General features: G+C 36.3%; 14 protein-coding genes and 2 long non-coding RNA genes across 21 annotated transcripts; 9 read left to right on the forward strand and 7 right to left on the reverse strand.

The window, feature by feature from the left end:
- The first annotated feature begins 19,336 nt into the window (after positions 1 to 19,336).
- On the forward strand, positions 19,337 to 20,051 carry LOC124459770 (putative gustatory receptor 85a). The gene is made up of 2 exons (XM_047009376.1): positions 19,337 to 19,775; positions 19,835 to 20,051. The coding sequence occupies exons 1-2, from the start codon at positions 19,359 to 19,361 to the stop codon at positions 20,018 to 20,020; spliced, it is 603 nt and encodes a 200-aa protein (XP_046865332.1). The 5' UTR covers positions 19,337 to 19,358; the 3' UTR covers positions 20,021 to 20,051.
- Positions 20,052 to 30,928: 10,877 nt separating this feature from the next.
- LOC6651558 (zinc finger protein 395) lies at positions 30,929 to 169,991 on the reverse strand. Of its 3 annotated transcripts, none has more exons than XM_047012900.1 (8): positions 169,168 to 169,991; positions 96,760 to 96,932; positions 82,178 to 82,299; positions 81,895 to 82,112; positions 47,797 to 47,874; positions 37,713 to 37,804; positions 32,517 to 32,723; positions 30,929 to 32,455 (listed from the first exon to the last, which is right to left on the reverse strand). In XM_047012900.1, exons 1-8 carry the CDS (start codon positions 169,753 to 169,755, stop codon positions 31,567 to 31,569), a joined length of 2,367 nt encoding a protein of 788 aa, XP_046868856.1. In that variant the 5' UTR covers positions 169,756 to 169,991; the 3' UTR covers positions 30,929 to 31,566. The 3 variants fall into 3 exon arrangements, with proteins under 3 accessions (XP_046868856.1, XP_046868869.1, XP_023036516.1); XM_047012913.1 differs by lacking the exon at positions 169,168 to 169,991 and adding an exon at positions 98,494 to 98,814; XM_023180748.2 differs by lacking the exon at positions 47,797 to 47,874 and having other exon boundaries at positions 169,168 to 169,989.
- Positions 33,003 to 35,359, forward strand: LOC6651554 (histone-arginine methyltransferase CARMER). The gene is made up of 5 exons (XM_002074139.4): positions 33,003 to 33,579; positions 33,648 to 33,982; positions 34,042 to 34,600; positions 34,663 to 35,073; positions 35,145 to 35,359. Exons 1-5 carry the CDS (start codon positions 33,372 to 33,374, stop codon positions 35,231 to 35,233), a joined length of 1,602 nt encoding a protein of 533 aa, XP_002074175.1. The 5' UTR covers positions 33,003 to 33,371; the 3' UTR covers positions 35,234 to 35,359.
- Positions 53,296 to 54,714, reverse strand: LOC6651556 (RIB43A-like with coiled-coils protein 2). The gene is made up of 2 exons (XM_002074141.3): positions 54,497 to 54,714; positions 53,296 to 54,433 (listed from the first exon to the last, which is right to left on the reverse strand). The coding sequence occupies exons 1-2, from the start codon at positions 54,620 to 54,622 to the stop codon at positions 53,414 to 53,416; spliced, it is 1,146 nt and encodes a 381-aa protein (XP_002074177.1). The 5' UTR covers positions 54,623 to 54,714; the 3' UTR covers positions 53,296 to 53,413.
- Positions 77,770 to 78,554, forward strand: LOC111519503. The gene is made up of 3 exons (XR_002724393.2): positions 77,770 to 78,009; positions 78,075 to 78,199; positions 78,342 to 78,554. It is a non-coding gene; the product is annotated as an uncharacterized LOC111519503 (long non-coding RNA).
- Positions 169,992 to 178,990: 8,999 nt separating the features above from the next.
- On the reverse strand, positions 178,991 to 180,686 carry LOC111519432 (probable serine/threonine-protein kinase DDB_G0278509). Its single transcript, XM_023180373.2, has 4 exons — positions 180,582 to 180,686; positions 180,294 to 180,514; positions 179,495 to 180,040; positions 178,991 to 179,432 (listed from the first exon to the last, which is right to left on the reverse strand). Exons 2-4 carry the CDS (start codon positions 180,312 to 180,314, stop codon positions 179,154 to 179,156), a joined length of 846 nt encoding a protein of 281 aa, XP_023036141.1. The 5' UTR covers positions 180,315 to 180,514; positions 180,582 to 180,686; the 3' UTR covers positions 178,991 to 179,153.
- A 1,350-nt stretch (positions 180,687 to 182,036) lies between these two features.
- LOC6651561 lies at positions 182,037 to 183,453 on the forward strand. Its single transcript, XM_002074146.4, has 3 exons — positions 182,037 to 182,217; positions 182,275 to 183,245; positions 183,309 to 183,453. The coding sequence occupies exons 1-2, from the start codon at positions 182,171 to 182,173 to the stop codon at positions 183,122 to 183,124; spliced, it is 897 nt and encodes a 298-aa protein (XP_002074182.3). The 5' UTR covers positions 182,037 to 182,170; the 3' UTR covers positions 183,125 to 183,245; positions 183,309 to 183,453.
- Positions 183,454 to 183,564: 111 nt separating this feature from the next.
- LOC6651272 (ER membrane protein complex subunit 2) lies at positions 183,565 to 185,051 on the reverse strand. Its single transcript, XM_002074147.4, has 4 exons — positions 184,967 to 185,051; positions 184,438 to 184,846; positions 184,226 to 184,382; positions 183,565 to 184,152 (listed from the first exon to the last, which is right to left on the reverse strand). The coding sequence occupies exons 1-4, from the start codon at positions 184,998 to 185,000 to the stop codon at positions 183,871 to 183,873; spliced, it is 882 nt and encodes a 293-aa protein (XP_002074183.1). The 5' UTR covers positions 185,001 to 185,051; the 3' UTR covers positions 183,565 to 183,870.
- A 128-nt stretch (positions 185,052 to 185,179) lies between these two features.
- LOC6651273 (xylulose kinase) lies at positions 185,180 to 187,837 on the forward strand. Its single transcript, XM_002074148.4, has 6 exons — positions 185,180 to 185,317; positions 185,792 to 185,913; positions 185,971 to 186,798; positions 186,853 to 187,074; positions 187,134 to 187,323; positions 187,392 to 187,837. Exons 1-6 carry the CDS (start codon positions 185,258 to 185,260, stop codon positions 187,632 to 187,634), a joined length of 1,665 nt encoding a protein of 554 aa, XP_002074184.1. The 5' UTR covers positions 185,180 to 185,257; the 3' UTR covers positions 187,635 to 187,837.
- LOC6651274 (splicing factor 3A subunit 1) lies at positions 187,770 to 190,827 on the reverse strand. 2 transcript variants are annotated; one of them, XM_002074149.4, is made up of 8 exons: positions 190,721 to 190,827; positions 190,537 to 190,660; positions 190,266 to 190,430; positions 190,040 to 190,211; positions 188,461 to 189,983; positions 188,241 to 188,398; positions 188,013 to 188,183; positions 187,770 to 187,955 (listed from the first exon to the last, which is right to left on the reverse strand). In XM_002074149.4, exons 2-8 carry the CDS (start codon positions 190,646 to 190,648, stop codon positions 187,854 to 187,856), a joined length of 2,403 nt encoding a protein of 800 aa, XP_002074185.2. In that variant the 5' UTR covers positions 190,649 to 190,660; positions 190,721 to 190,827; the 3' UTR covers positions 187,770 to 187,853. The 2 variants fall into 2 exon arrangements, with proteins under 2 accessions (XP_002074185.2, XP_023036600.1); XM_023180832.2 differs by having other exon boundaries at positions 190,040 to 190,430; positions 190,721 to 190,793.
- A 7,432-nt stretch (positions 190,828 to 198,259) lies between these two features.
- Positions 198,260 to 200,838, reverse strand: LOC111519412 (leucine-rich repeat protein soc-2-like). The gene is made up of 3 exons (XM_023180162.2): positions 200,745 to 200,838; positions 198,722 to 199,261; positions 198,260 to 198,658 (listed from the first exon to the last, which is right to left on the reverse strand). The coding sequence occupies exons 2-3, from the start codon at positions 199,256 to 199,258 to the stop codon at positions 198,389 to 198,391; spliced, it is 807 nt and encodes a 268-aa protein (XP_023035930.1). The 5' UTR covers positions 199,259 to 199,261; positions 200,745 to 200,838; the 3' UTR covers positions 198,260 to 198,388.
- An 8,701-nt stretch (positions 200,839 to 209,539) lies between these two features.
- Positions 209,540 to 211,629, reverse strand: LOC111519436. The gene is made up of 3 exons (XR_002724367.2): positions 211,562 to 211,629; positions 209,879 to 210,436; positions 209,540 to 209,806 (listed from the first exon to the last, which is right to left on the reverse strand). It is a non-coding gene; the product is annotated as an uncharacterized LOC111519436 (long non-coding RNA).
- Positions 211,630 to 216,235: 4,606 nt separating this feature from the next.
- On the forward strand, positions 216,236 to 253,077 carry LOC6651275 (protein tipE). Its single transcript, XM_002074150.4, has 2 exons — positions 216,236 to 217,080; positions 252,458 to 253,077. The coding sequence occupies exons 1-2, from the start codon at positions 216,311 to 216,313 to the stop codon at positions 252,525 to 252,527; spliced, it is 840 nt and encodes a 279-aa protein (XP_002074186.3). The 5' UTR covers positions 216,236 to 216,310; the 3' UTR covers positions 252,528 to 253,077.
- A 7,198-nt stretch (positions 253,078 to 260,275) lies between these two features.
- On the forward strand, positions 260,276 to 260,914 carry LOC26529171. Its single transcript, XM_023180628.2, has one exon. It carries the CDS (start codon positions 260,342 to 260,344, stop codon positions 260,840 to 260,842), a length of 501 nt encoding a protein of 166 aa, XP_023036396.2. The 5' UTR covers positions 260,276 to 260,341; the 3' UTR covers positions 260,843 to 260,914.
- Positions 260,915 to 262,169: 1,255 nt separating this feature from the next.
- On the forward strand, positions 262,170 to 266,088 carry LOC6651276. Of its 3 annotated transcripts, none has more exons than XM_047009378.1 (3): positions 262,170 to 262,234; positions 264,935 to 265,088; positions 265,162 to 266,088. In XM_047009378.1, exons 2-3 carry the CDS (start codon positions 264,996 to 264,998, stop codon positions 265,501 to 265,503), a joined length of 435 nt encoding a protein of 144 aa, XP_046865334.1. In that variant the 5' UTR covers positions 262,170 to 262,234; positions 264,935 to 264,995; the 3' UTR covers positions 265,504 to 266,088. The 3 variants fall into 3 exon arrangements, with proteins under 3 accessions (XP_046865334.1, XP_046865333.1, XP_002074187.2); XM_047009377.1 differs by having other exon boundaries at positions 262,214 to 262,234; positions 264,880 to 265,088; XM_002074151.4 differs by lacking the exon at positions 262,170 to 262,234 and adding an exon at positions 263,110 to 263,243.
- Positions 266,089 to 266,848: 760 nt separating this feature from the next.
- On the forward strand, positions 266,849 to 267,931 carry LOC6651277 (elongation of very long chain fatty acids protein F). Its single transcript, XM_023180386.2, has 2 exons — positions 266,849 to 267,080; positions 267,157 to 267,931. Exons 1-2 carry the CDS (start codon positions 266,865 to 266,867, stop codon positions 267,721 to 267,723), a joined length of 783 nt encoding a protein of 260 aa, XP_023036154.1. The 5' UTR covers positions 266,849 to 266,864; the 3' UTR covers positions 267,724 to 267,931.
- Positions 267,932 to 275,964: the final 8,033 nt, after the last annotated feature.

Genomic DNA, 275,964 nt, shown 5'->3' on the forward strand with positions numbered 1-275,964 from the left:
AATTGGGCGTACTCATACACTTCACAAATGACATGGAGATCAGTGGAAAAGTGTCTCAAGAATGCGTTCCATTGAAGTGGCCATGCGTGTGGCCCGAGAGGGCGAGCCTTGCGAAAACAGACGACGACGAGGGAGCGCGCCCACTCACTGACGACATAGAAGTGCTTCAATATGTCAGACCTCAGCCCATGTCTGTGACCCACAAACCACTGACTTACATTGGCATTTCTCTGATTGCATGCTGGTCGTGATTGCAGATGCGCTTTTGCACAAGATCATGGAATAATCGACGGGACGACAGGCTCTGGGTCCCATGGTTGTGTGTCCTTAACTGCTCAGCTGGTGGCTGACGACAACAAGGACATGGTTCAAGTGTCCTGTCGGCGACAATGCGACAATTTCAATGGGCAATGTTTATAAACAAACAAACACACAATTAGAGAACAGAAAAGCAAACAACTCATGACGCCTGACGAAAAGGACGACAATCGACAATCGGAAATTGCATGATCACGTGTGTTGGGATAATTCTGTTTGGCCACATTGTTGCTCATATTACAGATTGACATCAATTTGACTCGATCTTTGGTTTGAAGCACCCTTTCGCTGTGTTTTTCTCTGTTTTACTAAATTTATGCTGGCATAGCGTTGAACGAACTGGCAACTGTAAAAACAACAATTCGTGAATGGATCTTTGCTATGTAGTCTGGCCGCATTTTTCCATCTAAAAGCCGAAACCAAGCCATTTGACAAATTTGGGACACTAAAATCGATTGACAGTTGTAATTACTTGTGTCAATAGAGCCCCTCCCTCCCACTATGCCATCCCATCGTTTCATCTATAAGCTGTACAGATGTATACTTCCCGTGGAGCTAATGAGATCTTGTCATAATCTGTACACTAAATGCTTGCCTTGACTTTGTTTGCCAAATGTCTGGGCTTCTATGCCAAAATTGAAATGCATTAATCATGCATTACTTGGCGGTAAATTAAAAAGCCGCATTCAAGAAACTATGCCTATTTATTTTATAAATAACATAAGTTTATCATTATAATAATCAGTTTTCTAGTATACAAAATGAAAGAACTTTAAAAGGTTTTAATAGTAAATGTATCCGTAGAGAAGAACAAGTATCGGATGGATATTTTGTGATATATGATGATTAGTTTTTGTTTTTGGGCAGGAACTCTCTACCTATTCTTTCCTTTCGCCACTATTCGCAGGGTGTGGATTGTGGTTCCTTTTTTTTGGGAAATAATTCGAATAATAAGGCGTAGGAATAAGCTAAGAGCTGATCATTAATGAAAAGCTTTCCGGGCAAATGCTCCTCAAGGTAGGGGGCCCCTTTTGATGAAATTTCATTTAGTAGAGTAGCAGTTTTTAATCACTAGGGCCCTTCGTATGATGTTCCCAGTAAGAATCATTTTTTACCATAATAAATCGATGGGCGCTGGGGCCCCTGTCGTTCTCAGGCTCTGTAAGAATGGTAAAGACTGGGGCCCTTTAAAACGAATGAAGTATAGAAAAATTTTCTTGAAAAGCCGAAGTTGAATGTAGCAATATACCAGTTAGCCACTAGGGGCCCTTCAAACGAGGTTCTCAGTACGAATCGTTTTTTAAACGTCATAAACTGATGGACGCTGGGGCCCCTGGAATTCAGAAGCCCTGTAAGCTACTGGATCTTTAGACATTGTTTTCAAAATTTTAGAAACTTTCTTGCTTATGGCAGTTGAAAAAAAAAACTTGAATCAAATTGAAAATTAACGCATTATTAAAGCCTTATACTTACAGAGCAATTTACTTCAAAAACTTTTGACTGTTTGATGATTTGAAATCTAAATTACGCCTTACGTAGAAGTACATTATTGAAAAAAAGATAGGCAAATAAAATAGTTTGTTTGTTTGTAAGAAGTCGTTTTTGTTTTATTCACATAAGCGATCATACTTGATGTAAAACCTAAAAATGTGTACCTTTCATTCGCCTCGACATAATTTTTCAAGCTGGTAGTATAGGGGGCCCTTCAACTTGAATGCCCGGTAGGCCCTCAGGGTCCCAGTCCGGGCCTGGCTAGTCTAGCCTGGAGAATAAACTTTCAGACTGATGGTTGGTTTTTTATTTCACACGGAATGCCCTATTCTTTCTGAATAAAACTATTGATGCATTAATTGTAATTTACAGCCATAAGAAGAAAAAATCATAGTTTTCTCCCTCTCCTTTAAAGATTATGTTAGATCCAGCTAGTTTTTTATAAGTTGTGGCCCATTCTTAGATTCATTTGGGAACTGAATCTACTAATCTACACACTAATTAATTGAATTTTATAAGTTTCAAATCTTTTTTGATCGATTTCTTGGTGGACGAGTCTTAGCAGAGATTGTCAAATTCATTTGAACAGCATCAGCATTTTAGTTTTAACTAAAATTTGTTGCTATTGGAAAACAATTTTCAATCTCATTTTCACTTCTTTATTTTTGAGCATAAGATTTTTTCAATTGAGTGCAGAGAATGAGTGTAATTGAGGCACTTTTTGTTGACCTACTCAAATTGTATAATTCTTTGGGGGTGAAACTGATGCGAACCCGAACTGCATGTGGTCGTGTTGTGTGTTATGAGTGTGTGGCATTCTCTCTCTCTCTCTCTGACGCTTACTGGGTAGTTGCCTTTCGTCCTGGGCATTTGTTTATATTGCGCCGCCTTTTGAATTTGTTTATGCAACGAATCTTTTGTGTTATTTTCTCGTTTTATGACACATGCACATGTCAGCTACTTGACGGCAATCCTTTTAACCGGCCGCGGCCAGTAGCAGTGGCATCATTTGTTTGCCTTGTAATTAATATGCAAATTGCTTACGGCTGCAAGTGGCGGCGGCAGCGGTGGCGTATGCGCAATCTTTGAACTGCAATTAGCCAGCGTCATTGCAATTGAGGCCTGTCAACGGAGGTTGTACCTGCCATCGAGAATTGCAATATATATGTATATATGAACCATATATGTATGTAGTGTGTGCAATGCGTAAACAAATTTATCTGCTATTTGTTTAAACACATTTTTCGGGCATTCTGTGGGGCCTGCATTCTTAAGCGGCCATTGAGAGTGCATTTAATGGCAAATATTGAAGGAAAAACAATAACCAAAATCGAATATTGAAAATCAAAAGAGAGAAAAAACTGAGAAAACACAGTTTAAAGTGTAAACAAAATGCCATAGTAAAGGGATGCTTGGGAGATAGGAGAGGATAGGGAGGTGAGAAATGTTCACTTTTAATGATATTTGATGCATTTTTATTTCAACCCATTTGCATGCACTTTGCTTCTGCAGTTGTCTCTTTCTCCCTCTCTCTCTCTCTCTTTCTTTGTATGGAGTTGTGTCTGTTGCACACATGTTTTCGGCTGATGCTGAGGAGGTTGCCCACGACTGACACTTCGATTTGCAGCTACCGTTTTGGCTCTTGTTGTTGCTGTTGTTGTTATTTTTCTTGCTGTTGCTGTTGCACGTGTTGTTTGGAGGCGCGTTTGTTTATGCAACAATTCCTAAACCCCTAACAGTTCTTGGTAGAAATAGCTTCACGACAAATTCATTAACCATGCCCATATACTATACTTGATACTCTACACATTGTTGTCGCTTTGCTATGTCAAGGGAAATATTCTTCTTCTGGCTGTCATATACTTTCTTTTCAAAAAGAGAGAAGTCAAGCCTATAAATATATTGGAGATCAATTTATGATTGCTGTTCCACAAGGTTTTTTTTTTGGAATTTAATGCTGAATTTGATATTTTGTTGATGTAGTTTGATTACTCCTTTATGTAAGGTACGATGGAGAGTTACAGAGTCTTAACAGCAGCAAGCGGACAGATGATCACGAACAGCAGAGTTTAACAGCAGAACAACAGAGAATGCAGCAGACAGCAGAAGAGAAGAGCACGAGAGAGAGACGGTTGAAGTTGCAGAGTGGACAAAGCAGCAGTGAGAGAAAAAGCAAGCAGATTAAGACTTGAATAATTGTTACTTTTCCAAACTACTTTAAATTAAATTAATCAATAAACTTAGTTGAGTAAGCCCACTCAACTCACATTTATATTACAATTTACAGAGTATGCAATTGTCGACTTAACTTCAACTTTGCCACATTCATTGACTTGTTTTCCTATTAAAGTTGTGCTCTTTGTTTTATGTGCTAAACGAGGGTGGGCACGACGGCATTCAAAGGGGGAAACTGAGATTGTGAATTAGAAGAAAACGACATTGCCTAATTGCCCCCTGATAGTCGAAGGCGAAAGGGAAATGTTTTTTATCCTCTCATCCCGAAAACTCCTCCTTTTCCTCTCGTGAAATGTTCATAAACAAATCCGAAAGACAAAAGCCAAAAAGCAAAGTAAAGTATGAATGGATGGATGTGCGCTGAGGCTATTTATGTTTATTTTGTTTTGAAAATTGTGCGTTTAATTTATAGTTAATTGTTTTTCAGCATTTCATTAACCAACCAAAAATGAAGGAACGAGCGGTGACTGTGTGCGGTCCCCGGGAAATTCATGTGAATCGACGGAATCAAGAAACCAACCCACCCAACCACCCACACACACACACACACACATACACAGATACACGCTTATGGAATGATACCAATTGCTGTTGATGATGGCGGCTATTTGCGCAAGTTGTTGATGTTGGTGGTGCACCTACACACAATTCAATTTCACATCCACATCCATCTCTGACCACTGGCATCATCATCATCATCCTCGGCCCAATGGCCCACCCTCGTTTAACAACAAAATGGCCACCCACCTCAATTTCTCGAATCTCGAATCGAATTTTTTTTGCCGCCGGCGGCAGCTGTTGAAATCTTTGCGCAATGTGAAATCCCTATAAGATTTTGACCTCTTTCCCCTTACCCAGTGCCCGTTGCCCGATGCCAGGGCCACTCCTTTGCTTATTTAGCTTCAAATAAAAAAGCATTTAAATGATTTTTTGGATGCTGCAGCCAGTCAGCCAGGCAGGCAATCGTTCGGGCAGTAGTAGAAAACTTGAATGATAAATGTTTTGGTTTTTGTGATTTTGTTTATTGTTCAAATTTCGCTTAAAAAAAACGAAAATTTTCAAATTTTACCGCATGTATAAAACAATTTTCGTCTAGTTTTCATTATTCTTTTTTTTTTTGATAGGAATATGTTGAGTTGAGTTGTTGGTGTTTAGATAACAAGAAAAAAAAAATTGTTGTGGCTTTTGGCCAGAGAGCGAGGCGACGCACACACATGTTTCTAGCCCGGCCATTGAGGCAACTTAATTAACATTTTTTTAATGGACCTGGCCTGGACTCGACAATTAAAGACGCAAAATATTATACATGACCCGCAGTCGTATTCATTTCTGGGTGAAAATTATGTCTTATCAGCTGCCAGAGCGCTACTAATAGGGCATGCAAGGGAAAAACACTTGAAGATTCATTGATAAGCAGGCAATCCCCATGGCGAGATGTGTTGGATGAGTCGAAGATGGATGGATGGATGGATGGATCTGATGTGATACGTTTTTCTAGCATTTGCCCAAGTGTTTTTTGTTTAGCAAGAATGAACATTTAAACACTTTGCAAATGAATCAGAGTCCCATGGAAAAGTTTTTTAACGAAACATTTAGCACCTGCAATCGATTGTACAATATCCAAAATATCTACATACTTTGTTTTTGCTATTGATTGTTGTTTGCTTATATACAAACTATATACATATGTATGTACATGCCTTTCTCTATTTATTTGGAAGATCATAAAAAAAAACAAAGAGCTTAAAATCCATTTAAGTGTTCATTGTTTAGTGTAAACAAGGTAAAATGGCCAATGATGAGAATGTCGAATGTTGATGATGCTTGACTACATAAAATGATGTGGGAGTCAATCTTATGGCTCATCCATGTACAGTGAATACTCAATCTGTAGTAACTTACCTTACCTTAAAATGGCCTAAAAGGGTTTTAAGAAAGATACTGCAGTAAAAATAATTGAGAGAAAAGGAAAAGAGGATAACAGACATCATTTTTAGTATTCATATTCTGGAATAAATCGTTAAGTGCTTCCAATTAATCAATGTTGTGGTAAGGTTAGCTATGGGTTATTTAGAAACTTGTAAACAGTTTAATGACAAAGAACTTTTTACAAAGAACTTTATTACCAATACTTATATAGTTGTGTCATTTGAATTATCATTGGCTAATAGTTATTTTAAAAGGATTTATTAATCCTTTTGTAATATCATTTGAAGTTTAAATTTTAAACTGTTATCCCATTGTTACAACTTTCTTTGTATCTCATGTGCAACTTTATTTCTAATCTTCTGATAGTAAAATCATCCCCATTAAATGTATGTGACCTACAAAGTTGAAGCTAATTTGGTGGTTATACTTTTTGATTTTGACATTTGAAAGAGTGCGTTTGAATGGTGGAATCAGAAGAACATTAGAACAAGAGGAGTGAACAAGAGAATTTAGAATCATTAGAAGTACTTCTAATTTATAGTTTAATCCATTTAGTTTCAGTGGGAGCTGTGAATTAAAAGTGTTAATGGATATCATATCTTCACTTATATTTAAACTACTTTTATATATAACAAGCTGTAGGGGAGCAGGGCGCCAACTTTGTGATAGATTTGCCCTTTGGCTTTGAAAGTTGGCATGGATGGGGCAGTCACAGGTTTTTGTCTACTTTTTATGTCGATATCATACTCGGAATCGCTCATGCTCAAGCCTGGCTGCACGGCTTTTGGCTGGTTCCATAATAATCCTCTGCCTTGCCTTAGCCGCTCTGTCTCCCGTACGAATTCCCGCTGTTCTTCGGTCCTATTCGAAACATTTCTTCTGATTTAATTCACTTTTTTAGGAGGCATTATTTCGTTTGTAACTGAATTAGTAAAATTTGTATTTTAATGGTCTACGGTCGATACGGTCTATGAACTGACTCCACAGTGTGTCAAAATTTTAACGCAATCGGTTCAGTAGTTTTTGAATGCATAGCGATTGTAGGTACTCACACAACATTTTTATTGCTGACAGATCCTCGGTAAGGTTATTCGAATTTCAAGGCCCATTTAAACGCAGAAATTTACAGCTAGATATAAAAATAAATCCTGTGATCATCAATATAATAACAGATATTTTAACCTAGAAAATAACAATAGTCATAGGTTTCAAAAGTTTTCATCAAACCATAGATGGTTTAAGGACAAATTGAAACAGCCTAAAAATTTGAACAGGTTGATTATAAAAGAATCTAAATCAAATCAAATAGTAATTTCTTGCTGATTAGTTTTTGTGTACTAGAATAGAAGTCAAAGAGACCTAGGTAAAGATATCATTATTATTATTATAAAGAAGAGGATTAACAAATGAAAATATATATACAAATATGTATAAAATATTATTATAGATAAAATTTAATACATTTTTAGCCAAATTTCTTTAAATCTACTTAAAAACAAAAGCCGTTTATATAAATATTATTTTTGATGGTAAAACATATATATTTTTTTTTAATTTTCTCTTACATTTTTTCCCATAATTTGAATGTACATTATAGAAGTTGTCTTTAGCAGGCTAATTGCAAGAGCATGAACAAAAATTCAGTGAGATGCATAATTGAACATGATGTTTTCATCATGATTGGATGCTTTAGAGGATGGTCTAATTCTCCAACCACTCATTGTCAGTCCTAGATCTGTGGCAGGATGATTCGCCTCGTTAGTCATCTTTTTGCTAAACAGTGAGCAATTTACGTTTCAAATGAATTCCACCTACTTTCCACCTTAGTGCCATTTTTTCTTCATCTATTTTTTTCATAATCATTATACGAAGAATTTCTTTTTTTGTGGCTGCTTTCTTGTCTTGGCCCATTCCACGCCCCATGCCTATCAGCCACACCCACTGACGGCAGCTATTAGCAGCAATTTTCAATTTCCTTTCTGATGAAGCACATGCCAAGAGTACGACTATGAGAGAGTGAGGGAGAGGCAGAGAGACAGAGTGAGATAGAGCAAATTACATGGCAGACAAGATGAGACATTCACTTTTCTTTCTTGGTATACTTTTCTTTTCTTTATGGCTTTTTCTTTATTCTTTTTTTTTTTTTGCTCACGTACACAATTGTCCTGTGCACGCTTGACTTCGATTCGTAAAGAAGATTTTCTTGCAACGGCGCAAATGAACGGCCATTATGTTTATCTGAAGTGAAAGCAACGGCTGAAGTGAATTTTTAACGAGCCATGAGGACAAGGACAAGTAACTGCTCAGTGCCCTGCAGTGAGTTATCCTGCGCAGGCCAAAGGACATGCTTCAATTGAATTGAAGAAGAAAATTACACTTAAACGCTGCAGCGTGTCGACAGCCTCTTGGTTCTTACAAGATGGTGCGAGGCTTTTGGTCAGCTTTTCTTGATTGGATTGCATTCAAAGGAAAGAGAGAAATGTTTCCACACCTCCCGCACCTACCCATCTCTCCATTTCCTTCGGTCTAAGATGGCTTCTTCTTCTCAATCAATTAAATGTTTCACTTGAAAAGCCATTTAGCTAGCCAGCTAGCACGAGTTGCCAAGTATTCAATGAACTTCACTTGACTGTTTTATATCCATTCAATATAATCGCCTCTCATTTGTTTATGGCAACGACAAAATTCCGTATTCCATATAAGCACCAACTGAAGTTTATTTGGCTAAGCCGTTGACAGACATGGGTCCCCTTTCTCTCTTTCTTTCTCGTTGTCTTTCTCTTGTAGCCTTCATAGCACTCATACGCAGTGTGCGCCATCTGCATTAACATATCATTACCGCTCCTGTGTGCGTGTGTGTGTGTGTGTTTGTCTGTTTATCTGCGCTTTTGTTTATAATAGAACGTAATCATGTGTTACTAATACCAATAATAAATGGCAAAGGGGCAATGGGCAACATGTAACCCAAGCAGCCCTTCATGCATTCCACAACTCCATTTTCCAAGCCATAGACGGTACTTTTCAAATATTTACGCTTTAAAGGGGTTAAGAGCGACTTATGGAATAGGCATTGATATAAATTGTGAGAAATTTTTGTCATTGAGTATATTTGATGAACCTTACAATATGCCTACATCTCTTTTAGTTTAGACGTCTTTCTAACATAAAAGAATCGCCTAACCAACTCCAAAAGCAGCTTTAAATAACACAACGAAAAATAATAAAAAAGGTTGTAATATTTCCATTATATTACATGGCTTCAAATTTAAATTCTGTGTTTTATAGAGCTTTGATTTGAGTCTAGGAAAAGTGGTTTCTTCTCTTTTGTGGCTTATTCAAAGTGCATAATAATTTACCCAATTTGCTCATAATTTTGCTTTGTTATGATACGTTAGTCGAAAAATTGGTGGACTAAGACTAATTCAGTAGTACTTAATCCATTAAACCTTGGATATTAGGCGGCTTAAAGTTAATCTTGTGAGTTGGAGTAAAAGAGTTTAAAAAGTACAAATAGAAAAGGGTAGATAACTACTTAAAACACTATCAGTAAAGTTTGCTAAAGACTCCATATCAACGTTTAACGAATATTACAAAATTTTTTAAACTATTCAAATATATAAATGATAATATATAATATAAAGCTAATAAAACGAGTTCTAAGTGGTTCAATCTTTATAAGCAACAGGTTCTTGCAAGCGGAAGAAGACATTTCAACACGATTTCAAGTAAAATTATATCTAAAGGACATTATATTCCCTTCTAATCCTATGCTAATAGATTTGGTTTTCGTGACCCTCCCGTTTGGATTTGCGCCCATGGTCCATTGGGCCTAATGTGCTGCTCCCGCATCCACTTCAATGTCAGTTCGTGCATGCATAATGAGCATACGTGTTGTGTGCCGTTCTAGTTGTCTCTGTCTCCGCCGCACTCTCGCCTCAAGTGCACTTCCAGTGACTACTGTGACTCCATGGCCTCCAGTTGGCCCAGAGTTGAAACGTGTAAACATCCATATCCATATCTGTAACCAGGGGGCATAGGCAAATGGCGCTCAGTTGGCGCTGCCATTGCAGGAAGCGTTTGTCTTGTTTTTTTTTTTTTTTGGTATATATTTGTTTATAAATATTTTAAATTTGCATAATTCATAGTATCTGCTCTCTAAATAGACACTTGGTTACTACTTGGATATATGCGAGTGTATTTATACAAAATGAACATGTTGAAATCCTATTAAAATTGATGATGAATTTCGTTCTTTATTGTTTGTACTTTTCTCATTTGTTTTTTTTTTTTGCCCAATTTCATAAGAAGATGGAAGCACTTTGACTGGCACTCTGGCGCCTTAAGTAGCATTTTTCTTTTGACTTGATAGATTTCGATTTTGATTTCGATTCATATTCATTAAATACTTAAGTAGCGGCTCAAGTGCCAAAGTTTAAGTGTTCGAGGTTATTATTGCAAAATTTTCATTGTTTTTTTTTTTTTTGTTTTTGAGTGACTCACAAAGTGAGCAACAAAGGGCATATTGATCTTTACATAAGGCCAAGTGTTCTGAATTAAGAACAATAGAAACATATGATTCAAATTACATATTTGTCAAGGTCAATTTGACCAATGCAAGAGATTAGCCATAACGGCTAAGAACGTTTGAAGAAAATTTCCAAATTATAAGCGATTTTTAGAAGTGATATATCTTTCTCGTTCTTAGTCTAAACTCTTAAAATATTGTAAGATACCATTCACAAACAAACAATCTGTATTTATAACAAAGCATGAAATAAAATTGAATTGAATTGAATATACATTGGGTTTCCACTCTTTTCCTTTCTTGGGTTCGAGAATATTTAACAAATAGAAAACAGAAGGTACTTTTTAAGTCTTCTTTTTCCGTTTCCATTTCTGTGACTTCTGGTGTACCTCAAGGTAGTCATCTTGGCCCTCTGCTCTTCACACTATTTATTAACGATCTTCCATCAGTCATTGTTCATTCGCGTGTGCTTATGTATGCTGACGATGTCAAGCTTTGTCTTACTTATAAAGATACAGATTCATTTAGTCGGCTACAAGCTGATCTTAAAAACGTTCAATCCTGGTGCCAGTTTAATCTACTAAATCTTAACACTACCAAATGTAAGGTAATGACTTTTTTTCGTAACTCTCCTCAACTGGTCACTTATTTTCCAAACAACAGCTCTTTAGAACGTCTAAATAATATGAATGATTTGGGCGTACTTATGGACCATAAGTTAAATTTTAACACCTATATTTCCACCACGGTCGCAAAGGCCATGAGAGTCCTGGGTTTCATTAAAAGATGGTCAAAAGAATTTGATGACCCCTATACAACTAAAGTTCTTTTTACTTCGCTTGTCCGTCCTATTTTAGAGTATGGATCTTGCATTTGGTCACCTCAATATGAGTCGCACCAGATTAGACTAGAATCCGTTCAAAAGCAGTTCTTGCTATTTGCTCTTCGTGGCTTAAACTGGGATCGCAATGTCCATTTGCCTTCGTATTCTAGTAGACTTCTCTTGATTAACCTTCCGTCCCTAACTAACCGTAGAATTATGCTTGGTGTCATTTTTATGCACAAGCTCCTAATTGGTGATATCGACTCGCCTGAGTTATTAGCTCAGGTGAATCTGTCGGTACCATGTAGACAGAGTAGACATCCTTTGATACCTTTATCCCTTAGTCGTTGTTCTTCTAACTATGCTATGCATGAACCTTTTAGGGTCCTCTGCTCTGATTACAATCTTCTATCCCCTGTAATCGGCTCAGAGTTTTCTATTAATATGCTTAAAACATCTATCCTATCCCATTTAGTTAATAGATAGCTATAGTATTATGTGTTTGTCTGTCTTTTCTATTGTGAATTTTGTCCACGCGATTCGTGCCGTGCGTTATACGGCTGCACCCCTCGGTCGGTCGGGTGGGAGGTGGGCAGTTATCTGCTTGGGCTCGCGCGTAACGCACTGCGCATAGTATCGTCAACGTCCGCTAAAAAAAAAAAAAATTTTTTTTTTTTTAATTTTTGAATTGGAATGCTAATTAAATGTAAGTTATCTTTTCAAATGCCAAAAAGTAACATTGGATTCCACTAAGCCTTAATTTCATAAAGCTCTAATTTGGTCAATTCATGAACTATTTTAAAAATTCATATTTTTGTTTTGGAGTCAGAATGTTTTCTTTCAGTTTCAGTATCAGTATCAAAATCTCAAAAAAAGTAGTTTTTTCGCAAAAAAATTGTTATATACATATATCAATCATATCGAAATTGTTTTCGATTATTTAATTGTTTAAGGTTCTATATTAAAAAAATTGGGTAAAAATTCGCCAAAATACTGTCTAAAAACAAACGATTTAAAAATTCTATAAGTCATTCTCAATAAGACCCCGAGAATTGATTATTTAAATATTTTGATTTCGCTTAATCCGGATTCTTTCTTGTTAGATTAGATTTATAGATTTCTTGTTAGATTATGATAATCGATATCAGAATCGAGCTTCGAGCTTTTAACTGGTCTTGATAAATGTTATAGCCCAAGTGTCTAGAAGTTCTTTCAACTATTCTTCAGACATAATACCTTATATGTATATTCCATAATAAAGTGTCTGATTTGTTTCCACAAATATACAAAGTACAATTCGGGAAATTGAACTGGATATGTCCATATATAAAGTTATAACTTTCTAGATCACATTCTTTAAGATCAATGTTGAAATGAAACTTTCCTTTTTGTTAACAAAAGATTTTCATCTTAAATATTAGCTTAAGTCTTATTTTCTGGGAAAATATTGGAATTTCCGCTAACTTAATTGAAAATGGAATTTTCCTCTTTGATTTTACGATACATCTACTTCCCAAAAACGAATTATGCTAAACTATGGGAAGTCGTTAATAAATCAGATTTCAATTGATTTAATTAAATATTTGTTTGCCGGTTCTTGTAAAAAATTGCCACCCACACGTACACGAGTAGACGGATTTTCTTCCGGCCACCCGAAGTTAAAAGGCTTGGATAGACACACACACACACAGAAAGACTTTGGGAATATGTATATATTTGGGGAAAATGCAATAAAACTCAACGCGCCAATTTGTAGGCAATTAAATTTTATTTTCGCATAGGAATTTTCGAATTGGCGGCAAAAGCTGATCTGACGTCGAGACCAAATCGGAGGAGTCCGTCGCATTGTGGCATCGGTCATTCAAATTGATTTGGCAGCCATTCATCGACAACTGGCATAGCCATTGGGTGGGGATCGGTAAACGATCGAATTGGATGGATGGCAGAGAATAGACTTATTTGTGTTTACTTTGTCATATTTTGCCAATGTGTTTTTATTGTTCTTGTTACGGGGCAATGGAAAATGCTCTCCTCTATTTATTGCTACATGCCGCAGCAATGATACTTTGTTTATTATCTCGACCAGGCCAAAATAAATGCTGTTGTATCTACAGCGCTTTCTTTTTTTTTTTTTGCCTTTGCGGTGAATGAGGCAAATAAGACGAATGGGTGGAAACCTTGAACAAACTATTATTATTCACAGTGCGCAATGAATAATTTCAAGTGGATGGATGGATGGATGGCAGAGGGGCTTGGGTTTCCTAATCTCTTTTGCAAAATCGCCTCAATCATTGCAATGATCTCAACAGCTGGCAAAATGCAGTCATAAATTCCAATACCATGCCGAGATCTCCAAGTGTTCCATCAAAATCAAAGCTTTTAAGTCGCTGCCCCTGAAGTGTTTCGTTCTAATTTGTGCTTGAGGCAGGGCCGAGGTACAGAAGCTGGCCAACAAATGCTCAATTAGCCGCTATTACATTAATAATACGCGTACTTGTCTACCCAGCAAACAGTCCAATTCAATAGTAATTGAAAAAAATCGAACATACGAATATTTTCTATATCTATTATTTGGTAAATGAAAATCTGTATTATTGAAATTGAAATGAAAAGCGCACATTCGCCAAAGTGAATCGTCTGCACTTAAGAGCCTAAAAGTTTCTGTCTCTCAGTCTTTGCCCCGGAGCAATCAGACTCTCACAATTAGCAATCTTTTGCACTATGGGGAAAAATTGAGGATTATTTTTTAACAAAAATTACAAATTTTACACTCATTTAAACTCATTTAAACAGAGTCGAGCTTAAAGTTTAAGTAGTTAAAAAGAATTCTGAACCCACAAAATGAATGTAATTTTAATCATTTCTGAACTCTAAACTGCTAATTACAAAAACTTTTGTCAAATGTGTAAATATTTGTTAAAAATGGATGAAATAAATTAATATTTGTGTGAAAACGTCAAGTTTTATAGCCGTATCTGTGTCTACCTAAACAGCAGAGCTAGAAGACTATAAGATCTCGATATTTATAGCCCATGAATTTTGTATGGAATATTTTAGTTTTTTTATGTACCCTGATTAAGAGTGTTATAATTTTTATACCCATGCAGTATCTTAATCCAATGTGTCACCATTTCCATTTCAAATAAATATGCCTAAACAATTACAAATTAAACTACTTTATTTATGTCAAACGAGAATTCATCCATCAAAGAATTTTTTAATTCATATTTGTGACTGATTTTGAGCTGTTTTGATAGTATTTGTAGTTCTTCATCACGATAAAGATGCCAACTGAGTCACACTTAATATTTTTCCATTAAAAAATGAAACTAAATGAAACAGAATATATGTTATTTAAATAAATATTTTTATGGCGTTTTTAAATTTTGTTTTAAACACATTAACAATCTTAAGAGAAGAAACCATATCCATAAATTTTACATTTTAAGGTATTAATATTTTGAAAAAAAAGTACCACTATCATTCAGTAAAAGGGAGAAATAGCTGCTTAAAGGATGCGTATAATGCTCATCTAGTATGAAGTTTAATGCAAATTTCAAATATTTTACTAATTCTTATACAGTCCTAGAATGCTTTTTGTTTACTCTCTTCATATGACATAAACCCTGAAATAAACCCTGACAAGTTCTGGCTGGTTCTTTGCATATTTCGGTGAGAAGTTCTTCCAAATTTATCAGGAGTTAATATGAGATATTAAAGTATTACTATCTTTCTGACTTTTCCAGCTAGAGTTAATACTCTAAAAAGGATGACAAGGATGATAGTAAGAAAATATATTAAGCAAAAACTGTAATCAGAAGTTTAGCATAGCGGGATCTACGACTTCTTTTAAGTCACCACATTTCTTGGTGAAAATTTCTCAGAATTCTTCGTAGAATCCGATTTTGATATACGCTTATGGCCGTAAAAAATTGATCAGTCCTAATGCATGTATAATAAGCCTTGTATATGCAATATGTTACTTGACAATAGAATGACTACTGGGACCACCTCAGTAGCTGGCCGTTGACTATTTTCTTTGGTTTGTCCTTTCAGTGGCAATTGTGGAAATTGGAAACCGGCGACATAAACAAGATCATTGTTGTAATCATGCGTGTGGCTGTTTGTTTACAAATCACGCCTAACGTCCATGTAAATGCTTCCTGGCGGATTGCATGCAGACAGGATACCACTTGAGTTCTTTTTGATTTGTGTGAATGTTGACCACGCCTGTGGTGAAGGCCGAAGGTGTCTAATTGGTTGTCTCTCGTCTAGACAATGGTTGACAATGTTTGGTAACAAGTCGAACAGTGGCGCGTCTGAGTGGCATTTGAGGCGGCAAAATAGGGATGGGAATGAATGAATGGAAACGGGAACATCGGCGGACCACACAAAAGACGAGAATATAACTCAAATCGTACTTCAAATAAGCAAAAGTTGCCAGCAACAACAAACAATGCCAACAAACCGCAGCACGACAGGCGCATTTAATGCACTACTCAACCAGAGTCAGTGGCAGTGGCAGAACTCCAGTCCATCATGTGCTCATCTCAGCACATCTCATCTCATCTCGTTCATCGTTTATCAGGGCCCCATCAGGTGTAGGTGTGCGGTGGCGTTGACTTTGTGTTCCGCCGTTAGAGGCGGATTTTGTTTATGCTACTTTGTGAGCAATAAAAGCACAGACTTGCCTACCATGTGGGTGGTCCCACCTTATGCTGCCACGAACGACAGCGGCACAACATGCTTTGGTTGGGTGGAGAAAATAGACATGGTTATGGTTATTTGAAATCGCAGCATTCACATCATCGCCGCTTGCTAATTACCGGCAACTCTTCAAAGTCATTCATGTGGAATTAATCAATGCATTGTGTGTGCCAGCCTGTAGAAGGACTGCCCATCCAAATCCCTGTGAGAATAAAGATCAAGCTAAATTATACAATAATCGAATTGATTTCTACCACTTGAATGTGAGAGAGTGTAAGTATCGTGTCTGGGGACAGCTATGAGAATCTGAAGTGGCAGCGAAATAATTTCAAATAATTGTCTCATTAGAATGCTTCATCTTGATACGAAGGCCACTTTGGTTTACCCTCTAACCCCCCCGAATCATAGGGCAATGGGCATATTGTTGAAAGCAGAAGCCATCCTATATGATATATTGCCTAATAGGGAGTTTGAATTCTTACAGGGTATCTCAAAGTTCAATTACATTAAGTAGTTTTTGGTCTTGGGAACAAATACTCATCAAGTCAAGTGTTCAAAATGAGACTTTTCCTTCTCCACTCATATTCTGATAAAATTCGGTTACACTTTCTTCTATTTTGTGCGACTGGTTTGTTGACCTCGCTCTGTTGACTTCTGTGTGAGAACTTTGGCCTCTTCCATGGCCAATATTTATTTTCATTTGTCAACCAAAATTGACATAATTTACATTGGCATTTGCATCGCACATCAACAATGAATGAAAACAAATGTAAATCATTTGCCAGATCTCATATAAGTATCTACGTCTTCATAATTTTGCACTTATAATCAGTTTTGCAGCTAGAAATATTTTCCTATTGAAGTCTATTTTTGCCGAAACAGAAGATGAACAATTTGGATTTAGTTTTTAAATCAAATGGTTAGAAAAGACGAATAGAAGTTAGGTATGTCATGAAGATAATGGTTATATGAAAAATAAGTTGGTACTTACTATTTATTGAAAGTGAAGGATCCACGATTGAAGACTACGTGTATCTCAATTTCAATGTTGGCATGTCCATTTATAAAGCTTTAAGATATTCTTAAGATATTCTTAAATGTTCTTAAATACATATGTAAACGTATAGCAAAATCCACAAAATTCAGACTAGGTAATCTGAGCAATCTGATCACACTTTATGATGAATCGGAATAAGGCGCTGGTTATTGTTATTGTTAAACATTAAAAATTGTCCTTATTAATCTATAAGACGATCAATAAGGACAATTTTTAATGTTTAACAATAACAATAATCAGCTCCTTATTCCTATTAGAGTAGAGTAAGGATCTATCCTATGATTACTTCAATTGGAGTCAAGTTATAATAGCATCGAACTTGTGAATGTTCAGATAGACAGTTCTTATTAAGAGTATGGCTGAGAATGACTCTTCTGTGGAATTAAAGAAATTTACAAAAAAATCTACTTGTAAGAATTATACAAATTATTCTAAATTATTTTAAATTTTAATCGAATTCATTTCGTCGCATAATAATCTGTCACCTTTAGAAGTTGTCCCAATTTGCACTGGTTTAAATTAATAAACTGAAACTCTATTTGGATATTTGATCAGCAAACCATTTCCTTCAATTCCTAACAATTATAAACCTTTATTTCTTAAACACTATATTAATAACTGTGCCTTGAACTATAATCCTTTTCTTTGCTTTAATAGTATTTATTTGTTTATCCTATTATCAGCTTATTTCCTTATTTTAAACTTCTACCTATACATAGTTAATTTTATTTACTATATTTACCTCTCATAAAACTATTTCTTAGGAGATGTAGTGGGTGGTTCGAATGGGCAAGCAATTTTTATACCTGAAATATCCTTAATAAGTGGGTATAAACATTGTCTGTTATTTAACAGAGATGAAGCTGATGTATAGATGGCGCTCCAATCACTGGCGCGCGCCATCTATTGGTCGAGTTATATAAACAGTTATTTTCAAAAACGTATAAACTGAAAATAAAAAACAATATTTCTTTCATATAATATATCCTGGGCTTTTCCGAAAAGTATCCTTATATTATTATTTATTTTATTTTATGCTTAATCGTAATCGTTTATCTGATTTAGTTTTTTTTTTATTGCGGGGAGAGCCTTCATTCTACAATCTCTCGAATGTGGATAATCAGTAGAATCTGTGGTAGAGCTATGTCAAATCTAAGTATGTTATATGTACATTTTGTTTATGTATAACCTTGTAAATCTCATTTAGTGATTTCTCAATTTTAAAATACATTTACATCCACTTTTGATTGGGGTAAACTTCCGACTACCGTTAATATATCCTTTTCACAAGAGTATAAGAACAGATTAGGGAAAACAATCAATAAACCAGTAAGTCAAATGAACAGTGAACAAATGAGTAAGTGATTACTTACTCAACACTACTGACCAGATCCCTGGACTCTTCTCTGGGATCCGCATCCTGGTTAATGTTGTTTCTTTTAATAGTAATCTTGGTGTTTTTTTTCACTGTGCCATAAAAATAATTGCCAATCGGTTTAGATTTAACATTGAATCACAATTATCAGAACATATGTTCCAATCATTATAAGTTAAAATTTATCTGAAATGACAAATGTGAAGCCAAGTAATTAAGAAGACTTTCCATTTCTCACGGATATCGCTTGTCCAGTAAGTAATTTCAGCTTTTTAATTAGCTTAAGCGGTTGCCCGACGAGAGCAGCAACTAAAAGCATTTGGAACTTAGTTTAAACTAGTTACAGTTAGTTATGGCGCTACCGACGAGAAACTTCATCTTTACCTGGATAAGCTACTTCCTTGTGGCAAATGGAAGTATCTCGTTTTATTTCAATTACAAATCGGGTCACCTGAAAAAGTCACGCCTACTCAAATACTACAAGGTTCTGCATCATTTTGCCATATTGATAACTATTTTTGTGATACTTGCAGAGAGATTCACCATCGACAAAATCAATCCCAAGATATGGATTTTAAGTACTCGCGTTTTTGATTCAGTTTTGATTGCCTCTCTCTTGAGTTGTACCTGGTGTGTATGTCGGTGGCAGAACAAAATCTACAATATGTTTAATTACCTCCTGAGATTGGAGAAACAGAATAACGAGAAAGGATATTTCATATCGAAGGCTCAACGGAGTTATCTGAGATCGTTGATATATTTCAAATTATTTCTGCACCCCATCGCAGGAATACTATTTTTCAACATAATCTATTTTGATGGCAGATATATTGTGATTCTTGAATGGGCTTTACAATCCTTAGTTGTGTACTCGACAGAATTTCTGATATTTTGTCTAATGGCCTTGATAAGTTCCTGTTGCTGCTCACTTCAGGCTGGCTTTGAGCGGATTCTGACAATGAGCGAAAACCCCTTGGAAATGGAAAGATGCAATCAACTCGAAGAACTTCAGTGGTTACAAAGAAAGCATCAGGATTTGATTTCTCTGGTCGAAGAGCTTTCTTCTGTTTTCACATTCGTTCTTCTTGTGATTATAGCGCGTGTCGTGTCGTGGGGCTCGATATTGGCATTTACTTTGCTACGCCTTAATTTGCAATCGTCCTTTATTTGGATTCATATTACTATTGGGTCTTGTGCAACGATCTTTGATTCGTTTGTTTTATATACTTTGGCAAATACCATGAGTCAAATGCTTCAACATACAAGGGTCATATTAGGGCAGACTTTTGGACAAGAGCTTTTGATTCAGCGAAGTGTAAGTACAAAATAATCGAAAATATCTGCATGTTGGCTAAACAAAGTCTTATATTTTAGATCGAGTTCTTTGGTCTACATCTCTCATATCAGGATACACAGGTTAATGTCTTTGGCGTTTTTATTATCAATCATCGTCTAGTGTTTGTGAGTTTAACTGCAATTCTAGTACATGTCATTTCTCTGGTTCAATGGGACATGGTTAATAAGCTCTCACTCGAAGGACCTCAAATTACGATTCTATAAGGAATGCTTTTTCATATCACACTCCTTTAAATATTTGTAGATATCGTGTAATTTTCACAATTTATTTCAATTATACACACTACGTTTTATTGAAAAAAAAAAAAACTCTAGTATTCTATGAAAACATTGAATTTTTCATAGAGCAAATTGCTTTCTTAACAGGTTTATATATTAGTATTCAATCGATATAGTTACAGTCAGTCCTTTCTTTGTATATCATATATATTAATTAGATTTGGAGCTCGAAATTGCATACAAGAAGCACTTACAACCAATCACCATAACTTATATCTAACCGGGAGATAAAAAGAACACTCACTACAATACTATTTCATTACATTGAAAGCATTTGTTGTAAAGGACTATTGCAATGTATTTGCACCCGAGTGGTGTAGGATTAACAAATGCTAAAGGCCCCGCGATTCATCATTTACCTAAATACAAATTGACAAAAATTTAATTTGGGAAAATTCTCAAAAACTCCCAACTTTGTGAATCTGTAAATTTTTGAATGCCCTGACTCTTTTTATACCCTTCCAGAGGGTATTATAAAAATGGTCAGATGTTTTTTAACGCACAGAAGGAGACGTTTCTGACCCCATAAAGTATAGCCATATCCGTCTGTCCGTCAGTGCGAATGTGTTTTACTCAGCCATCCTAAAAGCTATCGGGCTGAAAACAAAAATGAAAATCTCTAGAATCGGACCACTATATCATACAGTGACATACGAAAAGTAGGTGAAGCAGTTGGAAATGTGATAATGTGATAGTATTGGATATAAAACATCAGATCCCAAAATCGTATAAATAAAACGCAAGTTACAGTCAATATAAATCAGCTCTGCCCAAGCGCTGCAAGGGTTAGTTAGCTTCTTTGATATTTTTAAATTCAAATGTTAGATATCAAATTACCTTTTCAAGCGAGACAAAAAAAGTGAAGGATCACCATATTATTCCAATAAAAAGTAACTTCATGAATATCCAATTAAATTGGTGGAAAATGCTCCAATCACTTACCAATATAATATCTTTCACCTTATTGCTTCAACTTTGGCCGCTTTCAGCTCATAAAGTTTATTTTATAAAGGTCAATTTAATACATGATTTAATATATGATTCCAACAAAGAGTTCCTCGACTTCAGGTTATTATAGACACGTCTTTAAACATCTTGTTGTCAAATTAATGTAATGATAATCCCAATTTAGTGTTATTTATAGTTACCCTGAAGACGACCACCGATGAGGGGCCGAAATATATCGGAAAAGAAAAGAAAAACAAACTGTTTTTAATTTTTTCATTTCCAAAAAAATGGAACTCGAAACGGCTAAGCAACCAACAGGTATCTGAAATCAACAATTAATTTTGAAATTAGTTGAAATGAAAAGTTCTACTGGCCATGCCTGCTTTTTCCCTTTTTCACTATTACATTTCAGTCAATTTATTTGTATTGTGAGTGTTTCCTCTTTTAATGTTTAAGAGACTGAAAAATGGAGTGCAATTTGTCTGCAACGTAGTGACTTGTCAACAGAAGTTCCTGCAGGTCGGAGCTTTCTCTTGTACAACAACGATCTTATATATTCTGGATAACAAAATTCGAAATGCGACCAAACATTTTAAGCCAATTCGCAGATTAAGAAGTCCTCTGACTTCCTCTTCGTTCCTCTGAACGATATCTAAATTGCCGTTAAAAAAGAAAACAAAGTGAAGAGACTGGCGATACCATTTCAGTACAAGGAGTAGCATCCATTTACTTCTAGATACATTTTAAATGGTTATCCTAGATAAAATTGTTAACTTTCCACAAAAACATAATTCATCCATTCCCAATAACTTTGACACTTGTTTTTAGTTTTGAAAGTATCGTTTTGCTCTTATTTCTCTTAATTATTCTTTTCTGTTTTTTTTATATTTTTTTGTGTTTTCATTTTTATTATAGAATTTTCCATTTTCGTTTTTTTTTGCTTATGCATAAATACATATGTATAAGTAGTTTGTATGTTTCATTCTGATGTTTGGGTATAATGTTCTTGTTGTTGTTTGTTTTTTTTATATCTCATCTTCAATTTGTATTGTTTTGTTTTTTAAAATCAACATTCACAAATACTTGTACAATCATTGAAATGATCTTACATGAAATTGGACTTTTATCTTGTCTGTAAAGAGATGTGTGTGTAGATTGGCTTAAATTATGTGTGTGTGTTGGTGTGTTTGTGTGTGTGTGAGTGTATTCAATGGAGCTTTTAGATATATGTATATAAGCATTTGCATACATAAGTACAGCCATTTAAGTATTATGTAGACATTTACTTAACTACTACCAAGTAGAAACTGTGCTGTGATCGTAAGGAAAAGGGGGGCGGGGGTGTAGCCATACATATATGAGAATATTGGAAATTGAATCTGATGATGTTAGTGATATGAGTCGACAAAAAATAAAAACTGAGTATTAACAAAGCTCAACCAAGTAACAATTACGATTATTCATTTTGAATCTATATCGGTTTCTGCTTATCTGCATCTTGATGCTGCCTGTATACATATATAAAGACGCAAAATATATACACATCTGTTAAATACATATATATATATATATTATGTTTGTTTGTTTGTATGTATGTATGTATCTTTTGTCTGTATGTCTGTAAATACAATTGTTTTATTTGCTCATTGAAATTTGCTTGATCTGTTCTCTGTTTCATTCATTTGCCTGTTTATAATTTGATTAATAATTTGTTGTTTTTTAAAAATTTGTTTGTTTCATATTTTAAAACTTTTGCTTCATTTTTGTTTAGCCGTTTTCTGTTTGCATTTTATGTAATTTATGTTTTTGCAAAAAATATATTGTTAGCACATTTATGGGCATATACATTTACATATACATATGCATTTTTTTCCTTTTCTTTTTCTTGTTTTTGTTATTTTTTGTAGGTACACGATTCTCACCTATGTTTAATTGAGAGTTTTAAACATTTGCTTAATGCTCTGTTTTCTTCTTATTTTTTTGCTTTAGATTATCTTTTCTTTCTTTCTTTTTGTTTTTGTGTTTTTGTATCTAATACAGTTAGTTAGGGAAGATTGGGTTTGTTTAGATTGGTTTTTGCCTTTGTTGTTTCTTTTTGTTTTGGGTCCATGTTAGTTGTTGTTGTTGTTGTTGTTGTTTTTGTTGCTGCTGTTGTAAATGTTGTAAATTCTAGACGATTATCTCTATATATGTCATTTGAATATATATTTCTTTGCTGCTTTGCACATTTTCTTTTTTATGTAATTATGTATGTTTGTTTTTTTTTTCGTCTCTACGTGATGTCAAAAAGTAGCTATAGAGTTTTTTTTTTTCTTCTTTTTTTTTGGTTTTTGGGTTTGTAGTTTTTGTCTATTCATAATTTCGGTTAGATATATGTGTATGTATGTGTATGGTATTATATATTTGTATATATATATAGATTTGCATAAATATTTTAACATGAATTTTACACGACACTTAGTTTGCTGGTTATTTTTTGGTTTCTTGATTTTTAGTTATATATTTAATTTGTTTTTTTTTTCCATCTTTCGTGTGTTTAAATGCAAATTTCTATTTATTTAGATTTAACTTTAACTTTAGTTTTTCTTGCTTGTGTGTGTGTGTTGGTGTGTCTCTGTGTGTAAGTGTGTTTGTGTATCTTTCGGATTTGCATTTCACCTGCTCCTGGCCACTTTTGCAGCTACCCCTCCCTCCCTCTATGGGAGAGAAGAGTTTCCTCACTGTTTTTTTCTTTTTGTGCCATTTTATTTTTTGTATTGTATTTTATTTTTCTTTCTTTCTTTCTTAGCTTTTGTTTTGTACCTTGTTATGTGGTGATCATTTATTACAAATATCATTACAATATTTCAATATTTTAAATTATGGTTTATTTATTTTCGCTTTAGTCTAACTATGTAGATTCACATTTTTGACAACCAGTTCAACTAGTTTGAGTTTTGTTAGTTAAAGCCCGAACTGAGAAATGATTTCTTTTCGTGTTTGTTAGCAAAATAATCAACAGTAATATTAATGGCTTTTCAAAAACGAAACAAGGAAAGTATTTATGTAACCATAAACATAACAGGAATGGCTCTTAGTAACTAATTATGTATGTATGTATGTATGTATGCATGCATGTATGTAGTATGTATGTATGTATGTATGTAAATGTTTAGATTGTTAGGTTTTATATATATATATTTTTTTGGTTTTTTTTCTTTTTATGAAGACACAACAACAATAATGTAATGTATGCATGAATAGTTTCGAAACTCCATACAAATCTCCGAATTTGTTCTGAAGAAACTTGAGTTTAGATGTGATTTCTTTTGGTGCTAGTGCTAAAGTTCAATTACATGTAGATAATGTAGTTAGATGCCGAAGATTTTTGTGTGGGATATAACAAAGTAAGCATTAACTTAATTGTTAGATCGATTCAAGTCAAGTCAAAGTTAAGGTTAATGTTAATGTTAAGGTTAAGGTTAAGGTTAAGTTAAGGTTAAGTCAGGTCAAAGTCTAGGCTTAATCAGGGTTCTTCATTCATATACTATATATATTTTTTGTATATATATATATAGCTATACGTATGTACCTAATTCTTAAAAAACGTTTTCAAAATTTTTCGTGTTGACTGGTTTAAACTAAATTTAAATGATTTTATTGTTATGTATATATATTTAATTTTAAGATTTTTTGACGCACGCTCAGTACAATATTCTCTTACTGGACTTTAGCTCTGTGTGTGTGTGTGTGTTAATTTATTTGCTTCGCCCAGTTTAAAGTCTTTAGTTTGGTTTTTCTTTTTTTTGTTTTTGTTTGTTAAGGAATTTTGAAGACATCTTGTGGTTTTTATTCTCTTATTATGCTTTGCCAATCTAATGCAAAAAACTATATAAATTTTGCATACAATATCCAATTGTTTAATTAATAATGCCAAAAAGCTTACACTGAACGCGCGTGCGATTTTGTTTTATCGTTTTTCGTTTTGTTTACATAAAAAAATTGTTCATCATTTTTGCCAATTTATCATTAAAAAATTGAATCGTAAAAAAGTTACAACAAATCCTCGCGGTCTTCTTACATTCTCTTTCACTTTCTCTCTCTATCGTGGGTAGAAAAAACTTATTTAAAAACTATTATTGAAATTATTTTACGTTTGTTTGTCACTTAACTTAAGCTTAAGTAGCCAAGATATAAATTGGCGTGCCTTATTTTGGTTTTATTCAATTATTCATGTTTTTTTCTTTTGTTTTTTTTTAGTTGGTTTTTGAGAAGTTATCAGTCAGTTTATACATACATATAAGAAATGCTGGATGATAATAATAGCTATGAAACAATGATATCCCATATCTCACACTGAAATATCCAACATAAACACAAAAAACACATACATATGATTGTATATAGACCGCTTATTGCTTTCATATAGATTTCATATAGAGTATTCAGATGAGCGAATGATAAGTGTATAGTTTTGACAGAGAAGGATCGTGGGCATTTAGCAAGGAGATTCGTAGAAAGCATGAGAAACAAGCAAATGCTTTTTGTATTCATTTTTTTCGTTGGCAGTGTAAAGCAGTTCGAGTTTTTAGAAATCGGTTGTCTGAAGAAAAGAAAACACAATAATTTAGAAGATCAATATTGTAGATTTCGAATTTTAGTCTGTTTGAAATAATCAATCAAGGAGAATAGAAAGTTTATGCTCTATTATTTGCTTCATTTTACGAAAATTTTACCAAATTATAGAAAATTTGTCAATCTTTCTCAAAAGTTTTCCAAATTGTTTGCTCTTAGCACTTAATAAACGAAGAAGTTACTAAGAATATTCAATAAGTCAGAGAAAAGGTGAAAGCAAAGTAAACTTAAGTCAAAGTAAACAACTTAACGATTCAGTAAAAGTTTTAAAGTTTTTATGAATGGACTTGACTTGTTTTTCTAAATATTAGTTTTACTTTTCAATATTTGATAAGAAATTAAAAAAAAATCAAACTCTTGGTATTAATTTGATAATTCCTTTTCGATATTTATGAAGTATGTTGAAAATATTTTACTTGCAAAACATAAGAATTTTGGTAGCTATTTTCCTTCTTTATATTTATGATTCCCAAATAGTTTTAGCCTTGCTCTGCTTGTTCGAAAGATTCGAATTTACTGCCATTAATGAATTATTATATGAATTAAAATCAAACATCCAATACGAAAATCATCTTTAAACTTTTCAAGTGCTTAAAAGGAATCGAATCTTGCTTATTTTGCCAAGTCGAGATCAAACTTACTAAGAAGATAAGGATGAGAATGATGTCAAAATGGGAAAGTGTTTTTCAGTTGTGAAATGAATGAATTATATGGGCAAGTCTTTTGCTTGATTACTAAACTAAACAATTAATTGTATGCAATGCGAGCACTTGGTAAAAATGTTACTTAAAATTTAAAAACGAATTCGTTTACACTTACACAAACCGGGTCTGCCGAGATGCGTGAGTGTGTGTGTGTGTTGGTGTGTATTTGGGTGTGTGTTGGCGGGGGGCGAGAGTAAGGTGTAAGAGTATTTAAATGAATAAGTCAAATAAATCAGCCTTATTTTGAATGCAATTTATGTTAATAAATATTAATTACTAATTTTGTTTCTTGCCAATTGCCAATTATAAATAAAGGCCAACACACGAATGCTCAGACCCAGGCAGTGTCAACTCTACTGATATATGAAATACAAGTACATATAGTATACATAACTATATATATTCATAATGTTTTGTTTGTATGTATGTCTCTAGCTTATGCAGTTAAATAATTATTAAGAAATCACGATACGCATACAATTTGCACTCATGTGTATGTATCGTAAGTATGTATGTATGTGGTATATATATGTATATAAGTATAATTATGTATATATAATTTACTTAGTTATCATTTTTTAGTGGATGCAACATACCGCGCTGTACCAGCAATTTGCTGCGTTAAAACTCAAGCCAAACTTTCGACTCGATTCCAACTGCCAGCTGCCAGATGAGATATCTAAATTTTAACCAGATCCAGGATATGGGAAAAACACACCTCCTCGTGTTCGTGTCCCCTTAATCCTTTCCTCCTATCGGGGTTTTTGCTTAAAGTTAAATACACACACACATATATCAATAACGACGACAATACATACATTTAGATACATATACATAGTTAATATCAGAGGAAATATCATAAGTATCAATCTACTAATGCTTAAACACATACAAACATACAAGTAGGTGGCAAATATGCCCAATTTATATATGTATGTATCAATATTCATCAATTTCTCCATTTTATTCTTCCATCTTCTTACATTTTCTCTTTGGGTTTTTTGCTTGCTTGATTTTCTGTTTTTCGTTATTTTTTGTTGGGAATAGTTTACACAAAAGACAAGGAATATGCATTGGCAAACATCTAATTTGCATCATCTACATAGATTATAGATATATATATATATCTAAATCGTTTTAGTCCCTGGATGAGAAACCATGACTGTGTATTTTTTTGATATAGAAATGCGTTAAATTTCATGAGGTTAACAAAATAATCATTAGAAAAGTATAATAAGACGAAACCTTTTGCCTTGAAGAGAAAGCAAAACGGGAACTTGAAGTGAACTGAAAAACTAAATTCAACAAAGAAAAAATAAAACAAGACGAACAAATTGAAATAAAAATAAAAACAAATTTGTTTGTTTTTTGGTTTTTTAATTATAAATAACAATTGTATATTTTGTTTGTTTGTTTGTTTGTTTGTTGTTGTGGTTGCTGTTATTGTTGCGGTTCTTCATTATCATTATTATTATTATTATTATTGTTGTTGTTTGTTGTAATTGAATACTATATAGTTAATTATTTAACTTGCCCAGAAACAAAACAAAATCATTCGATTACAAATCGAAAATCATTTTGCCAATTTACTGCCAATTTAGTTTCGTATTCATGATGTATATTGGATTGGATTTACCTCAGATCTCTGGACATTTGATTAATTGCATATGTATTTGTTTGTTTGTTTTTTGTTTTGTTTTTCTCATTGCAATGATAATAGATAATAGATAGATAGAAGAATTCATTGTTTCTTCTCGCTTTTACATAAAATAGTACGAAATATTAGCAATAATTATACAATAATGGATAGTTGTTTTCTCATCGTCATCTTTCATCTTTCTTCTTCTTCGTGTTTTTAAAAATATCACTTAAAATTTAAATAATTTCCAGAACGCAACGAAATACATCGAGTATGTGTGTTTGTGTGTGTGTGTGTGGGTGTGTGTATGTGTGTAGTACAAGAAGAAACAATAATAAACGTAATAAACATAAATTGTAATAAAGAATGCTCCAAAATGTATTGCATTTCCTTTTCCGCCTCTCTCTCTTTCTTTCCTCTCTTTTCGCTTTCTTCTGTTATTCATTTTCATTTTTGCTTCTTTTGTATATGTATATTTTTTGTTTTTTTTTGAAACTTATAGTTAATTAATTTTTAATTAAAAAAACGAAATACAAATTGTGTGATAAAAATGTTAATAAAAACTCTTCTCTCGCATTATACAAAAATGGCCACCATTATGAATTTCATTCAAATCACGGCAAACAATTTCAAAGAAATTTGCTTCTATCCTCAACTTTACTCTCAACTTTTTCCATCATCATTATCATAAATTTTCCATGCGATTTTCCCGATTATCCTCAACGTTATTCGGTTTAGTTATGCATTTTCCATTTTCCAATTTCTTTGTTTTGTAATTTTCAAAATAATTTAAAGCTGCTGATTTGCTTAAGCTCCATGGATATTTTGTCTGACTTTCTGTCCATCTGTTTGTCTTCTCCTCTTGCCGCGTTTGTTTTGTTGCTTTCTTTCTCCTGTTTCACTTTCCTATTTTTTCTTTCGATTGCACTTGGCCTTCTGAACCAAAAATTCTTGCGCTTACTTCGATTTTTATATAGTTATGTATGCATTATTCTCAGTTTCTCTTTTATATATATATATATATATATATATATATTTAGGTATATTATTTTTGTTTTTTATGTTTATGCATATTCTAGGTTTTTTGTTTTTAGTTTTAGTTTGTACTTCCAATTTGGTTAAGAATTCCTTGTGTATTTTTCATATCTTTTCTCATCTTTATATATATATATATCTCCCAAAGTGATGGATCAGTCGATCCATCTATCTGTCCTTCTGCTTTCTGGTTGTGACGTCATCATTGTCTATACCGTAATTTGAACAATTCACAATAGTTGCACAATGCAAAAAGTTTGTTTCATTAAATGTTAGATTTTCTTTACAAATTAATTAATAGACGAATTGGTTTTTGTTTTTTGTTTTTGTTTCTTGTGATGATAACTTAACAAATTAGTTGAAATAAATTTGAACATATTTCAATAAACGATAATAATTAAAAAAAATTTGTTAAAAATGTTCAACTCTTGGCTCCAAAAAAAAAAAAAAAAGTATTTAGTTTATCAGTTGTTTAATTTTGAATTTTCAAATTTTGTTTTGTTTTTGTCATTTTACTGTTTGCATTTCGTTTTACTGTGGATTTATCTTCGTTTTTTCCCCTTGCCATTATCATTTTCATTTACTACATTTAAGTTTCTATATTTTACATATTTTGTGTGGTTTTATGTGGTTAATGTGTATTATCATTATTGGGGGGGGGGGGGGAGGTTGGTGGTGGTTTAGGGGGAGTGGACTTTGGGAGAATTGTTCTATAGATGCATGTGTCTTTAGGTGGTGGGGTGGGTGGGGTTGGGTGTTGGTTGTATGTGGCGCTTAATTAACTATAATATTTTCTCTTTTAGTTTTGTGTTGTTCAACTATTGCCATTTTGTATGCATATGAAATAGATTAATACTTAACTCTTAGCGTTTTTTTCATATCTTTTCGTCGTTATTTCATTTTTTGCTGTTTATTCTGTTTTATTTAACACACACATACAAATTGATTTTGAACGGTATTTTTGCAAGTAATTAACTATTTTTTGTTTTTTCTTTTGTTTTTGTTACATTATTATGTTTTATTGTTTTGTCTATAATATGTAGAGATGTAACGCAGTTGAATATTTCATTTAGATATCTTTAGATTTGCTTCTGTTCAGTTTTGCCTTTCTTTTGTTTTTGTTTTTTTTTTCTTTTGAATATTCTGCTTTTTCGTTATCATTTTGATTTGATTTGTTTGTTTGTTGGTTTTTTTTTTAGAGCAAGAAGTAGAACAAAAATTGCACTTAATACTATGAAAAAATTTACTAGATTTTCTTAAAACTAAAAAAAAATCAAATGTATATTTGCTTTATATATATGTATATATATATATATATATATATATATTATTTTATATATATATGTGTTTGTATGTTTTTGTTTTGTTGTTGTTTTTTTTTTGTGGTTTTTTGCAGTTTTGCTTTTTTTTCGGTTTGGTTTTTATATAAAAAGAATTGCCCGGCCAAACAAATTGTTGGTAACAACAATTTCGTTTGTTTTTTTTTTGTTTTTTGTTTTTAACATAAGAATTAACAAAGTCATTTTTTTAAAATAAATATGTATGCATATAATCATAGATCTGTAATTATTATTATTATTATTTATTAATTATTATTGTAGATTGCAAATGTTGCCCAGCGCAAATGTTTTTTCTGCAACATTTGCACGGCAGTTGGCAACACCGGCGCAACAACAAAGAGATACCGTTACGTTTTTTTTTAACCTTAATATTTTTGCTGTTTTTTTTTTACCATTTTTAGTTTTTACTTTTGTTTAAGGTGCATAGTTTATGCAGAGTAAATAAGAAGAGACCATTTTTCATTTGCATTTGCGTTTGCATTTGTTTTTTGTTTTTGTTTTTTGTTTTGTTTTGTCGCGGCCAACAAGAACAACAATCGAACTCTGTGTCTGTATATATACATATACATATATATATTTGTATAATTATATATATATATTATTTTGTGTGGTGGGAATCTGCATTCAGCCCTGCATAAGCACTGCCTGACTTTGGCTATGATTTTGTTGCTGTTGTTGCTGCTGCAGCTGTTGTTGCTGTTGCTGCTGTTGATTGGCAGCTGCTCGACTCCAGGCCAACAGCCCATTGGCGGCAGCCACAACTTGCTCCTCATTGTCCGCAGTGTTGCTTATGGGGGGCGTGGTGGCGGGCGTCGGTGTGGTTGTCAGTGTCGGTGTCGGTGTCGGAGTCGATGCCTGTGGTGCCACTATTACCGAGGTGGCCACACTGCGTATACGTACTGGGCGATTGCTTATCGCATTGCTCAATGCATATGCTCGATTTGTCTTTATAGTCAAAGAGGCGGGCAATTGCTTGCCGGCGGCAACCTCGGCAGCTAATCTCACCACAGTCGTAGTCAATTTAGCTCCCGATCCACCTGATGATGATGCTGCTGCTGCTGTTGTTGCTGCTGCTGTTGGTGTTACTGTCGATGTTGTTGTTGTTGACGCCGCTCCTGCTGCTGCTGCCTTAGACAGACACAATGACGCCGACTGATTGGTGGTGGCCTCCGTCGACGATTTCTGTCGCTTTCAGTCGCCAAAGCGGCTGCAAGCCTTCTTCCATCGGCATTGGGTGCACCATTTATCGCGTTGCTCCATGCCGTATACTTTGCGGCACTTTTTGTTTTCGCCGCGAGTACGGCGGTTCGGTGAGTTGGGCGTATGCTTGGCTACCGCCTGTTGAACGGCCACATGTTGCAGCGATATGTTGCTGGCGTTGGCATTGCTGTTGTTATTGGTATTGGCAACCAGGTTGCTGGCAGTTGTTGTATGTTGCTGGCCACGCACATGATGTTGATGTTGGTGCTGATGTTGATTGTGGTGCGGCTGCTGCTGCTGCTGCTGTGTTGGTTGATAGTTGGCCGTGATAGTGACACTAGACAGGTGTTGTTGTTGCTGTTGCTGCTGCTGCTGCTGTTGGTGGTGGTGATTGTTGCTGTGTTGCTGCTGGCTGTGATGTGCCGTTACCGTTACATTCTGCTGCGACAGCTGCTGAAGCATATTGTTGGCACTGCTATTGCTGTGGATTATCGGGCTGCTGCTGTTGCTGCCACTGATACTGCTACTACCGCTACCGCTACCCCCGCTGCCGGCATAATTGTGATGATTGTGATGCTGGACGTACGTCTGTGGTGGATATGGCGCTACCGAGTGGGACGGACGAGACGACGACTGGCGTGGATGCTTGTTGAGCGTGGATGACGCCGTCACAGTGATGGCCGAGCCGGACGACGACCATTGATGGGTGCGGTGGGCCAGCGGCGATGTCGGAATACAGCTGGTATTGTTATTTTGCAACTGATGTTGCTGATGGGAGCTAATGATGTGAGGTGCGCCCCGGCTGCTGTTTGTGTTGATGTTGTTGTGATGTAACGGCAGTTGTTGCTGCTGATGTGATAGGTGCAAAGCACGCCCTTGTCTGCAACAGAAACCAGAATTATGACATACTGAATTGCAATTCAATTGCGCAGTTTACTTACTTGAAGTTGCCAACGATTTGATTTTGGTATTCTGGATCTTCAGTTGGCGGACGCGCCATATCCCTGTGGCTGAGAGTGGGTTCCGGGGCTAGACTAGGCGTAGTTTTCACCAACTCATCGTCGTCATCGTCTTCTGTGTAATAAAATTCCTCCTCGTGCTCATTTTCACTGCAGGAGTCACAGTCTCCCGAGCGTCTGGCCTTTTTGCTATAAAAAAAAAAGTTTCCAATTAATTTCATATAAAAAACCACTGACATTAATAAACAATATAATTATAAACTAAACCACAGACCAATCAAATTTAAATTGGAATATTCTTATCTTCGAAAAAAAAAATTCTAAATTTCAATCCAAGAATGGCGCCAAACGGACTTTCGATGAGTATCGATTAATTACTTCTTAAGTGCATTTATCGATACTTTGTCGATATAATTGTACTCATTGGCGATTGCTAGAGATGGCAGATGCCTCGATATGGCCATTTATATTTTGCCCATCTCTATCGCACATTTGCAAAAAACGACACCTACGCACGTTCGCCAAATCAATATCAAAATCATTTAAATTTAAATTTATTGATTTTGAATATAAGTAACGCGCGTTTTCATAAGGCACCTTTCCCCCGTCTGCGTCTTGCCCAGCTGCTATTTTACTCCATTTCGAACAAAGCAAGTCGTGGAAAATTTTAGTCGCCGCCAGCAAAAAATAAGAAGAAAAATTTGCGCGTCTGTCTCTGGCTGTGTTTGTGTGTGTGTGTGTGAGTGTGTGTCTGTGTGTATTGTACGGCCTACATTGTCAATTAACAAAAAGCATTGTGATTTTTTGAGTACTTCCGCATCCTTAAACAAAAAAAACATGTCCACTTCACGAGTCAACGATGAGCCGCACAAATTGTCCGCCACTGCCGCCGCCCTCTGCCCCCTGAGCAACTGCCAATTTAGTGGAGTCGTAATCAGCCAAATAGCGGACGAACAAAGGCTGGAATTCACCAACAAATATAAGGGCAGCTGCACCCTGCTCTGTAGCTACGATTCTCAGGGAGTTGTCCTAAGAATTGTCTTAGGTGGGTTGCCAAGGAAACTTTGACTATTTATTTTTTTTTATTAATTTATTTCTGACTTTGTTTTGCAGACAACGATCAGGGTCATGTGCTCAAGGAGTACATGATAGCGGCGGATACGGATGCAGCCCAAATGGGCAAACGAAGCTATGCCGTCTCCTTGGAATCGGATAATCTAGTTCTGAGATTCGCTAGCGAACAAGACCAGCAGCTGTTCCGCAAGGTGGTCGAGAATGTGAAGCATCTTAGACCGAAATCCGTGTTCTCCCAACGCACTGAGGAATCATCTGCATCGCAGTATTTCCAGTTTTACGGCTACCTCAGTCAGCAGCAGAACATGATGCAGGACTATGTGAGAACGAGCACCTATCAGAGAGCTATTTTGGGGAATGCTATTGATTTTCAGGTTGATTCACCGACTTGATTATATGAGTGTGTTGGATTTAACCTTTTTATATTGAACAGGACAAAATCATTCTGGATGTGGGGGCTGGTTCGGGCATATTGTCCTTTTTCGCCGTGCAGGCAGGAGCAGCCAAAGTGTATGCCATCGAAGCTTCCAATATGGCTCAATATGCCCAGCAGCTTGTTGAGTCGAACAATGTGCAGCACAAGATCTCTGTGATACCCGGCAAGATAGAAGAGATTGAGTTACCAGAAAAAGTGGATGTTATCATATCAGAGCCTATGGGCTATATGCTGTACAATGAACGTATGCTGGAGACGTATTTACATGCTCGAAAGTGGCTCAAGCCACAGGGCAAGATGTATCCAACACATGGGGATTTGCACATTGCCCCATTCTCGGATGAGTCCCTCTACTCGGAGCAGTACAATAAGGCTAACTTCTGGTATCAATCGGCCTTCCATGGTGTGGATCTAACCACGTTGCACAAGGAGGGCATGAAGGAGTATTTCCGTCAGCCCATAGTGGACACCTTTGATATACGCATATGTATGGCGAAGTCCGTAAGACATGTTTGTGATTTCCTTAATGACAAGGAAGATGATCTGCATAAGATTGGTAAGTGCTCGCTCTGATCAAATGAAATGACTAAAGAATACTAAGTTTAAACTCGTTTTTAGATATACCACTGCAGTTCCATATCTTGCAAACAGGCATCTGTCATGGGTTGGCCTTTTGGTTCGATGTGGAGTTTAGTGGCTCTAGCCAAAACGTGTGGTTATCCACTTCACCTACTGCACCACTGACACACTGGTATCAAGTGCGTTGCCTGCTGCCGATGCCAATTTTCATCAAGCAGGGACAGACTTTGACTGGCCGTGTGCTCTTGGAGGCCAATCGTCGTCAATCGTACGATGTGACAATTGATTTGCACATTGAGGGCACATTAATATCCTCCAGCAACACATTGGACTTGAAGAATCCGTATTTTCGGTACACGGGGGCTCCGGTGCAGGCGCCGCCGGGAACCAGTACGCAGAGCCCGTCGGAGCAGTACTGGACTCAAATGGATACCCAGGGCACGCGTAATAGTAAGTCATGGGTTTGAATCTTGCTCAACTATTTGATCGAATCACCGGGTTTATTCATAACTCCTCTCTAGCTACTGGCATGCTCAATGGCGGTCTCAGCGTTAATGGCATTGGCGATGGAGGCATGGATATCACCCACGGACTCATCCATCCCCACTAAAGACTACACAATCGAAATGGTGGTAAAGCATAAGCTTAATGGAAATTTGTCTGCATCGAGCGATTAATTGGTTTTACTTTCACTTTTTTTTTTTTATTATCATTTTGTCCCTGAAAATGTTTTATAGTTTAGATTTTTTATATTTATTTATTCAACGATTGTATATTATTTGTTTAAGTTTAAATATCCCTCTCAACGTCAACCTCAAACTTAGCCGTCGAAATTGTATTTTAAACGATTTCGTTAAACAATAATTCAATACAACAACAAAAAAAAAAAAAACAAAAACAACAATCAAGAAACCAGCAGACTAATATTATAGTTATAGTAGGAAACACATACACACACATACACAACTCACGAGTACATAAAAGCGCAGCATAAATTCTAAGCATAATCTAATTTTAGCTACTAGCATTAGTATTTTAAAAACATATATGTAAAATGTAATAATGAATATCTAATCAAGGTCCCTAAGAAAGAAAAGGACTGCAGCTTCAGGAAGTCCCTTAGTTAATGCCAATTGCAGCTTTGAACAAAAAAAAAAAAAACAAACAAACAAAACCGAAAACGAAATAATACGAAATGATCATCCGGATAGGAATAGAAGTAGCAAGCCAACAAATAATTATGTATATGTATGTTGTTACTCCTATATTATTATCATTATTATTATTACGATTATGATTATTATATTTAATCTTAATTATGATTGTGTGTACCTCCAGAACTAGTTTCAATTTATTTTACTACCAAGTAGAGCTGCAACAACAAACACCATTCAAATGCAAATTTTTTGTTCTATATCTTTGTGCCGATTTGAAAGGCATTTGAGCTTTAACCGATTAAAAAAATTCATTCTCGCCTAAAGTTTATCCCAAAAATTAAAAAAAAGAAAAGAATTTAGCTTTTTGATTTATCTAGAATAATTTTTGGCTGGAGTCTTGTTGTTTTATAGTTCATATGATTTGGAATTCGGACTCGCATATATATTTTGAATGGATACTAAAGATATATAGTCGCATTGCTGTGTCGACAAGAACTGCAAAAATGCATTTTTTAGCTTTTTTTAAAATATGAAATTAAACAAATTGCTCATAGAATTTAGTTATTAAGCTATAATTATTTATAAATTATTCAATCGGAGAGATTATAATGCAAACAAACAAAAAAAAAAAAAACATACATATACATAAATTTTATATATAAAAACCGATTCTCCTATATTTCCATTAAGTTTAGATCCTTAACCCATAGATGCTAGCCTGCCACAAAAACACAGACATATACATATACATAGATATATACAGCATAAACATTTATACCTATATATACAATATATAGATTCCTGCGCATCTCATATATATATGTACTGTACTTCTATTTAGAGTAGTAGTCGAGCTGTTTGTTTGCCAGCAACAACAACAATAACAACCACACCACCAACACATACTATATACGTACATTACTTTACATATATACACACACAACTATATATATACATATATATATATATATATATATATATATACGAGAAAAGAGAACAACAACAAATTACAAAAGCGAAAAAACAAAAAAAAAAAAAATACCAAGAGCAAAAACTAAAAACAAATGCCTTTCATTTTGTCGCTTGGCTCTGCACTCGATTTACATAGGAAACAAGATTCACAAGTGGATCGAGTGCGGGTGGGCGTTTAAGACCTTGGCCTCAAAAGTGCAACAACAGAATATGCCACGCCTCCCACCTTGCCCACACTTAAACACATGCAGGTGCGTCAAGTAATCTGCGCTTCTCTCTCTCGGTCGGTCGGTCGGTCGGTCGGTGTGTGTTTGTGACCTGGTTACTACTTATGTACAAGTGTTCTAGTTTTCAGTCAAAGCTCAATTGCTTCGGCACAGTGCGAATGAAGTGCAACAGCGGCTGGGCTCATATAATTCGCTCATTGTGTTTCAAGGAAACACACTGGAAAATCATCTGAGGGGGGTCGGTGCGATGCTTTATGCCTATTATTCTGATATGAAATCAAGGTTGACATCTATTCTGATAACGAGATGTTAATTTCAATTGGCGTAGGAGGCAACTAAACTAATTTCATCCTAATCCTAATGTCAAGCATGAAGCAAGATCAACTCAATCAATGTATCTGATTAATAAAATACGAAGCACACTTAATGCTGACAATATTCGACTGATAAAAAGGAGAATTGTATATACTAATAACTAAAAATGCCAACAGAATGGTAAGGAAATCACATTAAGTTACTTTTATCTAAAACAAATGTCTTTTGCCCCACTGTCAGCTAGTGACGTGCTATAAATTTCATATTTTCTTGTTGTTGTTGGGCCTGCGCGAAAATACACACGGCATACACAGGCTAAGTCAAGGTTCTGGTTGAATGTTGATGATTGCCAACGACGATTTGTGGGCTTCACTTGGTGGTGCATTTTTTTGTGTAGGGAACTATTTTCTCGACTTACCCCAAATGTTTGTTCCTAATGTGAACTTCGATTTTTGCTTGTGTGTGCTCCACAAAATGGCAACCTTTCCAGGTACAACGGAATTTCTTTGACTGCAATGAGATTGAAAGAGAAGGAAAAATATATTAATAAGCGAGTTGCGATTATGTGACGGAGAGAGAGAAATAGAGAAGGGACTTTGCTGTGGCGTACTTGTCTTTGGTAGGGATTAGCTTGTAGCAGGGAACACATTGAGATGGGAGTCGGCGTCAGGGATTGTGAGTGCCGTTCCGGACTGGCTTCACTATCACTGGCGGCGCCATAGCTCCTCTCATCATAGTCGTCGCGTTCCACATAGTAATTTAGCGCCATTGTGTGCATGTTGCTCGAAGGAGTAGATGGACAGGAGCACTCGCGTCTATCAACCGGTGCCGGCCCGGTGCAAAATGCGACTGTGTTGGTGCCACGGACAATGGCAATGCAACTGGCTGTGCATTGTGGCGCGCGCGCACGAGCCGAGCCGTCCATGCCATGCCATCCCGGCTGCACTGATAACAGCTCCGGCTTCGTTGGTTCGTCCTTGTAGAGAAGCCGAATCGTTGTGTCCCAAATTGCATTGGCTCTCGGCTATTTACTGGGTCACCTTGTGGTCTATACCCCCAGCCAATACGCTCTCCCATCAGCACTTGGTGCTCTTGCCTTGACATGATTTTCTTTCATTTTTTGTTGTTATTGTTGTTGTTGTTTTTTGCAACTTTTATGCGGCGGGCGCCTGCATTTATGCTGCTCCGCTTTATGTTGAAGGTTAGATTGGCAGAGGAAAGCTGTTGACCCAGTTTCGAGGCAGCATACCGTCCCCTTCCACACATAATGTGCCACACTTTTCGGGGCACACACTCTGCAAACAAACGCGATGCGCGTTTGTGTCCTTGTGCCTTTTGCCTTGTGTGGTGCACAAACTGAAAATTCAATTTTCGGTATTCGTTTTTGGCCTTGCGGCGGCCTAAATGATTAACGATTTGTTTACAACTTTTCCCACACCCACACGACAGAGAGAGAGAGAGAGAGAGAGAGGGCTAGGGCAGGGTCACTTTCTTTGTTGAGGCATAAGCGTTTATGTCATAATTATGATAAGTACTCGAAATGCAGCACTTTATAGTGAGAGAGACCATTTAGTTATGTATCGAGTAGGGTTTTTATACATACTTGAGTTCGTCTAAAGAAAAAAAGGCCCAACTATTTAGTATAATATATAAAACTTTTAAACACTTTGAATTCTCAATTCTCATGCTTTTAAGTAGAATAAACAAAGTTATTTCTTTTGCCTACTTTTGGGGGTTAGTTTTGAGTAAGTTCTCTACATACATAGTTCAGTGAATTATTTCCAACTACTTGAGAGGGTTGAATTATTTGAGCCTTTTTGATAATATTGAAGAAGAGCGATAATCCAAAGTTTGAACCTTTTGAATACATAAATTTTCACATTTTCCAAATGTTGATGGCATCAAGTATATAAATTTCCCAACCAAAAGAGGTTGAAAAATTCAAGTTGTGTGTGTCTGACAGAAAACGGGAAAGCTGCTGTGTACCGCAACATAATCATAAACATAAATAACTTGCGCTACTTAAGCGGCGTAAATTGTTAACGCACGTGGTTGCCGCACACGGAAAATAGAGTGTATGTATGTGGGTGTGTGTGTTGTGTGTGTGTGTGTGGGTGTGGCAAAGCATTAACTGCCCCTCCATGAGCGGGAGTGTAGCATTCCCGGACTCTACTATACACAGTTTTCGTTTTAACTTTGTGCAATTAGTGGGAGACCATAATTCGTTTGCGGCCAGCGAACTGAGGCAGGATTTGGGGCATATCCTGAGCCATAAATACACATATATAAACACACACACACAGTCGCACAGACATGTATGTATAGGCAAGAATTGTTGCCATTTGTGCCAGATGTGTGTGTCAGTTAAGCATTTGTTTGCTGTTTGCTTTTGTTGTTGTTGTTGTTGACTTAGCTATTTGCAGTTTTTGAAATTTGTGACCCGCATATTAATATGCAGTGCTAATGTATGTATGTATGTATGTAGGTGTGTGTGTGTTTGCGTGTCCTCAAATTTGGTTTATTAATATCCTCATTTTGCTTTCGAGAGACTAAGCCAACAATTTGATTTCTTCATCTGGCGCAAGCTGCGTATACGCAATTTGCAAATGAAATTCAATTAATAAGCTGATGATGCTGAGTGGGGACTATCAATTTCGTTGATTTTCGACGGCAGGTAACTCAAATCGAAAAGTAAATTAAATCAGCTTAAGCGTTATATATATATGTATATGTCTATGTACATTTGTGTATATAAACTTTGACTCCGTTGCTTTTCTGTTTGACTGTTAATTATCTGACTCTAATAAGGCTTTCAGGCCTGGGATGGGCAAACAGGGGGCGGAGGTGGAGCAGTAAACGACGTTTGTCTACTAATGAAACAAAAACCATTTTTGCCATTTGCCGGCACAAAAACTCCAGCTGGCAGTAGACTACCCATTGCCCCCATCCACATCATCCCTCCAATGTTGGTAGCAGGAGGAATAATAATTCAACCCTGGTCTCCATTTTCCTACCGCACCATATACTGATTTGGCTCCGCACAGCAGGAACGTGAATGTGAATGGGCGGTCGGGCATAACATGAATCTTCTTTAAGGCACTTTTACTGCAAAAGAATGAAACGCAAAAGGGAGCCAGAGAGAAACACCGAGATAAAGAGAGAGAGAGAGTGTGAGAGTGATTTGCCTTTGGCTCTGACCTTTTTTTGTTTTTCTTCTTTGCAGTTGTCAATTTTAGCTGAGTGCCAGCATTTTGTCTTGCTCTAGATCCGGGCATAATGCTGAGCTCATGTACTCCATATCGGTTGGATTATCCGCAGACTTTAATGAAGATGTCTCTCAGCTTGGTTGAATTTCAGTTATTCGATTCATATATTGAACAGGCTGCATTTTGAGACTAATTGATTAAGATATACGCAGTGAGTATCAAATAACATGAAATGCCATTTCCTTGTACAGTTCTTCTTCTTCATTTTCTTGCCCCCCAAAAAAGCATTTTACTTTATTGGTACACGATATCAGTTGGCTACGTTGGCCATACAATTTCCTATTGCTTTTCCATTCAATGAAAATTTACTTGACAAACACACACACACACAGGCATATATATACACCCACACATATATATTGGGGAAACACGGACAAGCTACGTGAGTTGTATAAATAAAATGTTTTTCTCTCTCTCTCTCTTTCCCTTTCTCTTTCTGCTTCTCCGGGTTTTTGCGTCTTGCGGCGCGCGGCAAGCATAAACAACCCCAAACCCTCGAAAAAAAAATGTATCAAGCCAAAAATATAAACCGAAATTGAAAACGAAACCAGAACAGCTGTGGAAGGACAGACACGAAATTGGGTCAATTGTATATATAGTATACAGAGTTTTTATGTACATATATATTTATGTATGTATGTGTCCCTGTCCCTGTCCCTGTCACATGAAAACGTCATCGAAAGAGAGTTAACTGTTAACTTGCGAACAACTAAATTGGGGCCAAAAAGAGCGGCTAGGCCTTAACAGTGACAGAGAGAAGAGAAGGCGAGAGAGAAATGAAGAGAGAGAGAGAGAGAGAGAGTGCGCCTGGAAGTATGTTTATTATGCTTTCTGTTAGCTTATAAAATGGGTCAATGGAAGTTTATTATGTTGCCTCTCCCGCTCCTGCTGGGTGAGCTTTCCCACTCTTTCCCACTTTTTTCCCTTTGTGGCTGCAAAATGGAGCGGAAGCATAAATTATTGACTTTGTCCAAAAATAGCACAATTTCAACATTAGCATGACTCTTGGCTGTGACTGTGGCTGGATTTTGGCTTAATAATAAACCCAAAAAGGTTTACCTGCCACTTACGGCCATATGCAAACGTCTCTAATAGGACTTAATTTTTGGCAAATTCAAATGGCACCCACATGGCCATCGTTTATACTTTATTTCCACACTTGCGTGCCATTAAAGTCAGCCCAGCACAAAAGTAGGCAACGAATCGCAGAGTACCTCAACATCATCGTCATCGTCATCGTCATCTTCCTTTCCATCTGCCTTTTACCTCATTCGGCCAGATAGGGGAGGCTGAAGAAAGAATATACTTATACTTTTTTTTTTCCTTTTGCCCCATTAAAGCTGCTTAAGTGCGTCATGGCAATTTTCACTGAACAGAAAATAAAAGTTTGAGGAAAACTTGCAATTGATTGCGTCGCCCCCTCTACCGCTGTCTCTCATTCTCTCTCTCTACTTCATTTTATCTTGGAATCCAATTTTGAGCAGTTGATGATGGAAAAGTTGTTGCCATGTTTCGATTTGCATGTGGGTTGCCCATTCCCCTCGCTCCCTCTGCATGTATTTATTTTCCTTATTTTCTTTTTTTTCGGTAAGTTCTTATCATGGTTGCCAACAGACAGCAATGACAGTGGTAAAAGCAAATGAAAATTGGGTCACATCAGTTAAGTAAAAAAAAGGGGGAAAAGAGAGATGGAGATTGAGAGGGAGAGAAAACAGGAGACAATGAAATGAGGTGGAGGAAAAGTTCTATTTGATATGTATTTGATTTTTAGCAACAGAGAAATGTGTAAATGTGATTACCTCAATGTTGTTTTGCTTAAAACTTAATTTGATGGCGCATAAATAAACACACACACACACACACACAAACTCACAGAGACAGAGGGATAGACAGTGACAAACTGTCATAAATATATATCCCATCTATGTATATTTGAGTGTGTCTGTCTGTTTGTGTGTGTGTAAATTCGTATATGCATAACTGATGTGACAAACACACGCGAAATTGTCATTGCCAATTTTTTTTTTTTGGATGGAGAAGAGGGTGGCTTATATATATATATATAGCATACACATTTATGTGATTGAGCATGTGGATGATGATGTTGCCACACACACACACACATACACACACACACACACTTACACACAACGTTTCCATGTAAATTCGTGGTTGAGTATTCATTCACGGAATTTCAATGGTAAACTGACTTTGACTTGCCAAAAATTGGCAGATATCACACACTCAAACACACACACTCACAACTTAAGGGCTTACAAAAACTCATATGGAAAATTTATGCAAAAAGTTATAAGAAATAATGCCAAACAATAACCCAAAAGGGAAATGGAAACACAACGGAAATGTAGCCCTTAAAAGTAGGCAACAGCAAACGAATTAGCGTTCACTCCATTAATTTACATGAATTTATTAAAAAAAAAAAACACACACAAATTTAGAGGGAAAATTGCCTAATTAAGACAAAGAAGAGAAACCGGTCTCAGGATACCTGGTCACTGGCTGGACATGATGACCATTTGGCAGACAAGCTCACATCCTTTTTGCCCTCTGCTAATACCGTACATTTATGTATATATGTAGATGTGAGTGTGCGTGTGTGTGTGTCTGATAGCAAGCGTTGACAATATCCATCCACGCTCAATTTACTCCAACATTTACCCTCACAAAGCAAGGGGTGGGGGGTGTATCTCGCATAAAATTGCTTATCAGTGGAAAATGCTTGAATTACTTAAAAGGCAAGCTTTAGCCACAACCGCAGGTTCAACCCTAACTCCCTTGTCTGTCATCTCATCTCAATCCCTCACTCTCTCTTTCGTTCATCCCCCTCCAATCTCACTCTGAAACAGTTTCGGTGCTTATCAATGCCCATTGTCACATCTAAGTAACAAACAACAACAAAAATGTTGCCTCAACTTGCCGCACAAAATCCAATTATAACATAAAAATTTTCGTAAATTGTAAAATGTAAATTTTAGCTCAACACTTTTCAACCAAAAATTGGTAAGAGAAGGCGGTGGGGGTCTTGACAGATAAGAAAGGACTGCAAAATTATTATTTGACACACGTAAATTTTGTGTGGGTGATAATAAAATTTGTGTGCCTGGTCCGCCTTTGAGTCCCGTTTGCCTCTCTGCCATTGACTTTTATTGCTGCGGTAATTGCCAAATGGAGCTTGAATGAACCCCAAAAGTAAACGGGCTATCGGTTGACGTAGCAAGAAAGGATAAGCCGGGAACGGGAATCCAACTATTCGTTCTGGACTAACCCCAAAAGTAATTGGCTTATAATAAAATGTCAAATTGTGTGACATGAGTAACATTTCTTTGCACTTGCTTAAGTGGCAGGCTAGGGACAGAAAAAGGAAACCGCAATGCATGACTGTACAGTGTACACTCACATAATGTGTGCGTGTGTATGTGTGTGGGAGCCTGGCTGTCAGCTCATCTATTTTCATTTAAGCTGCAACTGGGGACAACTTGCCTGAGCTAGGGCTTCACTTGTCTGTGGCCTGACCCGCATTCGCCACCCCGTATCTCGCATTTGACTCAGAATGCAAGTTCCGTAGTAAGACAAGCATTCCAGTAACTGGGTCACAACAACAGCCTGAAACTGTTGATAAAGCGAGAGATACACTTTGAGCCCCAACGACCTTGTAAACTGCAATTGCAAAGCTTCCCTTTTTCCCCATACATATGTACATATACATGCGAAAATTTTCATCAAGGCCTGCAAGTATACATATTGCAGTAACTGTACTTGCCAAAGTTATGCTGCCTGCCAGAACGGCAGTGGACGGAATGGAACGGCAGAGGGGCGGGCTGTGGAGGCACAAGTAAACCAGGTCAAGCGTAGGCAACTACCAAACATACAAACATATGTATATATAAGAGATTTATGCTGAAGCTGTGGGAAACATACGCTTGACTTTCATTTGAAGGGCTCTTCGTCGTTTTTTATTTGGACAAAATAGCTTCTTAATAATCCCCAACTCCATTTGCTATTTGCCATCGCCAGAGCCGTTCTAAATTGCCTTTAAGGTCTGTGCCAGAGAATATTTCAAGTTACATTTTCTCTCCTAAGGTCTCCTGAGGCACATTTCAATTTAGAGCTCGAAGGCGAACGCATCAACAAATACACGGACAGAGAGAAAGAGAAAGAGAGAGAGAAAGATCCATGACATTTTTTTTCTTATTGCTAAAAGGTATGGGAAGAGAAACAGGGACATAGTCAGGATCGGGGGAAATGAGATAAGGGACATGTGGCTGTGACAAGCTACCGGAAAAATGGTCGCATAATAATAAAAAAAAAAAAAAACACACACAAACTAAGGACTATACAAAAAATGTAGCTACCACACACAGAGGTAAAGAACACGAAATATGAAAAATAATAATATTTTGTGAACGAAAAATTGAGAAGCAAGACCAAAAACGTGTCATGTCTATCAAGGAAACAAACTGTTGGTTCATTTCATGAAAGCCTGTTTTAGGTATTAAAATATATGTATGTACTCGAATGAATGTCTTTAAAAATTCTATTTGACAAGATGGAGGAATTGGGTCGATTGTTAAGCTGATTATGGCCGGCAAAATTAGAAGCTTTTAAAGCTACAAAATGTTGGAATACGCCATACATATGCAATATTATGGAGTTTTCTCTCATTTAATCCTCAAAAAGGCAGACGACATGTAAAAAAAAAAAGAGCAAAACTGTTTGTGAATGCCTCTCGAGAAATGGGTTAATGCCGACTTAGGCAAATACTCAAAAAAAAAAAGAGTTGACTTAAAGTAAGTCGAAAGAAGGCAAAACTCACAACCAAAAATGTAACATTTGAGAGAGAAGTAATAAAAAATATTGCTACATGTTTGCAATCTCAAAAAATATGTAGTTCCTCCTTCCTCTTTTTCTTTGATACGACCAAAAGGTATTGCTTTCCATATATGAAAGTTTTGATTTACACAGCAAAAAAGTGTGTGCAAGCCATAAAAAGTGCAATTGGCAAAAGAGTTGCAACAGACGGCATGTTGCACAAACCGAAAGGACACAACAGTATCTGAAACAAAATGGAGAACTTTGCAACTCACCAACACACACACACACACACACACACACACACAAAGAGACTTCCCTACATATAGATACATTTGCATATTGACAGGCTGAACAAAATTTTCAATTTCATTTTCATTGCACTTTGAAATTGAACACGCACGAAATACAAAGAAAAAACGACTAAACCAAAATTTGAAGAAAAAAACCAAGCAACAAATACATTTTCTCGTTTTGCATTATAGATAATTTGGTTTCATTTGCATGTATTATTTTGTATGAGTATGTATGTACTCGTTGAATTCAAGTAAAGAGGGGAGCAAACCCTTTTTTTGGTTTTTGGATTTTGTCAGGATTTTGTGTGGGATTTAAATATTCAATTTGTTGCAGTTTGGCGAGCATAATCCTTATAGAAAACAGCTGCGTCACATCCTCTCGCTCTCCTTCACTTACAGATGGTTGAACAAATTTTCTGTTTTAGACTTGAACTTTTTGCTGGCACAATTATCTAACTTTTCCGTTTTGGTTGTGGCCAAGTGTCAGCGTGTTTAATTGCAAATGATAACGGGCCATGCTTAAAGTTTTTCATTTCTCCTTTTTTTTGTTTTTTGTCTTTTTAATTTTCTTGCTGGCTGAGTGCTTCTGCATTTGACCCAATTTGTTGGATTTTTCATTATACTTGTGGCAAGCAGGAGAGAACAGCATCAAGGACTCTAGCGAAAGTGTCGCATTCTCTGGTTGTTTTTTTTTTTGCTGTGTCTGCTCCGTTTGGCTTCCTTTCAGCATTGTACGTCTCGGGGACAAAAACTGCCACCAAATATGCGGCTTCTTTCCTCTTCCTGTTTAGATAAAAGTGCCAAATGCCGGAAGATTTTTAATTAGAATTTTCTTTTCGTTTATTCCTCCCCTAAGTAAAAGTACTGATATATTTTCTGGCTCCCCCTTTTTTTGTCTGTTGTTGTTTTTATGCTCTTCACATATTGACTCCAACAATAACCTCAAACTAACAAGGCGCCAAGTGGGGGGCGGTTAGGAGGAGCTCAGGGATTGCCTTCCCAACTTTCTTTTCAGAGTTCAAGTGAGAAAAACAAAAAAAAAAAAAGAAAAGGGTAAGAACAATGCCAGGATTTCTCTTCTCCTTCTCTATTTCTTTCCTCAGTTGTTGCTGTGAACCCTAAAAATCATTAAAACAATTTAGCAGCTTAAAATGATTTTCATAATTTTTGCATGGCTTTTGTTGGCTTAACTTTTCGTCTGTTTTGACGGTTTGCCGCTTTCATCATTTCTCCGTTTTTCGTTTTTCCCATTTTTGATTTGTTTTTCCGTTGTTGCTTTTCTGGTAATTTAATACACAATTCTTAATTAATTCAATTTGCTTGTGGGGGAATATTGTGCAATTGAAATTTAATACGTGAATCGAGAAGTTCGTGCCGGGCAAAAGACTGGACAATACCATAACCATTGAATAACAGGGCGACTGCCCGGTATGGAAGGCTTTAAGCGTTTCAATAACTGCTTAAACAATTTGACGATTGTTGGGCTTCTCTCCTGCAGGCAAAACTAAATAAAGTTACCGGTCAGAGAAGGCCAACAGCTGCCTTGGTTAAAACCATTTTGTTGACTAACATCAAGCAAGGGAGACTGACTAACTGACTGTCTTACTGCCTGATAGACAACGTTTTGCTGGCTCCCCCCCCTAGCAATTTTCATAAATTTTTCAGCTTTCAACTGGCTTCATTTCCGCCTTATTTCGAAATGAAAAAACACAGAATTGCTGCTGATGTAATGGCCTATGGAAACATTTCATTTGAATGGCCAGGGACAGTGAAAAACAACCTGAGACTGCGAAACTGGACGCGGATAAATATACCGGTTTACGCGGCGTATGCGCAATAACAAAGAAAATGAAAACACTTGAACATCGAACTTAAATTGCCTTGGTTTTTTTTCATCTTACTTTCTTTTGGTTGAGTGGGCGATTTTCGTTCAATGTTTTTTCGTTTCGAAGTTTCTTTTCTTTTTTTGGGGGGGGGGGGGGGGGGGGATGTGCTGTGGGGTGAGGAGTCTTTGAATCCCGCCCATTGAACTGAAGTGTTGCTGTTTCTGCCATTGCTTAAGGCTTTGTTTTTTTTTTTTTTTGGAGTCTACAATACAATATTAACTTACAGAATTTTGAGGATTTTGGCCAGATTTATTCAGCATGATAATGGAGTCATGTGATATAATGGTCCTCATGCCACTCACCTGGAAAATGTAAAAGAAAAATACAAAAAAAAATTAGTTCTTTGTTACAAACAGTCAAATGTATCTATGAATATGAGAGAGACAAGACAATTCGATTTGCCTTTGCTTGTTGTTGTAGTCGGGGGGGAGAGGGGAGGTTTAAAAATCAATTTCCACTACCATTGAATTCGCCCGCTTTCGTCTTTAAGCCCTGTGGCATAGAGAGGGTTTTGTCGGCATTGATCCACCATGCTGTCATGGTTAAGTTTTAGGTATTCGGATTCAGAGCTTTTCCCCCCACGCAGTTCGATATTTTTGATGGCATTTCCATTTTAGCTATTTGACATTTTTTTTCTCTTCTCTTCTATTTGCTTTGACATTGAAACAGCGTTAAACGCAATACCGAGGCCAGGCCGGGCTTGTCGAGGCTATCTGAGGCGCGGCGGCGGCCATGGCGAAATTTTTGTGAAACTGGCACAACTGGCAACGGTTTTTGTTTTGGCTCTTCATGGCAAGGATAAATATGAATGAGAGAGTGAGATAGTGTGTGAGAGAGAGAGAGCGGGAGATAGCCTCGTTGTGCCCATTTACAAGTTTACCATGTCGGGGTCAAATAGTTTGCCGACTTACGTGCGCAAACAAAATGCGGCGTTTCTTTTTTTTGTTTTTTGCCGGGGCCTATAAATATGCATTGCATTTAACTGACGTTTTTCTTTTACCTGCTGTTTTTCTTGCTTTCTTTTGTTTGATTCATATCGGTTCCTGTTTCTCGCATGGGGCCATTTCATGTCACCGTTCATTTACAATTAAATGTCAGGCATTGACATGAATTGAAATATAAACATACTAACTTGTTTTACATATCGTCTAATTGTGTGTAATTATAAGCACAAAAGTACATATGCCAACTACCACGCGAATGCCTTGTCGTGGCTAGGATTCACAAGGACTTGGTTTCGGTTACAGTTGCAGTTACGGTTAGGATTACGGTTACCATTTGGATTGTTTGCTTTTGTGTTTGCCAACTCAATTTATTCTTGGAATCAAAATCATGTTTTAATTAAGGCTTTTTGGCAAAATCTTTAAGATCTGAATTCCGGCTGCATGACTAAAAACTGAGTCAATGTTTTAAGTCAGCCAACAATGAATTCAGTTAATTAGCCGCAAAATTTCAGAGTGGAAAACAACATTTATTTACGATGGATGATTGCAGCGACGGGGAATAATTTTTTTGCCATGCTCGAGCAATTAATCAAAAAGTTGAATGAACCGAAAATCCACGTTTCTTTTTTTGGTTTTTGTTTTATTTCGTCTGTTGTTCCTTTTGTATTTAGCTCGCTCTTTCTCTTAATTGGTATTAAAGATGCTTTGGGCGATATTTGACATGACTAAAATTGAAATGAAATTAGTCATCATTAAAGTCACACACACACACGCATAAATTCGCTCACGCAACAGTAAAGGCAAAAACCCATTGCATACTTGTGGGCGTTGTCAAATGATGGATTGGTTTGGTCGCAGCTAGCTGAGATAATTGACCTCTAAATATACTTGGAACCCACGCATAAACACCCACACACACGCACTCACACACACATACACACAAACACTCTATGGCCGTTGAAACTTATTCTCGGTGGCTGGCCGTGCCGCAAAGTAGGCTAAAAATATGGAACAAACACACGAAATGGCGGTCCAATAACCTTTTTCAACGCAGCTTGAATGCCATTGACACTGTTCCATGGGAGGCTGGGTGCCCGGCTGCCTGGCTGACTCTCTCTGAATATCCCCCTGCTGTGCCCCACCAGTCTAAGAAGGCAGCAAGAGAAGCCTCATGAAAAGTCATTGCACGAGCCTCACGCACTTATGATACGTCTAGCGAAAAAAACATAAACGCGAGGCATATTAGACTAGAGCAGGCTTTCAACTAGTTGAACCGATTCTTCTTTTGCCTTGCTGGGTATCAACTAGTCCATGGTCACAGCTTCTGTTTTTGGTTTTTTTTTGTTTTTGGCCACGTTTTGTTTTTCTTTGGGCGTAAGTTTCCACTTTTGTTGCTGTTTGCCGTTCTGATTTTTTACAGCCTAAAGGCAGACGATGAGGTGCGTTGGCGTCGTCGTCGTCTGCGTTTTGGGACCTCTCTATATCCCATTCTCTTCGCATGCGAATGCCTTATTTCAAGGATACAATTTTTGTTATACTTTCTTTTGCCTTTGGCTGTTTTATTGTGTCATTGCCATGCAAAAAAACGAAATACGTAAAGGTTTAATCTTAGACGAAAATTGGTTTAGTTTAAATGTTTAAGGATTAGTATCAGTTAAGGGCCTAGAACTAGAATTTGACAGTAATTGAGTTGAAGAGGCAAAAGTTTTGCTACCTACTAATTAAATTCAAGCCATGGACAAGGAGTGAAGAAGGAGTCTTGTAACTATGTAACCATTAATTTAGCTCTCCTTTTTTTATATGTTCTCTTTTCTCTACCTCCCTTTCTCTCTCCCTCCCTCTATCTCTTTGGATCGCACTGGCTGGCTCTTGTGTATGTGGTATCTGTTATTGAGTGGCAAGACTACAGAGACTTGGCAAGTTGAATAAACTCAAATGAATTTTCCACAAGTCGCACGCATTATTTATGTCTGTGTGTAAGTATTGTCAAATATGTCTAGACACTGAAGGTCATTTGAAATAACGGTTAAGGGTATTCTGGTGCATTTGCCGGTAGGAGGCTTGGCTCACTCAATCTCTCAATCCCTTTCCCTTTCCCTCTTGCTCGGCTTTAGAAGGAAATTTCATTCTTTTTTATATTTTTTGTTTTTGTTGCCCATTTTGAATTGACATTTCTCTGGCATTTTGAATTCAATTTGAATTCAAGACTGAGACCTGAGACTGAGACTGAGACTTACATACGATTCACAAACGTCTGCTGAGAAAACGTGACTAAGAGGCGCGGTGCTCGTAAATAATCTTTAAGTCACCAGTTCCTATCGCAAACAAAATGCTGTTTTAATTGCGTTTTTTCATGGATTTTTTTATTTATTTCTTGTTAATGTTGTTGTTGTTGTTGTTACTGTTGTTAGCACAAGTCAATGAAACTGTTTGCTAAATGTTTGTATATACCTAGACAGCAGACAGAGAGACAGGCAGACAGACAGACTGACCGAGTGAGAGAGGGGGATACTAATCTGTGGCTTTGATTTAGTCTCTGACTTGAAAGTGCAGGAGGTTGATGATCGCTATGATCATTCGGTTGCAATTTGAATTCGTTTCGCTTGAAGCTTTCAATTCGACATTCATTGAATTTCATTTCCTTGGACAACAAAGTCCATTGACATTTTGCAACAACTTGTTTTGCTGTTTTCTGTTTATTTCGTTTTGCGTTTTGCTGTATAATTTAATTAAAACTAAATTTAATTTGCATGTTAATGCAGTTAATTAATATACTAAATTCGCATGTAGTGCACAAACTGCATGACAAAGTTGAATGCCCTCAATGGCAAACAAACAGATTCATAATATGTGTTCACTTTTTTTTTGCTTCTCTTTTTTGTTGTGTCTGGCAAATCAGTTTATCAAAGTTCAGTTTTATATATTTCGAGCGTGTTTGCTTTATCAGCCATCACACACTGAATGGCCTGCCTTTTTACCCATAAACTGCACTAAGCTAAAGTAGTTCTGGGTTGGTTATAAGCAGCTTTTCACGCAAACAGCAAACAGCTCGACCTTGATGACAATGAACCGTCTCCTACTCCTACTTACTATCGCTACAACTCTCTCCCAGTGGGAACCCATTGCCAAGGTGTACTGAAAATAAATGCATATAAAAACATGTACTTTATGGCACTGCCACTGATAAGATAGCTAAACAATTTGCATCATAAAGTTACAAAATAAAAACTACACAATAAATAAACAGAAGAAAGAAAAAACCAGTAACTATTTCAAATGTATTTCACTTCTATGGCAAAGTGCAGTCAAGAAGTCTGCTTTGGGGATTTTATACTTTGATATTTTTATAGGTATATGCTTTTACTATAAGGTAGTTGCTTTTTCCTTTCCCTCAACATTGCTAGGCGATGAGTTGGAACTGCAGTTGGGCTTTATTAGCGATAACTTTGATTTTTACGATACTCTGTGACGCATAACAAAAACTCCGAGGGGCAATCTATCAATAAATCATGCGGTAGCCGTTTGAGAAGGCTTATAGAAAGTCTTCTTCTATCAATTCCAAACTTTGTTTAGTTTTTGAAGAGTTAAACTCTAATTTTTAATCTCTATTTAGTCAATTGATAGTTAGTTGACCTAAAGACGAGCATGTTTTGATTGTAAATCAACAACTTTCAGTGTATCCCTCGTTCAAAGGTGAATAGATATTGAATACAATTGGAACGCAATTTCAAAAAAAGAGTTCAATAAGCTGGTTGCAATTTCATTTCTACTCGTATTATCGGACAATGACTAGACTGGTCATAGGATATGACAATTTCACCATCAAAGTTAATAAACTTTGGCAAGAAAAAAATTGTTTACTAAGGCGCAAAGTGCATTCCCTGGACTTTCTTTCACTTGTTTTTTATTTTTGTTCTCTAATTTGATGAAATATTGAAGTATTGCATTGCATTGCTTTATATAATGCCAGGGAAATTTCAAAGAACACAGAGAGAAAGAGAGAGGAGGACAGAAAGAAAGAAAGAAATATGAATACTGTATTATGGTAAAGGTAGTTAATAATAGCTTACAAATAGAGGCAGATGACAACAACCGGTGTAGGTAGACAAAATTGTGAGGTAGGGGGTTAGGTGAAAGGTGGGCACAGTGATAGATAGGAAGGGGTGAAAATGATTGCAGCTATTTTTATGTGGGGTGGCTGGATTGGCAAGAGTATAGGGGGGAGGGGGGAAGGCAGGCAGGGAGGCAACTCGGCACTATGGCACCTGGCTCCTATTACATGCGCACTGCATTATTACAAAGGTAACAGCAACAGCAACAACGAATAGCAATTGCAAATAAAAGGTAATATTAAAAACGGCAATTTTCCGCGGCGCTGCCAAGGCACCAAAACAATCGCTCTGGGGCACCTAACCCGGCACCCGGCACCCGGCACCGAAACGGCAACAACAGAAACAACATTGTTGCCTTCGTTTTGCGTGCCATATGCGAGTTGGAAAGGATTTCCGGTTTATGCTGTTGCTTGCCACTCTCCTCCACAAAACCCTCCCACCACCTCACCCCCTTATTGTGGTTTAGACTCCACCTCACTCTTTTGTAATTGTTTTGTTATGAAAAAGTGTAGAGCGATCTAAAGCTAATGGCTGGGTCAATATATTATTCAAAAATTGCATGTGTAATGGCTCATATTTTATTTAAATGTCACTTGTAAAGTAATGTCACAAAAATATATATAGAGTTGGAAGACCTGGGCAACAATATCAAAAATAAATTCTTTGGTTCTCGAACTGTTATCAATTTTATTTTAAAAATGAAATTTAACTCCAAACCATTGAGGTAGGACTTACAACTTCATCGAACAAACAAAAAAAAGAGTCGAAAGAAAGCAACCAAAGAGTTAACGTGAGTTCTTATTGAACTGATCGTAAAAGTCATCGGATACTGTATTCGTTAGTTGAATCAAAGCATCTTTACGCTGTTTGTCCTGGTCCACGGCTAGTTGAAAATTGGCACGGGTCAGCTCATCGAACTGGGCCTGACGACGGCGATCCACTTCGATCTGTTTCAGCATTAAAGTGCGATCCATATTGATGGCGTATTGTTCCCATTGTTTGTCCATCAAGAGGCTTTCCGTTTTACGTTGCTTTGTGTCGGCCAATTGTTGCTCCTGACACTTACGGAAGGTTTTCAACTCATCCGGACTCATGCCGCGATACATGTAGGCAATTTTCTTATTGGGATCAGTGCGCGATTGGGCCACATCGGGATTTTCGGTGAGCATGTCGCTCGACAACATATTATAGATCTCGGCCATATCATCTTCGTTGGTCTCACGTTTCACACGCTCGCGATCCACACTCTTTTGCTTGGCCAAATTGACATTGTATTGGCGTATCTTTTGGATTATTTGATTGCGCATCAAATGCTGCGATTTGGCCATCTCTTCGAGATGTTTATCCCGACAATTGATATTGTCCATGATGAGATTATCCGCAGCCCGTCGTGCCTCCTCCGCCTGTTTGCGTTCCTCCACTTGTTGATCCAGCCAGGCACGCTGTTGCTCTCGCTGACGTTGTTTACGATCACTATTATACAGATCCTCACCCAGAAATACCTGAGCACTGGATATACCCAATGTTATGTCATCGTCAGCCACACGCATGGGTTTCGCCTTCTTCAGGTAGTCGGGATCATTCAAATCGAATTCACGGCGCTGTTCCTTGCGCTGAAATCGACAACGATAATAATTCAAATTCGAATCAGCAATGCGTTTCTCCTTCTCTAGTTCCTTCTCCTTGGCGGTGATTAGACGCTTTTGCAATTGTTCCTGCTCCTCATAACGTTTATCGCATTCGATTTGCACACTCTTCTGCTTCTTTTTCTCTAATATCTGACGCTCCAAGGTATCCAGATCCAGCTAATAGACACAGTTTAGTTGGAGATTATGGAATGAGATACATGGAATCTCTTAATAACTTACGCCAAACAGACGCTGCTTTGCATTGAAAATACGTTTCTTCCGTTCCTCTTCATATTGTTCGCGTTTCTGCAGCTTGATAGCCTCATCTAGGTCTCGGGCAGTGCAAATGGACAATTTTAGTGTCATTTTAGTATATACCTAACTGATATTCTAATATATATATTATTTGTGTGTCTGTAATCTAAAGGAAAACTAAGTTTTTCTGTCTAAGTAAAAACAACAAATGAAAATTTGCATTTATTTGGCTTGCTTGGTTTTCCATATAAATATAGAATTTTATTATGAAAACACCTTTCTAAGATGCTTTGATCCTTTTTTGGGTATGCTTTGATTTTCTTTAATAATCTTAAGTATGTGTTATTGATTCTCTTCCTTTGATGAGAACCGAGTGACATGTTATTGAATTTTATATTTCATATTTGTCTCTATATGTGAATTGAAGAATTTTTAATAACTGGCAATTCAAAGGCGAAAAAGCTTTTATTAACTCACTCGGCAGGTGGGGGGAGAAGGCAGTAGATTGGTGGAACTGAGGCGGGGGCAAGGGGAACAACAATTTCATAATTCGCAGTTGCATTTGCGCTTAAGGCAAGTGGAAAGTGGTACCAAAATGTAAATGCAAAAGAAAATCATGCCGTTTGCCGTTCCCCCGCATACCCCCTGGCCAATGTATGCATGCATGTATGTCCATGTCCAGGTTGAGCCTCAGAACTGAGGCCAAAGAATCCATTCAACTTGAACATATGCGCTGAAAACGTGTGCCAGAAACAGGGCCAGAGCAATGTAAATGCCGGTTGATGGTAGCATGGAGTTTGCTAGGTTGGTTGGGGGTTTTGGGTATGAAACACAGGATACATAGTCATAGAGCCTCATCGTCATCATCGTGCATGTCGAGCAGTGAAGTTGCCTCTCTACACAGGTTTTTCAGCTGGTTCTCCTGTTGTGTTTGTTGTTGCTCTACTGCCTTTAACCTCAAGTACAGAAGGAGGTAGCATGGTACGTGCTGCATTAAGGCCCCCATACCTCCCTTCCCATACCCCTCTCTATATCAGTGCTCCCTCCCCTTGTGTTGCAAGCCTGCTTCTGGACGCTTTAGCCATGGCTTTGTTTTCGGTTTGTGCTTCGTTTTGCTTTTGCTTGCCGCCTATTTCTTTTTTCCCTCCTTTTAACTTCTTTTTTTTTTGTTTTGCAACGTTTACGTTTTGTGTATGTTTTGTGTTGTTGCCCCAGCAAAGTTTATGCCGGTTGTTGTTGTTGTTGTTGTTATTGCTGCTGCTGTTGCTTATCCTGTATGTCGTTGAACTCATGTTGTAAAGAATCGGCAGGCAGGCAGGCAGGCAACTTTATGTATACCTGGATGGCATGTCAACGTAACAGGGACCTAGCTAGCTAGCTAGCTAGTCAAGAAACCCAAAAGCCTTTCTCTCTCTTTCTACTTCACTATCCTTGCTTGTCACTCTCCCTCTCTCTCTCTCTCTTTCTCCATTTGACTGCACTTGACTTTGCACGGTTGGCGCTTTGGGGGTAAGTCAGAACAGGACACGGCTTTGACAAGTTTTTCGCTTAATTTCCACAGTAACAAATAGTAGCAAATAGAAGCCCACTAGCTTCCTTTTTGGTATTGTAGAAGTCAACCAAAGTGTAGCAAAGTGAAATGAACTGGTTAAGAGAGCAGAGGGAGACCCACACACACACACACACACAACCAACAATAAAGAAGAGAAAAATTTCTATTGCTAAAACATATCTTTTATGTCATAAACGTTTGCAAAATGTTCACACAAAAAAGTCGATAAGGCAATTGCCTAAAGGTAATTGCTCTTAGCTAAATACATAAAGCAAAAATGCATTAAAAATACATAAAAAGCTAGATGAAATCTTTTGTTAACAAAATGCACTGCGAGTCTTGGGGGGAAGATTCAGTTTACGCCTATCTGAGGATTGATTTTTTATTTCTGTGAACGTAATGGCTCCCAAAGGTATGCTTTAGTTTGATTTTTCAACGTATCCGGTTATAAAACTATGGCAAAACATATTTTCAGAGAAGTGTGCTCATAACTGGCGGCTAATTCTTGGTTTAATGTACACATCACGATGGCATTTTGTTGGGAGGGTGAAAAAAACAAAAAAAACAAATCAAAAGCTGCAACAGCACCTCTACATAATTTTGCCCAGAGGCAAGATACTTATTCTATCTATTTATGCGTCTTACTCTCTCTCTTGCTTTGTCTCTGTCACTCTCTGTAGCCGTTTGCCGACATGTAAAATGATGCGTAAACAATATTCTGACGCATCATTAAAAACGCCTGAACGAGGCAAATTGTGGAGGAGAAGCAACAGCAACAGCAGCGCTGTCCAGTTGTCCATTTGTTTCGTATGTGCGTATGTGTGAGTGAGTATAATGATCGTGTTTTCACACACAGCAAACATGATGATGATGACGCATGTGACCAAGGCACTGCCCTGCCTCAACAGCAACAACAGCTAATTCAATTTTATTCGCTTGGACACGGAGACCAGACCAGAGCGACCAGAGTGACCAAAGATAGGTTGGTGAGGAAGAACAAGAAGATGGGAGAGGGGCGGCGGGAGGTACAAAAATGGCAACGGGAACGAGTTGGCTTCGTCATGTCCACCTTCAGAGTGCAGTGCAACTGAGTTAAGGTTCAATTGCCTCACAGTGTAGTGTGTACGCAATGTTATATAGTCCTCTATGTTGCCTGGTCGCTTTTGGGTCTCTTGGTCTCTTTGGGGGATTACATGTACTTGGGCTTAATCGCTGCATGATCGTTTGTTGTTGTTCTTGTTGTTCTGCTGCTTTTTCTTGCTGCAACGTGCTCATTGCTTATTTATGCTGATCTCTATAATGAGATATAATGCCGGCCGGCCGGTTGGTCGTTCGCTCGATCAAGAAAACAGAAACAACTATGCATCTATGTATCTATCCGTAAGGCATTGGTCACTAGAGATGCATTTGGCTTGGGTTTTGTATTTTTTTGTATTTTTAGAAAATTTCATTAAAAACAATCTGCCATAAACTAAATCAATTGAATTACTATAAGATTTGAAAACAGATGGTTTAGTCATTCCAAACGATCGAAACTCAACAAAAAGATTCGCTTAGCAAAGCCACTCACGTATGCCAAAAACAACATCTCACAGCAAAACTGACCTGGACAAGAGTTCCAGATGAAGACCAAGACCAGAAGAAGAAAACAGATGACGAACAAGAAGAGAGTGAAAGAGAGAGAGAGAGAGAGGGAGAGCTGAGAGATCTGAAGTGACGAAGCGGATCCTCAGTACGCTGACAGAATGAACAAACAACAATATTATGCATACAGCTGATTCAGATTGGAACGAAATCATGATGGGGCGTGGGTGGGCTGATGTTGGCGTATATAACAACAGAAAAGAAGCAGAACAGGAGAGAAGAGAGAGGAGTGGGTGAAGATAAGGGGAGAGAGAGGGCAAGAGAGCGCTAGTACTATGGTGAACTCCATGCGTGGATATTAATGACCGGCCTCGACCCCAAAGTAAAGCAAAAAAGAAGAAAAATATACCAAGATGAAGACGATGAGAATAATAACAAGAAGAGAACGTAGCAAAAAAAAAAAAGAAAAAGAAGAACAAGAAGTAAAAGACGAAGACATAGTGAACGTGCCCAAGTAATAAAGAAATCGTTTGCCATCGTTTGTTGTTTTTGCCGTTGTTGTTGTTGTTGTTGGCGGGGGCGAAGGCAAATCTCAAAGTGGATGGTGGATGGCGGATGAGCAGTGGATGCCGGCTGCTTCTTGGAAAGAGAGTGCGGATGGCAATTGGCAAGCGCGTCGAAGAGGCGCATAAATTACAAGAAAAACCAACGAATGGGCAAGAAAAGAGCGAAGGGAAGGGAAGGGATGGGAAGGTTCTCCACATTTCGTCTTGGTTGTTGGCAGGAAATGCCGCTTGCATCGTTGACATTGCATTGCATTGAATCAACTTAACCGCCCCCACCTTGCCACTGTCACACCCATTAACATCATCACAGCTGATGTACATATGTATGTACATACATATGTACATACATATGGATGCCTATGGATGATGATGATGATGATAATGGTGGATGATTTGAATTTCTTTCCCTTTTGTTTGTTGTTGTTGTGCAATTTCTTTTCTGTTTTATTTTTGCTTAATTTTTTAATTGCTCTGGCCTTTTGTCTGTGTCAGCGTAAAGTTGGCAATTAAAAATGCGTAACACGGTCCCTGCCTGTCCCTCCCACCCACTTTTCACCTCCACCCCCACCTCGACACTGAGCTGTCCAGTTCCATTCTCTGTCTTCTGTTGCAATTATTATTTGAAGACGGAGGCGTAGCAAGGGGCGCGGCGGTGCGTTCCGCTTAATGAGGCGATTAAAAACAGTTGCCTCAGTCACAACTTAGCGCTCCTTGTTTCCTGTCTCGTTCTCAAACTGCTTTAAATCAAAAAAAGAAACAATTGAAATGGCTGAGGCGGTGAGGAAAGGAGTGGGCGTGACAAAAAGGATTCTTAAATCAGAAACAAATCTCTGCTCAGACTTTCAAAATCTTATAGTTAAAATAAAACTCACGTACTAATTTCATTCCTGGTTATATGGACAATAGACATACACTCACCTGAAACGAAAAAGAGAGAAAGAATATATATGTTAGTTGATTAATAATTGGTAATATATTCTTATATGCATATTTTCTATACACCTATATTGCATTTCCTTTCCCTTCTCCCCTCCCGCTAGTAGAGAAGAAAAACTGTTTGAGATGCATCTAAATTAAACCAAACAAACGGCCACAATGACAAGAACCTTAACTAAAAGCACAAACAACAACAACATAAAAAACAAAGAGAAAAGATACAAAAAAAAAAAAGGAATGAAAAGAAAAAAACAACCAAAACTAAAGAAAGAATAAATAAATAAACAGCAGCCATGGACAATTGTTGGTTGTTGTTACTTGTTGTTGTCGCGATTGAAGGTAGGAATTGTCCAGACTAAACCAGATGATAATAATGACGATGGCCTGGTCGAATGGTTGGCAGCCAGGCGGCGGCATCTTGGTATCGGTCTTAGTCTTGGTCTTGGTCTTGAGAAAAGAACAGGAACCTAGCCCAACATTGTTTTTGTTCTTCCCCATATCCAAACTGAAAGTTCTTTTTTTTCAAGATGTTGTTGTGTTGTTGCTGCCGTTGCAGTTGTTGTTGTATTTCGGTTTTATATCTGCGCCTCAGAATCATGTCGCGGAGCCAGTGAGCAACATGTTTTGTGCAACTTGGCGGAGTGCTCGGGCACTCGGCGGCGGCAACGGCAGCGGCAGCGGTGGTGGCCAAGCCTCTTGCCAGCAATACAGCTGCTTTTGATACACACACACACACACACACACTCACACACTCATACATTCGCATACATTGTTGTTGCTGTTCCCACTTGCCATTGGAGTTGCTCATCAACTTTTGGAATACGAAATGCAAGTCAAAGCCACTGCTTGTTGCATTTAGTCATCGTCCTCCTTCTACGTCTCGATTCTCAGCCATTCCCTTTAACCCTTTGCCATCTCTCTTGGCTCCATGGACTGCAACGACGACGACTACTACTACAACTACTACCACTACAACTCCTCTTCGTCATCGTCATCAGAGAGTTTGCCTGCTCATTCGTTACGTTCCACTTCAACACCCGTCGACCCGGGTCCCGGTTTTGCCGGCAATGGTATCGGCAACAGCAACAGCAACAGCATCAACATCAGCAACACCAACAACAACAACAACAACAACAACAGCAACAAAAACAACGGCACCGGCACATTGCCTTTCCCACAGAGTGCAACAGAGTTCGTTCCACTCGCTTTGCCTCTTCGCTTTTCTCGCTCTTTTGTTTTGATATTATGCATTTTGTTTTGCTTTTCATATTCCTTCTGGATTTTTATTTTGCTCATCGTTTGCACTGTAGCTGATAATTGCAGTAAAGCAAATATAAAAAAAGACAACTCTGACGTCATCATCTTTATCATCATCATCATCATCATCATCATCCATCCGGCGAGGGCATTCACATTTGCAACATGTTGCCCCGTGTCATTATTGTCCTTTCTTTATGATCCACGAAATTCAAATTTACACATCGATAGGCAACTTCAGGAGCTGGGCACCCTGTCACGATAAATCAATTGGCCTCTTGCACTCCTTCACAGACAAACTTCTGCCTCCTCTGCTCCTACTCCTCGTTATTCTCACATGCGATTGGATAGCTATCGAACCGAGTGGTTGTTGCTGTTGCTGTTGCTGCTGCTGCTGATGTCGGCATCTTGCTCACAGTAGCAACATGCAGCTGACACTTACGTATGTTAATGTTGACAAAAGAGTCAAGACAACCAAAAACGAGACAAGCAACGGAGCAAACTCAATTCGTGGGGGAAAGTCCATGCTGTTGTTGTTGTTGTTGTTGCTGCTGCTGCTTACGACAGACAGTCGATAGGTAGGTTAGGTATAGGTACCTATTGAAAATCCTGGCCATGATAGCTATCAAGATTTTCCGTTGCTCAGCGGTTTTCTTTTTTTTTTTTTTTGGGTTTTTTCTTTTGCATTTCTCTAAACATGTTCAACCGCTTGACCTTTTTTTGAAACGCCTCCCCTTTTCGATTTATGTGTCCAACTCATGGCAACATGCAAAAAGCCCCATGTCAACAACATACACACACTGACACGCCCACTAACCATACTCTCAGCCCCCTCTTGGCGTGACGCGTCAGCAATGCAATTATTTAGATTTTCGTTAAACATATTTCTTATTATTACTATTTTTTTTTTTTTTTTCAATTTTTTTCCATGTCTGCTAAAATGGCATGGCAAGAGCAAATAAAAAGCTAGCTAGCTGACATTTTCATTGGAGGAGATTGGTGGAACATCAGAACTGAGGTTCCAACTGGCAACTGGCATCATTAGGCGCACCCTGGAGCCATTAATTTGTGGCAGCCCGAAAAGTGTTTGTCAATAGACAAACTCACGATGGGTGGAAAAGAAGAAGGTACAAGGGATAAATTGGGGAAAGGCTAACACAGATGGGAGGAGTAAAAAAAAACGGAGACTTTAGAAAACCTAACCGTAGCATTCAAGATAAATTCGCATCGATAGCACTCACACACACACACTGGATAAGGGGCTAAGAGACTAGGTAAAGGTAAACGGCCAATCAAGTCCAATGCACAGAAACAAGTCAGCAGTGTATAATCGTGGATAATATGGAAGGGAGAGAGAGAGATATGTAGAGGGGGAACAAACAAGAACAAGAGACACAGTTGATAGGGCCTTTCAGTGGCGTATTTGTAAAGGGTTGCTCGGGGGTACAAAATCTCTTATCTATATCTTATTAATTAATACTAAGTTTGAAGAATCTTAAAGCTCTTGTAGCTAGGAGTTGCTTCTTTGGCTACCACTGGGATTTTTTGGCTCGTCAGCCCCAAATAAGAAGAATAATAGGAACAACTCTGAACTACACGCATTCGAATCCAGGCAGCGGAAGGGGGCAAAAAAACAACCAAGCAATGTCAGCACTTGCCGGACATTGACCAATTCACTTTGGCCAATCGGAAAGGTTTCTGTGTGGTGTTTTTTGTCCAGGTGCTGATTATCGGAAAGGGGTTCAGTGCTCCATTTAATTACATAGTTAGGACCATGACTTTGGACAATGGTGGACAAAAGATGCCGTCCAAAGATGCACCCTCTGCTGGTTGGGTGCTAAATCAGAAAAATCAACACATAAAAACTAAACAATCGCCTCATTAATTACAATTAGAAGTGTTTATTGCTTAAGCGCGGCCATAAAATCTAAAGCCAGCCAGTGTCCCAACCATCTTCGCGTCTTGCGTCATCATCAATCTTATGGAGAGCGAAAGAAGAAGAGTGAGGAAAGGAGGAAAAAAAGGAGGAGCAGTAGGAGGAGGTCGGCAAAGGAAAAGTTTACTTAACGATCGCTGCAAGACCGTCCGTCCATCCACTTTGATGACCACGACGATGGCGATGGCGATGGCAACTCTAACTCTCTATGCACCCGTAGGCCAAAGATGTTGCCATCTTGCCTCGAGGCCGAGGCGGGAGGGGGGCGACAGAGAAGCAAAACTGTAGGATTCATCAATCAACAGCTGTCATTGTAGCCGGCAGCCGGCCGGTTTAGTTTGGTCCAAGTGTCTACTGTCCACTGTCCAAGCTGTCACTCGCCGCGACGCATGCGCAACACGAAGCCAAAGCCAAAGCCAAAGCTAAAGACAGAGTCAGAGTCAGAGTTTGAATGGAGATGGAGCTGGTGCCAATCCCAATTTCAGGCCAGGCCAGTCCCAGTATAGACCAGACCAGGACAGGCTAAAGCTGGCCCGCCTGCAGTTCTTTGCAGCTTCCTGTTGGCTTGACTGTCGTCTCAAAAGTCGTAACTCGTTTGTTGCCTTCCTCTGTGGCTGTTTTGTTTTGGTTTTTCTGTTGTTTTTTTTCTTTCGTTGCTTTATTTTCTATGCAATTCGTTGGCTCGTTTGTTTATTTGTTGATTTCTTGAACCGTTTTCTCCATTGGTTTTTCATTTGGCCAGCAAAATTGCCACTCACCCAGCTGGATGGGTGTCCGTTTATGCAAATGCCTGGCGATAATTGTGGCACGAATATTGCATAATCATGCTAGAAATACAAATGATCCGCCGATTTCATCATGCACCTTCATTCAGCACAAGAAACAGCAGCAACATCAGCATTGAAATCATCATCAATGTCATGACTCATTAGAAAAGAGAACTGGGAATGCAGAAGCAGCTGTCTTCTAAAAATGATTGAGAATTTCAATAAAAGTTCAAGAGCCTACTCCTGTGATGGGTGAATTGAAAGATTTTGAAAGTTGTTGCTCCTTTCCTTCGCTAACGGTTTTCAAGGTGGTGCAAATGGTCTTTCCAGGCCATTTAGTTTTGTTACGGCAGCAACAGAAACATTGCCACGCCTACTTTTGGGCTATTTTCAGTCTTCATAGCCTTCTCTGTGTTGTTTGCTCTGGTCCGTTGATTTTCACTAACCAGGCCATCATTTATTTTTATGCTGATATTTTTATGTTTTTGCCTCACACTCCTCGAACACTTTAAGCTCAAACACCCACAACACCAAAGCGTCAGCTTTTGGCCATTGGGCTTGTAAATATTTAAGCAGTCAAGGGAAGTCCCTATCAGAGCACAAAGCACACTTATATCTCTCTCACCGGCCATGGCAACGAGAATTGGACAAAAACTTGAATATATCTAGCACTTGCTTAGGCTTTGCTTTGGCCAAAGTGCCCTCCTTTTTCAGATAGTACTGAATGCTGTCTATATTGCAATAACCTACGTTTAGCTCAGATGACAAGAGCGGTGTAAAATTTTCCAAGGAAAAAAATATAAACCGGACCCTGTAAATCCGAGCGCGTCCTTTGTGATGCAAACTATGTTGATTCGCTTTTCAATGCAGTTTTTTCTGTTTGCCCTTTGGGATCACTGTTGCCTGATGCCTTTACGTTGACTTTTTGCTATTGGCGCTTGATTTCCGCTTCCGTTTCCCCTTTGTGCCACATGCAGAGCGACATTTTGTTTACAGTCAGTCAAAGCACTTTCATATAATTGCATCTCTATACGAAATGGTTAACGCTCAGTGAAGGATTTTATTTTGCCATTTCCTGGGCCAAGTTGAAATACAAAAACCTTCAACTACTTGAAATGTTGGTCAAGAGCAGCATACTAGCTTAAGCTCTTTGATTTTGATAGCAATTTGTCGACTTAGCTTGGACAAAAAATAAAAAAAGACCATGGGAAAATGCAGTCCATTCAGTTCAAAAGATTACTGAATTATAAAATGGACATATAAAGCCACTAACAGCCTTTTGTGGAATAGATAAAACATCAGCATTGAAAATAAATCAAAGCTAAAAAGTTCTTTCTAGTTAGGTTTTTTTTTTGATTTTAATTCATGTCGAATGACATTCAAGTTCAACATTTCAAAAGTAAATAGCGAAATAATTTCCATCTATATTTCAAAGGAAATGTGATATGCACGCAATGCTCTTTGAGTTGGGGATTTATGGACTGGATGGGTTTATTTTTTTCAATTAAACAGAATGTGGCAAGAAAAGGGAGGGGAGGGAAGCGAGTGTTAGGGCCTTTGAAAGAGGCGGTATCTATATGCTCCATAAAGCAATATTCACAGTTTGCCAGCTGCTGCTCAGTTGCTGCCAGTTGCTGCCCAGTTGTGGTAGTTGGCAATGCAAACAAATGAAATATAATAACTTGGCTTGGTTTACTTAATTATAGCTTTGGCGAGCTGTTTGTTTGTTGTTGCTCGAGTGGAATGCAAGTGGGCACAAAATTGCATGTGATATGAGTGGAAAAGCTGCTTAACACACTCGATGCTCTACACCGCCGCCGCCGCCGTCGCTCACTCGACTCAGACAGCTTGACGCCAAATGGCAAATACAACAAGCAACGCGTAATGATGATCACCATGACGATGATGATGAAGCATTTGCAATTGCAGGCTAACTAGTTAAAGTCAACAACAGTCATCCGATGGCAATTACATAGACCAGCCACTGCCAATGGAAATTCCCCCCTTACACAAAAATCAAACAAAAGGCAAATTGCAATAGAAAAATGCAAATGGAAAATGTCAAAGAGTGAGTGAGACATAGTAAATATAAACAGGCCAAAATAATTGCGGTTAGGTCTCATGATTATGACACAAATCAAGCCATGGTCCATGGTCAGCATATTCTAAGTTTAAATGTGGTTAATCGAAATGCTTTGAGGTAAATGGAAATGCAATTTTTAGATGCTCGAAAGGGTAAATCGATTCTCAGAATCAAAAAGATACTTTTCGATTAAATAAAGTCATATCTTTAAGATAATATCAAAGTTCGTGTATCAGCTGATTTCTATAATTTGATTGATCTATCAATTGTGACCTGACATTGGATGCTAAATAGAAGTATAATCACAATTTTCTTAGTCATGCCGATGACGATTTATCTAACTAACTACACTCAACCAAAGAAGGCTAAAAAATCTTGTTATGATAAGTCCCCAAAGGGCAATGTTTTGGCAGGTGCCAAATCACAGCCATCATTGCTCATTCTCCAATCGTTGTTGACTTGTCAAAAAAATACGAAAGAGCAAAAAAAAAAAAAAATGCAAAATAAAGAACAATAAATGAAATGCTAACAACTTGACAAGAAATAAACCTGACATGCCACCTAGCGTGCAGCATGAGCCAACGCCAACAACACCAACAGCAGCAACAACAACAACAACAACAACAAAAACTAATCCTATTAACCTCTTGACTGCAATTAATCAAATTGTTATTTTTTTTGGGTGAGGGGGGATAATAACCCCCAAAACAAATTGGCCACCTTTCAAGTGTTGTACATTTAATTGAAAAAAAAAAACAACAAAAAATTTATTAGAATATTCAATAAATAACACAATAATACTATGTAATTAGGTAGCTTTTTAGATATGAAATTAAGATATGAAGAAAAAAACTCAAAAAGTCGTATGCAAATTTTGAATTTATTGTCTATTTTTCTTGTGGCAATTTTCACATATTTGGTAAGTTTTTGTGTTTTGTATTTTTATGCATTTTGATATTTCTTTTTTTTTTCTTTTTGGCAAATTAGTGAATTTCATTAATATAATTTTTGTGTGTTCCGTTTTGCGGTGGGGCATTGTGTGAATTTTGTGTAGATATTTTTATGTTTTTTTTGTTATTGTTGTGTGTGTGTCAGCGTGTGTGTTTTTTTTGCTTTGCTGCGGTGAAATCTTCAAGGCCATGCACATTGACTACTGACTCGACTTTTTGCCGATTTGTTTCATTTTTGTGCTTTTATATAATTTGTCGTGTATTTTTCTATTTCTTCTACCTTTTGTGGATACTCTTACAAAAGGAATAGTTTTTAATGGTCTGAAAAATGTGAAAAGCTTATGTTATGACTGAAATTTTGGTATCTTTACTTTTTAAAAGTATCTTTTTCACATATTTCTAGAGCATAGAGAGTGCGGTTTGTTTGAAGAGGTTTTATTTTTTTTTTATCTTTTTGCTCCTCTGACTGCTTTTTTGTTCAATTTTTGCTTTGCTGTTGCAACCTGTCGCGAATATTTCGACGCATTTGTTATGCTTAGCTTATTTCATTATGATGGTGATGATGATGATGATGATGATGACTGGCCGGCTGTGTGTGTGTGTGTATGTAGCTTGAGAGACTTATTTATAAGTGCTGCAGTCATTCATCATGCCGTAAACTAAACTTCGCCCACATGCAGAGCAGGAAGTGGAGGCAAAACTCTACTTGCAAACGAGTTACGAAGCCAAATGTAACACACATATCAAATGATCTCTTTTTTGTTTTGTTTTTGTGTTTTGCTTTTTGCTTATATCGTGCAAAAATATGACAACAAATCACGGCAGACTAGGGAAAACCAAGAACATGCAAAAGCATTTGATTAAGCCAGAGGTAGTGAGTGACTTTGTATTTTTCATATTTTTATCTAACAAATTGCAAAGGCAATTAACAAGACGTCAAGGTTAAGCAGTTTATACCCTTTCCTCACTGCCTTCCGCTTTCTTTAATTATGCCAAACTACATAAAAATCTTGTCTAGTTGCATTAGATTTACATAAAACTTTCTACTTCAATATATAACTCTATATATATATAAATATAAAAAAATAAAAGAATATGTTTTTTTTATTAACTTTCATTTGATTAATTCATTATGTGAACTTTTGAAACGCATCAAATGTTTGCTCGAGGTCAATATGAAATTGATTAATTAGCTTGCAAAATAAATGATTTGCATATGACTCATATTTGATATTTAATACAAGTTTTATATAAAATATATTTAATAAAGCTTTAGCTACGATGAAATGTTAATACAAGTCTTATATTAAACATTTTTTAATAAAGCTTTTAGGAAACGTAACTAAATCATAGGTTAAACTGAAGAATAAAGAGCTTAACCCTCTAAGGCTCATGAGTTTTTAATCGATTGTCGTAAAATATAACAAACAATGAAACTAATTTATTTTTTGAAAATTGTTTTTAAGCTATGAATAAACAAATTAAACTTTTTAACATTAAATAAATCCCAAATAATTTAGAAAATGGTCAGAATTAATTATTTTTATTAATTATCGATATGTGCCTTGAAGCACTCTTAAGTCTTGAGCGTTAAATGAAATTTTGTATACATAATTAAAAAAATTTGATTTGTTTTTGTTTGAAAATCTAAAACGGTTTTCGAAGTTTGATTAGACACTTTTTAAATTTCTTATTTACTACTTTATGCAACCAGTTTGTATATTGGCTTATAGATTTTGCTTTATACATTTGTTTAATTTATTTTGATTCTGCTTAAATGTCTTTTGTGGTGATGACGTGATCGACTGACTGAGCAGGTCTCGACCAAACCGATTAGCTCTCGAACAAAGACTTAAACACTTTCAGAGGCTCCTGGCTAACTCTAAGTGGCAATTTATCATTGCCTGCTTAAATAGTTCTCAAATTATGCTGATGATACGCCAAGCAAAAAACAACAAATAACAACAACAATCGAAATAAGAAAGAACAGGAAATATAAACAATGCATAGAGCGAATGAAAATGCTATAAAATAAATGCGAGTACCAACAATACGATTGCAAAATGCTAAGAAGTCGATGAATACAATCAAAAAAAAAATACAACAATTTGTATGCCAAAAGCGAGAGCACTTGAAGAATTACGGTTAATAATACTTGCGTTTAGTTATGCCAAATGTAAATGTTTGCCAAAAAGCGAATGAACCGCACAAACGAAGCGAAATGAACGTACGCCGCATCGGTTGAATGCACTGCGGCCTGCGGCCTGTGGCCTGTGCCCTGTGTGTGTGTGTGTGTGTGTGTGTGTGTGAATCTGAATCTAAATCTGAATTATTTATATGAACGAATAGGTCGTCATCGGGGAACATAATGTGTAGTCAGCAGGATCTACGACGGGATCGGGATCGGGAAGTTTTGGTCCAGAGCAATGGTTATGCAAATGTTATACAAATTTATGGCAAGGCGAATGCTGAAACTTTGAAAAGTATCCAACAGATACTTTTTGCGTATAGGCGAGAGAGAGAGTTGTCGTCATTGACAGGCAGCGGTCAGCGTTTAGCGTCACAAGTTCTGACGACGACGACGACGACAACAACAAAAAACGACGCTTTCCGGCATTGCAATACTCTCACACGAATTGAACAGATACAAAATACGGATACAGATACAGATACACACGCGCGCGTTGAGATACAATTTGCCAGGCAAAAAAAAAGCGGTAGCCGAAAGCGCATTTTATAAATAGTTGCTGCTGCCGATGATTTCAAGAAACAACAACAACAACAAAACAATATATATATACAAGTTGTTTGTTGCAAAAACACACAAACACCAAAAAGAAAAATACAAAAAAAAAAAGGTGAGAAACACAAAATAAGATAGATAAAGAGAGACAGATCTATACCAAAGTAGTGGAAGAGCGAGCGAGTGAGTGAAAATACATTCGAAAGTTTGGAATAGAGACAAAGACAAAGCTACCGTGTGTGAGCGAATGGGCACTATTAAGGTGGTAGGCGGCGAGAGGCGATCGTTTTCAATACATATACATATACTTATATATATATATATATTTTTGTTGTTTAGTCAACGTCGATGTTGACGTTGGCGTCGCTGTCGACGGCATCGACGGCATTGACCGCTAGAATGCAATCAACCTAGTCCAAGGCCAAGTGGCCAGCGGTTTTTATATTTTTTTTCTTTTCGCATTATTATTAATATTATTTTCGCTATATATACACCCAGATATGTGTGTGCTTGTGTGTGTGTGTGAGAGTATTGGCAAGCTAACCGATCAAAATCAAAAGTAGAATAATAAAAATGTCGCAAGAAAGTCTAACCTATTGTAATTATTAGACTAATTGCTTACTTTGCTTAGTCATTTCACTTGGCATTACGTTCTACCAATCAAGCAGTTTAGGTAGTTATAAAACAATGAATCATAAATTATATGAATTGTAGGGGAAAAACATTAAAGCAAATCAGAAATAAAGCCAAAATATAATTCGTATTTAATTTGTTTCTATTAAAGCATTATAAATTTTTCAATTTTTGATATGTATCTTTCTTCTGTATCACATTAAATATAGTTTAACAAATTGTTCAGTTTTTCCGGTTTCGCGTATAGCCAACTAAGCAAATGAAAATTTTTGTTCAATTTTTTTGCCTCGATTGCAAAAACTCTTTTTTGCTTCCCCGTATATTTTTGTATGTTCATATGTATGTGTGTGTGTGTGTGTATGGAATATATATTTGATTTATGTTCTTGCAATTAAATGGGCAGTAGCGCCAAAAAAGCAGCACTAAGCTAACTTTTAACTTCATGTGATCATTTCTATACTCTTTTAACCGGGTTTAGCCCCGGTTAGCTTTAGCTTGAATAATGGGTGAAAGTTACCCCCTTAAGTATGCAAAGGCAGTCTAAAGAGTTGGGTTTTCGAAAATCATCAATCCTTTTCCATATTACAAACGCGTCAACATAAATGATTAGATTACTTACTGTATAGCTCCCTAAAGTATGCTTTAAACAACTTTTATAAAGTGTCATTCCTTGTGATAATTGAATTATACCCATTTAGCAAGGGTATGGATAGCCAAAAAAGCTTTTGCACGCAGACAGAACCGGAATCGAAATCGGAATCGGAACAAACGCTGGCGCGGATGTAGCTGCCGGCACTGTTTTATATATACGTTTTGGTTTGCTCTTTTTTTTTTTTATTTCTATTTCACGAATATTTTTGCATTGATTTATGCCATTTAGCATTGACTTTTAGCAGATTGTGCATTGTAATTTATAATATTAAACAGAAACGGAGAGAGAGGGAGAGAGCTAAAAACTTAAATTTTTTGCTTTTTGGTCTAAATGTACAAGAAACCAAAAAAAAAAATGAATATGAAAAAGTCTTCTTAGATGAAGAAATACACAACAAATTTTTTGTTGTTCTGTCTAGACGAAATTTAAGTGTCATTATGCTAATTAAAACGATTCAAGCGTGGATTGTTACGTTTCCAGCTGTGTTAAAGAGCATGGACCTGGATTTGGATTTGCACCCCGACCACTTGACGCCATTTGCCATCAAAGTTGTTGTTGTTGTGCCAATATGGTCTAATGATTATAAACTGGCAGCAGCTCAAATCATTTATATAAATCTTTCACAAGACACACTTTTGCAGCAATTCCCTTTTAGTTGACACATCAAGGCTTTATCTCCCTCCCCACCCCTGCTCTCCCCTTATAAGAGGAAATAATAATATTAAAACTGGTTTAAATTTCCATACTTACTTACAGAACTCTTTTGTCATTGTGTCTTTGTCTTTCACTCAATTAAATTGTCTGTCCAATGCAATAAATTATTACTCACTCACCTGCAAAGAGAACAAATTGATGGGAATAAATGTTAAATGTGCGTTTAAAATGTGCAATTTGAATATTAAATCAATTTGCATTTGCTTTTTTGGAATTAAGAACAAAGGAAAACTTGAGCTAATTATGGTAATAACTGTAATTATTGTTGCAGAAAGGAGCAAGGGGATTTAAAAGGAGAGGAAAATCAATATTACTAAACCAACGCGCAAAGTGCGTGGCCAGTCGACCTTTCCGATAAGAAATCGCATGACAAACGCCATTGGACATGCAATGGCTAGAGAAAGAAAGAAAGAGGAAAACAAAAAGAAAAGCCACCAAAAGTAACAAAGAAGGAGTAGAATGAAGAGTCGTCTCATCGCTCGCATATTTTTAGTTTGTTTTCTACTCGAAAGTTAACCTTGAAAATAGTTAATATCGATTAAGTTAATGTGCAGCTTTTTCGGTTTCTTTGTTGATAAAATTTGGTTTTGCATTTCTACATTGTGCGTGCAATTAGCTTGGTTTAATTAGAGAACGTTCTCCCTCCTCATTTCCCCTCAAATCACAAAGGAGTTACTTTGTTTGGCAAAGTAATTGAAATTGGCCCCGATATCAACATAATTTTGTTTTAGTTGAAGGCATGCGCAATGCTAGGAGATTCGCTCGGTTCTCGGAGTTTGCCATCTGCCGCCATTTTATTTGCGAGAGAGAGAGAGAGAGAAAAGGAAAATGCGCGGGAAACCCGAAGAACGAACTGCAGGACGACCCACTGAACCACTCTGAATGACGTTTTTTCGTTTCGCCTGCCATTCTCCCTTTGAGGGGTTGGAGGGATTTTGTTTTTTTGTGGTTTGTTTTTGACCTCCTACCTCAGGCCCCCCATTAAAATGCTAGTTTGTTGTTGCGGAATTCGCCGCAACCCTTAAAAGTGTTGTCATATCGATTTTAGTTGCCCTCTCTCTCATTTATACTCATTCTGTGTGTGTGCTTGTGTGTGTGAGTGTGTTTTGCGGGTGCTCAGTCAGCGTTGACTGCTGCGCTAGCGTTTTCTTTTTTTTTTTCATGCCCTGACCTTGAATACATTTGCAATTTCTCTATGCGCTGCATGACTGTGTGTGTGTGTGTGTGTGTGTAGATGTATCCCTGTGTTTGTTTGTTTGTTTATTTGTCAATGTGTGAGTGTGTTTGTCGGCATTTTACTTTTGCCCCACAATTCTCTTCTCTTCGATGTTGTTGCCGACTGACTTTTGCCTTTGAGGCAAAGCGAACACAAAAAACTCTTATACAATCACCAAACATTAATTATATACCAATATTAATTCCTTGAATTTTGGTCTTTTCTTTCATTTTTGTTGTTGTTGTTGTCGTTGTTGATCTTTTCATGTGACATGTGTTCACAAATGTTCGAAAATTTGCTGTCATGTTTGTTGCTTAGGTGGTAACAAGAAATTAATTACTTTTGACAAAACTGAAAATATATATTTTGGCCAATATGAATGAACGGCAATCGGTACGTACAAATGTGTTTGCCCCTTCTCATTGGATCCATCCTCCGGCTATTCATCATCTATTTTCCTAGTTCTCGTTCTAATGAAACCCTGACATTGCCGGCATTTGATGACTTTGTTGGGTTTTATGTGCATTTTTGCCGCTTCCCTCCCACATATGTAAGTATGCAATGCCTAGGCAAAACTGTCAACATTTACTAAGAACAGAAAGCAGCAAACAGTACAATTCTCTAAGCTCTGAGGCGTGCCAATGCTGCTGCTCTGCTTTAATTAAGCCATGCCTTTTACCTCATTCCCTCTACTCTACCCACCCTCCACACCCGGCGCACTGCCTTGGTTCCTACTATGCCGCTTAAGTCTATCAAATGCAAATGTCAACAAGGTTTGTCTGCCCACGCGGGGACTTGTACTTGCACACTTATAGGAGGGAGGAAGACAGAGATAGTAAGAGGGTGGAGGAAAAGGGGAAAGGTCTATACATGGCACGTTTTAGTTCCTTCCTTCATTCCCCTGCATACCAGTGGAAGTCGGGAACGGTACAAAGCCATATCTACACTCAAACCAAAACATACTATTTCATTTTATTATTGTTCTAAACGTTTAAATTTTTAAAAAATCTACATTTTCTGTAATAAAACTAAAGTTAAAAATGGAATAGATCCTATTCACAAGGCTGAGAAGCAAAGAATGGATAACATTATTTAGAAATAAAAGACATGTTGAATACCTATGTTTGTTAAATTTATATTTTAAAGTTATCTGCTTGGTTAGTTTTATGTTCTTTTTTCTCCAAGTGTATTTCAGCTATCATTTGTTTATCTATTTGAATGCAATTCCCTGGCAATTGGCTGCTTAAATAGAAATTTGCACATTTACTAGGGAAAAAAACAAAAAAAAAAATACGTAACCGAATTTGTTTTAGTTTGTGAATGATGTAAGCGGAACAGGGAGTATATATTTCATTATTGTTTGGCTGCCTGCATTTGTTTTCCCACTCACCGGCACAACACAACAGATACTATAATTAACAAACATTGGCATATCAAAAAAAAAAAGAGAGAGAGAAAAAAAACGAAAAACAACAAAAAACCAGCCAACTTGCAAATGAAATCACCTGGCAAAGTTGCTGCTGTTGCTGCTGCTTGTTTGGCTTTTAATTATGGCGCTGCGGCGACGCCAGCAATAAATTTTGATATATACATACACATATATATATATAGTATGCAATACATATGTATATACATATGTTTATATGCGTTCTCTACTCGCACGTTTGCATATTCATGGAATTTTTGCCTTATTATTATTAATTCATTTTGCGCAATGCGAAAAATTAATTAGCCATGAAAAGTGAATCGACCGCAAAACAATTCAACATCAACAGCGTTGCATTCCCATTTGCAAATTGTTTATCGTACAATTAAAAACATATACATATATATATATATATAGTTCTCATAATACCAACAAATTTGTGTTTCGTGTGTTTGTTTGTTTTTTTTGTATTTATTTAACTAAACCCGTTGACAACGGCCAAACAACAATTAATTTATTAGTGTTGTTCGATGTTTGGCTAGTATCTGTTTTTAAGTATGAGCTAAAATACATGTGTTGCCATTTGTAGCATTGATTTATCCATTTCGAACAACATGTTGATTAACTGCAATTTGGAACGATTATGTATACGAAATGAGCTGCAAAAAGTATGCTATACTTTTTGTATGCTCGAGTTTTAAAGGCGAAGCTAGGTTTGGAAATTGTGGAAAACCATAACAAATTTCCACATTTTTTTTGCCGATTTCTAGCTATGAATTGGTAACTAAGCTTTTCTATTGAACTATAACATGTAATTAGTTTTTGTGTGTGTTTTCCCCACAGATCGTAGGATTTTCCATTGATAATTTTATTATATTGAATGCATTTTCGGAACGGAAGAGAGAGGAAATATTTTTATTATTACTTTTACCCTTGTACTCTTTGCTGTAGTTAACACACACTTAGTTCAGCCTTTAGCCCTCACCATTCCGTCCCCGTGTAGAAAATCATCTTAGTCGCCCACCCGCTGCAATAACGACGACGTCAGCAATGAACAAATACATGGATTGCAGTCGACGTCAGAGTTGGCAGCGACAAATTGCATACACACACACACACAAACGGAGAATATGAATGCATTTGTGTGCGAACACGTGCCGTAGCACCTCCGACACCTCTAACTGTCCCTGCCCTGCAACACCAACACCAACATCTTTTGTCTTTGTCTTTCTCTCTGTGTGTGTGTGTGTTTGTTGAGCGGAAGCGAGTGAGTAAGTTAGCGCATGGCATCAGCGAGTAAACGTCAGCGAGAGCAAACGAGAAAGAAAGACAGAGAGAGAGAGCGGAAAATGCATTTTTCTTGTTGCGCAACATTCAACATTCGTTTTGCCGGCCGGCGCAACTAGCCTGCAACAGTGCGGCATCGGCATCTATATAACCATACATCTATATGTATATATAATAAAGCACTGTGTGTATGTATGTATGTATGTCGGTAACCTAGAAAACTGGCAACAGCAGGGGGCCCCAGGCAAAGAGTGGAACAATGTATATGTATGGAGGAAAAAGTACAGCCACGCCAACAGTTGCAAGGGCTGCCACAATTTGGAGCTCTTTGGCAGTGTCGAGGCATGTAAAACTAGGCCATTTCGCCGGGATGTGCCCTTTTTTTTGCTCATCTAATTGGTGGCCCTTCCCTTTGCCCAAACATACATATATATATATGTACATATGTAAATTTGCATTTGAAAGTTATTTGCATGTAAATGAAATCGAAATGCAACTTTATATGCTTTTGCCTGGCAGCAGCAGCAGCAGCTTAAAACAGATACCAAGGGACAAGACGAAGCAAGAGGGGAGAAGTTCCCCGTTTTGTGGGAAATGTGTGTCATTCTCGATGGCGACTCGTGGCAAAAATGTTTGCCAAAAATTGTTTCGCAAACAATTCTGTACAACAATTTTGTGCATTGATCACACAATGTTAGCCCGCCCTAAACCTCTCCCATGCGCACGTATTTTTCCTCTTTTTCTTTTCTGTTTGGTTTTATCTCATTAATTTTGCAATTTGCATTTACATATATATTGTGCATATCCGTAGATATTTATATATATATATATGTTTTTAATTTGGCCATAGGAGGTGTTCTGCTTGATGCGAACAAACGAGAAAAACTGTGTCAGAGGCGCGGGCCTCATGCCAAATACAGTTGATGCACCTTTTTGGCTCTGTCAATGCGGACGCTGAAAGATGACAGAGGAAGCAAGATAAAAACTATGGAACAAATTACAAAAAGAAACTAGGCAAGCCGAAAAGAAATAAATGCAGCAAATAGTAGAGATTCCAAATTTTTAAATATTTTAATAATTGCATTAATAATTTTCTTTTATTATTTGCTAGTTGTTTGCCAAAATTTGTCTACTTTTATTACAATTTTGATATCAATATACCCAAGAAATTTATATAGCCTGTCTTTGTCTGAGGTTTTTAGTACTTTTAGTAAGTAAATTTTGTTAATAATAATTACTTATAGATACTTCAGAATACTAACTTTTTAGTTTGTGTTGAAATTGTTGTCAAAAAAAGAGCATAAAATATTTGAATTGAGTAAAATCGATGAAAAAATTTAAGTAGCTTGAACGAAAAATCAGTTGCCAAAAGATGAACAAAATATCAAGAAACTTTCTTTAACAAAACTTTGTAGAAACATATTTTCTTAAGAAAAATATGTTGAGAGCAGAATGCAAGTTTCTATAGATGCAATTTGGGTGGAAAGTATACAGAAAACTTGTATCTAAAAGAGAAAGTTTCACTCTTTAAATTAAATATAATGGACTGGCATTTTGGTCATTAAGCACTTTTGTCGCCCATTGTACGAATTGAACAAAAATAGATGCAAAAAAAAGAGAATCGAACCAAAACTGCAACAAGCCAGAAACAGAAAAAAATAAAATAAATAGAAACGAGGCCAAACGATGAGCTCTGTGGTTGGGGCTGTGCCTGTGGCTGCGGCTGTGGCTGCCTCTGCCGCTGCCACTGCGATTGTGGCATTTGGCTCAAGTGTCCATTTCGTTGCCGTGCACTTTTTGTCACCTTGAACATGAAAATTGCCGACTTTTGCCTCTGTGTGCGGTGTGTGTATGTGTGTTTGTTTGCACTTGGCATAGATTTCCTTGTTTTTGTAGTGTGCTTGTGTGTGTTTGTGTGCTTTTAGCCAACTAGTAGCAAACCAATTTTTCCAATAAGGCAACGCCTCGGCTGCAACTTTGCTTTGAATTGCGGAAAATGGGAAAATATTTCAAGTTTTTTGTTTTTTTTATTTCTTTTAATTTATGCACATCGGCATTTTATTTATGTTTATTATTATTATGTTCATTGTGATGGGAAGCCGTCAATGGCATATTTTGTGTTGTTGTTGCCTTTGTTGCTTCTGTGCTGCGTATGGCGAATTATTTTTATTGCATTTCGTTTTCGCTTTACGAGTTTTTCATTTGCATTGCTGGTGCCGTTTTGCAATTATGATAAATTTATGAGTTCGTTTCTCCCACACACACACACACACATCAACACACTTGCACGCACTACTATATATTATATATAGACATTATAGACATGCACGAATGAGCAATTGTATGACTTGCCACTCCTCCTCCTCCTCCTCCTGCTTGTGAATCTTCTCTAAATGCAAGAGCAAAATAAATTGACTAGTCCTTCAGTTGCAGTTGATTCTCCTTACTAAACAATTTATAACAACTTTATTTCAAGTGAATCACTTTCAACTGCAATTGAGTTGTTGCATTAGAACTTCAATTTCAGCTTTTGGCTCTTTGTGATCTTAAAAGGAAACTATTTGAGACATGGAAAACCCAGTTTCAGGATTTGGAATAATTTCTGAATAATTCTAACGTTTAAATTTTGTTACTTGGCAAAGCTTTTTATTTTCTAAATTAAAAACAAATTGATTTTACCTGAAAAAGTAAAAAGCAAAAAAACGATTGATCATTGCAAATTTCTCAATACTCGATAGACTTTATAATTAATTTACTAATTGTTTATATGAAATCGTTTTAACATGTCATGCCCTGCAAAGTCATATGGAGCTGTCTCTAGTATTTGTTTCTAAGTGTGTGTGTGTGTGGGTAGAACTGACAGTCGTCAGTTTAGGGTATAATTACATACATATGTGCCCAGCTGTTCTACGCTCATTACTCATACGCCCCGTGTTGCCCAATCAAACAACCAACGCTGCAGCAACCACATTCACACAGTCACAGCCAAGATGTCGGCACTTGGGCCAAGTCATTTGCAATTGTTAAGCTAAAGCTCCGCAAAATTGCTTGCACATAGAATTAGAAATAGAAGCAGCAGCAGCAGCAGCGGCAGGGGCAATAAATGGCTTTTAGCAAGACCATTAATATTTCTTTATTTATTTCGTTTGGTTTTTTTTTCCTTAATAATAATAATAACTCAATAATGTCGAGCGAGGTGAGTGGCAAAAAAGAGAGAAAAAAAAATGACTGATAGATAAATTTAAATCGCTTCCTAATCAGAATTCAAGGTTGCCTGGCCATATGAGTGAAATGAATACATAAGACGACGGCAAAGCTGACGATGTCGATGTACCAAGTGCCAAAGGCAGCAACTTGCTTGCCAATCTCTCTTACTCTCAGTTTATGTGAGTGTATGTGCATGTGTGTGTGTGTCAAGTGAATGTTGTTTCAAGGTTGCTGCAGAGCACTTGAAAAATTGTATGATATTTAATTAAATTTTGCCATATTTCTGGTTTTCTTTTCATTCTTTTTTTCTCTTTTTTTGAGGTTTAAAAATAAATGCACAAAGTAAAGAAGAAATAAGGCAAAATCAAAGGTGGCAGCCCGCTGCTTCTCGTAATGTTGGCAACATGTGACACGTAGAGCAAAACCAAAATCATAAATAAAATATATTTAAGCTTATTTAAAACAAATGCTATGGCAGTGCCTTAATGTGTATGGAGAGGGAAGAACGATTGAGGTAAAAATACAAAAGGTAAAAACGACAAAAAAAATGCAGCAAAATGTTTTGTGCTTGTTTAAAAATAAATGCAAATAATGCAGTTGCTTTGGTTTGCCTCTTGGTTTGGTGTTGCTTTGCCTTTTCCTTTGGTGCGAGCATTTGTCAAAAAAGGCCAACACACACACACACATGAGTATACACACGTGTGCCGCGCCAAGTTGGCTGGCAGCGAATGCAATTTTTCCTATTGTTTTGTTTTCTTCCCCCCTCCCCCTTTTTGGTTTTTGTTTATTTGTTATTATTTGCAACTGTCAGGCATTGCAAAAGCTTAATGCCAGCTAACCGCAACAGCGAAAATGCCCCTCTCTATCCATTCACCCACCTGCTCTCTCTCTCTCTCACCTCTTCACCTTTAGATTGGCCCTGCCCCCTTCATCCCACCCATCCCATTTGCCATCACTTTGCACACGCCGCACTGTCTGCCTTGCTTTGCACTATAATTTCAGTTAGTTTGTGTGTGTGTTTGCTTTGGTTTAGCTTTAGCTTTTGATGTTATAAAACAAATTAGTTGGAAAAAAAAGAACACAAAACTACATACTACATATATAGAATTGGTTGAATATGAAAAGTTTATACTACACATATGAATAACATGCAATTAGCTGCCTCGTATATGCTAGAGAAAGATTTTCGTAATGAAAATCCACAGCGACAGCAATTGGATTTAGTAGGAAAAGTAACTGTACTTTGCTTTATGTATGTATATATGTAGTTGGAGTATACAATTTGAGGTCTAATTACTCGATATTCAACAGTTGAATTAAACATATTCAATTTGCATATTCATATTTCACTTCTTTGCATGACTTTTGCCCTTTGGCAGCACTTTTCACTTACATAAGCGAGGGTGTGTGAGTGTGTGTGTGTGCGCTGTAAATTTATGGCCAAGCATTTAACCAACCATTGTGGTTGACTTGGCTTTCATTTTAATGGGCAGCCTTGCAGTGTGCTGCAATTGCAGCCTTGATTAAAAGGCAAAAGTCCGTGTGGTTGCTTATGCTGCTGGCCGCTGGTTGCTCTTGCCGCCTGCAGCTGTCATTGTTGTGGGCAAATGTACATAAATCTGCATTTAAAATAATTCTCCGCATGATCATCATCACCATGACAATGACGATGGTGACAAAAAACAAACAGAACGCCACGGTACGGACAAACATGGCGTATGAGTAATTTGTATTATTTTTATTCCATTTGTCGCTTGAGTAATGAAGGTTAATCATACGTCATGTTGCGCAAGCATTTAATGCATTCGCAGCGAATGATAGTCGTGAATTGTGCACGCAGTGTAAACAGTGCGTATGAGTAATGGCCTCCCATTGAAAACTGATTCGCATTACGTATACGACACGTGGCCACCTTGAGCAGCAGCAGCAGTTTATAAATTGGTTTTTTTTTGTTATGTTTGCGGAATTCGTCTCTTGCGCCTCTCCATGCAAGTCTCTGCCGCACTGTATGCCACCGCGCATTGCCGCCAATCGACAATAATTGCGCACAATTAGACATTAATTGCATTCATTGCAGTTTGCCAGTTTGCTAGCTTGCCAGCTGCCAGCCCAGCCTGAGATCATTTTGCGGCTCAATCTAGCGATGCCTCGTTTCTATACATATCTATATCTGTGTATATACTTATTTATCTGTATCTATCTGCTGCTTTGTGTTGTTGTGTTGTGTTCATTTGTTTTGAGATTGAAGATTATGCGGAAATGTTGCATATATCTTTTTTCAATTGGGGTGTGTCACGCCTTGGCAAAAATAAATAAACTTGGCATTGTTTTTTTTTTTTTTTATATATATACGAGCTTGTGCGCTCAAACTGTCTAACTGCCTGACTGCCTAACCTAAATGGAAACCGAAAAGGGGCGTGTTATGGGGCGTTGGTACAAAAATTGTAAATGCGCAATCCTTTGACAGCAGCTGCAACAGCAGCAGCTAAAGGAAGTGTGCCGTTTCTCTTTTCTTTTCGTTTCAGTTTGATTGTGCAACAGGTATGAAACCAATCGAATAAAGTGAAAGTGAAAATGGCAGACAATGCTATTGGCCTAAACTTATTATAGGATATATATACTTTGACCCTTTTTGCTGGCTATGAATCATCATTCAACTGGCATTACGAGTTTGATCTTTAGGCAAACCCTCATTATTTAGTTGGCAAAAGGTTAATACCAACTATTTGTTATTTTTTTTCTCTCTCTTTCCCTCGTTCGGTTTGGGTACGTGTGGCACTTCGAAACTTGTAACTAATATAAAACAAATAACCAGCATATGAAAATCTAATCAGACTTTCAAGGTTAGCAAAGGAAAAAAAATGAAATAGCTGCTGCTCACATTGATATTTGTTGTTGGCTTTGCTGCTCGTTTTTAGTATGTATTTCTTTTTTTTTTTTTTTTTGTGTGTTTGCTGTTAAGAGCCCTTAAAAGCGCCAAACGAAAAACAGACAAACACACACTGAACAGACAGAGACAGAGACTTGGGTGTAGTTATATCTAACTAGTTGGGCATATAGATTGTGGGCAAACAAGAAGCAGACAACATTTCAGTGTCAAGAGTTTTCGATTCTATGCCGGTTAACAGTTGCGTAAGCTACTTGCTTTTAGCCCTCTACCCTTCTACCCTTCGTGCCCACATTTACTAGCCCTTAAGCATTGGTATATATTTTGGCCTCTTTCCTTAAAGTTCAAACATAATTAATTAAAGAGGAAATAAGCAAAATGCTCATGACTCTAGACTGTCGGGGTTCTTAGGTCTTATAGACACGATATTTATTGTTATATATACATATAGATGTATGTGAGTAGGGTATTGATTTCTTTCTTTCTTTCTTTTCTGTTGCTGTAATGTTTGTTCGTGTGCGTAAAGTTAACGAGCTGCTGACGTTGCCCTTTGTGTGATTGATGCGTTGGCAGTTGTTGTTGTTGTGGCTGCTGCTGGCGCTGTTGCTGCCACAGGGCGCATAGAATTTTCGACATTTATTTGATTTTTGATATATATGTATATGTAACCCACATACATATATCCCTACTCTTTTCACAGTGTGTCCCACATTGCGTATGAGTAATGCGTTATGGCAAATCATAGCGAAAAAAAGCGTCTTCGAGTGCCAAGAATACCTAACATATGCCTAAGGCCTCCTGACATTTACATAATTATAGCAATTAAAATCTATATACAAAGTTGCAATTAAAATGCAACAAATTTTCGCATGCTCTGCGCTCTGTTTGCCAAAGCGAACAACTAATAGACTGAGCGACTGACTGAGTGACAGACCAAGCGACCGCATTCTTTTTTTTTGCATTTGCATTTGGATATTTGTGACTTACCTTCTTTTTGCGCTCCTCCTTGAAATCACTGACAATGCCCTCATCCGATGTGGACACCGATGTTGTGCGTATACGTGCATTGGCTGCATCATGTGGTGATAGAATGTGATGACTATGATGAGCATGTCCATCATCGCTCAACGGCGGCGAGGCCGAGCCAGAACTCCAAGAGGCCGATGAGCTGCTGCCAGGACTGGAGGCCAGCCATTTATCGCCCACTATAAAGAAACAGAAACAGGCACGATCAATTTGGTAGAGATCTCTTTCCTTAAGTTGTACTTACCACCATGTGGTGAATTGTGTAGATTCATTAGAATCAGAGCTGCATGGCATTCATTCATCTCGTCCTTATCGCACTGATCGTTGCCGCATTCGTGAGTGTCACTGGGCGGACGTTTCCGAGAGCTAAACAAAAAAAGATAGAAGAATGATGGATGATGAGTCAAGTGAATATTAATTTCAAATAAATGCATATCAACTAGTTGGGCATTGGCCTAGTTCGGAGATTTCATTCTAATTGTGTACACACCCCACTTCGCCGCCACCTCCTCCTTCTCATGTGATCTTATCCCACTACTGTGGGCGGTACTTCAAAGCTAATGCCGCCGATTTGTGGTTGCCATTGTTGATGTGTTTTTGTAATTTGCACAACAACAATGCGGCAAGGTCTTTTGTTTTTAAGCGATAATCGCCTCAACTGCGGCATTTCAATGCAAAATAGCAGAAAACTATTTTTCCATTTAACTAATTTGTTTGGTTAGTGAATTTTCAATGCACCCGGCACTAATCTTGCAGCTTTGTTGGCCAACTTTAAGTTAACCTTGAAACAACCTTCTCTGGCCAAGCAATCAGCCATCCTTTTTTTTTGTGCTTTTCTCTTTTTGCATTTTTGCTTTATGAACAACATTTTTACGCTCAAATAAATTTAACCAAGGCAACAAACGACAATGGCATAAAGTTCGCATAAGAATGCAGCGTCAAAGCGTCAAACTGAATGGCCAAAAGGCTAAAGGGAGTGGCAAAGAGGGCCACTGGTTGTGTGTGTGTATGCTGTGTGTGGGGGAGGACAATAAAGACGCGACAGTCGCGTCATAAATTCAAAACATTTCAAACGGAAAAACTGATTTGAAATTCTCCATAATCAAGTCGAGTGCGTATCAGCTTGAACATGCAAACAATTGAGACGTCGCCATGGTCATGGGGGCAGGAGAAATTGGTCTCTCATTGAACGCTGAAGATGTGCCAGGATTAAAAGGCACACAACTGACGCACAAAGTGCCTGGCAAAAATAGAAGCCAGATATAGCTAGCTTAGATAGCCAGGAGCGGACTTAAGTTCACAATTTCATTCTTAATGATGTTTGAACTTTTGCCGATCATGATTGCTTAGTTAGGTAAACGAGAATGACTCAGCTAATATTTTATTTCTATCTTAAAATCTCCAAGTTAATAAGCCGAATTTCATTATCATGAGCTCCCCTATACCTTAATGGGTCTCATCTGTCTAAGGGTACAGCTTTTAGCACTAAAATGTTAAAACAAAAAAGAAAAAAACCATTTCCAGATAGTTCTTTGCCTCCTTGCTCTATGTGGCACACAATTGTGCAACCTCAAAGGCCGCAGGCATACAAAGACTAAGCCGTTGCCGTTGCTGTTGCAGTTGCCACTGCTGATGTTGCAACTAAGTGAATGCCAGCAACATCTCGAAAGAGTTGGCCATAAAATTTTATTACTGTGCTACCTGGTTTCAAAGTTGGTTGCTGGTTTTTTTTCTTTTTTGTTTGTTTCACTTTATTTTGTGCGCCTGTTGCATCTCTTAGCACCTTGTGCTGCATTTTGCGGCCCAATTAAATTTACTAAACTTGACGATAAATTGTTCTCTGTTCGTTTCTAATCGCATAAAAGTAAATTTGCGCATAAATCGTTGGGTGTTGCATTTTCCTTCGTTTTTTTTTTTTTTTTTTTTTGTTCGTTGCAATTGAAAATTGCCGGCCGGCAAAAGGCGTGTGCCACAAGTAACATGAGGAGGGAGAGAAAGAGAAGGAGAAGGAGCCAGAGAAGCGGATGTTTCAATATATGGACAGGCTGTGCTGGTAATGGTGAAGAGGGGAGATGGAGATATTATATAGCCATCACGATGTTGGCCATTTTATGCGCGCACAATCGGTACCGTTAGGTTCAGCAACATTGCTTTCTGGTCTTCTATGATCTGGCCAAGAGACTCACTCCTCTTTTTGGCTTGGTGGCTGCGTGGCCAGCACGTAAATTGCCCCAGAGATCCGCGAGGGAGATGGCAAGAGAGACAGAGAGAGAGTACTGTGGCGCGTGATTGAAATGCGATATATTCGCGCCCGATTTTGGGGCCAGCTTGCCTTTGCGCATTTGAGCCTGGGAAATGCGCCATGATTTTCACTTGGTTATGTCTCGTGGTTTGCTTAGTTGTCTGTTAGCCAGGCTAAGATGAGCCGCCAACCTCAAGCCGTGCAACTTTGGCCCGTTTGCTTTTGCTTAGTTGTTTTGCTATTTTGTTGGCAATTATTTGCCCACGTTGTTGTTGCCCCGCAAAAAAAAAACGGCAGCAGCAGGAGGGACGTTGCATGCAGCATGCGGCACACAAGAAGGTGTTGAAAGCAAAATTACATTGCAATGTTGTGTTGTGTTCAGCGAATGTCAGGAAATATGCGCGCTCACAAAGCTGTAAGAGATGCGATATGATATGCCGAGCAGTTGAAAAGCCTCTGCAAAGTGGCGGATAGCAAAAGTAAGGAGAAGGCGAAGAAGAAGGAGGTGGCAGTCAGTAAGCCGTTTGCATGCAGCACAAAAATTAGTTGCATTTGCAATTTGTACACTGTACTCCAATTTGACTTGATTTGCGGTTTTTGCATCGCCAACAACTGCAACAACAGCAAATGCAATTAAAGTTTATTGAATTAACCACGTGCTCAAGCTAAAACAACGCGCAAAAAAAGGTTGTAATTTGCTCAAAAACTTTCACCAAATTGTCTCTCTAAAAAGTAAAAAGTTCAAATAGAATGAAATTATTGGCAAATCAACGAGACACGGCGACTCCGAGAAAATATATATTATAGAAAACCACAAAAAAATCTATACATACTTATACAAAAGGCCCCTTAATATCAGCAGAAATCTAAACACTTTTTCAAGTTATACGTATTGGCCAAAAACAAAGTCATTGCCTGATTTCAACTGATTAGACACCAGAATAGAGCCACAAAAAAAAGGGGCACAGAAGGGGGCACGTTACGAAGAGAGATGGGAGCGGCCACAGGGCCAACGACCAACGACCATTTGAAGGCGAAACACAACAGAGTGTGTGTGTGTGTGTTTTTTATTTTTGCGTCAACTTCATTGAGGGTTTTTTTTCCTTTCTTTCTTCTCTATGAATTCAGTAAAAAGCTTTTGCTTATCAGTTTGCACGATAAGCAAAGTGAACAAAAATATTTAAGACACTGTGAAATCACACGAAAACAAAAACAACAACCAACCAACCAAAGCGGAAATGATCAAAACAAATAAACAAATAGGACAAAAAATAAAACCAAATTTGTTAAAAAAAGATTCTCAATCAAGTTTTAGTTTTAATATGTACTTAAAAAATCTTTCACCATAAATGAATTTTGATATATCTTTCAAATCATTTACATTTCACTATTAGACAGGCAAGTCTGAGCCATTTAGATTAAGTTTAAATATAAAATTTTAACAAAAAAAAGATAACAAGCGACAAAAATAAAAATTTAAAAGATATCCAGTTATAGTTACTCATAAAGTTATATCTTTTAGTTGATCTATATTGAATGATTTCTTTAACTTTCCATCTCTTCAAACTGTCTTTGCAACTCTTGAGCTCTGATTTCACATGGAATCAAAGATATCAATTTATGTTTAATGCGGAAACTGATAATTATAACGAGGGGGTGAAGGGGGTGACTTGAGAGTGCTTATTTGTGCACAGTTATTGATTATACGATTTCTCTTTGATTGGATTGTGTTGGCAGCAATTTTAGTTAGCAGTTTTATATTGCGTATGCGTAATATACGTTAATTCATCTTAACGAAAATCAAAACAAAACAACAAAATGAAATGAAAAAAATAGACAACAGTTGTTAATTTTCATAATCAAACATATTTCTATGCAAATACAATGTTGTTTTGTAGTATTTTTCGGTTTGTTTCTTTTTCTTTTTCTTTTTCTTTTTTGGGGGTTTTGACGATTCGCCCATGACGTTGGCAGACATTTTTTATGTTTTCATATTATTTTTGGCAAAGCAAACGCAGACAAGTGCCTGGGATTGTGTTGTTCTTGTTGTTGTTGTTCAAGGCAAAGTTTTGCTGTTGTTGCAGCCCATTGCGTGAGGTGAGTCAATTCATGTTGTTGTTGTTGCTGTTGTTCTCAAAGTTTCTCATTGTTGTTGCTGATATTATTTGTTTATTTTATTTAAACAAGACGACCTCTTTTTTGTTGTTGTTACTAATTTGGAGGTTTCATTTTTGCCTGCCTGCCTGCTGACACACATTTTCAGTTGGCAAAACGAAGAAGAAAGAAAACAATAAAATTGAGTTAAGCAAATAAAGCCTGGTTTTTTTCTCTCTTCCTCTCCTCTCCCTGTTTCTTTCTTTCTTTCTTTTCTTTTCTTTTTTTTTTGGTAAGCCTAAAGCCAGGTAGCGCCTCAAAACAAAAACGAAAATAATGAAGAAGAGAGTGGAATGAACCAAAAAATGTAAACAAATATTGAAATTTGACTAAACGACAGCCGGGTTCTTCTGGGTCATGGGCGTAGGAGAAGGAGAAGGGTGTAAGCAAATTATCTCTTAACCAAATGAATTTAACTGTCAAAGGTAATCGAAAAGCCAATAAATTTTCTCAAAGTCTATACTACAACTTTCTACTAATATTGCTAATTTTTATAACATTATAAAGTTGCATTGATTAAACGAAATAGTTGAATTCCAAATTTAAGAGCAAGAAAGTAACAAATTTTAATAAAATGAATTAATTGGCATTGGGTTTTTCCTAGAAACGTTGCATCTGTAAAAACTATCGAATACTTTGTAATTTTGTTGTAAACTAAAAAAAAACTAAAGTCGTTAAAGCGATCTTTATGGTGGCATAATTGAAATGAAAATGTCGTTTTAACCAAAACCACTTTTCAAGGGCAATAGCCAAAGCTGTCCTCTACCTCCCAAACACATTGATTAACCTCTACGCCCATGTACGCGGCGGCATTTGAGAGTGAGAGGCAAAAAGGCAGGTGAAGCGCCACGCAGACAAATTGGCCACAAGGCGGAAACAGCAGCAGCAGCAGCAAAAAAAAAGGTAAACAGCTAAAACGTACTGCCAATTTGTGCGTAACTGTAAAATGTGTGCGCCGCGGCATTTGCTGCGTGAGAGGCAGATTTATATAGGCATAAAAATATATAGTATATACGATATTATTGTGTATGTGTGTGTGTGTTGACTCAATGGCGCATGCGTAGTTGGTTGTTTGGTTAGTTTGTCTGGCCTGGCTAGCTGATTTTGGTTCATATCTCTTTTCTGGTTTCTCTGTCTCTGTTATCACGCCATTTTTGGTGCGTGTTGTTATGCTTCTATTTCTCTTTGAATGTTTACTTTCGGTTTATTTTGATTCGGATTTCAGGTGAATATATAGATAAAAATGCCAACGTCAGAGAAAGAGAGAGAAAAAGAGAGAGAGGGAGACCAAAAATCGTAGTAAATAGTTTTTGCCGTTTCAATTTTTTTTTTCATTGTTAGAGACGTAGTTTTTTATGCCTCATTGTTTTTTTGTTATTTATTTTTGTGAGTCTTTGTAGAGCACGTGCTCGATTTCGTGCTTTGGCTTTTGGCACTTTACGTTTTTGATGTATGGAAAATTAATTACTGGATGTCAGGGGCGGTTTTTGGCGAGTGGCAAGTAATTAGACAAAATCAACAGCCACTCGGCAAGATAATTTTAAGGCTTTTCTGTGTAGAGATCCGCACCCGGCAGTAAGTTTATTAATTGATTTCATTTCATTCAATTTAAATTTTGAAACTATTGAATGAATTCCTAATGTTTTCGCAATATTTTGCTTCTATTTTAGCCACCCTGCTTACTCACTTGGCCATTCTAATAGGCCATTCCCCGCCCTCCTTTATGTTGGCAACAAAGCCATTAACATTTTTCCATTTTAAAGGCAAAATGAAAAAAAAAGAAACGAAAATCTAAATCGAAATAGAAAAACTAGAAATAGGCATTTAACAGCTTTCCTTTCTTGTACAATGGAGGCCCGCCAAATCGTTTACATAGCCGAATGGTGCTCTTAAATTTTCCACCATTTTCCTTTAATTTTTTTTTTGTATGGTATTTGTTTTTGGTGTTTTTCTTTCGTCCAGAGAGCACCACGCCTTTTAGAGGCTCATTTGCACAAATTACTAGCATTGCGACAACGACAACGTCGACAACTAAGACGGCCAAATGCAATTGTCTAAGCCAAAAGGCAGATAAAAAAAAAACATCAACAAAAAGGCACACAAAAAAAAAAGAAAAATCAAAAGGAAAAGAAACTCCCAACGAGAGACATTGTCACCACATTCCGGCAAGAAACGGAAGCCAGTCGGCAGCAGCAGCGTTAGATTGGCAATCGCCCCATGGGCCCTCAGTAGCCAATGTCCCTGCTTTCTCTGCCTGCCCCTTTTCGGGGCCATGGCTATTGTTGCCTGATGTTGCCTGGTAGTCATGAATAAAAATCGTATTAATTCGCGACAGTGTCGATTTTTCGCTTCTCGCCAAGGGCCTCGAGGAGACATCAACTTGAACTTGAGTCGAGAGCCGACAGCCGACAGCCGGTAGCTGGACTCCTGACTAGGTGTGCTTATTAGAAATGCGCGGACATGAGCTGACTCTGTTGCTACTGTCAGTTGGAAATTCAACTTGGGCTTTTCCCCCGGGCGCCTGCCAAATGAAGGCCTAGCCTTAAATCAAAAGGTGTGTGGGCCGATAAGGGGGCGGGCGGTGGATACAATCGGGCCAAAATGTCATTAGCCGTGGCGGGCAATCGTTAGTCCCGCATCTTTTCATTTCCACTTTCTATTGTTTGTTTGTCTATTGATAAATCGTTGAAATTGAATTTGAAAAGTTTTTGTCGCACGTGACGTGCAGAATTCTTCGATTTTCTAGCCAACAGCAGCAGCAACAGTCGGTGACAAGAGCAATAAGCAATGTGACAGTGAAAAAAAGGGCGTAACAAGCTGGCAGATAGACATGGACATAAAACAGGGACACAGACTGCCAGACACACCTGCCACATGCAGCTCTACTTAGCTTGTGTGTGGGCAGCTTTTCCTGCTGTTGCTGCTGCTGCTGTTGTCACCGGCAACAATTGCCGGCAGCTGCTTAGCATGCAATGCGCCAAGCGACAAGGAAGCGTCGCCATTGCTGTTGCATTTGCCGCAATTGGCTGCAACAATTTAGCGGTACTTGACTTGACCACAACTGTGGGAATAACACGCTGTCGCCCCGATAACGGCATAGTGGTAAATAGAAGCATAAAAACTAAAACACTTTACAGTTCATGGCAATTTCGATGGCATAGAGACCACTGTGACATGTGCCTACGGACAAAAACCTCGTGGCCTAGTCACAGTGGCCTCGTGTACGTGCGTTTGTCTTTACAGTTAAGTTTCAGCGCTACTGCACTATGCACCATTCCCAAAGCCTGCCCCAGCTCCAGCTCCAGCTCGAACGATGTCTCCTGCATTTTGATGACCCGCTCGCTGTGGCATGGCCGAACACAGTTAATTCAATTAACAAATCGCAACAGCCACAGCAGCAGCAGGAACAGCAACGAACGATGCCAGGCACTTTAATTATGATGATAGACGAAGCAGATGATGATGAGAATGAAGGAGGAGGAGAAATAGGAGGGCAGCACTTCATTACTTTAGTTTAGCTTGATGACCGGTAAAGTGTTTTAAGAATTTTGATTTAATGAAAAGTCGCCGACACTCTGACTCTACGACCACTCCAACTGTTGGTAGTGACTTTGGCATTTGCCTTGCTTCAACGTCAAGGTGAAAATCCCTTCATTAGTCTCAAGTATCTTTCGAGATACACGACCAGAAAGCTAGCTAGCTAGCTAACAGCGAGGGCGTACTCTCTTACTCATGTATTTGCATTCAAATTGCCGAATTAAACGTGACACAACAATTTCATCTAAATGACAATGCCCCAGGCAGGGCATAGCGGAGAGCACAACTTTAATTGACAACACATTGAAAGACCTCAGGAGTTAGAGGAGAGATACAAAAATTGGCCAAAAGAAGAAAAACAACAAAAAATCAAGGCAATCGAAAAACAAAAAAAAAAACATTCAAACAGCCAAGCAACCGCAAAGCCAAAATAAGCCAAATCAGAAATGGTCCGCTAGAAGGCTAGAAATCTGTAACTGTAACTGAAAATTATAGTGTGCGGTTTGGTTTTTCCTTTTTCTTCGCAGTTTTTCATCTTTCGTCGTCGTTTTTTCGACATTGGCAAATGACTTTTGTTTCCAAGCAGTCCAAGCAGTGCCAACACCCGCAGCGTTTTGCCATTCCAATTGGAAACGACTCAATCAAATTGCTTAGGCCAAGTTGGGTTAGTTGTTGCTGTTGCTGTTGCTGCCTTGGTACTGCAATTATGCGTCCATTTCCATTTCCAGGCTCCTCCCCCTGCTTCGCCGTGAATGCGCCTACAATTCAACAACAATTCAATCTAATTTTTGCACATTTCTTGTTCTTAGAATTTGCGTTTTGGCCTCAAGTTGTTGTGGAAATGTTGCGTGTACTGTTGCATGCGGCAAATGGCCAAGCGGCCACGCCTCTCTGCCCCATCTGTACGTCACCCCAACATCTCCTCACACACACACACACACACACACACTCTCGAAACTGTGGCCTAGTCTATCTGAGCTAGCCAAAGGCACAAAAACTAGAGGAAACACGCTAAATTTTATTGCCTGCAATTCGAAAAATCAGCACAGAGAGCACTGCAATGAAGCGAACTTTAATTTATGAACAACTGTTGCTATTGCAGTTGATCTGTAGTTTTTTTTTGTTGTTGGGTTGTGCCCATTTGGCAACCCCAAAAACTGGACCCAGTAGCTAGTATAGTACTAATAATTTACTAGCTGACGAAAATGATTCTCTATTGCATTGCTGCACACATCGCTGATGTGTTTTGCTCTTTATGTGATTTTCAACAGCTTGTTTCGGCCATTAAACGTCAACACATTCATTTTAGATATCTATATACATATATGTGCATGCATATATCCATTCCCACCCGTCAATTGTCTCTGCTGCTGCATTTTTAGTAGGTATATATTTGCTAGGGGGGGTAAATTTAATGCACATTTGCACATAAATAATGCAACTCACTTAATAGTGCAATGAAATGACTTTTAAATTACAGGTAAAAGAGCTACTTGAAAATCCAAGAGATATAAATAAAGATTCCTTAGGCTATTTAGCCAGGAAATGAATCATTTTGAACAAGAGAAACCAAAAATTCCTTTTTAAATTGCCAATAAAAGGATTTTCTTCTCATATGCTAAATCTTATACTCAAAATATAGGAGACTGTTTCATTATGTTTGACCTAATCCAACCATTTGAGCTGTTTCAGCAAAGTGTTGATCGTTTCTTGGCATCATCGGTTAGCCACACTATTTACACACACACACATTGTGTTTTAGCTTTGGTCATAATTTGGCATCTCATGAACCTCTAACCGCATTGATTCGTGCACGACACAATAATACAACAACTCCTATTCGACTCCTCCGAACTCTGTGTTCAGACAGTACAAATCATAAAACCAAAACAAAAAAAAAAATGCAATGGCAATTTCTTTCGTTTTCTTTTCTCTTCGTTTTTGGGGTATTATTTTGCAAAGTTTTTTCGTTGCGATTTGAATGTGAAAATAAAATTTTATGATCAAACAAACTATTCGTGCAGAACATCGGGAAATTGTGTTTACGTTCATTGGAACGGCATACACACACACACAAGAAGACCAGATACTACTAGAGGAGGAGGTCTCTGCCTGTCTGTCTGTCTGTCTGTCTGTCTGTGTCTCCCTCCGAGTATCTTTTTTTGTTTTTGCCCAGAGCTTTGCCCTGCTGAATGCGAAATGCGAATGCATTTCAATAATTTGCCGTCGAGGGGCCGCCATTGCCGCTTAGAAAATTATTATAAATTTTACAGACCTCCTCCTTCTGCCCCCCAAACCGACTGACTATCTACCCTCAGTCCGCCCCTCAGTCCGTTCAGTGTTCATCGGCCAGTTTTGCTATTATCGTTTGCCTTGCTGGCTTTGTTTTTGTTCTGCTTCAATAATAATTTTGACCCACTTCTGCGCTCGACTTGACTTTTTATTGTACTGAAATTAAGTATTATTCTTTATATATATATATATATATTTTTCTCTTCATCTTCTTAGAGTTTTCAGTGTGTGTGCTTTTGTTTTTGAGGGCAAGACAAACAGTCGCTCATAATAATATTTGTACATATTCTTGGCGAGCAGCAAACAACGGCAACATTTTCTTCAAGACTCGGGCTACTAATTGGCCCGTTTTGCCTTTTTCTCGAGTTTGATTTTTCTTTTTTTTTTTTTTGCCATTTTGTTGGCCTTTTGACGTCATAACTTGAAGTTGTTTATGCAATTTTCAACTATGGAATTAAGACTAAAGCTGAATTGGGTACATTTGTCTGCTTATGCATTTTGAAAGTATTAGTGGAAATCATATTTCGACTTGTTTATGAGTTCTCTTTATATTTCAATGATTTTAACTTATAATTTGAAGTTTGCAGTATTATCTAGTTGTGATTCACAACTAGTTTTAGCGTTGAACCACTGATTGCAATTCTTAAGTAGTTAGCAAACTCAACTTAGCTCTAGAAGACTCTTTTTTTACTAACTTTCTACATTGATTTCTTTAAGGATTCGTTTCACGTAAGTGCATTTAGTATTCGGCGTAGTAATTAGCATTTCAGTGCTTGTTGCAACGGTTAACTTGTTTGCGAATTATTTTTATTATTATTATTATTATTTTACTCATTTTTTTTCCTACTCTCGCTCGTTGCAATTTTGTTTTTTTTTTCATATTGTTTGTTTTTGCAATGAACAACAGGCAATTGTTGTTGTTTTTATTGTTAATCATTGCAATTACAACAACAGCAGCGACTGTAACAACAACAACAACTTGGTTACAAACCCGGCCAATTGACGCTTACACGCTTTTATTAGCAGAGCATGATGAACGGGTGCAGGGGTGGAGGAACGAAGAAGAAGAGTGGGTGCAACTTGGCCGGCCGGTCTTAGCCACTCTAGCGTTGAAAATTAGCACTGACGCAACGCGTTCGCCGCGTAAATTGACATTTACGCGATAATTACGCGCTTATTATATTTATTACCTGTTTTTTCCGCATTTAATTCTTTGCCATTTTGTTTTTCCTCCACTCGTCGTCTCTCTATTCTACCTCTCTATTATGTGTAGTTAATTTTTTTTTTTTTTCATTCTTTCTTTTTAACCATATATTGTTTTTCATTTGATTCTTTTGTGCCCTCGAGTGCTTTGTCTGTCATTTTAGTTAAATTGCACTTCTATGTTATTTTCTTTTTTTTAATGACTCTCAAGGGGATGAAGGGGTTTGTGTGGGGAAAAAAACCTGACAACGTACACACTCAGAACCAACTGTCAAGGCTGCATTGAGATGTCCATTTAACTGAAACTATATAAAGACCAAATAGCACATAGATAGACAGACAGACAGACAGATAGACAGATGAAGGAAAATGTGAAAGACCACAACTAAAGAAGTTGTCAATGCACTCGGAGAAAATGATTTGTTTTGAGATGTTAAATCAGATGATTTGGTAAGGTTAATAGCAGAAACAGTCTAAAACTTTCACAAAATGGGTGAAAATGCAAAGGCTTTAACATTTTCAACCACCTTTAGACACAAAATGTATATGTGGGTTTGAAATTTTGAGGAATCTCTAAAGTAAGTAAGAGATAGTCGATTACAGATATGGTACAGCATATAATCTTATATCAATTCAAACAGCATCTAATGGATTTTCATCTTCAAACTTTTTTTGTCCAGTGTATTGCCATATAAAACATATAAAAGTCAAAAGTCAAGGCTAAAAGCGAAAAGCTTATGGAAGTATATCACTGAAAAGTGCAAGCTTAAAACTATTATGTTTTGCTTTTTCTTTAGCTGCTTTGTTATTGCCAAAATCCGTAAATATTATTTAATAAATGAAGTTATGTGTGTGTGTGTGTGTGTGTGCTAAAGAAATTATCAAAATGGGAAATAAAAGGAAAAATCCAGCGTAAAAACTAGAAAAACAAAAACAACATCATCTTTTGTGGCGTGAGTTGTGTTTACACAAACTATCAGAGCACGCATTTGGTATATACATACATATATACACAGTAAACTATGTAAATTAATAAAAATAGGAAAAGCAACCACAATAACAACAACAACAACGCACACATTCATCCATCTATTACGACTACCACTAAAGAAGCAAAATTCCTACAACTATTAACAAAAGAGCGCGCACACACGTAAGCGAGAAAAGCACATTTCAGATTAAGGCGGCAGTCAGTGTCTAGGTGGGCGGTAAGGTAAGGAGTAGGTGAATGTGAGGCGGGAGGAACAAGGGGTTTTCAGCATTTATAAAGAAGAGGGCTTTGATATTACGTCGCACATTACGTATACGCAGAGTCGCGCGCGCGTGTATGTGATATATATATATTTTGGGCAGGGGTTTCGCGGGGAGGGGGCGAGTGTCTGGAGATGGCTCTGTGCAAGGTGAGCGAGTTTCTGTCAGTATCTGTATGAAATGTTGTTGTTATCATTACACTTATGGCCGTCTCAGTGTGTGTGTGTGTGTGTATCAAAACAGCACGCGGCATAAACGAAGACGTCGGTGGAATGGTCTGTATGTCGGTTGCTCTGTCGGTCTGTCGTCCACACAAATATGGCGACGATGATAGACACTTATACATGTGTATTTCTGCTTACAGCTTATTTGCGTATCTGTATTCGAAATAAACACTTCCGCATTCGCATTCGCATTCGCGTTCACATTCGGTATTTGTATATTCGAGTTCGAATTCAATGATACAACAACAACAACTGAAACTACAGCTGGAGGTTCGTTTTGTCATGATCGAAGCATATGCGACGATAGTATGATAAAAATGTAAAAGAAAGAGGCAGGCTGTGTGTGTTTGTGTGTGTGTGTGTGTGTGGGAAGGGAGCAACGGCAAGAACCGGCATCTTGTAGTAGTATCTCTCTTTTACTCTCTACAGGGTGTCCCATATGAAAGCGCATACACTCGTACACACTCACACACACACAGTGTAATTAATTAAATTAAACTGGCGCACCGACAACTCGCTTGCTCTGAACTCAATTGAATTTTATTTGAATTTTATTACAGGCAACAACAACAACGACGACGACAACGACAACGACAACAACCCAAAACGAACGTCAACCATCGAAGTTGACTTTGCCTCCTCTGTCATTCTTTTTCCCTTTTGGTCACTGCAGTTTTCCCCTGCTTTTTTTTTTTTTGTTTGGTTTTTCCAGCTGTTTTTGTTTTCCCTCACTTATTTTCGACTTTGACTTGGAGTACTTGCGACGCAATTGAATGGCCTAAGACCGATCATCGCCAACGCCCCCCTAACTAACCCCCCTCCCGCCAACACACACACACACACACAGCCATCGTTTTAGGTTTAATGCCGGACAACAGCAGATTCCCGGACGGGTGTGTGTATGACGCGCCATATTTTCTTTGCTCCTCTTTTTATTTTATTTTATTTATTTCTTTTTTTTTTGCTTTCTTTATTTTGATTATGATTATTGTTATTATTTTTTATTATCAATTGAGAACGTGGCCGGCATTCGGTTTCGTTCACAATCCTCGCAACTCTTCTGGTTCTCCCCTCCCAACCAATCCCCTCATCCTCCACCTTCATTCTCCTCTATCATTCTGCTGTTTATTTTGCGCTGCGTTTTGCACACACTTGACTAATAGTTTTGGACTGTGCCGCACGAGGCTTATCAATTGGAATTGAAATAAAATACGCCACACATTGACATAAAGTAAAAACGCAAGATAACACGAAGCACAAATACCCTTTCTATATATGAAATATGCTTTAGTTCAGGCATTTTCTTAGTTAATCTTCTATCGACAGTCAAATTATTCATCGCCTGTGTGAGGGAAAAAGAAGTTTAACGATCTCTTTTATTTTGACAAGTCCCTTGCCCTAGCTGAGATACCCAAAAATCTGATGATGAGTTGTTCGACTATTTGCCATCGTAATCAAATGTTTTTTTTTTTGTCGTCGTAGTAGTTTTGTTTTTGTTCTGTTGTGTTGAGTCGACGACGTAGTCGTCGCGACGTCTAAGCGGCCAGTAATTGAAAATTTGAATTATTTTGTAATCAGTTGTAGTGCCTCGAACGAGCGTCCCACCCATCCCACCGTCTCATAGTTCTGTGCTGCCGGTGTCTGTAGTCGTCTGGGTATTTGGCATACATATATTGTTGTTGTTTTTGTTATAAACTTTTGTTAAATGCAGCTACAACAGCGGCTCCTTATGCTAAACAGCTGGGCGCGGCTTAGATAAGGCCAATGTCTGTGACTTGTCGTCTGGTTCCGCTGTCGCCGTTTGCTAATAAATTATTGATAGACCTCGAAAGACTCTCTTTCTCTCTGTCCATGTCTCCATGTCAACATTCTGGTTGCATATCAATATCAAATCTGGTATCTGGTAACTAGTTAGTTACTTACTTGTGCTGTGGCGTCAATGGCACCTCAATACTGTGTGTGGTACGGCGACGATCGCCACCCATGTCGGCCAATCGTGCAAAATCTGTATCGCGATCCTGATCGGCGAGTCGTGCGGAGCGACGCGACTCCAACAGACGAACTTCGTCCAAACGTTTCTTCAGTTCAATGGGTTCCTGTAGAAAAAAAAATAAAAAACGAGAGTTAATTTAATAGTTGGCTAGTTGTATTCCATTGAATCATTCATTTCAAATGACTTAGCACAAATTTTTCCCTAATAAGTGAAATTTTTTAAAGTTGTTTCAAAAAATTCCACGAAAAATGATATGCAGAATGGAATAAAAACCTAAATATTTAGATGATGGGAAATTGTCACGCAAACTTACTCAATATATACTTATTGTTAATATCAATTAAATATGAATTTCCGAGAATTTTCATTTGAAATCAACTATAAAACACGACAATTGGGGTAAAATGTATATATGATACACTTATCTATCTAATGAGTTTCTGGAAAGACTAAGGCCAATTTCAAATTGAATGCATAACCATGCCAAATAAGCATTTCAAGGGTAATTACAAGCCATTCGACTCAATGAATCAAGTAAAGTCCAAGTATACCTAAATAAATATGCAAACAAAACTGAATGAATTTGCGTGGGTGATGTTAATCGACTAACCAACTAGAGTCTAGAGATGATGATATGGTTGGGGGTTGGAGGTTGGGGGGAGGCAGCAAAGTGAATACTAGATAAGTGCTGGAAAGGTATGTCGGTTGTTAGAGGGTGAAAAGGACGGTGAGGGTCTGACCGACGACCTTGAATTCTGACAGCAGTTGTTCATTTAATGAGGTCACTTGGCTACAGGGCACGCCCTTATATACACACACACACACACATATATATATAGATATAAATACATTCGTACTTCTTTGTGTATGTATATGCATGAAAAAATGTGTAAATATACAAGTCTGAACAAATATTCGAGCCATTTTTTCTATAAATTAAAGACGCAATGTGAAAAGGTCTTGAATTTATTCAAAACTTTGGAGTAAGCTTCCAGTAAGCTTCAATCTCAACATACATTACTCCAAAAGTTTATAAAATATATGCATTTTGCTTTAAGTCTAATAGTTTTCCAATGACATTTTGCAGGTAGCCAGGAAAATGTCTAACATATTAAAGCAATTCTTTGGTAGTATCCTTTTAGCTGTACCTAAAGACTAAGAGATCTCTTTTGGCGAATTATGTTGAGTTGATTGCAGAGATCAAACGCAGATAAAAGGTGAATCGCTTGAAGAATTTTTCATTATTTAACAGAGAGGAATACTTTAAATACATTTAAATCCTTTTACCTAAATATTGATATCTTTAGTGACTATCTACGTATGTATATATTGATATCTGTAAGTTAAAGAGTCATCAAAAACCCCTCTGTAAGTTATAGAGTCATCAAAAACCCCACAATTATATCGTTAAATTTCTGTAACAAAAAAAAAAACAATCGAATGATAAGAAATCCTTATGTCTGCTAATTTCGTGGCCAATTAATTAATCACTGAGTTTGGTTTTAGCAACTTTTGTTATTTACTTTGCACATTATATTAAAGAGCTTAATCAATTTAGAAAATAACTAAAAACTTGATTGGCTCAAGGCTAATTAGATTTTCCACTAAACATTTACAGTTATTAATAGAGAAAAACACATTTTTATATCCTTTTATATAATCACCTTTTGCATTTGTTGCGCCTTCCTAAAGTCAAAAAGACAACTGGCAAATAATATATTTATTGTTGTTATTGTTGTTGTATTTTCTTTTCGTTTATAACAAATTCTGCAATATTTGCTTTAGCAATTGATTGTGACACTTATTATTATGCCAAACATCTGCACTTAGTTTGTATTTTAATTTTTATTTTTGTTTTTGTTTTCTTGTCGATTTATTTATAAACCTTTTTGCTTGATATTTTGTTTCTTTTGTTGTTGTTGTTGTTGCGCAAGACGATGCACAATGTATAGATAAAATATATATTTTAGAATTGTTGAATTGTTTTTATGTACATATGTATATATGTATAATATATGTATTAATTTATTAGGCCTGTGATGCTCGATAAGATAAAAGAACTTTGGCTAACATGTAATTTAGTTTTTACACCGAATTTTCACAATTTTTCCTTTGCAATTGCCAGGCAAAGAGCGAGAGAGAGAGAGAAAGAAAGAAATGTTGTGCGAACCGTTCCGTTCCGTTCGGCTTTCGGCAATTTGTTGAATGTGCGTTAATTGGGCACAAAACGCCGGCCGGCAGTTGAGGCAGCAAATGCGTCAGCAGCGGCGTCGTCGTCGTCGTCGGCGGTGGATAGCGGCGTATCTTACAGATACAACGCACACACACACACGCACACGCACACCAACACTCACTCACACACACACACACACGTTGCTTTTCTAACGTTTTCGATGTTTTTTTTTTTTTTTGCCGCTGACGTCGTTGCGGTATGTGTTTATTTTTAATTATTCAACGAAAAAAAACCAAAAAAGACGAAAAGAGAATTTTGTTGTTGTTGTTGCTGCTGCTTTGTGTCTTTATTATTACTATTCAGTATTTTTATTTTATTTTTTTTTTTGTTTTGCCAACCGTCGTCTGCTTGGGCTGATGAATTTGGGCTAGTAGGCCTTGTTCTTAATTTGATTTTTGTCGTTTATTTCTTAGCTTGTTTCTTGCTCATATTTGGGGGGCGAAGAGACAAAAGCAGAGTGTTTGAATGGGGAATTCCCGTTCGCACTCTTTTTTCTTTTATTTTTCTTTTCTTTCTGTTGTTTTCACTTCACGTACACTTGCACTTTTTGGTAACACTTCTTCTTCTTCTTGGGGGTTTTTTGGGCTAATTCACACGCTTCCCAACTTTATTTAGAGAGTGGTTGTTGGGAAGGTTTTAAGGGAAAATCTCTGTAGAGAGTTGTTGTTGCTGTTGGCTTCGGTTTGTTATGTTGGCTTTAGCCAAATTCACTTCTTGGCCTAGTAGCTGCTGCTGCTGCTGCTGCTGCTGTTAGTAGTGTGCGAAACGTTCGCGCGCGCATTCAAGAATGATTCTGTGTACCGTTTGTTGGTCGCTGCCGGGTCGCCATTTACTCGGCTTTGCTCTCGGCCGGCCTCGTTCGGCTTCGTTTTGTCTCTCGGTATCTCTATCTCTCTCTCTGCGCCGCTCTCCATTTTGCAATTTTCCGGTTCCACACAGATACACCCACACACATACATACATACACGCACAGAGAGTTAGAGAAACGGACTCGTTTGTTTTTGTTTCTATGCTTTGTGCTGGCTTTTCGTATGTTTTGTTTATGTATCTCGCACTCTTTCTCTCTCCCACACTCAGCTTATCTCTCTTTCTGTCTCTATTGCTGCATTCAATTGCACTCGTCTCAATGCGCCGCCGCCGCCGAGCTCTCTCCCGCACCATCTCTCTCTCTCTCTCTCTCTGTCTCTCACTCTCTGTGACGCTTGTGTGCTCCCTCAAAAAAAAAGGAAACCCACTCACCCTCTCAAAATATTCGCCAAAAGCATCAAAGCGCCAAAGCGCTTTACGTAACTCAAACTCTCTTGCTGACTTTGAGATTTGTTTGTATTGCAGGTAGACAGGCGGCAGCAGCAGCAGCAGCAGCAGCAGAAGCAGAAGCAGCGCTGCTGCAGTTACCGCAAAAACTCGCTTTATAATGCGCCGCTTACCTGCTGACTGACGCCCGCCCTCCCGCTATACAAACGATCGCACGGTTGAGTTTGATTTAAGAGCAATTAACTTTGCCTTAAGAGAAGATATTCTCATTGTTTATGACGCTCCGGCCTGCTGCTGCTGCTGTCGGTGCTCCCGGTGACTGACTATGAGATGACGAAACAGAGACCGACACCGACCGCTGCCGCTTTGTTTGTTTGTTACTTCTGCTTTTGCTTCTGGTTCTGATGTTTTTGTTTTTGGGGTTTTTCTTCAAGAGAACCCCGTTGCTATCACTGTCTCTGTCTCTGTCCCTGTCGATTTTAAAGCTGAGCTCATGCTGGGATTTCTTATTACATTCGATAGGAGGGGGATTTTTAAGTTTTTGCCGAGTTAATGCCATCATGTTTATGCCGTGTTTATGACGAGGCCACTAAACACTGATGGAATTAGTTAACAGATGACTTAAGACTCATTCGAATTTTCGGTAATGGCCCCCCTCACTCATCAATTGGCCCCCCATTAATTGTCTCTGCTAGTAATGAAATTGAACTTTTTATACGATATCAATTAGATAATGTAATTTTTGCGGGTAACAACAAATTTCTTTAGAAAAATATATGTATGTATCTATATATTGGGAAAGCAAGCAGAGGATATAAAATGTTATCTCTCTATCGCTTTCCATATAAACTAGTCTCTTAAACTTCGCATTTTGTATTGACGCTTTTTACTGATGTCCTCTCGACATTGATTAGAGTGAAATTCATTTGATAATTACAACATACATTCATTTAAGATTTAATTGTCAATGACTGCAATAGCTACATATATAAATTTTAACATTGTCGAAATTTTGGTTCTTTCATACATATTTTGTATATAGTTACGATTCTTATCAAAATTTAGCAATATCTTTGAAAATAAATACAAGAACTGATAAATAGAAATACATAAATATCGCTCGACATGCTAATCTATATATATTTTTAATCAACAAGGTAAAACCATCAGTTTGTTTCAATTTAGAAGTCGTTGCATGTTGAAGTATACAAAATTGGATGGAACTTTATTCTTTAGAAATTAAAGATATAGATTTGTAGAATACAATGGTAATCGGTTTATTGTAGAGAGAACTGTACCTAACTAACTATATACCTACAGTATGTGAATGATGTTTGATGAGATATGACACTAAAAATTAGATTTTATTATTGTGAGTCTGATAAACTACATATCAGCAAAATGTAGTTTGACAAAAATGTTTCCATCTGTGGGTGACCATCTACTAGAACTACAGAAACTGATAAGCTGGGCGAAACAATGATCCCGCATAATGTTGATATCACAAAAGGGAATGATTTTTTGATTTTTGTTTGTGTATGTATGTATGTAGATTTCTATAGACATATATATAGTATATACATATAATACGAGGGCTTATCAGCATAGCCCAATTTAAATTCCGTGTGAAATGTTATATTGTTTTGAGTTTTGTTTTGGTTTCTTTTGCTTTTTTAATGGAATTTCATCCAACCACAAAAACCAGTTCTGGGTTATCAGGTCTTCTTGGCATATTTGTTAAAGTGAAAGTGGAAACTTGCAGCTCCAGTTTTACGCCCCACGAAAAGGTCAGACAAAAGACCCCAAAAATGCCTTTTCATTGCTGATATGCTGACCACTTCATTTGGCTGATAAGACGCCAACAATTTTTAGTTATATTATGTGGTTTGATGTTGTCCTCTTCTTCTGACATTCTGACCGCACCTGAAAAGTTGCCGAGTACAACCGTTCCATCGTCTGGGAATACCACACGAATGTGGAAGAGTCATGTGTGGTTCCAGCAACTGATAAGCAAACAGAGATAAGCCCAGCGTCTACAAAAACAACAACAACAAACAAATAAAACATATGTACACACTGTATCACTTAAACTATATGGGACGACCGTGGGCTTGTTTTGGGGCAAGGGCAGGCGGTCAGCAATTACGTTTGAGTAAACAACACTAAAATCCCGCCCCCCCCCCCATTCCCCTCCTTTTGTGGTTTGTCAGCTGTGTTGTTACTTCTGTATCAGTTGGTGATAAATATAAATGGCGCGCATGCGCTTTAAATTTGTCAACTGCAACTTCATCATCATCATCATCATTATCATCATAATGAGGCGAGAATCGAGCTGCCTGGCCATCAGTTTGAAATGCGTGAACGCGTGCCGGAAACATGAGACGCATGCGAAATGCAAAAAAAAATATCAACAAACAAGAAATTCTCGCATATATTTTGTAGTCTCAACCTTTTTGCATATTAATGCGATGGACTCTTGGAGTCACTTGGCGTTAAATGTGCCACAGACATAATTAATTAATTAAATGAATGACAAACAATCGAATTGAGCATGTAAGAAATGTTGAAATTAGAAACCAAATGAGCAATAGAATTGCTTAAACTATTTCTTGATTACAACTATTTGCAATAATCAGTCTAGGACTGAGGCCCAACCCAATGACAAGTTAATTGATCATTAGCCAAGCCAAGCCATGCAGTTTGGCAGCAGCTGCCAGATGAAAAGTTTTGGGCCCACGTGTTGTGGCCAACAATTTGGGTTAATTGTCTATGGATTCAGGAGTCCAAGCTCAACCCCAACGCCTTCGCCATTGACACGCGTTTGGCCTGCCAATACTGGAGCAAAGTCATAAATATGAAAACTGCCAAATTCCCTCCATGGGACAAGTCTGACTCAGTTTAAAACTGAACTTTGCCTTTACCTTTTTGACGACTCAAAACCCATTTTTTCTTTTGTTTGTTTGTTAGCGGCGTCATTTGATTGAATTACATGCCGATTTTGAATGTTTTGTGGGGTTTTGGAAATTGGATTTTCTCACTTTTGAGCACATGCAACGATCATGCCATTCAGTCCTGCACCTGGCCAATGCACATTTCATGATAAACTGTCTTGGCACATTGGAATGAGTCAATATATCGAGTTTATTGTTGATATTGCATTCCGGAAATGTTTTCGTCGCTTTTCTTTTCGAGACATTCAACAAGTTGCAGCGCAATTGAAGTGGATTCGTTTTTCTTGCCCTCCCTGTCCAATTTTACATATGTAGATTGTCTCACACTTCGTCTCACCCCCTCCCCCCCTCTGTATAGACAAATTGAAAGCCACTTAACCCATTTTGGGCATAATGCATAATAGTTTGAACTGGCGACAGGCAGCTGTCTATTATGTGGGAAAGATGGGGCATATGGGAAAGATGTGGAGAGTGGAGAGATAGTTTATGGCTTATCAGAGATGCTGCTGGCTGGTGGCTGCCGACTGTGCTTTTTATCGGAATTTTTGATTTATGCGGCTAATGAAGTTTGAACAAAGTCATTAGAGAGAAACTGTTTCTCTTTGGCCGATGAAGCATTTTGTGGGTCATTATATAATGATATTTGGAGGCCCCTCCGATCAGGCCAGAGATCGTTTTAACTTGCTTCACACACACACACACATGGCAATTCGTTCGTTGGTTTCGCAATGGATGACCAGCTGGCTGGAAATGTTAGCCTGGTCAGGTCTGGCCGAAAAATAAAAAATTTCTTTATGCCGATGATGCAAGATTTATGCCACTGACACTGTTAATGGGTGGCTACAATCTCTCTCTCTGTGGGTGGTGCTAGCGATGCCAACAGGGAGGGGGGAAAAAGCTTATCAAATTTTTACAACATTATGGAAAACGATTTGTATACCAACAATTTTCAATTAAGTCATTGCCATTTACAGACTCAAATGCAATTCGAAGCAAAACTAAAAAAATGAAAGTATAGCAAATAGATAAATTGTTAGGTAGGAATGTAGATATTATTTATTTTTCGTAATTTTTTAATTTGAAAACTGATGTTTATTTGTACAATTACAAATTGTAATCAAAAAGCCTTACCAAATGTTGTTGCTTTCAATTTAGAAAGCCAGACAGAGAGAATTAGTTCAAAAGAAGAAGTCGAAGATGTTGGTAAGAGGGGGAAAACGGGCGGAACAGCCACAGTCAAGTGAAAGTAAAAAAACCAAAAACAAAATGTATACATACATAAATAAAAAGTGAAATAAAAACCAAAAGCGCCAACAACTTGGCTTTCATGGGTATTATGAAACGCAAGTCAGTCAAGCATTAGCTTGAGACAGAAGAGATGGTAGGGTAGGGGGTGTTTGTTGGCCAGGTGGTTGGTAGAGGTGGTCTTAGAGGCACCACCATCAACAACAACAACTCTAACTCTAACTCTAGCCATGGCAAGTCATGCAAACGCTGCGCAGACTCAAAGATGTTTGGCAGGTGCACAAAAAAAAAAAACTTTCAACAGTCAAACGGCATTGACTTCAAATTTGAATTCAACTTTTGCTGTTGTTGTTGCTGCTACTGATGATTATGTTGTTGTTCGCACATTTGGCAAACACTCGTCTCTAAATTGGAGGCCATAACCACGCATTAGTTAACGGTTAATTGCCATCTAGGAGTAGAGGGAAATCAAGGTGAGATCAATTGCGAATGGAATGGCTCACTCACACACTTCTCAAACAAACTTCTCTTGATCACTAAATCTACTAGAAGTATGTACATTTTGGTAGCCAAATTGCTGGGAGGCATGGCCCGTTTAGTCTATGTAGCTACCTCATCAAGTACCGCTAGTTTGCCTAGGCAAACTCCTCCCCATTGGCAACAGAGAACTGCTACCAGCTACGTTTTAGCTACCTGCTGATTTCCAGACATTAACTTAATTTTTTCTCATTTGTATCTGCAGGTTTTTCTTTTTTTTTTTTTTTTGCTTCTCTCAGTTGGTTTTTGTTGTCGTTGTTGTTATTGTTGTTGTTACTGTTGCTGCTGCTGCCAGTGAAATTAATTATGCGTTTGCGCTCAATTTGTAGCCCAAGTAATTTGCCGTCACTGGATGGCGGCAATGAAGGCAGGTAAGAAAGATTTTGCGGGTGGCTCCCGCTTCAAGACTTCAGTCGACAAGATTCAAGTTGGCTTTTGGGTGCGAGCGTAGTGGAAAACGGAAGTGGAGTGCAGAGTGGAGTGGCAACAATTTCACAATGTACCCACTTCAAATCGCTGGCCTGAGGAACTTTTGTAATATGTATGTATGTATGCAAGGCAGAAATGGCTTGAATCTCTTGGCCTGTACTCTCTGCAGTTATCTATTTTTATTTCTTTTTCACTTTTTTTTTTGGCCATGTTGGTTATTATGTTTGCCAAGAGCAGGTGGCATTGGCCACAATAAAGATTTTAATTAAGCGATTGCCTTACGACTTTAAATTAATGACTTCCATTGAATTTTTTGTTTGGCCATAACTAACTAATTTGGTTGTGGGAAATCGCAATTAGTCAAAAATTTTGTTTTATATTCAATCGATTACAATTGAGACTGATTAATTTTTTAGACATTCTGTTAATATCATCATTATTGACAAAAATCTGGGATAGTCTTTGCTGTTTCTAGTCTTTAAGTGGAAAGTTGACTCGCTTAGCCGTTCTATAAATGCAATTGAATTAAGCTAAGATCCTATAAAGGCTTTTAACATTCAATTTTTCGAATTTAAAAGAAACAGGAAACCTTTTTAGAAGAAATTATAATTAGGCTTTCAATTTTATCATTAGGAAAATAAAACATTTTAAGACCAGTTTCAGTCACACGAGCAGATATCAAATTCAATAATAAAACTAAGCGAATGAAACTTGTTTCATACTGGTTTATATATATAAATAGAGATAAAATGTAGAAAAATAGTTCATTCGGTAGACGAAAATTATAAATTTAAATTTAACCAAAACAGTAATTTTGCCTTTTCTATTAAATTTCAACCAAAAACTATCAACTAAAGAGCAATTTACTCGAGTGTTTTTTGAAAGTGCTAAAAATTATAATTAAATTTGACAAAATTTCAAAATTTATTTAAGTTTTTAAGGTAAACAAGATATATAGGAATAATGGGCTTGTTTACAATTAATAATATTAATATTAACATTGAAAGAAACCAAAAAGTATCCACTAAAAAGCAATTTATCGACTGTTTTTAGAATATTGAAAATTGAAAGTGCAAAAAATTATAATTAAATTTGACATAAAAATTTATATACATTTTCAAGGTAAAGAAGATATATAGAAATATTGGCCTTATAATATTAATATTAACATTGTTAGAAACATTTATTGATTTATATTGAAAAGTTGCACCAAAAACTCATTTTGCTGTCTTTCCCTTTTTGAACAACTTGGGGCAAGATTTCGTGACTGAACTTTACGATGTTTGACAAATGGTTGATAAAGTTCAATGGCAATTAAATGATAATTACTCATGATATTTTAAAATAATTCTTTGACGTTGTTTAGTTATTGTTTCCAAGTATTATTCATGGAGTAGAAATTATTGTACGATAACATTGCGTATGAGTAATAAATTGATGGCAAGCCTTACAAATTGCTTTATCAAATAGACCAATATGTATTCAATTTGCTCTCATTTCATTCAATTATAAATCCCCTGAGTTTATGTGATGCATACACACACACAGACACACATACAGAGAGACTTACTTGGGTAGGTTGCATATCAGCATTGTTAATACCAAGGTGGCAAAGTATCTATTAGATGCCGTTAACGGTAACTGCTGCAGTGTTTTATTCGTTGCCAACACGCAGCCAGGCAAATGCGCTTGTCAGCGCTTACATTTCAAAATTGGCTCTCTGCTTTTCATATTGGCTAACGGGCTGAGCGGGTGTCTGAGAGATGGTAAGGGGATGGGAGGGAGATGGAGAGGGTACAGTGCAACAATGGCATATAATTACGGGCAGGCGACAGGCACAGGAAACGGCAAATTAGAAGAAGCGAACGAAGCCCACGAATCCAAAAGCCAGTTGCATTATCCTGCGGCCAGGCATCGGCGTCAAATTCAACGTCAACGTCAACGTCAGCGTCAGCTTAGGCAGCGATTAGCAGTCGCGGCCCATAATTTTCCATTTTGACACGCGAATTTGGCATAGTTTTGTTTTATGTTGCTGCCTGCACCACACGGAAGTCTGTTTTTTGGGCCTCAATGTTTCTTTCATTGGAATGGAGCCATAAAACTTAATGATTTTCGAATTAGTCTATGGCTACTGTCGCCGGCGATAAGCAAATGGGAAACATGACAAATTTTTAGTTAGTCAACTTCTCGCTTGCCATGGCCAACTTTCTGCATGCACCAAGGGGAAAATGGGGAAACAGAAGAGAGAGACAGAGAGTAACAGGGAAACAGACGTGTTATTATATTTTATGTTTCCAGATACAAACAGATATGAAAGATGCAAAGAGTCGAGGCTAATGCTCGGCTTGTTTGCCGTCTTGGGAGTCACAATTGTGCCACATTGTTGGGGCCAAAACAAGAGCAAAAGAACTGTGCCAAGGCTTGCAATCAGGAGGGGCTCACAAACTCTTTAGACTCAATGGGGCACCCATTATAAAGATCTCATTAAGTTTCTATAATCATCTAAAGCTAATCATTTCTTTGAAGCCTGGAAACCCATTTCAAAAGTTGTATAAGATGGATGAATTTGTTACATTTTTTAAAATACTATATTTAATGTAGTATAATACTTTTAATCTCTCGTAGCTTTAGAAAATTTATCAATTTTTTATAAAAGAAGAGATTATTGGTTATATTTAGAGATTTTGATTTTGTTATATGAATACTTTAACGGTTTCTATATGTAATTTAATCCACTTTTGCTGATATCCCCAATAAGTTTTCAATTTTCGTATATGCTCTTCTTTAAACTAAGTTTCATCTTACTTTATCGTCTTCTTAAAACTAGGTAAGACAGTTTCTGCTTACAATTAATATAAAGTCTTTCAAAAACTTTAAGGAAGTGGGCCCTGTTCGCTGCATAGTCCAGCCCTGCGTTGCTGTAAGTAACAACGCACTAATAGTACTCGAAGAGTAGAAAAAAAGAACACTGAATATAATAATTATTTTGCTTCACTTTTGACATTTCAACTGACTGCCTGACTGACTGACTGCTTGCCTGCATGCCAGTTCTGTCTATCTTTGCAATTGTATCTTTGTGACTCGCCCGAGAACAATGAGACATAATACTAAATTAGCATTAACCCGGAAAAACTCAAGTGGGCACGCAGCTGTAAGCCTCTACTTTGGAGTTTTGAGGGTTTGCTGACTCATGGCCCGACAGTGTAACTCCCTGAGTGTGTGTAAGTGTGTGTGTTTGCCTGTTGCCTATGTTGCAGGTGTGGCTGCCGGCCTCCTGTCCCACTTTGGAGTTGGCAAATTAACTTGTTTGCCATGCGATTAGAAGCGGAAATTTATGGTTTATATGATTTGGTCAGCGAGCCGATAAGTGGGTCATGCATATGTCGAGGAGATTTTTTGTGTTTTTTTTTTCCAGCATTCTTGGCAAGTTTCTCACACCAAAACCACCACACAAATATCAACAACAGTATCTATGTATATATCTGGGCCTGACCCACTTGCCAACGGAAAGTGAAAACATGCTCAAAACATGATGGCTAAAAGTGTTTTGAGTGACTGACTGACTGGCTGGCTGGCCTTAATTAATATTTGGGCCATTCATTGGCTAACACTTATCAAAAAATTTGTAAAAACACAATATATTTAGGAAAAAAAAACCAAAATCAAAATCAAAACCAAAACAAACCAAGCTGTTTGTTTTGCATTTTTTTCTCTTCTCCTTCTCGATTTTGGCATACCAAACGAGTTGGAAAGTGCGAATTTTTGCACGTCTCTGAATTAGCATAAAACATATACAAAAAGAATTGAGCAAAAATTCAAACTTAAACATAGACACACACACACATACATACACACACAAACTACAATATATAATATGCTAAATAGGTCAGAGGAAAAGGTTGCTTTTAGCCTTGATTGGCTTTGCCTTGCTTATAACCTTGTTTTTGTAGTTCCGCCTACTGAAATAACACATTTCGTTTCAATAGAAATGTTTAGAGAAATTATAATTATTATATAAGAAACGTGAAAGAAATATGTTGATTAATTCATAATAAGAATAAAGAGCTCTTTTCAAATAGAGTTGGCATTTATTTTTATTATTTAAGCTCCTATTAATCAAATTTGTGAAATTTTACGAATTTGTCTTCTTCAATTTATCCCTTTTTAAGAAACTTTAACATGTCTTGAACATTCGTTGATTTGTTTGTTGAAAATGTGTAATTATTTTCGATAGTTTAAGAAATTTCGTAAGTTAAACAAGTTTAGCATACAAAATATATTGCCAAATGATAAACAAACGCTTCCTGCATGCCACTGAGCCACTCCAGCAATACCACCACCACCGGACCACCGAACGACCGCACCACCATCGCCATCTAGTTGAGCCATTCACATTAGTTTCACACTTTCGAGTGGCTTCGTCCACGAGATATGCTTGAGTAAGTAGCAAACGGCGGCTTTGCAAACAAAAATCTATCTCATGGATAGCTCAGCTCTATCTCTTTCCCTCACACACTCTTCGGGTGTGTGTGTGTGTGTGTGTGTGTGTTGCAAACAGTTGCTGATGTGCTACGCAAACAATGATTGGCATTTGCAGTCGTCGTTGCAGTCGAAGTAAAAGATATTTGCACTCTTTGAAATTACCAAGATGCGACGACATGGCGTTGGCGATGCCGCCGCCAACAATGTCGGTTATATCTTTTGAAAACTTTTTTTTTCTTTTCAAACTGTTGTCCGGTTTTTGTTTTTATTTTTCTCGTTTCTGTTTACCAGCGAAAATAACTTTAATTGAGTAAAAATCTTTAAATAACTCTGGTAACGTGTTAGGACAACTGCTTATAGTTAGGTCATACCCACATGTTGAGTTCAATTCAGTTCAAGTTCTATTTCTATACATCACAAAATACGCACCTGAAATTAAAGAAGAAAAAAGATTGTTTTAGTTATAGTGGTTGATACATTTTTACCTAAGTACATAAGAATAGGATAAATGGATTTATATTTATTAACATACAGTGGTGGTCAGTAGGTTAGCCCCTTTTTTTTAACTTTGAATTTGATTTTCTCGTCTCCTAAGAAGTTAAATGAAGACATTTTTTCAGTAATTTGTTGGTTATTGTATTTAGATAATGACTCGTAATTATTGTCATGTCAGCTTTCGACGTTTTTTTTTACAGGTGAGTTTGAACGAAAAGCGCCCACAATATCCGGGCCAATAGTTTAGCCCTGTTTTTTTCAAAATCATTAATATTATAGTTAGGCATGTGTATTCTTTGAAGAAGAAGGTAATCTAAGATAAACTGCATACCAAAAATTTTTATTTTATCCCAAGTATTTGTTTTGGGGCCCATCGAAATTTCGGGTTTTTGTATGTAATTCTTGAGGTCTCTTGGTTTGACGCCGTTTTACGATACCAATTTAAACTAAAGTAATTTTTTCTTAATGTAAGTATGAAATTAAATTGAATTTCCCGTCAAATGATACTTGTTTCATAAAAACCCGACAAAAATTAGATCGATTTCAGTTTAAGCAATTAATATCATGAAACGTTCAAATTTGAAAAAGATTCTTGCTAAAAAAAAACATTCAATTAAAATTATATTAATATGAAATTATGATAACTCAAACTCGGTTGATTAACATATAATTAAATAATAACATACATATATGTATGTATATACAATAATATAATATATGTATTTCAGTTTGGCAATAACTAAATGATATTGAGCTCAAAAAGACAAGTCAGACCATCTCTGAATTTCACACAATTTCATTATTAAATTACAATTATTTATTTGAAATTTGAGAAGTTTTCTATAAATCAGTGTGGCTTTAATTACATTTATTTTACTAATTAATAATTATAAGACTTTTTTTTTGCTGTTGGTTTATTAAAGTTGAACATCATAACTTTAGTTTCTATTTTTGAATTTGTTTCAGTTTTTTTTTCCTTTTGCTGTTGTTTGTGATTGTTTGTTTTAAATGTCATAAATTGGCCAAGAGTTTTCCTTAGTTTAAAGTGGCAGCTGTTGTTGTTGTTGTTGCTATTACTGTTATTGTTGTTATTGCGGGCAAACACCTGTAAGCCACAAATCGTTGGCGTTTTCTTTTCGCTCAACAACAACAACAACTGCTATAAAGCAGTTGAATTGTTTAAGTTGTTGCATAAAACCAAGTGGCTCCCCACTTTGAAAGCGAGGCATGGCACGGCATGGACATAGAGTGAGAGAGAGAGAGAGAGGGAGAGAGAGGGTGGAGTTGCCTCCTATGTATAGATATAGAAGAAACCGTTGCTTCATGTGAATAACAAAAAAAAAACTAAAAAGTGAAAGTGCAACAAAAACAATAACAACAGCAGCAGCTACAACTTCAACTCCAGTAGCCAATAGGCAATAGACATAAACAACAACAACAACTGCAACAATATAAACAAGCAAAAAAAAAAAAGAAAATTAAAAAATTTCCACAGGTGAATGAATTTAAATTTTTCTTGCACACAAGTGAGTCAGAGACAGACATAAGATGAAAGCCAAGTGTGAGAAAGAGAGGGAAAGATGGTGACATCTAATGCTAAAAGTTCAACAAAATATTTGCAAGCGCACCTGTTTCTATTGCCATTGTTAATGTTGTTGCTGCCGATGCCAACAATTTTCTCTCAAAGAAAAACCGCAATTTGCAACCGCGATCAACGAATTCCGCATTGACCAACAATAACAACAGCAACAGCAACATCCAACTTAAATGACTACATGAAAGCAAAACAACATAAGCCTGAAGATGCCAGTCAAGAAATTATATATCTTAGATATTCTCTCCCCTCCATATTCCCCTCTCTGGCCTCTTTCATGCCACCTTTGAATCACTATTAATAGATAGGTAAGCAGAGACACCTTGAAACATAGCCGCAGTTTGTAATTGAGACAACAAAAACCGACAAAACTGAGCTGAGCTCAAAACTGCCAACAACAAAAGCCAAAAGAGAAAAAAAAACATAAAGCTTATAAACTGATTAGCAATAGTATGCTCCTATGCACTAGACTAGCAGTAATAGGAAACAAGAATTGTACCCAAAACCGAAGATTCTATACTCTTGCCACTAACTCAAATCTAGTGTGCAGTCCTCGGTAGATGAGTTGTCTAACTGACCCAGTCATTTAGTCAATTGAACAACGAGGACCTTGGTTCGAATCCCAGGCTACTGTATGGATGAAGTTTTCGTCTAAACCGAAGACGTGTTTATAAAATATAGTTAGGTTGATAGTTTATAACTATATCCTATACTTTAATAATAATAAAATCTAGTGAACAAATTTCTTTCAATTCAAATTTAAATTTAATAATATAGATTGCCATTTTGCAAATCCGAAATTTCTAATTGAAGTTCTTTCGCTTCATTTATAGAAATTTTAGAGAAATCCCTAATTGAAGTTCTTTTTTTCATTCACTTTTAGAAATTTTAGAAATTGATTATTAGAAATAAAGAAAAAACCTTTCTTTCTCAAAAGTTATTCGTGTGCATTAATGAGTCCTAAAACTGTGATTTTGGCTAAGGAAATCTCAAGACTTGCTCATATGTTACAAATATGGCAGTAAATTATTCAAAAAGGCAGTTATTCCCAGGGGTAAGCCTTTTGATGCAGTCTGTTTTGAATTACTCTAACCCTTAGATTAGAAACTGGGCGTTTCACCTTTATCACCTCCTAACAACAAAAACATAATCATAATGCATATAAGCCATTGAGGGTGAGGGTATGGGAAATAAAGAAAACCAAAACCAAAAATTGGCAAGCTTTAAAAACGAAGGCTAAGTTTGCATTTATATGCGGAAATATTTACCTGACCCGCAGGCGGAAAAGATAGTGCAGATGTAGAGAGACGGAGAGAGAGAGAGAGAGAGAGATAGATAGAGAGGGAACAGGTAAATCTAATAACTACATATATGTAGTATCTTTGTCTGAATGTTTCACTGTCTGGTTGTCTGTCTGTCTGTCTGATTGTCTCGATGAGTTTGTGGTACATACATATATGTATACATATATATATTTTTTTTTGGTATTTGCTTATGATGTTAACGCTCGTTTAGACATGCCGCATACACTCACATGCACATAAACCAAATTGAGTGGCCTTCCGCTATTTATCTTTATCTGGTAGATACGCTTGACATTAGCAAACAATATTTGTTTGTTCAATTCAATAGAATGCATATATATATATACATATATGTACATACATATGGTATGTGTATATATGGCAGACAATTAGAGAGGATTCATGGCAAGATTTTGGTTAAGTCCCTCTCCCTCTCGCTCCCTCTCGTTGCTCGTAAAGATAAAGAGAACCTCCAGCAAAAGTGTGAAACAAAAGAAATTCATATTTTGCTTCCTTTTTTTTAGATGTGTGCCGTTTCACAAAAGTCAATATTTAAACAATTTGTTTCAATTTCATAAAAGAGGCGAACAATAAACGTTTCTACCTAACCAGTTTCCAGGAAACAATTCTCGTCATACCATTGACCTCTGACCCAGCTTGAGGGAATGTTTACCTACACACACACACTCGCATACACACACACTCATACATTCACATCATCTATTCAACGCATAGAGCTATCTATAACCATGTTTCTTTTAAGGGGGTTCTTCTTCTTCAACACCTTTTTTATGTGGAATTCTAAAAACATTTAGCTCAGTCCCTTTTAGTTTGCTTTTATCTTTGTAAAAAAAAAACTATATAGACATATAGTAGATGTATTCACATACTTAGATTCAGGTGCTTAGACCGACCTAATTAGATTCGGCGGCTGCTTTGCGGCTACTTAAGTTTTGAGACAAATGCAAACACTTGGGAGCTATTCTCTAGAGAAAGAGAGAGAGAGAGACAGTGTGAGAAAGAAAGATTGTAAATTACCATTCATTCACTTGGCTAATTTATTCAAACTAGCGCCTACCAAAACTATATAGGTATATATAAAAAATACAACAACAAAAATTCATTTTAGAGTCTTTTTTCTTTTCTCCTATTTTGGTGGTTCTCATTTATTTTATGGCAAGCGACGAGTTGGGCATTTTTCTCCCTTTTTTTTTGTGTGCGTGTGTTGTTTCCCAGTTTTTCCGACTTTTCCCCCGTGTGCACGTGTGTGTGTGTGTGTGTGTGTGTGGAAATGTTAATGGGGTCATTTGCCTTATGGTGCATTGAGAAAAGCCAAAGAAATATATTTTAAATACATTCCAAGTGTCTTGCTTACATTATTCGGCTGGAATCTTGAGTATCTTGAGGTCTGCTTGTTACAATTTGTGCGGAATTTACGCCTACTACGAAAAATACATATATAATATAGATTCTCATACAAAAATTTAACACTTTACAACTGTGAGCAGAAGTTATCAACCTAAGAAGTAAAATGTATAAAATTTTCGTTGCCATTTTCAACATTTGTTCTCTTTCCCTTCGATCTGCAGTCAAAACTTTCTTTGATTGGCCTTATCAAGTTGGCTGCATTGACATTGGCATTTTGTAATCGGGGCCAATTGCATCATTTTCCACCTGTATACATAGATAACGATGCACCGATCACCCAACGGGAACAGCTGTTAAAAGGTGTGTGTGTGTGTGTTATCAGTAGGAGAGGGCAATAACAAAAAAGTTTCATAACTTGTTGTTGTTGCTTTATTTATGTTTTTTTTTTAACAACAATTTCCGCTGTCGTTGCTATCAGCACTCACGTGCTTGTTACAGGTAAAAACAAACTCTGCTTCTTTTTTTAAGTTTTGCCCCACCGATTAATTGTCAGTTATTTTTATAGTGTGTGTGTGTGTGTGTGTGCAAAGTGCGTTCTCCATATGCTTTGTTCACCCAGTTGCATCGAGCTATCACCGTACACACGTGTCATTTACAAATCGCAACTTTGGCACGTCCCCATTTTGTGTGTTGACAGTTTTAGCGCACTGCAATGGCAGAAAGGCAATAGCAAAAGGCAACAGCAAATGGCAAAGGGGAGGGTGGGGGGGTGGTAAGGGGAAAGTCGGATTGGTTTGGATTTGGCGTTGACATTAATCTAAATTTTTGCATATTTCGCACAGCTGCGTGCACTTGAAGTGGCCACAAAGTGTGTCTGAGTAGATTGCAAGTAAAACGTTTCTGATTTACTTTTTTTTTGTATATTATCTATTTGATTTCCCCCCACCCATAGTTCCCCCTTTCAGTTAGTTGTATGTGCTTTTTTTCTAATTAGCTCATTATACTTGATTCCATTGTAATTAGAAATCATTTAAAGATGCATCTAAATGCGCAATTTCACACTGATTGTCAACAATAATCTAAATATATATGCAGTCAATAGTGTTTTTTTTTTTTGTTAAGTATATATGTTTATCAGTGATCAATCTAGAAACGAACAATAATGGTAATTTTGAAAAGAAAAAAACAAATCTTTGCTTGATATTTAGAATGCATTTTTTAGTTATTAAAGATAGTTTGAAAATTTCACTAAGTGAAGATTACAAAACATACTTGACCAATGTTTATCACTTGGCAAGCATTTCTATAGAAATTATTTTAAATTTTATTTTAAATTTTATAAAATATGTAATTCTTGTTCAATATACAGCAAAGTTACCAAAATGAAACTCTGATGTGGAAGATGGCGGATCAGCGTTTTTAAAAGGAGATTGTCTTTTCATTTTTAAGTTAATACTATGATATGGCTTTTTCAAATTTGACTTTATCTGTTAAAAGTATCGATCTAATTGCCTTTAGATAATATGCTCAAAACTCTTTAAATTATCATAGTACTCATAATTTTTAAAAAATTCGATTCAAATTTATTCGTTTTCATACATTCATTTAATTGATTTCATTATTTCAAGTTTTTAAAAACTAATTATAGTATCTATACAATCCGAAAAACTTAATTTGTTATCTAAAGTTAAGTTTAAAGTATCTATAGAATCCGAATAACTTAATTTGTAGATTTAAATATAAATGGTCATTAATCACTCATTAATCACTCAGAATAATCAAAGTTTTGAATACATTCATAAAGGTTTTTAACATATATTCCATTTTGGAAATCGTTTTGATTGCATTGAAGTTATTTATTAATAGATATGCTAAGCTTAATTAAGGACCTAGTAAACTAAGCAGCCAATTTACTCATCAAAGTTTGGAGTTCAAACTTGGAGATTTTCTTATGGGGCCCTATTATCCTTTTATAAAGGTGCTCCTGATGGAAAATTTGCAATAGTTTTTAATAGATTCCCCTTGCTCTTTTGCCCGGCATACAAGCCGTTTGAGCCAAGCGACAAGTGACACACATTTTGCCTGATTTTATTTTCGTAATTGTTTACAGTATTTCACTTGCTCACTGTTTCTCCACTCCCTCTGTGGGCCAAGTCTCTCCATATGTATGTCTTTCTCTCTCTTTCTCTGCATGTTGCAGGTTGCTTAAAAATTGCTTTTTTATGCACACGTTCAACAATGAGGAAATCTTTACGAGCACATCTGGCGCATAAAGTGTCCAACCTCTCAGTCTCAGCAACAGGCTAAGCAGCAACTTGTGGCAGTTGAGGAGGCTTGTGGGGAAGGAGGAGTGAAGTGCGAGGAGTGGTTAAAGTTCTTCAAAGTTGGGGCCAAAGTTGAAGTTAAAGCTGCAGCAGCAAACAGCAACAACAACTTGTTGTGGCAATTAATTACGGGCAAACAACATTTGACAGTTAACTTGGACGATGTGGTTACTGGAAGTTTGCTGCTGCTGCTGCGGCTGCTTTACTATTTGATCTTTGCACTATGATAGCGAAACGAAACGTCGTAAATGTGCGTGGCCAGACAAAGCCCAAGTGGGCGTGGCACTGGCTACAAGTGTGACGGTGTGTGTGTGTGTATGTGTGTGTTGCTGCAAAATGTCAAAGCAACCAGGAAATGCTAGCAAATGTTTCATATTAACAGCAGCAAACTAAAAGTCACTAGCATTATTTCATCCAACCACGCCCCTTTTCTAACTAATAGTTTATGAAAGTATTTATGCGAGTGAGTGTGTGTGTGTGTGTGTGTGTCCGTGGCATTACCACGCAAAACAGAAAAGCCAACATGACATTTATAAGTCATGTTAATTGGTTTCAAAATCAGACAACTCAAGCATTTTTCAACTGCTTTGACAGGGGGCCCCTTTAGCCAAATAGCGTTTCCCTTGTCATATTTATTTGTCATTTGTAATGCCAAGGGTTCTCTCTCTCTCTCCCTCTCTATCTAGCTCTGTCCCTATGTCTCCTCTTTTTTATAAATTGTATTTAAATTTTTTGTTGCAAAGACCAACATACACACTAATTAGCCGAAATTGTACACTAATTTCTTGGTTTTCTCCATCCCAAAAACATTCGGCCCTCTCTTTCTCTCTCTCTCTCTCTCTCTCTCTTTCTCTCCCGGCATGGGATGTATGTAAACTTATATTTTGTGGTGGAAATGAGGCCAACTTTGTGGAAAAACAAGAGCCTACAAATAAAAGAAGAAAACTGACGAAGCGGTAAGTGAGACCAACTCTTACAAAAACACGGCGGGTGGGTAGGGGAGGTTGGATGAGGTGGTGCAGTGGTGGTGGTGGTGGTGCGGCAGCAATCAGCCAACCAACCACAAACGGACCGCTGTTATTTATGCTGAGGCACAAGAAAATTCTTTTTTGAAAATTGTTTTCTCTGTTATCTGTCAGTTTAGTTTTGTCCAAGACATGCGGGGAAACATAATACCTTGAGATTGAATTAGAAAGAGGTCTAAGTGCAAATAACAATTATATGAATGTGTCTCTCTACACTTGAAGAAATTTTTGATTTGATTTCACTTAATTAACAACCTAAAGAAGTAAAAGAAGAACAAAAAGGGTTGTCGGTCTTTGAGAAAGTTTTTTAAAGCAGAAAATTTAGTTTTTTTATCTAATGTTGTCCACTCATCCTCAGAAAACATTCAATGTCTTTCATTTGGCTGTTTTATAAGAAACTTTAATAGGCAAACGATCTTTATAATAGTTTTAGTTAGCCTCTCTAGTTAGCCTCTATTGATTTCTTTAAGTGTACGCAGTGTCAGCTCATATTACATATAATTGGAAAGCAAAAAAGTCAGTTCCCCCAAACCACTTTCAATTTACAATTCCGATTCAATTAACAATCCATGGCCATAGCAACAAAAAAAAAGAAAAAAAGAGACAACAAAAAACTGAACTAAATTATGTAATATAGAGAGAACAAACGGCAAATGTAGCAGAGCCAGAAATCATAGTCCAAGGTCTTTTCGGTTGCCTCAAAAAACAAAAAAAACCAAAAAAAACTGGCAAACGAGCATTTGACTCCGCCATCCATCTGGCTGTCAGCATTTTGGGTCTTTAAGCCACAAACACATAAACAAATGAAAAATGAGAAATGAAAAATGTTTACAAAACGTAACGCTTGGCCTTAGGTGCACCCTTCTCCCCACACAGCAGCAGAACCTACTGAGCCTTCCCCTTTCCCCCTCCAGCAGCCATCACCTCTATTGGCAGTGGCTTGAAGACCTGGTCAGACCAAATGGGCGCCACTCCCAGAACAGGCAAGAAAATAACCAAGTGCGCAGGCGCGGCCGCTTTACTTTTTTTCATTTTTTCGGTTTCGGTTTTGGTTTGTTTTGTTTTTTTTTTTTTTTTTGGTTTACCGTTTTGGCCCGCTTGACGTTTTGCCACATAAATTGTTGCAGTAAATTTTATGTCAGCCACACACACACACACACAAAAAGGCCAAATGGCTGGGAGCCTTCACCTGAAAGATGCCCGAGCTGGGATGGGGGGGAACGGGGTTAAAGGAGGATTTTGGAAGTTTTGCATTTTTTGGTTGGCTGCAGCGGCGCCTGATTAATTTATAAACGTTTTTATTTCGCTGTTTACTTTTTTTTTGTGACTCGTTTTTGCTGCCTCAGATGACATTTAAGCTGATCTTCTTAGTCTATCTCGCTCTCTCTCTCTCACTCTCTCCCTCTCTCCCTCTCTATCTTTACCTCAAACAAGTGACCATTAAAATTGGTAAATTTCTGTCTGGCATTCATTTTAACGGTATTTTAATTTGCCATATGCAAACACGATGCAAGGCTTGAGTGTCTTTATCTATATCTCGATGTATCTGTGAAATTCAGCTTCTTCTCCCTCTCCCTCTCTCTCTCTTTTCGTCTCTGTTTCTATCGTTTACTCTGTCTTTATGGCTGCTATCATTATTGGGGGGTAGTTCGCACCTTTGTTCGATGTATATCTTGCCATTAAACAGACTAAACCAACCAACCAACCAACCAACTGGCTGGCCGCGACATGGAAAAGTGTCCGGAACATTGTCTGGGACATGCAATTTACCAATTTGCTTAATTGCTTCATTTTTTACTCGATGAGGCAGCTTTTTATTGCATGTGGCAATACAACAACAACAAAACGATCAGGAAGCATATGTCATAAGGTATACTAACTGAGAAAACGATAAGAAAGAAGGATGATTGCTAAAAGGTAAATACATTTCTTTATATCTCTAATTGAATTAATTTCAATTTATTTCATGACATCCTTGATCTACTTTTTTTCTTTTGAAATTTTTCCTTGATTTATCATATGTGTATAGCTATATGTAGTGTCATTTTCTCATCCGATTTAGAGACTCAGCAATGTGTAACATATTTTTAGTTTTGTTTTTTTCTGTGGGGGTGATTCTTGACTTTTTCATTTATGACAACTATTAACGAAATACGACAAGAAAATTTACATATTTACCTCGAATGCAGCTGCAAATGATAAAGGTGCAAATGTGTGAGTGAGTGTGTATGTGTGTGTGTGTGTGTGTGTGTGTGTTGGTTGCCTCATAAATGCCAACACCCACACTTTGACCTTCTTATGCGTCAATTTAAGCGATTTAATTAACCATGAAGGCCTACAAGTGGTAGACATGGGCGACGGGGCAAAGAAGAATAAATTAGTTTCTATATATTCAACTGATTGTTCAGAGTTGTAAACGAAAAGTTGGGGCAAAACCTTAAGAGAATGTCTTGAGTCTCAAACTGTTCTGACTGAGAATATATATATTGATTACCAGTTTGGAGAAAATTATGATGACAAACATTGAAAACTAATTTAAAGCTTAATTTTAAGCCTATTTAAAACACAATCAGTTATTTACAATGCAAACAAGTTGAGCAGCTAATTAATACGCTTCATGTGAATTTAATCACATTAAAATCGAAAGTAACTTTGTTAAGAGAATTAAACTAACATTAAAAGCGTTGGCAAATCCTCTTTCGACGCCTCTGAAACAATAAAATGAAAACCAAAATGCTTATATTTACTTATATATGACGGCGATTTGTAAGCTTATTAGAATTATTCAGCATTTTTGTTTTTTTGGCTACTTCTCCGAGTGTGTGTCTCAACAAGATCAGACTGAAGTAATACTTGAAAGTTAACCGATTTGGAGCCAAGAGTGCATACATGAACACAATTTGTGGCTCAAAGCGAAAAGCCGCTCAAGTAGCAGACGAAAAAATGTATTTAACACTTTAACTTTAAGCCGAAGACAAGAGAAGCCGATAAGGAGCTACCAAAAAAAAAACGAGAGCCTGTTGTTCCCGTCAGGAAACCAAATACGAGAAAATAAAAAGAAAACAAGCCATCAATTTATTAAGAGTTGAATGGCAACGTCCATGTGAGCACGTGTGTGTGTGTGTGTGTGTGTTGACTTATCGCAATCTTGGCGGACAATGTCTTGGCCTGGTCATTTGCTTAAATGAGTTGGCATATAAACGATTTAAGCGTCGGTGTAAAAGTGGGTGGGGCATGAGAAGTAAAGGTGTTGCTCATTGCAGGAGATTTAATTTAATTTTATGACTGCACTTGAGCGCCTCTTGCGGTTAACTTTTGTCAATAACAACAGTTGAAAGCTAATTTCCTAGTGACTCTTACGATATGGCAAAGATGTCTAGACTTGCGGTGACTTTGTTGCATGCAACGTGTTGCCAATCTTACCAAAAACAAAAAAACAACCAGTCAGCCATCCAGCCAGCCAGCCGGCCGGCCGGCCGGTTGCCATAAGCCATAAACTACTATCATAGACATAGCTAGAGAGACCTGGTAGAGACCAAATTTGGCAAAACATTTCGCAGTTGCTGTCGGGCCAGACAATTTGGCATTTTATGCAATGCAATGCAATGCAATTTTATGGCAGCTAATCGAGTGTTAGCCTCAGTCGTGTCCACGCCAGACTTGGAGACTTCGAGTTCATCAAATGCGACAGGCCTCAAGCCAACAACAACAACAACGCACTCCAATTTGGTCAGAGATTCGTATTTGTTGTTGTTGGCAAGTAAAAGGCTAATTGAAGTGGCAAACAACGACCTTTCATTGTGTAAATTAGTCACAAACGATTTGTGCTCAAATTTAAACAGTTTTTGACCAAATAAGGTTTGGCGACTTTTTTTTTGTCAAAGTATTTATCGAATTAAATTTTGAAAACTCAAGAGAGCATGAAACATGGGCGTAGTATATATATATATATCTCCTTGAAAGCACCGATGTTGTGTTCTGTCAAATGTTTTCACCTTATTTGCATGATTCTTGCCTTCTTCAGGTTACCCCCTCATCCCTCTGACTCTAATCATTTGCTTGTCGATCTTAAAGAGAACAAAAAAAAAAACTCACATTTGAATCATGGCCAACTTAAAGTTGCATTCATTGTCATTGTTCCTGTTGTTGTTGGCAATATCATTTGCCGCATCAAAGGCATTAATCACTTCTCAGACAAGAACAAAAAACAAAAACAAAAAAATAAAACACAGAAACAAAGAAAAAAACAAACAAGCTGGCGACACTTCTTCCGTCTCCGATTAACAGCAATAAGGCAACAGTATAATGGAGAAACACAATAAAGATTACATTGCATTTCGAAAAAGGAACTTCTAATTACGCGTTAATTTGCACTTTAGTTGCCATCGTAATGCCCCCATCGTGTTGCCCGTGACCACCAACATTGAAGGCCCACTTCATTTCACTTCACTTCACTACACTTCAGTCCATATCCATCTTCATTCCCCTTGGCCCTGCCAAGTGCCACTGATTCACTTGTCAATTTTGTAAATTATTACCTCATGCTATGAAAGAGAAAAAAACAGAAGCAGGCCACAACGACTAGCTAATACCCTGGCAAACAATCCAATAAATAAAAGAATAAAACATTAAGTTAACCCACAAGCCTCTACTACTTTAATGAAATATTGAGTCTATTTCCAAAGCTCTTAGAATGTTATAAACTTTGTTAACTATTTTAAGAGTTAATGGGCATACAAAAAAGAAAATAGGAGTGGTGAAAAAAAGCATTGGCCAGATCTGGACACAATGCGAGTCAAGTTAATTGCTGTTAATTTTCGCCACGGCACATTGGTAACAAGGAAGGTCGCCGCTGGCATGGCCAGCCAACATTGGCGGCGGCATCGTCAACAACAGCAACAGCAAACTGCAACATCAACATCAACGTCAACGTCATCGCCATCGGCAACGCCATCATCAACGACAGCAACATCAATGTGGCAAACGGCAACATCAACGTTGTCTGAAATCAAATGAAATGCGTAAATTGCTCAAGTACCTATAAACGAAGGCAATGCCAATGGCAATGACGATTGCAATTGTTAGTTAAATGCACTTCGGACGATGGTAATTTGAGCAACAAAAAGAGTGAAGAAAAACCTTGTCCATAATGTGCTAATTGGTTCGACTTTGAACCGCATAATGAGTCTTTAAAAAAATACATTGCCAGGATCTTGAAGTTACGATTTATTAGTTTAATAATTTGAGTGTTGCCCGAGAAACCTAATTACCTAATGACCTTTTTTTCTCTCTCTCTCTCTCTTTGTGCCACATTGCGTATACGCCTTGTTGTGTTGCATATGTAACCATATAATTTTCGTTGCCTATCAATTTGCCTCAACCCACATTTACAAAGTCATAAGCAAGCAATCGGCCAATTTAATAACCCAAACCAACCACAACAACAACAACAATCTGGCCACAATTGTTGGCAACGAAACTCATTGAAACTTTATCATAAAAAAAAAAACAAAATGACGCGAGGGGTGCAGCTTTAATTTCTTGCAAATGGCAAATCGAACGCAACCCAAGACATTTAACCTTGAGCCAAACGAAAACGAAACAGAAACAGAAAATCAAGTTAAAAATCGAGACCAAAGCAAAGCTTATTCAAGTCAATTTTTTCATTATTGTTTTATTTTTTTGGTTTTTTGAAAATCCGCTCACGAAAACAATTGCAAAAAGTCATTAAATAAACCAGAAACTTAAAATAAACCATTCCAAACATCAACGACGAGTTGCATTCAAAAATTGGCCATAAAATTGAAACGAAACCAAAAACCAAAGACAAAGTACCTTAACGGAAATGGCCAGCAAGGACACTATTAAATTAAAAAATCAAAAAAAAAAAAACATGAAATTAGAAAATGTGCAACTTGGCCAGGTTAAGATGGAGCTAGGTATATATATATGGTCAATTAATTTGTTTTATGATTTTATGACTAGCAATTGCAATAAGATAACCATAAGTTGGAGCTAGAAGACGAAGAAGAAGAAGTAGTAAGTAAGTAGTGGAAGTTTGAGAGGCTGGCAAGCGAAATTTGTATTGTATTTGGCCAGCAGCTAAAATGACCATAAAATTGTACTCTTCTCTTCTTCATCAGTATCATCATTGTTAAGTACGTGGCAGGAATGAAAGAAGAGACAACAACTTGGACGACGACGACGACGATGACGACGATGCTAGCAAAAGAAGTCTGGCTTCTCCTCCATTTGTGTTAACCTAAGACTGGCATTAGAAACGCCCCTTAATGGGCAGTTAACCGCCTCCAAAATGCAACAACAACACTGGATTACAATAAAAATCGGTTAATAATGTTTTTCGCAACGCCATTCAAATGCAACAACAACAACAACGGCAACGGCAACGGCAATGTTGCTCCATGTTATGAACCAAAAATATAGGTTAGCTGCAATTTCAGAGAGCCAGAGACAGAGCCAAAGACAGAGTCAGCCAATGGAATGGAGAGCTAAAGGCACTTGGCTTTGGACTGATCATCAGGCACCACAATGCAGTTTCATCATCATCATCATCATCACCATCACGATGATGAAGTTTGGTCTTGCTGGCTAAACGCAATGTTTAACCTCTGATCGAAGTGAAGGAGGCGGAGAAACTTGACCAGAAAGAAAATAGCAAAATAAAGCCAACTGAAATGCAATGAGTTGGGCATTTAGATGAAAAGATGGATGGTGGCCAGGTGTCTAAAAATAATAGCAAACAAATAAGAAGGAAACACACAAAAATGCTACAGTAAAAACTCTCTGCATGTAAACAGATTTTAATTTACTATTTTTATTTCAGTATTTCATTATTATTTTTCACCTTAAGTGAAAAATTCTTTCACCAGCTTTCCCCCTAAAAATAACACAAAACAAAGAGCTCAAAGTCTAGCTAAATAATTTACCAAGGAATTACGAGCATCATCATCATTATCATCAACATCATCATCATCATCATCAGGCACAGCAACATCAAATGTAATTTCCAGTTAAGTTTTCAACGCTTCACGTTTGCTTGTTTGGTTTCTCTTTTTTCTGGCTTTATAAATTTTTTTTTTTTCGAAAATGATTTTAAAGTGCAGTGCAACTAAAGAAGGAGGCGGAGTTGCAACAATGAACAGCATAGAACAGCAACATTGGCAACCAACAACCAGAAAACACCAAAAAGCACCAAGCAAACGAGCAACAACAACAACAACAACATCAACAATAACAACTAAAGCAAAATCTCAATGTATTTTTCATGGTTCCTTCTTCGTCTGTTTTCTATTTTCTCCCTGTTTTCTGCTTTTTAGGCCAACTTACATGAACCGAGCAATTTTTGCTATCTTTTGTAAATCATTTTGTTGCCACTCCGTGGCTAACTCTGAACTAAGAGAACACAGACTTTTGTAGAGTCAGTAGACTTTCAGTCTATGCAGCTGGGAGCCAACTGATGCGGTTGGGGCTCCTCAGTTGCAACTAACAACTAGCAATTAGCTGTGTGAATATGAAAGACGAACAAAAATAATGCCAATGGCAGATTCTCATATTAGATCTAGTTTATGATGAAGACAACAACACACTGTGAAAAACTATCCACAGTCAAACAGAGACTGAGTGAAGGATTTATATACATTCCTATTTTATGAACATATAAAAGGAGCTTAGCTAACAATTCAATTTTCAATTTGCCACCAATCATAAAGTTTCATAACATTTTTCAATATTCAATCAAAGCAGATCTGCTTTTTTCTATTCGCAGAAATCTGATGTGGCAAGGACATGGACATTCCAGCTGATTAAAATGCTAGTTAAGTTAAAAAAAAGTTTATGAAAAGAAATGTTTTCATATGCCATACAATAGTTGAAGTTTACAATGAACTGTTCACGGACTTGTGACTTTGAGCTTCCATCTTTAACCATCTGGGTATCCTGGTCTCTCTAAGCATGATTATATACCCTTACATCCTTGTTTCGACAAGGATGGCATTTGCATTTGTATTGCCATTTTGGTTTTAAGCAAATTAAATATCCATTGCTAGATTTGGTACTTGTTTCAATTAGTCTGACTATTCGTTATTACACAATTTGTTCATTAATCCACAATACTTTTTATTATCCTCGATGGAATAACCTTTCAAGTACGGAACCATCACCTACATCGCTTTTTGAAATGGATAACTACAGATTTATAGGTTTAGTAGTTTAATTGAGTACTAATATAATTGCATAGAAAACTTTTTGATGTCCAAAAACTATTTTAAAAGTATTAATTTCATAAATTTGATCAAAAAATGGATAATTAATTAATCTTCAAGTAACTATTTAATGGATTTTTTGTTAAGATAGTAAACTTTTTTGTTATTAGATGCTCTTTTGAATATGGTTCAATCTTTTATTACCTGGAATAGATTTTTTCACAAAAGAAAATTGCTATAGAGCTTATAGAGTAAATAAATGTCGTTGTTGTTATATTTACTTCCGGTATGTTATACATTTCACACGAGTAACAACCTATGTGACTCCTTGTTTGTGTAGATACATACATACAAACATATTATGTGCATATAGGACTCAAAGAATAGAGTGGACTTATGGTTATGTGTATATCTCGGCAAGTTTCTGTTCGCCTTCGATACGGGTATGATGCTCTTTGTAGGGGCAGACAAGTAAAACATAGATACATACATACATATGTATCTATTACATTGACATTAAGCTGTTGCTGTTGATGTTGATGTTGCTGCTGCTGCCCCTTTTGATGTTGCCTGTGGGTTTTTGTTTCCATGAAATTCATTAATAATGCATCTGCAACTCTGTTGATAATGATGTCTGGTGTGGATATCGTTGTTGCATTCAGAATGATAAGTTTTGAGACTAAGCTGATGTGATGTGCTATGTGTAGGCGATTTGCAACGCTTCGTTGCATTTTCATTACGTTGGATATTTGCTTTTTGTTTTCGTTGTTGTGTTTAGTTTTTACTTCTAATCGTTTGTCTGCCTCTTTCGTGTTGTTTTTTTTTTTTTTGTAGTTTACGCTATTAATTAATTTAAATTGACATTGAAACTCGACAACAACAACAACTGGAATAACTGACTCAATAACAAACAACAACAAATTGCAAAACAAGCTACTAATGATCAGTTGCATGCCTCTTCCTTCTAATCTCCTCTACTCCAGCAGCTCCTCCTCCTTCTCCTGACTTGAATTTAACAATGTGCAAAATGTTGTTGTTTATGTTAACAATTATTCTTGTTATCTTCTTCACATACTAACAAACACACTTACACTTGTGATAGTGATCTGGCATTTTGAGTGTTTTATTCCTACATATAATATTGAAACGATCCCAAATTGTCTTCAAAAGTTTTCCTGAACATTTGAAAGAAATTATTTGGATATCTGAACTTGTATGTTTTTCAATTTAGAGTTTTAGAATATAGTATTCTTGTATTTTCTTAATTTTGCGACAACCTATAGGAAAGTTTTTTGTACAATAGAGAGAAGCAAATGGCTTAAAAACAAATGCCAATTTTTCAATAAAACTTAAAAAACTTAGTCAATTAACTTATTTTACTACATTTATATGGTATTACTTTTGCTTTTTACTTCATTTGGTTTCTTTTCCTTTGCCGTTTATATATATATACCGTAACGGTCTTTAAATAATTGTATTCGCTATGCTTTTAATTGATTGAAAAGGTCTACTTTCGCTCTGGATTTGATTCGGTTCTTTCGAGTTTACCATCACGAATTAAAATCCCATAAAAAAAAACCCATATATGTACATATATGGTCTAAATATAGGTAAATCAAATTTAATAGATACATAAAGTGCAATAGTTAGTTGAGTTTTGATTTTTTTTTCTAAATTTGGGCAAACAATTTTAATGATTTTGACGCATCAATTCATTTACATAAACTCAAATTGATTATATGAAAAATCAGTTAAAAACGAAGACTATCTTTTATATGGCTAAAATAGTACTAACTTGTCAAAGTGATTCATAAAAATTTTATGTCATCGTTTTGTCTAATTATACGAGATTAAAAGAAGAAAATTTATATAAAAATTTATATTGTGCTTAAAACTACTCAACATAGCAAACACACACATTCTCACACACACACATGCATATACACCTTGCCAGAGAGACAAAAATGTTTTTACATAGATATATATATACGAATTCAGACAGCGTAATCAATAAATAAATTTTCTATTTATGCAACAGCCTCGATAGAGCAGTCTCTGATGTAGTTGTTGCTGTTGCTGTTGCTGTTGGTGTGGCAATGGCAGCAAAAACAACAACAACAACCACAACAACATCGGGCAACAGGCAACATAACGGGCCAAAAGCGGCCGACCGGCAACTTGTCATGCATATAAATTGATGGTGCGAGGGGAGTGTGGAGGCGAGGAATCCATAGAGACAGAGAGACTGAGAAAGTGTGAGAGAGAGAGAGAGACATAGTTGCATGTAGGGAACATGCATGAGTTAATAATAATATATAAAAATCACAGAAACACACACACATACACATATTTAATATTGTTTTCCATCTTTTTTTCTCTCTTTTCCTCTCCCTCTCTCTATCTCCCCGTGTATTTTTTAATTTATGCAAATAAATTTCCACTTTGCACTGAAATCAAAATGAATTAAGTGCGAGTGATAGAAAAGTTGTTGTGTTGCAAATAACTGTGTGTGTATGAGCGTGCGTGTGTGTGTAAGTACCGTTGCTTGTGCCACTTTAATCGAGTTGAGTTTTCGATTTTAAATGCATTTTTTTTTGTTGTTTTTTGGTTTTTCTATGTGTTTTATTTCTCTTTCACAACTGTTGGTTGGACCGGCCGGCGTTGCATGCGTTGCGTGCGCCAAATGGGGGTGTTCGGGGGCTGGGGCCGGGGCTGGGTGTGTAGGAGGTGGAGGCGGCATCTTACGGCGCGGCAAGTGCGTGAGCAACTCGTTTGCCGACTGTCGCCAGCCTGGGGAAACTTGTTTGGCGGCTAACACTTTGCCTCTCTCTAAGTAGTCCAAGGTGCGTGAAATAAATTTTCATTCCACATCATCTACAATTTGATTTCATCGGCCTCGTGTGCCTCACTGCCGCCTGCTGAGAGAGTGCTGTGTGTGTCTGGGTGTGTGCTCTTGAGTTTTTCACAATTTTCATTTGCCTGACAATTTTCACATGTTGCATTTCACATGATTTAGCTTAGGGATTAAAGGCATTGAGTGGCGCCAGGTCACGCCATCAGCAACAATATTAGCAACGCTGGCAACATAGAGTCACTTATAGACCACTATGACGCCCTTACCGCCCCCTTCAAGTATGCTTTTGGGTTGGCCAGGAAGAAAATTGCGTAAATTAGCATAAATTGCATGTGGTTAAATGGAGGGGAATGCATTTTTAAGGGGGGTGGTGGATAAAACCTGCAGAAAGCATGTACGCAATCGCCTTGAAAAATGTGCAACGGAAATTTAAGCATAAATTGCTAAACCCAGGAAGATAGAGCCAACAAACACACACGTATAGAGAAAGAGAGAGAGGGGAGAAAACACCTTCATTTACTTCCCTTACAACAACAACAACCAGCACGATTCTCTGGCAGGTCCTTAGCCATAGTGACCTGACCGCTAATTAAGTGGAAATTTATGGAATGAAATTATATTGTGTGCATGGCTCGTCGCGATCATAAAAATATTATTATTTTTACATATAGTTTTTGCCAATTTACCAAAAGCAATTTGAATAAAAATTGAATTAAATTTGTTTATTGCACATGTGCATAAGACAAAACACACACACTCATAAAGGTGACATGGTTCCGGTCAATTTTGGCTAAATGGTTCAAAGGGTGCAAAAATATTGACCACAATCCTAAGCCTAAGCTATGGAACACTGTCTTCACAGTTAATTAAAATCCCAGTTAACCACAAGTCAAATTGCTTCTGTGGTTTTCGTAAGTTGATTGCCTTCAAATAGGCCACAAAATTCAAAAAGAGAGAGACAAGAACTGTTTCAAATTCACTAGATGCATGGGTTATGAGGGACTCAATTATGAGATTTTCTTTTTCTGTCACTTAGCAGGTTGTTGTTTCCCTCTCTCCCCCTCTAGGGCCATGAATGATTATGAAAGCTTATTTTCTGTCAGATGAAAAACAATGCAAAATGCAAAATGCAAATATGTTTCAGTGATATCAATTGTACTTTAAAATGTAAAAATAATTTCCATTTACATGAACAACAACTGTATTGTTTTTGTTTTAAAGTAAGCTTTAGTTTTATACATTGTGGACTACAATTGAAATCTGTTTACTTTATCCTGGCCCGCCCGTGTCGGAGAGTCTGACAATCGGTTTACTTATCACATGTACATACAACAGGTATGCAAATTTTACTCGTGCTCTTGCACTGTAATTAAGTTGAGGGAAATTAACGCATGAATGCATTTTAATATCAGGTAAGTATAAAACAATTGAAATCACTTGCTGCGTGTGAGAGAGAGAGAGGGAAAGGAAGAGAATTGCATTAATGGTCAACAACGAGTAAAGCGACTACTTGAAAAATTGAATGCAGCTTTAAAGCCAAAAAGCCTACCATCAGTTCATTTCATTGTTGGCGCGTGGCCTGAAGCTGATAACTGAATTATGAGAAAGGGTTAGGAGGGGAGGGACGGTGCAACACCGTCATTCGCTTGTTTAGCATTTTGTGTTAATTACAAAACACAATGGGCCGCCTAGCCATCACATTGGGATGGGACAACAACGAGTGCCACACGATATCAACAACAGATATGATTGCATCAATGAATTGAATGGAATTGAAAAGTTGGCAGCAAATTGTAAACAATATCAATACGGAAATAGACAAGAACCGACACGACTCCACAGAATGAAAAAAGGGCTCATCTTTTGGATTACATTTCCAGTTGTACAACTGTTTGCTAATTAGCCAAGTTGTAGTAACTGAAGCTGAAGTAACTTTCTTCTCTGGCCATTTAATTTCCAATTCAAATCATTTCTTTTATGAAAAGACCATTTATCTGCAAGATGCAAAAGGAAGTTTACAAAATGTAATCTAAAAACTAAAATGTTACAAAACTATATATTTAAATGGCCAATTTTGAGTTATACATATATATAAACTTTCCTTGTGGCAATGCAATTTATTGCCTTGGAAATTTATCAAATTCGTTTACTGCTGACAACTCTCATTTTAAGCCAGAGAGATTGTCTGTATGCCTTTGAGTTAAATTAATTGTTGCTTTATGCAAAGCCATATATAGGTTTATATATATGTATGTATATATAACTAATTTAGAAACTAAATTTAATTATACATGTCTTCGTGTGAGATAAATGCGCTTGGCCACTTAATTTCATTTGAATTTAATAAAAACAATTTGCATATGACTTAATAATTCATTGAAAATGTCTAAAGTTGGCCCAGAGAGTGCCGGTTGAAATCAATCTGCGTAGCATTTAGCATTTTATCTCAGCTTGTTGATCAACAACAACCATAACAACAACAACGAGGCCTTTCGGGCCTATTTGCTATCGAATGGCAAAATGAAAACTGGTTTTGCGGCCAAAACACGTTGCAAGTTACAAATGAATTACAACAGTTCTCCCGCTTGTTTTCTGGTCTCTATCTCTAGTTGCCACCAAAAAACCAGTTGGTGGTTCCATAAAACCAAAAAAAAACAGAAAAAATAAATAAAAACAAGCAACAAAATTAATAATCTCATGTATGTAGGAAAATGTGGCACAACGTCAGCGGCACTAGCAGCGGTGCCTTGGCATGTGGGCTATGGTTAGGTTGATCTAAAAATAACTCAATCTCAATGACAACGCGGCGTATGCTTGATGGCACTTTGTGATAACTGTTGCTCTTGTTGTTGTTGTTGTTGTTGTTGTTGTTGTTGTTGTTGTTGTTGTTGTTGTTGGGACCCCTCAAACATTGTGTAATCGTTGCAAAACAGAAATTCTCCTTTTCTTTTGCTGCGAAAAACTGAATTTTCAACTTTTACTGCCGTCAAACACACACACAAACACTCTCACACACACACACATGCACACGAACATTTTTTGGAGCGGCATTTTTATTTTGATTGAAATTGAAATTGAAATTATGCGCCCCCGCTCTCCAAGTCTTAAAGTCTTGAAGTCTTGGTACATGCCAGCGCAATTACGATTACGGCATATTTTTTGTTGTTTTTTTTTTTTTGTTTGCAGTTGGCCTCGTGGCGCCGGCAATTGCACAACAGCAACAACAACAACTAGGCATAGCTGAAAAATTGAAAGTGAACTTGCGACTTTCATTTTTGGTCGATTTTTGATACTCTTAAGCCGCTTAATTGTCTTCGTGTCAAGTTGTTTAGCTTAATTTACCTTGACAGTTGAGCCAAAAAGAGGCCTAAGGGTGCGTTCACACACACACACACACCACACACACACATCACTCTTACTTGATACAGTAATTTCTCATTATGGCAAACTCATTTGTAAGTATGATTTTTCATTATCTATCATTTTTATGCATTTGCTAGTGAAAGTCAAATGAAAAAGAGTCTCATCTCTCTTTTTTTGGTTTTGTCTTTCAAGTTTGTTTGCCTCATTTTCGTAAGCTTTATATGCGGAAATTTTTGTTTGATTCGAATATGCAGTTAATTGAGTTGATTTAAGTTTTAAATTTGTGGAAAATACGGAAATGAAAAGGTTTCATTACTACTCAAATTTATTTCATCCTTATCAGCGATTAAAAAAAGAGATTTTAGTTAAAGGAAAAGTTGATTTACAAATTCTTATAATTAATTATTATTTGTTGATCCTCTTTTATGCCAAACCATTAAAGGATTAGTTAAAGTATTAACTAAGTACACTTATAAGTCTTTACATCAGCAAAATTTACCTAATCAACTATTCATAAATGCTTTAAGTGATTTCTCTTAAGAGAATTTACCGAAGCCAGCAAAGGAAAATGAATGGAAAACTGTTGCAAACCATGGTTTCGTTTGGCTTGAAAACTATGTCGATGATTAAATTTCCTCCACATTCCTAGTTAATTAACGTTGAAGGTGGATTCCATTGTTGCAAATTATAAAAGAATTTTTCTTAGGTTTCCAGCTTGTGCGTAAATCTAAACTAATGGAAGGTAAACTTGTTAGTTTGAAAATTAATTAAAAATTCTGAAATACATTAACCGGAAGTTTGTGGCACAACAATAAATGCAACTGAATTATGATATCACATGCATGAGTGTCTGTGTGTGTGTGTGAGTGAGTGTGTATTGCCGCTACGTTCTGGATGACTGCCAGTCAAAACCAAAAATAAAGGGGGAGAAGGGACACATAAACCGATGCTAGGTGAGTCAAAAAGCAAGGGGGGTGGCTAGTGATTATTTTTGCGGTTGCTCTGAGAAATACTTCCAAATACAACCCCTTCGATAATGCAACAAAAAAACGTATATACTGCGAGAGTTTTGGGTTCAAATAAATTAACATAAAGATACCAAAGAAGTTAATTTTGACTATGCCGAAGTTTATATACCCTTGTAATCAAATAATAATTACCCTTTATCTTTATTTTTCGCTCTCAATTTCTTAATGAAAAGGAACAAATTTAACCGTCTTTATTTGGCAATGTTTGTAAACATACAACTTAGCAAGTTCGTAAATCATAAGTCTTTATATCTATTTAGTCGATTAATCGAATAGCACCAAGAAGTATAAATACCAAATGTATAACCAACAAGTCCTAAACTGAGTGTGATCGATGCACTTATACTAAGGGACAGACAAATATGGGATCGTAAGAACACATTTCCCTCTTTGCATGACAAACATCTCACAAATTTTAAATATACCCTCTCGGAGGGTATAGAAAAGAGAACAAAATTGTATAGGAATGCGTTATACCAAACGCGGAAATCGATATATAAGTATGTACATGACACTTGCCCCTATCTCATCTAAGTACGAAACACTTCACCTGCAACAGCAATTCCAATTTCAATTCCTCTGTGTGACTGCGTAATGAGGCAGACACGTTTCCATACTCTAACTGAAAGCAAGGGGCTTAAAGAGAATATTATGTACATAGTGGTGTCTCATATGTATCTATGTTATTGAGAAAAGTCACGCAAATTGTGGCACAAAATTAATAACAGTAAAAATATACAAACATCAAATGTATGTATGTGAGAAATTGAAATGTCAAGCAAAAAAGAAAAGCAAACACAAAACAAAAAATTGTGACGCTTGAAAAATGACACCCTCGATCTCAGAGCAGCCGCATTTATGGGTAAGGAGATTGAGTTGAGTATGAAGGTGGAGCCCGGCAAACGGGGCGTATGAAAAATGATAATAATTATTTGCTCTATGCGCATGAAATTATGCAACTTTATGCGTGGCATTCATTTTGCCAAATGCAAACCTACATACATATGTATGTTTTGTATTTGTGGATGCAATCAAATTGTTTTTGCGGAAGTAAGAAACTCTTATCAGTCAATGATAACAGCATTTTTATCCAAAGCCTTGCGTCTTACCTGCAAAAGAAAGAAAAAAACAAAATACAATGGATCAGAATTGAGTAAAATTACATTAATATAGAGATACTTATGTATGTACATGGATTTATGCCTCTATCTATGTATATAAATTGTGTAATTCCCATTGCTATGGGGCAATATATGAATAATAAAATCCGAGCTAGTTTTTGCAACTCGATTTCATACGTAAGTTATGCAAAACAAGAAAAACTTCTGTTGCAAATGGCGCAGCAGCAGCAACAGCGGCAACACGACCAACCACATTAGTTGGCCATGAAACCATTGACGATAATAATTAAATTCTAATTTCCAACTTTTGTGTACACTTTCAGTTTTCTGTGTGTGGTTTTTTGCATATTCTAATACCCTTTTCCAACAGGGCTTACAGAAGTAAAATAATCAACTGGTCCAAAGTGAAATTTACCTCCATTTTTCTATTGATTCATTTAATAGATGAAATTTTCTGTGCTGGAAATCTTAGCTGATTTATGCTAATATATCGTTTTAATAAATTCTAAAGTGCTAGGTATTCAGCTATGCGATCAACATGTGAAAAGCTTGAGTAGTAACTTAAATTAAGCATTTGTATTTATTTTATGTAGAAGAGAAATTGAAAAACAATTAGAAAAACATATTTCTTGCATAGCCTTAACTGATTTCAATTTTTAGTTAGCTTTTTGTGAGATTATTTCTATGGATCAATGGTCATTATACCATCAAAAGTTTGTCTCTGACATCTTCTGCTTAAATAAAGTGATCTGAGATGATGTTATTAGATTCAACTAGAATTTTCTATACCAATTTGTGGGCTAACAACTATTTTCCTTCCTTACCATAATTGATATCTAAAACACAGATACTACTTAAGTCTTAACTTTTTGCTTGTTGCACTTTTTCTTTACAGGAATTTCTAATATAGTTACTGAAGACCTATTGACAAGCTTCTGACCCTTCGCTGACCCTTTGACTAGATTATGAAAAGGATTAAAAAGAGTATATAAATTTATCCAAATCTCAATTTAACTCTGCTTCGGTGTGTGTTTTCTTGTGGTTACAATGGGGTTAACATTCCATCTACTGTTGTTTACATGTAAAATTTCTATCTTATTTAATGAAAGGCAAAACATCAACTATGCACACACACACACACACACACACACACACTTGCACACCATACACAAACAGTGGCCCAGACTCTCTGCATAACTAATTATAATGGCAATTAATTACAAAAATTCCTACAGCTTTAGAACTTTGCATTGCGTTGCCTTGACGCCAACAACACAAAAACAAAAAACAAAAACCAAAAACGAAAGAAAACAAAGCCAAAGCAAAAAAGTTAGGAAAATAGTTGACGCAAGAAGAAACTACATGAATCAGTTAATAAGATGAGAGGTTGAGCATATGGAGTAGGGGGAGGGGAAGGGTAATTTGTCATCATACTTTGTAATTTTATGAACATAATTGAAAATTGACTGCACATACAAAAAAGTATGTATTCTTTTGTTAGTTTCATAACATTTAATTATTCATAGTTTTCAAAGTTAATAATTAATTAAATTTAATTAACTTGATAACGCTTAACGCAAGGACACCTGTTGAGAATAAGTACAAGAGCTAAATGGAACAACTTGTTCCTTTTTAAAGGTTTAAGAGATAATCTAAGAGAAGGAACTAATTAAATTCAATTCAGACTAAAATGTTGCATATTAAACATAAATAAAAGTAGTTCCTTTCCTAGTATTCAATTAGTCCTGGGAAATTCATGTATTTTGATTTCCTGCCAAACGTGAAACATTAATTCTGTTTAAGGCAAAATTGTGTGAAATATTATTTACTCTAGTTTTCTTTTTCTATGTTTTTTTTTGGATGAATGTGCTATCTAGTCACGTAATTATGCATTAAAACTGTCGAACGTGTCGAAAAAAGAAAACGAAATGCAAGACATAAAAAATGGATATATATATACATATATATAGATATAAGTGTATACTTTTTATATGCATATATACTATGTAGATTTGTTAAACTAGAGCAGGCCAACGCGTCGTATGAGCAACGATGTTGAAGAAACCATTATTTCGTGTTGATGCTTCTTTATTATTTCTTTTTTTTTTTGCTCGCCTTTTTTTTGGTTTTGGTTTTGTTTTCAGAGTTTTGCTTGAACGTGGTACTAGAGCAATTTTCCAACTGATGTTTTACGACTGAAGCTCGTAAAAAGTCACAGACCGACAATTGTCATAAAACGACGTCAGGAAAAAAAGTATGGATAGGGCAAACCAACAAACACACAAGGTATATATGTACATATATATATAAAGAGATGAAAAATAATTTAATTAGCATGCTAATTTTGCATGTCACAAGTAGAAAAGTTTATGATGCCAGCCAGCATAAGAAAATTTAATGGCTTTAAGAGCAGCTCCCTAGTGGGCTTCTGTTTTGTATGTACATATGTATGTGCACAGCTGCTTGGCTCAATCCAACTTGGCCCTCTTTTGTTAAAGCCCCCCGATCAATGTGCTGCACACCAGGAACTCAATTGAAGCGGATTGCAGCCTTAACGCATGATTCTCGCATCTGAATTACGCATATATTGGGCCACAAGGCGGACAACCGGTTGAAAGGAAGGTCCATGTACACAGATTCGAATGCATTTTTGCATTCGAGCATTCAGGCCCAGTTACTGGTAAAATGATTAATGTTTTCTGAATTAAGAGGATTACGACTGCGGTTGCTCTTTTGGATGCTGTAAAACGCAAAATATGCTTCGATTTTGCACTCATAAATCAATGACTGAAAATTTGGTTATTTTTTTTCTTTTGTTTGCGTTCTAACAATTATGTCAGAAACTGACTAGCCGCACACTTCAATCAATTTTCATTCGAGATTGAGAGATGCAATGCTGCAAATCAATTTCATATCGTCCGACTCATCAATCTTTTAGTTCTCTTCGGCTAACCACATTGCACATAATATGAGCTTAATATTTATGGAGCGCGATGGCCGCTTAAAGATTAAACCGAAATGGCCATAACCACATCTAGCCGGAGGTTGGCCAATTTAGACTGACAAGATCTTAGATAAAACCATAAAAGAGTTTGATAGACTTACTAACTTATCCAGATCGAATTGTAGTCTATTAATAAGAGATCGATTGGAAATCGGGTTAAATGCTAGAGCAATAAATAGATAAATACTAACCAAATATGATTATGGAAAATTTATATGATTTCTATATAACTTTGGCATAATATTTATTGAATGGCTTTAATAAAATTTGCATTGCAAAGCCCACCTGATTGACCACATTATATGACGATGTTGGTGACAAGTTAATTAAAATTGTCCTCCTGTCATTGACAGTTGTCGTTGTTGTTGTTGTTGTTGCAGTTTTAATTAATCGAGAGTCAAGACTGACCTGCATAATGTGGTGAGAATAACGTAATTATTAAGCCAGGAGGCTATTTCATTATTAATTCGTTTAGTATTTCCTTTTAATAACAATCATTTTGAAGCAACCATCCATCAACTATCACCCACCACCACCCACTACTTTCTCATTGCTGCCACAAGTTGTCATAGCAACAACGCTCAGCTGGCATCAAATTGCGTTTCGAATGCCAACTGTGTTATGCATCTCTTTGTTGCAGACACCTTTTGTTCCTTACTATGCAGAGCTCTGTTTGATGTCCAATTTTACATATTTTGTAGTTTTGCGCGTTTTGGTGTGGTCCCTCTTTTGTATGGCTGTTTGCTGCGCATCGCAATGAATTTGAAATTCCAATTCCACTTTTCATGCGTTCGCTTTTTGAAACCAGCACCTTCAATTATTCAAAGATACAGGGACAAACACAAAACCAAAAAAAGAAAAAAGACTTATACGAAAACTCACACAGAAAACGCAAGAAACACAGACAACAAAAAACAAAACCACGAAAGAAACTTTGCGTGCCATTTTTGCATTTTTTGCGAATTTGGAAATTTAGACATTGCCTTGCCTTCAGGCTTGAAAAATACCCTGCTACCACCTTAAACCTTGGGTATATTGTCATCTCTTGAGTGAGAGAGGGTAAGCTAAACTAACTAATTTTGGAAGAGAACCAGTGGATAGTGTATAGAAAAAATTGTAGCCAAGAATCTTTATATTGAAATCGCTTTTGCTTCCATGAAGCTAGCGAAGAGACAATGATCGATTGGCATGTAATCGACAAGGTTGCATAGATTTTTATCGACAACTGGACTCTCTGACCATGGATCGACAAATAAGCTAATTTTTGTTTTTTTTCGCCACAAGGTATTTCAAAGTTGTTCGTTGTGTTACTTATTTAAGTTTTATGTGTGTGTGTTTTTTTTTTGTTTTTATTTTTGCATATTGCATGTGTCTCTGACGGTTGTGCGGCTTGATGTCTGTAAAAGGAGCCGTTTGTTGTAATTCGAAACGCCTGCCAAATGACAACAGCAAACAGCAGCAACATCGAAATTTTGCATTGTTTAACATTTAAGTTGGTACTCCTCCTCCATGCCTACCTCATCTGACCCACTTGTTAGTTTTTGTGTTATTTTTGTTTTTAAAATCTCCCCCCTGACTCTCCCATTCACTCCTGCCAGGCCATGGACCATGTTTGGTCCATGAAGTGAATCATTTGGTGTGGCTTATCTGAATACTCTCATGATACTGATGCCGCTAATCATATAAATTAAGGTTGTTCGTGGCCATGTCCCATATGGTCAGGCCCTCAGCTGGTATCTGAACTTTCAGATCTGGGCCGTGAAAGGGAAAAGCTCTCATCTCTCTGTATGTACGTACATTTGACCCATAAATTAAGCGTAATAACTTTCGAATTTCAACTTGCATTGGCATTCTGAGCAATAAGTTTCTCTTCACCAATTACGAAACTTTTTGTGCACGTGAGAGTGCGTCCTCCATCGTCCACTGGCCATCAGTCAGGCAGTCAGTCAGGCAGTCAGTCAGTCCAGCAGTCAGTCGAGGTGAAGGTTGCCCTTCAATAAGAATGCTAAGGTATTTCTTTTAACCCTTGAGTCCCCTTGCCATAACTCCTCGTTTGACTTTTGCATTCTTTTGTCGATTCATCAAAAACGGACCTGAGAAACAAAAAACAAAAAAAGAAGGAAAATAAAAATGAAGAAATATCTTCAACCGGTTGCGGGCAATAAATTTGGGAATCGCTTTTTGACTCACATTTACCGTTAGAGCCGGAATACGGTGAGTGTTGTGAATTGGGCATAAATCAGTTATCTTGCCATTATGTTGAATCAAAGTGAATCTCTGAATAATGACTAATAAATTGTTAATACTCAAACTGGGCCATCAAAACAGTTTATTCTTCTTCTTATTTTTTGTCTTCTTCTATCTGACATTTAATTAAATTGAAATTATATTAAAAAAAAAATCAAATTTAAATCTCATTCGAAGGAGTTTTCTATAGGAAATACTAAATGCCCTTTCCTTGAATATTAAAAAGTCATAAAAATACAGTAACTTAAATAAATAAATAAATAAAAATAAAGTATTTTTTCTTTATGTGCCAAATAAACAATTATTTAGTTAAATACTTATGAAAGCTTAGTTTTTAAATTAAGTAATTTACTAATTACTAGACATTTTACTAATGTCTAGATTTAGACCCATTTTAAGGTCATGGACATAAAAAAGGTGGAATCTTCAGTTGAAAGCTTTGTCGTTCTTTTTCCGCTTAATATAGTTTGAATTCCCAACTACTTTTAGCCTTGAAGATATGGTATGTTCATTATAACTGTAGATTTTTTAACAAAGTCTGCTGATGAAAGTTGATTCTTGGTTCTTGAAATAGCTATGCAGACAACCTGTTCACCTATTGTGTTCCTATGATTAAAAATCTTATAAATTAGTAGGATTTATTCAAATTAATAAGTATAAAAACTTTAATCGAATCAAGTCCTGGTATTTTTTAAGTATTTTTGATATTGAACTGATTAAAAATTTCTTTATTCCAATGATGTAAATGAATATTTTAACGGTTTATTAAAGTTCTCTTTGCTTCTGGTTTAAAAATCTATATATCTATATATCCAATAATCAATTTAAGTACAACTAATCGACTGAAAAGGTTTATCTGTTTCAAAGTGTATTACACCATGGACTGACTTATGCAGTTGATTAATTAATAATAACAATAATAATAATAATCATAAAAAGGACAAACAATTTCAGCATTAATTGATTAAATGAATCGTAAAAAAAATGTGTCTATCCGCTTCTCCTCAATAAATCTAAATAATTACATTTTTTTTATGATTTACAAGACGTGGATAGAAAAAGAGCCAAACATATGACACTGTAATTGCCAATAATAGCAAATAATTAATTAAACAAATAAATGAATAAGTGAATAAATGGGAGGAACTTTCAACACACACACACACACACACACACACATATGTTAAACTTAAATAATTGGGCAACATTGGGTTAATTGCAGACACAACTACATAAACATATATGTACATATACATAAATACGATAACTAAATAATGGAAGCCAAGCAATTGATTGACATATCAACGACCAGCCATCGCATTTAGAAATTGTTTGTGCCTGGCGACTTGTTGCTGCAGCAATTGGGGAACAATGCAAGCGTGAAAGGGCCAGCACGACGCGAGGTAGGAGGTGGGGCAAGTCTATTTGGGGGGGGCAACTTGCTCACGCACAGCTGGGGCACCATTTCCGTCTGCCATCCCAAATATGCATATCATAAGCTATGAAATTTATCAACATTTTCTTTATATTTTTCAAATAAGTCAGCAAGTAGGCAAAAATATAGACGAAATAGATACCCTGGCTTATTATTATCACAATTCGACTAATATATACCTATAACTCTTACTTCAAAGTCCGCTTAACCTCATAACTATTACATTTATTTAAATAAATAAAGTAAAAGACCAAAGAAGATATTTTTAAGAACACTTTTATTAATGAAGTAAGTAAGTCGTCTCGCCGACTTAGGTATACCATACACCAGTAAAGCAAATATTTCAACTTTATTAAACAAATGCATTTTCACATGCTTTTTACAAGCATATCTTAGTATCTCGCTCACTCAATCATACCAGCACCCTAGCGCCCCCACCAGCCAACTGCCAACTCCGGCCTTATGGAAAAAAGTTTATATGCATAACTCGACTGTTTTTTGTCTGATTTTGATCAAATTTGGTATTTTGATAGATATTAGTATTAAATTTAAGTGTGCCAAATTTGATTGCATAAGGTAAAAAAATACGGGAGATAATCAAGTTTTTCAAATCACGGGGGCGGAAAAGGGCGTGGCAAAATTTTTATACATACAAAATGTGTGCATTTACTAAGCGAATATACATACCAAATATGGTGTCTCTAGCTGGAATAGTTTTTGAGATAAACGCTTTTTTTAAATTGCGGGGGCGGAAAGGGGCGTGGCAAAAATTTGAAATAAACTTGATCACTCTACATACTACACGAGTCTACATACCAAATTAGGTGGCTCTAGCTCTTACAGTCTCCGAGATCTAGGTGTTCATACGGACAGACGGACAGACGGACGGACGGACGGACAGACGGACATGGCTAGATCGACTCGGCTGTTGATCCTGATCAAGAATATATATACTTTGTGGGGTCGGAGATGCTTCCTTCTGCCTGTTACATACATTTTGGCGACTTTAATATACCATTTCACCCTATGGGTGTATGGTATAAAAATATTGCTTAGAATTTCCATCAATTTATCATATTTCTTATATGAAAAAAAAGAATTGGCTTTTATTCCATTCAGACAAAAGTTTCAAAGAACTTGGTTAACACTTTCTCACATTGGTTTATAGGGTATAGAAATCCAAGAAAATGCAGGCAAATTTGAATTGAAATAATAAGGAAAAGCGAAACTCACGTTTTCCCATTAGCATTTTGCAATTTGTATGTCTAACCTATAGCAATGGTCATTGTCTTTGTTTGGCAGCTGCGTTTTTGTGTTTTTCTTTTTTTTACCGTTTTTAGACCCACAACTATGGCCATATTGCATTGTATTGGCACGCAAACGGGGCAAGGTGCAGGGGAGGCTGAGAGCTGGGAGTTTTCTGTTAATCATATCGGAATTGTCTATCTGACTGACTGCCTGACTGACTGCCTGCCTGACTGACTGGTTGTCTGTCTGTCCATTTTGACCATCACGTGCGTAAGATCAATAAAAATCCAATTAAAATGCAAAAAGTTTCATAATTACACCAAAAAGTTCGCAGAGTGAAAAGAGATTTCGAATTGAGTAAAACCTTTGGGCGACGAAAGAAGCGGGTAGATGGCTGGGAGGAGGGTGGATAGATTTGTGCTGGCAAAAAAGTGAAAACCCCTTTAGGCCATAGAGAAATGGCCAACTGGAAATGCACTAGTAAATAAAACAAGCCCAGACATAGTCAAGAGGATGGGCCAGAGGAACCACCGGCGAGTTGGGGGGAGAGAAAAAATCGCGCACAGTCACTTTACTGACTTTACACGCAATTCTGTTTCAAAAAAAAGAAAAAAAAAAGAAATAAGAAAAAACCAAACCAAACTTAGTTGCTGCTGCTTTTGCGTTTAACAACTGTTTTATGCTGTCGATTGCAGTTAAAATTGAAATGGAAATGGAAATGGCTTGTAAACGACGAGCTAAAAAGACATTTCGCATTTAGCACAATTTCGTTCACTGTTTAAATATGTACATATATATGTAAGTACTTACACACTTTTTTTTTGGCTTTACTTTTTCCCCCTTGCCAAGCAGAAACAAGTTAACAAGCAACAACAATCAGTTACCAAAAAATAAAAAAACGGAGCGAACGAGGGAGTGAAAGAAACAAAGACTCTACGAAAATTTAATAACCTTTTAAAACATTAATGCTTATGGCATTTTAAATGGCATCATAATTTATAAAATATTTGCGAATGGCTTTTCTTTTCTCTGTCTCTGTCTCTCTCTGTCTCTTTCTCTTTTGGCGAATTTCTCATGGGAAATCTTTTCACTTTGTATCATAAAGTTAAGTGTAACTCTAATTTCAACTAAATTAGTTAAATGAATGATTTTAGCTCTTGGTTATACAAAGAATATTGTAAAGATCGATTAAAATTTTTAAAATTAATTTGTATTGTTCGAGGATTTTACAACTTATTAAACTATATTGTTTCTATATAATTATAGCGATTCTATGATGAATTTATTTGCGAGACAGAAGGACATATGGAACTTTTCTGCCCTGGACCAGTCTTCCGACTTCGAGATCTAAGTATTTTTATTTTTGAGAATTATTCCCCTTACAATACAACTTCAAATAAAACCTGAGATATCGTTAAGGCTATTGCGATTAAAGTTTTTCAAAATTATTTAAAATGATTTTTTAAACTAAGCTGAGTAAGTACAAGTTGAAATTGTACAAAAAGAAAACGTTTAGACACTGATAAGAGGAGAAATCTCTGCTCACATGGACTGATAGCTTTCTGAACAAAATGCCAGCACGTTCTGGTAATTTTCAATAGCAAAACAATAGAAAAAAGAGGATCCCTTCGTGTAATAAAAGTCAGAGTTCAATGATCTTCTCCCCCCTTTCGATTTCGGTTGGGTTACCTCACCTGAAGCAATCCAAGACACGCATAAACCTTTACCTGACAAACTAATTAATATTAAATTCTCGTCCCCTGATTAGCGGCACTCTTTGTAGTGCATATTTAACGGTAGAAATAAAGAACCTTTGAAATTTAATACATTTTCAAAAGAAAACACTGCTAAAAGAAGAATCGTAGTAGTTGTTGCAACTTTTTAGCAAAAATGAATGAATGAGGGCAGGAAGCAATTTCTTCAGTCCTGCCACTGCACTTGACAAGACAACGGATCTAGGGGGAAGTAATGTACTCTGGGTGCAAGGGCACCAGGAGGGGGCAGCTGGGGGCTGTAATATATAAGAGGTTGATGGCATGTCATAATAACACAGCGACGGTCTTACCAAAGTAAAAATACCAAAGGGAAATGTGAAACCATTAAAAAAAGAAACACACACACACAAGTTTAATATTTCACTTACTTGACAAAAGGTAAATAAACTTAATGAAGACCTACACAGATCGTAGAGGAATGGCCTGAATATTAGTTAGCCAAAACCTTTATCTTTGGCCTAGTGAAAGTCATTCTCAGTCTAAGAGCACCTGTATACCATTTTAAATGGATTTTTGCTTGTCAAATTCGCATCTAAATAATTGCACAAACACACACAGAGAAACATTTCAAATGTCAAATTAAATGCAAATTACACATTTTGCCATTTATGGCATTGGAACTGCCATTGGGGACTGCTTACTGGGGACTGTGGAATGGGGATTGTGACTGGTACTGTGGGGACTGTGATAGAAACAGAGATTTTTGTCTGAAACACTTTTCGTTGTCTTGGTTGAATCTGCCTCTCCTCTCTCCGGTCTCGACGGTTAGGCAAAGCCATTAAAATGCCATTAAAATTGACATCACCGTGTTTGTTTCTGCACTCTCGTCTTGACACTAATTTCCATCATCATAGTTAAGTAGCTTAGTCCGATAGTAACCCCAAAAATTGAAATACATTCATTTCTAACACTATAATTCATTCGGTTTGTATACTCTTTAGAATTGGAAGCATATTGGCGCCATTAACTACTTGGGATCATCACTTTTGAAATATTCTAGTACTGCTTAACAGAGGAAATTCCTTACAGTAATCGAATTCGGAAATCGACACTTGAATATCTCGCATTATTAAGGAAGCAGTTAGGGTATATCTTGGAGTGATTGAACCATTTACCAAAAGTCTTAACACCTGAAGCGTAACCAAATGACAACTAATTTGATAATTATTTGTGGTTAAATGTTTCGAAATTGATTTATTTTTCACAACAAAACCAAACAAAACAAATAACCATCATCATTTAATTGGTAGCAGATATTTTAAATCTATTTTAAGCAACAAAATGAATTAATTTTGCTTTGAAAGTTAAACGATTTGCACAACTTTACAAAAAAACTTTGTTGTTCAAATTACAACTAAAACTGCGACTTAATTGGAATTGTGTGTTGTTTTTTGGGGGTTTTTGTATAGTTAATTAGGGCACTATGGAAATTTTTATCAATCGATAAACAAATCGAATTCAATTGCACTTTAAAAGCTTTTAACAAACATCAAAATAATTACAAACAATTTCAAACAAATAAAAAGTTGCATTAACACAATTGAGTGAATGGATGTACATATAGCCAAATTAAACAATATAGTACCCAAATATGTATGTATGTGTGTATGTTTATGTGTGTGTATTTATAACAAAGCCGGAAAAACTGAAAACAACAACTGGCATAATGCATAACAAAATAAAACTAATAAAAACTCACGTACAAAAATAAAAACTAAAAGCGTTAAATTGTGAACAGCAACAACAACAATAAATGCCATGCAATGCATTTCCACATATGACGATGATGATGATGATGATGATGATAATGATGACTATGACGACGATGATGATGATGACGACGCTGGAAAACGTTCATTTATGTAAAGGTCAATTTGCAATATTTGCGCAAGGTTAGGCATACTAAACGCTCCCATTCTACTTATATACACTGCGAGAAAAACTGCCATTCATTTTTGACAAGAAGCATTGTAAGTTCAAATTTGATGAAACGAAAATAACTACACTTTTTGCACGCAACTGTAAATATCATCGTCATCAATACTGGTAAACTCAAAATTCAATATGAATATACCCAACTACAATCTTCATCGGGATCCCTTCATTTAGTGCTCTTACCTTCAGACATGCCAAACTGAATTATCAGAGAAAAAAGAATTCATACTAACAATGCCAGACGGATTAGGCCAATGGAAAAGCTTTCAACATGCAACCAGTCGCTTTTTTAGCCTTCTCCCAAAGTCGGCTCTAGGCCATTAGAATTTTTTCTATTCTCCACCCACAGGTTTTAACTTCCGTTGCGTTGCATTGTCAATTCGCTGATCCTTGGAGCTATGCATAAAAACTAAAACACCCCACAGCACTATACAAAAAAGAGAGAACACAAAAACAAAACCTCGTCTACTTTGGCAAACTAAGCCAAAAACGTGTCAAAAAAAAACACAAAAAGCACTCACACACACACACACACAGTCAGTGCTAAATCGAAACGGTTGACACGTTTGGTGGGTTAAAAAAGTTTTGAAAATTTTTTCTGTGGACTTTATCAACAAATAATGTACTTAGTACATTGCAAATGGAAAGTTGAAACTTGTGTTTGATTTCAAATTCAATTTGAGTGTCTACATTTTGAAATTGTTGTGATATTTTGTGTCGTTTCAATCTACTAGATTAATAGAGTTACTTGTTTGATATAACAGATACAAAAGGGTTTTTTGAAATATGTTGTTTAAGCAATAGTAGAATTTCTATATTTTTATAACTTGGTTTTTGCAGTTTTTGGACCATTGTTCGACTTTTCGAACAGCAAGTTTTGTATGTTTTCAAAAATTCGGTATTTTATTTGACTATATTTCAATCAGTATAAAGTTAGTTACACAAAAATTACATTGAATATTCTTCAAATTCAGTTTTCGAACCAGTTTTCTCCCAAACTCCCAAAGTAATCAGCCCGGCCCAAAATGGGTTAATCACATATAAAAGATATAAAATGTTTTGAATTTGAATTACTAAATAATTTTTTTAAATTCAAATACGGAATAAATAAATGAATTTAACATGACTTCTTTAGAAGATGTCAAAGTGGAGCTTTCTTTTATAAGTGATTGATAAAATATTTATGTCAAAAACAGGCATACGAAAACTTTATAGAAAACGTTTCACAAATTTCCAAAGTGCCTTGTTTTTTGACTCTTTGACATTGATAAACATTTGGATTAGCCCTCGTTGAAATACATAAATGCATTCGTTTGGCCAATGCCAGTTCCATTTATGCAATTTGCTCGCCTTCAGTTTTGTATTGTCGTGCGGCAAGGTTGCATTTACCATAATATAAGGGCGTATTGTGTTTTGTAGACACAAACCCTGGCCAAACCATTGATAGCAATACACACACACACACACACGCACACATAATGCGATCAGTTGGTATGCATGAGGGTCTGTCGAACTAAACGAGGCCCTGGCAAGGTCGTCCTAGGCTTTCTAATGTCTACTTAGAAGTGATAGTCCATTAATGCAGGCTGCATATGAATGTTTGCAACATATAGCTGAACCTCCCTCTCCTCTCCTATCCTCTTCCCCCTTTAGGAGTGCAGTGATTGCATCAGAAATGTAACTCAAAATTTAACGAGGTAACGGAAAACAACAACAACAACAACAACAATAAGCCAAACATGACAAACAATTAAAAATGCTGTTTTGTAGTTTTTTGTGTTGTTCACTTACGTAAAAAAATATACAAAATATTTATATATTTGTATATATGTATAAAGCCGGCAATGGTTGTTAATTTTTACTTTGTATAACTATTAAAGTTTTATTTTATTTTTTTTTTTGTGCTTTTCCTATCATGACAGTTGCATGCGAAATCCCTGATCTAATGGGGGGATGGGGTGGTGGGGGGTATCGGGGTTTCGTGCATTGAAATTGCACAACTTTTATGCATTCTCATTGTCAGCATCACAACGCGTGTTGGAAAACAAAACAAAAACATCAACTGCTATATTGATATAGTTCCTCTATTGAATATCTAGTCAATTTCGATTTGAATCAACAAAAAACACAGACACAGTTTCTCCTCACCCCCTCCTTGACGCCCTCAATCACTCTCTCTCTCACTACATAAATTCAATCAGTTTTTTTTTTTAAATCCCAACTGAATTTATCTTTCCTTTTATTGCAACAATATTAGAGCTCTGCATGGGCTTCTGTGTAAAATTTATAGAGCTTGAAAATGTTGTAAAAGATGACCAAGTAACAGCAACTTACACTTGGACCCCCTTGCCCCTCCTTGCCATGAATCACAATCATACATGTTGATGCTTACCTGAAACGAGAGCCAAAAGAAGAAAAACAAAATTATAGGTTTTTTATACATTCATTTATACCTATATATATATATTTTGTATATGTATTTGTATTTTACAAGCACTTCATAGAAGTAAACTAGTTTAAATATCAAAAACTATTTCTATTCCAATTTTCCATAAAATAAATTCACATCTATGCATACATAAATATTCCAGTTTGGATCTCATTTTCTTTTTTTTTTCGTTTTTCGTTTTTTTGTTTAAACAAGTTCACCTTGTAGAGTTAATTTGTTATTTATATTTCCCTTCTACTTTTTATACATTACGAAATTCTTTTCCCGTGTAAAACTCAAAAATTTGTTTTTGTACGAGATTTGTACGAGATTTCCTTAGCCAAATAAATTATTAGCCAAAGATGTTCTTTTTATGCCTGATAAATTAGGGTTTCCATAGACGTAGTGAAATGAAAATATTCAAGGGGTTAATGTAAAAAACCTTGTAATTTGTTATATTTCTCTTAATTTATTACAACAAATATTAATGTAAAGAGGAAATCCCCCTTTGGAATTGAGTAATCGAGTACGCCCATATGTAAGTACCTTGAAACAATAAACAAAAAGTCAAACTCAATAGAAACCTAAAGTTGAACAACAACAACAAAAAAAAGATAAACAAATTACAGCCATGCTGCTACAATTTTTTTGGGGCCCTCGACAAACAAAAAAAACTGAACTAAAACTGAACTGAAATATGAAAAATTTGTTTTCATATTGCGACACAATCAACAAATTTTAACTTATTGTATACATGACCAAAAAGAAATGGCGTAAAAACATGAACAATCAACATAAAAACATAGATTCATTAGGGTGTTTTTTTTTTGTTAGACACAAAAAGTTGGAAAAACTAATGACTGAAAACTATAGTTTGATGGATTTCCTTAGAAGTGACTTATCACCCTTTTCTTTTTAGATGAAAATTCTCATTTATATTTGCTCCTCAACCAAATTATTGAATCATTTTTGATATCAAAATTTAAGTTTAAAAAACAAGTGACGCCCTAATACATTGTGATAGTTAATATGTATTCAATGTATGTAAGTGTATTTGTGTTTTCCACACATCTTGCAAATAGACAGAGAACAACCCGGCAATAGCAACAGCAACACGCACACACACACACACACACACACACTAACCAAACACACAGCCAACTTAATTTATGAAATTAACAAACGCACAAAAAAAAAATATGCTGGCCAGCAAATAAATAATAAATAAAAAAAGCCAAAAAAAAAAGAAAAAAAACATATACAAACACATACACAGCAACTAAAAATGTTCAGCATTTTAGGGCCCTTTTTTTACATACAAAAATTTATGTACATATGTATGTGTAACCGAGGAACGACTTTTGATATACCCTCTGCTACGTTTGATATACCCTCTCTAAACGTGAAAGAAAATGCATTAATTTAAACATTTTTAAATTGATTTCTGGTAGCCAACTTGTGGAATAATTTTCTGCCTTTATTCAATGTATTTTGAATATAAATCTCTCTAATAAACTCTGGACCTAATGATAACATATTAGCGAAAGTTTACAGATATAATGCCAAATCTATTGAGAACAAATACCCCATTTTCCCTATGACGTTTATAGGGTAGAGATACGAAATAAAAAAAAAGAATGCTTTGGCAGCCTACGAGAACTTTTGTCATCGAAAAGCAACCAGCAGCAACTACTCAACTCTCAAAGCATTGAAGGTGATAGCGTTGAGTTGATGGGCCGAAGAGAAGGCGGTTAGAAGGGTGCTGATTTCGGTAATCAACCTTGAATTTGTTTATTTACACAATCATTCACACACACACACACACACACACACTTTTGTAGATATGTAGCACCTACACAAAAAACTATTAGTTCTTTTTTTTTTGTTATGTGTACAGCAGAAACGTGCCGCTTTTATGAAATAAAATCTGATTGGTTAAAGGTGGCAAAAGCATAGATATAAAGGCACATAGACCGTTAGAGCTCAAAGTCCACCAACAGCCAGAAAGAGAAAATGATAGGAAAATTCTTCTGAAAATATGAAACCAAAAAATGTTGAACATCCATCAACAAGTACATTGCAAATTTCAATAATCCCCAAAATATATTTATGCATAATAAAATCAGCATAATTTCAACATAATATCAAGCACGTGATCATTGCATGTATAAAAATATATATATTTATTTATATTTATATATATATATCTTCTATCTTTGGGTTTCAGTTTATTTTTATCTACGCATATCACTTCACATTCAAGTTTACCTTTAGCTTTTGTCCAAAAAACAAAAAAAAATAAAACCTAAAAAGTGACCAAGGTTGAGGCATTAAAATTCAAGGCGTGCCGCCAATCATTAATGTTTATTATCTACGTCATAAATTTGTTAATAAATAAAAAGAGATATACATAAAAATGAATTTGTAAATATCTACCAAATTGGCTAAAATTGTTCATCCTAACTAAATTAAAGTTTAATAAGAAAATATTTGTAATTAAATATCTTTCATTAAATATTGAGATGAGTTTGAATTTTGACAGAATCCATTCAATAACTTTTCCAGCTAAATGAATTTATTTTATAAATCTTTTGAAATTTAGACAGATTGACAGACCCATACATATGTAAATTTGACTTAATTCATTTGATTTGGTAAATACTCGAATCACCGCCCACAATCCCCACAGAAAAGTGCATCAAAAGGTGGCCTACATCAGTTTCTGATTGAAAGTCTCAATTAATTCTCTTATGACAGCTTCAATTGTATGAAATTTAAATTTTTGATGTTACAAATTTGATTTTTGCTCTGTTTTTAAACTAAAATTGCATATGTATATATGCAACCATTGCTTTTGTCTTCCGTTCGCAGCATTGCAAATGGCTAATCAACAGCATTTTTCACTCTTCTCAATAGAACTCAATGCCACCAAAGGCTGTGGCAACTCGAAATCATAGAATCATATTGGTTGCAACACTGTGAAAAACATTTGTTATGATGCTTTAGAAAAGACTTCTGAATATCTACAATATATGTATGTACATACATATTTTTGGCATTGGCATTCATCAACTTGATAACAAACTTTCTCTGGAAAGTGTGAGTCCTAATAATAATTATAAATTTGTACATTTTTTGTTAAAAATCAATTAGTCATATCTAGAAGATTGCCGTTTTTTGTAAAGTTAATTAAAAAGACAATTTTTATTTCCTAATTTAGTATCAAATATAATAAACATAAATATAATAAATTAAATTGAACTAGAATATGTTTTAGCTAGTGAATTCGTTTGAATTTGGTTTATAATTTTTATAAAATTACTCTAAATTAATGATCTTTCTGCATATTTTGGTGTTATCCATTATTTAAACACCAAAGTTTTCTTTAATTAAAAATGTTTAATTACAAAAATAAGAAAATCAAACAATCTTTGACTGTCCCTGACTAATAATTGTATATTTTCCTTATGAAAATAGTCCTTCGATTTGCCAAACACATGCCATAGATGACATTAAAATATTAAACAAATTAACTTCAAAATTAAATAAAAAAATTAAATAAAATTGATTAATTGATTAAAATTAAACAAACTTTGAAATGGTTTTAAAAAAGAGAATTTCAGTTTTTAATTTGAACTTTGAAATATAAACTTTTAACTAACTAGGCTTTAGCCTAGTAGCTATAGCTAATCCGAGGGTTGACCGCAGTTTGTAATTGCGATTTAATCGTAATATAAATAAATGAATAATAAATAATAATCTTCTAACTAATGTAATATTATTACGTTTACATGATAACATAGTAATTTTTCGCAGTGTATGTTTGTTTGTTGTTGGTTTCTAGTTTGCTGTTTGCTATTGCTGTTGCTGCTGCTGCTGCTTTGTCGTTGTCGTTGTCATTGCGGTTTGCCTCCGAATGCAACAGCAGCAGCAGCACGAGCAAGCGGGACAGAGTATTTAAATAAAATTAGGTTATTGGGTCATGATTCAGTTCGACGCAAAAGCGGCAACAGCAGCAATATAGCAACAACTCGATTTGTATTTCGTTTTGTGAGTGAATAAGCAATCGAGGGTAGGGTAGGAGAGGGGGGAGGACTGACAATCGGTCGGTGGGACTGACTGACTGTGTATGCGCCTACTACCATCGACTGTCGACTGTCGACAAGCGTATTTGTAAGATACAAAGATATTTTTTTGCTGTACAATATGTTTTTAGCTACTGTTTACTATGAATGTTACTTTGCTGTTGCTGATGTTGCTCTTGTATGTATATTGATGCTGTTGCAATGTAACTTCAACCCCTCCCCCTCCATCTTGTACCAAAAAAAATGCAACAGTATGGACTATAAAACGGGGTAGCTCTGTTTCTGCTTGCGCTCAGAGACTAAGTTTCAATTTGAGTTTTGTGCTGCGCTTTGCATCTTTCTAATTGACTTCCCTCCTTTGTTTGGCTTTGGCTCTAGCTCTCTTATTGTTATTGTTGTTGGCAGTTGTTATTGTTGTTGTTGTTGTTGACGTCGACGTTGCTGGGGCAACACTTGACACTAATTAGGCCACTCTTTGTGTGCTTCAGCCAGCCAGTTTATCATTACTGGCAACAAACTTTGCATTATCTGGCAGCTCTCTATGCAAATGTTTTCATTTTGCCTTTCAATTAGTTTGCAAAGCAATCTAAATAATTTCAAGAGCCCATTTACTTCACCAAGACGATGATGATAATAAAACAGAGAGAGAGATAGAGAGAGAGAGAGAGAGAACGGGAGAAATGCATTGTAAATAGGAAGAAGAATCAAATTCTTGAATCGCGTAAATATAAATAAACAAATTGAAATCGTTTTCCTCAAACTGTGCCACTCTATAAATAAAATGCATTACAAAATAATCAGGTAGAGGCAGACACAGCATTTTCCTTCTCAATATGTAAATCATTTGAAGGCAAATTAATTCAATTTTTTCTTTTTTGTGTAAAAAGACAATCATTTGGGCCAAATATAAACGGAAAATGGGCACACACAAACACTCACACACACACACACACTTAGACAGAGATCAAACTCGAATTCTATGCGCCATTGACCAACATTTGCCGCCTTCAAGATGAGAGAAACAAGAACTAAGAACATCAAAATGAAAATGAAAATAAACGGAGGACAACATTGGTCATAAATTTGAATCAAAAAGTCTACCAAAAGCCATAAAATTGTGCAAGTTTGTCTTGTTGTTGTTGTCTTTTTTCTTTTAATGTTAAACAACAATAAACAATAAATGTTTTGACACACAAACTACAACATTTTTGTAAATTTAACTACTTTATTTACAGACGACCAGTAAGTAGTCAGAGTCTCATGATATCAAAACTCTAAAGTTAAAGTTTAAATTAAACTTATTTGTATTAAATATTTTACAATTCTGACTTATTAATTACGGTTTCTTAGTGTAAGTGAAAAAATGAAATGAAATTTCCATGATAGTTTTTACTTATGTTAGAATTATTTGACTATCAGGGTAAAATTTTTACAAATTTGAAATTTAGAAAACGAAAACAACTGCACATAAAAATATTCATTAAAAATATTTAAAATTCTCTTTCCACAATCAAAGAATCATTTTTTAAGCAAATTTGAACGATTTTACTTTAATCCTTGACTTTAAAACAGATTTAAAACTATTTAACATTTGCCTTTCAAAAACTGAAATATAGTTTTCAATTTATATGAAATTAATATTGAAAATCGCTTTTAATTTCTAATGTTCCTAAATTGATATCATAACACTTTACTCCTTATGGCAAATATATTGATCAATTGATTGAGTTTCAACTAATTCAAGTGAAGAAATCAAAACTCATTTATATTTAATTGAGAGCCCTTAAAAAGTTCTTTGAATATTCATCAATTACGTTTAATGGACAAAAAGAAAAGTTTCCACTTCGTTTGCAATTATCTAAAGGGAAAATTGCGTAAAATTGGAAAACTTTGCACTTTAATAACAATTCAAATTGCATAATAGCTTAACAATTTACCATATTAGCATATCAAATATGCAAGACATAAATGTTTTGTGCAACATTTTGTTGTATGAGCTGCAATGACATTAAATTAATTTTTATTTTTAAGTTGCTACTTAACAAACAGAAATAACACATAAGCAACAACAACAACAACCACTGACATTGCTAATGTGTTTTGATTTTGTTTGTTGGTCTCGATGTTGCTTTGACTTACTTTGAATTTTTTTTTGTTTTTTTCTGTTTCTGTGACAAGGCAAGGCGCTAAATTTGTTTATGGTATTCAAGCAAAGTAAAGTGAGCTAGAGAAAACACCTCAAAGAAACACAGAGAGAGAGAGAGAGAGAGAGAGATCCAAAGTGGCACAAATATTTTGTAATTTGTAATGCTATTTTGTAAGTTTTTCTCCTTTTTTTATTTTGTTTTGTTTTTGTGGACTATTTCGTCTGATGCATTGAAAATGTGTGAGCAAATGCATAGAGTGACATACTTGACTACACACACTACCAGCCAAATATCTACACATAGAAACAATATATAGATGCATTTATGTATCTTTAAGATATTTTCATAAGTGGTTTTTTATATTGGATTATAGACTTAAATTGATATATAAATGTAGCTCTTGATAATCTTCGAAAATGATTCTTTTGTTTTTTGGAAACTTGGTTAAATTTGGATTACCAATAATTGTTTCATTTTTTTTTTAAAGGATCTAGATCCTAATTTGAATTCGAATAGGATACCTAGTTCTGAATTCCCATTTTAATTCTGTAACCATATTATCAATTAGGGGTGGAGAACAATCGATGGCACTATCGTCCACTATGGATGGTGCCTACTATCGATAGTTCTCCACCTCTATTATCAATATGATGACATATAAACTTTAATTTTCCCAATTCCTTACAGTTAATTTATTCTTGGATTCGAGTAGTTAAAGTAAACATTAATCTTTGATTGATGAATTTTTCACTGCTTCAGAAGTACATACATACATATGTATATTTGGGACTTAGTATAAAGGACATGGACATAGTTTGTTTGACCCATTTATTTAGTTGGCCTGGTCTCCCTGACAATGGCGTCAAACGAAACGAATTGGGGGGAAGTCCCAAGTTGTAAATCGATTTGACAGCGAAAGTAATCCACATAAAATTAGTTGGACGAACTTTGATTAGTATTGTTAGTTGTTAGTTGGTTAAATTTTGTGTTTTTTCTTTTCCTTTCTACTTCTGCAAGTATGTAGAGTGTTTTCGAGTGAAAGCCACCCGGCAACGCCCTGTCACGTAGACAATTAAGGCAACGTTGCACGCAAAAACTAAATACAAATAGAAAACTAATAGGAGGAAAGGCATTAGCATAATGCGGGAAGTTGAACTGTTTACCAGCAACAACAGCTTCCCGCTTCCCAAGCCCAAGTAAATATTGGAAGTTGTTGCCAACGGGAGCCATCAGTTAACTAACTGATTGTAATTTCGTCATTGGGCCCCAACAAAAACACATTGGTCAATAAACCATGGTTCTTGGGCTCGTCCAAAAAATTGTTTTCTTAAGCGTAAGAGAGAGCATTGTCTCGTAGTGTTTTTGGGTTGCTTGACCGATCGACCGCTCGACCAGACGACTAAGCAAATGGCAACAACAAAAACCGGCATATTTTTGGACCAATGACGACACCATTTCAACCTCTCCCCCGCCATTCTCTGGCCACTCCTTTCTTCTCGGTCTGCCTTCAATTTTTTTTATTTGGATTCTAACGCTCGTTTATATATAAATTAAATCTGACACGCATTTCAGGTCTGCTTTTTATTTCACTTATTTTATTTTATGGATTTCTTTTGGATGGATTTCGTTAGCTACATACGCACAAATGTCTGTGTGTTTGTGTGTGTGTGTGTGTGTGTAGACGGTGTTGTACTCGTAGGGTTTCTGTTTTTATTGCCGTCTTCTTTTCTTTTTTGGAATTTCTACATATCGTTCTGCTTTTTGTTCAGGTTTTTTTTTTTTGGGCATAGAAGAGAATCCCCAAAAAAAAAGAAGAAGAAGAAGAAAAGATTGGATTCAAATTACGGTATTCAAGCTTCGTTGCATGTAGGAAACAAAAAAGGAAAATGCCAAAAACTAACCCAACAAATTTTCGTGACTTGTGGACTTTTAAATGCCCTTTTTGGAGATTAAGAATACCACAAATATAAATTCTTTAAAAATTTATTTGACCTCAATAAAGATTCAACCATTTTATTTAACATTTCATATGTTTCTTGCACTCATTTTCATCTAGTAGTTATTAATTAATATGTCCCTACTGAGAATAACTTTAATATTACCCCACACTGCTTACAGGGTATCGACACTCAAAGCAGACCCAGACAGTGAGCAAGTGAGACAACACCACCGGCAAACCGGCACCACCACCACTGCCGCTGTCAGCCGCACCACCAAGTTTGTTGACCTTCATTTGAAATCAAGGGAGGGCAAAAGGATCACCTGTTGCAGCAGCTGCTCTTGCCTAAAAACAAAAATTCAAGAGCCATTGAACCCTCAATGTCGTTTTCAAGAGTTTCAACACCTCCACAGAGATTAAGCGAAAGAGAGAGAGAGAGAGAGAGTGAGAGAAATTGTATAGATAGTCAAACTGAACAAAGGAAAATCCCAGCTTTAAATAGAACAAATGCTCTACAGATGAGTCGTCCACTCAATCAAAACTCGGCTATTGCAATTGCCTCACTCGCATTCAGATTACAAATTATTACATAATTCTTTAGTGACAACAATTGAAATTCTTGGCGATTTAAATAGCAGCAAGGCGCTTCATTCAATTGAAGCGTTTATAATCTGACACACACACACATGCAAACACACCCAGAGTAGAGTATAGTATGTAAATTTATTTGTTCCCCTGCCGAAATAAAAATACAAATCGAAACAGAACTCAGAAACAGTTGAAAGAAGAGTCAAACGGGATCAATGGCTCCGTGCGGCCCCCCGAAAAAAGTTGAATAACCCAAAACACACACACACACAAACACACACAGAGTCAGTGAGCCGATTGCCGGTGTCAATGTGTTTATGTGTGTGTGTATCTGTGTTTCTCATTCGTATAAATCTACAGTTCACTTACTTATTATGCATAATTTTATTTTGTATTCAGCAACGTGGCAAACAAATTGCATTAATAAATAAAAGTATGGACAGGCGCCACAGAAACCAACTAACCAGTTGAAGGAGTCGTTTGCCCATGAGTAATATAATGAATGAGACACTATTGAGGTTGAAAGTCGAAAGATTCACCATCATCAACATCATCATCATCGTCACTAATGAATCATCTGAATTCCAGTAACATATGGAAAAAGAAGTGACTAAGTTGACTACATCAAAGATTAATATACTGACAGAACAATCAGATATTGAATAGAGATTACTTTTGTATGCAATTGATAAAGGAAAGTCATTTGATTTTCTTAAAATGGCTTTTCTTTTACTTTGACTGGGTTGATTCTTTAGAAGGATTACCCATAGTTTCATTTACACTGATGACATACTTAAAGCCACTCTTTTCCCTCCACATCTTTATCTTTCTATTTTTCCCTTGTGTGTGGCAATGAGATGAAATCAAATCTAACCCCTAAATTCATTCATTACATATCGCACATACATGTATGTATATTGACTATATCCAATTGCATTTCCTATGTGCATAAACTAAATCCATCCTACCCCCTACTTCTACCTACCTACATATATTCTATTACATACGATTTCTTGCCCTTTATTCATACAATGGAAATCTTCATAGTCCGCCCCTTTATGTGTATGCCAATGTGTGTATATGTGTGTGTGTGTCCATTCTATGGAGTCGTCTCAATACGAAACTAGAAATTTATGCGAGAGTTTCCTGTTTCAATTAAATTTTATTAGTGACGATAAAATTTTACGAGTTTGCATTGTAAGCCAGGAGCAAGCAGAATCCAGTGAATGAAGAGGCAAACAAAAAAAATGTTAGAAAAATTCCACAAAAAAAAAAAAGGAATCTTTTTGCAATGCATCCTGTGAAACAAAAAAATAGAAAACAGAAAATTCGATAGCGTAATAGAAGAGAAATTGTTATTACCAAATTGCTTAAGGAATTTGCATTAATTCATTTAATATCCAAAACAATTTCCACCCACACGCATCGACGTCATGAGAGACAGAGAGAGAGAGAGAGAGGAGAAGAGCTAATGCGAATCTGAGTCAGGTCGCTATATTTACATTGTGACGTCGTTGTTGATACTACACACAACCGGCTAAAACGCCCACCGCCTACGCCCGGGGCCAACCCTCAATAGCAGCTAATAAAACTCACAACTGGCCAATAGAACAAAAACGAGAGGAAAGTAAATATGATAGCTCAAGGAGTGTGGCGGGTAATGGAGGGACGGGGGCGGTTGGCAAATAATCGCTCCCATAAATATGACCTGCAATGAAAATTGCATGAAAAGCATCGCACACAGATGAAGACCAAGCAAATAAAACTCAAGAAAAAGGTTGCTTCCTCCTGTTTCTTTTTTCCCCACTTGCCACTTTCTTTGACCTTTTTTTTCTTCCATTTTCTTTGGTGTGGAAATGAAAGTGTAAAAGTACGGCTTAGACATGGCCAGAAAGATATGCTACGTAAGCAAACAAACCGGGGGGATATAGTAAAATCATTTGCTTGCTTGCTTCCATTACGTATACGCAATGTGGGACGAGATGATTTTGCTGCCGCCGCTTCTTCGTCTTCTTCTTCTTGTGCTACGCTGTTAATGATTGCCGTTCATGATGATGCCGATGACGACAAAAAATTGCGTAGCAGATGCCAATGAAACGGAAGCATTGACAACGCCCACCACAACAGCCACGCCTCAGTCAACATCAATGCTGTGGCAATGGAATTTATATGACCGAGAAGGCGTAAAACCGAATGCAAAAGGCAAAAGCAAAACAAAAAGCAAAAAAAAAATTTGATTGTTATGTGAGGTGAAAACTGTTAAAGCTTAAGCATACCAACACATTTGCTTGACAACGTAACGGAATGAAAGGAAAGGCAAAGGCTATGAAGAGGCGACAACACCAAGAGGGTAGGTAGGCTGGGGCAAAGGGTCAACACGCTATATACCCTGTGAGATTAACTTAAGATAACATGAGTTAAAATATTCATTTTGAGGACAGCGAGGACACTAGATCGGGATGCCCCTCATATCTAAGTGGGTGGTCTGCCAAGTTATTGGCATCAGTCATCTATCAGTCAATCAGTTGCATCAAAGTCCAGTAATCTTTCTTGTTTAAGTCCAATTAATGGCTGACGGGTATATGGAAGTCGATGCCTCTCACACGTTAAATTTGTCTATTTTTCCATTGTGGCTGTTGCTGGTTTTGCATGTTGCACGAAACCCATTCAAGTTAATTTAATCGCGTAATTTACGCATGATTGGCATCGAAAATGCGTGAAGACATCGGCGACATCAACGCGATGCTTAAAAGCTTTTTTTTGTTCCCGCCGTTCATATACACATACACACACATACATACACAGCTTTCGAAATGTAAATAAAACTGAAAATAACGCCGGAAAGTGTTGGGTGGGAGTAGAGATGGGAGGCCGACGCGTGTTAGAGGGAGAGAGAGCGATGACGTTGACTGTGACTGTGCGCCTACGCGGATAGGGAAAGGCCAAAAATACAAAAAAACGAAGAAGAAGAAGAACAACAACTCTTGAAATAAACAAAACAAAATCGGAAAACACACACAGGCACACAGACAGAAAGACAGAGAGACAGACAGGCAACTGTAGGGCCAGGGCCAGAGCACAACATAACGGCGAGAAAACAAAATGGCGACCATATTGCGTTGTAGTTTTACAGAGCTTGGGAAGCTGCCATTTTGTATTTTCGGGCGATGGCGCCATCTCGCTCGCACGCACGCACTTGCCCAAAAATACATATATATATATATGTATATGGCGCAGATTGACCGGCTGACCGAATGAATGAATGAAACAATGAATGAGAAAGAGAGAGAGAGGAACTGACACAACAGATTGCATTGAAAGAAAGAAATATGTAGAAAGTGGCTAAAACGGCGCTTCAGCCAAAAACGCAGACAGACAAATTACTCTGCCCCCCCCGCATAACCCTCCCCATTCCATCAGAGGCCCGGCTCGGCCCAGTAGCAAAACGTTAGAAAGTGTGAAATTCAATTTAAAAAATTTATTAGACGCTTATACTAACACATTTTAATCCAATTTTTTTCGTTTTCAAATATTTTAAGCGAAATTATAGGTCTTAAATAACAATCAGCAGCGTTAGAGATAGATAAGCTCCCAAAAATTTAGTAATCCAAAGGGGGGAATCCACATTTGCCACTTGAGATCTTCAAATCTGTGACTCCTGTTGCTGTTACTATCGATTCCCCTTGGATTGAAATTAAGACAAACTGTTGTAAATGCATTTCTGCAGCTCCAGTCGCTGCTACCCCAAAAACTCGACCATATTCCCTTCCTTTAATTTTGCCCTTTAATTTTTTTGGGGTTTTTTGTTTTTGGGTTGTAAGTATGTCGCAGGCGTAACGGGGCCCCGGGGTTGGTGGGTAACCCAAGAGCATTTGAGCATTTTAATTTGATTAAATTTCATGTGACCCAAATACCGGAAACAGTTATTTTCGGTGCCCTAGACGCTGCTGCTGCTGCTTTTTCCCCACCAGTGACAATGGCCTCGCATTATGGGGCAAAGGCAAACGCAAAGGCAAAAAAAAAAGGGGCAGCCAAACCAAAAAAAAAAAAAAAATGAGGCAAGAAGACGCAAAGAACGCAAAAACAAAATCAAAATTGCTGGAAAATGGTTGTGGGTGGTTGTTAGAGGGGTGAACTAACTACAGACATACTAACACACACACACACACACATACAGACACACATCGACGGGGAGAGACTTACATTTTGAATGATATAAACTGGTAACGTTGACGTCTTCTTTCATGTTATCCATATTTTCAGTTGCCACATGAAAAGCAATTTTCATGCGTGGCTTCTTCTACTTCTTTTGTTTGGTCTGAAAGACCTTATCTGTGTGTGTGTGTGTGTGTATGCGTGTCAGCGGGCGGCCACAAAGTTGCTGCGTATTTCCGTTTAGCCAGCAAAGCCAAAAAAAAAACAAAAACAAAAACCAAAACCAAAACTCAGACCCTAAAACTAAAACTCGAACCCTAGACGACCCAAAGAGCCGGTTTTTCTTCAAAGCAAAAAAGAGAGACAAAGAGAGAGAGAGAGAAGGAAAAAAAATAAATAAAATATACGCACACCATCTCATCATCAGCAGGCCTGAGCGTGCGTAAAGTGCGTAACTGTTGTTGTTGTTGTTGCTGCTTGGGAAACGGGTTTTGCGGGGACAACTTCTTAGCCTCCGCCTCCGCTTAACACAGTTGCTCTCGCTCTTTATCTCTCTCTCTTTCTCTCTCTGGCCCTGTGATTCTCTTTAGGTATATTCCTTTCTCACTCTCCTATTACTTTGCTTGCTGGTGGTGTGTACAGCTGTTTTCTGTTTATCTCGCACTTTCCGCTTCTTCTTAACATTCGTATTTTTGTTTACGTTCTGTGGCACGCACACACGAGACCACGACCACACGACCACCCCTCGCTACTCGTCCCTCCCTGTACCATACCTTACTCATCCTACCCATAAACAGATCCGGGCCGGGCCTTGTTGAGTTTGTGTGTATGTGAAAGTATGCGTATTTGTATCTATGTGTGTGTGTGTTCAAAGTTGATTACTCTACTCGCAGATACATTTACTTCTCTCTCTCTCTTTCTCTCTCTCGCTCACTATGTTGTTCCTCTTGATTTTTCTTCCTTATTTTATTTCAATTTGATTGTGCGTTTTCTTTTTATTTTCTTGCATTTGATATTACAACGGGGATTTCCTCACTCTGCAACACAATTCAAGGCATCTCTTGACCCCCTCTTCAACTGGGCGGGGGGAGGGGTCATTACTTAATCAGCATCGCTTTCACTTTTAAATTAAGTCACATTTTTTGATGAGTTAAAACCCAAAAAAAAAGACTCTTAAAAACCAAATTATAATAATCAACTTAACCCAATTTCTGTGTAAACGAAAATTGTTAAATATCGATAATGAAATCTGAAAATATTATTGCAATTAATTGTTCAAATTGCCTAAAGGGTTAAGTAAATAAACATTTCATAAATGTTTTGACTTATACATGGAAATCAATTTGTTCAATTTCAAAACAAATAAAACTAATCGACAACCATTTTAGATAAACTAAAAACAAATACCAAAATGATTGCCAGCCATCCCAATTTAACCCATTTGACCCAAATACCAAGCCCAAATAACTCATCTTCTCCTCCTCCATCTTGCCCCTTCACACCTACATATCTACTGAATGAGTTAAAATTTCAAGTTTATATAGAAAGAAGAGCTGCCAATTTTAAAGAATAATTTGAAATAATTGCTGAGAATATAATAATTTGCTAGAATTGCACTTCCTGTGCTTGGAATCAGAACTATATAGATCAAGTCTTTTCTAACTCAATCAAACTTTGGATTTTAGCCAGATCGCTGGCCATTTTATAAAGAAGATTATATTATAGTTTACTATTTAGCTATTTCAAGATCTACAAAGATATATTACTAGCAGTCTTTGTCAACAGTCCACTCCACATGCTTTACACTAAAACTAGTTGAGAATTACAGCTCAAAATCTTTAAAAAGTGATTTCTGGTTGACTTACCCCATTTACAGTTCAATATGTAGCTAAAAATGGGTTAGAACAATGTAACCAACATTCTTCTATATACTTATAGTCAATTTTTTAAACTCAAGACACAATTTTCGTAAACTGTTACAGGTGTTGGCCAAGTGTCCGCCAATATTTATGTATCTACCTGCCATTGTCTTCCTCCATAACAAACGAGAAACAAAAAACCTCCCCAAAGCTCCCAAACTGGAAATCGAATCAACCTCTTTTGAGTTGGAGTTGGAGTTTTTACAATGTATGTAGTTTTCTTTCTTTTTGACTTGGGCTTGGGCATAAACTTCATTTACAGCGGGTCCATAGTTCAATTGCCTAATGATTATACTTTTGATTGGTTATCGAAATTTCCAAACTTGTTTTGGTTCTTTTTTTTTGTTTTTGTGATTTGCTTATAACCTGTTGCTGGTTCCTTTACACAATGTGAGTCATTTTTCTGTCTGTCTGTTTCTTTCTTTTTCTTTCATTCATGGCCATAAGTGGGCATTTGGGTCGCATATAAAGAAATTAAAACTATGACATTTGATGAAGATCCACAGAACATTAACATGCTTTATGCCATTCGTCACACACAGATACACTGACACGACACTCACACACACACACACTCACACACACACACACTCACACACACGTTAGCGACATCTGTAAGCCAAAACCTTTTGAAACCCCAGAGGGAAGAAGAGAAAAAGTCGTTCAACCTGCTCGAGCCGGCAAAAAAAAAAGGTCATTGAAGCATGATGACCGATTTCACAAAAATTTAAGTTCAAATTTCGTTTTTTTGATTTCTGTTTTGAATCGGTCTAAGTACTTGCTGTAATTTATCGTTTCCAATTAGAGAGAATATTTGCTAAAAACCCAAGCAACTTTCTACCTGGGTCGACAAGGTCGATTAGTCATTAGGCGAGCAAATGGGCAAGAGATAGGGACCGGGGCAGTAGTAAGGGTATCGGAGTTCAAGTGACCTGCCAGACAGTTGTCATTTTTTTCCAAGCCAACAAACCGAAGACAGAAAACGGCACGCAGGCAAACAGCCAAAAAAATGAAAGAAAAAATACAAAATAAAAGAAGAATATGTTTTGCCGGTATAATAAAACCATAGCAATGCAGCTCAAGAAAGGGACAATGGTGATAGGAAGGGGACGGTGACGAGAACGAGGAGAAGACAGAGAGGAGAGGAGGAGGCAAAGACTCAGGTCTTTAGCCAGGTTAAACAGCGGGCAGTCCGTCCCGTGGAAGGGATGTGAATATGGTGGCATGCAGACAGGATTACCATGAAGCGTGTTAGACAGGCAAAGGCACGTTTTGGTGAAAATTGTCGATTGCCATAAAGCCAATAATTGTCAACAGGCAAGAATTCTCAAAGACAGGCCAACACGCAGACAGGCACACACACGCACACTCATATAAGTGTGTGATAATTAAAAGGGAATTCTGTGAAAGAAAACCAAAGATAAAAGACTTATTACTAAAGATTCTAAAATTTAACTTAATCTTAGGCAAAGGCTTACCATGTAGTTACTCAGGAAATAAGCAAGTAAGTACATACATAAAGTAAGATTTTTAAGTTAAGATGCCATCAATTTTAAAAGACAAAAAAAAGTGAAGTGCACTTTCTGCTTTTTACTTTTGACCAACTTCTTTCTTGAATTTGCTCAACAAGAAATGGGTCGCTGCCAAGAAAGAGAGAGTACACACACACACGGAGAGAGAAAGAGTGAGTGAGAGAGATAGATGGAGGGAAGTGGTGTGAGATGGATAATTAATTGCCCCGACCGATTACAAAGAATGAAAGTAAAAATTTCGAAACGAAACAAAAACCGTACCAAAGACAAGTTGCGTGTTCAAGACTTTTCCAATGTCATTAAACGAAATTTGCGAATAACCAGCCAAAAGGGTCGTGCTCCTGAAGTGTCAAGGAGGGGAAGTGCCAACGACTACTGGTATTGAGTCAGGTCCACAAGCAACAACATCAATTACCACAAAATATATACAAACATATACAATATATGTAAAAGAAACAAAAGTTTCGACTAGTCGAAGTTTAAGCACCCTTAGCAATCGACTTAAATTTTTTGTTTGTTTATTAATTAAGCATTAAAATAATAATAAATATGTTAAATTTGCTAAAATAACAATTGAATCAATTTAAAGTTTTTTAAAATTAAATATCTTTAAATATAAATATGGACTAATTGAAGTCGTTAATCTAGATCATCTCTTATAAGATTATTTATTAAGGTTTCTCTACTGATTGACTAGGAATATTATTCCATTCATCTCTGATGAAACTATTTATTGAAAATTGTCTACTGTCATTTCTCTTTGACTAATGGAGGAAATAGAGTAACAGATCTATAAAAAGAAATAATGAACTAAATCAAACTTGTATCAATTTTAATGATTTACAGATTAAAGTCAAATTGCAAAGTGAGAAAATGGAATAACTTTTCTATTAGCAAACAGTTAACATCTAGAATCTTGACCGGCTTTGGCTTAAAAAGGAAATTCATCTTTCGACGTATTAAAACTAAATGAAAGATATAATTTCTTGCAAGAGTATTACAACTTGACAAATTGCCTCTGACATTTTCTTTGGCATTTGTGCTTAATATTATTCTTTTTTTCTGTAGTTATTTTGTTTTTCCCCCCACCCCATCCAAGATCCATTTGCCTTCATTAAGTAGGTAGGCCGGCTCTGGAATCCTGTTGGCTCAAAGAACGAGAGAGAGAGAGAGGGGGAAAAAGAAAAACCAAATTCATGGGCTAGCAATTAGATGGCAGACGTGGCGTATACGTCATTGTAATTGAAATGGAAATGCCGAGCAACAAGTTTCTCAGTTAAAATAACCTTAGAATTAATTGCCTCACGTTTCCGTTCCGTCACACACACCAACACACACACACACACACCCATGGTATACACACACACCTCCCTCCCCCAACTAGTTTTCAACTAGTTTTGTAAACAAAAGCCAGTTGCTCAAGTTGAACCGAACCAAAAAAACACAAATTCAAATTGAAATATTTTCTGTGTTAAATTAAAAAAAATGTATATTAGTATTATATACGTATATATATACGTATGTATGTATGTATATCTAGATATGTGTAGCATACACGTGACCATCACATGGCAGAGTAACCGAGGACAACTATTGATAGATAGATATAACATTTTCTTTATATTTTTTTTTTGTGTTTCAAGTTTCGCTTACGAAATGCCAACCAATTGTTGATTGAAGAGCAACAAACAAATAGTGGTTTTTTTTTTACAACGGAAAACTCGAAAGAAACAAAAAAAAACGTTGAAATGGCTCTTCAATTTTTTGTGTGTTTTTTTTTTTTTTTTGGGTATATGATGAGGTCATAAGATTATGTCAAACCACATTTAGCTTGTAAATTATGGAATATCTGATAAACTAGAGTTACATTTTACATTTGTCTTTGCTCCATCTCTAGCTCTCTCTCTCTCTCTCTCTCTTTGTTTTTGAAAACTTGATCAAGTCTAATCGCATCTGTTAGATACATTTTCAATGTGAGGAAGAGACACGAATGCTGACAAATTTATTGACTCGCCGCACGGAAAAGATACGCGCAGCTGACTTGGCATTGAAGACAATCTATGTACTATATGCATTTGGGTGTGTGTGTGTGTGTGGGTTTTGTCTAAATGTATCTTTCAACGTACAATGCAACAATTACAAATGTGTTTTTTTTGCTGCGATTATTAGTTGCCAGGGAAAGCAGCAGGCTGAAAACAAAACGGCAAAACGTCAAGATAAAGATAGAAGATGAAAATATTAAAAAGAAATGCAAAGCGTTAGAGTAGGATAGATACAATCACAGCTTGATGCCGGCAGTCGGGTCCATCTCTGGAGCGCAGTCAGCCGGCAAACCGCCTGAATTTGGGTTCACTCGGTGTGGCACATACATATGTGGATGTGGCCACAAGCATACATACATATATGGAATGTGTGCGTGTGTGTGTGTGTGTGCCCAGCGTCATTTATCTAACTATCTTTGCCTCTATCTATGTATCAGTATCAGTATGTATATCTGTATCTGTATCTGACTTATGACGCAATTGCTCAAATGAAACAAAAGACTCAACTGATCATGTTTTGTTGTTGATGTTTGTTCGAATGCCTCCAAGCCCCCTTCAATTTAGAGAATTAATCTATATAACATGGATTGAATAGATTGAACCTCACATCTATACTAACTAGAATATAGTGCAAGTCTTTGTTCAAATTAACAATTGAAATTGTTTAAACAAATTTTCTGTTTTATCTGATGGCCTTTAAAAATTGTTAAAGCTGTTTACAATTTTCAAATATATAATTAATAATTTCAAGTTAATTCCATTTAATTTACTCTAAATAATGTATTATGAATACTAAATTATAGGAAGCTAATTAGACCACCTTTTTTTGAAGGCTGTAAAGTAAATATTCTGGTGGCGAGTGGGGGTAGTTAAAAAAACTATAACTCTATGAAAAAGTTACCTCTCACAGGTATACAATCCAGTATCTACCCTTTAATATTGGCCAGACTAGAATAAGACAAATGCCAAAAAAAGGGTTGTAAATGAGTTTTAAAATCGTGCTTTAACTGATTTTTAACTGGCTTTTATTACAATTTGTCTGTCAAAGAATTAGGTAATTAATACATGGCAAGTTTCCAAACACCAATTCTTGAAGGTTATAAACCAAACAATTAGTTAGCTCTTTTGTTTAGAAGATCAACATCCACTTATCACTCGTCATCATTCGAAAGATGGTGACCCAATTGGAATACCTCCAGAATTCTTAAGTTTCTAATTGAAATCAAATTTGTTGAAGGACAAGTGTTGTCAGTTTGGGAAGTTCCCCACCTCAATATAATTAGTCGAAAAAGTGTTGAGAGCATCTCTGTTTGCTATAGCTAAGTGAGTATCTTTAGATAGCCCTGAAAGTTTTTTCTCTTCTCGGGGTTCAAAAAAAGAAAAAAACAAAAATTCTAAACAAATTTTATTACGACATCGGCGTCATTGGCACAAGAGAGAAAGACTGAGACAGCGAGTGAGAGAGAGAGAGAGGAAGAGAGAGCCCCAAAATGAAACGATGTTTCACTTGAAAACTATTTGATGTGGTTTCTCTCGATCTGTGAGCGAGTGACGTAATTATATATATTTCTTTTTGGGGCTGTGGCCTGGACAAAAATTGAGATGATCGGGAAAAATAGTAGATATATATATGTACATATGTATATTGGCTACGCTTGGAGACCAAATCAAGAAGGCCATGCTAGAGAATAACCCAATTACGTGCCGGAATGCGACCCTCAAAAACAATTTTTTTGACCAGGCATACATACATATGTATGTATGAGTGCATAGTGCACATAGAACGTGATTGCACATAAGTATGTACATACATATATATACTATATATAGTAAATATATGCTCTGAATAAGCTTGTACATAGATGCATGTACACTTTTTTGTATGCTTCAACCTTGACATAGTTAATGCCGCTCGTCGTTGTCGTCGTCGTCGTCGTCGTCGACGCATCGCTGCCTCTGGCTTTAGCTTTGACTCTGCCACATCTAACACCCACGCCCACGCCCACACCTAAAACTAGCCGCACACTCACCTCGATTCCAGTTGTGGTAATCTTGACAACCACTTCGTCCTTGCTGGCATCATGATGCACCACATCTCCACTCTGTTCGCGTCCATTGTAGGTGAGAAAGACACGCTGGCCATGCTGCAATTGTATGCCTATTATGGAACGGAAGCCGGGTCCAATTAAATCCGTTTCGCGAAATTCCTTGATCATGGCATTGCGACGCAATGCCTGAGCCGGACTGATATGCACACTGGCAGCGGCGGCAGCGCGACGCGTCTCAACAATTACCGAATCCGTGGACATGGAAGAGGCACCACCACCACCACCACCACCACCATTACCGGATGACACAATATTTGGTGACAGTTGCGATTGTTGTGTCTTGAAATCGAAACGGACAATATAACGCGTATCGGCATTCAATTGTGTATCGCCCGGAGCTAGGAAAGTGGGTGGCGGTGCCAGAGCCATTGATAATCCCTTCGAGGATGATGAGGATGCTGGCGTTTTAACATCCGATATGACTCCCGAATACCAGAGACCATCGGGTCCTGGAGCACACACTTTGGTGCCAATTATTGAGCGTTTTGCTAAGCGGCGACCGGTGGACATTTTGTATTTTGATATGGAAAACTTTTCGATTATGAAAAATTTGATGTTTTAGGGGGGGTTTGGGATGGGGACTGTTAAATTGGTGGGGTTTAAAAGTGTTTCTTGATTAACCCTCTTTTTGTGGGTGGATGGTGTATATGTGTGTGTTTCTCTATTTGATTCTAATGCCTGAATTTGGCTTTCTTATAGCACATCATTTTTTCCACACTCAATTTTTTTCCTTGGGAATTGCACTTGATTTTCTTTTTTTTTTGTTGTTTTGGAGTTTTTTCTTTTCTTGCACTACACACTGAAATTTTGAACTTTTGTTGCACGGTCTTTTTAGAGTTTTTGTTTTCGTTTTTGATTAAATTCTACGCGATTATTGCTTAAGTCTGTGACACGTTTTTGTTTAATTTGAATATATCATTGGTGGCATTCGATGGTTGAATGGTTGATTTTTTGATGATATTCTTATGATAGAGCTCTAGGCAAAATGTGATACGTTGATTGAAATGCTGATTGAACTGCAAACGCTGACTGAGCGATGATGGCCGAGGCAGTGCATACAATTTGCCACAAATCTTAAGCTTCCTTAGCTTTAGTTTTACATCCTCGCCGTCGATGGGGGGGATCCGAATGGTGTGGCAATTGCGTTTGTGCCTAAGCATAATCCAATTTTGGGCTGCAATTTAAACGTCAGCTTGACCTTTTTGCTGGCGTTTCGAGAATTCGAAAAGGGATTTTTTTTGGAGTAAAGGGCTTAGATTGGATTGATGCTTGATTCTCAGGGTTAGCAGCAGGGTTATATTAATTTGTTGTTTTGTTTTCAATTTAATTCTGATTTTTCTCTTTTTTGTATTCTCTTTCTTTTGTTTTGCTTTCACGGTGCTTTCGCTGCCGGTCGTTTCACTTTTTGTAAAGTTTTTTATTTTTTTTCTTTCACATTAATGCACACACAAACACACTGTCACACACACACACTCGCGTACACAATCTCCAAGAGAAAGATAGATAGATGGAGATGGGGAGAGAGAGAGCGGTGTATCGAGAGAGATAGAGAGAGCAATATGGGATGCAATTCGCGGCTGCTGCAACTGCAATTGCAATTGATTGAGTCTCTTTGACTGACACTGACTCTTGACACTGGCACAACGCACCTTTGATTTGTTGGTGACTCTGATGGCCAACTGCGTTTTAACGTTTTTCTTTTCTTTTCTTTATTTTTTTTTTTGTTGGTGTTTTGGCTGATTTCTTTTATATTTGTGTTTTGTTGAATTCAATAAATTTTCGGTTATGCACGACAAGCGCTTATCGGTCCGCACCCGAGAGTTGGCTATCAAAGACTGAAAGCAGCGAGTTACAGTTACTCGCAATACACCAACACACACCACACACACACACACTCTCTCTATTTCTTGCTCTCTCTCTCTTTCGCTCACTCTCTATGTTTCTGCTCGTTCTCTGTTATGTATCTGTGTATCTTTTGGGGTATTTTGTTGTTGTTTTTGTTGTTGTTGTTGTGTTATTGCATCTACCTGCTTGGAAAAAGCAAAACATTCAACACACAAACACATCTACACATGCATACATACATAAGTGGCGAGGGTGCGAGATTTTCCCTGCCAACAAGGAAAATGCATTTTCCATACACATACAGATAGAGATACATACACACATTAAAAATACCATTACACGAATGCAATGGCATGTTAACACTTCCATAAATTCTTGATTCTGTTAGAATTAACAACTAACTATGTAACTAACTAACTAAGCCTACCAAACTAACTAAGAGCGCAGATTTCCCATTCTATTCCAGAGTTAACCGCCCCCACCTCCTATCTAAATCTATGACGCCATCGACCAGTTCGCAGCATAACACTCTGCGTCGACATCGACGTCAACGACTAACCCCACAAAAATAAAACGAACAAAAAATACTACGCAGTTAACAAAAAAGGAAAAAAAATAGTCAAGCACTTGTCAACTAAGTCCCGCATACATATCTCTCTGCCTATTGGGTTTGCGTGTGTGTGTGTGTGTGTGTGTGTATCTCAATCTTCTTCTATATTTATGTATTATCAACAACAGAGTTGAGAGCAACAATGTTGCGAAAACAGCTGTTAAGAGTGAAAGAGAGAGCCATCATTGGATGGAGGTGGAGGAGGCTTGTCCAACAGTTGGATACCCTGTAATATAAAATGTAATACATTTACTCGATATTTATTGGAACATCATTGGTATTTGACACAACTCTAAACGAGCTTTCAGCTCTTTTTTATCGACAATACTCCAGAAAAATTGAGTGATTGCGTATACGCCTTGTGATCCACGTTAATCACAAGTAAAGGGGTTATCATTATAAAACTTTAGATCAAAAAAGTTCTTTATTTTGATTTCATTATATGCCTTTTAGTTTAAGCTTATATCTAATAAGGTCCTTTGAGTTAAATTGGCAGTGGAGAAGAATCACCTGTTGCATTAGAATCTTTTCAACAATGCTATAATGGATAAATAATTCTTACTTGCTTCAGATTGTTTTAATTTTTATTTATTTCGGTGTCTCAGAAAGAGTTTTGAAAGTATATATGCTCAAATGCCCAATGTATTGTGAGGTATTATAAAATATAAAATTGCCGGCCGGTTTGATAGCGTCACAATATTTAACAGTTAAAGAGAAGTGGTTGGGTGAGAGCCGTATGTAGGTGTCAGCTGTAGGCTCTCTGTTACTCAGCTGTTAGGCTCTTTGAAATTCATTCGATTTTGTTTACATCGCCAGTTGCTCTTCTTCTTCTACTATTTCTTGCTGCTGCTGCTGTTGTTGACGATGTTGTTGTTGATATTGTTGGGTATTCAACATTGTTGAGTGTTTTTGGGGTATCTTCTTCTTATTTTTTATGTTTTGAGTTTTTGGGGGCCGTTTTATGCTGTATGCTGGCTGTTATAGGCATTGTTGTTGCCTTTGGAATGACCTCTGTAGGCATACCATAGGAAACGACAACATCGATGTTGTTGGCGATGGAGAAGCCCTCCGGTATAGGGAGAAGCCCCAGAGAAAGAGACAAAACGAAATATTGGGCGTACATAGTTTCATCATTGAGTAACCCAAAAAAAAAAAAAAAAAAAGAAACTGCCATGGGCAACAGATTTGCGTAGTAATTTAACCTAATATTTTCTTTTGGGGTGGATTATAAACCTAGAAGCATTTTGCCGAAACGTCATTTGGGATTGTTCTTGTAGGAAAATTCACTGCGTATTTGATTTGGGGCAGGAGGGATTTGCAATTGATGATGTATGTAGGTATGTATCTACAAATACACACACACACACACACACACAGATACTGCCAAGCCAATTATCGAAACAGAATAGTAACGTGGGGGCAACATATCTATGTACATGTATGTATGTATGTATGTACATATATGTATCTGATAGATACAACCAAGGGCAAGAGCAACTACTACTTTAACTAACTGTGCTTGGAGAACGTCGACCAAGTGCAAAGATGAACTATCTCATAAATTCAATTAATCATTTCTCGAGTGAAAATTCCAAACAAACAGAATTCAACAGAGCGTTAACATTACAACAAATACGCAGTTACGAAAACAAAGATACAACTCTGCGCTGCTCTGCTCAAGTGAATGTTGAATGCAATCCGTGAGTTACGAAAACGAAACGCAAAAAGGCAAAACCATAACAAAGCATAAGCATTAGATGGAAGGAGATGGGGATACATACATACATACAAATGTATATGCTGAGAAACCAAACTAACACACACATACACTGGAAAATAGGTCAAACAGCTGAGAGGGCATGAGCTACTGCCAGCTCGCTCTTACATTAAAGAGAATCATTTCTACATTGTAATACGAGGGTGTGAGACATACAGAGAGCGTTAGAGAGAGCGAAAGAAAGAGAGAACATAAGCCACACAATTAGAACGGGAAACTCTGTTAACTGTTAACAGCGGCCTTAAAATTCGAATTCTCTCAAATTGGAATTGGAATTGGAATTTTTATCACAAAAAATACAAACCAAAAGGGAAAGAAAATTTTACCGTGCAGCAGCACCAGCAGCACCAGCAGCACCAGCAGCTGTTGCACTTGATATGACTGGGCTTATTTATTATACCCTGTAACCAAAGAAGGGAACTAAGAAGTAGAGCACAGATGCAGCCTTTAGGAGCAGGAAAAGTCCTGGACAAGGACATTTCGAACTAGGTTACGATGAAAGCTTTCCAACATCATTCGAATGCTCGTCACGTATCCTGAATGCAACGAAAGTGGAATAAATCACAGCCTACATGCAGCTAATATGTATTTATAATTATCAGTTTACGAAATTTTAGAGAAATCGCATAAATATTAGAAACGAGATTACTAGAGGCGATATGGGAAAGTATTCATAAAAAAATATATCTCTTATTAAACTGAATGTTTCGGATAAAGTGGATTTTATTCAGTATTTGTACGATTTTGTACTCTTACTAATTGTAAGACCTTAAAATATATTGAAAGGAGTTTAACATAAAGGATCCTCTACTTGGTATAGGGTAACTCGCAGTCAATGCCATAATTTGCATAAAAGATCTCTTGGTATTTGTTGGGTTTTTGTAAATTTTTATTGGAATTTTATGAAAATCAAACCGGATTTTCAGATTTCTTTTGTAAAACTGTAATGAGGCAACGAATTCTGTTTCATCGCTGCTGCTGCTGCTGAGGCTTTTATCCATCTCTTTCGGGTATAAGTACGCAAAGTATTTGGAAGGGCGCCGCCGCTTTTATTTTTATTATTTCGTCTCGTTTTTATTGTTCGGTTTTGTATGCATTTCCACCTTTTGGGGCATGAGTATGGGCATGTCTGTCCGTATAATGTAGTGTATTTGATTCGATTACCTTCGAAACCGGATTTTGAAAATATGTGTGTCATTGCGTTTCATTCAATTAGGTTTTTTGGCATACCCTCTAGCCATTTGTTACAGGGGTATATTAAATTTGGCAGCTTTTATGCATTTACAAGACAAAATGACTTTTAACTTGCTTTGTTCTAATCAATATAGTTTAGAAATCGACATAACCCATATCCATAATCCTCATAAACTTCATTTAAACTACAGGGTATAGAAGTCACAATCACAAACGAATAGATGGCATTTCTCTTTCTTTTGCGTTGTTTTTTTATGCATAGATCTAGGTCCAACAATGAATGGGCTTTGTTAAGACAAGAAAAAAAAACACCATGACAACAACAGCGCAATAAAGGCAAGTCGAACGAGTTAAGAGGCAGTGAAAGTGTAAGTGCAAGTTACCCCCAAAATCAGACAATCGGTCAAGAAAATTTTTAGGGCAATAGCAAACAACACCTGCACACAGAAACTTCTATTAATTAAAACTTGATTGTTTAATGAAATGAACAAAGGCGATGGAATTTTAACTAATTAGCTTTCAAAAACATTTTATGCCGCTAATTAAATTTTAAGGCATCTTGTATCAATTATAAATATAAATTAGCATGCATAAGTAGTATCTATCTACTAGGATTAATAATTTCTATATTCAAAATCATGTTCTCTATTAGCTTTTCCTGTTAACCTCTACTTCTAAATTTGTCTGGACCTGGAAAAGTTATTAAACAACCCTTTTGAGATTTTCTTCTCAATCCAAAATCGATTCTTTTCTATCAATAAGCACCAAAGATTGTCTGTCTCTTTTAGGAAATATCTACCTACATACAGAGGCGAGATACATGTTTTGATACTGTGACTTTGAGTGGCTGTAAAACCCACAAAAATGCATTAATCGATTCCAAATTTGTAACAAAAATCCACTAATAATATATAAAACGAAAAACAAAGATTTTTTTTCATTATCTCCTCCTTAGCTCGAATTATCCATAAAAAACTTGAAAATGTAAAACTTATAGATTAAGGAATTTTTTCAATATTTAGTCCAAAGGCCTTTGGCTGTAATCACACTTTTAATACACCAATTTTTTTATCAATCCGTGCGATAGAGTACTCCATTCCGCTTGGACTCGACTTCAAAGCTCGTCCATTGTCCTGGGAGGATTATCGTAGATTTTCGATCGGATTTAGATCTGGGCTTTGAGCCGGCCATTGCTTCTTCAGAAAACTTTGATTTTCGAGCCATTCCTTTACAATTTTGGCCGTGTATATGAGAAATATCACCGAAAGATTCAAATTTAAAGACTGTACCACATTATCAAACTTTCACACACATTTTTGTGGACTGAAAATGCAGCCTAAGCTGAAAAATCAAAAGAAAGGGAAAACAAAATACGTTTTTTTTCACCTGCACATATATACAAATATCTTTACATTAATCACCTGAATCATTTAAGCCCATCGAGGTAATCAACAGTATCTACTCACTCTACACTTGCACAAATTACACTTAAAACCAAAACATTTCAAATGCCCCAAATAATATACAAATGTTTCTCTAAGATGAATTTGGTGTGTATTGCTGATTATTAGGAAGTCAGCTTTTTTTTATAAAGTTAATTTGCTCCCACATATTAACTAGTATATTACTAAAACATTTTCCCAATTTATCCCCAAGAGAATTTTCACAAAACACAGAAAGGGAGAGCGAGAGGGAGAAGGAAAGATACTCTGAAACTGCTTAATAATTATAATTGCTGGCCTCATCCCAGTTGTCCAAGGCGCATGTCATGTTGGCAAATTTGTTACCATGGTCGTGGACGAACATGCCACCGAGACTGTGTTGAGATGTCCATCAAAAGTTGTCAGTTGCCAAACACAAACGCAAATCTCTGATGGAAGCCAACATATGGCGGGCAACTGCCCTCGGTTGAATGTTTTACCTTCTATGTATATTCTTTTTGTTCCTTTTTGGGGTTTGGCTATGATTTGACTCCATTTCCATATCCATGACATTTGAAGTTGCGTGCTGGAATCATTAGATTGTTTACCTGTTCTTTTGTTTGCTCTTTGCCAAAGTGGTAACGGTCATGGTGCTGGTGGTTGGTGGTTGGTGATGAAGTTGATGTAGAATTTATAATGAAAATCAAGTTACCAGCCAACCAGGGTCGTCTGATTGATGTGCACATGTCAACACAGCAACTGGACGTACAGAGTTTCTTAGGAGAGACTATAGCAGGAAATATAAATTGTAGACAAAGATGAGTGCAGATACAAGATAGATGTTGGCATTACAAGACTCACAATCAGTTGCAGCAGATACAAATTTATGTCATGTGCAGTTTGGACATGTGAATGACAAAAATAAAGTAAAATAAAAAAGAAAAACAACAGAAAAAACAAAAAAAAAAGAAGCCTGTCCAGAGTTTTGACAACCTGTTTTCGCTGCAACTCCCCAAACTGCTACATGGAGCTCCTCATAGCTCCACGACTCTCATGAGGTCAAGCAGCAGACAACGAGCACCTGACAGCTAAAAAAAAAAAGCAAACTTTCCTTGACTGGATGGGAAAACTTCTCTACTTTTGAGTTGAATTTTTGGCATGGCAAACTAATTTCACCGATCGTTGGTTGGATCGACAATTCAATTGCTGATCCCAAATCGATGTTGTATTAGGGGCGGCACCAACCAGATAGAGTTGCCTATGGAGATGGCGAGATGGTGGTGATGGTGGTGATGGCTGTGCGTGCTGTTGACATTGGGTCATAAATTTTCGTGGAAAACAGACAGGCATTTTCATTGTTTCTCTGTTGTTGTTGTTGTTGTTGTTGTTGCTGTGCTGCTGCTCAGATGTTAGATGATTGTATAGACAATACAAATATGGGCACTAAGCAAATAGCAATAGACAAATACGAATACGAACGCGATACGAAATAAGAATGGACATGGAAATGAAATTGGGAATAGGAATGGGAATAGAGAGAACTGGCTCCAGCTGTCAGAATCGAGCTATGTATATATGTATATGTATGTTATTTGTTGGTTTCTTTGTTTGTTTGTCTTCATTGGCAACCGAACTTTGAACAATTGTAATCATGTAAACAGGCATAAAGCTGAAACCCAGTTTTCTTTTTTGATTCTGCTACATTATAAACATCTACATATACATAAGTAGAACTTGAGGCACCCTTTTTCTTTTGGCAAAAATTAGTTAGTTTCAACGTCATGACATTGTTTGGCCATGACAACTTTCAATAAATGGCCCAAATGGGTCACACAGTAACTTCAAATGGAGCACAGCAAATATGTTGACCCACTTTTGCCCATTTTTTGGATAAAACGTGATGACATACATTCATATATGTACATACACATACACATATACAGAACATCTCCATCAAATCGTTTGATTGAGCTTTGAAATTTCAGTTTCCTTTTGATTGCAATCATTATAAAATTCATAGCACATTTATGTGCTGTCAGTTTGTCTATTTTGCCTTTTATTTTCGCTCTCTTTTCATTTTGTTCTCGTTTCATTATATTTTTGGGCCACCTACATCAAGGACAAAAAGGCAATCCAAGGGCGCCTTACTTGACCTAGTTTTTGTTGTTCGTTCATGTCAGGGCTGCTGGGACAAAGCAGCGACAAGAAACATATATTCTAGAACTGGGGCAGCATAAGCTCTGCAACAAGCTTTTATGTTTAAGGCGAAAGCTTCTCATTGTTACGGTTAGTCAATATTTACATATATTACAAGTAACAACCAACTAAATAAATGAATTCAAGAATGGACAGAGAGAGAGAGAGATAGTCAACATGGCATATGGTAAATTTTTTGTGTTTTTTTAAGTTTTTTTTTTATATTAAAAGATAATAAAATGTTAATTTTCAACAATAGACGTAATGAATTAGGTCTAACTTAATTAACTTCTTCCTCATGGTGCAGTAGACCCATAGGTCTATAGGTTTACATATTCATTTTTCATTGCGTGCATTTAGGGATGCATTTTATGCCGAAAAGATACCTCATTATTAGAGCTGTTTGCAACCATCTATGTTTTCGATGTTTTCAACGTCGATCGATGTTTCGTAGTTTGCGCGGTATTTTTAAAATCATTCAATGTTTTTAAACTCTTCGTTCATATGCAACGTTGGAATAATGAGATATAGCAACAATAGTTAAAGCGATGCTAAAATGCTAAACAAAGCAACTAAGAAAGATTTGGGTTTATTTTTTAATTATAAACTTATTTGGTAACTTTTTTTTATAACTAATTGAAATTAAAAGTAATAAAATCTTTTGAAGCTTTTATTTTTTAAATTATTGTCATAAAAAAAAAAAAACAAGAATTGGGGATAATTTTTAAGATTTTGGTTTATAAAAGTTTGTTTACGACACTAGATTTCAAAGAGCAACGTCTAACCGATATTAATTTTGCCTGCCGTGCTAAATAATCGTTCCGATTCCGTAGGACGACCCAGGCACACATAGGGTTGAACAACCCTAAAGATACATCCTATTTGTGACGTAAAAACCAAAACCCACGAGAAAAAGAAGCCAATCAACGATCATCAAACAACAGAGTTTTTCGCCTTCAATTGCATTGTAAGACAATGTGATATAAAACAGGAGTAGGACTGCTGATACTAGAATTGTTATGTCCCACGGAATATTTGGTTCGTTATACTCCTCATTAATTTGTCTTTGACAAGTTGGTACATTTGTGATTGATTGAAATTTGGAGGTACAATTTTCCGTGCACATCACCCCTTTTAGTTGTCCCTGAAATGCATAATTGAAAACTTATTTTTTATAGTATAAACGAATATATTATTGATACATACATTCCCAAGTCGCGCGTATATGAGGTTAATAAGTGTGTTGTTATTGCATTCGCATTTCAATGGGTTGCCCTCCGATTCAATATGATCTGCAATCTCACTTAGCAGAGAACGAAGGGATGTCAAATTGTTATAAGTAACATTAAAATCCTTTAAGGTAGTCGTCGTATTATTCGGCATAGCGGGCAATTCAGATATTTGATTGTGAGCAATGTTCAGTCGATCAAAACGGAGGGTAACTGTATCGGGAATCTTTGTAATGTTGTTGTAGGACACATTCAGATCAGTAAGATTGCTGAACCTTGAGGAGAACAGAACTGCCGGAATTTCCGTGAGATTGTTGTGTGAAATATCCAGACTATTCAACTCGTGTAGCTCCAAACAATCCCAATCCAAATTTTCGCCAATTCCAAGGCACTGTGCATGCAATCCGCCATTGGAGTTCAGGGATTTATAACAGCCGCAGTCCTTCCAAACAAAACTCCGTGATTTTAGTGGCATAACCAAACTTATCCCTATCAGCAATTGAAGACAAATTGAATCCATTGTCTTAAAAGAAAATAAAAACATTAATTTACAAAATTTTAATAAAGGAATGTACATTAAATTAGGTTTTCAGCGATAATATATGTAACTTTCAAGAGCGGTCGAGTAGTGCAATGAGTCATTGCATGAAATACTCCCAGACTCAAAATTGCAACAAAAATCAAGTAATAAGGAGTGCTTATAAAAATAGGAGCTTCTAGGCTAGCGATTCATCTGAAAGTGTCTTATGTTAGTTTCATAATTTGATTTCACTTACTAGTCTACAAATTTTCGCCATTTTAATTGAGTGGTGGGTGTTTTCCTAATTCGATTATAGCGATATGCGTATCCGCCTATCCGCCGTAGTCTATCGACTACTTGCTTGGCGATCGAAACGACGCTGGTTCTCTTCTAGCCTTCCAGCTGCTTGGCTCTCTTCCCACATTACGCTTTCATTCGGCAATAACCCGAAGGTTCTCTGGTCGGTGCATGGCTAGGCTAGCGTTTGTAGTCAAAAAATCTTACGTTTGTCCCATCTATGTGTTGTATGGTTAGTGCTTTTTACCTTGTTTTTGGATCCGCACCGTAAGGATGTCCCAACCACCTGATAGTCGTTTTGTTTTTCTGTGTAATAGGGATCTGATAAGAAAAACCATCCTTTGTTTTTTATACCGTGAAAGGTTGTTTTCCTTTGCCATTTCTTTGATCAATGATACAAAAATTTCTATTTGTAGGTGCATGTACTTCAATTATTAATCTGACTATCGGTGGGTTTTAAAAGTACATACATAGATGGAAAAGATAAGTGCTGATTGGTAGTCCCCGGACTAGGGCCTAGCCAGACAATGGCACTTCGGAGACAATTCGACTCGTGCTTGACAGAAAAAAATTATTAACGTTTTGAGTATAATAACTTGTTTATATTATACTAGAAAATATTGAAAATGAGGCCATTTTGAATAATTCCAACGCATTTTTTTCGAAATCCTGTCGTGATGGGGCACAGGGCCGTGATCAGCACCCCCAAATTACTATAAAAGACCTATTGAACTTGGAACACTTCTTCATGACCTCGAAAATGTCGGCCTGTGTAATTTTACATTACCTTTATGACCTAATTATAATGCATTCAAAATTTTTTCGAAACATTTTAATCTAATTATTTTAGCTAAACAGATTTTTTAGTGTAAAGCAAGAAAACGTTTAGTACTTCGTGTTTGTTGACACACACACATATGCAAAGTCTAATTTTTGATTGCGTGCGTGCCTCCCCTGGTTTAGATTCCTTGTTTCTTCCTCTGCTCGTGTGAAATAAGAGTATAAATATATACGTTGTAGTCTCTTTGCCACAATTCGACCTGTCCACTAAATAAATGATCACTAAAAAGGTATCTATCTCGGAGTAAACTTGATACAATTAGTAGATCTGGCTCAAGTAACATTTTTAGTGCCTAATTTTAGGCTTTGTTCGCAATACAATGACACAAATCGTTTTTTATAGCCCACGCTTGGACGGTTGAACCGTTTGAATAAAATGCAAACAAGAAACACAATCATAAGTATTCAGACTTGAGTGTTTTATACCCTCGAAATTAGGTACATATAATATTAGTAACAAGTTTGTAAAGCAATAGTAAAACTATATTCAAGTAAGTATATCAGGTGATGAGGTCTAAAATTGATCAATAGCAACCAATACTCTTTTTCTAGGCTTTATTCTTAAAAAGTTTCTTAATAAACCTTAATTCAAATAGTATTCAATAAGTACTTAGTAGTAAGTAAGTACTTCTACAATTTGTTTAATGTCTTTAAGAAAATAAAGAATAATTTATTCTAGAGACTAGGGAATTTAGTTAGAGTATGCAGTCTTCATTGTAATCCTGTGCTTGTGCTTCGAGTGCGATGCAAAGATTGAGATGGCAAATGTTTACAACTGTACAATCTACAGACACACATAGGAAGAACCCATATATACGTACATATGTGTGTAGCTGTGTGTGCATTATCAGAGTGAGTGTAAAAGACTGGGATTATCAGTGAACTCCGTGTCTTTCTTTTCAGTCTCACATCTAGCACTGGACCAGACTGAGCATTCGCCTCGCAAGTAAACAAAGTACTCTAAATTCGAAATTATTATCTGAATATGTTATAGTTATGTCGGAGGCATCGACATCGGGCTCTGGTTCTCATTCCGAAGACAGGTAGGTCATTGCTCTTCAGGGTAACAATTTTGTCTCATCATCTCATCATAATCACAGTAATGCGAATAGCTCTTTGAACGCTGTCCTAAAGTCCTGTGCCAAAATTCAATCACTGGAGAGCCTTGGACCGCCCATAGACTACGACTATAACGACGTCTATTTGGCTAGCGAGGCCAAGATGATTTCACCGAATCCGTACTCCTTCAGTGGGAATATATCAAATAGTAGCTATGCCAGCGATGATGCCTCGATCAGTATACTCGAGGATCATGGACGCATATCGCTGGCCTATGAGAATCTGAACAGTATTCCGCGTCGCCTGGCTGACAAGTTTGCAGGACAGACCAAATGTCTGGATCTCAGTCACAATGACTTTCGCAATTTGCAATTTCTATCATTTTTCGAAGATCTTCACACTTTGATACTGGATCGCAATGTCAATTTGGATCTAAATAGCTTACCCTATTTGCCTAGCCTTAATATTCTGTGGATTAATAACTGCGACATATCGAACATTACCGACTGGATACATCGAATAGAGCGACAGTGTCCCTCCTTGGAGCAATTGGCATGCATGGGCAATCCAGGCATTCGCAAAGTATTTGGCCATGAGAGCGGAGCCACCTATGCCGCCCGCGACTATATACTCCAAGTGCTGCCCAATCTCAAGTACTTGAATAGCGAATGTGTGGGCAGAGACATTGGGAGTGGTTCACAGAGCCGCAATACCGTGTCTTCGTCACAAGGCCAAATGATCGACTCTGCCAGCAACTCGGAGAAGCTTTCAACGGGCTGCAAATCTCTGACACCCACTCTAGGTTTTCGTCAACTCTTCCGTTTCAAGCAGCATAAAAAGACGCTTAGCAGCATCGGCAAGAGCTATGGCAATTGCTCCTCCACCAATTGATTCGCTTAAAAGTTGGACTGTTATTTTTAGACGCAATCGCCGCATTATCAGCGCTTCTGCCGATGCCCCAATGCTCGGTCAGCCCACTGCAGTCACTGATTGCACCTAAAAACCCACATATGTAAGTGTTATTAACACATAAACATATTCATATATACCATACATATATATACATTATTTAAAGGCAATGTACAAAATGATTACGCACTGCACTTCAAAGTGGACAATTCATGGAATTACAATAACATTTCTTGTTTAATTCTGAAGCCATTCATTACGTTAAACTATATTTTACTCAATTTTAATAAACTTTTTCTAATCATTACAAATAGTTTAATTTACATAAAAACTTGTATACGATATAATTACTTTTGACAATTGAAATTATGCAATTTGGTCCCATCGCACCCAGTTTGAAGAGTGAAAGAAAAGTAACCTGATTTAGTTATGGATTTTGCTAGATTTATTACAAGATCTCTCTTCGACATATCTCCTAATGTGATTGTGTCTGTGTGTGTGTGTGTGTGTGGTTTCTTTAGCAAAAAACAACTAATGCGCCGATGGCCAACACCAAAATTTAAAAACTTTAATAAACACTGAGACCTACTCAGTGCAATGATTTATCGTTGATGCAGTGTTTTGTTATTAATGTATGTTTACGTGTTTCTTAGTTGATTCTATGCATATTTGGAATTTGTTTACATTCTGTCAGATATTGCACCTGGGCTATTCGAATGATCTGGGGGTCAATTCGCCTTAATATCCAGGCTTCCAAAGGCATTGTCCAGTGTTGCAATAAGCTTATCATTGTGCTCAATTGGCGATAGTTTGACAGTATGAGCCGAAACCTGTTCTAGGGCCCATTGGGCCAGCTTTTGCGATTCTTTGCGTTTGGAGCTAACTGCCCTGGAGTTGGCCAAGAAACTACAGCTCAAGTAGAGTCCGTATAGAGCACGCAAATTTTGCGGATTCAATTTGAGAGCCTGCGAATAGTATGTGCGCGCTGTTTCAATATTCTCCACGCCGCCCTAAAAAAAAAAATATAAAATAGATTAATTTATATCATTTTTGGCCCGTTTAACGTTATTTAAATGATTATACCATGGTATAACGAATTTCGGCAAGTCGTTGATGAATCAAATGGCTATGCGGATTGTGCAACAATACTTCCTCCATGCAAAATGCAGCCTTTCCGTACTCAGCCTCAGCCAAATACAGACTGCACAGCTCGTGCCAAGCCTCTTGATCGGACATGAACCTGCGAAAGTGCATTAAAGTTAGACCAAGTCTTTTAACACATGATGACAAATTACTTTTTCAGGTATTCATTCAGTTCCTTAATGGCCTCCAATCGATTGCCGCACGCTTTTAGTATGGCTATTTTCCGCTTACGTGGTGCGGCATTGGTCTCGTCTTTGGCAATTATGGCATTCAGAACTTCCTCGGCATCCTCATATTGCTCCAGGGCCTCGTAGCGCATTGCTTTGAACTTCATCACACGCAGACTGCCGGGAAACTCAATACTCAGCTGTTTGGTGCACTGGGCCGCAATGTCGAATCGAGCCGTGTCGAGGGCCGCTATAATAACCTGCTCCAAAATTAGATGCCTCTCATTGCCAGTCTTGTGCAGTTTGTCCTCCAACACGGCAACCCACAGCTGGACAACATCCTCGCTGTGTCGCCCGTTCTCCTCACGCCATTTTCTGAACTGGTCTCTCACATCTAATTGGGGGCAGAGTCGAAAGTGATAGAAAACAGAAAATGTTTACTTAAAATTGAGTCAACTCATTTCACAATTGGGCAATTAAGGCACAACTAGACTTCGGATGGTTGATAAATTACCTGACCAACTCATATCTTCGTAGTTCAATGACATGTCTTCTAAATGAATTTTATTCCTATTTAATTAAAATTACAACTTCTAGGGATGGGCAGAAGCAAAGAACTATCGTTTCTGTTACGATATTTGACAGCTCAAATACTGGCAGCAAGGAACTTTCGCTCGAATACCGGGAGCATAAAAAGCGGGGGCGAAATAGTGGTTGTTTTTGTTTTGTAAATTATTATTTAAATAATTTACGTGGAAGTGCCACTAATTGAAAACCTCAGCTCGAAGTGACAGGAACAGGCACAATGAGCCCGCAGGAAAAGGAGAAGCGCACTTATCTCGGATTCGATCTCAGCACACAGAAGGTAGGATTAGGATTTGTTGGTGCGAGGGCGTTGGTGGTCTAAATAGTTTCCGATTAGAGATTAGCAGGAGGCGGATGTGAAAGTGTTATTGGAAAAGGTCATCAGCCTACATAAAAAAAAGAAACAACAATTCTAATCAGTTGACCAGCCAAAACCACAGAGGTGCCCCCAGACTGACTTGGGTCGTCTGCTTTTTGTTGCTTATCAGCAAATTGTTGGCAATTAACCGATGTCGATGCCGAATCCAATGGTTTGGAATTCAGTTATTGCCGCATTTAAGTATTGGCCCCCTTTGTTTAATCTAATCATAAACTACGTATTTATTGTGCTAGTCGGACGTGACGCAAGCATTGACACTGACTTGCCCTTTAATGTCCGCTGGTGGTGGTGAAGGTGTCGTTGTTTGATCGTTACTTTTAAGGTGTGTCCGCCCACGCGAAACTCAGCTATGTCATCGTCACACGCTCTTTCCAGCTGAAAGCCATCCTGCTAAACTCAAGCCTGGAGGTTGTCACATCGGCCGAGGTTAAATTTGACAGCGATTTGCCAGAATTTCGTACCACCGGAGGAGCTAATCCTGGTCCCAACAAATATGAGTAGGTTCTCTGTAACAAAAGTTTTCCCTAATTAAACTGTTAATCTCTGTGTCACAGATTCTTTGTGCAGCCTGTGATGTGGGTAAAGGCCATGGACATTGTCCTGGATCGTTTAGTAATGCAGGAAGCCGATCTGTCCACCGTGGCAGCAATAAGCGGCTCGGGGCAACAACATGGCTCCCTTTATTGGTCGAAGCACGGCATTACATCATTGGAGAATCTTGATCCTGACAAGTTTCTTCACATGCAAATCGATGACTCGGCATTCGTTGTAAATCGCACACCAATTTGGATGGACGCATCGACGGGTAAACAATGCTTTGAGATGGAAACTGCCATTGGTGGACATACGGAAATGGTTCAACTGACTGGCTCAAAATGCTATGCCCGCTTCACGGGACCACAAATACGCAAGATATATCAACAACGTACGCACGCCTACGAAGATGCCCAACGAATCTCTCTTGTCAGCAGCTTTCTGGCCTCAATTTTTTTGGGCAAGGTGGCCGCCATTGATTTTAGCGACGGTTCTGGCATGAATCTGCTGGATATCCGTCAGAAAACTTGGTCCAAAGCTTGCCTTAATGCTTGTGCCCCCGATTTGGATGATCGTTTGGGCGAACCAGTGAACAGCCTTGCCGTTCTAGGCGATGTATCTGACTATTTTGTACAGCGTTTCTCCTTTCCCACCACATGCAAAGTGGTGGCCTGCACTGGGGACAATCCATCGGCTCTTGCCGGTATGCTGGTGGACAAGAACTGGCTTAGTATCTCGCTCGGCACTAGCGATACCTTAATGATGAGTCTCGAAGATCCGCCCAATTTGGAAGAGGGTCACGTTTTATGCCATCCAACAGAGATAAACGAGTACATGGGGCTATTGTGGTAAGTGCTTCTCGCAAAATTCTGCACATTGATATAGCAACAGGTTTAATTTAGCTTCAGAAACGGCTCCCTTGTCCGAGAGGCTATGAACAAAACAGAAGCCAATGGCAATTGGGAGAAATTCAACGAATTACTTGAGTCAACGCCACGTGGAAATTTTGGCAATACGGCCGTGCACTTTAACGAAATGGAGATTATTCCCAAGGCTAAGGGTATTTTGCGTTGGAATAAAGACATTGTGCCCACCTCTCCAGATGCTGCCAAAGGCGTGATCAAGTGCGTAGGCAGTTCCCTTATTAATCCTGGCAAATTTTCTCATATTTCTTGCTCTACAGATTTAGTTCACCACAGATTGAGATTCGTGCCCTAATCGAGGGACAAATGCTTCATCATCGTTCCATTGCCGAAGATATGGGCTTTCATTTTGGCAGCGAAACGAAAATCCTGGCCACAGGAGGTGCTTCCGTTAATAAATCAATATTGCAAACAATTGCCGACGTTTTCAATGCCCCCGTCCACATTCAGGTGAATATCTTCGGCTTCTGCTCCAGCTAAATCTCGAACTAATTTGTTTTTTCCTATATTTCTCTTAGACCGATAGTGAGGCTGCCCTTTTGGGAGCTGCTTACCGAGCCAGTTATGCTCTGTACCTGCATGAACGTGATCCCTCGATAGAGATTGTCGGCTATCGTGACTATATATTAAGCCTGACACCCAATCATCTGCAGCTGGTCTGCGAACCGAACAAGGATAGCGAATCGATTTATGAGCCGCTTTTACAAAGATACCGTGACATGGCCCGCATCCTGGAAAATGAAAGTCAGAAGACCCACTGACAAACAACCCAACATTCCTGGCTTCGGCGACCCTAACATTCCCTACAACATTCCAATTAATCCTGACTCCGACCACGAATTTTTTTATATACCATTTGATAATACTTTAAGACCTAAGTGCAATTAACTAGATTCTACTGTGATTGACCCATTTATTACAAATTTATGCGAAACGATTCGTCAATAAACTGTCTACAGAACTAGTGTTCCAGTAAGAAATTATTTCTTGCGTCCTCCGCGCTCCTTGACCTGCAAATGCACAGTGGTCCCGCTCAGGAGATTATAGAACGCCATCGTGTTGCTATCTTTGAAGAACATGCCCTGCAGAAAGAATATACGAATATTAATAAGAAAATAAATGTGGCTGAAGCTGATTACCTCATAGAAAATTTTCTGTTTAGCCGGCGGCATGCCAGTTTCATCCTGCAATTTCGCCTTGAGCTGAGCAATTTGATCGGTGAGAGCTAATGTAATAGCAATCATCTGTCCATTCAGTTTCCATTCGGATTTGTCGGTATTGGGCACTTGCACTTGGATAGTCACAGGACTCTGTTAAGAGGAATGGATTAAAATGATGTTTTACACGGAAGAATGTGGAAGACGCACCTTGTGCAAAGATATAAATTCAGCTTCTGGCACCAAATTGTCTTCGCTTCTGATCTTTTTGGTCGGCGGCTCTTCCTCCATGGGTCTCAGATCTACTGGAGGAGCCGGTGAAATTTGTGGAGGCTGCATGTTCATGTATCCACCACCATAGGGGGCTTCTGCAAGGGAAATATAATAGAAATTTCTAACACATTCAAATGATTGAGAACGCTGTACTTACGCATCATGGGAGGGCGCATTTGCATCATCATAACCGGATTGCCCTGCGATTGCTGCTGCGGCGGATGATGATGACCTGGATGCTGATGAGGTGGATGTTGGTGCTGATGTTGATGCTGTGGAGGCGGTGGATGTTGATGTTGATGATGATGGTGTGACTGCTGATGATGCAAATGATGACCACCGCCGCCTCCTTGATGATGCTGACTCTGAGCATGCATATGTTGGGACTTTGAGGAGGAAGGTGGCTGCGGCGGCGCTGAAAGCGTGGCCTTGTTTCCCACTGGCTTGGGACCGATTTTTTCCTTCTCCTCATCGGGCAAAAGACCCTTGACCTTGTGGATTTGATGGATTTGGTCCTCGAGAGTGATGTTAGCGCGTGCCGCTCGAGTGGCTGCCTCTACACTGGATGTATGACCATCCCAGGTGACACGATCATCCTTTTTGGTCTCTTCCTCACCGAGTTTCTTGCCAATGACTGTCTCTTCGTCGCCCACACCGAAAATATCCGTACGTCGCTCGGCCAACTGCTTGAGACTGGCCTCGATTGCTGTGCCAGCGGCAAAGACATTATCCTGGTTGATCTTTTCGACAGTGTGTTTATCACGCTGTTCGACCCAACGTGGATCCAAAAGGCCAATACGCATATGCTCCGAAACCTTGGAGGCAGGGATCTTTTCTCCCGTAATGGGCGATATGAGATATTCGTCAGTAGTAATTGGCTGTGGAACCTTGGGTTGGGTGGCCTTTGGATCGTATTTCTTGACCACAACCTTGTCGTGTGTTGGCGGAAGCATGGGTGCTACGCTTGGCTGCAGCTTGCTTGTTGTTCCCGGTGATTCCTCATCGCTTGAGGCCTCGTCCATATCTTGGACTTGGGTATTATCGCGTTTAGCACTAACCGGCTGGCTATAGGAAGTGACATTCTTCATTTGAATGCCAACGCGATTCTCCATTTGAGATAACTTTAAGCCTGTATCCAAATGGGCAGCAGCCAAAATGGTGTCTTCTTCGTCATCCGACTCAATTTGCATTTCAATATCGCCGCCCTCCTCCTCGAGCAAACGCTCTTCCATAAGAACACGGGCTCCGACTTCATCGGGATTGGTCGGCGGCGGAAAGTTACCCGATTCAAAGGGCTGATAGTCCACAGTCTCCACAACCACAAAGTCATGCCAGTCGATCTGGGCATAAGCGACACGTTCACGCTCTATCTTCTCCTCTTCGCGTCTACGTTGAGCCTCCTGATGGCGCTGCCAATTTGCCCGATACTTTACCTGATCAAGCACCTGGTTCATGCTACTGCGACCTGGAGCGCTCTCTGTGCGCAATTTACCCAACAGATCTTTGGGCGGTATCAGTACTTTAGTATACTGCTCCAATAGCTTTGTAAAGTACTGGAAAAGCGAATGCTGCGGCCGAAGAAAATCAAATTGAAAATTGCGCTGCTCCCGACTCATAAGATTAGTGAGAAATTGGCGACCATTACGAGCTACAAACTGCGCAGTCAGTTTAACAATGTCCCTACAATGAAGATCTGTTTAGATTAGTGGTTTTAAATATACACCATTCTGGCTTACAGATCTAGAGCTGAAATCGATGGTGGATCAGCAATAAATTCAAACTCTGGCGGTGGTTCCTTGGGTACAAATTGCTGTTCCACGACTTGTTTCAACAGCTCCTGCTGTCGCTGCTGTGCCGCACTAGTCACGGCTAGCTGCTTTAGACCCGTAAGTGCAGTAATCCCAGCATCTACATAAGAAGATATTAGAGAACAATAACCAACATTGATATCGCGGTACTTGCCATTTCCTTCGCGAAACTCATTGACCTTATGCCGGTAGTAGGCATGGTAGGGATCGCCGCCATTCAAGAAATTAAACTTTGGATTTCCCAACTCATTTTGACGGATGCGGGCCTCGAATTCCGGTCCATTACGTGCCACGAAACTGGCGGTCTTATCAACGATATCTAATTTGAGTTACAATCAACACACTGAGTATATGGAAAACGCTTAAAGTGAAATGGTTATTATGTGCAAAAATGTGTTTTTTTCTTTTTCTATGGAAAAGGATGCTTCTAACTTCCGGCGGTGGATATATTATGCCAATAATTGGCCCCGACATGGACTTGGCTTGGTCATTTCCGAACTGCTCGTTGGCAACCTCTGCGTCAAGAGCGGTGGGCATCGTTTTTAGTAGCTGCCGGCAAAGGTTTTAATTAACAATTTCTGGATCCGAAATACCTCTGTTTTCTATTACCACTAAGACTCGCGTTTCCAAGTTACGCCGTTGACGTTAATTATATTTTTGTTTCGATTTTAAATTAAAAAAAAATTAATTACGAAAATGGCAACCACCCGCAAGAAAAAAACAACAAAACACGTTTGAGTTCGAATCGAACTCTGCAACTTGCGTGGCGCCACTGAGAAGACAAAATAGCGATGGCACTATTGGCGGTGGTGGTAGAATCCGTCAATGTCAGAAAATATCGGTGTATGGTTGATTTATGTCCGTTTAAAATTAAGAGTTTTTGGTTAAATTTAAAAAATAATACCCACTTTATTGACTTTTGACAATACCACAGTCCAACATTGTTGTTGGTGACTTTTATTTGATAAGGGGCTTTTGGAGGTACACCATAAAAGTGAAGCAACTTTTTTTTCACATTTTTAACAGATTATAGAATATCATGTTTAAGCAAAATAACTACTAAATAATAGTACTACTGAACAATTTGTTAGACGCAGGAGATTCCAATAATTCTTGGAACAAATTCTTCTAGTCCGTAAAGCATACTTTTGGCCTTTACTCGTTTTACCATATCCAAAGTGTAAGATATCATCCATTAAAGGAAAAAAAACATCTCTTTTATATTTTGTACGGTGGGCATCGTTTAAGTATAATATGTTTTTATTATACAATATTGCAAATGCGGATACTTTCAATAGTTTCAAATTTTTTTTTGAAAACGTGACGTGATGGTCAAAGACTAAGTAAAGGGTCGTGGATCAGTTCCCCAAATTCTAATAGAACGCATATTGAACTTAAAGCACTTTTTTATATCCTCAAAAATATGGGCCTATATATAATTCACTTTGACGGATATAGGGAAGGAAAGATTAACAAAATAAACCTGCAAGAGTATACAAACTTTGACGCAGTCGAAGTTAGCTCTGGCCCAGTGTTTTATTTTAGTGACATTTTTTTTTCTTTGTTAATATGGCAAAGATTAATTTGATGCTATCTTTTAGCAACAGATACGAAATAATCTTATTTGATAAGAAATGAAAAGTACCTTTCTTTTAATGCGCCTTTTCTGCAAAGTAAAAACTTTTAGTCATCGACTAAATACGTGTTTAAGTGGAAGAATGTAATATATTGATATAAAACGCAAGAGTAACATTTCTCGAAGTAAGTTTTTCAATAGACAATAGCAAAAAGAAATTTTGAAGAAGATGCAATTTTTCTTTGTTGATTTCATTGAAAAACATTAAAAATAAACATTCTCATTAAAAATGAGAAATAAATGTAATAACTCTCTAAATTTGCGCCTAATAAATCTGAAATAATGTTTAGAATATCTGTGTTTAGTGTGGTTAAGTGAATCAAGAACTCCTAAAAGCCCGTAATTTTCTAAATTCGAAACTGAATTTGCCTTATCCCAACTGTGTTCTAAATGTGAATGTCATCTATGACAGAATACCCAAATGTTTTACAATAATTTAATAGTTATTGAAAATTATTTTAACATATTCAATTTACTGATTTCCCTCCGATATTGCACACTGGTCCAGATGTCGTCATTCTTTTTTTTTGCCATTAACAATGTTTTTTTCTAATAGTGTATTGTCAGGAGCATCTAGAAATCATAAGGAAAAAATGTATTTCATAACCCTCGAATTTTACCAGGCCCTTAAAGCCCTTAAAGCTATTGCTTTTCGTTAACTTTCACTCTGTTTTGAGTTAAAAAAAAACAGACTTTAAATTGCTACATCTGAAGACTTTTTTCAAATTTTTAAGTGAATCAAAATGGAAAATGATCTTGAAGGTATCTAGTTTTAATTTGTTGAATAGCAATCATTGATCGTATACGTATACGATACGTGAAGTCATATTTTTTGCAATTGTAATCTCAAATTTTTGTGTTTCGTGGAGTAAAAGTAAAGTGTACTGTTGGGTATTGTTGTAAAAAAAATACGCAGTCTTATTTGTCAAGATGTATATTATGCACGATTTTGTGAAAGTCGACCTTATTCAAGGAAAATAGTTTAAAAACATGCCAAATGCTCGAGTGTTGGCTGGAATTTTTTCAATTTCTGCCGAAGTTTAACACTTTTAAGACTATACTATAGAATTTAGTTTAAATTAATTAATTTTGGATCGCCTATCATTCTTTTAATGCATCGGAATTATAATGCTAAATTAAAATGACTTATCGAACAATTAAAAAATAGCCTAAAAGTATGCGATTTGTTACAATTTTTTCATTTTTCTGCAAATTACACGAAATAAATGGTCAAATTGCAGAAAGAAAAAAATCAAAATTACTGCCTGTGAAATTTCAATACGCTAGCATTAAAATTGTAGTTTATGCCAAAATAATGTGCAATGTGCCTTGTCTAATTTGCAGTTTCTACTTGAGTTAATAATCCAGTTCTTATCAATTTATATTTCCAAGTGCATAGTTGTCATAACACAAAAGTGATAAGAAATTATTAGACACTTAGAGGGCAATTCGGAATACTTTATAAATTCTAATATTTATACATGTACTTATTTTCATACTTACAGTGGTGCGCTGATGTTGTCTGATGTTTTTCAATTTTCGTTTTGGGGCTAATTGAAATTCTGAAATTTGAGTCTTTTTTGCGAGGCCGTTTTACAATAAATTTGTATTAATCTAATTTCCAACGGCCTCGCGCAAAAGACCAACAAATTCCATATTGGCTCTAAATTTAAAATTGTTGGTGTGCATTTTATCCTAGATCTACAACTACTTCAAAGAGTAGACATGTCTATCTATAATATTAAAGATTTTAGAAAAACCCGGAAAAATGGAGTGTTGATTCATTTAATGGCACTTATATACTTTATCATCTAAATAAACAACAAATAAATAACAAAAATTCTCAATTAGGTTTCTTTGGAATCGAGAAAATTTAATTGAGTGGCCACCACTGTAAGCAAATAAAATGTCAAAACGTACATACATATGTAGTTCCGTTTTGTGATACGATTAGCAAAAATGATTAATAACATTAAATATATATATAAAGTGCTCGACATAACATAATAAATGCATACATAAATATGTACATACATTTGTACAATGCACTATGGTCCAGATGTCGAAAATTAAAACTACAATTTGAATGCTAGCGTAATGAAAATTCACAGGCAGGTTTGTAAGACCAAAAAATAATTTTGGTTTTTTTTTTTTTGCGATGCGATCATTAATTTTTTGTAATTTGTAGAAAAGTGTAAAATTTGATACTTTTAGGCACATTATTAATTATTCGATAAGTCAATTTAATTTTCCATTATTATTACGATGCATTAAATGGATAAAAGACGAACTAAAATTAATCAACTTTACCCAAAACTCTTTAATATAGTCTACGAAATTTTAAATTTTGACAAAAACGGGAAAAATACAAGCCAAAACTCAACCATATTAGCGCAATTCTAATCGAACGTTTCTCTATATTACCAATATGTGCGAAAAGGGGGACGAACGGGGATGAGTTTTTGATTTGTGGCTAAAGACAACACTCACAAGCACAAACTGGACCAATAGGTTGCTTTCAGCATGGAACAGCACATTAGTTATATTCCACGATAATTTTCTAGAAAAATACATATAAATTGGACATTACCCAACACTAAATAACTGGAAGTACACATAAAATAACATTATACATATGATAGTGCATACCTTGAAGATTACTTTTTGAAGTATATGGCCCAACATAAAGCAACTAAATATTTTGGCCCCAATTTCTATTGCAAAATCATCATATCGCTAACTCAATTTTAAAGACTCTCGAAAAGCTTTGGTGGCGCTTTTAAAATTTTTTATTACAATTTTTATAATGTATGATGAGTTTACTTTAAGATTAGAATAAATAAACAACGATTTATTTACATCAAAAAATCGACTTTATGCCAAAATTGTCGACATCTGGATAATAGTGCAATGCAGTGTGGGCATTTACCTTTTTTTTTTGACTTAAACTCAAATTTCACATCAGTAAAATTCTGCTTTTTTTTATGTATGCAATCGGATTACGTTTTTATCCCGAATAGATATAGAATTTGATTCCTAAAATATGGATTAAATTAGGAAATCTCAAGAGAAGGGTGAAAATTGGTTAAAATATTGGGAGCAATCAATTGACAATTTTTTAAAATTTATGATTCTCATAAATGTGGGTATCGAATTAAGTAAATTCTTTATTAAACTGTTTGCCAAAAAAAAAAAGAAAACTTGCCCATTGTGATATGACACATTATACATATATGTATATACACATATATGTATGTATATGTACATATGTGTCAGAAATGTGTCGATAATGAGCTATACATATATGTCATATTTAAATATACAAATGCTTATGACTAAGGAATTTAATCTTATATGTAAATGATGGGAAAAGCAATGAAAGCAATAAGAATTAAAATAAAAAACTTTTTAAAAATACTTAAACAGTTTCATTGATGGGTTCAAACTGGATTGATTGTTCTTTGGATCTCTCAAGGTTTGGTTTTCAACTTTAACTTTGCATAATCTTTAATTTTCTTAGTACTCCATTCTCAAGATGCCGCACAAAGATCTCTGAAAAGAATGGAAATCATTACATTGAATAGCAGAATAAACTGGAATATTTTGATCGCTATAACTTGGAATTCTATCTCAGGAATACTTTAACATCGTTTTGGTAAGAATTATATATTGAAAAAAGATTAACTAGAATTTCAGCAAAGCAATGTGTTTTTTTTTTTTTGAGTACGTTCAGCTAAATGTCTGACAGATCAAGTTAATTTCTTTATTGTCTAGATTTTAATTTTTATAGTTTTGTTTATAGTTTGTATAGATTAAAGTTTTGACAATATTGACATTCTGGTGTTTTTCACGAGACTATTTTATGCTCTATCCAAACTGAAATTTCAAAGTTAATCTATGTACATATACATATTAGCCCTTCTTACTTTTCATTTGTTTATCCACTTAAAATCTGTTAACAAAAAATAACCTTTGAAAACGAAAAGACAAATTTTTTTAATTAAGGACGAATTGAAGTGAAAGAATACAATTTTTTCAAATCGTTCTCGACCTCTAAAATTTGCCCAAATAAAGGCATCCTGTTGGAGGCAAGGATAACTTTTTGGTAAATATGATTTCGAGAGACCCTGCGATATTAGTCGGGTAGCTATGTATAAATGAAATGGGCAATACATACATATGTAACTTTATCACGTCCGTAAAGTGCCAAGAACATAAGCCAACCTGTTTCTCTGTTAAGCGCTGCCAGATCTCCTTAATAATACTAGGGATCCCAGATAGCCACTTTGATATAAATAGTTGATGCTAATATCGAACACAACTGGACCCAAAATCGTCTAAAATTTAAATTTATACCAAAGATAGATTAAATTTAGCTGGTCCCGAGCTCAATCAGATTTTTCGGATTTTTCTTAACAAATTGAAGGCCGCTCAAAAATTAATACCTGGTATTTGTCTATTTTTTTTTGTTGTTTAATTAAAAAAACAAAAATTATATTTAAAAAATCCCAAAATTATGATCAAGACCTGGATCAGAATTTTGGATTTTCTGTGTCGATTGCAAATTGTTTCATTAAAATCGGTTCAATTTACTATTATTATTATTATTATTTATTCTTAATTATTATACAAAATAATATAATAACTAACGGGTTAAGAGTGCTAGCTGCTAAGGCCATCGACTCGACCGTTAACTTATATCTTATTGAGTAAGTTATTTACATCTAGGAATTTGATTACTGACTTTATGTTATTGAGTGTGGGTGAAATATGAAGAGAGGTGGGTTGGGTTTGGCCGAATAGACAAATCCTTGAATTATGCAGTTGTGGGCAGGTATCCAATATGTGTTTGGTTGATAATTCTCCCTCGCATTTCGGGCATCTGGGCATAGCTTTTCCATTTAGCAGATGTTCGTGGGATAAGGCGGAGTCACCCGTTTTGAGGCGGGTGATGATATTGCAATGTTTTCTGTGGCATGAAGGTGGATATCGGACTGGTTCCATGCTTGGGTTAAATTGTTTAAGCCTATGATCGTAACTGTCCCATTGAGTGATTTCCTTTTTGCTTAGTATCTCCTTAATGTTGCGCCATAAGTCTTCTCTAACACCAGGGATGACAGTTAGGCAAGGAGAATGTCCTGCCTGTTTGGCCGCTTCTTCTGCAATCTCATTACCTTTTACGCCCATGTGACCAGGACCCGAGTTTGCCTTTAAGTTCGAGAGCGTATTTAATTGCTTTAAGGATTGCAACCGCTTCGGCAGAAAATATTGTTGTTGTTCCTTCATTTGTGACTGTAATTGTCTTATCTTTGCTTAGTTTGTTGTGATTTGGGCTTGAGTTGTAGTTTTTGTTGTTATTTTGATCAGATGTTTTTTCGTTTCTATTGTGTCCAGCTGTATTGTGTCACTGCAGCGTAGGAAGAAGGGTTGGATTGCTTTGTTGTTGTTGCATTGAAGATTAACTTAGCTTCGCGCGTTGTACATTTTTTTGCTGTCTTGATTCTCAAAATTTCTCTTTGCTGCTGATATTTGGGGCATTGGCGAGAGTAAGATGGGTGATCTTCTGAGCAGTTGACGCATTTCGTTTGTGTGCAGTTATCAGGCGAATGGGGAGGTAAAGCGCAATTACCACAAAGTGGTTCATTATTGCAGTGTTTAGCTGTATGGCCAAGCAGCTGGCAAGTTTTACACCTCATTGGGTTTGGTATATACTCCCGTACTTTTACCGAATGCCATGGAATATCGATTTTGCTAGGAAGATTGTATAAATCAAATGTAACCAGAATGACTCCGGAGGGTTTAGTGCCAGTATCCGTGGTTTTGGTGAATTTGAATATATCAATGACTTTTTGGGATCGCAGTTCTTCTATAATATCTTCGTTGGGAACGTCGGAGAGGTACGGAGCGTATATTGTGCCTTTTACTTGATTTAGAGTTTCGTGCATTTTGCATGTGATGTCGCAAATGCCCGAGAGAGAAGGTGAGTTGATGAATTTTGCAGCCTCGGTTTGATTTTTAACCAGCATGAGCAGGTTGCCGTCACGCAAGTTATTGATGGAGGAGATGTTTTTAGATATTAGTCGTAGGGCGTTGTACACGGCAATACAGGAGAAATCGGAGATTTTTTTTTCATTGTTCTTTGATGCGATTACGATGTATTTTGGGTTTTCGAGGGTTATTGTTGGAAGTTCGGGGAAGGTCAAGTTGTCAGTTGTTTTTGACACATTTTTCCAGCATAGAGAATTTAATAACCGCGATTTTCATTTATTGTATTCAAAATATGAACTTAATTTATTTACGAAAGTGTTGTGTATATATATGAAATCTTAGACTTGTATTGTATTGTATTAAAGTATAGGATATAGTTGTAAACTATCAACCTAACTATATTTTACAAGTACTGGCAACTAAGGCAACGAAAACTACATCCATACACTAGCCTGGGATTCGAGCCTGGATCCTCGTTGTTGAGTTGACTAAATGACTAGGCCACTTAGACAACTCATCTACCGAGGACTGCGTCTTTGATTATATGGGACGACAATTGTTCTTAAAAAATACACACGTTTTCGGGGGTTAATGCACTCCACTTTGATTTCTCCCTTTTCACTCTGAGATCTAATCGTAAAAGGTTTTTTTCGTCACGAAAAAGATGTTAAGACGAAATAACAAAAGATAAAAAGAACCGAATCAACAAACATGTAAATATAGAGTCTTTGATTTGAAATTGTAGTGTAGGAAAACGAAATGTACAATAGAAATACGACCGCCAATACTAAAACTAACATACCCCACGGAATTTTCGATTCGTTAGTCTTATCATTAATTTGTCTTTGACAAGATGGAACATTTGTAATTAATTTTAATTTAGAGAATTCACTATCTATGCACGTCACTCGGTCTAGTTGTCCCTGCAAAAAAATTGCTAAATGTATTATTTACTTTTACGAAACGAGGATATTATTTATACATACATTCCCAAGTCGCCCGTATATGAGGTTAATAAGTGTGTTGTTATTGCATTCGCATTTCAATGGGTTGCCCTCCGATTCAATATGATCTGCAATCTCACTTAGCAGAGAACGAAGGGATGTCAAATTGTTATAAGTAATATTAAAATCCTTTAACGTAGTCGTCGTATTAGTCGGCATGGCGGGCAATTCAGATATTTGATTGTAAGCAATGTTCAGTCGAACAAAACGGAGGGTAACTTCATAGGGTATCTTTGTAATGTTGTTGTAGGACACATTCAGATCAGTAAGATTGCTGAACCTTGAGGAGAACAGAACTGCCGGAATTTCCGTGAGATTGTTGTGTGAAATATCCAGACTGTTTAACTCGTGTAGCTCCAAACAATCCCAATCCAAATTTCCGCCAATTCCAGAGCACTGTGCATGCAATCCACCATTGAAACTCAGGCAGCAACCGCAGTCCTTCCAATCAACACTTCGTGAATTTAGTGGTATAACCAAACTTATCCCTATCAGCAATTGAAACCAAATAGAATCCATTGTCTTTAAAGAAAATAAAAACAGCGACAAGCTATAAATAAATGGAACGGCCATACAATCAAATTGTAATCAAATATCTTAAAACAAGTTGCATGTGACTCTAAGTAGGCTGTCTTGGCTCTGATGTCAGGATACATTAAAATTGCCAAAGATTAGCAGAACTAAAAATAAAAACCAGAGGAACGGGGCTAACTTTGACCGCGTCAAATTTTGTATACCCTTGCAAGTTTTTTGGTAACTCTTTCATTTTCAAAGTGGAAAAACGTTTTATCTAAAAAGGCTAATGTTTGCGAAAGAATGGCCAACAATCTTAGCATAGGAAATAACGAAGATATTGATCAAAGTCACTGTTTTCCACCGATCGTTCCTATGGGAGCTATATGATATAGTAACCCGATCTTTATCAAATTCGGCACAGTCATTAACAGATATACTAAACTAACAAATATTTAATTTAAAAGCAATCGCGTCAAAAGTAACGAAGTTATTGAAGAAAGTCACTGTTTTCGAAAGATCGTTCCTATGGGAGCTATATGATATAGTCACCCAATCTTGATCAAATTTGGCATAGTCGTTTATACGTATAATTAACTCACCAATATTAAATTTCACGACAATAGCTCAAAAAGTAACAAAGTTATTGAGAAAAGTCACTGTTCGTGACTTTGGCGTTTGTATGGGAGCTATATGATATAGTGGTCCGATCCGGCTGAATCCGAAATATACAACGCCTGCAGTATATACAAGCCTACATGCAGCAATTTCAGCTCTGTAGCTCTTACGGTCTAGGAGGAGTTTGCGTTGATCCAGACGGACGGACAGACGAACGGACGGACGGACGGACATGGCTATTTAAACTCGTCACGTCGTGCTGATCAAGAATATATATACTTTATATGGTCGGAGATGCTTCCTTCTATGCGTTGCACACTTCTGACCAAAATTAATAAGGTCAGATAAAGTGTTTTTAGGGGTTTAGGCTAAACAACTTTCTTTTGAAATTCCTTCAAAGATGTTGACCGTATTGATGTGTTTTTTTAAGAGGGTGATAAAAGGGTTCATTAAATAAATTTCGAGAGCACATTTATAGGACATTCTGCTTCGATAAGCCAGCACCGGGCCTATAGCAATCAAAAAATATTAGCTTTAATATTTGATGCAAATATGGAGATCACTTTCCAATGTAAAAACTAAAATTAATATTAATTTATGATAAAGGAATGTACAAAACTAAAAAACTTCAAAAATAAGGCGTGGCTAGGTGGCTACAACTAACTCTAGACTCTTTGGCAAAACTGCAATGAGTGATTCATGGGTCATGCGATTGCATCATACACTCTCAGATGCAAAATTGCAACAAAAATCAAGTAAAAAGGAGTACTTATAAAAATAGGAGCTTCTAGGCTAGTGATTTAGGCGAAAGTGTCTTAGTTTAGTGAAACTAGTACTAGTAAGTGTACTAGTTGGAAAATTTTAACCATGATACCGCATTATTTTTAGGTGTTGTTGCCGGGTGTTGTTTGAATGGTTGGGGAGGGCTTCGGGTGTAACAGAAATATTTCCTGTTTGTAAAAACACAAAAGTTCTTTTTCTTTAGTATTAATGTATACACGCCTTTTAATTAATGTTTTTTATGCGCAGAATTCACTGAAGCACGTTTCTAAAAACAACTTAAATGATTTTATCTATTTAACCATATGCATATACATATATGTATGTACATACATTAAGCTTTAAATCGAATAATCGAAATCAATATTCGATTGTAAGCTTCAAAAAGTTGTTAACTCTAAGAGCGTAGTCACGATTCAAATTAGGGGGGCAGCCAGGGTAAAGTACATTTTTTAATACATCTATGGGGGCAGTTGCCCTCCTCTGCTCTTTCCTGGCTACCCCCTTGGATAAATAAAAAGTCTATGGTATGGCCAAGTGTATTGCAATCTTTCTTATTAGAGAAGTTCCATAATATTGTTGGTATATTGTATTATCACTGATGCACCATCGATGCCTGATCCATTGCGGTCCAGGATTCTCTTTAAATATTTTAACTGCATTATTCGATTACCGGGCCATAAATCCATGAGATAAAGGACTTTTTTGCGGCAAGGTTTGATCCCTTCGGTATCTAAAAAAAGATTCCAAGTGCACATGTCAGGCAGAGGATCCTTTCGAACACGTTGAATTTTTTCAAATGAAAAGTGTTTCAGGTCTATATTGGTATATATTTTAAACACTAGGCTGCAGAGCTGCTTGAATAGGTGACGCTTTATTATTTAAAAGAGATTTAAGATAATGTGTGGAATGCGATTTACAATAAAATATCAAAGAAGCTAACTTCGGCAATGCCCTTGAAGTCTTTGGCTAATATTTTTTCTTTTTAAAATTTATTTCCCTGCAACTCAATTCATCAATACACAAATAAAACATTTTTACTCTTTTTACTAAAATTTTTCTTCTTCTTCCCTTATTGCCTAAGCAAAGCACTGCTCGCATACACATACAGTTCATGTAGCGTTTTGTCTGTGTGTGTATGCATGTGCTCTGTTGATTTGATGATGACGTAGTAGGCAGCAAGCAGCCCTGTTGGCAGCGCTTGAGCCGATTTATGTTGACTGTAACTTGTGTTCTATTTATCCGATCAAATTCAAATTTTGTTGATCGATATAGCCATTTCTTAACTATTGCAATTCTATATCTGATTCGGATCGGCCGGCAATTTCTTTGCATTTGCAGTATCTATATATAGCATATGCAATTACGATCAATGCTACAAAGAATGCCAAGCAACACAACCAAAACCAAAACCAAAACAAAAAACCTTTTGATTCATTAGTCTTATCATTGATTAGTTTTTGATAAGACGCTACATTTGTGATTAATTTCATTTCGGTGGTTCCATTTTCCATGCACATTACCGGGTCCAGTTGCTTCTGAAATAATTAAAAAAATTTGTTATAGATTTCTATGCGCTTAAATTCCAAATATTGTAATTACATACATTAACCATTCGCTCCCATATGGGCAAAATTAATTCATGACTGTCGCATATCATTGGATTCCCCTTCGATGTGATTTTTAGGGCCAAGTCAGTATTCAACATGCCAATGGATGTCAAATTGTTATAACCAGCATCAAGATGCTTTAATGTGATCGAATTTTTCGTCACTTTGGGCAAATCGTTTATGTGATTGTGGGATACGTTTAATTGTACAAACCGGTCGCTAATTGCGGGGGGTATGTGTTCAATATAGTTGTGGGATGCATCAATATATTTAAGATCTATGAACAGATGTGGAGCAAAGAGCTCGGGTGGTAAGGACCTAAGGCTATTACCAATTTCGAGGAACAACTTGCTTTTCTGTGGTATTATTAATATACAAAAAATTAAAATTCTGGAGTTCTTTAGCAAAGTCTGCGGATGATGGAACTTTAAATACCTATACAGACAATAATTTGTTATATCGATAAAGCTTTAACCGATTACTTTTGAGTTACAACACTGTTTGGTGACATTAGTGATCGTGAATCAATTTCAGTTTTTAGTCCGAGTCGTCGTTATATAGATATTAAGCTCTAAGTCTAAAAATGAAATCAAACATATTTAGTTGATAATAAAATTTTATATTTTTTTAGATTTGTAGATGGAGAGAAGGCGCGCAAAACCAGCGTCGTGAACCAGAACCAATTGGCGCGCAAAACCAGCGTCGTGAACCAGTGTTGGTAAACCAACTCTCGTTGGAAATGTTGGAAAGCGGAAAGCTGCAAAATTCCAATTAGCAAAGTAAGCGTTGTTGGAATTTAATGGGAACTCGTGTGCAAAGAAATGGGTTACGCAGCTGACAAATATAAGCGGTGTATATGGAATCATAGGTGTACAAATGCACATGCTTTTAGTCTCCAAGCTTAAAGGACGGGCTCATGAGTGGCTACATGCCAATGGTTCGCGCATTTTGGAACCCGTGGACAACATCTGTGAGCAGCTTGTCGAGTCGTTCGGGAAAACTGTGTCTCAAGCAGATGCCAGGCGCCTATTCGAGTCTCGAATTTGGAGCGCCAATGAGAGTTTCGTCAGTTACATCGATGAGAAGGCCAGGTCAGATGCTATCTGCATCAGCGAAGAGGAGCGAGTAGACAAAGCCATTGAAAGGATTCCTGTGGAGGGATGAACGCCGTGCATTTTCAGGCATTCAGATACCGGTACAGCGAGCAGCAAGAGAATCTACAAAGGTGGCCGCTACGGGCAGACGTTCCAAAGAAGATTTGCGTTGCTACAACTGCAACTCGAAGGGCCACATGAGCAAGGACTGTAAGAAACCCGACAGAGTGCCAGGGTCCTGCTTCGGATGCGGTGCCTTGGATCATTGGGTGGCTAAGTGTCCACTTAATAAAGAGAAGGTAGCTAAATGATGCGATGACGTAAGATATGTTAAGATATATTTTAAAACACCAACTAATCCTTACTTAATTACAGCATGCTTCATAGACTCAGGCAGTGATGTTTCACTTATAAAAATCTCTTGTTTACCAGAAAAGATACATTTAATTTCACGATTTCAAGATTGTTAGTGAAACAGAGAATGGAGATAGAAGCAAAATGGTTACGAAAAGTAGGAATGAAGCTGTTATTGAGTTGGTCAATGAAGAAGTCAGATCTGATAGAAAATGTGAAGAAAGAAAAGAAACTACCGACCAGTCTCTAAGCGAAATAGAATTTGAATTGTTAAATATCGAGTGTTTTAACACAGGAGTTGATTGCAAAATAGGTGAAAGATTAGATTTTAAAATCCGGAAAAAGATTGAGCAATTGTTTGAGAGTTCATATTTGGTAGCACAAAGGCCTGAATTGCCTGATGTAAAATGTGAAATGAAGCTCAACTTGGAGGGGTCGAAGGCATTTAGTTGTGCGCCTAGAAGATTGTCATATTCTGAGAAAGGGAAATTGCAGGCGATGTTAGACGGGTACTTGGAGAAGAAGATCATTCGCCCTAGTGAGTCGGAGTATGCATCACCCATTGTGTTGGTGCCTAATGAAGCTGGCGAGTTAAGGTTGTGCATTGACTTTAGGAGATTGAACAAAGTTTTGTTGAAAGATAACTACCATATACCTCTGATAGACGATTTATTAGACAAGCTTGGCGACAAATGTTTTTTTTTCTAAATTGGATCTAAAAGATGGCTATTTTCACGTGTTCATGGAGGAAAACTCAGTTAAATATACATCTTTCGTCACTCCGTTAGGCCAGTTTGAGTTCCTCAGGATGCCAATGGGTCTGAAAAACTCATCATCAGTGTTTCAAAGATTTGTGAACAAAATTTTTACAGATATGATTAGAGATAGTAAAGTAATAGTGTATCAAGACGATATCATGGTAGTCAGTAGAACTGCCGAAGAGCACCTGGATATACTGGAAGAAGTTTTTAGAAGGATAATCAGAAACAAGCTGGAGTTGCGTATAGATAAGTGTGAGTTCTTTCAGTCAAGCATTAAATACTTGGGATTTCTCATATCGGAAGAGGTTGGTTTCTTATTCGTCGTTTTATTAGAAACTTTTCGCTAATTGCAAAACCACTCTATGACCTATTGAAGAAAGATAGGGTATTTAAATTTGGAAAGGAAGAGCTGGAGTGTTTTTCGTTTGTCAAAGATAAATTAGTAGAATCGCCGGTGTTGGCAATATATAACCACAAGTGCGAAGTTGAGCTGCATTGTGATGCGAGCGCGTTAGGCTTTGGGGCAATGTTAATGCAAAGGAAAGAAGACAAAAAACTGCACCCTGTTTTCTATTTCTAATAAACGGACGTCTGATGTAGAATTAAAGTACCACAGTTTCGAATTAGAGACTTTGGCAATAGTATATGCAGTCTGCAGGTTCAGAGTGTATTTACATAGAAGATATTTTAAAGTAATTACAGATTGTAATTCGCTGACTCTCACTCTCAATCGAATTGAATTAAACCCAAGAATTACGAGGTGGGCTCTTGAGCTACAGAATTATGATTATGAAGTAGTGCACAGGGCAGGCAAACAGATGCAACATCTAGATGCGCTTAGTAGATGTACGAACATACTTGTTGTAAATACAAATAGTTTTGAAGACAATCTTGTTATATGCCAGAACAGGGACGAAAAGTTGCGGCAAGTGAAAAGAAAGTTGGAATTTGCTGAGGATAAGTTGTTTGAAATGAGAAACGGAATAATTTACAGGAAAACCAATGACGAAAGGTTGTTGTTTTGTGTACCGAGTGAAATGGAAGAGTCAATCCTTTTCAAGTATCATAACGAACTAGGTCATATCGGCAGAGATAAAGTAATGGATGCCATTTCGAAAGCATATTGGTTTCCTAACATAAAGGAGAAAGTTGTGAAACACATTAGCAATTGCTTAAAGTGTGTTGCGTATTCGCCAAAGTCGGGAAAAGAGGAAGGAATGTTGCACAGTATTCCTAAAGGGAATCGACCCTTTGAACTAATTCACATTGATCATTGTGGTCCTATAGCATCAGGCAGAAGCAAAAAGCACTTGTTTGTTATTATTGATGGTTTTACAAAATTCGTCAGACTATATCCAACAAAGACGACGAATACTAAAGAAGCGGTGTTAGCTCTTAAAGACTATTTTAGGGCCTACAGTCGACCCTTTTCCATAGTGTCGGATAGAGGAAGCTGTTTCACGTCATCAGAGTTCGAGATGTTTGTAACTCAGAATAACGTTAAGCATATTAAGATTGCCACAGGGTCCCCTCAAGCTATTGGCCAAATTGAGAGGGTGAATCGTACCCTGGGACCTATCCTTGCTAAATTATCGGAACCAGAAAAGGGTTTATATTGGGATTTGATAGTTGAGAATGTTGAATATTGTTTAAATAACACACTTCATAGGAGCATTAAGCAGTTACCGAGCAAAATGCTCTTTGGAGTAAAGCGAAAAGGCAAAGTCCGTGACGAGTTAAGAGAAGGACTAGAGCAGTTAGGAATAGTGAATGATTCAAGTACATTGGATACAATTAGAAAGGATGGGGAAATACATCAGAAGCAAAGCCAGAAGTACAATGAGCAGCAGTATAATAGCAAAAGGGTAGCACCCACAGGATATAAGGCAGGGGATTATATTATGGTGAAGAATTTCGATTCAACTATAGGAGCGTCAGAAAAAAACTAATCCCAAAACACAAAGGTCCTTATGTGATAGACAAGGTTCTCAAAAATGACCGATTTTTAATTAAGGATGTGGAAGGCTTTCAGCTTAGTCATAATCCTTATCAAGGTGTTTGGAGTAGCCACAATATAAAACATTGGATAGGTAAAAGAAAAAGTGACTAAAAGTTATGCTTAATCAAATGAAAATGATGTTAACTGTAGACTTTTATGTAATGTACCTTAACTAATTTGTAGTTATAAGATTTCACCTTTTTGTAACATTTATTATGTAAGGATCAGGAGATCTTACGGTCAGGACGGCCGAGTTGTAGCAGGAGAGACGGTCACTCTTGCTACTCTTCGATCCCAATATTTTAATTGACTCTGACGTGTGAGTCAGTCGTTGCTGAGCGTTGAGGAGTGTAAGACAGATATCAAGATAACTACGATAAATAATAACTGTAATAAACACTAACTACAATAAGTACATTACAAAATAAAATAAACTACAATTAATTTAAAGCAAGTAAAACCCGAATCTCTTAAACACCCTGACATCGATCAATTCATCTACCCCCCACAGATTGCTTCTTGGATCGGTCCTTCTTTTCATGGCATCGGCATGTGAGATTAAAGGGTACTGTCATGAACATATTCTAGATGTTTTAGCCAACAGAGGAACTGAGGAATCACATCACATAAATCTGAAATCGAATTTCTATTGTCGATGATGACATACTGATACCTGAAGTTTGCTCGATGCTTTAAAACGGTTTAAAAATGATTTAAAGTGAAATTCAACACAATCGGTTTGAAAAATATCTTTTATCTGTATAATATTTGTTTAACAAAATCTTCGTTTTCCAGATGGTTAACGCTGCCTCAAATTACGATCGAATTATTGATATCAATATTCGATTGTAAGCTTCAAAAAGTTAACTCTAAGAGAGTAGTCACGATTCAAATTAGGGGGGCAGAGAGGGTAAAGTAAATTGTTTAATACATTTATGGGGGCAGCTGCCCTCCTCTGCTCTTTCCTGGCTACGTCCTTGGATAAATAAAAAGTTTTATATAGTATGGCCAAGTGTATTGCATCTTGCTTATTAAAGAAGTTCCATAATATTGTTGGTATATTGTATTATCACTGATGCACCATCGATGCCTGATCCATTGCGGTCCAGGATTCTCTTTGAATATTTTGACTGCATAAATCCATGAGATAAAGGACTTTTTTGCTACTACGGCAAGGTTTGATCCCTTCGGTATCTAAAGGAAGATTCCAAGTCCACATGTCAGGCAGAGGATCCTTTCGATATCTAATCGGATCATAGGTCACGCGGACGAACACTTTGAATTTTTTCAAATGAAAACTGTTTCAGGTCTATATAGGTACACACTAGACAGATCGTGTTTTTTTTTTTTTTGTTGGAAAAAATCAAAAATTCAAATCAGCTAAATACCTTGTTCTGCGTCGCAAATTATCTATTTGTTGCCTTCTGTTGTTCGGTCGACGATTCTGCATTGCCAACCGAGCTGTTTCTTGTTCTTTTTCAGTCCTTTCATTTGCAGTATTTTGTATTCTTCTTGCATTACGGCTTTGTCGGGAAAGATTTGATCGTCTTGGTCGCGGCATTATTAATTAAACTTCACTTCACTTCAATCCACTTGTTAATTATTTATCTAATAGAAATAGTTTTAATATTGATTTCTTACAAATATCAAATTGTCATCCATACGTCATTACATAGCTGTCATTTTACGTCAATTACATTTGCGTTTTGTTATTCCAAGTCTGATTCTTTTTATACCATACACCCATAGGGTGAAATGGTATATTAAAGTCGCCAAAATGTATGTAACAGGCAGAAGGAAGCATCTCCGACCCCACAAAGTATATATATTCTTGATCAGGATCAAAAACCGAGTCGATCTAGCCATGTCCGTCTGTCCGTCCGTATGAACACCTAGATCTCGGAGACTATAAGAGCTAGAGCCACCAAATTTGGTATGCAGTCTCGTGTAGTATGTACGCTTATCGAGTTTGTTTCAAATTTTTGCCACGCCCCCTTCCGCCCCCAGAATTCACATAAAACTGTTTTTCTTAAAAAGTATAGCAGATAGAAACATCAAATTTGGTTTATATACTCGTTTAGTTAGCGCGCAGAAAATAATTGTTCCAACTTTTTGCCACGCCCCCTTCCGCCCCCGGAATTTACATAACTCTGATTTTCTTAAAAACTATGAAAGCTACCGTCATTAAAAATTTTGCCACGCCCATTTCCGCCCCCGAAAATTAACCAAAACTGATTTTCTCGAAAACTAACAAAGCTAAACTCACCAAATTTAGTATGTATATTGGCTTAGTATGCGCGCAGAATACATATATTTGAATATGTTGCCACGCCCACTTCCGCCTCCATAATTTAGAAAAAACCGATTAGCTCTTGCAATTTTTTGATCATCGCGATCAAATTTGGCAGACTAATAAATCTTATCTATTTCTATCAAACTACCAAATTTTATTGAAATCGGACTAGAAACATACAAAATATACGTATGAACGTATTTTGCTACTCGATCCATAAGGGCAGAATTGGCCGTTGGCTAGTGGCGGCGCTAGAGTGCTTGTGTGTTTGTAGAGTGAGCGAGATAGCATATGGTTATGAGGCATGTTAAAACAATTTAGTAGACATACATTTGGTTTTCGAAATTTTAAATTTTTGTTTCACCTGGTGTATGGTATACCCAAGTCGGCGAGACGACTTACTTACTTCATTTGTTATACCACGTTTTATAGTGACTGACGTTTCATGTCAAGTCACACGGAAACGCTGTCGAACGGGATAAAAAGTATCCTATGTCCATCTCCTGGCTCTAAGCTACCTCCCTAACAATTTTAAGCCAAATCTGTTCCGCCGTTCTTGAGTTATAAGTGGTGTAACTAACACGACTTTCTTATATATATATATATAATATTCTTTTATATATCTACTTTTACGATACCATTTTAAACACTAGGCTGCAGAACTGCTTGAATAGTTGACGCTTTATTATTTAGAAGAGATTTAAGATAATGTGTGGAATGCGATTTACAATAAAAAATAGAATTTAGACATAGAAATATAAAAAATATAAACGATGTATATATGTATCTATTGTATCAATGTATCAAGTTGATGTGATTGATTAACATGTTTAAGGTATATATGAATGTAACATGTGTATAACATATACCCAATTCCAATTCCAAGTGCTATTAGTAGTATCGGTGCCAGGATCCAAATCCAAAACGAAGAACCTTTTGATTCATTAGTCTTATCATTGATTGGTTTTTGATAAGATGCTACATTTGTGATTAATTTCATTTCGGTGGTTCCATTTTCCATGCACATTACCAGGTCTAGTTGCTCCTGAAATAATTTAAATTTAAAATTTCTTATAGGTTTCTATGCGATTGAATTCCAAATATTGTAATTACATACGTTAACCATTCGCTCCCATATGCGCAAAATTAATTCGGGACTGTCGCATATCATTGGATTCCCCTTCGATGTGATATTTAGGGCCAAGTCAGTATTCAACATGCCAATGGATGTCAAATTGTTATAACTAACATCAAGATGCTTTAATGTGGTGAAATTTTTCGTCACTTTGGGCAAATCGCTTATGTGATTGTGGGATACGTTTAATTGTACAAACCGGTCGCTAATTGCGGGGTGTATGTGTTCAATATAGTTGTGGGATGCATCAATATATTTAAGATCTATGAACAGAGGTAGATCAAAGAGCTCGGGTGGTAAGGACCTAAGCCTATTGTATGATATATTTAAACTACACAAATTGTGTATCTTCCCCAGACCAATCCAATCGATAGAGCCTGCATTACCTGAGCAGTCCGCATGCAGGCAGCCTTCAGAAATCTTATGCATATAGCAATTATATTCCTTGTAAACATTACTTCTCGGTTGTGTGTTAACGTTGTAAAAAAGGGTGCAAAAAAATAGGAAAGTCATGAGCGCATTTCCGTCTAAATCCATTTCCTATTTTAAAAAAGTATTAAAAATAAGAATTATATTTTATATAATTTATTTAGTATGTTTAAAATTAAAAAAGCATATTACTATTTAAAAATAATAATTCATGAAAGTGTAAATGCTTCACTGGGAAAACTGAAAATAGTCTGAAGAGTTCAGAAAAAACTTTCTTTAACTAGTCAGTTTTTTACAACTTTAATTGATTGACATGGACAAAAAAAAAGCGTTAACTTATTTCGACCGCCATGGGTATATCGAATCGGATGTTCATACTGATTCACACTTTGTTAATGTCCTCGAACTTTGTTTTCATATAACGTATACGCTCTGCTGCCACATATTGATTGTTATATATGTATAAAATTATATAAAAAATATTCTGCTTGACTCTTAATAAGCTATTAAGGATATATTTCTCACTAGTCCTAAGAACTATGACTATCGGCTTAGATCGAAACTGCATCCTTGAATTAGCCTATGATATATGTATATATAATGGTACCGAATTTATAACTTTTTGCAATTTCTGAATTCTACCAATTTCTTCACAGAATAGAGTTGGTCAAATGCATCTGTAGAAAAGTGGCTTAAACTTAGATGACTATTTTTAATGTGCTTTGTCATCCCAGAGCATAATGGGAAGAAATACCTGGGACTAGCGCGAGACAAGATGTTGATCTGGATATCAGGAAAATACTGGATAGCAGATTGTATAAATACCAATAAATAACCAATAACCACCTTAGACCTTTCGAGCAAATAAAACTAAACTAAATACATATATGTAACTAACAAATTCCGCATAAAAATAAAAAGCCAGCGACAAAATCATAAACAGATATGAATCATACATACATGTCTACCTGAATATACCTGTATGTACATTTACATATATATAAACTACGCATCGACGTTTTTTTTTGTTTTTTTCTTGGAAGTTTTGAAGGAAATCTTAATTCTATGTTTCAGGCAAACTAACCTTCTAAAACTGCCTACCTTTCCATAAATTTCACTCAATTTTTTTGGTTAAAAGTTTGCTGATTTTGATCATGACATAGACTTTTTTACCGGTGGCCGGTTGGTTGGTTGGTATGGGGCGGTAAAGGCTGTGTATAAAAAAATTGTACTTACAATGCTTCGTGGTTACTAGTAGTGACTTATTACCAATTTCGTGGAACAACTTGCTTTTCTGTGGTATTATTATTAAAAAAAATTAAAATTCTGGAGTTCTTTAGCAATGTCTGCGGATGATGGAACTTGAAATAGCTATACAGACAATAATTTGTTATTTCGATAAAGCTTTAACCGATTACTTTTGAGTTACAACACTGTTTGGAGGCACTAATGATCGTGAATCGATTTCAGTTTCAGCTATTAAAAAATACTAAAATTTAAACTTAAACAGAGGATTTTGGTTTGGATTGGCAAAACGCCTAGTGAGTAAATAAAACAACATCTGGGATATTTCATATCATCGGGACATTATATTCATAAGACCAGCAGGATATTCACTTTAACTGCTTTTGTAACGAATATCGAAGCATTGCACTGCTTTTCAGAGTTGGTTTCTGTCTATGCTAAACTTTCTCTAATGGCGTATATAGCGAATATAATAAAAAAAATATAAAAACCAAACCCAAAAGAAAAAAACCATTCGTATCTTATAAACAATTAATCGTTTTACTTAACAAAATTTATTTGGTTTTAATCCGAGTCGTCGTTATAAAGATATTAAGTTCTAAGTCTAAAAATGAAATCAAAGATATTTAGTTGATAAAATTTTATATTTTTTTAGATTTGCTTCTTGGATCGGTCCTTCTTTTCATGGCATCGGCAGGAACTGAGGAATCACATCACATAAATCTGAAATTGAATTTCTATTGTCGATGACATACTGATAAATAAAGTTTGCTTGATGCTTTAAAAGGGGTAACGACATATCTCCGCCGACATATCTCCGCCGTTAGAAAATCGACACATATCCGCCGTTAAAAATGCGACATATCTCCGCCAGAAAAATGTACTGGGCGGAGATATGTCGTCGGAGATATGTCGCTATGCCCTTTAAAACGGTTTAAAAATAATTTAAAATGAAATTCAACACAATCGGTTAAAAAAATATCTTTTATCTGTATAATATTTGATTAACAAAATCTTCGTTTTCCAGATGGTTAGCGCTGCCTCATATTACGATCATATGCTTCGTGATCGTGAGTATCCCCAAAGTGTCATGGGCTATAAATTCCGAGTCTGATTTCATTTGAATTCATAAAATTTATTTTATAGTGCTAGTTAACTATGCGTATACGTGATTTTTTATTCTTGCTTTCATAGGAGCGGCTCTATTTGAGCAAAGTCAACCAAAAATAGTAATAACAAGAATCAACCAAAACAGCTGAAAAGAAAAGCAAGCAGTTCAGATTTATTATGGCAACAAAACCCGCGTATCCTGTTTGCTTTCTCAATAGGACAACTAGAGAAAATATGACAGAGAGAACAAGAGTGAGAGATTGTGAGGGATAGAGAGCGCGCATATTCGAATCCTTGACGATGTTCGCCGTTACTTCGCCAAAGTTCGTGTCCAAAGTCAAAATGAACAGCGCTGCCTCAGTCGCTGTCGATGCCAGCGTCGCTGCAGCTGCCACTGCCACGGCCACCACCCCCACAAAATACGAGAGACTTGTACCGAGTGTAGAATGTTGCTGCTTGTCGGTTGATTCGTTGCCGTTGGTCGCATCAGTTTTGGACAAACACTCCGAGAGGCACGACAGGCCCGAAGAACAAAAAAAAAAAAGGAAAAACATAAAAATAAAAGCGCGCGCGCTACACGTGTCGATTCTGTCTGTCCTGTCCTGTCAGTGTGTGTTTGTGTATGTGTGTGTGCGTGCGTGAGTGCGTCCGTGTGTGTGTCTGTGAATGTGTGTTAGCGCGCGTGTATGTGAGTCCTATGTGAGTGTGTGCGAGCAAGCAAAAGGCAAAGGCAAAGCCACAGCCAGAGCCAGAGCCCAAAGCGGGCAGCGGCAGCAAATTTCAATTCTATGGCAAAAAAAAAATATCTTGTGCTGTAATCGGCGACCTATTCAGCAATGGATGGAGATATAACAACAAAAACCCAAAGAGTGAAACATTGCACAACAAAATTCGTACAATTATGAACAATTATATCAACAACAAAACGACAACAGCAATTGCATTAGTAAAAACATTATCAATGCAACTGCAAACGAGTAGACAGCAGAGACGGAGCCTTGTCAAAAGTTAGACACTTGTGCTTAGAGTTTTACTTTTTGTTTTGGCAAGTTTTTTTTTTGCCTATTCCTTTCTCTTCTCCTTTTTTTTTTTATTTGTTTTACTACTTTTCCGTTTTGCTTTTGGGCAAACATTCGCACGCTACCCACAAAGTAAAAGGCGTGGCGTGGGCGACAGCTAAATATATAGAATTGTATATATGTACATACATATACGCGTATACATATATGTACATACATATGTACATATATAAACAATGAGATACAAGCAGTAGCCAAAAGTTTGTCTATTTATGCAAACAAATTGAACAGACCATCGATTTCTAGAAAGATTATATTGTTAGAATTGCTTGTCAATTACCAAAACAGCTTGAAAAAGTGGAAAAACAATTTAATTTCAAAGCAAATAGTCTCATCAGATAAGTATGCTATAGATTTTTGAAGTAGCCTATTCTTATATTGCTCATACGACAAGATGACTACTTATATAAAGTACGTACGTACTTACATAGCATAAAAGTGAAATCATTTCAAATACATGGAAAATTGCTTCACTCACCTATTTGCTGACCCCTAGCTATATACATATTTGTATATATATACATATACACAGATGTCTGTGTAAATGTGAAAATTGTGAAATGCGTGCAACTCCCGCTATATAGCAAAAACAAAAGAGGACAGAAACAGAAATGGAAACAGCAATAAAATAGAGAAAACTGTGTGCTGCTAATGTCCAAAAGTGACCAACGTTTAGAGTCACGCGAAGCTATGACCAACAACAAATAGAATATCAAGGTGAATGGATGTCATGCAGCGCCAGAAAAGTGTCCAGGTTAGGCAAACAGAATGGAAAATGACAGAATAAAAAAATAAAAAAAAAACCCAAATAAGAAATGCCAAGCCAAAAGGCTGCAAAAAGCAACCAGCCAGCCAGTGAACATTAGCATACGGGGGAGAAATAGAAAGACCAGAAACAAAAACAAAAATACTTCTATGCATCAGTTCTAAAAGTGAGAGATGTACATGTATAGAGATTCTGGTAGGACGTAGGGGGTGACTAGACTAAAAGGCATCATCAGCATTATCATGTTTAGAGACATCTTTTTTTTCTACAATAAATCAAGCCTATCGTCTTCTATGTCCTTGTACTCGTGAGTGGGACAAGGACTAGACTGGAAAAATGCAAATAAAATTGAAAAATAATCAAATGCCAGAACAGAACAGAACAGAACCGAATAGAATAAAACAGACAATTTCAGCAACAACAACAACGATAACAACAACTACAAACAGTGTGTAGCATAAATAATTCCGCCCACAAAACACAAAAGGTTATCTAGTCACTAGGGCGACACCAGCAAAGTGTGCGTTGACGTTGACTTTGACGCCAAAGTCGACGCCGACAGCAGGATTCTTGCTCTCTCTCAAGTGTTAAGCTCGCTCCGCCATAGTTGGCTTTTACTCGTTCGCTCTCTCTAGCTCTCCATCTCTCTCTGTCTGTGTGTCAGCATATGGTTTGATGCTATTCTCTCTATCTCTCTACTGTCGGATTTCTCGTTTGCTCTCAAACTAACCTACATCAACAGCTGTTAAATGAGCGTCCACCCTCACCTTGCGCTCACATTGATTTTTGTTTTGCCAAATTGTTGTTTAATTGTTGTTGTCGTTGTTGTTATGCTCATCTCTTTATTCTTCGTTTGTTTTTTTGCAGTGTTTCAACTCTACAATTTAAGTGTTTGTGTGCATTATAATGCAAAAAATATTAACAAAGTGGAAATTCAACAATTCAAATAAATTGATTAACATCAATGAACAAGAAGCCAGTGAGGTGGTGCTTCTTCCTCTTGCTGCTATCATTCGCCGCCGACAACTGACTATTGTGTCTCTCCTCTCTCTTTCACTATTGCTCTCGCTGTCACTTGGATTGTCAAACAGCTGTTCCGGTCACTGTCAAGCGCTCGCTCTCTAGCCCTCTCTGGCTCTCTCGCTGGCATTTTTCATTGTCATTATTATCATTGCCATTTCATATTAGCTCACTGCGCCGAAGCGTGTGTACATAACCTCAATTTCGGTTCTCACTCTTTAATGTTGCGGTAGGCAGCCAACAAGCCAGCAGGACATCATTTTCTCACCAACTCGCAAGTTTCTCTGCCACTGTTTCGGTACGCTGCCTCTGTCTCTCTGGCAGCACTGCCACTGCCGCTGTCACTGTCACTGTCAACGCAGACTGCAGTTGGCTCTCCCTCGCAATTTATTTTTTTTTTTGGTGCATAGTGCAACGGCAATTGCCAGAAGGGAGAAGTGTTTAGCTACTATCAGCCGCAGGCTGCTTGTCTTTCACTCTATAACGGGTGGTCCTAGTGGCAACAACAACTACAGCAACAACAATATTAACATCGACAACGACAACGACCACGACGTCGACTAAGACGTCGCTGCCGTTGCAGCTGCTGCTGCGAAGTCAACGCCAGCAGCAGCCACAACACCAACAACAACAACAACAACAGCACCAACAGCAACAATCAACACCAACAACAACAGCAGCAACAGCAACAGCAACGAAAACAGCAGCAGCAGCAGCAGCAGCAACAATCAGCAACATCAGCGCCCTGTGTGCACCGACAATAATATGAGGAGTGGCAGTTCGGAATTACTACTCGAGCAGCAACAACAAGAGCTACGGTTACGTAAAATCCGAGAACTGGCTCCAAAAAAGAAAAATGGCAATCGGCGCTTTCGTTCGTGGCGGGAACGTGCGCGTTTCTATGGCACCTCGACACTGGCCTTCTTTTCGGTGACCGCCGGCGCATCGTTGCTATTTTTAGTCCCGCTCTATGTGGATCCGGCCATATCGACGCTAAGCCACGATTTTATCGAAAATCCAACATTGTGCACAACAACGCGTCGGGAAGATCTTGTTGGTATTTTCAATTGCTCGTGGAGTTCATGCCGCGAGGGTTGTACATCCGATCTATACCGTTGTGTTCATATCTATGTGACGTTTATTGAACAAAATATAACCATACCAGAGAATATGACCGATTATGCGAACTACACGGCCGATTGTGAACAATCCAGTGAGGCAACATTACTTGTCAATATCAAGGGTTGCGGCTATCCACCCACGGTGACATGTAAAAATTTTAATGCCTACTATGGCAACGAAGGTGCCATCTATCCGTGTTATTATTCGCGCAAAAATAAAACCGTTGTGCTAACCTCATACAATCATGATGATCAAGTGGCCATGATAATTCACTTCTTTGCGGTGCCCTTTGTGATAACCGTCATCTCATCCATTGCCCTGTGCATTATGCATTGCGATTGTCGCTGTAAAAAGGATCGCAGTCATCGGCGCAATCGTCCACAGTGCCGAAGGCCACGTATCGAGAATCTCAGGTAAGTTGTCTAAGATTAACAGCCAACTCGCTGGAGCTCCTTCAGGCGATATGCAACGTTGATTTCTGTAATATCTTGAAACTTGTCTTATTGTTGGTGCAAGTTCATTTACATTAATCAAGTTAACAAAACTTTGTCAGCATTCATTTCCTTTTAAATGCTGTTATTGTTCCATCTGCTTAACTTTCATCAGGCAACAGGCCCAACAAACTACAAAGAGGGGTAGGCGGGTGGGGGTGGGCAATGGATAAGGCTGTCAAAGAATAAGCCGTTGCCTCAATTATGCTAGCCCCTATATATATATATTTGTATATCATGGGCGATGTTAAAATTTAAATAATTCACTAATGACACTTTCCGTTTTTTTTTGTTTTTTTTTTTTTTGTGTTTTCCTCCCTTCTTGTTGTTCTCTTTAGGGTTTCTTTTCTGCTGGTCTTTTGTGAAACGTGTCCGAGAGTGGCATCTGGCTGGGTGGCACTTTGTTGTTATATTTTACTAATATGCAGGCTACATTATTTATAAGGCAACGGCGACGGTACACCATACAGCTAACCGAATCTAGCCATTAACTGGCAGCCAAGGCACGCACAAAACACGCACCACACTGCGTATGATTGATATGTTGAGCTGTTGACAGAGCGGTTGGGAGGGTCGTGGGTTTGACTTACATATATTCGTATGTTATAGAGTGTGTGTGAATATGGTGGTGAAAAGGCTGTCTCATATTATGGCTTTAGCCTGACTGGCAAGTGCGACAATGACAATTACATTTATCCATATATGTATATATTATATAAATACATACATATACTATGTACTACATATATGTATGTATGTATGTACATACGAAAGTTAAACAACAAAACAAAGCAAAAGAACTGTAATAACAAAGAGAAGCAATCATTGATTTGTAATTTCATTGTTTTTGTTGTCCCATTCTAGGCTTTAATAGTCCCCAATGGTTGGTTTCCTTTCTTTCTTTTTTGTTATTGAATTCCTAGCAGTGGAAAACGTATTGTTCTGTAAGCCAAAGGTTCATTCCCGGCAAGCACAATTGGTTTTTGCACAAAAAATTTTCCATCAATTTTCAATTCTTATTCAATACCCGCTGCACATCGTTGGGCATCGTATTGTAATCGATAATGAATTGTTAGCCCGGCCCAAAACCCAGACCCCAGACCCCAAATCCTAGAGACCCAGAGACATGCATACATGGGGAATCGAAATCAAAACCAAAAACCGAAAGCGAAACCTTTGCACGTGCATTATTCAAATGCCATGGCAGGCTACTGTTTCGTTAGCAAGCCACAATGAAATGCGATGCACGTGAATTTTTGCCTTCATTTGGCAGAATGCTTTGATGTCCAAACTGTACTTGGGCATATTAATTGTCAAAGGAATGTCCTTTTCATCTGCCATTATAGAGTATTTATTTAAGTACAGACATTGCATGTGCTAAAATCGTCTCTTTAAATTTGTTGTAATGTATGTAATTTCCATCAAAAAGTTATCAATGCAGAACGCGATAAGTTGCAGCTGCCAAAGAAAAACGACAGGTGGAAGAAGGCAAACATACACACACACACACACAAATATATTAACACACAGTTTTACATTGAGTAAAAAGTGTATGGCAACTAATGCGCATATTTTAGCTTGTTTTCTACGGAAATCACTAATAAAAACTCTTGAAAAGGATCTGTTGAAAAGTTTCAAAACAAAATGGCGTCAGCATGTTCCGTTTGTTAATGCTATCTGCTAGCTACAGGCACACACACACACACACACACACACACAGACAGACCTACATAAACAGAGACACGTGGGTGCCTTTAGTTGTGTGAGTTACATAATCAGCTTACCTTTTCGCAATTGTTTTTGTCGCTTGTTGCAACTTTGTTATTCTGTTACCCATTTTTTATTTTGTCGAAAGGATTTTACAGATATCAAACGATACACAGACAAATGAAATAATTGTAAGAAATTTATTTTTTACAAGAGACATTAAAAAAGGCGTAAAATGGTCTACATCTCATTCATTACTGAATGATTCATTAACGATTCTTTAAAGATATAATAATGATTGCTTATGGATTATTTAATGTTTCCTTCACGATTCATTATTGATTTCTTTATGATTTAATTAGTATTCCTTAAAAATTCATTAGGAATTCAATAATGATTCTCGTATGATTCCTTAGTGATTCCTTGATGATTCCTTAACGATTTCTTAATTATTTATTACAGATTCATTATAGATTCCTTTATGATTTAGTAATAATTTCAAAATAAAAGATTCGACTATACTATAATCTCTCCATATATAACGCCAGCAAATGTTGGTGGTCTCCCCCCTCCTTTTTCTCTTCTTCTCCCCTTAGTTAAGATAGTTAGTTTTAAATCTCAAGCAAAGTTTTTCTTTTCCTTTCTCGTTTTCTTTGCAAGAATAGTTACGATTATACTTATCCGTAATAAGTAAAATTTAAATCAGGACTAGAGAGCTCGATTAGAGACAGTGACCATAGTATTTAGTAAAATAAGCATAAATTTTGTTTGTTTAAGTAAATGCATATATATATCTGTAAATAAACAATTAAACAAAAAGAAAAATAATAATAATAATTGCTTAATAATTAATTAAGGATTCCTTTAAGATTCATAAATAATTCAATAATGATTCCTTAATAGTTGCATAATGATTATTTTCTGATAGGAATCATGATGATTTACTAACGATTTATTAATGATTGTTTTATGATTTCAAACATGTTAATGGGATTGAAATTACGATTAAAAGTGAACAATGACAACTTTAGATTTTTAATTAACACCCTTGGATTCAACTACAAACTGCTGAATACTTACAAAGTCAGCCGAATATTGATAAATTGTAGACATTAGTGTAGGAATTAGACATTAGTGTAGGCGGAAGCCTAAGCAATTATTTTAGTTTAATAATATATTAGAGAACTATAGTTATAGTTTTAAAGGAGTCCAGACAGACAAAGCCAAATTCATTAAATTATCTATAGACTTTCAATAACTAATAGTTTCAGAGTTCGAATGGAAGTTCGAAGTGGTGTCAGTTAATAATTTCAGAATCTGGCATTGAAGTTAAGCTTTAAACTAATAAGTATTTGTTTTTAGTCCACGTGAATACCAACAAAATATGCTTTATAATTTGAAAATGTTAACTTTGTGGTCGGTTTTGCCTTTTTTATTCCAATTTTCTACTTGATTTTTACAACATTTACACAGGTGTACGCAAGTTCAAGTAAAGCGCGTTTTATATCAGGGTACTTCTTAATCATTAGGCCATAACGCAACTAAATAGTTAGCAGCCAATCTGTCTCAGTGGCAATTTCAGCATCTTTGAGTGAAGTACAGTTCAAAAGGAGTGTAATAAAGGAAAGGGCAAAAGTGGGGTTTAGTTAAAGTTGTTTTCTACTACAGCTAGTGTGGCCTACTTCTTTGGCTTTCAGCTTCTGCAGTTGCCTGGAAGCGTTTCTGTTTCTCCCTTCTTCTGTATGTGTGTGTGTATATGTATGTATGTCATGTATGAGTCTTTGTGTGTGTGTACCAGTTTTCATTCGCTCTTTTCTTTTCTTGATTTTTTATAGAAAAATCAATTTTTCTCCCTTTATGATGAACATTGCAGAGCGTTGCGATATGCGAATTGCAACGAAGTCACGTCTTTCATTTCCCTAAATGATGTATTATTTTTTTGCCAAATTGTTTTTCATAAAACATACAAGTTTGAATATACGAAATTATTATACAATTGTTCAGTCATTTCGGGACTATCCTTTATTTTCCATTCTTATCTTTGTTGGGGAAGCATATGAACAAAAAAAGCCGAAAATAAAAAAGAAAAACTATACATTGCCTTGTGGCCCATTGTTATTTTTATCAACCAGTACAGGGTCCTGCTCTTACTCTGGGGAGAGGGGCCTGCAATAGGGTGTTACTCTGTCTATATATTGTGGTTGGTTCTTTGGTTATGCGTCTCCTACAATCTCAATCTTGGGTTGATGGCCATGCCAACCGCACGTCGAGAGAGATATGAAGAGGGGAAGAAATAGAAAAAAAAAAAACAACAACTTCAAGATGTGCCAACTATAAGCACTTGCTGGCTCATGTCACGCCCTTTTTTCCGCCCCCTAATCGATATTAATAATGCGAAGCATATGAATGCCGTTCAATAAATTTCCATCTCTTTGGGGGTTTTCTTCTTCTCTCCCCAACCCAATTGCCCCTTATTGAAATCGGTAGTAGTTGGAAATAGGAAAACCAAGTCACTGATAATAGTTGCTGGCCTTGTATGGAAAGAAAGGAAAAAGGGAGAATTGGAGGGCAAGAATGAAAGGCAACTGCAGGCAGATGGAGGCCATCGTCGTCACTCAATTCGTGCAAATCCCCATAAAATCCCTCAATGTGGCAAGTAAAGTCCGCTAAGTCAGTGCGGAATAGTCCAAAACGTTTCATTAATAACACACCACACAACCTACGCACACACACACACACACACACACACACACACGCACCCGATTCGTATGAGTGTGGCGCCAATGAGAAGTAATCTTAAGAAATGTTTCCAATGGAACTGCAGTCCCATATCTTAAATTTATTATATTGCATCATTCAAAATAAGAAGAAAAACGTTTGGAAAACTTTCACACTTTGCGAAGAAGAAAACAATAAAATATCAAAAGTAATTTCAATCAACTTCGATCTAGGATTCTTATAAACCTTTCATTAAAATTTAATCCTTACAAAATACAAAATTGTTACATGAATTACATAAGCTAAGTTAAGGAAAAGAAAAACTTGAGACAACCTAAAAAATTCCAATTAGTTTCTGGTCTAAAAGATTGTCCGTGAAATTAAGCATTCCAATAGACTAGAATTCTTCATCTAGGTTAAAATTACTTATCTTCAATATAAAAGAAAAACCACCATTATCTTCAGAAAACAATTTATTGAGCTGCAACTTTTTGAGCTATTCATTTCGCTGAGTGTACACACATATAAAATAAGAAATAAAATAAAAATGGCAATTTAAATATCTTATTGAAGTAGATTTATGACATTATTTAGCATACACACACACACAAAAGACAGAGATAAACAGAGAAACAGACAGAGAGAGAGAGAGAGAGAGAGAGTAGAGAAAGGTAAAAGGTAAAAAGAATCTTCTATTAAGTATTTATGTGTGTGCTTTCCATGTGAGATTAAAAATGTTATTTAAACTCTAGAGTAAATCCAAGTGTTTGGCATTAAGTTATTTGATATATCTACATATGTATGTACATAGATATGTATGTATACATCTTTGTATTTAAAAAAAACGATAAATGACATACAGTTTGAAATTAGAGATGCCATTTAGAAATTTTAGTATTCTCAGGCCGTAATTCAAATTACAATTGGGCTTAAAATGTGCACGTGAATGTGAATATGCTTAAATGAAGCAAGTGCAAAGAGAGAAAAAACCGCACCACGGGGCGTATGAGTTATGTGCGTGGCTTTACATTATAAACGAATGACTATGAGAGATACAGGGATACAAAAAGAGACACCAGACAGAGAGAGAGATAGAGAAAAGGGAAAAATGTGTGGCAAAGACGTGGATCTCTCAGTTTGTTTGTTTGTTTGTCTGTTGGTTCATATGAAGCAGGCAAACAAAGCTTTTTATTCAAAGCAATTCACGTACATAAAACATTTATCTTTATGGCCGTCTTCAAGTGTTCTTCTGTGTACGCTTGTGCCGTATAAGGTGGTGCAGCGGTGCCGTGTAGCCAAGGTGGTAGACGAGCCCGAATAACTAAGCTGCGGATGTGTATGCAGTGCAGGCCCACGTGTGTTTATTTAGTTTTAAACTGTCGACAATGTGACATTGTTTGACTCTAATTTGGGCAAAAGCAGAACAGGAATAAAATAATGTTCATGTTCGGTGGAAAAAAAGGACTTTACATCATCGTCAGTTGAACATATAACAGTGTTTCTCTTTTGCCACAAATTTAATTATGGCCTCTGCGTGTCCTTTTGCCTGCCAGCCATTGCCGTTGCAGTCACTTCAAAGTGACTGTGAAGTGCTGCTGCTGCCGCATCAAAAACCAGCTGGCAACAACAAAATGCATTACAATTTTGTTGACAATCGAGTGCAGGACTACTGAACATCGTCGTGGAGGACAAGGACATTCGGCCAGCATACCGAACGACAAGTATAGCAAGTGTATAGCATAATGCAACAAATTTCAATGGGAGATAGAGAGACAGAGAAATAGGACCACCTGCCGCCTACCCACAAATGCCCGGAGTGTGGCCTCGGTCACCGACACATTGTTTTTGTTCTTCTTGTTGTTGTTGTGGCATCCGCATCCGTCACTGCCAGGCATCCGAGGGAGCGCCGGCAGGAGCTCATCTCAAGTGCAGTCGAACATGGTCGAACTGTGGTCGGATGTTGTACAGCCACGCCTCAAGGCTAGAATATATAGCCAAGCCTACTTACTAGATTGTTTGCCTGTCAAAGCATCCATCCATCCATCCATCCATCCATCTATTCCTTTATCCATCTGCTCGAGTCAACCATATCCATTTTCATTCATTTATTTTAGACAGTCCATCATGCATTTTGGCGCAGCTGTCGCAGTTTTAATTCCGTAATTACAATCCGTTTCCCTACATCAGCATCTGTGGCTGCTCGTCCATGTTGCTGCCGTTTGCTGCTTTTTAGTTCAGTCTTGGCCTTTTGCCAAAATGGCCCACTCCAGCAAAATATCAGCCGAATCCCCTCTCAATTTCTCTTTATGAGAATATTTTTTCTTCTTTTTTCCAATATTCTAGCAATGATTTCTGACAGCCCTTGCGGTTGGCCATGCCAATTATCATCATCGGACCAGCCTCAAGGAGCTTTGATTTAATTAAAAACTCAAAACAAATTACGAAATTCGTCGTTCTGACAGGCAATTATAGACCGTGGCTGTCTGGGGCGAAGGGATAAGGGCTTCAAGCCTCATTCAAGGCTGATTTTTAATTGATTGAGTAGATTGAGTGCATACATATGTATGGACATACATTTCAAGGACATCAGAAAACACAATAAAACTCAATTGCAAATGTGAATCAACAAAGATGCATTATGTTTTCTTTTTTTTTTTGTAGTTAACCATAATTGATTGATAATCAAGTGAAATAAATCCCATTATCAAAGTGCGAATGCAATAATTCATTACTTATAAATAAAAATTACGCAAAATAACAAATGAAATAATTTCATAATAATAATATCATTAAAAACTCATTAATTTCAACTAATAAACTATTGTGATAAATTTTGAAATATCCTTAACTCAATAAAAATTGCTTTTCTGTTGTTGCCTATTACTAGACTAATATTGAATAGTTTTCCATTGTGCTTATTAGACTCAAACCGATTCAATTTTTCATATGCTTACTAAGCCAATTTTTGAATGTAATTTGTTTTATTAACGACTTTAAACTTGTGGACTGAAATACGAATAAATAATCCAATTGTCTATCAAAGTAATTTCGAATTTCGTGAACTCGTTTCTTTGACCATGTTAAGGCCATTTTATGTTCTAATTTTTACTGATTTAGTTATTTTCAATGACGTCTATAGTTTCATACAAATCAAATGCGGATATAGGTATTAAAAAAAAGTAAAACCAAATCGTTGCTTCGCCCTGTAGAGAAATTTTGGATGAAGAATCACAAAATAGGCATCCATTTCATGTTTTTTTGGGGCATTTTCTTCGAAATTTATGTATTACTAAACTTTAAGAACGACGAACACGAAAATTAAAAGCGATTTTCAAGAGGAATTAAAGTGTATATTGTATTTCTACTTGTAAATCAAGAATTTTATTTTGGTACATTTCCGCTAAAAACGGGAGACAAATATTTTCAAGAGTCATTCAAATTAAAAGTCATTTCAATATATTAAAATTTTTGGTTTAAAACACATCTATCCGGCCTTTGTTTTAAAATATCATAGATCTCTTTTATGTGGTTGCAAGTTCGGTTGGACTCTGTCATCTTCCCTATAGCTCTCAGCATTTACAATAGAGAAAAGATTATTTCAAAAATACATCAAATAACGTTTTTGGTTGTTCATAAAACAAACAAAATTAAATAGACTTCTTCCAGGCCAATGTTGAATTTGCAAAATCTGGATATCTATGGTTTTCCTGGACTCAGACCCAAAAATATATATGGTTAAATAATGTAATCCTTTATCGATTGATAACGTCTGCCAATTATTCGTTGTGTCCTTAAGCAGATTGTGTTTATTTAAGGATCTTTTCTTAACATTTAGTTTAATAGGCTTTTTAATAAATAATATTCAGTTTATTATTCATTTATTAAGCCAGATAATCCTATGATTATGGTGACATATTTTTTAGTTGGCTGTTTTCTTTTTGGTGTGCATTTATAAATGGTGGAAATTGTTTTAAAAATTTTTTATTTCTTTTATAAAGTGCGACATGTTGACAAATACATATATGTTCAGTAAAAAATGTACAATAACATAAGCTGATATTTGTTATAGTTGTTGGCCTTGTTTTTTGACCCTTTTAGGAGGGTTTTCCCTTTGTTTTGTTTTTTTTTAGTTTTGTGCGGCAAACTGCACGGGCCAACAATTTTTGCATGTACTTAGTTCACCTCTAAAACAAGACGAACATTTGTATATTTCACAATTTCCGTTTTTGTTCCGGCAAGGAGCGTTTCGTGTCACATATTTCTCTTGTTTTTTTCATTTTCCTTGTTTTTATTTTTATTTTATTTGCTGTTGTAGTAGTTGTTGCAGCTGCTGGCTTTTTACCCGCGGCGGCAAAACCAACCCTAGCCAACCAAAAGGAATAAGGAAGCGACTAAAAAAAAAACTGAATGAGAAAAATGGGACATTCGGGAGCTTTCAACGCAATAGTAAGAGAGCCTCCCTCGCAATTTACATTGTTTGTTTCTGTGGCGACGTTGACGGCGACTTTGTCAGCCCTCGTTCCAAGTGCAACGCGCCGGAAACTAAAAGCACCAATAACACAAACACACACACACACACACACACACACAGATATGGCCGACATTTTTGTACAGATACGAAGAAAAGGGTTTTAGCATTCCTAACTACGACTTGTAAATACTTCCTATAAATTTAATTTAACCAATTTGTTTTTAATTTGTCGACATAAAATATAAAACACATTGAGTACAACTAAATGAAGAATTTGTCATCGATAATCATTTTTTTCTCCATTGATACGACTGATTTTTGTAGCTTGAATCTTTTCTTAGAAACTCTATATGTATATTTCTTCTTTTCAGTTTGCCAATTTTTCTAAAAAATAGAATTAAAAATTTCAGAAAAATGAATTTGTTTTGAACCAATTCGAATACAACTAAGTTTTCCTTGGTTAAAGGGTAAATATTTTCAGTCTTATTCTCTCTCTTCTCGTTAGTTGTCCCTGCCTTTGAGAAAAAGAGAATGAATTTGGTTAACCAAAGCAAAAAAAATAAAAGAAAAAACACAAAAACACACAACATTCATACATTTCTTAAAACTTATTGTGGCCGTTTTGCTTGTTTGTTGTTTTGGCCGCTTTGTCTAGGCCCACAAAATATGTCCCCTTATCCGCACTTACCTTCGAGCTTGATTTATGTTGCCTTCCAATTTGCCACAGCATTTTGAGCTAACGACAACCAGAAGAAGAAGCACCTCGTCTCGTTCTCGTCCTTGCTGAGTGCCTTCACTTTTTTCCGGCCTTTTTCTTTGTCGCGAGTTTTGCTTTTGTTTCCTATTTCTTTTTTATATTTTTAATGAATTGTTGTTGTCGGTGGCAAAGCATTTTGTAATTTATTTAATTAAACTTTTCACTTTTTCTTTTTTTTTATTTTTATTTTTTTTGTTTCTATGTGCCCTTTTCAAAAAACGCACAAAAGTTTCCGGAACATTGCGTTTTGAAAGCTGATGGAAATGGCAAAAAATAAAACTTGACAAGATAACAAACGAAATTGTTTGTTTTACGTATATTTTTTTTTTACCTCTACATAAGACGAGCGTTGTCCTGTAAATAGGGTTACGAAAGTAATACCATTTTAGATTTCGTTTCAAAGACGTCGAATCAGGTTTGAAAACAAAGCTTAAGGAGCATATTTTAAAGAAATTTCAAATAAATACTAATATTTTAAAAAGTCAATACAATAACTATCATACTTGAATTGTTTCAAACTTATTCCTTAAATTTATTTCCGATTAGCCATTTAGCAGAAAGGTTGACTCTTTGTTTAGATATTTACCAAAATATACTGTCTGAGCTAAATAAATGTCAAATCTTTAATTTTGAAAAATTCTTTGCCTCATTTTAAAACTTTGCCACATTTTGAACGATCTTACAAATGCTTTTAAATTTAAATGTTGGTCAATATAATGGATTTATTTTTTCAACTGAGACAAGTTCCTGGACCACCTGAAGAAGTGTTTATTGACCAGAGAATAAAGCTGGAAAAAGAACGTATAAATAAAATCTTGTCCCTATTCAAATGCATGGCAGTGTACTTGATTTATAATGTTATGAAATGTTGTTTAATTTAAACGATAAGCATTAATTTAAAGGTGTAATTATTAATTATTAATAATGTTATAAAAACTAAAAACTTTGACAAAATAGATAGATATATCAGCTCAGGCTCAAGATTGCCTTGCCTTGACTTAGTATTTTGCCATTTCTGGTATTTATCTTAAAAACATCTTGCCAAATGTTTCCCAAATGTCATGTAATGCAATTTAGGCTAATTCAGCATTCTGTGTGGGTAGTTGTTGCCGTTGCACTAAACGAACATTTTAGTTTTAAGCAAAGACTTAATTTATTTTATCCTCAAATTGCAAGAACAGGATGCAGTTCAAGGATTACGAAAACTTTGTGCTATCGGAATTTAAAGCAAGCACAAATGAAATTCAATTAAAAAGCAAGTTTAGGACGATGTTCTATTTTTTTTTTTTGTTTTTTTCCTACATTTTATCAACTACATTTCTTGTTTAACTTTCCTATGAACGTCGAGCTCTGTGGCCAACTCGAAGCTCTGGTTCGAAGGCTCTGGTCGGCACGTAGACTTCTCTGTGAGTGGCAAGAAATAACATTTACAAGTTGCACACAAAAGGAAAAAACGAGAGAAAAAAAAACAAATACAGTTTTGTGGCTCTAGTTGTGATAGAAGAAGAAGGACAACGGCGACAATCCTTTTCAAGATTATGACAAATGTGTTGTGCAATTTGTCTAATTTGTTGGCCATGTGGAAATTCATTGCATTTGGTCCCTGAAAAACCTCTGAAGAGGTAGATAGAGGTTGCGGGAGGGTGTGGTCGTAATCATAGTGGTCCCAAATTGATTTTATGTCGAGCGACAACAAAAGGGGAAATTACAAAAGCAAAAGCAAAAATCTAACCAGACGGGATGTGGTTCCTTTAATTCCCCTTTCCCCATTGCTCCATTGTCAAATCTTCAAATTGGTAGCCATGGGAGGGGTGGGCCAAAAGTAAGGCAAGAGCAAGAACAATAAGAAGTGGGAGAACATTTTGGTAATTTCACCCGTTTTATGCGGCCAATAAATGTTTTATCTGTGTATCCAAATTGCCGCCAGCTGCGTGCATGCGTGCCGATAAGCTTCAGCTCCAACATGAACTCCCATAGCCACCTCTCAGCTCCCAGTGGAAAGTCTCGATATAAACCCAAACGATTGGTGAACTGGGCTTACGCATATTCCAAAAACCAAATCGATTTATTGACCATTAAATCCTGGCATTTGCCTCTCCTAATACTTACATATTTTTTAACCCAATTGCATTTTGCCACTTTATCGCCTCTCGTCCACGCTGTAAATGTGTAAATTATTTCATTGTCCCTATCGCTTGCCTTTCTTTCTTTTTGGTTTTTTGAATGGATTTGATTGTGCGTGACTTTTGCCATCTGCTGCTTGCATTTAAATTACGTTACGATTCCAAATGGCCTATCAAATTGAAGAAATTCCATTGTCCAATCCAACAAGTCCCCCCTCCTATTCCACGGCACAATTTCCCTTTTTGGTCACGTTCGAGTCTTTAATTTGAATTTTAACAGCCAAGCAACAAAAATGAGCAACAAATGTGAAAATGCAATTAAATCATTGTTATTGAGCCATTGACTTAAATCCAACCATTTGTTATTCAGCATTATGATGGCCATCAACCGTAGACCAAAACCAAAAGTCCCTTGACAGTTGTCGTTTTGCATTTCACATGTACACACGGCAACAAGCTCAAATGTAATGGATAGCTATTTTTAAAACATTGATTTCTCCATTCCATTCGATAATTACATTCCCAAAGGTCACCACACAACACACAATTGCATTAATGGACTCCACACCCTCTGAAATTACAACGCTTTAACTGACATCTTTCTACAAAAATCTATTTCGAAATTTGTCAATATCTATTATGTTCCTCTGAATTCAACACGCACTAAAAAAAATTAGACATTAAGAACATTATCATTAAAAAATTTGTGTAGTCTAAAACTCATTCCTCTGATTTTTGGCTAGGATGGTTTGTGTCGTCTATGCCTTGCTTATATCGGAAAGTTGCAGCCATTAGTTAACAAATAGGACCAAGGTTATTTCATTTGGTTTTTCTTTCCTAATAAGGTCGTTTTGGTAAAGCCATCTCCAGTATAAGCGACTCCAAGTCCTCGATTCAGCCTAAAATATTTCCTTTACTGCAAGAAAAATTGAGAAAAAGCTTTCGTTAATAAAATTTGGTTCTTTGATTTCACTTCGTCTTGATTCTTTAATGTAAAGACTAAAAATACATTTAGAAAAAAAACTTTACAGACTAAGAGATATCATCATCACCATCATCATCATCATGGCCACCATCACCGCTGCCATCGATGGGCAGAGGTCGAACATAACCATCTTGATCTTCTTCATCGAGATCATCGACATGATGTGTGATAGGTGTGCTTGAGATGGAGGAAATGCTTGTGGTGCTGGGAGTTGTCTCTAATTGCGTTTGATTGACTATGGCAACAGTTGCTGCTGCTGTTGTAGTTGTTGTTGTCGATAAAGAGGACGACGAGGAGGAGGAGGATGAGGGCGAGGTCTGTGTAGTGGTTGTTGTTGTTGTTGCGGGTGTTGATGGTATATGAGCTGCTGGATAAGAGAGTTTTGTTTTTGGTTTTTTTTTTGTTGTTGTTGAATGTTAATTGTGATTGTAATTAAAATCAATATGGTTTACGTTCCTCAAGTAAAAGTCAGTTTCAGTTATTGTTTCTCTTATTGGTATTCTCCTTACAATTTTGGAAATAGTTTGATAACTTATCAAATCCTGGTAACTTACTTACTTATATCGGTTCTGTCACTCCAATGCGAATTCATAAAACACCAATTACGCGATATCCATTTATACCATCGAAACATAGATACACCTGCTTCGGTGTTGATTTATCTCTATGCTATTTATATTCAATTGGCATCAGAATTTAAACGATTAGACCTTTTAGTTGTTTTAATAACGAAATCAGAAAGTCTTTGGGCAACTATCGAATAGCTGCCATATAGACAATCAGTCGAAATCAGTATCTTCTATCAAGAACTTGTTTGTTATTTAAACCGAATCTCGTAAAGTTTAATATTTTTTAATAGTTTAGTACACTTATTAATGACTGTTACGAATTTGATCAATATGAATTGTCTATATATCTATAAAGCTGTAAATTATAAGATATAATGGGATTGCTTTGATTATCTAAACTATTGTAATTATCTATACTTACGGAAAGAGCAATTAAAGAATTTGCAAGGGTGTATAAACGTCGAGTAGCTGAATTTAGCCCGCCCCTCTGGTTTAGGCCAAAAAATAAATATACTGACCAATTTATAAAGCCAATTGAAAAAAATGTTTTCTTTCAATTAAAAATTGACGATGAGAAGCAACAAAATTTTAATTAACAATAAATACATAAGACAACTTAAAAGTGAAAATCATAATAATGTTCAATTTTTGCAAATGTAAACACAGAAATAATTATTATGCCTTGTCATTTAATTGAAACCCAATCGAGATATGCACACACAGCCCACACCCAACCCATCAACACACACACACACACACACACACACACACACACAGTAGGAACACCCACAAAATGAACTTAATCAAATAACGAGGAGCAATTCGAGGAGATCGATTAAATACATCAACATCATGCTCAATTTATGCAAGATAATCCCATGGGGAAAAAAAGAGAATTGCTCACCCACGAGATTTTTGCTTTATGCTTCAATTTTGCATTTGAGTTAAATACTGTCGATGCGATTAATTACATTCATGTGTGTTTCAGACAGGAATGGAGTAAATTGGATTGAATTGGCATGATGTTGTTATTGGGAATTTTCATCATTTATGCCAAAGCACGTGCCAACAGCTGGAAAATTGGAAAATTTGATGCAAAGTGCATTTTAGTGTTAAATGGACGTGCTTATAGTCGCACATAGCGGATCTTCAAGTGTGGGCAAATAGTGTCCTTCGGCTTATCTAAGTATAAGGGGTCCAACTCATCAATCTGCTTTCGCCTCTGTGTGAGTGTGTGTGTGTGGCACGTGTCGAAAACTCATGAATTCACAATGCGCAACTTGTCGCCAGGCCAATTGAGAGAACCTGACGCTAAGTAGCCTTGTCTTTCTCCTAATAATTTATTAACTTGAGCACAACAACATAACAAAAAAAAAAAACAAAACCATGTACCTACTTATATATAAATGTTTCAGATTGAAAATTCAGCAACTGATGGTACACATCCGTTGTCATTCTTCTGTCTTTTTTTTCCTCTCTCTTTTACACAGTGTCAATAATTGATGGTCCGATGCGTTCAACTTCTTTATCAATTTCACGGCCGGGTCAACAATTTAAGTGGTCAGTTACATCGATTGGCTCAATCGCCACAGCGTGACTACTCAAAAGTTGGTCAGGGCTTTTGTTTATTTATTTTATCCCGATTGCCTTGATTAACTCTTTGTTTTTTTTTTAGTCCTACATTAATATTTTGTTATAATTAACATGTATAATCACTAGGCACATATTATGCGCTACATTCAAATGAAAAAAAGGGTTTCAAAATTTATTAAAGACCATCAAGTATATCTCTCGCTCTATATAGGCTATTTTCCAAGGTCAAACCTGACTTGGATCAAACAGTTTAAATTCCGATTTCCTTAAGGAATCCTTTTTTTTTGTTTATTGTTTATAAGGGCACAAGTCAATGCCCTTTTTCTCCTACTAATGTAAGAATAATAATAAAAACAAAACGATTTGGATGTTAATATGTTAAAACTGGTTAATTAATCTATATTAGTAAAATTTAAGGGATTCTTTAAAAAATTTAACTTTAAAATTTGTTGCTCACTATCCTTAAGAATTGTCCATATTTTTTTTTATTTTTAGTTTAGGTATTTTCATAGTTCTCAAAAATGTTAAGCCTCCATAGAGTACCTGATCTTTCATCCCTCTAATATGACTTGCTTCTTATATTGGTATCTGTTGATCCAAACTAGTGACTATTACTATATATATTAGATTAGGTATTTAAGGGATTCAGAAGTACTCTTTTGCCCTTCTTGCTTTGGGAAATTAACATCAATGAAACATCTAAAACTATTTCCAAACTTTGGGCAAAGAATTTTTGGTTTAAAATTTGATCAGCAATTTTCCAAATTTCTGTGCTTTCAAGTGAATCTTTGGACATATGTATATGCTGATGTATGTACATATAATAATACTTACAACACAAAATAGATTGGAATTGTCTTTAACGAAAAGGAAATCAGCTTAAAGGCTATGGATTAAGGTCAATTTGCTATTCAAGTCTAATTTCGTTGGAATTAAGCCAACTAATTGATTTGCTGGCACTACCTGCCTTTTATTTAGATACTGTCAAACCTTCAGCTTAGTTCTTCTCATCTAATTGACATGTGTATTTATCTAATCATCTAAACCAGAACAGAAATTATACATATATGTATGTAAGTAAGTATATAAGAGAAAACTGTAACGGAAATAGAAACTTCAACTGGCTGGATGATTTTATTATTTGACTTTCGCTTTCAGGGAAATCAAGCGAAAGAACGAAAGAAGTATTATGGCCCTTGATGGTATACAAGTGTGTATTCGCGTGTGTGTGTGTGTGTGTATAGGTGTGAGAAAATCAATTTGTATGGCCTACACACATACTCTCTGACACACACACACAGGGGATAAGGGGTATATGGAGGGAATTGGAGTTCTTGTTGGCTACTTAAGCCCCGTAACTCGGCAAAAGCTTCACACGAATTGAAATTGCCAGGTGGCAGTTGGCTTTTGCTCTCGTTTATGGACATTGTTGTTGTGTTAATGAATCGTCCGGCTTTCGCTGAGGTGACGGACCCAAAACGAATTGTATGTATGTAGTTGCCAGTTCACTTGAATTCGTTACCAACCAAAGCTACACACACTCACTCTGTGATGGAGAGAGAAAGAAAGAAAGAAAGAGAGACTAAGTGGACAGGCAGGTAGGTGGCACTGACCGGATATGGGCAGTCATATGCCGTGCAAGAATGTGACATGTGGAGTGACTTACAATGACCCACACATTCGTTGCCTGATTTATTCGGTATTCAGTTTAATTGGCAAAGCGCACGGCGCGGCGTGTTCTCGACTATTTTGTGAGTGTGTGCAAACAAATATTCCAAATTCTGCACTACCACGATATGCAGGAATAAAAAAAATTCGACTTTTACAAGGACATTTCTCAAAAAAATGCGGCAAAACTTCTAAAGCATTCAACATTTTCTTCTTTCAAATTAACTTACACTTATTAAACTATGTCCAAGTCTCTAAGAAGCAAGTCTACAACTAAGCTATTTTTCTATGAAAATATAAACAAAAATAGTCGGCAAACACCGTTTGTCCATAAATTTTGTGAAGTAACTTCTTGTTCCATCAACTACGTATCCGCACGGTATGCCCGCTAAGATAAAATCATTTCAAGTACCACTGAATTAAGCAATACAAGGATGTAAAAGATGTAGAAAGTTCAATACCTACATATTTCAAATAGGCGAATGTTTAGAATACATAACTCACAACATTTAACTATAAATATAACAAAAAACAAAAAATTACTTTTTATACCATACACCCATAGGGTGAAATGGTATATTAAAGTCGCCAAAATGTATGTAACAGGCAGAAGGAAGCATCTCCGACCCCACAAAGTATGTATATTCTTGATCAGGATCAACAACCGAGTCGATCTAGCCATGTCCGTCTGTCCGTCCGTCCGTCCGTCTGTCCGTCTGTCCGTATGAACACCTAGATCTCGGAGACTGTAAGAGCTAGAGCCACCAAATTTTTTATGTAGACTCGTGTAGTATGTAGAGTGATCAAGTTTATTTCAAATTTTTGCCACGCCCCTTTCCGCCCCCGCAATTTAAAAAAAGCGTTTATCTCAAAAACTATTCTAGCTAGAGACACCATATTTCGTATGTATATTCGGTTAGTAAATGCACACATTTTGTATGTATGAAAATTTTGCCACGCCCTTTTCCGCCCCCGTAATTTCAAAAACTTGATTATCTCCCGTATTTTTTTACCTCATGCAATCAAATTTGGCACACTTAAATTTAATACTAATATCAAAATACCAAATTTGATCAAAATCGGATAACAAACAGTCGAGTTATGCATATAAACGTTTTTCCATAAGTTTGGAGTTGGCCGTTGGCTGGTGGGGGCGCTATGGTGCTCGTATGATTGAGTGAGCGAGATACTAAGTTATGCTTGTAAGAAGCATGTGAAAATGCTTGAAATATTTGCTTTACTGGTGTATGGTATACCAAAGTCGGCGAGACGACTTACTTACTTCATTATCTTATATTAACGAATATAACAGAGTATAATATATAAGTAATTGGTTGGCAATGGCTTATTGCTTTAAAAATGGAACAGAATTTACACTTGGAAATATTGAAAAAGTATTAATTTGGTGACTTCAGAGATCTTTTCCAAGAGATTGTTGATTTAAAGATAACTATCTTCTACTTCTCGAGTACTAAGTTAGAACAGATGACTTGTAATTACTGAAAATGAGAAAATGTTTCACTATTAAGTTGCTACTTGGTTTTTTAAAAAAGCCTAAACAATTTGAGAAAATTTTCCAAGCCAATCAAAGTATTCAACCTCTAAACTACAACTAAAGAAAAATAGTATAAATAGTTTAAATTATTCATAAAGAAAAAGAAGACTCAATCTTTATAAAAAAGAAAATTGTCAAAAAATATGAAACCATCCTGAGGCGATTGCCTTTCATCGCCTGTCATTGCTGCATTTCCCTTAATGTGATATAATTATGTAATGTCGTTTCTGGGTCTGGTCGAAATAGTTAAACTAAATGACAATTGCATAATGCCGCAATGTTTAAGCAAGATTCGGATGGAGGTGTTCCATTTTATTTGTCTGTGGCCTTTTCAAAGAACAACGCCTTGGGCTGGGTCGGCCAAAAAGGAAAAAAAAAAAAGAGAGAAGAAAAGAAAACCAACGGGAGAGGAAGTAAAGAAATGGACAAGCACGACAAATAAAATAAAATTGTTGTACAATATTTGCTTTGCGTAATAAGTTTTGCTATGTTGATGCCGGCTGCTGCTGTCCACCACCCCCCTGCCGGCCCCTAGAGTCTCCTGTTATAGCCTCTTCGCATTTGGCTTACTCTGTGTTTCTTTGCCTGATGTATATTCCATTTGTTGTCCTTATAAATTTCACATAATTTATGCAGATCGACGTTACGTGCAGCCGACGGCAAAGTGAGAGAGCCAAAGGAGTGGAGAGGTGTGGGGGGTTTGGGAGTCAGAGAGGGGGAGTTGGTGGCAGGGAAAACATTGTGTGGGCAGTGGAGCATTTAACATAGAAATAACAATAACAATTTAACAAATTGTCGCCATCGCCTTCTCTTGTTTTCTCTCTCGCTCGCTCTCTCTCTCTCTCTCTTTCTCTCCGTCTTTCTATTTCTCTGTGAGTTGTAGTCTTTTTCCCAATTCTCTCTTTCCATCTCGAATGCGACTAAACGTCTAGCAGAGAGCAACAAAAGAAATTTACTCGCAATATATTTTACTTGGCTTCCTGCTATATATTTTTTTGTGAATTATTTGCCTGCCCCACAGTTTTCAGATGTATATGAATGTTTGATTGTATATGTCCCTCTTTCTTTCTCTCTGTGTGTGTGTTTCTGTGTGAGGGGCTGCGGAAGTGCCAGAACAACAGCGGTAGCAGCTGAGGAAAAGGGAGACGAAGGCGTCACCCACGCGACAACGAACGCCCCAATGCTCGACCCTTGGCACAAAAGTCGGTTTGGTTAGTCAGTCAGGCGACCGTACATGTATGTATGTATGTAACTTTGTCTGTATCTGTATGTCGGAGTGTGTTTGTGTGTGTGTGTGTGTGTGTGTGTGTGTAAGGACATGCCGCGTGGTGTGTGTGTGTGTGTGTGAGTGTTTCTGGCCATACACAAAAAAGCGATGAACTCATAAAAAACTTATGAAACTAATTTTGTTTTGCTTTTTGCCTTTACTTTTGGCTTTTGTCTTGTGTTGTTGTTGCTTTTGTTTGCTATTGCTTTTGTTTGGCAACCCACTCGGCGAAAAATTATGGCGCCCACAAAACTCTCATCCAATACCGAATCTCATAAAGGGTATATTGACATATTATCACGACATGTAACATTCCACGAAACTTATCCATATATCAATCAGAAATTATAGCCCAAGATGTTTGTTTATTTTATCAGAACTTTTTTGAAAAAGTTTGGGACTGAATATTTATGTCGACATGGGGATGATTGAAATGAGACAGAGATAGAGTTTGAAAGAGAAAGCTTAGTTAGAGAGAGCGACAGCGATTTAGGAGTTTGCATATAAAGGACAAAACGGAGACCTTAATCTATAAACTCATTTAACTACTAGACCAAAGTTTTATATGTGTATGGGTAGTTAATATATATTTTAGGGTGGCAAAATTAACATTTAATGTATTATTTTTTGTACCTTTAGGCGACGAAATTTAGTTGTAGCTATTAGGTAGGGTAAATGATAAAGTGCCAACTTATTGGTTCAAGAGTATTCAACAAACAAAATCAAACAAATATTTACACCAAAAATGAAAACTATTTCTTCTGATAATACAATTTTGCTTTTAATGTAACTAAGTTCACACTTTTCAACTTTTTATAGTTCCTTTTAAACATTTGTTTAATATATCTCTTAAAAAAATTGGAAAATATTATAAAATTCATTTTTAAAGTTACTTACTTTAAAGTTACTACTGCATTGTTTTAACTATAATATAAACTGTATGCAGTGAAAGTAAAAAATTTATTTGAGGCCAATATTTAGATATATATGTATATCGGGTTAACCATATACGAAAGACAGACAAAAACATTGAGCTTTAAAACATGGCTATAGATATCCTTTCTATTTAGAAACTATAGGAAACTGAACCGTAACTAAAAAAGTCATAGAAAATCTTTCTAAATATTTAAGAACTAATTTTAGCACTCAAGAGTTAGATATGGTAAAACTATTTAGAATTGTTATCGAAATGTCGAAAGCTGATAATTAAAAGTTACATAAATATTTTAAGATAAATTTTAAACTCAAAATAGATAAATGATATAGAATTAGACATACATAAGTATGTACATATAAGTCCCGAATATTTTACTTAATTTCTCACCATGTTTAAAAAATCAAGCGAAAAGCGATTTAATCACTTTATAAGATTTTAAAGTTCGCCTTTTTTAAAAAAGTTGCCTTTATTTTGTTGTACTAATTGACTGGCTTTTACTATTAGTTGATTTATCGGTTTATAGGTTGTAAGTTCATATGTATATATACATATGTGTACCTACTAGGAGTCTGACCTCGTTTATTTCGAAGGAAATGTAGTACAATACTTAAAAATCTTTCATAAATTCGGCAATATTATTTTAGTTTTTCACTTCTTTTTGACCCATAATTTATTTCAATTTCACGACTTGACACAGCAAAAGAACAGAATATAACTCTCTTTCTATATAAATAAAATCTATAGGTCCAATATATTTAATTTTAAGAACTATATCCCAAAGATTAAGAATTTATTATATGCCTAAATTTATTGTAGTTGAAGCCAAATCCAATCTAATTGATTAATGAATGTTCTAACAAAAGAAAGATTTCTGGGAAATTGTATAATTTTTGATAAATTTGGAATAAAAAGTCTTTAACAAAAGAATCGCCTACAACGTTGGCCTATTACTATTTTCGTTGGCCTATACATAACTTTGCCCAGTTGAGGGTGGTCGTTGTGTGTGTGTGTGTGTGTGTGTGTGTGTGTGTATATGTTTTGTAGTGTGCGTGATAGTTGGCTCATCGTTCGCATTTGCACGGCATGGACACACGACGGACCATGGTCGGCTCAGACCAGACCAGACCAGACCAACCCAGTTCAGTCAAGGCAACAATAATAAAACTCCAAAGCGTATTTTAGCCAATTTTCATTTTGGCTCTTTTATTGCTTTTACCCCGTGTATTTAGTTTTGGTTGGCAATGAAACCGAAAATGAAAATGAAAAATCAATATCATTGCAAATTGGCCCTGCGTAGAAGTTCGAGTGAAATTCAGGAAAGGAATAGTAATAGAGATAGGAGAGAAAGGGTCAGAGACAGAGAATGAGAGAGATAGAGAGAGTTGAGTGGTAAGGCAGATAAAGAATAAGTTGTTGGGACAGTGTGAACGCGCTTCAAGTTGGCTCCAACTGTTCTTGACTTCTTGTTGCTTCATGTCGTTGTTGGGTCTGCGACGTGTCAGACTTTTGTTAGTCCATGAGCTGAATACCAAATGGAGGACGTATATAAAACCCTATGAAGCGGAAATATTGCCATACGCTGCGTATGAGCAATGCGTAATTTTAAATACATTTATGCGCAATATTCTCGATTTATTTGCCGATTCCGAATGATGTCCGTTTCTTTTTTTTTTACCCTTTTTTATTTCATTTCTTGCCTTTCGATGCCATTGTGTCAATTCATAGTTTGTGAGGCAAATTGCATTTGCAATTGCGAAAAACGATATGCATACATAATAATCGCATAGCCTCCAACCACAGACAAAAATTTAAATTTTATCTCTTTGAGAAGTATATGTAGATAGATAAATTGATTTCAAATCGTTGTAAACAGTTTTTGTTTAGCCTTATTTTTGTGTATGATTAAGGTAAAATTATTCAAATTTATTTGAATTTTATTAAATCGTATCTAGCAGATTACTCAAGAATAACCACAAAAGCAACATTTGCATATGTGAATATTCAATTTAGTTTAGTTTAATAACTATTAGTTCCCTTTGGAGAAAATCCGAAAAGCCTTATTGAAAATAATAACCTTACCAATATTACTCTTACTCTACAATATAACTTAAAATAAGCCAATTTTATTACCTTATATTAGCTAAAATCTTATTATAAAACAACCAAATGACCAATATTTGACCTATTCGTGTGGGCTAAAATTCATTCACCATCTTAAAATTTCGTAATAAATTAATAAATCAATCAAAGCATAAATGAAAGACACATAATGATCCTAAAGAAGTTAATAATAGCTACGAATAATATTTGTTGAATATTTGTTAAAATAAATTTGATATTATATTTTCAATTCTCTCGAGAATTTCTAGCATTAAATTAGGCATTTCTATTTAATTATAAATGATTCTTCTTTGTTGATATTTTACTAATTTAATCTTGTGTCTATAATAAAAATAACTCGATTGTTTTGTCTTGAAATCGATCGATCGAGAGATGTATAAAAGAATTTAAGTTCTGAGCTATTAGAAACAAGATTGAGAAGAGAAACAAAGGCGGATCAAGGAAGATTTTTAACAGATATGTATCCAATACTTTGTAAATGTCACACATTAGCTGTAGTCTTTCCCTAGATTATTGAGTTCAATTGCTGAAATTCCTCCTTCTCTCTCTCTCTCTGTCTCTCTATTAATAGGTAACATCTTTTAAATACTGTATTCTAAAAATTTGTTGGTATTTAAATTTGATTTAAAGCAAAAAGAGATGCATGCTTTGAGACTTATCTAAGCTTTTCCTGGCTTAAGACTTCAGCAGGTTTTTTCCTTTCTTTTTCTTTGTTTTAATTAACTACTGCAAAACTATATACACCTTGGGACACATTGCCGCACTTTTCATGCTATTCAGTCCGGCATAATCTGTTAAATGAAAATTTGCTTCTTCCTTTTGTTCTAGTTAACTAGTAAAAATCTTAAATCCAACATTTGATAAGGGTCTACTCAACTCTCATAATCCCCAAGAATGCCGTAAGCTGTTCATCTCTCTAGTCGCCTGCTCCATTTCCAAGTCCAACTCTATCTTCAGCCTCATCACCAGCAAGAACCAAAAAAAAAATTCTTATTGTTTTACTCGCCAAGTTGATAATGTAGGCGGGTAAACTTTTTAATTAGTAAATCCCAATTAAAATGCAAAATATAATATTATCAGCATATAACGATGGAGGAGACCAACTTTCCTTTTTCTTTTTAGATAGATGGTGGGGGCAGTTAGGTGTATGTGTGTGTGGGGGGGGGGGTTAAAGGTCTCTCTGGGTTTTCTATCTTTTCTCTATGCCAATTATTCTTCAATTTGCTGATTGGATTAAAAGGCAAAATTGAATTAAGTTACCGCACCAAGATATGAGCAGAAAAAACATAATTGGAAAACGAGATGTACATATACATACATATACTTATATATATATAGATGCAAATGGAAAATCAGTTCTCGTCAAAATTAGTATACTTAATAATTTATTTTTCTTGATAATTCGTTTAAAAATATTCAAAAATTGAAGGCTAATGAAATCAGTTTAGCCAACAACAAGAAAACATCTTCAGCTTCGTCTTCGTCTTGCCTGTCTGTCTGTCTGACTGTCTGGTACCGACTGTCTGTCCCTTTGTCTGTCTGGCATGTCATGAAACGTAAATTCAGTTAGATAGAAATCAGCGAAAACTGCTCAAAAAGTTTGAGTTTTTCCTGTATTGAAGAGAGGAATGAGAAAATTTGTTGTTTGCTTGGAGGAGAAATAAAAAATAAACGAAAAATCTTGAAATTTCAGTGCAAAGTGAAGCACAAAAAGCAAAGACATGCTCGGCACACACACACACACACAGGACACGGCTGCTGCTTTTAAGCACTTTTATGCTGATGCTGTGATTTTTTACAGCTGCCATTTCAAGAGGGTGTGGCAGATGGCAGTGGCCTCTTCCAACTCCTACATCATCTCCACATTTGGGTTGGTTGGGTTGGGTTGGGTTGCTTTTTGGTTAGGTTTCGCAGCTGTGCGTGTGGTCGTCGCATCTTCAACGTTTTTGGGTAGGAGTATATGACGCAAGGCGGTCTGGTCGTTAGGCAAACGAGTACGAGTGTGCCAAATGATGTTTGGCTACCACTAGCTTCAGCTGCGGCAGCTGCGCCTCAGATGACAAACAGCAGCAACAACAGCAGCAGGAAGAGAGAAGACACCACTGCTATGAGTGTATATATTGAATTTTGTGGTAATTACAAGTAACTCACTTGGGTTCATTGACAACATGACAGTAGGAGGAGGAGATCCAGACCCAAACCCAGACCTACATAAGACCCATTATACCCAGCCTAGTTGGAGGTTTCGGTAGATTGTGTGTCTATGCGTGTGCCAAGGCACACGTACAACTTTTCCATACTTTTTGGCGCCCAATCTGCTGACTGAGTTTGTTGACTTTTCTAGTAATTGGCAAACGCAGCTTCCAAGTTTTTTCGTTTTGTAGTAAAGTTTTTACCCACCCACAGCAACTGCCATCGCACAATGTTTGCAAACGTTCTGAATTGATAATGTATAATGTCTGAAAGTTGCCAGTGTAGAAAAAAGGTTAAAGCAAACGTGTTTTTCTGCATACTACTTGTTTGCATAGGCTAAGAAAGAGTAGAGCTGAAAATCTATCTTAAAAGCATGTCAAAATTCTAATTTGTTATTTAGGTTATTTAGGGAAGTTGAAGTCAACTAATGATAACCTTCCCTCTTGCCCGAAAACCGAACTTAAGCCGGCTTGCAGATGATGAAACCATTTTCAATTCATAGGGTATATGGTAAAATTACATGTAGTTGAGTGTACAATGAAATGCACTTTACTAGAAGCTTAAAATGTTGCCAGCATTCAACATTGTTGCTGACCCGCACATAATCCCCTAATGGCTGGCTTCACTCTTACTCCGTATCTTAACTGAAAGTGCCTTCAAAGGAGTAAGCCGCAATAATTGAGATAAAAATGTGCAATTAGTGAAGACTATGTGGTTGCTTGGGCAGCCAGTATTTCCCGCTTCGCAACTGGATTCCACGCAATTTAAGCCAAAACGCCAGGAGAATATTTGCAGAGCAAAGTACGAGAGGGTGGGGGAGAATGAGCACGACTTGAGTGACTTTCTGCTGGATGCTGGTGCTGCAGTGGGTGGATGGGTGGTTTAGACACCTGCTCGTCAAAAATCCATGTCGAGTTGCAGAAGTTTACGTTAAACGCTGCTTAGGTGAGCCTGAATAACCATAACAACGGCAACTGAAACAAAAAAAATGCTTGCAATTTATTCACTTTGACTGCATATCCACTGTAGAAACAAAAGCAAAAAAAAAAAAAATAGAAATGAACAGCGGATTTCCATTCCCAGAACACACAGAGGCACTGTGGTTGAATTGGTTTCACTCTTTCTCTCCCTCTCTCTCTCTCTCCCCCATCTCACCCCTTGCGAAAGTTAAAGCCAACTGCGGTATAGGGATAGAGGTCGCTGGCAAAGTGCTAACGATTGTGTGGAATGTTTTTATTTATTTGCCGCTTGAAATAATCCCGATCGCACATACAAAAATACCAAAAGTGAGAAAGCAAAGCACAGGAAATATGACCAAATATGGCATAGACGCCACCATGGGACCAAGGCAATGGAACAGCCATTTCCAGCAGCAGCAGAAGCAGTTATGAAAATAAATAGTTGTTAATGTTTTATTCACTCAACTGTTATGGCAATTCATTTTGGAAATATTTCGTATTTACTTTTCTGCCACCGACTATCCAAGTATTTTCCCCATTTTTTAGTTTTGTTTTTTTTCCTCTGTTCCACCTTATACATATACATATGTATATGTATATATAAAATCTGTAGGTGGTTTGGGTGAGTCAAGGGAATGGATAGCTAAAAATGTAGTTAAAGTTTGTTGGCCAAAAGTTGTGAACAGCAAAGCAGTTTATACAACTTTAAGTTAACGTGTATGTGTGTGTGTTTTTTTTCGGTTTCATGTTTGCTTTTTATGCTGGGTATTAATTCTGAATAACCATGGGCGTAGTTAATGGGGTTACTAAATCAAGGACTTACCAAAAAAGTCACATTTTATTGAAAACTATAAAACTTAATAATTTTAAACCTTTAAAGAGAAATTTTCTAAAGGTATTAAACTTTTATTATAAATATTTCATTATTAATTTTTACTTTTATATATCAACCCGATAGATTACAAATTTCATTTAACTTGTAACTGGACAGAAACATTTGAAATTTAATTGAGCTAAACTTTTTCATAAACTTCACAAACAAAAACTAGACACTGAAAGTTACACATCGTTTTGTTTTTTTAATGTTCTTTAAACTATTTTAAAAAGAAAAGTAAATTAATAAAATTTGCTCTAAACTTTGTGATACAGAAAAAACTATTCATTAAATTAAATTTGATATTCAAGTACGTATTTCTACTATTGAGCCTATTTAAGGGTCATTTTAAGACTAAGAATGCAATTATAAATACTCTTCGACTTCTTTTTATTAGAAAGTTTAAGATTGGGCCAACAGTATCAGTTAAAACGAAAGTCCTTGAATTGCTTTTTAGATTTAGAGTTATTGCCAGCTAGACTAACATTAAATGAGTATTTATTAGTAATATTATGAACATTAAGTGGTTTATTTCAAAAAAGAGGTAAAGAAATACAAGATTTATTTTGATTATTGTTGACAAATGGAATGTAGAAGAGAGAGAACATATTGATTTGATAATGCAATTTCATGCCTTTGTGTAGATGCCCAATTAGAAGTTAATCCTATCAAATTAACTTTCTATTTTTATATATAATAATAACTGAAAATGCTGTCAATCATTATATTTTCTGTGTTGTATCTAATTTTGATTTGGTGTAGGCCTGTTTCGAACAATTCAAGTAAATCCAATTAAACCACAAACCTGATTTCAATCAACACATTTCAATAATCGCATTACACATACGCAATGTTGTCACACACGGACATAGACAGACATTGCTTGCTAGCCAGCCATACACGAACAATTCGATTTGACAATTAACCAAGGACAACGAACATATGCAGAGACGACGAAATGACAGATAGACAGACTGACAGACAGACCCCACGACTGAATGAATCCACGCAATGATTTCATTAAGCTAGTATCACAGGAGGGGCAAAAAATCCAAAAATCGAAATCGAAACCCAAAATGAAATCAATGCCCAGGATAGGGCGAATAAATCATTTGACCAACAAGCGACCTTTTGGCAAACACAAAAAGGAAAAAAAATGGAAGAAAACAAATTAAACCGCCAAAATGGAAATGGCGCAACCTTATACCATTCCCTTAATAGATTCCGGTTTGATTTTCAAAAGTCAGACACCAAAAAAAAATATTCAAAATAAAGCGAAAGAAAAATGGGAAATCAACAAAAAAATGGCAAATAAGAAGAAAATATGCGAAAAATTGTCACTGCCAAACTGTTGGCCGGGCAATGTGAAACGTGATGATTGAGCTGTAAGCGGAAATTAATGAACGGAAACTAAATTTCAGAGTAACCAAGGTTTTTCCGATTTCCTGCCGCACACATCCTTCTCTAGGATGCCAGAAAGAGAGAGAGAAAGAAACAGACATTCGAATTCTGTTTTGAGACCATTGAAAGTATTTATTTACATAAATCCTTTAGAGATTTCTTCCTTTTCGTTTTTCAAGTTTTTTGCCCAACAAAACAAGAAAAAAAAACACACACACACACACAAAAATGTATCCACAATGGACATCACGTATAGATGGGTCTGAGTTTGATTAATGGCCGCTGGGCGGTCGTCTTCGATTTGTATGCCGAGTGGAATGACCAAAACAAAATAAAACCAAACATAGAACCAACCAAAAGAAGAACATCCAATAGCTAAAAAAAAAAAATAAATAAATAAAACTTTTCACTACATTTTAGCCAAGACAGATGATGAATTGCCCACGCTTGGCTAACGCTTTTTACTACACTAGCCAGCAGGAATACCAAAATTGGGTTTGCAATGACAAAAAACCTTCATAGATATAACTGAATTTTGATTTATTTTTGAAAACTGTTGAAATTATGGTTAAAAAAACAACTCTTTTGAAAATACAATTTTTATTCTGTTAAGGTGATTTTAATTTGCTCTTTCGATTGATTAAAAATTTCTGGAAAGTGATTGAAAATTCTTATATTAAAATCGAAATTTTCGGTAATAAATCGAAATTTTTGGTAATTCGACAACTGCTCTTGGGAGGCTGTTCTTATTCTATGTTTTTTCTAACTAATCTTAAACTTGGAAATCGATGAAATAGATTTTTAATTTACGACTTGAAGATTATTTTTTATATTTTTATTAATTAAATTCTTTTTCGGTTCTTAAAAATAAAAGTAGCACTGTAAATGGAAGACAACTCTCCTACAAATGACATATATTCAATAAAAGTTGCAGTCCTCGGTAGATGAGTTGTATAAGTGGCCCAGTCATTTAGTCAACTGAACAACGAGGATCTGGGTTCGATTCCCAGGCTAGTGTATGGATGTTGTTTTCGTAAAAGCCGAAGGCCTTAGTTGCCAGTGCTTGTAAAATATAGTTAGGTTGATAGTTTATAACTATATCCTATACTTTAATAATAATAATAAAAAATCAATAAAAGTTAGCTATTAAATGATAAAAATTAATTCAAAGTTTGTTGAAATTTTTAAACCACAAGCAATGGATTTAGTTTTGTGGTTGCTGTAAACTTTTGTTTACTCGACTGTGTTTTGTGAACGCCCTTGTTGACTTGACCATGGCCAAGTGAATGACTGCTTTTTTTCCGTTTCTTTCTTTTTTTTTTATTTGACTTGAATACAAGTTGGCAATTGAATTGGTAACGCCCACACACATACACATACACAAATAGGCACAAAGAGAGAGAGAGAGAGAGAGAGAGAGAGAGGAACATAGTAGGACAATTTTTTGCTGCCGCCTTTACAATTGTTTCTGAGTTGGCTTCGTTGACAAATGTTTTAAAAATTAAAAACTTTATGTGAGTTTTTAAGTTTTGTTTGTGTAATGATGGGAAAAGAGCATTGATTTCAGAGAGTGAGTGGGCAAGGCTGAATGTTCAACAAGTAGATATCTATCTATGCAGCTGCAGCAGCTGTAGTTGCAATTGCAACTGCACCTTGACACACAAAAGTTCTCACACAAAAGTCCCTGACTAAACCACGTGATACACCAAAAAGCCTAACCGAATATTCATGCTAGTTTAGAGCTTTATGCAAATTCGCCTAACATCTCCCCATCCTTTTCGTCCTACACCTCCTCTTCCAATGCACCGAGACAAGCAAGCACGCACACCCACACACATAGAGAGAGAGAGACAGAGACAGATAACAACAACAACAACAGAAAACACTTCTCAAAATGTAAGCGACCTCGACGCACATCGCCATCGCCGCAGAGGACAAACGCTCAGCGCTTTCATTTGCATTTAAAGTGCTGCCATATGGCCAGCAACAACAACAACAACAACACTATATGTCCCGTAGCCCCAGGGCGTGGCGCATACATATATGTACATATAATCAACAGTAAATATAAGTATATACAGTATACATACATACGTGCCTCTGCATGCAATAACTGTTACAAACAAAAAAAAAAAGAAATTTTATAAACATTATGACATATATTTCAATATCTTTTTGTGTTCCTCTCTTTTTTTTCGTCCTTGGGCATATAAAATTTTGCAAAATATAAAATTCTTTCAAGTAAAATATTAAAACTTTCACAACTATTAAAATTTTAATCCATAACTTTAAAAGAACGTTTTATGTTTATGTTGAGTCTAACTTCTGGTTTTAGTTTACAGTCTTATAATTAATATGCAAATTCATAATGAATAGTAAAGAAAGTTAAACGAATATAATTCTTTCCTCAGCACGAATGACTTATCCTTAATAAATGGCTTTAAGTTTAAGTGCAAGCTTTTGAAACTAAATATAAAGTCTTTAAGTCAAAAGACTTTTAATACTACATATGTAATATTTATATTCAGGACTGCTCCAAGCCATTAGAAAATAGAGTGGTAGATGTGCCAGCAGTGGAGGATTCCACCCAAAACCCATATTTTACCTCTGAAACTCTTCAAATTTCGATATCCAAGAACAACCCGATTTACCTCAATAAAATTATAATCATGTAGGTCATATAGGCCAATGTGACCAAAAATTTGAAAAGAAATTAATCTCCCCTTGTTTCTAAATAATCTTAACAGGAATGTTTATAAAATAAATTATGTGTGCCAAATGAAACAAGTAATAAATTCAATAAATACATATTTATGGTTGTTTTATCTATGAAATAAAACTCTAAAAAAGATTCATTTATCTACTAATTTATTTGGATAGAATATTTGATTGAAATAAGACTTCAAAAGAGGCAAGCAAACAAAAACTAATAAAAAAGGCGTCGAAGGCCATAGCAGTTAGTATGTTCTAAATATTTCATATTGTATCTAATTGTGATAAAGAAAAGACTTAAAGCTATCTTGGTCACCTTGACTTATTCTTATTTAGTTAAAGTTTTGAAAAGAAACACACAATGCTTAGTTATGACATAAATATTCTGTGCTGATTAACCAAAATAGTGTTAAATTTAAAGTCACTTATTGAAATTGGCCAACTATTTAAATTTGTAGAATGTAATTTCCAAAAAAGGCCAAACAAAAACCAGGTCAAATTGAGGTATGTGAAGTCAACACGGTTGAACCGCAGTTTCTCCAAAGTATTTAATTTGAAAATGCGACAGTGACACTGCGGAGTTGAACGTTTTGGTGTAAATTAAATTATACGCTAGACACCCTTCACACGGGCAGCACGAGGCAGTGGTATAGAGGGGGATCAAGGTGGGCTGGAGGCTGGCTGTTGGCTGAAATAGGCTGCCACAAACTCGGAATATAGTACATTAAATTTTAATTTTGGACCAAAAGTCCTGCAAAGTTTTTGGGTAACAAAATCGCAGTCATAGCCGCAAGCGCGTGAAACCAACCCACCAAACTACTCTGCGGGCACAAACAGGGATATATATACATATATATGCATAGCATAGAGCCCAAAAGGATCTACTGACTTCAAATGCAGGGAGAATGTAGGCAAAAGCAAACACAAACACTGACACCTACAAAAACCTCGAACCGAAACGACGAGACTTAAAAACACTTACACACAGGCTTAAAAACGTCAGCAAAAAATGAACAAATAAGAGTAAACTTTAAATCTTGTCACCTTTAAAAAGTTTCTTACTTTAAATTACGAAAATTCGACATATTTCATAAAAGTTTATGAGGCTGATTTTACATAAATTACATTATTAGGCGAAAACTTTGGGGTTAATGGATGAATAGATGAACGCATATCTTTATATATTTGTGGCAGAAAGGTATTTCAAATGGCACAAAGGACGGTAAAAAATAAACCATAAATATATCAATAGTTGTTGTAATCATCGCTACCCTTAATGAGTAAGTAAGGGTAAATGAGAGGTCACTTTTGAACACTAGTTCAAAGTAAGCTAAACAAAAAAGGAAACAAAAGGCAACTTAAGTACCTGTCACTTGGCATTTGCAATATAAGTGCTTAATAAATGAATGAATTGCATTAAAATTTTAATTAGTTTACTGTTTATTGCAACAGTGGCTCTTATTTTATGTTGTGGCTATGCTAACAAATGAGTGACAGCTATGGTCACACAAATAAGTTAGCCTAAGCTGAGATAATTAATTAAACAGCGTGAAAACAACATTTTCCAACATTCGACATAGTCCTGCACATTATGTAAAAAGGAACTATTTAAAAATGTATCAGGAATTATCTAGATATTTAGTAGAGATACTAAGGGAAATATAGCCACTTCTAGGGGTTATTTTAGTTCTGTTTCTGAACAATGAAACGAACACTAAAGAGATATAAAAGACAATAAAAAATATTCCTTTTATAAGTACCTTCTATTTACATTTTTTAATCATGGTTTTCCATTTTAATATATGCTCAAAATCAATATAGAATTGAGCAGTATTAAAAAACTTTATACTGCTATTTTCTGTTGTTTCGTTTTTTTCTCATCGGATTTGTTTATTGACTTTTTCTTTGCCATGGCTTTTTGATTTTTTTTTAATTATTCTGGCCAAGTGTACTTGAGAATATTGTGCCAACACTTAAAACTTTTCATTATAACTTTTGTGCAATTGTTTTATTTGTTTTTACTAGCAAGCAGAGCAAGTTCTTAATTCCAGCACAGAAAGTCAATATGAGGGCGTGGCAAAGCAAATAAACTATGTACATACATACATATAGCTGGTGCTGTAGATATTTGCATTACCATTTGACTTTTGTGTAAAAGATTGTACATATCAATGTCGGAGGTGGAAAACTTTGTAGCTTTATGGCTATTGTGACACTCAAACGAGTGCCTAAAGAAGGCTAACAAATGAATACTTAACTTGCGTCAAATAAACCGCAATGGTTACTTACTTAATTCAATATGCGCTAGTTAAGTGCATGAAATAATCATGGAACACTCTAACATTGAAGAGCAAAACTATACCTACACATACACACACACACATACATACATAAATGAGAAAGAAAGCAGAATGCCAATAAAGCGAGTGTAGGGCGCAGATGGTGGAGGCGGTGGATATATATTACATTGAAATAGTAAGCGGGAAATGCGATTTTTGTCTTGTTTTGCTTTGTTTCGTTTCGCTATTCCCTTTCTGGTTGGTGCATGGAAATCCCCTAAATACAATAAATTTCACATTTCATTTAATTCCATTTCATATACTCTGTACAATGCGAAACTGAAACCGAAACAAAACAAAACAAAACAGAAACTAAAGAATAGAGCTTCATTGTGGGTGGCAGTTTTGGTGGCCTTCTCTAGAGAAGAGAATCGAAAAGGAAAAAGAACAAAGCAAAGGAAAATGTGTATAATAAATAAATGTAACAATTGAACTGAATAAATGGAATGAAGCTCATAAGTGGGCAGTGGACTGTGGGCAATGGAGCCAGTGGGATACATATTTGGTTGCCTTCTATATACTTTGGGATGCATTGCAGCAAGTAATTCACATTTATGCATATACACTTAAAGAAAATCTTATAATCCATACACAAAAAGAGAGAGGAAAATATAGCAAAGCTTTATGCATTCATAATCAGTTAAACATGGAGTTGTCAAGAATTATTTGCTAATATTAATACCTGAATTGAAGTCCTTTTCTAGTCAAATGGAAACCCCATATCCATTCTTGCATTTTTGTAGCATACTTTGCAGCGCCAACAATCTACTGAAACTTGCTCCTTGTTTTGTACACAATTTATAATAAGTATAAATTGGAAACTAATATTTATTGCAGTTGTACTTTGCTTACCTGATATTCTTCTTGTTTACGGTTAAACAATATTTATCCATTTTTAATTTTTTAAACTCTTTTTTCGTGTTGTTTGTGAGTTCTCCTTAAATGGCTATATCTACAATTTAGGGAAGGTATCTAAAACCACAAGTCGTTAGTTTAAAATAAAAATATTTAAAATTCTGGTCCAAAGTATTTACTTTATTTAGCAGTATTTACTGCTATTTAGCAGTATTCTAATAATCTCAATAATAATGTTTACCAACATTGTTCAATAACCAGTAAAATATGAGTGTCGAAAATGTTAATGAAACTTTCAAGAACTTTGTTCAAGCTCACATTGAATGACCATGAAGGTCTCCCAATATCCCTTTGTAGTTGGTTAGAAATATACAATTAAATGGTTTGCTTTAAACTTTAACATGCTATAAAGTTAGCATGCTATAAACTTTAATATGCACCAATCTCTAAGCCAATTTCTAAATTACTCAAAAAACTTTTCCACAAGTTGTAATTCTCAATCTAGAGTTAAAGTATTGTTAAAATTGGCTATATAACCTCTTAAAATAAGCATAGGTATATTGGTCTATCCATTAAGCTTACTGCAAAATCAAGCATTTTAATCATATTCTAATCGTTGCATTATCTTCACTTTATTTCAGTTCACTTATGTATATTATTGTTGTTTTCTGAAGTGTATCTGTGTATAGTTTGGCATTTTGGCTCTACAGTCTTGTGGAATGATTTTCTTTTATTTTGGTCTTGTGCTCTTTTTGTGGCAGCATCGTGCCCCATTAAGTATGCCAAGCTTTCAGCTCAACGTTTTGCAGCCAGTCAAAGTTTATTTAACTTGATGCTCTGCCGAAAAGAATGAAGAATGAAATGAAAAACAAAAACAACAGCAACAACATCAACAACAACAACACGAACTACAACTGAATAACCCCTGCCTTGACCCTCATCACTTTTTGTTATGCCATCCTCGTGATTTTTGTAGCTTAGCATGTTACATTTACTGACTGTCGACTGATGCTGATGCCGCCACAGCAGTTGCAGTTGCAGTTGCAACAAGCGCCTGTATTTTGTGCGATAAAAGTTGCACAACTTCAATTTTGAATGGCTTTTTTTCGGGCTTCTTATGTTTGTATGTATTTGCATTATATTAAACAGTTGCCCATTCGTCTTTGATGTACATACATATATTTGGGAAGAGTGAAGGCATAAAGAAATGCTAAACTTTGGCCAACAAAGTTATTGGAAATTTTGTTTCGACAAAACTTTTAGCATAATTCAATCATATTCGCTTGTGCGCAACGAGATTTCTAAAAGAATTTTTCTTTTAAGGAGCTGATTCTTGTGGATTGCTGTACAGGCAAATGGATTTCCGGTTTTAGTGAACAGCCAAAAATTGTGTTGTACTCAAACCCAAATACATGTTTTATTGAATGCTCTTAACTATATACGGTGTATGTATGTATTTCTTAAATTAAAATGTGTTTTTTTATCTTATTTACAGTGACACATCGATATCGACACGTGTGGATATGCTTACGCCTGCTATTGAAGTCTATAAGCCGCCACTCTGACACAAAGATGACACTGTGGAGAGCAATTTAGGGAATCCATCAACGAGTAGCGATTTCTAGCAGAACCTGATTAACTGAACTGCTGAATTATACTACGGATAATCTATTTGTTCTTCCATCATAGTGTCAATCCAGAACGAAAATTTTGTCAAAAGATTTGCAACTCAATAGAACGGCGGCCAAAAGAACTCATCACGCCCTCCCCCGCACTTGCGATAAGCGAGAGAAAAGACACACGTAGAGAGAATGAGAGAGAGAGAATGAGAACTCATGCGTAAATGAAAATACTTATAAAATAATTGATCCAACTGAATAATTCTTAAGATTGATTAAATTTAGTTAATTTTTAGCGTACATGATTTTTAAACCTAATCGATGATGAAGAAAGCATGAACAACAACAACAACAACACACACTCACAAAAACAAGTAAAATGAAAAGTGTAACAATTTAGCTTTTAAGTGTAGGGTATTCAATCTAGTCGGCGTGCATATTTTCATAAATTTGATGAATAAGAAAATGGGGCATCTGTGTAACTCGTATTTATATTTGTAATTGTAGTTGAATGCAAAAAAAAAAAAAACAAAATGCAAAAAAAGAAAACAAAACCAGATTACGAAATACATTAAAAACACATACAAACAAATATGTATATCTAACAGTGTATGAGTGTATATGTAAATTTAGTTAAATGAAAAAACAACAACTAAAATCATTATGAGTAAAAACCAAAATGAAAAATGCAATGAATAATTTTTGTACTGCTGAAAAAAAATATAAGAAACAAAGAAGAAATGTTGATTAAGTGTACAATTTTTGCATAGGTCTTAAACTTAAGTTTGTAACTGCAAAAACTGGATTAAAAAAAAAAACAAAAAAAAAATATGCAAAAGAAACAGTAAGAATGTTCAGCTAGAATTATGCATACAGAATGCCCAGAACCCTAATTAATATCAATAATAACTAATAATAAATGAAAGAACTAAAAAGAAGAAATGCCATAAATGTTTATTGTTAATCACAAAATGCATCACGATTTAAGTTTAAAATTGAAAATCTGCCAGCAGCTTAAAACCACACATACACATACACCACATACATACATACATAATACACATTACACATACATATTTGTTGTAGAAAAATTTAGTAAAAGTTTTTTGTACAATTTATGCCCTTCACAAAGTGCCCCAAACAAATTTTGAAGAGAATTTTAACAGAATTTCAATGTGTTGAATGTTATAAAATTTCTAATAAATTACTCAGGCCGATATAATATAATTCTTTCCATCACATTTCTAGAGTAAAAAAAAAAGATATTGTTCTTAAATCGTCACCAACTCTTTCTTTTATTCGACTATGGAGACTAGCACATCTCTAATTAAAACCGTTTCAAGAAATAATGAGCTAACTGATCTATGCGACGCGTAGCAAAGCTCCAACTTGCTTATAAGAGCAGCAGAATGTGAAGAAGAAGCATTGCGACTCTCTCACACTCATCCCTATTTTCTCCCAGTCAGCTCATTCTGGAAGAAGAAGCATTGCTTAGTGCGAGAGTGAAAGAAGCATTGCTTAGTGCGAGAGTGCATGCGTATGCTTCTTCATTTATATGGCAGCTACTGAGGGGGAGAAAGAAGAAGCATAGTTTGCTCTCACCAATGCATTGCAATGCTGCTTCTAAAAAAGAGAAAATGGGGGTGAGTGGGAGAGCGTCGACGTCGGCGATCGCAGAAACAATGCTTCTTCTTGTCTATATAAAAAGCTGTTCTAGATGAGCGCGCTCATCAAATTTTCAAATGTTGAACTCACAAATAAATTAGTTTTTCAACAATTTTAGCGCAACAAATTTTATATTCCTCTCTGAAAATAGAAGTAACTCAAAAATTTTCCAAACTTAAAGGTGTTTAGAGGTGCATAAATTTAAAACGAAATCGAAGCAACTATTCCTTGGCATAAATCAAAGATTCATATTGGACTGTCTAATCTATATGACTTTGTGACAGGTTTTATTATTTGTTCTTTTCCTATTCCAGAAGTGGTAAAAAATATAAATAAAAGAAACAAAAACAAAAGCATGAACAATAAAAAAAAAATATTGTTTAAAGATGTTTTTTGACTGTGATCGTTTTAATGAAAAAAGAAACCAAATAAGATAAATTATGAAAAGCAATTGTACTTTGCAATTTAATGCTTAAAATTACCCACATTCACATACACACAAACAAAAACACTTTTCGCCCTGTCGATAGCGTTTTCGAGGTGCACAACAAATGGTTCAGTTCAGATCACCTGAGCAAAAAGATTTATTCAAAGTATACCTACATACATACTTATATAATTGTAAAGTGCATGTATACTATGTCATTTCCTATGGATTTATTTAAAGGTATAGTCTTATTTTCCAGCATACACCATTTAACAAACACATAAACTGTGCTTGACAATATTTAATTTCTATAAAATAGATCACAGATTTAGATTTTGTTTTGTTTGCAGAATCTTAAATTGAATTTTGTATATGAAAAATTAGATTGTCATTTGAGTTTTCAAATCATCTCTTCTTCATCGCACAAACCATTATCTGAAAATCAATAAAAACTAAAAAAAAAACACACACACACTGCTCCGAGCTATATGTATGTGTATATTAAGCATATTTACGGATTATGGATCGGAACTAAGTAGTTGGAGATATTGAATGTTAACATTTATATGATATAAGCTGCACAGATTTGGGGCAGAAAATTGTTGGATTTAGACGAATAGAAATATATACATAGAACAAATAAAATGTAATGAAATGAAATGAAATGATTAAGCGACAAAACAAAACCCAGCATAGTTTTTGATATTAATGTAGATATATGTAAATGCCACTAACTACAATTAAGTGTAATGAACAAAATGGCATAATTTAATAAAAAGAAAATTATATCAAATAATAATGTTCATAGTTAAGAGGCAATACAATAATAATAATAATAATAATTACAATAATAATAATACATACTGTATATAACCGCTAATGAAAAACGAATTCGAAAGCCGAGGCTTATAATTTTGATAGTTAAGATAATTTTAATACATATATATATATATCTAAATTTTTAAGACACATGCCCAGGCAGAGAGTAAACAAACTAAATTCGTTGAACAGCCTAGAAAAATTCCATTTTTTACACAAGCTTCATGTTGAACATGCTCGTTAATTGATTTTGTTGTTATAATTAATATGTATTTACATATTTATACATATATTATTAAAAGTGCGAGGGTCATTTAATAATTAATAAGGCAAATTAAGTTCAATTGCTGATCCCAAGAAATTCGCTACAAATTGGCCCAAGTGGCTAACATTGTTTATATGCAATTTGGGCATACTAAAAATTTTATTTTCCCATAAATTTCTACAATTTCTCTTTAGTTCTTTTACAGTTTTATTTTTTCAAGCATTAAAATCTTGGTTTGACGAGGTGTTTACAATAAAGGAACAGCACGAGCTACCTCCCAACCAAGCTATGTATTATGTTTTTTGCAGAAGGACGTTTAGCTCCTACTTTATGAGCATAGAACAATAAAACTGCCTGCTAAACGTTTGTTCATTGCAGCTTCTCATTTTTTTCTCATAAGTTTTAAATTTTTCTAGTTTACAAAAATAAGCCCGAGTGATTTGTCCCCATTACTCATTGACCGACCCTCGCACATACACTACATATGCAATAAAAAGAGAAGAAGGAAAGAAAGAAAAAACAAAACCATTTAAATAATTACTAACATTTGCACACATTTTTTTACACACCGCAAATTGGCTTTGGACAAAAGAAAGAATGTTTAATAGACCTTGTTTTGATATTGAAATGAAAATAATGAAAACCAATGAGAGAATGCAACATAATAAAGAAAAATCAACAACAAGTTTTTTATTTTTAATCGATAAAATTAAATAAACATTCGAGCATTGAGATAAACCAAGAAAACCAAAACAAAAAACAAACAAAAACAAAATATAAATGGCAAAAACACGCAATGAACAATGAATTAAATATATTTATATAATATTGAAGAGTAAAATTATTGAAACAATAGAACTAGACGCATATTGAATAATAAATGAGACATACATATTATTGAAACCAAAAAAAAAGAAAACTTTCATTTCAAAAAAAGCAACAATCAAAGGTGATGGTAAGTGGAAAAGTCTTGGACTTTAAGTTTCAGATTCAGCAATAAGATTAAGGCACACTCAAAATTAAAAACAGAAGATGACCTGACTACATTTGAATATGATGATGTGGTGGTTAAGCCCTAAGCACATTCTATCTGTAGCAGTTCAGACCTCCGAAGATTGTTCACTGTTTGCTTACTTCAGACTAGTGTTGAGCTAATCGACTCATTTTGATCAACAAGTTCACTGACTAACTTTTTAATGAGTGAGCAAGTTCATTTACTTAGACGCTCAGTTGATCACTTACTCACTCGCTGACTCTCACATTAATTAAAGTGAGTCATTAAATTTTGTTCAGTCACTCAATATTAGTATTTTTCGTCGTCTTGAAATTAAACTCTTTAATGAGTATAAATAAGTTATATAATCAGAGTTATTAGTATATAGGCTATACTAATAACTATACTAATTTTCACTCTCATTGTGTTGCGTTAAGTAATAAATATATTTTGCAAATGGCACCTCGTCTTTATATTCAAAAAACCATATTTTGCCCAAATAAGTATGCTATACATATTTATATATGCTACACTTAAAGCATTCAACTCGCTTCCATCAGCCATGAAATTCGACAATTGCTTTTGAATGCTTTTCGCTAGGTTTGGCGAGAAAATCAATCGCTCCCAGCATGTAATGAATGTGTTTTCAAAATAGGGAATGTGTTTCAGCATTTATATATTATTCTCTACTGCTTTGGATAGCTGACCTGCTTGTCTTATTTGTACGCTTTTTCGTGAATGCATAAATAGTGATATCTATGTCTCTCAGTCCATTTTTGTACTATCATTCAACTTTTTCCCGTTTCTATCTATATTTCACACACACTGGGGCCTAACTTAAGCCCGGATCCACGTTTTTCAGTTGTCTGTCCACTGTCCACTCGAATAACTTATCTACTGAAGACTATCATAAAAACATATATTTTTTGACAACAAGACAGATTAATTTTAACAGTATTTGCAAGACTTTTAGCATATCCTTCTTCAGTCATTTACTTACTGTGTTACTGTGTTCCTCTAGAACAAAAACTTCATTGTTTCCAGGCAAAAAAAATCATTAAAGAGAATATTTTACCAAAAATATAGCAACAATGCTTAAGTGAATTTGTTTTTTCGCTTCTGCTAGGCTATGCCTCAGACCATACTTCCATTATAAATTAACTCACATTTGGTCTGACTTCTGCATGAGCTAAAAATGTTAAAAATTTTTCAATTCGTTAGAGCCTTTCAATTTGGTTTAACCTTTATGGCCAAGTTGATGTCTATGTAATTGGCCAACCTTTGTCTCTGTCACAATTTTACTTAATTTCCCACCAACGCAGTCTAGAAGAAACAACAACTGTAACTCTTACATACTCGATGAAGTAAATTACAAAAGTCCCTTGAATTTTTTTATGCCTAGTAACAAAAAATGATCTTAGTCCGCCATTCCAGACCGTAGATTTTTGTTACTATGACGAAGCAGTGTGGAGTGAAAAGGAAGTAGATGAAAGTGTGTGGGTGTGTGTGTGTGTAGCTATTTGGCCGCGGCAACAAAATGAAATGAAGTGAAATGGAATCAAAGGCATCTACATACATACGACTAGATGGAAGCAACGGAAAAACCACCAGAATATCGACGCATAGACACGTAGGAACGAAGGGATAGTCACACACACACTAACACACACACATATCGTAGACAGTCATGTCATGTGGGGGCCAAGTCACGGTTGATGTTTACAGTTGAGCTGCAACGGCATAGACAAACACCAATTTCAGTTTCCTTTAGTTTATGCGTTCGATAACTCACATGTTGGCACACTCAAAATAACATTTCATTTAAATCGACACATTTTTATTCTCATAATGCCTGTAATTTGATACCAGATAAATGAAAATTTAATAAAATAGATAGCAAAGAGAAAGATACTTTAGACAATTGGCAAATATCTCAAGACCAGCTACAACAGACCATTTACGCAGAGGACATTTTAGATCCGATGGAAATTGTTAAAACCTAAGGAAATTTATAAAAAATTATTTAAATAATTTGCCATTTATTAGTATATCAATATCTTACAAAAATAATACTAATGATTTATATATATAATAACTAATTTAGTTATTGTGGATCTTTAGAATTCAAACCAAGAGATTAAATTAATCAATTGTTTTAAATTTTCTTCTAGCCGTTTTGGCAATTTAATCTGGCTATTTTGATGCTTAAATGTAGGCAATTTTTTCAAACACGAAAACAAGAAAACGAGATGCACTATATCTCAGTTAAATTTTCTTCAAGTGTACAAATAGATGGTCCATGTACACACATATGTAAGCCCAAGAGTAGATGCCCCAAATGCTTTGACTCCAGAGCCACCGCACACACCGAAGTTGTTTGCATTCATATATCTCCAAAAGTGAGTTAGCTTTGGCTTTGTGGTCTTACTTTGTGTGTGATGTGGCAGGGACAGGGACATGAGCAAAATGATGTGGTTTAGGTTTTGGTCTATGCGGCGGCAGCTTCAGGAAGTTCCAAGGATGTCATAACCATGAGGCAAGTTGATAGAGGCATCGATTATCTATAGAACGGAAACGAGCCGTCGTTCATAATGAAATCCTGTCCGCAAATCGAACCACGTAATCGAACATTGAACGCAGCAAAACCTTCAGGCTAAACGTCTCTCAACAGGTACGCAAATTGACGACCATGTAAATTCCAGAGAGGCAAAAAAAAAAAAGGGAAACGAAAAAAAGGAAATGTGGATTGATGGGCGGTGGAATCTAACGCCACTTAAGGTAGCAATTGGGGGAACAACGAGCTTAACAAGTTGCAAATGCCGAAGGGCGTTCTCCTTTGTACAGTATTCCCCTTGTTTTCCCGACTTTAAAGCTGTTTGTAAGGGACTTTTTACTTGTGTGGGAGGGTGTATGTATATATGTGTTTGTATGGAAGTGAATGTCACTTTGGTTTAACGCAATAACGTGTCATTTTCAGACGTCAAATACGTCTTTGGAAGCGTATTTAATTGCGCTTGCAATGGCATAAATCAACACTTGAATAAGCTTAATGGTATGAGATTATCGATTAGCAAACTGAAGGTGAACCCGAACAAGAAACATTCCTCAGCTGTCATTTGCACCAGTCGAAGCGGCGGCAGTGGCTTCAATCAACCCAATTCCTCCACCCACCCACTCAACACGCCTTACGCTTTAAAATTTATGAACTTAACTTTTGGTTAGTCGAGGAACAACCCCGAACCCCAATCTCTATCATCAAAAACTTCCCAAGCCAACCCAAAAAACCCCAATGGCCAAGTCACGAAAGGCGCAAAAGGTTTGCATGTCTGCTGGATATTACCATAATTTCAATTTAAGGAATTAAACAAATTCCGTTCCACAAAAATTAAAAAAAAAAAAGCCAACAAATAGATATGTTCTTCCAGCCAAAAAAAGAGCATTTTTGAATCTTTAACAGTTAAATTGATTTGCGATCAACATTTTTGACATCTCCGATGATTTGCAGCCCTGACAAATCTGTCAAAACTTGACAGCTTGTCACATGCTAAATTTTCACATTTTCATTTACTATAATCAAGCAAAGTGTAAAAATGAGTCAACGTCAAGGGGATCCTCTTTTCCACGTAACCCTATGTAATTTGTGCATGGAAAAAGCTACCAATTTTTTGACCGGCCTCTGCATTAGATGTCACCTCATTTGGACCAACAAGCGGCGTTCGGAGGACAGGATTTGCCTTAACCTAGTGAAGGCATACATCGTCGCACGTGTGACCCAGACAGATGTAATTAGCCCCAACATGGATCCCACTTTCCGACAAGTCCTTGATTCCGAGGCTACCAAGCGTCGAGAGAAACTTCAAAGCTTCCACCAACTACGGGATAAATTTCAAAATTCACTTGTGATTGATGCATTCGAACGCGCAAATCCGCACAATTGTGGCAACAGATGCTGCAAGGCACCTCTAGTCCTTACAGGAAATGATTTTGCGAATTCTCAATATGAAATGGATTTGCTCAAAGACATAAAGAATTATGAGAAAAGTTTGCCAAACCAAACTGATTTAAATAGTAAATATTTCAATACATTCTAATAAAGAAAAGAAACAGTCGTGGACCATGGTCAATGTCAGCTCTGACTTTTGCTTGTTTCCTTCGGAATTTAACACAGTCGTTTATGTTCATTTTTCATCTTGTTATCTGCTATCCTAGCGGAGGATAAAGCCTGGCATAGATTAACCAAATTTATATAGCTAAATTTGATTCATTTCAAATAAAACAAAATGTTTCGCTTCCAGGGTTACGTATTTCAAGCTTACGTACACAGCCCTGTTTATTACTGGTGTGTAGCCCTGTAAATGCCAGTGAAGTTTTTCCCAGGGTGACAACAATTCTAGAAACTGCGCTAATTTTTTTAAAGTTTGTGTGAATATTTCCAGTCCTATAGAGGACATTTTAATCATATTCTTTGCAATCAATCATTCCTCACTCAGCATTTTATAAAATTTCTAAAGTTTTACGAATCTTGTTTTCGATTTAGACAAGTGTGCAGTGTTTTAACCAAATAGTTTACTGTTGTTATCAAGAATAAAGACTCAATAAAGCAACGCACTAAATACATTTTGCTGTGTGTACCATTTGGAGAAATTCAACCGAAATTCGAAAGTCATCCTTCATGAATGGTAATGATACCTGCATTTGCACCTGCAACTTCAAATCGATCAATCGAATGATGATAGGCCCAATTAACAATTTGCCTTGCAGGTCTATCGAGATGCAGACATTGTCAGACAGAGTCAGTCGGATGCAACTGGTTGCATCTGGGTACATTGGGAATTCTCTGCTCATTGGCAGCTGGTTATAATTGTCACTTCGGGGCGTTGCCGTAAATTACCAAGCCGAGGCCCAAGACCCATATCAGGACAGCAATGGCAACGCTGTCCAAAAAACCAATTGAACCAAACTGATTGCCTTACTTGATGGGCCGGGGCCCATTGTCTAGCCAATTGTTGTCTCCGGGGTCCAATGTACATAGTACATACAATTTGGTAATGAAAATGTTTATTCAAATTTGCGTCAATGGAAGTGTTTACACGACTCCCAATGCATACATAAATGTACATATATACAACATCTACATGGCACTCGGTCGGGTCTGTGTAGATGTGCATGTTTGGATATTGTCCAATAAGTGTAATTTGTTTAATGACTAAACTAATAAATCAAATGCATTCAAATTTTGGAGGTGGACAAATTGAAATGGTAAGAACAAAAAAAGGAAGCAAAAGCGGAAAATAACAAAAAAATAATTACAACATTCCACGGTATCGATTGATCGATTATATTATCGATTAGCTCCAATTTGAAGCTTTGGAGTTTGAACAAAGACGAGGCAAGCCGCAAAGCTTTAATTTATTCATTTACAAGTCTAGTAACAGAAAAGAAACAGATTCCAGTCAAGACACTGAAATATAATAAACATTTGGGTATGTTCTATATTTAAGTTATACAAACTTGCAGTTTTGGATTAATTGTTTTAATAATTGATGAAATGCAAAAACCTTAAACATTATTTAGTTGTTCAATTAAATTTAATTATTTCATTCAATTTTTCCTCTATTTATATATATAAACTTTAGTAATTAGAGTAGAACCGATTATAGAGAAAGTGGTGAGGTGAAAACAGAGAATATTTGAGGATGACGACTGTTGACTGTGAGCACTTCTCACTAATTGGGGTGTCTATCTAGTCGCTTCAAGTGGCTATAGACTCAAAATCCGTTGATGAATCGAAGAGATTCCAATAAATTTCCTTGTTCGGTGCTTTAATGTTAGCTGAAATGGGCGACAGAATGGGCGAGAAAGAATTAGCTTCCAGTAAACCATTTTTGGGTTATTTTGAACAAATATTGGCTATAAATATGTTAACTTGCTTTTACTTTTAAGGAAAACTTTGACATTCTACTAATAGTATTAACAGTTTCAGATCTCTACTGTTAAGTTAGAGGGTCTGGAATGAGTCATTTTAAGAGAGAAATTCGATATCGCAATTCATTAATTCTAATATAATCGTTCCTGTTACTTACATTACAAATTACATAAACTAACATACTCTTTCGACATTTTAATTATAGGGCACTAAAATACCTAGAAACCCCTTAATGGAAATTATGAGATTAACTTTTCGCTCGAACGTTTTAGTTTACTCCATTGGAATTTAAACGTTTCAGATTTCTGTGATTTTCTGCAAGACTTTGTTTATTTTTCAAGAATTTTAAGAAACTATAAACAAAAAAACAAATGAAATGCTATAAACAAAATGAAAAACAAGCTGATCTCAATCTGCCACCATGCACAGATTCAGAACAATTGCAACAACTGATGGCAACAGGCGTCACTAATCACCGGGCAAGATGTTGGAGCCAGCTGGTGGTCACTGAGTTGCCCAGCATGTTGTCGGGCATGGCAAGGACTGGATAGGACCAGGACAACGCAGTAAGAGAGCACATTATTCAAGTGCAACAGCTTTCAAATAAACATAAATTGACCATGTACAAGAGTAACACAACCAGATGGGGTGAGAACTTGCCATGGTAACTTGCTTTAAGTCCCTGTCACAGGCATTAGCCCCTTCTGGCTACTAGTGCCTTCTTCTGATGGCCGCCACTGGTGTCTGGTGCCTGGTGCTGGGTGTCGTAATTAAAGGCAGCCTTGCTATAACGAAGAGAAATGTTTCCAGCCATGGCAACAGCAATCGTAACAAACACAAAAACCAACGGATCCCAGAAAGCAGCGTTGCATCCGCGTCTAATTTATTTGTTTTTCTCACTTGACTTTTATTTACACGTGCATTGGCATGTGAGTGGTGCAGGGAATGGGGTTAAAAGGAGGTAACATCGTTTGCTACCTTTGTTTGTGAAACTTGTTTTTTTTGGTCCCTTCTGGTGCTGGTTTTTTGGATTTTGCTAAGATGGGCACAGTGCCAAATTGGCCTAATGGCGTTAATGCGAATACGAGTCCAGACTAAAACCAGCGACAAACATCAAAAGCCCTTATATACATACATACGTATACATAGAGATTTCAGTTGCAGATGCATGTGCCAAGCATCCTTCAATGCAAATCAAAGGCACTTAAAACTTCCCAAAATTTGGCACACACCGCCAGAAGTTTCGCTTTTAATAAGAGGAATAAAAAGCAATTCACTATCTACTTAACGTAGTTGCCATGTTTGCAATTACTCTGTACCTGGTAGAGGATTGAACTTGATAAGGTATGCATTGTCATCAGTAAAGTATGTATATATATAGACAGCATTTTAAAGCAGGAGTTGTCCAAAAAGGGTTTTATGTATCTCAAAACGATTAAAAAGAAATTTGATCCTAGAAATATTATGCTATCTATCTGTCTATCTAACACTGTTATGCTATCTGTCTATCAAACTCTGGTCACACTGCAGCAGCAGAAAAAAAGTCATCTAAAATGAAAGCCTATAGAACTGTCAAATGTGACACAGGGCACAGTGGCACATTTTAATGAATTTACTTTCAAAAATCTGTAATTTATTTATAAAAGGAATGTGTACGAAGCGATACATATAAAAGTGCAATGAGTAAAACATTCATACAAAATACAGTAGATTAAATAAGAAAAAGACAAAATTTTGAAATCTACCATCCGATATGTTATAATAATTATTTGTAATATGCTTGGTCACACAATTTTTAAATTAAAGAAAGATGAAAGATTTTAAAAATACAAACTTTAAAGTCAAAATTCTGTACAACCAATACCACCAAAAGATATTTCGAAAACTTTTTAACAAGTTATTAATAAATTGTTTTTAAAATAGATACAAATTTGTTTAAAATATTTGAACCAACCTTATGTACATGTAAATTTATCCCCAAATTTTTCTATTTAGATAAGATGTTCTTCTCTGTTTTTTTAAAAGTTTAGGTGTTAAAAATTTACAAGCAAAAAATTTTGACATGGAGACTTTTAAGTGTAAATATTTTAACATTATCGAAATTTCGCTTTAGGGTTTTAAAGCTGTGCCACTGTACTGTCCACTGTCTTTTGACAGTTAGAGAACTTTCCAATACTGTAGGTCCAAACATTTTCTTATTAGACAACCCTGAATAGAAAGTAATCGAGGAAAACTTTACCAATATCCATTCAATTAGACAACCCTGACTAGAAAGTAATCAAGGAAAACTTTACCAATATCCATTGAAGTTCTTAGCCATGGCACCGTTTTCTACTTGCTCCATTTGCAACGTTAAAACCAGAAAAGTTGTTAAGGATCCAATAACATTAAAGATGATCTATGTGTGTCCGGTAAGAAAATATATAAAAAATAATTCCTACATCTTTATATAACCAAAAATTAACATTGATTCATATTCTATAGGTATGCTTTAAGGCCAGAAACCAGCAGCAAAAGCAACCCATGGCAAGGAAAGACCAGATTGACAAGGTCGAAGTGAATGAACCCAAGATGGTTAAGTCCATATCACAAAATGAAGTGCCACTAGATAAAAGGAATGAAACGGAGCCAATGAAAACATCTCAAGCCAAAAGGCTTTCTCTGCAAACACAAGACAATGCTTCTGTGGCGAGGAAAAGTGCTTTCAAAGCTCCAATGCCGCCTCCTATACCAAAAATGAAATCTCTAATCACACCTCCGATAATGCAGACTGTAATTGTCAATGGACGTAAATATGTGGCCATCAGTGAAACTGCTGACGATTAGGCAGAATGAACCATGAATTAACAATTTAAATTTTATTACACACACACACACGAACATTGACTTTTTTTTTTTTTATACTGTAAATGACGCAAAATTGCAAAACTGTACAGAACTGATAATCATACATTTTGCACTTTGCACAAAACTACAAATTTACGTAATTAAATCGAAACGCATTGTATGCAAATTGTTTTGTGATTTTTTTTTTTCTATTTGAACACATCGAATCAGTAACACTCTGTCAAAAAAAGTAAAAAGGTTTTTAAAAGTCCTATTATTCGACTTTTTGATCAACACATTTAAATCTATTTCATAATCATCATTTTTCTACATTGCTTTATTAGCTTTACCCTTAATGTTTTAAGTTTAAAATTAATAAACTCTTTAAAAATTTGTAGTAATGAACTGGAGTCTCTTTAGCCAATCTTTTTTAATTCAGTCGACTAAAAGTGTGACTGGAAAGAAGACTAAAAGAACAAGACGAGGAGTAAGTCGAGACAGAAGTCGACGAGGAAGACGAATTTCAAATAAACAAGGAGCTTTTCAACATTATTAGTAAAACGAATTAAATCTAATACATATTTATACATTCATATACTATAATTAAATAAAATAGACATAAAACAAAAACCATGATTGTATTCATCCTACAATTAAAATATCCCAGTCCCACTTGTGTAAACCCTTATGTTAAGGGGTCTTAATCAAGCTTTTCTGTTGACTAGTTTGATTCTCTAAATAACTAATGCCTCTAATTAGTTTTTAAAGTCAGTTGTTTTCTTTGCTTTCTAGCTAAGACTTTCACTTCTATGGATAGGGTATTAATTTTTAAATTAAATCGTCAACACCAAAGGATGCGTGTCCGTTGCATTTTCCGCGTTCCTTTTTTTCGCCTGCGTGGCTTAAAATGTTTATTTCTAAATTTTGTGTAATATTGCCGCACCCCTTCTTCTACTTCTCTATCGTTCAATGCGTTTAGCTCGACAGTTAGTTGCTTTTTAGAAGTTGTTGCCAGTTGCCAGGATATGCGTGCTGATACGATATTTATTTACGTCCCATTTCCGTTTCCGTTTGGCCAGGAACCAACTGCAGCACTTTGATGCCACATAACTCGATTTGGAATATGCGTGATTTCGAAGCGTTCTTAATGGTCCCTGAAAGTTTTAATGGCATTCTCATAGCTCCCGTGTTTAAAGTTAACGTTGAAGATATATCTGAATCTAGTGAAAAAATATTGGCAAACCCAACAACATTTCGAATATGCCACAACTTAGCTAGTGACGCATCGAATACGGTTTTAGGTGGTGCAAGCTATAGTTCTTGTTTAGTTTGAAGCCAACAGCTCTTCATTAAAGAGGAAAATGTTTGAGGTCTTTGACAAGCCATATGCGGATCCTGTCCACCTACCATTGGCCAGAGATTTGCAGCCCGTCCTATTAATAGTTTTTGGGTATCTTTTGTTTGTGCTGAAATTGGGCAGACAATGGATGGCGCATCGTCAACCATTTCAATTGCGTGGAATACTTAAGATCTACAACGTTATGCAGATCTTATACAATGGATCTCTGCTTATATGTGTAAGTGATATTCTGGAATACACCCAATATGTAAAAGATGTATAACTTGTATTTACCTCTATCTCTCACTTTGTAGGGTCTGCATTTGATATTCGTTGAGAGTCCTTACAATCTTAGTTGTACGACTGTCCTGCCCTTGGATCATAGGCTCAAATTAATGGAACGTACATTATCCTATCTGTATTATATCAACAAGTTAATCGATCTGCTCGATACATTGTTTTTTGTGCTACGCAAGAAAGACAAACAAATAACATTTCTGCATGTCTTCCATCATGTTTTCATGGCCGTTACCACATTTCTTCTGATACGCTTCTATGGACATGGTGGCCAAGTCTTTGTAACCTGTATGCTTAACATATTAATTCACGTTGTAATGTATAGTTACTATTACATTTCATCCCAGAGTGAACACGCCCAGCAAAGTATTTGGTGGAAAAAATATCTAACTCTAATGCAATTAGTACAATTCTCCATAATGTTTTCATATAATTTATTTCTCTATGTGCAACCAAATTGTGAGTCATCTGATGGCGTTAGCATTACAGTCTGTTCGGCGTCTTTGTTTATGTTCATAATGTTCTCCAAGTTTTATATAAACACATACATTCGGTCTAAAAACAAAAATTTAAAATCAAAATAAAATTACACAATGCAAACCGGATAGTTTATGTGCCTAATTGCTTATACTAAAATAGATCAAGATCTTAGAAGCTAAACGTGCTCAGTCTGGAGACTGGACTGAAGAAAAGCAAATCTTCTAATATTCAAAAATTGGCGACGTATAATATAGTCTTTGAGTATGTACCTAGTATATAGAATAAATAAATAAACTAATTGTAAAAATCAAAGCATGGGGAATTTTTAATACTTACGCAATAGAATTAATTTAATTTGCTTTCATAATACTTGACGTTGGCTTTGTTTTGAATTTGAAATATAAAAGATTTAGTTGATGATAGGTAAGTTCCTATGTTATTTTTGTTTAAAAGCATGCACTTGCATTTATCATTGAAATTTTTATTGAGGTGGAAAGGTCTGTGTTTTAAGTTCAAAGTTTCCTTTATAAATTGGGAAGTGCTGAACACGACCCTGTAAAAAAAATGTGTTGTTTTAAAAAAACTGTTTTTCCAATTTTTTGTTGCACAATATAAACATAATAGTAACCTAAGAACTTTCTGATTTTCACCTTTTACTTTATTAGGTATCTAAAATAATTTAAAAGCAATTTACAGAATATTAAAGAGAGCAAAGAAGTATGCTTTAATTCATAACATCTCACCTTTAAGGTAAGGTTCTAAAATGTGTGAAATTTGCACCTCAAAGCATGCTATACGGAGTTAATGAATAGACATTTGATATCTGCTTAAAATGCATCCTTTTTATAGCACACTTTTAGGTGTATATTTCTCAACCCGAAATCACATGGTAATCTGGTAGACTCTCAGATATGAGTCACTTTAAGAATTTACTACTTGTTAGAAAATATCATCCATTTTATAAAATTTCTAAAACATTGAATTATGAATTTATTTATTTAGAAATGCTAAGAACACCTCTGTATTCAATGCTAAATTTCAAATGTGTTTAGCTTATGGATTTCCGTTGCAAAAAGTGCCTTCTCCGCAAAAGTGAGACGTGATCTGCACGCCTTTCTCTTACGTGCTTGGAGCACTTTTTCCAAGTTATTTTTTTTTTGTTTTTTTTTAATTAGAAAATAAGGCTCATGCTTGGGAAACGATTTATAGCACCGGAAGGAGTCAACCTATTGCCCTCTAGCCATCCTCATGGCCATTGCATTTGCATGGGAATTGCATGCGAGAGCCTAGCCCGAGCCGAGCCTAGCCAAGTCCTGTCCGTGCTGACTACAAAGTACAATGCTGAATAATTGTGGCCATACAATGACATTAAAGCGAAGCCACAGTCAAGTACAGCCGGGCCAGAGTGAATGAGTAAGTGGAGTGGAGTGGAGCAGAGGGGAGTGTGGTTTGGAAAGGGTCCCCGTTTCATAGACACAACCAGCAAGCGTGCTGAGTAATTGCAGCTTTAAATGACGTTAAACGTGCATCGTGCAGTTTTATATCCACTTTTCCCCTCCCATTCACAAGTTTTATTTATTCATGTATTTATTGTTTCTTTTTTTTTTTTTTTTGTTTTTTTTTGGTTTGGTTTGTTTGTTACGCTTGTGCCCTTTACAGATACATACATATACATATATGTGTGATGTGAAAACGTTCTTTACTTTGTCGGATAAACACTTTGACGCCCTTGTTTGTTCACGTTACATGATTCAATATATTGTATATATTTGGCCAAAGGTTAAATAACTTTGCCCTTTGAATTGCAGTATTACTGTGTTAGTGCCAATTAAAATGGAAATTTAACATGTTTATTATAAAGTAATAGGAACATTTCTATTAGGGATAACTGAAATCTTTTTGAGAAGAGTGTTTTGGTAGTTTTTTATTTCGTAAAATTCATCTTAAATTAGGTCTACGCTAAGTCAAATGTCCTAAGAATATGTCGGAATGGAGCCACGAAATCTTTTATGGATACTATTCCAACTCTAAGTACTCTCTGGTTGTGTATTTGCTGCTTGGCTAATTTAAGGACTGATTTATACGTCTTTTAATAGCCAAATGTAAAATGATGGTTTCATCTCTTGAATAGTAAATTTTAAAATAATTAAAGTAACAGAATAAAGACCAACATATTAATATTGAGATCTAACTAGTTAATATTGATATTAATCATTAGGATAAAGGAAATGGATAGAGTTAGTTAAAATTAGAGATAGAGTAGATATTAAGTAGTTATAGAAAATGCATATAGTTTTAAGTACATTCATGTGATTTCTATAGTTCAAAATTTCAATTCATTTAAGTATAGTAAACTACAGATAATTCCCTGAATTCAAATTAAAATTTATGGTTCATAGACATCTTTGTCTTGCAGTTTCAACAGAAAGAATGAATTCTGTATAAGAATATGATCAAGACATTACATTAAGATATAAAAAGATAATAGCAAACTTGGTTCCTAAATATTACATGATCCTAAATATGCCTTTAGATATACATACATATGTTTATTTGATGGGGTTTTGAATTTTACCGAAAACATGACAAACATTCAGATTTTCGTGTTCGATGCAAAAGAGAAGTTAAACTTTCAAAATTCGAATTTTGTCTCTATCTCTTTTGTGCTCATCAAGAAGTTAAACTATCAAAATACGAATTTTGTCTCTATCTCTTTTGTGCTCATCAAGTTCGTACCCCACCCAAATGGGTCAATATATAGAGTATAAAGGTAACTGCAAGGTTGAGTTGTAGTAATTTCTTTTTGCTGTTGACGGTATTTTCTGTTGTTGTTGTCGTTTTTTGTTTTGTCCAAGGGGCGCCGCTGGCAAGCACATTTCTCACGATGCCATGTTGCTCCTTGGCTTATGAGTGTGTGTGTGTGTGTGTGTGTGTGTATATGTGTGTGCTACGTGCCATGCAACCGAAAGTCATTTGTCGATGAAGAAAATGCAAGACATTTTATTTACTTGTAAGCCAAGTCATTTCCACTAACTATCCAAAGGGTACAGAATTAAAAAGAGGTGGCCGCAGGTGAAGAGAAGTCGGCAAGAGATAGGACTTCAGGTGGCCGATTGCAAATTAAGTCATTTTTCATTTCTGGCTCAAACTAATGGTTCCAGCGACTGCAATTTTTGGCCTCAATATGTCTCGGATTTTTTATAAGTTGACTTGGGACAGTAAATATTAAATTGATGGCCGACTTACACCCTTTTCATTCATAATGACCACGAAAGGTTGGAAGGATTAATGATCTATTGTACGTACTTATATTCTCTGCAGGAATAATGCCACACCATAAGAAGGTGAGGACAGGACATAAAAACCAAAACACATACGCACATATTACATTAAGTTTTTTTGAGGGATGGGAAGTGGGGGGGCAAATTACAAGGTATAAAAATGGCGTCTCATTATGGGTAAAGTTAATATTTCATGGGCAATTTGCGGGGATTGAAACCGACACACTTCAAAAACAGCGCACACAACCCATAAACATGGACATTTTCACACTTGTATACATACATATGCAAGTGAGATGGGGATGGAGATGGGGATGGGGAAGGACCTACACAACATTTGAAGCTCCTTCCAACATTTTTCAACAAGATGGCAGATACATATCTTTCTGTCTCTTGCAATCTCTTTCTCCCTCTCTCGCTCTGGATGTGTTCGCTCGTTTGCCTCGTTTCTTCATACAATTTTAAACTCAATTAAAAGTTTTGCGCATTAGACATACTTGTTCTGGCATGCCCCTCCCATCCCCCAACCATCCAAGCCATCATCCAGTTCCACTTTTCATCACCTACTCCATACGCACATGAACATTTATAAATTATATGGGGTCGGAGGGCAGGCAACTACTCGGTCAACAACTCGCAAAACTCGAATGAGATTTAGATTTAGTTGTCATTAAAAATGTACACGATATATCTAAATGACTTGACAAGGTATAGTTATTTGTTCATATATGCTAACTGACATGGACGAAACCAGAATACATTTTCAGGGGGGTGCCAAAAAAAATGTCTAGAACATATTCTTACTAAAGACCATTTTATTTGCAATTATTTGGAATATAAAAAAATGGAAAACATTGCCAGTGTGATATTTAATCTTTTTGTGTCCGCCTAAGAACATCTAGTATCTGTTCATTAGTTACAGGAATATCGTGATAAATAATCCGCAGTACTGCAGTCTTGTTACGCAGATACTTTTGTGTCCAAATCCCTCGGACTCCACCCCCTGGATCCGTCCATGATAACTGTATGTTTTTATGGCTGGTTCATGTATGTGAGAATTGCACACGTGTTAAGGTCCTGTCAACAGATATAGGCAGACATGTAGGTAGGTATATATACTTTCAATTGAAACCAACAACCCATTGACACACATTGATACGCTTTTTAGTTACGTTCCTTTCGTCCACCTCTCTCTTTCCGTCAAATGTTTTACAGTGCGATTTCTTTTTTTTTTTTATTTTACACAAATCTCAAGTGACTTTTGAAGAGCAAAAAAGACATCATCAGTAATAATTGCTAGTAGAAACTAACTTAAAGTATTTAAAAGATTTTAAGTACTTAAAAATATTATATTGCCAATGTTATAAAAGAAGATTGAATTTTACTAAAATACAATAAATAACTAAATAAATTAACAATTGCACATTTTTATATTTCCAGAGATCTAATTTACAGATCTGCATGAATAGATTATTAGCCATTGCACAAATACGAAAATCGTTAAAAAAAACTTTATTTAAATATTGATAAATCAAAATGATCATTGCATACAACAAATATGATTGTCAAAGACAACATGTGCATTGCTCTATTCATTATTTATTATACTCTAATATATTGTTATTTCAATTTAATGACTAGGCACTGGCACTGGGAATGGTGACCATTTAAAAAGATAAAAATAGATTGAGTTTCATTAGAATAAAAGTAGAAATATGTAGATTAGAGTACCCCCAAAAAAGGTAAAAAGGACATTGTCTAAAACTAAGCTATAAACCTTTTCTTCGAAAAGGTCATCACGTAGTAGAAATATGTGTTAAAATTAAAAAACAAATAATCACGACAATTACATATCGCCATTATGTTAAAAAAAATCTAACCAAAGAGCTTACTTTGACAATGACGAATTTTCCTAGACGCTTTGCAGTTTCCTGCCTTTTTATTCTCTTCCTAACAACAATTTGAATATGTCAAATCATATATGTGATCATCCGATTTCGATCAAAACTGTGAAAACAGCTTTCATCAGTACATCTGTTAATTAACTAGTTTAATGATAATCACAGACCCATCAAGAATTAGTTCATTAATCAACAGATTCAATTGTATATGAAAAGGATCTGAAATGATTTCTCCTGCTTCTTTAATCCTCTTTTTCAAGCTAAGAATGCATTGGATTCATAAATCTTATTTCAATATTTTAAGCATTTTTTAATTTTATCAAAACTTTTAAGGATATTGACTTTATATAATCAATGTAGAGACAAAAAGATAAAACACAGTTTGTCAACCAAATAAAGGCTACAGCAACGCGATCCTAGAACACTATTCTCTATTCTATTACTTGAGTTCATTGAGAGTTTTTTTAATGTCGTTCTTTGAGAAAGGAAACTAAGAATGATATCCACACACCCATATAGGAAATAAAGCTTATTTTAATAAACATTTAGAAAACTTTTTAATGGCCTGCACTTCAAAAATTTAGCCACTAACTTGAAAATGAAATAAACTCTTAAAAAAAGTCAAGAATTCTAAGTTTGGTCTTCGCAAGTTGTTGTTGATTTGAATAATGGTTTGGTTATTATTTCCATTTTTTCTGCAATGGCGTGAATGCATAAGTGGTAAGCCATTTGGTTATACCTGCATGGCAAATTTGCCTCACGGCCTCAATTTGCCATGAATAATGTAAGCAAATCGGTGAAAGGCAAAATAGCAAAAAGTTAAATACTTCTAATGACAGGAAAATGAAGAAAATGACGAAAAATTGCGCAAAACAAAAGAGACAAATAATAACAATCCAAAATGGCCGGACTAAGCAGGAATGGCAGGACATCTGCCAGCCAAACACCCACACACCCGACCACCCACCCACACATACATACATGCAGACCGAGAGAAAGGAAGAAAGAAAGACAGCAATGAGAGAAGAATGTGGGGGAGTAGAGCGGGAGTGAGTGGAGAGTAGAGGCATAGTGAATTAGCAACAACGGTCGAATCAAGAAAGCATGTGCGCGGCATAATTACGAAGCAATTAGACGAAATTATTATTGAGGTCACTGGCAAATGGTCTGCGGGTGGTCAAACAGACAGACAGAGAGGCAAACATATGGCTATCTCTAGTGTTGGCAAAAGGTACAAAAGGATTCTAATTTGGAGTTAATGACAAATTTCCAACTAATCGACTTGTGTACGTATAGTTTTAATTAGGTATTATATAATACAATATTTCTTAAAGGCAAAAATCGCTAAAAGACAGAAGCACTCTATACATATACATACATACATATATGTATTTCATAGTATACAGTGTATATCTAAGTTTACCTAATATATTCTTTGAAATATGGATTCAGTGATTGTTACATTCCAATAAATTCTATGGGCCCTAAGGACCTACACGACTTTGGGTATGTTTATGCAGCTGCTTTTGGGACGCAAAACTCGCGTGTAGCAATTCATTTGTGACAATATGTTAGTAAATTTGACACGTGAATTGTGCATTTAGTAGCAGAGGTGAAAATATTGCGGAAATTGTTGCATTTAAGCCCCCATCTATATACCTGGGGCTCGGTCGGTCAGTAGGAGAATTCATTGCCTTATGGTTCGCGTGTGCAAAGTTCAATGTTGGGAATTGAATAAAGTAGTCAAAAAAAAGGGGAAAAAACTACGAACAATGACAACTAGGAACAGCTGTGGTAACTGCTAACATACATATGTTTGAATGCATGTGCCAAAAGGTTGGAACTTCGGGTGTTGGGGGGCTCGGAAGCGGGGACTGATTTGACCTTAATTCTTGTTTGGCAGGCTTGCATGCATATATTTACATGTTCGTTCTTAGCTGACTTTTGGGTTGGCAGTCGCTTCTTTTGAGCCGTTCAAGTTTGTAGGTCTTCAAATCGACAGCAGGTGCAAGGTCTATGCATTGATTTTGGCAATAACATTACCTGGAAGGTTATCAATGAACAAGGACATTGTATAAACGATCCTTTCAAAAGTTATAACGCAAGCAATAAAACTATATTAAAAGAATTAAACAGGAAGCCAAAGCTTTTCAGTCATTTGAAAGGTTAAATTTTTGATTTCAATCGCATTAGAACAAAAATTTGTGTCGACCCTCAATGAATGAAATGTTTACTGCATTTGCTTTTGACTAGCCTACTTCGATTAATCAAATTTTTCATGAAACAACTAGATTAATGTTCAGTTTAAATTGAAACCATAAGTCACTCTAGTTAATTGGTTATGGTGTTTTAATTTGTAATTTGTTGATTCTAAAAAATTAATATAAATTAATAAAGTACATAGTCAAAATTATATGAGCATCAGGGTCTAAGACATCTCAATTTAAGCTGAATTTTCAAACTGACAACGATGCCAAAAATCTGTTATTTAGCAAATTGACTACACTACGATCAATTCTTTGGTCACACATGTGCGTAAGTAGTCCAAAAGATCATCTATCTATATGTAATTAAGGGGAACCACTTGGTCAGTCAGGTTAGCTTACTTAATCCTAGGTCCATGTCAAACCAACAATTTTCTATTCTTGTCCTTTCATCCCAACGATGTCTCCATTGACCAATCTGTATGTATAAAGGTATAACTTTAAGTAACTTTCGTAAGTAACTAGGATCTAATTTTCACCTTACACCAAAATGGATTCAATATAAACATTTAAAAGTATTCATTCTTTTTATTAGCCGAAAAGCTCAGTGGCGCCTCTATTTTGCTCCAACTGTGACTCGTTACTTGGTCAGTAGCAGTTACATTTGGTAAATATTTACTTAAGCTACCCGGGGCCAAAACGGCCGCACGGTATTTAAATTTGGTATCAAACTGAAGAAAAAATTTGCACAAGCCAAAACCATGGGTACACCTTGGCGATTTAATGCTTAGTTTTTGTCTAATTTAACACAAGAATATTTTTATTTTTAGCGGCACTATATTAAACAGTACCTGTTTCCGGCTCTCAAATTTTGAGATAGTGTTGCGCGATGCCACATTTGGGATACACAAATTCGCGGGCTTTTTGAAACTTTTGTTCGCACTATTCTCAACAAACCA

This window comes from Drosophila willistoni, chromosome 3R (assembly GCF_018902025.1).
Source record: "Drosophila willistoni isolate 14030-0811.24 chromosome 3R, UCI_dwil_1.1, whole genome shotgun sequence".
Taxonomy (NCBI): domain Eukaryota; kingdom Metazoa; phylum Arthropoda; class Insecta; order Diptera; family Drosophilidae; genus Drosophila; species Drosophila willistoni.

Excerpts from the sequence above, each read along its gene's own strand:
- LOC124459770 (XM_047009376.1), top strand. The coding sequence starts at position 19,359 with ATGGCCTTGATAAGTTCCTGTTGCTGCTCACTTCAGGCTGGCTTTGAG. Across the intron at positions 19,776-19,834 it reads AGCTTTTGATTCAGCGAAGT|ATCGAGTTCTTTGGTCTACA; the intron begins GTAAGTACAAAA and ends CTTATATTTTAG.
- LOC6651554 (XM_002074139.4), top strand. The coding sequence starts at position 33,372 with ATGTCCACTTCACGAGTCAACGATGAGCCGCACAAATTGTCCGCCACT. Across the intron at positions 33,580-33,647 it reads TGTCCTAAGAATTGTCTTAG|ACAACGATCAGGGTCATGTG; the intron begins GTGGGTTGCCAA and ends TTTGTTTTGCAG. Across the intron at positions 33,983-34,041 it reads GGAATGCTATTGATTTTCAG|GACAAAATCATTCTGGATGT; the intron begins GTTGATTCACCG and ends TATATTGAACAG.
- LOC6651556 (XM_002074141.3), bottom strand. The coding sequence starts at position 54,622 with ATGACACTAAAATTGTCCATTTGCACTGCCCGAGACCTAGATGAGGCT. Across the intron at positions 54,434-54,496 it reads CAAAGCAGCGTCTGTTTGGC|CTGGATCTGGATACCTTGGA; the intron begins GTAAGTTATTAA and ends TGTGTCTATTAG.
- LOC6651558 (XM_047012900.1), bottom strand. The coding sequence starts at position 169,755 with ATGTCCACCGGTCGCCGCTTAGCAAAACGCTCAATAATTGGCACCAAA. Across the intron at positions 47,875-81,894 it reads AGGAGGAGCGCAAAAAGAAG|GTGAGTGGCATGAGGACCAT; the intron begins GTAAGTCACAAA and ends TACATTTTCCAG. Across the intron at positions 32,456-32,516 it reads CAAATCGTTGGCAACTTCAA|ACAAGGGCGTGCTTTGCACC; the intron begins GTAAGTAAACTG and ends TTTCTGTTGCAG.
- LOC111519432 (XM_023180373.2), bottom strand. The coding sequence starts at position 180,314 with ATGGCGAAAATTTGTAGACTA. Across the intron at positions 180,041-180,293 it reads TGGCGAAAATTTGTAGACTA|ACAATGGATTCAATTTGTCT; the intron begins GTAAGTGAAATC and ends TTTTCTTTTAAG. Across the intron at positions 179,433-179,494 it reads TATACGCGCGACTTGGGAAT|GGACAACTAAAAGGGGTGAT; the intron begins GTATGTATCAAT and ends TATGCATTTCAG.
- LOC6651561 (XM_002074146.4), top strand. The coding sequence starts at position 182,171 with ATGTCGGAGGCATCGACATCGGGCTCTGGTTCTCATTCCGAAGACAG. Across the intron at positions 182,218-182,274 it reads GGTTCTCATTCCGAAGACAG|TAATGCGAATAGCTCTTTGA; the intron begins GTAGGTCATTGC and ends TCATAATCACAG.
- LOC6651272 (XM_002074147.4), bottom strand. The coding sequence starts at position 185,000 with ATGTCATTGAACTACGAAGATATGAGTTGGTCAG. Across the intron at positions 184,847-184,966 it reads CGAAGATATGAGTTGGTCAG|ATGTGAGAGACCAGTTCAGA; the intron begins GTAATTTATCAA and ends GCCCCCAATTAG. Across the intron at positions 184,153-184,225 it reads CCGAAATTCGTTATACCATG|GGCGGCGTGGAGAATATTGA; the intron begins GTATAATCATTT and ends TTTTTTTTTTAG.
- LOC6651273 (XM_002074148.4), top strand. The coding sequence starts at position 185,258 with ATGAGCCCGCAGGAAAAGGAGAAGCGCACTTATCTCGGATTCGATCTC. Across the intron at positions 185,318-185,791 it reads TCGATCTCAGCACACAGAAG|CTGAAAGCCATCCTGCTAAA; the intron begins GTAGGATTAGGA and ends CGCTCTTTCCAG. Across the intron at positions 187,075-187,133 it reads GCTGCCAAAGGCGTGATCAA|ATTTAGTTCACCACAGATTG; the intron begins GTGCGTAGGCAG and ends CTTGCTCTACAG.
- LOC6651274 (XM_023180832.2), bottom strand. The coding sequence starts at position 190,648 with ATGCCCACCGCTCTTGACGCAGAGGTTGCCAACGAGCAGTTCGGAAAT. Across the intron at positions 188,184-188,240 it reads AATTTATATCTTTGCACAAG|AGTCCTGTGACTATCCAAGT; the intron begins GTGCGTCTTCCA and ends TCCTCTTAACAG. Across the intron at positions 187,956-188,012 it reads AACAGAAAATTTTCTATGAG|GGCATGTTCTTCAAAGATAG; the intron begins GTAATCAGCTTC and ends TTCTTTCTGCAG.
- LOC111519412 (XM_023180162.2), bottom strand. The coding sequence starts at position 199,258 with ATGGATTCTATTTGGTTTCAATTGCTGATAGGGATAAGTTTGGTTATA. Across the intron at positions 198,659-198,721 it reads TATACGGGCGACTTGGGAAT|GGACAACTAGACCGAGTGAC; the intron begins GTATGTATAAAT and ends ATTTTTTTGCAG.
- LOC6651275 (XM_002074150.4), top strand. The coding sequence starts at position 216,311 with ATGAGGAGTGGCAGTTCGGAATTACTACTCGAGCAGCAACAACAAGAG. Across the intron at positions 217,081-252,457 it reads CCACGTATCGAGAATCTCAG|TGACACATCGATATCGACAC; the intron begins GTAAGTTGTCTA and ends TCTTATTTACAG.
- LOC26529171 (XM_023180628.2), top strand. The coding sequence starts at position 260,342 with ATGAGTCAACGTCAAGGGGATCCTCTTTTCCACGTAACCCTATGTAAT.
- LOC6651276 (XM_047009378.1), top strand. The coding sequence starts at position 264,996 with ATGGCACCGTTTTCTACTTGCTCCATTTGCAACGTTAAAACCAGAAAA. Across the intron at positions 265,089-265,161 it reads AGATGATCTATGTGTGTCCG|GTATGCTTTAAGGCCAGAAA; the intron begins GTAAGAAAATAT and ends CATATTCTATAG.
- LOC6651277 (XM_023180386.2), top strand. The coding sequence starts at position 266,865 with ATGTTTGAGGTCTTTGACAAGCCATATGCGGATCCTGTCCACCTACCA. Across the intron at positions 267,081-267,156 it reads ATGGATCTCTGCTTATATGT|GGTCTGCATTTGATATTCGT; the intron begins GTAAGTGATATT and ends CTCACTTTGTAG.